A 288,358-nucleotide genomic window follows, 5' to 3' on the forward strand; every position below is an offset into this window, starting at 1 on the left:
TTATGGTGTGTAGAGTGCTTACTGTCAAAATTTTTTCAAAGATGAGAAAGGAAATGCTAGAAATTATATTCACATTAAAGACACAAGTAGGTCTGAATAACTGCCTTCAAGAGGCAAGAATGTTTACAGACCAGTTGTGTCACTAATAATAGGAAACAGGGATTCGGGAAATAACCTTACTACTAGTTTTACCACGTTTCAATCTGATTCTTATTGTAGCTGATTATGTTTTCACTTTCTTTTGACAGCAGGAACCTTTCCTATACATGCACAGTAAGACCCCAGTGTTCATTGACCAAATAAAAATGAGTTATCTGAAACATTTGTGTTATTCTATCCAGTCTATTGCATGAATTATCAGGACAGCAACTTCAAACGTGCAGAGGAAACCCACCCAAAAGCATTCCTTCTTTGTAGCAGCTCCCTGGGTGTGTTGTTCTGAGGAATCAAGAGAGGACCACTCACACCCTACTGGTTTCTCAGCCACTAGTCAGTATGAATCACTGCTGAGGCCCTTCAACTGCTTTCTCCATCCTCTGGAGAACATTTCTTCTGGCTTTCTGCAATCCAGGGACCTTGTGTGATTCACAAGTGTTGTGATCCAATGGCTCCTGGCAGAGACACGCCACCTTCTCAGCACAGAACTCCCCGAGTCTGGTCCACCTCCCTCCTCTGCAGCAGCTGTCCTGCGTATGCTCTGGTGTAATTACAGTTTGGAATAACAGGCACACACGACAGAGCATGTCAGCTGTTTTAATGGAGATAATTTGATATGAAGATATATTATAAAGAGTTGGAAAGGGGACACATTTCTCATGGGTATTGCGATCCCAGAAAGCAGCTCTGACCTTTATGGCTAAGGGAAGCCCAGGGATGAACCTGAACTCATTATCCGGAGCAGGGCCACTTGGGGCCAGGATCCAGGCCTCTGACAGGGGTGAGGAAAGACTAACAGAGCTGGCTCTGGGGACTCAGATGCTGCTACTGAAGCCCACTGAGCTCTGGGGGATGAAAGACTCTGCCAAGGGACTTGGAGGAAACAGGAAGAAAGTGAAGGAATGTCAGTTTCTTTTCCTCCTTCAGCCCGGCCACCTCTCTCCTTCACATCACCAGGGGAGCCAGCAAGAAGCCTGTTGAGAAAGGAGAAATATGGTTCGCAAGAGTTGTGTCTGCCTGGTCATGTGTGTGTGTGTGTGTGTGTGTGTGTGTGTGTGTGATTGTGACTGCAGGTACCTGAGGAGGAAAGAGGCAACACATCCCCCTGGATTGGGAGTTACAGGTGGTTGTGAGTTCTTGGATGTAGGTGCTGGGAACTGAAATCCAGTCCTCTATGGGAGCAACATGTGTCCCTAGCTGCTGAGTCATCTCTCCAGACCTAAGCTTTCCTGTGTTAATAAAAGAAATGACCTATTGTTTCATGGAGCCCAAAACACCCCGGCAAAAGTATTTTCTCTCTTTAAATATCAATACAGTTGCCTCCCCGAATTTAGGCTTTTTTTTGTTTTGTTTTGAAATTAAGTAGGATGGCTTTAAAAACCAAAACCAAAACCATAAATTGTGTGATACATTTGGAAAGACTACAAGACATTTTTGCTTCCTGGGTCTAGGTTTACTTGTATCTGAAAACAAGGAGCAGAGGAGACAAGGTGGGGAAATTAACATATTTCAACCGTGATGACAGACCTGATCATGAGTGCATTACAGGAAGGCAGAGGGCTTCTTCTCCCTCAGAAGGTTCAGGATGGCTTAAAAAAAAAAAATACAACTGCGTTTCATCTAGATCAAACCCCCTTATGAATATAGCAAATTACCATGACTTCAGCCAGGAGGGAGTGATGGGAGATTATGTTGTTGGGCTAAATTAGTGGGCTCATTAACGGTCAGCAGTTCAAACCACCGTCTTCATCTACAGGGAGCCTTGTGACTTCAGGGTGCTCAGACTGTTGGGTGGTTGTCATTTTCTCTCTCTCCACCTAATGACAGGTAGTGTGGGAGATGCTTGGAGCCCGGATATTTCTTTCTTTCTTTCTCTCTTTATTGTAGTGGGGCTAGCATGATAAGCATTCTTACTTCCTACTAGGCAGCATTGAGCAGGCTCTGCCCATTCTTCTTTGGCTCCATCTTGCTATGAGCAAGAGGACAAGAGCATGAAACCGCTTCTTGTGTGGGGGAAAAAAGGCAGGATCTTGCCTTGGGCCCTTCAGCAGCCCAGAGGCTAAGGCCCTGACCTCAGCTGTTTTACCCACTAGTGGCATCTTTGGTAGCTGCTTGACTGTGTCTGGGTCACTGTACTTCCATCAGTAAACAACACTGGATCTGCGTTTTCCAGGATAATGATGGTGCACAAAACAGCCTGCTCTAGCATGTCAAACTGCCCCTTTTGGGAGGTGAAGGTAACCGTAGCTCCAGCTTGTCCGGCTTGAATAACTGTCGGCTTTCCAGTCCACAATAGTTCTGACACAGCAACTCAAGACCAGTAAGGACACACGTTTTCCCTCTCCTTGGTACAATAGCCTGCCCCATGAAGGAGTAACGGTGGCTCCAGACTTCATCTGTAGTTACATTTTCAGAGAAGGATGTTTTGATTAGGAAGGCCTCCTTCCATCATTAAGACAAGTCTTTTCTGTACCAGGCATGAGACAGGAGGTTTGTACATTTGAGGACATCTTGGGCCACATGGCAAGATCCTGTCTCAAAATATGTACATAAACAAACAAAAACTTTTTCTAGAAACCTATCAAGAACTCACTCATGTCTCAATGACTAGTGCTGTTCTAAGTTATTGCATTTATTGTAATATTTATTATTACAATAATAATATTGTCATACCTACATCCATGGATGCAACAAATCTTAGGTATCAAAACAGGTTGTTCTGCGCTGGGCAAGTACAGTTCCTGTCATTATTTCCAAAACAATAAACTACAATTGCTATCCATGTATCATTTACATTGCACAAAGTATCATTCATAATCTGGAAGTGATTTTTCACTTTCAGAAGGATGTATGTAGTGTATAAATGAATATCACACTGTTTTATACAAGGGACCTGAAAATATTCAGATTTTGGTGTTTGGGGAGATGGTAGCAGGGAGGTCCTGAAACTGTCCCCCATAGACACCAAGGGTCACTGTTTGTGGGTAAGGTACATCTGAACAAAACTGTAGTCAAATCAAGCTACACAGAATCCTCTATGACAACTTTTGGATCCTGTATGTTGAAGTTATAATGTTCGATAGTTCTCAAACTTATATGACCCCAGGAAACTTCTTTTTAAAAAAATAATTACATTTATTTATTCATTCTTTTTTTGTGTATATGCATATGGGTGAGTGTGTCATGGCACACTTGTGGAGGTCAGAAGACAACTTTCAAGGATCCGTTCTCTCTTTCCACCATGTGGGTCCCAGACATTGAAATCAGATCTTCAGGACTTGCAGCATTTACCTGCCAAACCATCTCACCACCCTAGGAACATTTTCTTTCCCCCACAAAAAATATTTCTAGAACATTAGTTTTCCTCAACATACATTTTAATGCTTGATATAAATTCCTTTCTGATTTGAATATTCTACCTGTAAAACTAGACCAGGAATTACTGGGATGTGAAAAATATAACCATTTTATTGGTAAGCTTCTCTGTAACACGTGGGTGATACACTCAAAATGGACTATATAAGGATTTAATGAACTAAATTCAAAGCTTTAGGGGAAATAAAGGTTGCACAGGATTCTCCAGTGCTCACTTAATGTAACGAAAAAAGCAGGTAGATTCCAGATCCAGAGAAACAAAACACCCGACCAGAGAGGCAACTTCTAGTTGAATAATGTGCTCAGTCCCACCAACCCTGAACACCTGGTGCTCTCTGCTTACCTGTTGGTACTTCACATTATCTCCAGAGAGATGGAAAGGGGTACCATTGATGGAGCCCAAATCATCAGCCTCCTAGGGCAAATGAAAGATACTGAACACAGCTCCTAACATCTCATTCCATTTTAAATGTCCCCCAAAAGTCATCTTACTACAGCAATAAAGAGGGCATGGTCCTGAGGCCAGATAGGCTTGGACTGGCATCTAGGTTCTACCCTTAGTTTACGAAATCTTGGCATAAATGCTTTAAAGTGATGATTAGGATGCTGTAATCACCTCAGTCATGGTGTTGACAGTTCATCTCTGCTCTGAAAATGTTTCCTTTGTGCTCCACCACAGTTCCCCTACCCCAAGTCTCCTGACACGGGTCACTGGGAGTGAACTGGGGCCCCCGTCTTAGGATACCCACTCGGGATTCTGACAGTTGGCTAAGTGCTTTCCTCCACTCTGCATGTTGCTGAACCATTGGCACACTCACACTTGGTTCCTGATAATGGTCTGGAGAAGTGAAGCAGTCACAGGAAGTACCATGTGGGAAGATTAGCTGCAAACATAGACTCAAAGAGGGCCAACACACGTTTAATTGACCATGACAAGAACCACCTCTGGGGTAAGAGTGCTTCCTTCTGAATTGTTTTCAAACCACTGGTGTCTTGATGAATGACTGACACAGAGATGCTACAAAACTATGAACGATATGCCAGATCTAGATGTCTCTGCACATTGAAACTCCCTTGGAAAGCAGGATTCCCGACTCACTCCCATCAACCTCCTACCCCCATGCTCTTCCCAAACAGTTCCATCCTGAAGACAAAGCAGGCATCATGGGAGTGTGAGTAGCAATATGTGGAGGTTCAGAGAGGGTTTGGGAGGCCCATCCTAGGGAGGAGGCAGTGCCCCAGAGCTACTGTTGCCCACAATGTCAACTTGAATGGGCGAGAAGGACACCACATAGCAATGTGTATGTGTGTACCTGTGCATGCCAAATAGTTCCACATAGAGGGGCCACATGGTGTGAGGTGTTAGAGCCCAAAGTTAGTTGTTGCTGGATCCTAATGGCTCCCTCGGGGGAGGGGGTGAGAAGGAGCAGCATCAACAGCACAGACACCAGGAGTCAGTTGAAGGCAAACAACAAACTCGCTTATTTAATAATGGGGAAGGCCTTCTATACCCTCCTCCCAGCACCCAGTTTGTGTCACAATCTGGTGGCATTGCGTGATTGTCCCTCATTGGCTGGGCAGGATCAAGAACTCTGATAGCGCCTGTTGCTAGGCCCTCAGGTAGTCTCCAGATTGGCTCATAATGAAGTACATTATGTGCATGCCTTGGCAACTGGTCTGAGCCAATTTCCTTGACCCTATAGGTCTGTCCTACTACAGTTAGTGAGCAGAGACTCCACATGGAGGTAGTGAGGGAGGAAGTGCAGAAATAGAGTTGGAGCCTTTGCAGGAGAAAGACATCCTAAGGACAGTGGGCAGTGGCAGAACTGGGAGATGACCTCCACACAGGAAATTGATCAAATTGGCAAATGTATTAAGGTTACAAAAAATTCATCTCTCAGAGGAGGGAATTATGAATACAGAAAGGGAGATCCTAGAATAAATTCATGGTTTCAATAGACAAACATAAATATACACCAACACACACACACACACACACACACACACATGCGCGCGCGCACGCACACACATGCACACGCATGCACACACACGCACGCACACGCACGCGCACGCACACGCGCACACACACACACACACACACACACACACACACACACACACACACCTGTATAAATAGTCCAAAGTTCTATCCATTGAGAGGACCTGACAGTGATGATTGCCTCAAAAGCAATGACGACAGCTATCACAAATCCTGGTTTCTAAATGCCACCGCCCATTGTTAGATTGTAGACTCTCTTTGAAACCTCTCTCCATCTCCTCAAAATCAGGCCAGGCCTCTCTGGGGCAGAGTTAAAAGGTTGTTCTATACTGTGGCCTTGCAGCCCATACCCCTCAAAGCTGCAAGATAAAGGTATGGTGCTATCCAGTACCTAGCTCCTTGTCATGGAGGCTTTGTCAGACCATATATATATATATATATAACTTGACACCAGTTCCTTCAAAGCATAAAAATTAGGTATCCTGTTTGTTCAAGTGATTTATCCAAAGGCACACCCCCTCCTTCTCTCAGCCCACCCCCTGCCACCTGTGGCCATCTTCTCTTTAAGCTATCCTTTTGAATGTTCCCTACCCCAAGGCCCAAACCTGGCCCCAATTGTTTGCAAGGCTCGCTCTCCTAAGAAAGCTCATTTCTGAGGGGCAGCTGGTCTCAGCTTCCTTTCTTGCTGTTCCCTGTGCTATTTCCTATCCACTAAACAGGACTAGGAATTCTTAGAGAATTGCTGATTTCAGGGATGGCACAGGGAGAGTTTGAATGTCTAGTATCAGAAAGCGAACTGTGTGCCTGAAGATGGATGCCTGTCTGTCAGGAGGATGCAGAAGCCAGTGTCCACAGTTTGACTGTGAAATTAGCAGTGGGTCAGTTTGGTAGTAACCAATAACAACCCACCGAACAACACGGGAGACCAGAGTCTAAGAAAGGGCAGATCTAAGAAAATAAGTGAACAGTTTTAAAGTCTAACGAGGAAGACAGCATTAGCATAGTTTTGAAGCAATTCCCCATAAAATACTTAAAGAAGAGAGTAGGTTTGCATTGAAGAACTCCAGAAGTACCATGTGAATCAATCAACTGGAATCAAGCAGCAGAAATCAAGTGGGATAAATAATAGACAAGAAAATAAAACTCAATGGGCTTCCTTGAGAGTCCAATAAAAGTGTAACTTGAACCCGATATAAAAAAAACATTGAACAACACCTAGCTGAGGACTGCTCTATAAAATAATTACCTGTGCTGCAAACACCCAGGCCATGAAAAGAAAAACAAGACAGATAAATAATTCCAAATAAACAGAAGTGAAGACAGAGTGAAAATCTAATTGGGGCCTTCAGGACAGTTAGGGCATTTGGGAAGGCTTGAATGGTGTCTGCCTCAGTCACCGTTCTATTGCTGTGAAGAGACATCATGGCCAAGGCCACTCTTAGAAAAAGAAAGCCTTTAATCGAGGACTGGCTTACAGTTTTAGAAGGTTAGTCCATGATCATCATGGTGGGAAGCAGACAGGCATGGTCCTGGAGCAGTAGTTGAGAGCTTTACATCTTTTTTTTTTTTTTTTTTTTTTTTTTGGTTTTTCGAGACAGGGTTTCTCTGTGTAGCTTTGCGCCTGTCCTGGAACTCACTTGGTAGCCCAGGCTGGCCTTGAACTCACAGAGATCCGCCTGGCTCTGCCTCCCGAGTGCTGGGATTAAAGGCGTGCGCCACCACCGCCCGGCCCGAGCTTTACATCTTAATCTGCAGGATCTGCAGGCCGTAGACAGAGAGAGTGAGACTGGGCCTCATGTGGGATTTTGAAACCTCAAAGCCCATCCCCAGTGACACATCTCCAACAAGGCCACACCTCCTAATCCTTCCCAAACATTTCTACTAACTGGGGACCTAGCATTCAAACATATGAGTCTATGGAGCCCGTTTTCATTCAAACCATCACAGCATCCAAGGACCATGAGTGGAAAGATAGACATGCTGCTTTCCTGACTCAGGTGATTGCTTTATGGTGATTCGTGTCTTTGTTGGGGCACTCAGAGGGTGTAAGGGTTGATGAGCATCAGGTCCATTCACTCTCAGAGAGGTGAGGAAGGTCCTCTGTGCCACCTTTACACTTTGCTAGGATATTGTAAATGTTAAGTGAAAACATGATCACAGGAGGCATAGAACCAGGAGGAGCTGCTCCTTATGATAACACACTCGTGATACAGGTGTGTGTATGCATGTTTGTGTGCATGGATGTGTGCATGGGTGTGTGCATGTGATACTTTCAAATTGGTTTTCTCACATCCAAATAAAGAGAAATGCCTCATAGAGCATCAGAGTTTGCTATGTCCTCTAAACTGATTTTTTTTAAAAAAGAGAGTTATTAATTTTTACACAGAGAATCAAGAAGCACAACAACTCCAGAAAGACACACTCTGGTCTTTATTAAAGAAGTTCCAACACCACTATGACTTTAACAATCTGTCAATTAAACTCATGATTTTTTTTTTCTGTACATGCTTTTGTCATGATGTAATCAGGTTAAAAAAAAATTGTCTGCCAGGTTGGTGCACATGGATAGCAAGTCAACCTAAGAAGCTGGCAGTTGAATTCAGTCCTTGTGTTGAGAGTTGTGTGTAGATGTCTGGGTCTTCATGTCCATCACATGCTGTGACATCCCATCCCCCGCCCCCATTGCCCATGTGGCACCTTCTGAGAGCCTGTCTTGAAAGCAGGCTTCTGGTATCTCAGGTCTTCTTTGCATGCTTCACATCCTTAAGTTCTTCTTGACCGGAAGGAAAGATTTTAAACCAAATTAAACAGTTCCAATACAGCCCCATGTCTAAAAACTGCTGCCTACTGCTCCCTTCGAGGTCAGATGTTCGCTGGTCATACTGACCCTGATCCAAAAGACTTTAGTAGAGTTCTCTAGCTCTGAAGTAGTGTCAGTCATAATAGGTTCTTTCGATGTTTTTCTTTCAATGAGGAGCTTTCTGTCCATGGCTTGGTCCTCATGTGGCTGCCCTGGCTCAGTGGACACTGTCCTGAATTGTACTCAATGGACATTTTTTTCATGCCACAGTACTTATGCTCCTTTCCAGGGCCTTATCCAGCTGCCCTGAAATCCTGTCTTCTGTGGCAGGGAACACTTAAACAATACTCTCTGGGACACGACTGTTCTTGCCTTCCAGTTTCCAATGCTGCCCATTCTCCTTCCTCTTTGTTTTGGCTCCTGAGTATAACCAAGTGATGTAGTTCATACAACGTTTAGGCTGTGAAGCTGAAAGAAAAACACATTAAAGATAATTTTGAACAGCATTGCACCCACTCATTTGGAGCTCTTGAGAGGCCATGTTTTAGTTATAAAACCTAACCTACAATCATTTGGCATATGTAAATGTTCTAAATAAATAGTTGTGTCTTAATTAAAAAAAACTTATGCTACATAAACAATATGCTAATCAACCTGAAATAAAATGCATAGACATTTTGCTACCTATCAGCTGCAGAAAGTGATACATTGCCTTCAGCAAAATCACATACTAGAAAATAACAAGGTTTGTGGGGGAAAATTAGGTTGTGGCAGAACCTTCAAAGCCTAGAGCCGGAGCTGGCCCCAGACTGATCTTTTGGAAAGCATAAAACAATAGAGCTGCAGCATTGGGTTTGAGGCATGGAGGCATGGAGATCAGTACTACGGATTTGAGTGTCAACATGATTGGATTGATGAACCTCTAGAAGATCAGTAAAGCATGGTTTTGGGGGTATCTGTTGTTTCTAGGGAGGGTGAAGAAGGGGGAAAGCACCCGCCCTGAGTGTGGGAAGCACCAACTGACAGACCAGGACCCGGCCTGGGTGGAATCAAAGGACGAGAGAATGAGGAAGCTAGAGAGGGAATGGGTTTTCTCTCTCTGCCCGCTTCTTGGCTGCCATGATGTGAACCGCCCCGCTCCACCACACTCTCCCCCCACGGTGGGCTGAGACCTTTGAACATATGAGCTAAAATAGACTCCTCTTCCCTTGATCTGTCAGGTATTTGCCACAGCAGTGAAAAAACAAACCAAAGTTAACTAACACAGGAAGAAAATGGAGATCTGAGCCCAGGAGAAAATCCTTCTGTCTATGAAGATGGAGCGCTCCCGATGTCCCCATCTGCACAGGAATCCTGAGTGCAGCCGTCCACTCCATTTCTTTAAAACCAAACCGTGGGAACACTTGCTCATTCAGCACTGAGGTGAGGGCTTTCCGTTCTCTGCTAAGGCTCACAATTCTCCTCAGCTGTTTTACCTTCCTCTAGCCCAGGAAAAACACCACAGGCGTCTACGCAAATCACACCAATTCCGATGCCAGTCACCTGTGTTTCACAGCCCACTAGCCGGTTTCCTCACACTTCCCCATCATCTGGCCACTGTGTCTCTTTCCCTACTAGAAGCCTATTCTCTCTCTGTCACTAGAAGCCAATTCTCTCTCTGTCACACCTTGGAAGGTCAAACCGAAACAAAAAGGCACAGGTGTTTTAAGAGACCAGCTCCCACAAAAAATCTCCACCAAACAGACGGAACCAAGTAGCAAAGCTCAGTACATTTCTCGAAACCCTTGGCAGGTAGAATAAATAAATTTGCATGGAGGACATACAGCAGGGAGAAGGTATGAAATTCTTGCTGTGCTATTGATCTGCCTGGCTTCTGCCTACTAGATTTTTTTTTTAAATCAGGAATACACATGTGTGCATGTACAGACCCATACTCCCACCTACCCATCCACACCCAGACATTCTCCTTCCCCTTTGAGATCTTTCCACCATTATTTTGCTTAAAGTATTGCAATGAAGTCATCCAAAAGACCCCAAATATTTCTCTTTGGATTAATTAAGCCTTGAGTTCATTTATTCAATGAAAATTTCCCAGACACTCCATGTGTGCCAGGCTCCGTGACAGACTTCCAGGATGCAGAATGAACTTGGTTGTGTACTGACTAACAGAATAAAGCGTAGGGTGGGGTGGAAAGGGCTTCACTGACCGAGGGTTTATGTAGGATGCTGTGCAGCTCAGGCCACACAGGGCCCCTGAGGGTGAGAACGAAGTCAGAGCCAGCCTTCCTAAAGTAGAGGACTTTCTACTACATGAATTTAAGTACCATTTAATTTTGAAAGATAAATTTCCTTAAATACTATAAATCAAATGAAAATCTATCATGTCAAATCAAACTTTGATTCTATCCCCTCCCCACTTTCCCTAGGGCGACTCCCGGATGAACCTCGCTATTCTAGTGTCAGGCCGCACGTTGACTTACTCTGGCTCTTATTCTCTTGGGAAGATGTTTCCTCATTGTTGGATCTTGACCTGTAACTTTCTAGAGTTTGCTCTGAAATTTCACTTTCTGTAAGAAAAGAGAATTGCATTACTAATTTCTGACATTGCAGACATCATTAGAAATGGATGCTTGAAGAAGGCGACAGCCTGGCCACTGTTGAACTGTCATGATTTCCCATGCCTCATGTATTCGTTAGTTCAATATGCCCTCTTAGAGCGTTTTCAGGGTTCCCAGGGGCACTGCAGGAGATGAGGTCAAATGACGGCAGAATAGAAGCAAGCATCGTCCTTCAGAAAGGAACAGTTGCAACAGCCCTAACAGAATGATGGTGGCCAGTCCTTAATGGAAGACTCTGAAATAATACTATGCCATTTGCCTACTGCACAAATGAAACATCAGACCCTGTCTCTGGGCATATATATATGTGTGTGTGTTATATATATACATATATATATGTATATATATATAATGATCAAATTATCTTTTACTTGATTTAGTTACCATACAAAATGTTGGGCTTTCATTATGACATTTTCATGCACTATTGTGGTGGTTTGAATAAGAATGACCTGCATAGGTGCATATACTTGAATGCTTAGTCATCAGGGCATGGAACTATTAGAGAAGCATTAGGATGTCCTTGTTGGGGGAGGTGTTACTGGGAGTGGACTTTGAGACATCAAAAGCCCACACCAGGCCCAGTCTCTCTATCTCTACCTGCAAATCAGGATGCAGAACTCTCAGCTACTTCTCCAGCACCGTGCTGGCCTGCATGCTGCCACACGTCCCATATGATAATGGACTCACACTTTGATCCTGTAAGCAAGTCCCCAGTTAAATGCTTCCTTCTATAGGTTGCCTTGGTCATGGTAGCTCTTCAGAGCAATAGAAAAGTAACTAAGATACATCTGTATCGTTGCAATCTTCTCATGTTTACCTCCCACCATCACTCGATACCCCCTCAGATCTCTTCCCCTTTCACTGTTTCTCTCCACTCCTCCTTCAGCGTTCATGTCAGATATATTTTCTGCATATGGAAGAAAGCACATGCTATTCATTTTCCCCTCATTACCCTCTCTTAGTCACCCCTTTGGGTCTATCCATAATGAGTTATTACATCATCTGTCTAGATAAGCTCATACTAAGCTGTCAAGAGTGATGCTTTTAAGGCAGAGATGTTCAAAAATGCAGTATCTTGAGTTGGTATAAAGAATTTTCTGTCACCAGAGGCCTTGGGCCGTATGTGACTAGATCAGCTTTGCCCAGCAGCACTATGACCCAAGTCATTTAAAATACTCTAGCAGCTGTAGACAAAAAAGGGGGAGGGGGATATTAATTTCACAATACATTTTAGTTAGCTGCTATACCTCAAATACCATATTATGTTCAAGTTTGAGTGTGTGGATTGAGTTTTCAAAATTGGGTAGTTTATCTTTATAGCCCATCTTGATAGAGACTCAGGACATGTCAGGGGCTAGACAGTCGTCATCTTGTGGCTGCTGCAATGGACGGTGCAGGGCTAGACAATTAGTTGACATTGAAGAGAGAGTTTCTTTGAAGTTAGTTTTTAAGTTTTTGATTTGTGTATAGTGTATTGTGATCATATTTACCCCATTACCCTTTCTCATGCTTCTTCCTAGTCCTGCTGACCCTCGTATTTCCCCCAACTAGCCCCCCATCATCATGTCTTTCTGTGTGTTTGCAGCTCCTATACAGGTGCTGTGTGTCCATGATGCCAATAGCCATGGCACATGTGGAAGACAGTATTTCATGGTGCTCTTCTCCATTCCTCAGCTTTTACAGTCTTCACACCCTCATGAAGAAGGGCTTTAATCCTACATACGTTTATGGAATTATTCTGAATAACTTCTAAGGCCCTGTCAAGCTCTGCTATGTGTTGAGTATATGCATTTTAATAGGGCTCTTCTATACTAGATATTTTTATTTTGATTTATTTCTACAGTATTATTATGATTGTTATTGTTTTGGTGTAATGGTAACTCTTTCATTAGAATACTTAGGGAAAATGGCTGGTGTCTTATTGATGAGTGGAACTCAGGGCATTCTTGCAAAATATGAAAGGCATCAGACATTTATCCATAACTAGAGCATGACCTTTATCCATAACTAGAACATAAGGAGACCAGGGATCTCCTGTCCTGGAGACTCATGTAGCCCCAGCACTGGGAACAGTCCCTGGCATGCAGTGGGCACTCAGTGAAGGCTCGTTGAGTGAACAGATGAATTGGCTCAGTATTTTGTCAACAAGAGCATCTACAGTTCAGCACCAACTCCCATAGCTACTTTAGCTTCTCTGTCTCCTTGAGCATGCTCCCTGGAGATCCATAGCCCACGTTTGCTAGAAAGCAAATGAGTGACACCCTTACTGGTCAGCTTGCACAGCAGCTAAGAGAGGAGCATTGATTGACAGGCTCTCCCTTTTCTCCAGTTAGTCGTCGGGCTCTTAGGGACCTCACCGGGTTCTCTGCCCACTCACCCTTCTTCCATATCATGTGTGCTTTACGGAGCTTCATGATGAAGAGCTGAACAATGATGAAGAGGATGAAAATGAGGAAGGACACCAGGATGAGCAGCAGGATGCCACTCTTCCTCTTCTCCAGGCCTATGTACTGAGCGCTGGCTTCTGTGAGGAGAATGGCAGGGTATTAGGCAATTTGGATTTGTGGCTCTCTTTCTGTTTTCGGTCATTGTGGAGTGTGATGGTTAGTCTTCATCTGTCTTTCTTTCTCTACTTCTTTCTTTTTTTGAGATGAAGTCTCATTATGTAGCCCTGGCCAGCCTGGAACTTTCTATGTAATCCAGGCTTGCCTCAAACCCACAGGGACCCACCTGTCTGTACCTCCCTAGTGCCGGGTTTAAAGGCATGTAACACCACGCCTGGATGTGATGACTAATTATTTTATTTTATAGTTTTAATTTTGAGACAAGGTTTCTTTGTGTAGCCCTGGCTGTCCTAGAACTAGCTCTGTAGACCAGGCTGGCCTCGAACTCACAGAGATCTACCTGCCTCTGCTTCCTGAGTGCTGAGACTAAAGGTGTGTGCCACCACTGCCTGGCACTGTGATGCTTAACTTTAATTGTCAGCTTGGCACAATATAGAGTCACCTGCAAACAGACCATCTCAATGAGGGAGTGTCTGGATCATGTTGGTCTGTGGGAGATTGTCTTTATTACATCAATTGACTAGGATGACCCAGCACATTGTGGATGGCACCGTTTCCTGGGTTGGGTTCTGGACTATATAAAAGTAAAGAAAGTAAGCTGAGGAATAGGAAAGTGTCCATTCATTCTCACTGTGCTCCTAATTATGAGTGAGACAAGCTGGTTCAAGTGCCTGCCTTGACCTCCCCACAATTACAGACTGTAACCTGGAGCTGTAAGCTGAATAAATCTGTTATCCCTCAAGCTGCTTTTGTGAGAATGTTTTATCACAGCAATGGGGAATGTATCCAGGACAAGGAGTATATACTGCACTTCTCCAGTGCCGTTTGGACCAAAAGACAGCTCAGCTCAGGAGATGGGCCAAATTTACCCCAGAAGCCATGCATTGTATACTTTTCAGTCCTCTGAAAACAAGCACACAGGCAATAGAGACACACCAATCTCATGGATCACTTGAAAAGTTGTGTGTGTGTGTGTGTGTGTGTGTGTGTGTGTGTGTGTGTGTGTGTGTGTGTTTTAATGACATAGATATTTCATTCTTTTTTTTTATTTCTAGAGAAAGCACACAAGAACATTGACTAAATTACAGTATGGGAATTTTAAGTAGCTTTGAGGAATGCTTGTTCTGCACAATGTAGCTCAGGAACACAGGAGAATTAAGGGGTTTGGAAAAAACTATCCAAATAAAGCAAGATGCCATGTTCCTGGGCTAGGCTAAATGTGTCCCTTGTAAAGGCTTTAGGAGATACACTTGATGAGTTCTTAAAAGTCCTTCTAACTAGTGGGTAATTTTGCCAAATGTCCTTCACCTCAGCCAAGAAGCCCAGAATTAAGGAATGGTGGTTATGTGGAGACTACAGTTTTTGAACCTGCCTAGGACATAATTCTTATGCTTTATGGGATCAATTTTTTCTATATAAATAAATACATTAAAAAGGCAAACAAAAGTAAGATATGCTAACTTCCAGAACCATGTGTATTTAGAGAATAACGTGTCTAGGAATTCAGAGACAAGTGGGGACACCAAGGCTGCTTGCCTCAGGGAAACTTTCTGTAGACATCAGTCTTGGGAGAGAAGTAAGACCGCCAAGGTGAAGCCTCTCCTGCTGTGGGGTAATAAGGATAGACAGGGCAGGGGTGTTGAGACAGGATGATGCCTTCAGAGCATCATGTATCTCCCAGGGGCTTTCTAGAAGCAGGGCTGCAGAAATAGGTAGCAGAGTGCATCTTATGCAGATGGAGAGCTTGTTTTGTATGTTGTAGACTACGGGAAGCCAGAAAGGTTCAATACACAGGTGTGCAGGGTACAAGGGTGTGTTTCCATGGTGCTAAGCCTGGACCGGAAGAGGGAGGGCTCAAGTCACAAGGTGAAGGGGGCCTATATCAAGGGAGTAACTATGATCACAGACAAAACACCTGGAAGAGAACTCATGAGTCATTGGTGGCTACACGTGTGTCCATGTGTGCATGCATCTACTTCTGTATCTACAGAGGAATGAAGGGTTGGGATACACAATGCTTTGAACAATAAGCTGTTTTGTGAAAAAGAATGCTACTTGGACTTTTAGCAATGTTGAGCTTAGGAGAGAAGACATTTGACTAACGACGTGGAAAATATAGAATGAATGAGCTGGTGAGAGGGCTCAGCAAGTAAGGGTGCTTGCTGCCAAGCCTGATGACCTGAGCTTGAGTCCTGGGACCTACACAGCGGAAGGGAAGAACCAATTCCGGAAAGTTGTCCTCTGACCTCCACATGGGTGACATTCCCCACAAACAATTAATTAACAGACTAAGTAAATAACTAAATAAACAATAACTGTGTAATAAACTTTAAAGAAAAAGGGACCACAAAATGGAATTGAAACTGATGCAGAACATTCTGTAAGTAAAAATATGGAATTCTTCCACGTTTAGGTAGCAGGAAACAGCTCAGGAATGAGTGTTTCTATGGACTAAGGAAAGCTGGCCAGGGACTTTAGCCCAATGGTCAAAGCTTGCCTAGCATGTGTGAAATCTTGGGTTTAACCCCCAAATACCAAAATTTAAACAGAGACAAGGTGGAGCAATGAAATCAGAGCATCCACATTTAGGAATTCAGGAAAAGGGACCGGAGACTGGCTTAGCAGTTAACAACACCGGCTGCTCTTCTGGAGGACCTGGGTTTGACTCCCAGTGCCCACATGATGACCTGCAACTATCAGCAACTTCAGTTTCGGGGGCTCTAGTGTCCTCCCCTAGCCTCTGTGGGCACCAGGCACACATGTCATACACGTACAAACATGCAGGCAGACACTCGTGCCCATTAAAAAGAAATCCTTTAAAAAGAAAAAGAACTCAGAAGAAGCAGATCTAGTTAGCTGATGTAGAGATGCAGTAGTTAGCAAAAATGCCAGGACCAGGAGGACGAGGAAGTCAAGAGACAACAAAGGATGGGGCAAGGGAGTGATTGACATGTCCTAAGGGTAGACATGTCACAGGAAACAAGGAATGGAGAAGACCACTGGACACACAGCCAGGAGGGCAGAGGATCAAACATCGGGTCTAAGTGCAGTGGGTGACACTCACCGGTGGCCAAGTCAGGGTCTTGAGTGACATGTTCTTCCTCTTCCTCGTCAATCTCTTGTATACTGGAATTTCCCATCATTGAGACTAAGGTGGAAGTAAGACATGGTATATACATAGATCACATATATGTGACTCACCCTATAACTGCCTTGGCTCCACTGTCCCTCTAAACCTCATGTGGACATTTATTTGCCATGTGATGGTATGGGCATGTGGGCCTGTAAGAGGAGTTTAGGTCTAGAAGGTTCTACCCACAGGAAAGGACTGATGCTATTACGGAGAACAAGTTCTTTTAAAAATGCATTTATTTTCTATGAATGGGTATTTTGTCTGTATGTCTGTGCATCACAGTGAGTGCCAAGGACCCAAGAAGGCCAGGAGAGGGCATCAGATCCCCTGGATTTACATATGGTTGTGAGTAACGATGTGAGTTCTGGGAATCGAACCTGGTTCCTCCAGAACAGCAGCCAGTGCTTTTAACCACTGAGTCATTTCTCCAGTGCAGACAGAGTTCATTTTAAGGAAGTGGCTTGGCCCTTCTTGCTCTCTCTTTGCTACACCAGGCAGGTCCTTGCTGGCTGTGGCTCCTTGATAAACAGACCTCGATTTGGGTCACCTTTCTCTCTCTCTCTCTCTCTCTCTCTCTCTCTCTCTCTCTCTCTCTCTCTCTCCTCTCTCTCTTTCTCTCGAGTCTCTTTACATAGCCCTGGCTGGGAGACCAGGCTGGCCTTGAACTCACAGAGACCTTTCTGCTTCTGCCTCCCGAGTACTGGATTTAAAGGCATGGGCCACTAGGCCTGGCCTCCGTCTTAATTTTTTGAGACAGGTTGTCTCTCACTGAACCTACTAGACTAGCTGGCCAGTGAGCCCTGAGGAAATGCCCATCTCTGCCTCTCCAGTGCTGAGATTAATGTAGGCTGCAGGGCTTTCTATGGCTACTAGGGATCTGAACTCGGGTCCTCATGATTGTGCAGAAAGCGCTTTACCCACTGGGCCATTCCACTAGCCCCTGTGACAGGTTGTTCTAAACTACGGTCACCCTACTATGCTGCAGAATATGGGAACTGACTCCCTGTCTCCAACCGCCTGTTGGCACTCACCCAACCTCCTCCCTCTCTTCCCTTCCCCCATCCCTCCCCTTCTGAGTTCCAATTAATATTAATCACAGTTCCATTTGCTTTTACTTTTAGGTCAACAGTTTTAGCTCTCACATATGAAAAAGAACACACAGCCTTTGTCTTTCTGTGTCTGTCTTATTTTTGCTTTAAAAGTACCAGTTTCTTGCAAATATAGTCACAAAATGCCAGCCTCCCTTTGTCTTACTTGTAAAGGCAACCCTTTATTGAACACTTATATGTACCAGGCTATAGCGCATGTGGTGTGTGGTATCTCTCCTCAGCTCTCAGAGAACAGGCTCTGAGCAGTTAGCGAAGGGGCCCAGTCCTGAAGCCATTGAGTAGGGAAGTCAAACAGGAAATTCCCAGTTTGGTTTCTGATTGGGGAATCTAAACCAAGGTCATTATTCCGTGCTTCCTTCCTGAGAGAGACCGATTAGGGAGGAGGCCCATAGGATGCTTCAAGAGAACCATTGAACAAAGAGGGCCCGGGACAGCATCCGGGCTTTCTGGAGAGAAATGCACAGCCCAAAGCTTTTTGTATGCTTAGAGTCTCAGCTGTCAGTCTGAAATCTAGACACCCCTCTTTTAGAAACAGGTTGAACCGTGAGGCTTTCATAGAAGAACTGGAACAGTAAGAGCTTCTCTGGAGTTTTGTTGTTAATGCTTCCAATTCCCTCTTCCCTGGCTGCAGTGTTTTATCAGCCCATTGCACAGCGCCACTCTGTGGCCCCGAGGGGAATGAAGCCTCCTGCTCTCAAAACAGATACTATTAACAGCAATAAAATTGCAGAAATTGAAAGCTGAGAAGAATTTTAGAGACCATGTCTCTTAAATCCTAGGTTGTATATGAAAATGCAGAGCAGAAAATTGAGTTGCTCAGTAGCGGTGCCAGGCAATTTAAAAACAACCAGATTCTAAACACGTTTAAAAATATTGGATTATTAAAGCAAGGATGTGGTTGTCCCACTTCATAATGTTTTCAATTTCCACCACTCTTCAAAAAAAAAAATCTGTACAGTACATATTGTGTTTTTCAGTGTTTAAAATCCCCAAACATTTACTTTTCAATATTATTCAGGACACAGCGTTTTAAAAAAATCTGATCCGATACTGAAAACTATGAACATGGTAATGATCCGAAGACAGTTACCTTACCAGATGGAATTATTATAGGGAACATGCAGGAATGCACACCTTCCTGAGAGAGGCTAAGCATCTTGCTCAAGACACCAATAAACTCACTCACTAGTTCATTCATTCATTCATTCATTCATTCATTCACATGCTCACTTATTGTGCATTTTCTGAGTACCCACTATTGGCAGATACGGTGCTGCATAAAGTTAAATGAAATACATGATATTTTTCCCCAAGTTAACTAGTTAACTCATTATCTAAAATACAAGACTTCCTAAATTCTTCTTATAGCTCCATCCTGTCAAAAGTGACCCATGTTCTTGATAACCAAGTAATAGACAGATGTGCTTCAGAGGTGAGCAAGCTCACTGTTGGTCACAATACTCCTGTCCCCACCTCCCTTTCTTTATCTCTCTGCCGGTGGGAAATCTTTATGTTTGTGACGCTGGACACAGAAAACTAAGACCAAGTCTCCTAAGTGACTTCAGCTCTGTCTTTATCGAGGAGGAAATTCACACGTCACAGTCATATGTGCATGAGTGTGTGTTTGTATGTGTGTGTGTGTGTGTGTATACTTAAGTGCCTCAAGCCCAATATTCCTGAGCTCATAAGGACCTGTGACAACAAGCTCATGAAATAAGAATTCTTGACCTGACTTTATCCCAGGACCACAAAACTGCAGCGGGTTGGAGGGGGTCTATGTAGTCTTATGAAAAATAAAATAAAGGGCTAGGGAGGTGGTTTAGTGGGTAAAGTGTTCACCGTGCAGGCGTGGGAGCTCAAGTTCTGTTTCCCATAACTCACAGAAAACACAGGCACAGCGGCACATGCCTGTAACCCCAGCCCTGGAGGTAGAGACAGGAGGATTCCGACGGGCTTACTCATCAGCCAGTCTAACCGAAATGCTGAGCTATGGGTTCAATACAAAACCTTGTTTCAAAAATCAACCAATCATTCAGAAACAGGCAGGAGGAGTGATCAAAGAAAGAAATTCTTACATCAACCTCTGGCTTCCACACACGTATGTGTGAGTGAGTGCACCCACGTGTGTACACATATACACCCCACACACATACACAACATTTAAAAATATTCTTTAAATGTGGAATTAAAAATGTGCATCTCCAACCAGGCATTTTTTTTCTAAGGTTTCAGTGGTTTTTGAGACTTACCCATACTCGTGGGCTGCTGGGGGGCTTGAGACTTGAGAGAGCTCTGCTCCGGAGCATCTGAAGCTGTTTCTTGATCTGCAACTAGAAAGGGGGAAAAACAAAATTCTGAAACCATTGAGATGAGCTTTAGCCACATTTTGCTCAGGGTCACAGAGCCAGGAGAGCAGAGCAGAGCCAGGCTGCTACCCACTTCTGGGGGTTGTGCTGAAACCCAGAGCCCCGACTCTGTGTTTTGAATCCGCACCATGCTGCTTGCCCATCTGCTAGGTGACCGGGCTGACAGTACAGCATGCTGGGACCCCTGTGTGCAAGGACATTTGGCAGTAGCAGGCAAAGGGCATTTGCTGTGTCCTTCTGCACACACATGTCTATCTGTTCCTCTGTCCGTCCATTTGCATATGTATATTTTCCTGTTTCCATAGAAAATATACTTCCATATCATTGACCCATTTCTCCAGGTGCAGACTGAGCTGAATCTCAATGCTATTATCAGCATATTCCTCAGTGACATGGGCAAGACGCTTAATTTAGCCAGCACTGAATATTCTCCCATATGTGTGAAATACAGTTGCTAGCTTTTACCTCTTGTGTGCGTGTGTGCATGCATGTGTGTGTGAAGTAATAACTCCATTCACATAAGGTGTTTAGTACAATGTCTGTTTACTAAGTGAGATGCTCACTAAATGCTGTTGTGTAACATAAATGTTTGTGGATATTTCCAGAGAGTCAGCTTAGATCATTTTCATCAGTCAATAGAAAGGCTGGCATCCAGGAAGAAGGTAAGTGTGCCATCATGTAACTGTGCCTATCAACTAAGATATTTGACAGATGGGTATTGTCTCCTGAACTTTATGGATGCTTCTCAGTGTTCATTAAATCAAAGAATTTTCTGTGGTTTAAAATTTTTATTTTCATAATTAAGCATATATAATTTTTAAACAGGTGTAAAAAACATGAATTGTGGGTAGAACCTTTGAGGAAGGCAAGAAGAATTACAGAAAAATCATTAGAGAAACAATATTCCAGAAGTTCCCTTTACCCATGGTGATGCAGTTTTGTTTGTTTTTTGAGACAGTCTTGCTATATAACAGCTTTAGTTGGCTTGGAATTTGCCATGTAGACAAGACTGGCCTTACATGTCTGTTGATTCTCTTGCTGAATTATTATATACTTATTTCAAGCAAGAAGACTTGGTAGAAACAACTGAATGCAGAAACTGTTGAGGACCATATTGTTTTCTATTAAGCCAGACATTGGGGAATATTTAAAAAAATAAAGAAGTAGTCATTTTCTCACATGTGTTTGTAACATGGTTATTTTTCCATAAAATTATGCTTTGTTATGGAAATGTTTGTTAACATAGAGTAGACTTATTATTTTAAAAATGACTTAACCATGTATTTTAAATTTCTCAGTTTTAACTACTAATAGGTAAATATTAACAGAGACAATTCGAGTATATAGAAGTTCTTTGTGATCCTCAGTTATTCTCAGGAGTGTGAAAGGTGGACTGGGAGATGACTTGGCTGGTCAACCGCCTGCTGCATAGTGTGGGGACCTGAGTTAGCATCCCCAGCAACCAGGTACCAGCCAGAACAGCACCAGCCGGTGCTCCCTGCACTCTGAGACAGAGACAGGTGGATCCATGAAGCTCACTGGACAGACATTCTCACACCAGTGACCCCCAGGTTCAGTGAGAGACTGTCTCAAAAAGTTAGGGTAGACAGTGACTGAGGAAGACACGTCAGCCTCTGGTTACACATACGTTCACCCACACCTGCACCAGCAGACCATACACACACACACACACACACACACACACACACACACACACACACACACACACACACACGTGTGGAAGGTGATTACATTAAAGATGTTTGAGAGCTGGGCCTCAGTTCTGTAAAACTCCACTCCCACACTAGTGATGGGAACCAAATGTTCCTCCTTTGCAATCAGATGAAGCAAATCAGTCTCCAGAGAATTTAATCCTTCTTCTTACTCCGTTCTCTAGAAACATTGCGTATTCCTAGATGTGACACATTCCTAGGACCATTCTTATGTTCCCTGCACCCCACCCAGAAGATAGTGTAGATGAGAGGGCTCAGAATGCTTACTTGTAAATGCGCTTTAAAGCATTCTCAGCTAGTAAGTTTTTTTTTTTTTTTAATCAATTGGGTGAACAAAATGTTTGTACTATCTCTGCGGCTCATCAAAGGAAAAAGATAATAAGCCAACAGAAGCCACTAGTTGCTGACACTAATGACCCACTTTGAACATTTGCTGGAAATCTGGAATGGTTCTAGATCATCAATAGGTGGCTGTGGTGGCTAATATTAGTTGTCAGCTTGATACACTTGGGAAGAGGGAACATCAGTTGAAGAACTCCTTCCATCAGATTGGCCTGCAGGCCTGTCTGTGGGGCATTGTCTTGATAGATGGTTGATGTGGGAAGGTTTACCAAAGGATGAGCAGCACCACCCCTTGGCAGGTGGTCCTGGGTTCTATAAGAAAGCAGGCTGATTAAGCCATGAGGAGCAAATCAGTAAGCAGCATTCCTCCATGGCCTCTGCTTCAGTGCCTGCCTCCTGGTTCCTGCCTTGCATGGCTGCCCTGAGTTCTCTCGATGATAGACTGTGACCTGAGAGCTGTAAGGTGAAATAAATCCTTTCCTCCTTTAAATTGTTTTGGGTCAATGTTTCAGCATAGCAACATGGAAGCACACTAGGACAATAGAGCCATGTTAGATGGCTCTAGATTAAAGACATCTAAACAGAACCATTCTTCTTACCCAAGTCTTCAAACCGGAAGGGGGCAACCAGCTTCCTTCCTTGCAGGCCGCTGTGCCGGATAATGCAGTGCACTGTTGAGTTTTTGCCATACGAGTGGACTATGAGCGTGCTGGTGGTGTTACAGGTTTTCCCATCAGCTTCAAACTCATGGTGGAGTCCGCCTACGCAACAAGGTGAAGAGACGGGAAAGGTTGTGGCTACGGAACTCTATTGGATGGTTCGCACGGCAAGCGGAACCTCAGTCTAACACTCAGACAGCTGCCTTGTGTGGATTGGGCGTGGGCAGGAAGACAAGCAGCATGCCGTGGGTAAAGGAGAGTGGGTAAGATCCTCCCCCTTTGTACCGGGGAGAAAGAGCAAAGCTTACGGGGGTTACACCAGAAAGGCAACTCACTGTCAGAAAACACAAAGGCCTCAGAGCGTGAAGGTGACATCGATAAATGAGTTTTATGATGAAGTGGACTGTGCTGGACTGGAAGACAGAGCTGAGTCTCAAGCCTTTTCTACCTAGAACTCTGCTTAGCCCTTAGCTTTCTAGAGTGTGCAGTCAGCAAAGGCAGCATCTACTAAAATGTCGGCAAGCACTATGTGTTTCCCCCAAGATCACAGTTGTCCTGCTTAAAACAAAGGTAGGTTCTTCATTCTTACAGTATTAAAGACATTTTACAGTATTAAAGACTCACTATGTAGCTCAGGCTTGCCTCAAACACACAATCCTCTTGCCCCCCGCCTTCCGTGTGCTGGGGTTGCATATATGAACCATAACACCCGCCTCTTGTTACCTTTTTGCACATCGGTCTCTGTATGTGCAATGCAGTATCCACATATGTGGAAGGCTTTATGTGTTTAATCACAGACACTCCCTGACTTATGATGCCTTAGCTTAGGATTTCTAAAGCTTAAAACGTACAAAGGCACACCCAGGCACACTTGTAGATACAGGCAATTGTTCTGTGTTTTAATTGCCTTCAGCACAGAATTGAATAAAATACATGCACAGCTCGGAAATTTCTTTATGAAATGTGCTTTGTAATACATGATTTTGCTGAGTGGTAAGATAATGTGAGTGCTCAAAGTATGTCTGAAGTTGATGAGGTTGTTTGATGTTTGGTGAATTGAAGCTTTAAGATTTTCATGAAGAGATTTTTAACGTGCAGTGGGGTTTCTTGGGACACAGCCACTTGGTAAGCTGAATATCATGTGTACACATAATGACATGTTTCCAATTTTACGACTGTGAAAAAGCTTATGCTCCGTGTTATGCCACTTAATTTAGGGAAGTTTGTCAGTTTTTAAGAAGTATTATAGATAACTCACTTTATCTCTCTACTATTATTTAAAAAAACTCGTGATTTGAGATTAGCCCTTTAACATTAGACAAAATATGGATTGTTATAAGGCTAATTTCTCTGGAGCCAAACCTATGTATTGACTGGTGTCTTTGGGCACCTCTGGCCACCAGAGGGCGCCATAACATTTAAAAAGCTCTTGGAAATTTAAGCAAGAAAGAAAACAAAGAAACCTTTCTCTCCCCTGCTTACCATAGATCTCCATACCACTCCCCAGCAGCCAGGTGATTTGAGGAGGGGGCTTGCTCCTCTCTGTGGAGCATTGCAGTACAACATGTTTTTCACCGTTCTGCCTTCTGAGAACCAAAGCTTCCACAGTCGGCTTCAAAGGAGTCACTGGAAGAAAATTAATTTTTCTGTGCTGAACTAGTTGTAGGTGTGCACGTGGGCACAGGTCTGTAGAAGTATGTACAGGTATGTAGAGGCCAGAGGTAGATGTCAGGAGTACTCTTCGATCACTGTCTGCCACTGGGTCTGGAGCTCATGGATGCAGCTAGGCTGGCTGGCTAATGGGCTGCAGGGATGTACCCGTGCCTTCATCGGTGCTGGAGTTAAAGGTGGCCTGTGCCCAGCTTTTATGTGGGTAATGGGCATCCTAAACCAGTTTGTCAGGCTTACATGGCAAGCACTCTCCTGAATGACAGGCTTTCCATCCACCTGGTCTGCATATGTTGGCAAAGCACATCACCTATGAATCTTAGGGACTGCTATAGGGATAATTATTTAATTACTGGCCACATTTCTTGTTTAACTTTTCCCAGAATTCTATCGTGTTATGCTTTCAAAGAACCAAGCTGGCTGAGGTCAGAATGTTTGTTTCTGAGCATGTGACTAGTTCCTGAGGATTCTCAAAGAGACATCATTCGAACAGCAGTCTGAATGTGATGGGATGCTGCTACAACAAGCTTGGTTGCTAGCACACTAGGGAGAGATCCAACTTCTGTCACCAGCTGGCTTGTAGAAACAGACAAGTCCTACAGCTTCTTGGTATGTCAGCTGTGATGCAGAGGAGTTGGCCTTTTAGCTCTAAATGTTTGTAAGTTTGCGCAAATAAAGGGCAAGGTAAATTTCTCATGCCCCCTCCTCACATCAAAGGAACATTTCCATTATCAAGGACCCACTGGTCTTTTCTCTTTGTACTTCTGTCCTGGAAATCATTTTCAGCTGAACTGACTTCTTCCTTTTTCCAATTCTACTTTTGCTTTTTCCTTTCATGGAGAACCACACTTGTACGCATTTAGAGAATTCATCCAGACCTTGGGAAGGAACGGAATGACTCTGGGAAGGTGTGAGGTTTGTTACTTGTTGGCACCACAAAGATGGAAATGAGAGGCCCTTCGAGGAACTAACAGTCTGGCTGTGGACTCAGGTCCTCTGCTTTTAGAAGGTTAGTACAGTGGTAATTCCTTATTACAGGAAAAAAATTTAAAACTAAAATATCAAGTTTAAAAATGGTTCGTTGTGGAGCTGGAGGGATGGCTCAGTGCATAAGAAGGAGTATTGTTCTTGCCCAGGACCTGTGTTTGGTGCCTAGCACCCATGTTGGGTGGCTCACAATCACCTGACAGCTCCAGGGGAACGTGACACTATCTTCTGGCCTGTTTGGGCACCCACACTTTATGCCCACACTTTATCCCCACACAGACACATAATTAAAAATAAAATAAATCTTATAAGAGATTCATTGTAAAGTGGGCTGGGGGATGTGACTCAGCAGGTGGAGGTACATGTCAGCCCAACAACCTGAGTTCAGTCCCCAAGATCTGTGTGCTGGAAGGAAAGGCTGATCCTTCAGATGGTCCTCTGCCCTCTGTGTGAGCCCATGGTACATGCCCCTCCTCAGATAAGTTTTGTTTATTTGTTTGTTTGTTTGTTTGTTTTCCAAGACAGGGTTTCTCGGTGTAGCCCTGGCTGTCCTGGAACTCACTCTGTAGACCAGGTTGGCCTCGAACTCACAGAGATCCTCCTGCCCCTGCTTTCTGATTGCTGGGATTAAAGATATGCACTGCCACCGCCCAGCCTCAGATGAATTTTTGAAATTAAATAAATGAATAAATAAAATGGTGCATTTTGCTCATCACTCTATCACACCCATGGAGAGTTACCCTGCTGGGAACATACCTAACACAATCACCCTCACTTGGTTCGTCCTCACGGAACTTCCATAGTGTAAGCACTTATACAGGCCTTCATCCTGCAGAGTTACATTGGGCACCCGGATGGAGAGCTCTGTGGCCGAGTGGTGGAGAAGCTGGTATTTGGAACTTTTTAAAGCTGTGCAAGAGGGAAAAGACGTTGTTAGGAGGAAAGCTCACTCACAGGAGAGCCTGCCTCTGCCTCCCCGGTGCTGGGATTAAAGGGCTGTGTCACCACACCCAACTTCTGTTGTTTTAATGAACGATGCCCGGCCATAGTTTGCTTCTTGAACCTGATGCTTGTGTGGTTTTGCCTTGTCACAACAAATGTCAGCCATGGAAGATAAATACGCCAGCTAAGTGCCTTCAAATTTTAATTTAAAAAAATGTTCATTACAATTTGAAGATTCCTGCGGATGTCGATCCTTAGTCCTTCCAAGGATTTAGCCGATAGTACAAAAAAAAAAGCAAGCTTGCAAAGTTCTAACTAACATGGAGGGTTCCTCTTGATTTGATTTTACATACCGACCTGGGAATTTCATGTAAGGTCAAAGCTCCCTGGGCAAAGCAGAAGCTCTGAAAAGAGCGATTTTGTTGATTTGCTCTTTAATCTGTTAACGGTGCTTAACTAAGTCCACAGAATAAACAGAGTTAAAGCTTGGATCACGGCCCAAGGGAACATTTGTAATCCGGAAGGATGGCTGGGCCTCTTGGGGCCTGATGCCTCCCGAGCTAGCACTCTGGGTTTTCAGTTTCACCTCTGTTGACCTTGCAGTCCAGAGTTCTTTGTTGTGGCGGGCTGCACGGTGAAGGGTGGGTTGTTAGTGCATGCCTGGCCTCTACCTCCCAGATTCCAAAGCCCAGGACCCCCCCCCCCCACACACACACACACTCCTACTTGTAACGACCCCATCAAGTTCTCAGTCACTGCCAAATGCCAACCAGAGGGCAAGACGACTCCATCTGGAGGACCTTGGTTTGGATTAAGGGGTTTTACTGCAGAGCTCCAGAATGTCTCACTGCCCATTCTTCCAAAGAAAAACAAACAGAAAAACAAAACAAGACAAAAAGCCCTTCGTTGAACAGAACTATTCCTACTCAGAGTTCATTTCTCCACCACTTTTCTCAACTTGTATCTACTGAGTCTATCGGACTCCACTGTTAACAGCTGGTAAAGCAATCTATTTGGCTATTTGATATCTAATGTATCAATTAAGCAGTATTGACAAAGCATATCTATTTTTTAGTGGCTCTATTTATGAACATAAATGGAACTTTGCTGACTCTGATTTTCTCGAGTACTTGACATCTAGGGCTATTAGAGGTATCAAATGGTCTCTTTATAAAGAGTCTTTGGTAAATTCCTGTCTAAGGTCCAAGCGACTCGTGAAGTTTGTCCCTTTCTCTCTCACACAAGAAAGGTGTGACCGTCCTTCTGACTAAAGGGCATTCCATCAGTTTCCAGTGCCTAGAGATCTTGGTGTTAAGTCCAACCGGGGCAGACTTGTGCTTGGTAATGTGACTTCGCTGCTGACTCCAGACACGAGGTCATGCGTCAGCTTCACAGGAAGGTCCACCAAGGCAGCCTGCTGCCTACCTATGGCTTTGCTGTGGGTGTTTCCCGGCCATTGAGAGTCAAAAAGTGATGTGGGGGTGAGAGATACAGCCGTGGAAAGGTGCTTTGTAAGTTTGAGCCCCCTTTAACAACCTTTCTGATGGGGTTTCCACTTCAGACTTCCTGTTCCCCCCAAAAGCCGCTCTGTGTCAAAGAACAGGCTTCAGGGGTGTGAGTCACGTGTAGCAGTGGGTGGGCTGAGCCCACCCTTGGGTGACTCATGTGGGCCTTGGTGCCACTGATTTGCCCCAGCTGGAAATCCCTTAGGTTGAGGTTTATCATTTTTTTTCCCTCCCCTCACCCCACTTACCAGGATGTTGATTAAAAAAAATGGTAAACCCGGAAGGGGCCAGCCACTGGAGAGAGGCATTCTGCGTCAGAGAAGTTGCACATTTTAGGGTGAGTGTCTGGCCTTCCTCCACTGTGATGGTTTCCATGGTCAGCGAGGCTGCTGTGGAAGGAGAGATGGGAAGGTCAGCAACATGCATGTGTGCATGAGGTGTGGTGGTCAGAGGAGAGCCCTAAACACTCAGTTCGCACCTCTGCCGAGAGAGTCCCGTGATGGAACTAAGGTTGTCGAACCCGGTAGCAAGTGCCCTGGCCGCAAAAGCTCTTGCTCAGCCCCAAAGGAAAGGTCTGTTGCTCACTTTACAGATGAGTAAATCCATCAGGCTCAAGGTCACAGAGGTCACAGGACTGAATCTGTACTCAGGGTGCGTACTTCTGTAACCACATAGGCCTATCAGAGTGATGGACCCCCAGAAAACAGCATTGATAGCCTCAGTTTATAAAATGGGTGATTTGCAAGTTTAAGTATTACGTCAGCTATCTATGATCCCTGGTGCTGCTCAGTGGGAAGTGCTTCTTAGCAACGGAGAAGCCCTGGGTTGAATCCCCATCACACATGCACACATACACACACACACACACACACACACACACACACACACACACACACACACACTACACGCTCTGGGATGCTCTAGTGACTTGTTGGGGCTGTTGGTCACTGGGAGTATATAGATCCACCCCAGATAGCTTCCACCACAGGAGGACTTTCTCTAGCAAATGTAAGAGTCTAATTTCCCTGAATCACACTCCCCAGAGAATAATGAAGGACTGACTCTAAGCAGTGACAAATTTATTGTTCCAGAAAGAAAATAAAGGAAGAGTAAACTGGTTTTTACTGAATCGGCACATTCATCATCGTGCATTATTGCTTCAAGTTTTAAACTAAACTGTTTTTCCTTGGTATAATATAATTCTTACCCAGGAGGGCTTCAAAACTATCCAACCAGAAGAACACTGTGCTTATAAATTATCAACAGCAAATGCTTTACAGCCCTATCTGCAATCTAAAAGTGAAAAAAGGGGGATGGGTAGTTTATTTCCTAGTGATGCACACATTGTAAAAAAGAAACTTTTTTGAAACAGTGTCTCATGTAGCTCAGACCGACCTTGAACTCACTACATAACCCACGGGGGTACTGACTGCCTCTGAACTCACTCTGTAGCCCAAGCCGGCACTGAGCTCCTCCTGATCCTCCTGTCCCAGCCTCCCAAGTGCTGGGATTACAGACACCAGCCACCATACCCAGCATCCTCAAAAGAATTTTAAATATCAGGAAAAATGCTTTGGATCGCTCTGGGGACTCAGGAGTGCAGCCATTTTGTGTGCATTCCGTCTCTAGTCCTTAATTTCCATGTAGGCTATAGCAATAATAACCCAACATTTTTGTCTTGTGTTCACACTTCTTTTCATGGGAAAACAGTTGGTTTTAGCCCTAATTGACAAACACCTATACTGTCAGCCAATGTGGAGAAAGAACGATGTGTCCTTGTGAGGCTGAGGGATGGCTTAGATGTAAAGCACTTGCCATGCAGTCCTGGGGATCTGAGCTTGGATCCCAGCATCCACTAAAATATATATAACAAGCACAGAGTATTCATCTGCAATATCCCAGTGGAGGTGGGGACAGGTGGACCCCTGGGGCTTGCTGGCCAGCTAGTCTAGTGGGATAGTGGGATAGATGAGCTCCAGGTTCAAAGAGACACCCTCTCTCTCTCTTTCAAAAAAAAAAAAAAAAAAGAAAGAAAGAAAAAAGAAAAAAGAAAAAGAAAAAAAAGTAGAGAATGATGTTGAATACACTCAGTGTTTACCTCCAGCTTCCAATCCCATGTACACACACGCCCACACATATGTGTACACACCTATTTAAATATGTACACACAATCACATACAGATTTGTGGAGCTGGGGACACAGCTCCAGTGGTAGAGTATGTGGGTAGCATGCCACAGGCCTCAGCTTCGGTTACTAAGTAACTAAGTAACCAATCGAGACATCCGTGTTTTCAGAAATAAGCAATGAGGAGGCCTGTAGCCAGAACGCTGCTTGGGTTGCCTCAAGGGACATAATTTCCTGCTCACGAATTGAACAGAGTCGGTAGACTCTTGCAATGTCGTCAGATTGTGATACACTGCACTGTGGCTTTTTAGCACAGGCGAAGGTATTATTCACCCTGAGATCAGCAGCAGCTGCTCTTGCTGCCAGAAACTTAACGTGTGGGGCTGCCAGTCAGACGGGTCACGGTCACGTTTATTGACACCTGAGATGCAGACGGGAAGGTCTACGATTGAGGTGCCGAGCTCGGCTGAGACACCACTCCTTGCTTTACTGCTCTTATTTTGGCCCCGAGTTGGATCCTGCAGCAGGAAGTTGGTGTAGAAAGGAAGACTAGTCCCCTGTGAAGCCGCAGGCCCACCCAGCTTTGCTTAAAATAATACTTAAACGATTACTCGGGGTGCCTAAGCTCTGTCAAAGGGTGCGAGAGGAAGAAGCTGTCCAGAGGGAGAGGCCTTCCGAGGAGAAGACATCCCCGGTCCTCCTCCTGCCGGTGGATCCTGAATGGGAAGTTCGGCTGTCTTTTCACTTTCTTTTACCTCAGTCTGCAGTCCAACTTTCACCTGTCGTCAGAGCAACGAGGTGTGGGTTTTTGTTTTTTTGCTTACCACTTCCTCCCCGTCAGTGCTAACGGTACACTGACAGTATTCTCACTCACTCTTAACTTTTCTCATGCCCTCCACGCCATGTGCCAGCTTCCTACTTCTTCCCATCCGGCCTGTAACATTCTCATCTGTAGATCAGTCCTAGGTGGAGCTCAGTCATGGATGGCTGTAATGTCTTACCACCTCCTTCAACCTCAGGCTGTGCTGACTGGCGGACTGTCTTCTGGGCTTTGTTATCTCAGTGACCGGATGCATGCAGCCACTAATGGCCATGTGTTACGAGGCCACACTTTGAACCTTTTCTTATGGACTGTGTGGTTAGGAGATTTGTTACATGTATTTATTCATCTATCTATCTATCTATCTATCTATCTATCTATCTATCTATCTATCTATCTATCTATCATCTATCATCTATCTATCATCTATTTATCTGTCTATCTAACTACATACATACTTATTCATTTCCCTCTCTCTGCGTGTGTTTATGTAAGGATGTGAGTGAGTACATCATAGCGCACATGCGGAGGTCAGGAAACAGCTGGTAGGAATTGCTTCTCTCCTTTCACCTTGTGGACCTCTTGGATGCAAACCAGGTCAGTCGTCTTGGCACCATGTCCCATAACCCACTGAGCTGTCTGTCTCACAGGCCCCCTTCCCCCTCCTCATCAAGTGTACTTAGTGTTTACACAGACTTGGAGAGTGTGGCTCGCTGCATACTCAGAGCGTGTGGTGATCTTGGGGGGCCACAGTGTATGCAGTCTGCTGTAGAGACATGATAGACAGAGGCTTGCCAGTACTCTATCATGCATGACTTTATAGAGTGGGGCTTGGACTCTTCATCATCTCTTCCCTCTCACAGGTAAACTAACGGTCCTGGACTTGGAAGACGATGGCTCAGTGGGTAAGAACATATGCTCTGCAAGCATGAGGACCTGAGTTCAAGTCCCCAGCACCCACATAAAAAGAAAAGCCAGGCATGCCTGTGTGGTTTGTGTGTGCTTGTAACCCAGGTGTTGGGGATTCAGAGACAGGCAGATCCCTGGTGGTAGCTAAGGCGAGGCTGGCTGAAACAGTAGGCTTAGGCTTAATGGAGACACTGTCTCAAGGGAATGAGGGGGATAACATTAGAGGAGGGTATCCAGTGTTCTCTACTGACCTTTGTATTTGTGCACCAGCATACACAAGTGTACTCGCATACACACACACACATGCACACACACGTGCACACATGCTTGCATACACACACTCTCTCTCTCACACACATACACCACCCACAAAAATAAACTAATGTTACTGTCAGTGGATGGTATCTCATCAAAGCACATGTGACTAACTTTCAAGCAAAGGGTGAGTAGTAGTCACGCCCAGAAGCACACACAGGGGAAGCCAGTGCTTTCCTAAGAACCCTTGGCCCTTCCCAAGGTTAGGGGAGAGTTGCTGTGGAGGGTCTTTCTATAGGTTATCAGAGGGACTGAAAAAAAAATGGTCTTTTTTAAACATTGACTTATGCCCAATTGTTGGATGTAATAAATTCAAAATCAAAGCAGAGCAAGTCTGTTGCGGGGTCCCAAACTCAGCATGTGCAATTGAAATCTGTGACCTGTCCCGTTCCCTGTGTCTCTTGTGCTCTCATAACTAATACAGACATGCCATAGGCTCCACCCCAGTGTTTCCTTACTTAGTTAATGTGGTCACCAGCCATGGCATCCAGACATTCAACAAGCACACTAGACTCTCATTTCTCCCAAGCACTGATTGAATCAACCCAGTCTTCCTTTTCCCACTACGGCTGTGGCCTTGGCTGGGGCTCCCATTGCTTCTTGCTGGACCGTTCCGACAATTGTCTTCTGGCTGTCCTTCCCTCTAATTCACCATCCATTAGCTTTTAGACTGACATTTAGAAGACATTATGCTTTTCCTTCACTTAAAATATTTCCTGGGGCTGGAGAGATGGCTCAGCAGTTAGGAGCATTTGCTGCTCTTCCAGAGGAGAATTTAATTCCCAGCACCCACGGGTGGCTCACAACTGTCTGTCACTCTAGTTCCAAGGGATCCAATGTCCTCTTTGGTTTCTGAGGGCATGAGGCATGCATATGGGGGCACAGGCATATATGCAGACAAAACACTCATATTCTTAAAATAAAATAATTAAGAAAGAGCATGAACTACTCTTGCAGAAAACTTGAGTTCAGTTCCTAGTACCCACATCCAGCAATTAACAGCTGTCTATAACTCCAGCTCCAGGAGAATCTGATGCTTCTGTCCTTCACTGACACTCCACCCATCCACCCCCATACCCCACATACATATAATTTTTAAGGAGAAATAAGGAATATTTAAAAGTGTTTCCTATGGCTCCCTTTGTATGTCGGCATCAGGCTAAAATTTCTGATGATTTTCCTCACGTTCTCCTCATGTCTCACTTGGTGATGCTCCTCCCAGATATTCCAGGTGAAGGGACACTTGTTGGGTCCTGGAAGATTCAGGCTGAAAAGCCACTTTTGCCCAGCTGTTCTCATGGCCTACACAGAGCCTTGCTTATCTCCAAGACCCTCCTTAGGGAGACTCAACTCATAAGTCCCAACTTTTGTCAAAACTTCCAAGTAGAAGGCTTCGGGGACTGCTCAGTGCTAAAAGCTTGTGCTGAGCAAGCAAAAAGATGGGAGTTTGATCTCTAGAACATGAATACTTGGTGGGGCTGGTGGCTCCTTTGCCACTCCCACACTCAGGAGACAGAGACAGGATCTCTGGACCAAGTTGGCTAGTGAGAGCAGCCATATTGGCAAGCTCTAGGTTTGATGGAGAGACCCTGCCTCAAAATGAGTAAGTGGGAGACCCTGCCTCAAAATGATTAAGTGGAGAGTTATCAAGGAAGATTTTCAATATCAAACTTGGGTTTCCACACATGTGCACACACATGTTCACACACATACATACCACACAATACATATAAAAAGAAAAACAAACTTGAAAACAGGCCTTTACCTCCTTCCCTCCGACTGACTGGATCTCTCTTCTACACACTCAAAGGCTTTGAGCGGTTTTACACCTAGTGCATTCCTTTACACTGTGTGGTTACAGGTCTGTCTCCAATAATGACTTACAAATGGCTAGAAGTGGAGGCAGTGTGCCATCCATTCACTATACACTCCCAGGGACTAGAAAAAGTTAGGTTTTTGGATGTTAGTTGAATTAATGGGCGAAAGAGACAAATGTAAATCTTCAGAGACAAATATGTTAACAGAACTCTAATTTTTCTCCGCAATTGTGACGTCAAATGATAGAGACTTGAACTGAATGAAAGCTAAAAATATAGTGAGTGAGTTCTCAGATCGGAGTCCTGTTTCTCTGGCTCTTGTGGCGAGTTAGGCAGAAATGTACTTCAGTGAAAACCATTACAAAGAGAGATTTGTATTATTTTTAGATAGACAAGGCAGAGAAACTGCAGCTGTGAAAATCAATTAGACTTGTCAAAATCAAATCATCTTCCAGACCATCATAAAGAGGCTGGCCTGACACAAGGAAACAAAGGAATTCTTCAGTTTGCAGAAGCCCTTCCCGCAGCTAGAGAAAAGGGTGGAAACTTGGCTGGGTTTGACCTTTTCCTCGGCCACAATGTGAGAGGAAGGAATTTGGAAAAACAAACAAACAAACAAACAAACAAACAACAAACCCAACTCATTCTCGTTAAGCTTTATCCACCCTAGAGATTATTCATTCCAGGAGCCTTGAAAGGAGGGGCAGGCTCCAAGATCTTGAAATTCTTTTGTCTGCAAACCTCTGGCAGCCTTAGAAGCCACCACAGTGATTTTCCTCCTGCCTAATTCGCTAAAATCAGCTGACAGTTTGCAGCTGCCTCAAAGCTGACGCTGACAAGAAGCAGCATGACCAGCTCCTGCCCACATGGGACTCTGAGGAGCCTGAGCAGGTTCAGGTTAGAGTGACCAGTGGTGGTTCAAATCCCACTGAGGGTCTGTGTCATCTGGGTGGGGGAATTTTGAGTTTGGGTTCTTTCAATATTGAATCTTTCAGATTGTCTAAGTCAGAATAAGCCCCGGGTTCTTCATCCACGTTAAGACACAGCTTCAGGGCTGGAGAGATGGCTGGGCAGTCAAGAGAATACTGCTCTTGCAGAGGACCCTAGCTTGATTCCCAGCACATCTGTAACTCCAGCTCCTAGGAAATCTGATGTCCTGGCCTCAGCAGGCTACATGTGCACATACGAGTTGCATGGGCTGGCAGACTTGTCTTAAGCTTATCTTTCTGTTTTCTTATTTTTTTGAGACAGGGTCTTGCCATGTTACACTGCAATTACTGATATCCACTATGTAGCTTAGATTGATCTTGAACTCATGGTGATCCTCCTGCCTCAAATGCTGATGTTACAGATATGCATCTACTGCCATGTTCAGATTAGGTTTAAGTTATGACTCTTTTGTTTCTGCTGTTTGTTTAAAAAATATTTCTATGGTGTATTTTTTTTTTTAATGTGGGAAAAGTTTGAAGCCTGGACAAGTTAAGGCCAGCTGAAGGCTTTAGACCTTGGAATAATTGAAATCATACTAATTTTGGCTGTCTAAATGTACCCTTTCAGAATGCATTAGCTGTTCTTTAAGCCACTTACCGAAGAAACTAATGTCGTTCATTACCAAAACAGAATCCTTGTTAAGTGCCTCAGGGTACAGGGAACGGAAAGGAAGGCACTAATTGAAATACACAGATCAGGGAATTGAAAAACTATGTAAAAAAAAAATGTTGCTCCCCACCCCGTCCCCCACAAAATAGCATCCTTCAGTTACCGTTCTGAAATGAATGCAAATGGGAGGGATAGGCATGTTTCCTGGCACAGAGCAGGAGAGTCACTATTGGGAAGCAAGCGAACACATGAAATTGAGCCATGGTTCTCTATACGTGGTCCCTTCCCATACATCTAATGCAAGGGCCATCAGAGACCTGTGATACCAGAAAACAATCCCTCACCCTTTCCCCAACTCTGGGGTAGGACTAGTTTGACCTAAGCTAAAAAGGTCACTGCATCTTTCTCTGATATTCATAATGCTATGGTAGAATTAGGCTTCAAAAACCAAATGATAGTAAAATGTAACCGATTTCTATTAAGCAAGTGGCTTTCAGAGCTGGAGAGGTGCCTCAGTGGTTCAGAGCACCTGCTGCTCTTGCAGAGGACTTGGGTTCACTGTCAGCTCTCCCATGGCAGCTCCAGGCCATCTGTAACTCCAGTCCCAAGAGATCCACCTTCCCCTTCTGGGCCCCTGGACACTGCATGCACATGTTACACAGACTCAGGCAGGCACAGCTCTCATCCCCAAAGGATTAAAAACAAATATATGTTTAAAAGTAAGCAGTTTTCACTAGGATAGTATTATCTCTGAAGTACATTAGAATTGAGTAGAATTAAGCCTCGACACTTCCAAAAAGTTTTTGCATTCAGGATTTTCTTATAATGCGGAGTTTGACAGTTCAAACTTTTATTAACATCTTCATCTAAAGAGGCAAAATCTGAATTTTAGAGAAATTAAAATATTTGACAAAGACTTATACACAAGGAAGTTTTGACTAGGCAGCTGGTTACATTTCACCATAACAGATCCACAAATGCATGCCATACTGTCCCTGTACTCTGAAGAGCAGTTAACAGGAGACAGAATGGGCACAGTAACTGGGTGTGTAAGTTGATACAGCTAGAGCAGTATTAGCAAAATGACCTGGGTTGTCTTCCATAGTAGTCTCTATGAACACAGTTGACTGAAGGTAGGTTTGGCGAAAATGTTAAGTCAGTTGAGCAAAAGAAGAAAAACACAAACCAAAACACCCATTCACTCTAACTAAGTCCTTACCTTGCAACGGGACCCAGCACAGCAAGCTGAGAACGCCCCACCACATGTTGACTGCGCTGAACCCTCTTTGACAGCTTCCTGTAGGTTCTAAAGTACAGGCAGGCTTTTGAAGGGAGGAGGCTGTAGCTCTGTGACCTTACATGGGCCAATTCCTCCACCCACTCTGAGCGCCCTCTTAGTTAGCTGCCCCCCAAACACCTCCTGGTGGAACATCTCGGGGACCACAGGTGTCAGATCCATTGTGGAGAGGTGTGAGTGAGGGCCTCATGGCAAATCCTGCTCCACCACAAGTGGGTAGTGATGGTAAGTCAGCTGACTGAGGCTTGGGGGGAGACAGAGGGTAGGAAAGGCGAAAATGTCCCTGTCTAGTGAGGTCATCTTTATTTTTCTTTTCTAGTTTATTAGGCAAACTATAGCTAGGTCATTTTTGCCTGACCTTCTTGAATATTTTATATTTACAACTTGGACAACAATTTCTAGTGATTGTAAGGGGATATATCAATTCATTCATTGGCTTTTGAAATCTGCACATTCATCTGTTTATCTGTCCTTCCATCTACTTACTAATCTACCCATCCATTCACCCTTCCTTCCATCTCTCCCCACATTCAACCAACTCTTTCTTTTAATATTTGTTTGTTTATTTATTTTACATCACAATTTCCTCTCCCTCCTCTCCTCCCAGTCCCTCCCCCCCATCCACTTCTCTGTTTCTATTCAGAAAAGGGCAGGCCTCCCATGGATAGTGACAAAACATGGCATATCAAGTTGTAGTAAGATGAAGCACCTCACCATATATTAAGCAACCAGTATGTGGAATTGAGTCCCAAAAAGCCAGTAAAAGAGTCAGAGACAGCCCCTGTTCCCACTGTTAGGAGTCCTACAAGAAGATCAAACTACATAACTGTCACATCTATGTAGAGGGACTAGGTCAGTCCCATGCAGGCTCCCTGGTTGTCCGTTCAGTCTCTGTGAGCCCCTATGAGCCCAGATTAGTTGATTCTGTGGGTTTTCTTGTGATGTCCTTGACCCCTCTGGCTTGTACAATCCTTCCTCCCTCTCTTTAGCAGGATTCCCTGAGCTCAGTCCAAAGTGCGGCAGTGTGTCTCTGCATCTGTTTCCACTAGTTTCGGGATGAAGCCTCTCTGACGACAATTGGGGTGGTCACCAATCTATGAATATAGCAGAATATTGTTAGGCATAATTACATTGACTTTTCTTTTCTCCAGTTGTGTTTGGTTCTATCCTAGGTCTCTGGGCCATCTAGCTTCTGGATCCTGGCACTGTAGGCAGTGTCAAGGGTGGGCTCACTCTTGTGGCATGGGTCTCAGGCTGGACCAGCCATTGTTGGCCACTCCCACAATCTCTGTGCCACCCCTTATCCCAGAACATCCCATAGGCCAGACAGACTGTAGGTCGAAGGTTATGTGGCTGGGTTGGTGTCCCAATCCTGCCACTGGTAGTCTTGTCTGGTCACAGGAGATGGCCAGTTCAGGTTACATATCTGCTACTGTTAGGAGTCAGAGTTTCCCTTGTACCAGGTTTCTACCTGACAACAAAACACCCCCTTTCCAGTTGTCTCTTTCAGTACTGTCGCCCATCCCCTATCCCTACCTGATGCCTCCTATTTCCATCCTCCCTACCCCCCAGTCCACCCACAAAATCTCTTCAATTTTTCCTTCCCAGGGAGATTCAAGTATCCCCCTTGCTGCCTAGCTTCTCTAGGGGTGTGGATTGTAGCATGATTATCCTTTACTTTATAATTAATATCCACTTATAAGTGAGCACATACCATGCCCATCTTTCTGGATCTGGATTACCTTATTCAGGATTTTTTTTCTAGTTCCATTCATTTGCCTGAAAATTTCCTGATGTCATTCATTTGAACAGCTGAGTAATACTTCATTGTGTAAATGGACATTTTCATTATCCATTCTTTGGTTGAGGGACATCTAGGTTGATTCCAGGTTCTGGCTATTATGAATAAAGCTTCTATGAACATAGCTGAGCAAGTGTTCTTGTGGTATGATTGAGCATCCTTTGGGTCTATGCCCAAGAGTGGCATAGCTGGGTCTTGAGGTACATTGATTCCCAATTTTCTGAGAAACTGCCATATTGTTTTCTAAAGTGGCTGTACAAGTTTGCACTCCTACCAGCAATGGAGGAATGTTCCCCTTGCTCTAAATCCTCTCCAGCATGACTTGTCACTTGTGTTTCTGATCTTAACCATGCTGACAGGTAAAAAGTGGAATCTCAGTCATTTTAATTTGCATTTCCCTGATGGCTAAGAATGTTGAACAATTCTTTAAGTGTTTCTCAGCTCTTTGAGATTCTTCTGTTGAGAATTTTCTGTTTAGATCTGTATCCCATTTTTTAATAGGATTATTTGGGTTTTTGATGTCTAATTTCTTGAGTTCTTTATATATTTTGGAAATCAGCCCTCTGTCAGATGTGGGCATGGTGAAGATCTTTCCCATTCTGTAGGCTACTGTTTTGTCTTATTGATGGTGTCCTTTGCCTTACAGAAGTTTTTCAGTTTCATGAGGTCCCATTTATTAATTGTCAATCTTAGTGTCTGCCCTATTGGTGTTCTGTTCAGGAAGTTGTCTCCTGTGCCAACACATTCAGGGCTATTCCCTACTTTCTCTTCTATCAGGTTCAGTGTAGCTGGATTTCTGTTGAAGTCTTTTATCCATTTGGACTTGAGTTGTGTGCAGGGTGATAGATATGGATGTATTAGCATTCTTTTATATGTCGACATCCAGTTATGCCAGCACCACTTTCAACCACCTCTTATATGCCTAAGATGACAGGCACGGGACAAAAATTTCTTGTTTTTTTTGTTGTTGTTGTTTGTTTTTGTTTTTAAGAAAAATATGCTCTGGTGAGAGATTTAAAACATACAAATAAACAATTTCAGTTCACTTCTCTCATTAATTGAGATAGACTATTTCATTTGCAATAGGTTGCTACAAATAAGTGAATATAAGGCTGAATGGATGCTCTGTTTGAGATGTAAACACTATTCTTTTAAAAAATGCATTTTTATATATGTAAAATATATATATTTTATGTATAAGTGTTGTACCTGAAAGTATGTCTGTGTACCTTGTGCGATCTTGGTGCCCACAAAGGCCAGAAGAAGGCATCAGATCCCTGGATTACAGGCAGTTGCTATCTGCCATGTGGGTGCTGGGAATAGAACCCAGGTTCTCTGGAAGAGCAGTCAGTGCTCTTGGCCACTGAGCCATCTCTCCAGCCCCAACACTACTCCTTTTATTCTGAAGTCTAAAAGGATGTTTGACATAATTTTCCTACAGCATTGAAGAAGATCTTGCTGTTACAGTTTAAATATGGAATGTCCCTGACTGGATGCTGTGCTTAAACTTCACTCTCCAGCTGGTCTGTGTGTGCTGTGCAGCCTTTGAGTCATGGTGCCTAGCTGGTCTACATGGTCTGTGTTGGCTGTGCAGCCTTTGAGTCATGGTGCCTAGCTGGTCTCCATGGTCTGTGTGTGCTGTGCAGCCTTTGAGTCATGGTGCCTAGCTGGTCTCCATGGTCTGTGTGTGCTGTGCAGCCTTTGAGTCATGGTGCCTAGCTGGTCTACACGGTCTGTGTTAGTGGTGCAGCCTTTGGGTCAGGGTGCTTAGCTGGTCTCCATAGGCTATTGGGAATAAAACATCGGAGGTCACAGTCATCTCTCGTTCTGGTCTAGCTTTCTGTTTTCCTGCCTGCCACGATATGAATAAACAGCAAATGCTGCTGCTGCTATGGGTGGTAACTCTCTGGTTACCATGCCACTCTAATCTAGCTATGATGGACTGTGTGTCTGAAGCCATGAGTCTGGAACCCTAGCTCTAGGGGTATCTGATGTCCTTCTAGATTCCAAGGGCACATGCACCCACACATGCACACATACACACACACACACACACACACACACACACACACACACACACACACAGAGAGAGAGAAAAGAGAGCACATGTGTATACATAATTTAACATTTAAAAGAATCTTTAAACAACAACAAAACTTTTTAATGTCACAAGAGTCCATTAGCCTCAGAAGTTAAGGACAGTCCCCAAAGGAAATGCTGCAAAGCAAGCTGGTGTATGACGTGTCCTTGTGGTCTATGAAGGCCTTCCCACTCACTCATTAAACTCCACTTCAGCCCACAGCCCACAAGTGGTCAATGGGGAAAAATTACAGACTGTGACTGTTCAGTGGGTGGAGAGAAATGATGAAGGAGGGCCCCGGTGGTCAAGGAGTACCTTTCAACTCTTTTCTAATGGAAGTGTATGTGGTGACCACCCTAAGGGTAGGTGGGAGGCCTCATTAGTGAGAAATAGTTTCCCTATTCCTTTTCTATGTACTTAGCTGGAACCTAACAACAAAAGATAGAGCAAGAAGAGGAAAATCGCTGGTCTTCATGTGTACTTGAAACATGCATGTGCATGGGAGACACCAGCCAGCGAGCACGTCTCAAGGAGGTGGCTTAGAACTCTAAAACAGCGTTTCCAGGAGGGAACAATGGAGTTTTAGAGAAGTTGCAACATAGTATAAAAGGGTGGTCAGTCTGGGGAATGTGTGGGGAATGAACAGCTAAGAATGGCTGGTTAATAAAGCTTTTTACCAAGTTCCTCTGGTGCCCTCTGGAGGCTGGGAAGGGCCCAAACTTGTCCCTGGCAAATGACCTGTGTCTTCAGAGCCTGAGGAGGAGAACACCTTCCTACACGGATGCCCTGCTTTTTAGCAAAGAAGGAGGAGGACAGAGACAACTTATTATCTTGATGATTATTTTTATCTTCTTCTTAGGTGCCTCAGCTCAAAACCATCCTTACACCAAAGAGGCACGTTTGGAAGGGACATTTTCTGGGAGAGGCCGCAGTTCTCCACAAGAACCACGGATGGTCAAGAAGAGAGTGTCCACCAATGTGTGACTGTGATTTCCATTTCACGAGATCTTTGTGTTTTGCTTCGTGACTCCCAGGGACTAACATTAGATGGGAAGACGAGGAGGGTCAGATTTCAGATAAGCAAGCATCTTCTCCATTGCCCATCATTATTCTGGCTTAACTGTTGGCAGAGGCGAAAGCTAAGGAGGAAAGAACTATTAAATAGGCCACAGACGGACATCTTAAGGGTTAGACCAAACAGGATTTCCCCACAGGAAGATGCTACGGGGATTTTTGTAGCAGTTACAAGGGGGCCTTCACTTTCTTTCTGACCTTTCACGCTGTCATGAAGAACCCTGGCCTTTCCTAGCCAGACACAGTGGTGGGCTCACCTGTTTCCCAGCAACTGCTGCTGCTAACTCACACTGGGGGCAGGATTCTTCAAGCACTTGGTAAGTCTTTGCATCCTGAAAGCCTCTCTGCTGATGCAGTAATCCAAATTAAACCAAATCAGACCAAATTGGAAAAGCCCAGGTTTAATGGGTAAAGTGGTCCCGGATGATTCCCTGGCCCCTCAGAGAGGAGACTGGGATGAGAGACCGGAAGAACCACGTTTCTGTTTTCTGGGATGCAGCTTATATACCCTGTGGGAGTGGTCTTGAGCCTCTCTGGAGGAGGAGTTGTGTTTGGCGGGCTTTGAAGGGGCGGGTTTAGGGAAAGAGATGGGGGAGGGGAGTTGAGGCGGATCTTCCATCAGAATATTTCAGACTCTTGGGGTATAGAGATGCCAGGGTGCCAGGGGTTGAGGTGGAGCTCCCACCCAAACAGTACTGTTGTAAAATTTCCTGTAGGGTTTCTAAGCTAGACCACTAGCTTTCAAAATCATGGATCCAGAAAATGTTTCTCAGGAGCAGCAAAGATCCTGACATGACAGTAGATGAGAGAGATGGAGCCTGCCTCCTCACCCACACTTTGCTAGTAGCAGTCACATCACCTTAGCATATTTATTGTCTCTTGGAATCAATTTCCCCATCTGTAAGATGAAAAGAATAACCATGGCCCACAGGGACCGGGAGATCCGAATTAAACACAGTACCCTGAGCACCTTTGGGTATAGAGATCTTCAGATCTAGGTGGCTGGGTTGCATCTCAGCAACCATGGCAGGATGGGTCAGCTTGGAAAAGGGCACCGCCCTGGTTATCTGTAACTGTCAACGTGATACAGCTAGAGTCACCTGAAAAGGGAACCTCAGAGAAGAGAGTACCCAAACCAGACTGGCCTATGGGCCAATGATGAGGAATTATTGTTTGTTAATTGACGGAGGAGGGCCCAACCCACTGTGGGCAGCACCATTCCCTATGCACTTAGTCCTAGAATGTGTGAGGAAGCTAGCTAGCTAACCATGAGTCTGAGCAAGCCGGGATGCAGTGTACCTCCGTGTTTTCTGCTTCAGGTTTCTACCCTGACTTCCCTCAGTATGGACTATGACCTGGAACTGTAAGCCAAATAAATCCCTTCTTCCTCTAAGTTGCTTTGGTTGTGGTGTTTGTCTCAGTATTGGGGGTGAAACTAGAACAAAACTTACAACTAGGCTTCTGCCTTTAAGACTTCTACTTGGAAATCTGGCCCTAAGCTTTCAGGGAGGTGGGAGGTTTAATTTAATCAAATAGATGATTCTGGAAACAGCCCAAATATGAGTTGATTTCAGAAGAAAATTGTTCTGCCTTGCATGCCCAAGGCCCTGACCATCCCTAGGACCTGAGCAAAGAAAAGGAAAGGAAAGAAAAGAAAAGAAGGCAAGGAAGAAGAGAAGGAGGGGGGTAGATTGTAGCTTAAATGAATGACTGCAGAATAGCCAAGGCCACTTTCAGGTCCCAGCTCACAGACAGGTGACTGTCCCCATGTTTTCACCTGTAAATGAGGAGATTAGAGGTAAGTCAGGAATTTCTAACTATGTCCCACTGGTGTCCTGACTTCTGCAATATTTTCATGAAGTTTCTTGAACAGTTTTAGATGGGCATAGTGGGTGCATGTCTAATCCCTGTCTTCAAGAAAGAGAGGCAGGAGAATCAGGATTTGAGGCCAGCCTAGGCTAATATGGAGTTCTGTACCAGTCTGGGATAAATGCAAGTCACTATTTCAAAACCCAAACCATCAAGAAACAAACAAGCAAAATGAAATAAAAAGATTTAGGCTATTAGTCTGGGCCCCAGGAAGCACATTGGCATGGTTATTGATTCTCAGCTTTAGGGCTTCTTCATCATGTGACTGTGTCATGTGATTGTGGGCAAACTATTAAATATCTCTAAGATTCAGCTTCCTCTCTCTTACATCAGAATGGTAGGGTTGTCAAGAAGATTGAAGGTGCATAGGTGTTGAGGAGATGGCTCACTTGGCAAAGTGGCTGATACCACAAAGTTGAGGACCTGAGTTTGATCCCCAGAAGGCACCTAACAGCCAGACATGGACCCTGCACTGAGGAGACAGAGACAAGAAGATGCCCAGGGCTTGCTGACCAGCCAGGCTAGTCAAGTCAGAGGGCTCTAGGTTCAGGGAGAGACTGCATTCCTTTAATTCTAGCCCTTGAGAGGCAGGGTAGTCTCTACGAATTAGAGACCACCCTGGTCTACATAGAGAGTTCCAGGCCAGCTAGAGCTATGTAGTGGGACTCTGGGTCAAAAACAAAAATGTGGAGTGGCTGGAGAGGTGCTTCAGGGGTTTAAGAGCACTGGCTGCTCTTGCAGAGGACCTGAGTTCAATTTCCAACATCCACATCAGGCAGCTCACAATCATCTTTACCTCCAACTCCAGGGAATCCAATCCCCTCTTGGGGCCTCTGTGAGCACCCATACACACAGACAAACGTATATACACACTCAAATAAAAGTAAAAATAAGATTTATCATTAAAAAAAATAAGATGAAGAGGAATTGAGGAAAACACCAACATTGTTCTCTGGACTCCACATACATGTGCACATACCTGGACACACATGGACACGTACACACACACACACACACACACACACACACACACACACACACACACAAGTAAATTAGTGAACAAATAAACAAAACAAACAAATAAATGTTGCATGAGTCAGGGCATGATAAATACAAATGTTCACTGAACGCTGCCTGTCACTTGGCTAGTCCTGGAGCAGCCCTGTCTCTGAATCTATTATCAGAGAAACTAGTTTTTGTCCCAGACTCCATGAGCTTCAGATAACATCCCCAAGCTTCACCACATTGTGCCTTAGCATTTACTCTTCCTGTGAAGGCCACAGAGCAAATCCCCAAACAGTCCTACTACTCAACGCTGCACTGGGAACCTCCTCCAAATATTCCTGTACAGTCCTTTGCTATGAACAGTTAGTTCGTTCAGTGGTCACCCTCTTAGCATCTCTATTCCTGAGCATCTCACCCAAGAGAGCATCTCCTGCCCCATATCTCTTCCAAAGCCACGCTCCATCATAGTGGCTGGTGGGTCCTGTCAAAGTTTCCACTCACCTTACTGTGCCTCAGACAAACTCCCCAACCACAACAACAATAATCACAAGATCTCCACAGACACTAACCAACACATCAACGTTCACCATTCTTGTCCTCAGCAGCTCACTTACAGGGAAAAGAAAGAGACAGTGTCTCTATGAATGAGGCTTCCATCCCTCACCCCTCATATTCCCAGGCAAGGGGAACAGTCCAAGAGTTTTATCTTGGCCTTAGAAAAGCAGTTATCTATGTATCAGCAGGTAGTATTTTGTTACTTTTGGCATTTGGTATCAATTATTTTATATCCTTTTCCCATTTGATTCTTCAAAGCACACTGGCAAAAGAAAGGAAGGAAGGAAGGAAGGAAGGAAGGAAGGAAGGAAGGAAGGAAGGAAAGAAGGAAGGAAGGAAGGAAGGAAGGAAGGAAGGAAAAGGGAGGGACATAAGGAAGGAAGACGGAAGGAAGAAAAGAGGGAGGGACACAGGGAGAAAGGAAGTCATTACTGTGGTCAGTTACAGGTGATGTGAGTCGGAGATACGCCACAGCCAACCTGAGCCAGTGGTATGCCCAGCTTTGGTTCTGGAAGCATCACCCTCAGTAGCCTGGCCTTCTTCTCCAGCAATAGGTAGGCCTTGTGGACGGCCCCAAGAACACAAGGACAGCCAAAAGCTGAATAGGCCAGGACGTCTTTTCCTGGCTAGAAGCAAGCAATCTGGGGTTCACATGTGTGTTTCTGGAGAATGCAGTCTTCTTTTCTTTGAAAGGAAGATGGTTTTGGTGGGGGGAGGGTCCTAACAAACCCCACACACAATGAGCCAGACCCACACACAAGAGAAGCACCACGTTTTGCTGATGTCAGCCTAAGCAGATGCAAAGCATGCTGAGTGATTTTTTTTTTTCTGGATGTGCAGGCAGCTTTTGCACACACCGCAAAAGGGCAAAAGGCATTTGAGAATCTTTCAAGCGGAGAAGAGCTGAGAATGAGCCAGAAGGCTAAACATAACCTGGTCTTTTATGTAGACCCCAGCATTAGCTGTTACGTTTCCTCAGGAAGTGGACCCTGCCGGGGTTGTGGATGGCTGTGTAGATGAAAATCTGTATTCATGTCCTGGGCACAAATTTGCTTTCAAGGCTTATTTTAAAATCTTATTAGCTTAACATACAATTTAGAAATGAAGGCTATGAGAATAGAATGTAGCCTTAGCTAGATTTGTGCCGCCCCCCCCCCCCCCATGTCTTTCATGTTTTTGCTCCGTGGATGATGCATGGCACACCACACCTTCTTGAAGTGGTCATTGATGGGGGGTGATGCCAATGGGGTTCAGAACTGCCCCCTCAAATATGTCAATTTGGTATAACTGAGGATTGTAAGATGGAGTTTGAAAACAACAGCAAGAAGGTCACTCCTAACACCCGTGCCATTATCCCCCAAAGCAGGTCATAAAACCTACAAAGGATGTTCCGAGCCCCCAACACCCAACAGGTCCCAGAACCCTCTCGTGAGAGGGGCTATTTCAACAACCAAGACAAGGGGGCTTCCTTGTCTCTGATGACAGGGGGAAACTAAGGAGAGACCAAGCAGAGCATAGCTGTTGGCAACTTGTTACCATTAGATCCTGTTGTTTGCTCTATCACGTTTCTCCGCAACTATCCATTTCCCCTCAAACTTAGCATTAAAACATTTAGGCTTTAGCCCTGTGTGGTGGTGTGTGTCTGTAATCCCAGCCTTGGGGAATGGAGACAGGGGACCAGGAATTTAAAGCCATAAAACTAGTTCAAGGCTAGCTTGGGCTATGTGAGTCTCTGTGTCAAAATCGTAACCAAAACCAGTTATGTGCATGTATATGGTTAGGCTTCACTGTGTTCTGAGTCTTGGGTCTTCATTTCATTATGAAGCTTCCCATGCGGTATAAAAGTTAAATTGCCTATTTTTCTCTTGTTAATTTGTATTTGTCATGGAAGCCTTGGCCCTAATCAGTTGATGGACAGGTATCCTGTGTCCCCTACAGTTTGCCTAGGATAAACTGGAGGAAAGATGGTGCACGCTCTTTCAGTGACTACTGGGTTCTCACCACTCCATCTGGATGTCTCACCAGAAAGGACCCAAGATCCACAGAGCTGCCAAAGGATCCTCCCCTTTCCATTAGCAGCTAGCATCCCTCTGACCCTCCGTTGGAAGAGTCACACTCTTAACGGTCACCTGCAGTCACAGTGACCACAGTACCATCCGAAGATACAACAGGAAGAGACCACACTCAGGATTTAATCTGCAGTTGTTCTGGATTGACTGAGGACAGTTTCTTTTTATTACATCATCTGTGAACCATTTCAGCGGATATGGTCCTAGAATGCGGTGAACTGCTCACAATGCTGTCACAGCTCTGTCAGGAAGATCAGCTTCTCAGCCAGCAAGCACAAATGCCGCAGGAGATGTACAAGGAATTTGGCAGTACGGCTGGGTGTGGTTTTCTCTCTATTTTTGTAATTACAAACTTTTCCCTAAATAAATACATCGGGATCACATAGAAAAGAAGTGATACAAAAGTCTCATAAGTGAGAAAGAAACTGACACACGTTTCCAACATAGCAGGTTCAGAATGGTGTACGCGTAACTCAAAGGCTTTGGGATGCTGCTCTCATCTCGTTGGCAATCAAGGAAACAGTATACATTGTTTCCATTATATACATCTATTCCAGTATACATTGTTTCCATTATACACATCTATCCGGTACAGAGTCCTCCAACAGTTGAACAGCTGCAAAATTTCTGTGCAAGTAATGGCGGTTAAGGAGCAAATATCTGTGAGAACTGACTGTATATTCTTTGACTACGAATGACCCTAATTTTCTACCTACACACAGCAAACCAAACACTATACGTATGTAACAGTCCAGTTCTTTGCATTGAGAGGCAATGCCTATGGTCACTTTCCCAGAAATCAATGGTGAAGTGTTACAGAAGCAAATCCAATTTCAGTCCTGTGTCTGACGGTGAAAAACACTCGCCTAACAACCCCACCCCCCATCGCCTTTGTAACATGGACAGTCACCTGAACAGACGTTCAGGTCAGGCTGTCCCCTGCCCTCCTTGCCAGTCTGTCCCCTGCAGCAGCACAGGCTCATCATACTAGACCCCTCTCCTTTCCCCCTCACTTGGCATGTGCCGGATGACAATTTAAATGCAAATCTCCGGGAGTCTCATTATCCAGCTCTGTGCAGATTTGGTACAGTTGACTGTGCCGACCCTGCGAAGCTCAGTGGGAGGCTCATCTGTATTCTAACACATGAATATACTGAGAGGAGATTCAAAAGAGCAATTCATCACCACTGTGAAGTGAGACCCAGCGCCTGGGTTACAGAGGAATGCCGCGTTTGGGGCACGGAAGCAAACTTTTCTACAAAGGCAGCGAGACAAGAACTTCTCTCCCTGTCGCCATTCACTGAGCTCCCCGTGACATTAGATAGCTGACATAAAAGACTTCCTTTTCACAGGACTGCAGCTCATAGAGGGAGGAAAATACATCTAGGGCAGAGCTACACACAGCAGGAAGACCATCTACATGTATTCCAAACAAAACTGGCAAGAAAATGATCAACAGCGATGTACCAAACCCACATAGCTCCAGAAGGCACGCTTATAATTAATTAATTTATTTATTTATTGCAAAATCATCTTTCAAATATAAGCTTACTTTAAAATAATTCTTTGGTTAAAGTATAATTAAAATAAGAAGTAGAAAGTCTCCCAGGCCTTTCACTGGAGGGTAAAAAATAAGCTCTTTTCTCAGCCATCAGCTGGCCACTTAATCAGCCATTCAGATCGCATGAATCTTAATGCAAAGGGAAAGACACATTTATCTAAACGCTATTGTCACTCTGGGGTGAAGCAAAGGGCTCCTCATAGTCAGGCAGCGATGGTGAGGAGAGCCTGGGAAAAGAACAGTCCCAGTGCGTGCATTAACATTCGCCAATGATTCCAGCCAGTCCACAGAAGAAACCACGGGGACAAAGTCCTACCTAGGAATAATACTGGAGCATGCTCACGCTTGTTAAAGAAGGATGCTGTTTAGACGTGTAATACCATAGTAAACCCTTTCACTAATTTCATCTCCCTTGGTGTATTTCAGATATCAGATAGCTTTCCAACACTCGCAAAAAACAAAGGGGAGGGGCATGAAAATTTTCTTTTATTTTCTCTGCCCTGTCCCCAACTCATTCCTTCTCCCAAATATCATTTGAGCTAATAAACGTGAGCTACAGATCAAAAAGAACTCACCACCACTTAGGGTCTACTGCCAGCAGGGAACTTTTATACGCATATGAAATCTGATGATATGGATGTCTCTTTACACACGGATTCAATGTGATTCAAAGGATTGCTCAGCTGGACCCGATGTTTAATTTTTTTTAAGTAGGCCAGCATGCAATAAGATGTTAATTGAATACAGTTCACCCAGCCATTTTGATAAGCAATTTAGGTAATTAAATGTTTCTGTACTCAAGAGTTTTCCACTTAAGTTATTCAGAAACTTACTTCAGATCCTGTCCTCTTTGGCTCTGTCAAAATTGCCCGGGACTCTGTCTATATTGAATTAAGGATGATAGAATGTGGCCCGATCAAAGTGATTCATTTACCTGGACACTTAAGGCTAAGAAAACTGAAAGAGGCCGAGAGGAAAACCGAGGAGGAACTGTTTGTTTGTTTGTTTTTTCCAGTCACAGACACTACCCATGGCTTCTTGACAGAATCAAGGAACTCTGATATTTACTGGGAACGCCAAATCCAGAGAGGTAGTGGTGAACCATTCTGAATCTGAGTGAACAGTGGGTTTGCTTCACTACAGAGGCCAGAGGAATGAGTGACAGGGACATCACAGTGACCGTACCGTGACTCTTCCTTTGAGACTTTTACTCAGTCTTTCCTCCAAGATATTTTAAGGTTAAAACATAATTAACACGTCACCACTGGGTTCCATCCACGCCGGAAGCTGGGCCCATGTTCTTTCTGTACTAGCAAAAATCACAGCTTATTTACCCAAATGGAACACTGGCGAAATATTTCTCTAAGTATCTTACACGCTACACAGTGAACTATCTGATACCAGGCTACGTCTGGGGCCCTAATGGCTATTCACACAATTAAATAGACATTGATAAGTGACGTTTTGACTTGATTGTCATTTATTCTTTTTTTTAAATACACACACTCTCTCTAACTACAGGAAGCAGCTGTGACGAGGGTCCACAGACAGGCTGTGACTGTCAACTCCCTTCAAGCAGCCCTACCTTCCGTCTATTTTAAATTATCACAGAAAAGCAAATAAAGAGGACAGCAAAAGGAGCAGCGCTGTGTAACTGTCATCGTCCCAGTCGGCCTCCTGACCTCCTTAAAGAACCTAGAACTGGTTTACCTAGGGACTTCCTGCTACAGTTGACAGAGACTGCGTGTGTACAACTCGACCCTCCGTATAGCTTCTAAAAATATCCATATTGCACGAAAGGGGGTTTTTGCTGATCCAAATAATGAATCGAACATACATCCTTCCAGATGTCAATCTCCTTAACTGCTTAACACAGTCAGAGAGCCTGGGTGGAAAGACAGATCTTGATTCAGACTGGCTTAGGGCTTTCACAGCTCATCGGGCTATCACAGGGGTAATTTCAACTTGACTAATAATTCTGCAAGTCACCGTACCTCCCATTTAATACTTCACCCATTTTTCTTTATTTCCCCCTGAGTATCTCAAAGTGCTTTGGAGAGCAAAAGTGCTTCTCTCCCCATTTCACAGACAGAAGCATGAAGGGCCAGGCTGCTCTGGAGGTCAAGTGGTGGTCCCAGGGTGAAGGTTGGAGTCCTCAGGCAGGTGCCTGGCACGCTAGTGAATGGCGTCTGCTGGGGATGGAATCTGCTGCAGGAGCCAAGGACTATTCTTATGGTTTCTAATAACCACCAAAGCACTCCTCAGTGTGGCTTTGCCTAACTTGCCAATGGAGTACAAAAGACTATCCCATCCCCATTTGGATTCGAAACACAGTCCTTCCCCTTGCCATGTCTCTGGAGGGTGGGGGCAGCTCTCTGGGAGAAGAGTGAGGCTCTTTAGCCATGCATAGCCTGAAGAAGGATGGTAGTCTCTGCGGCAGCAGGTGCCCCAGCTTGGGAAGACAATTCTCCAAAGCCATGTTAGCTAGGCAAGTCCAGAGAAGACAGATTTTTTTTTCTCCTTCTGAATCATGCCTTTCTCTCATTGACACAGTCTCACTGTAAGACCCTTAGCGTGAAAAGAAATATGCTAAATGATTCTGAGCTGTCCATGTGGAATGCAGGGTGGGCTCTTCCACTGCTACTGAACATCCTGAGAACTCATCTGCAATAGGCCAGTTCTTCCCAGCACTCAGGCGGCTTATTCTTGCAGCAAGGTCTCTCTCCAGTTGAAGCCCCCTGTGGGTCCATGGGTGAGGGGAAGGATGGGCGGGTCTGTCAGCTGCCATATTCCAGTCTCTCCCAGTTCTTCGCAGGAACAAAAGCCTAGGTATGGGATCTGAAGTCACAGCAGCAAAAAAGGGGAAGAACAGAGGACCGAGAGTTAATGCCTTAACCCTGATGTTGACACAAACACTAAGTGTTTCCAGAGCACACAGGCAGACATGGAAAGCCTTTCAAGTCAACAAACATTCCTAAATGGATGGGACTGGCAGATCTAAGGCAGCCATGTTAGGACTGATCAGTGGGATCTGGTCAATGGTGAGCACCCACTAGGTGACTCAGATTGCTGGCAGCAGCGTGGGGGACGAGAGTAGAAGCATGCACGTGCTGCCTTAACCATGGGGATGTGCTCCAGGTTCAGAGTGAACGTCTGAAACCTGGACAGTAACAAACCCTGTTTATATTTTTCCCCCGTATTTACACACCTATGATAAGGTTTAATTTGTAAACTAGACACAGTAAGACAAACATCAATAATAAATAAAACAGAACAGTTTTAACAATATACTATAATAGAAGTTATGTGAATGCGCTCACCTCCCACCCTGCCAATATCTTACTGTATAATACTGTATTTTCAGATCACAGTTGCTCTCGGTGTTGGGGAGAGACTAGAGTAATGCAATTGTACCTAGGATTGAACTCCAGATCGCATATCAAGTTTAAAAGGCATACCAAGGACTTCTCGCATTGTATTTGGGCATAATGGGAAAGAATATTATCCAAGTTTTTTGAGTTAGGGTCTCATGTAGTCCAGACTGGCCTTGAACTCATTATGCAGCTAGGGATGATCCTGAAGTCTTGATCATCCAGGATTTATTTTCCAAGGACTGGGATTATAGACTTGTGCCACCATACATAGCTGATTATTCAATTAAAAAAAATGTGTCTCCTTTAATCTCGGCACTCAAGAGAGGCAGGCGGATCTCTGTGGGTTTAAGGTCAGAGAACTACTGGTCTATGTTCCAGGACAGTTAGGGCTATACAAAAAAATCCCTGTCTCGAAAAACAAAACAACAACAACAACAACAAAAATAAAAAAGGAAAGAAAGAAAAGACAAAAACGTGTCAACCTTGTTTTCTCTTCTGTGGGGAGCACAGCACGTGCAATTGTGACATTCAGAGAAGACACCAGAGGCTGTCATGGCAATTCAGAGCTTCGTTTTGTGTTCTGAGTCCAGAGGCACAGTCATGAACAGACAGCCAACCTATCCCTGGTAGTTTACAGACTAAGGGGATGGGTGCATGCCTAAGTGAACCTTTTTTTTAAATAAGAAAATTGTGATTGAGTTTGAACTAGTGTCTCCGTTCAAAGGGAAAGGAGACAGCCTCCTCCTCACCTGAAGAGGTGTGTGGATGTGGCTGATGGAAGAATCCAGACAGAAGGGTAAGGTCAGTCTCCTGGGGCCTCTGTCCTGCCTTGGTCCTGAGTTTATCTCTCGGCCTGGTTGTTCTCACATGCTGCTTCTCCTGGCCTGCCTGCTGGGCCCTCTTTTCAGGCTGAGATCTTGGCTGTATTCGTACTTACCTCGGCTTATTCCCTCATTACTTACAGTTCTTAGCTTCCTCCATAAAACCCTTTCCTCTTACACTATCCTAATCAAATACCCTACAGAGTTCTCCTGAACACGTCTTGGCTGAGTGAATCAGTAAACGAGTCTTCTCAGCTCAGCAAAAAATTCTGCTTCAGGGAAATTAGCTATCAGTCAGTCACCGAGTGATTATGAAAACACACAGTACCGCGGGCCCCATAAATGCAAGAGTGAATTACCTTCCGGACCATTTGTACGAAGTCCTTGGAATTCTGAGGGGACAGGCCTTGGAGTTGGCAGGTACAGGCTTCCAGGGAAGATGCGTGGGCTACAATCAGAATGTTATTTCCTAGGAAATGAGAGAGGCTCATTACCCCGACTGGCTCACTATACATCACATATACATAGACTGAAATCACATTGCACTCTATAAATATGTATGATTATTATATGCTAATTAAAAATTTTAAAGAAATCTAGGGATAGAGTTCAGTGATAGAATATTTCTATCATGTATAATGTCCTGGACACAGCACATTAATAGGTAAATTTGGGGGAGGAGAATCCACTAAAACACACTTTTCTTGAAAATGTTCATAATAATATCAAATACCTTGCATGTCATAATAATATCTAATATCTTGTATGATGATTTAAAAAGAACTAAAAATTATTTTCAAAAATAAAAAGTAGAAATAATTACAAACTTATAGGAAGTTATACCCCCATATCCTACTGGGGTAAGGAGGTCTCATGTCCCTTCACCTGGCCTCCCCAACAATTCTATGTTTCATGAAGTGGTTTTCCATCAAAACCAGGGAAATAGATGTGGGTACCATTCACGACTCTGATCTCATCAGGTCCATCAGCACTGCTTTGTGTGTGAGCACACGGTTTTTGGTGATGCCTTCACATGTACAGCTCTGTGTAACTATCACTGCAATCGAGACACCACAAGCTTACCACTCTACCTTTGCAGGCTCCCTGACCTAGCCCCTCTAATACAGGTTTTTTTTTTTTCTTTTTTTTTTTTTGGTTTTTTTGAGACAAGGTTTCTCTGTGTAGCTTTGCGCCTTTCCTGGATCTCGCTCTGTAGACCAGGCTGGCCTCGAACTCACAAAGATCCACCTGCCTCTGACTCCTGAGTGCTGGGATTAAAGGTGTGCACCACCACCGCCTGGCTCTAATACAGTTTTAAATGTCACCACTGCAGAACGGTGAGCATTTGAGACCTCACAGTTGAGAGCACGCCTCGCGTATCTCCATGGTAGCGAGTAGCTCATCAGTAATAACCGAAATGTGGGAAAGCCGTCCTCAGTTGCCCATGACTACCATCTGCATGTATGCAGTTACAATTTTTGCTCCCTGGGTATAAATAGGTTAACCTAAAACTCACGGTGGGCAGTTGGTCCTCCATGTCATCAACTGAGACCAGTCTCCAAGGTGCAAAGAGACTTGAGCGTTACCCAACAGTGCTCTGGGCTAGTGACAGCAGGGACAGTGTATGCATTTCTGTGGGTGAGTCTGTGTGTAGATGTTCCCATCCTGGATCACTGCAGGTAAATGGTATCATTCTATAGGACTTCCGGAAATTATAACTGGGCATCCCCTCCACAGGATACAGAATGACTAGCCCAGCTTACATAACAGAGCGATGGCATCTACTGGGTTCCTGTGTGATGCCTACCATGTTAGATCCTCATAGAACATCACAGACTGAATGTGAAAGGCTCCACCAGGGAGCCTGGAAGCATTTGTCTTTCCTATTAAACTTGAAAAAGCAAATTCAAACATCCCGAATAGTTCATAAATCACAAGGGAGAGATGCTCACATATTTAAATATGGAGTCCCAAACCATGCCACCTACCTTTGCTTTTACATTCACTTATTATCTCTTTTGTCACTTGGAAACTTCTACTGATGTAGGTGTCATAGGATTCGGAAATCACCAATTTGCCGACTGGAATGTGAGGTCTGCAACGGAAAAGGGAACAAAGGAAACATCTTGACATTTTGATCCTGAGATAAAGAAATGATGTCACTCTACATTATTTCCAGACCTCTTGGAAGATCTCATATTTCTGTTTATCCATTTCTCTGGAAAGGAAGGAGGTGCAGGGAAGAGAATTGCCATCAGGCAGATGCTGAGGTTTAAAAGCTATAGTGTCACTCACAGTGACTCACTGGAAAAATGAGGCATCCAGGGAATGAATGCCTTACCCACAAGGACACACTTAAGCAGACTGCATACTTTTTCTTGGCATTACTGGTCATTGAGGGTCTAACCACCTGGCTAACAGGAAGTGAGGTGGAGATGGGCTCCTTCCATATAGAACTCCCGGAGTGCCCAAGCTTTCCTTGGCAGCTTTATTCACAATGAGCTGAAAAGAGAGCTTTGAAAAACAGGTGTACCGTCCATCTATTTGCGAGCCTATGAAATTTCCATTGGCCACTTCTTTTGCGTCCATGCACCCAGCACCAGGAAAAGCCTGAGGGACACAGAGATGAATTCATTTCTCCACTTGAGAGGCTCTCTGAGTGGACCAGGTGGGGAGGCTATAGATGGAAACCATAACTGTGATACAATCTACAAAGGCATTTGATAGAGGAATCAAAGTAGTCATCATGGTGACCAGTCACCAATGCTCATGGGGCCCACCTTGGTCTGCTTACTCCTCCTTTATTTTATGGAGTTTCTGGTCCATGAAATATTTGTCTTATCTTATGTCCTATGCCTTTTCCATTTTCTTGTGTCTTTAATTGTTGAGTGTGTGGTGCCTGGTGCAAGTGGTGTTGAGCTCTTAAAATTCACATGGCATCTTGATTATAATTTTAAAATCACTACTGTTAAAATTAGTATGAAAAATATTTGCTGAGAGGCCCCCATGTGTCAAGAGCTCTCTGAAGTGCATGGCCTGCATTCTTTCAGTCTTTCCAGCAACACTTGCACATATCCTAAGTCTCTAGGTGACCAGACCAGCTCTGAGGCAACAGCTGACTTGAGTCTTTAGCTACTCTTAAGAGCTGAGATTTGAATCTGGGTCTTGGATGCGCCCTATGGACTGAACCTCTTACACAGGACAATTTCTGACAGTGTTCTCTTCAAGATCACCCATCATAGCTGGGTACACTGGCACAGATCTGAAATTTCAGCACTCATGGGGCTAAGGCAGGAGAGCTGCCAGTGGCTGTTGAAGGCCAGCCTGGGTTACATAGCAGAACGCTCTCTCAAGTAACAGACCAAACAAACAACCAGTCAATCAATCAAACAATCAGTCAAGCAACCAATCAAACAAACACAAAACCAAAAGCCTGCCCATTCGGTGCTCTATTTTACTCTCAGGGAAGCTAATACTTCTGTGTTTGGAGGAAACTTGCTTTTCCTAATCTTTACTCAACAGGCTCACTTTTCCCAGGAAGCTTCCTGATGCTCACCCCCCAACTCTTCCCTGGAGGACACGTAGAGGCTAGAGTCACCAGCACTTAGGGATGGACATCTTTGTTCTGGGATGAATTCCTCTTTCTGGCCTTCTCTGTCCACCCCTACCTCTGACGGAACTCCACTATTATTGTTGTTATCCTGTCTCCCAGGGGCTCCTCTCTCTCCCCTATTCTGGAACAAAAGGCCACGTTGTATGGTCAGGGAGTCACTTCATGGGTGAGACCACATTGTCATATTTGAGATTTGTGTAAATGAAAAAATGGGATCCTAGAACCTAGCTCTTCATCTGTTCTTGCCTTTGGCTTCTCCCAGCATCTTGAAGGATGTCCCGATGGTCATGAGGTAGAGTCTAGGTTTCTCCTATAAACAGGACCTATCACACTGCTAACTATACCTACAAGGCCCTGCATTGATTTTAGAATCAGGTCAGCTTTCAGCTACTTACTGTATCTGGAACTTGAGCATTCCCTGATGGTTCTCCCATGGCTTCCCTCTTCTCCAGCCTGCACTGGTCCAACCTGTAGTGCAGGCTTTGCCTTGAGCTGCATTCAAAGCTCACCCCACTTGCACCCCACATCTATGACCTCCTGCAGTCCTCTGTTCTCCCTGGCCCTCCCACGACAGACAACCAAAGGTCAGGGCCCTGTGCCCTGCTCTGAAGTGCTTCCCAGTTGGTAGACTATTTTGTTTTTGTTTTTCTCTCGTTTTCTTGGCCCAGCTCCCTAGCCTGCTTTCTACACACAGGCTGCAGGCTGCTCTTGCTGCCTGTGGATGATGCCCAGCTATGAGTTACTAGCCTGGCACAGCTTCCAGTCCTTCCCTCCTATTCTGCATGGCCCTGTTGCAAGGAGTCAAGATACTTTTTTGTTTAAAATTCATTCATTCGTTCACTCATTTTTTATGTGTATGTGGCCGAGTGTATCGAAGCGTACCACGTGTGTGCAGGAGCATGAGGTGGTCCGAAGAGGTATCCGATCACTTGGAAATGGAGTTACAGACAGTCACGTGGGTGCTGGGAACTAAGCACTGGTCTTCTGCAAGAGCAGCAGGCGCAGGTGCCCTTAACTACTGAGTCCCGGAGGCTCTTTAAGCAGAGCATGCTTGACTCATTATATTGACTCTTGGGACTGTTTTTCGTGTCACCATTTGAGCTTCATTTACTTGCTCCAAAGGTCTATTCTAGCGGTTCTCAACCTTTTTAATGCTGCACCCCTTTAATACAGTTCCTCATGTTGTGGTGACCCCCAACCGAAACATTATTTTCGTTGCTACTTCATAATTGTAATTTTGCTACTGTTATGAATTATAATGTAAATGTCTGTGTTCTCTGATGGTCTTAGGAAACCCTTGCAAAAGGTCATTCGATCCCCAAAGGGGTCTCGACCCACAAGTTGAGAACTGCTGGCCTATTTATTTGGTGCCATTTATGACATAGTGGTTCATTCTACCATATTGCGTCTCATATGCTTTACTTTTGGCTTTCTTAACTTATTCATGGAACTAGAGGCTTTCTATTCCCACTCAAAACTGACAGAAAATGTTACACTGAATTTTAAAATGGAAAAGAAACCCTAGAATAAGGACCATGTTTGATCCTGCAATTCCCAGCACTCATCCTGCCTGCACAACACGTGGGTGTATGGCCTGGGGACACATCTGGTGTGCAGTGTAGAGCTCAGCGGGAATGCCTGTGCAGAACTTTGTAGGTCATCTTGAGAAATAGTGTAGAACACATGCATAGAGGAAACTAAAACCCAGCCATCCCAAGACGACTTGGATGGGGCTGGATGGAGAGAAGTCAAGAGTTATTTTACCAATGTCGTCTGTGACCTGACCTCTTTCCTAGCCAGAAAGGGGATGGCATTGGCACGGGGACGATATTCTATTGCTGTTTCCCCCAAGGAAGAGAAAAACAGTGGCCAGAGAGAGGACAGAACATGTGAGGTGTGCTAGTGACGAGTCCGATTTAATGTTAGGTTGGAGGAAAGCTAATCCCCTTATAATAGGGAGTCGCCCAGAGCTGAGTCACTGGGTTATCTTAGTTTCTACCCACAGAGCAGAAGAGGGGATGTGGAGAAGGATATTTATTCTCTCCCATCTTGTCCAGGAACCCAGTGCATTATTCATACTTCAGGTATTTGACAGGAGAGGCCAACAGAGAGCACAAGGAAGGAAATTCTATGTAGACTGGTCACTTTGCCAAATTCTGCTCTAAGAGAGAGGAGTTTCATTTCCTACTGGAATGGTGGTGATTGCTGGTCTTTCCTCCAAGTGTTTGTTTGGGTGGGTTTTTGGTTGGTATTGCCACTGAATTATTATTGGTTAATTCTTTATCAGGCATGCAGATTGGTCACCTGGGGGCATTAAAAAAATATCGTAGCAGAGTATGGTCGAATGGAAATAGCAATAAACAGGACCAGAATAGTTACAAGGCAACACACAGAACCCGAGACACAGAAAAATATTAATAGATGTTCATTTTTTACAATAGAAATTAATGTCATTGTTATTAGTTCCATGCATGATCACAAAATATATTTTACCATCAGCAAGCCACTTGACTGTCGTATACATAAAAATGGCTTTCTGGGCTGGAAGCATAGCTCAGAAGAGTGCTTATATGTCTGTGCATGCACACACACACACACACACACACACACACACACACACACACTTTATTTACTTTTACTTTCTAAGAACATAGAAATAATAAATGAACACAGAAAGAAGAATCAAAAATCCAGTGGAAGCCAGACATGGTGGCCCATGCCTGTAGTCACAGCCGTTGGGAGACAGACAGGAGAATCATGAGTTCCAGGTCAGACTGGGCTACATAATGAGACCCTGTCTCAAACAGATAAAAGAGCAAGTGATTCGGAAAATCTAAAGTAAAAATGGAAGGTGACACACTGTTACTTCCCACATCCACTGAGCTGTTTTATTACCACTTTATTTGTGTGTGTCCCTAAAATATGAAATGGCTTTACTACTACACTGAAGTAGATAGAATAAAGTTAGGAAATTGAACATAAGAGTGGGTGGGGTAAGGAGCATAATTATATGCTAACATTCAATACAGGGAAACATTGGGTTTTCGCTCAGTTTTGTTTTCTAAAATCATAGCTTGATTTCTACCACTATGAACAACTTCCTGGAGACCTTGTGAGGTTCACCATTTGCTAGATGAACATGGTGTGGTAACAGTGCAGGACACAGGGCGCTAGGGAGACAGCAAGTCAGAGGTTACCTGTAGGTTGTATCAACACTCAGGTTGGCCGCAGCTAACTCTGATGGAGGTATCCATGCCGGTAATGTGCTCCCAGCAACCCACTTTGTCCATTCAAATAAGCCTGGCTCGACCCGGATCTTCAAGTGATTGTCTTGTTGTAAACCTTGGGGATGAAGTAAAATGAAGATGAAGAGGGCTCACTAAATTGTCGGTGGAAAAATGAACCACAGGACACGCTGTTACAAAAATTACCAGTCAGAGCAGGATGTACCATGTAAGCTTCCAAAGGCGGGAAGCCACCAAAAGTCCTACCCAGTTCTAATGTCTACAATCACAATGATAAGCATGGCAAGATAACCCTAATGGCATAGCAGTGGCATGATAGCCAAGAGCACTCTAATTGGACTGAAGACCTGTTGGTGAAGTCATGGATCTTGGGGGGAAACCTGAAACCACTGGTTTACTAAACCAGAACAATTCCCAACTACATTCTAAAATATTCCTCCTTATACCCACAGACAAGCATCACCCTTCATCAAGGAAACTTCTCTTTGCAACAAATGAAACACATACAGAAGACCACAGGCAATCAAATGCAGAACCGTGGAGCCCAGTCCCAAAAGATACATCTACAAAACACTTGGACACCTAAGGTTCAGGTGGACACTGAGAAAGAGAGGGCAGAAAGAGGGGAACAAACAAGAGTTTGCTACAAGAGTGTGTTCCTAGGAATATCAGAAGATACACCCGTAAAACCTCACAGACATAACCGACCGCCTAAACATGAGCTAAACAAAGAAGACACCAACAGACAGGACGGTGGAGGGGGTGGGGGAAGCCCACGAGGCCTCAACCCTACATAAGGAACTGTGGGCAACTGGGAAATGCTGAGAGGTGGTTTTCTCCAGGGAAGAGCATATCAAATGGCTGTCCCATACTAAATGGTTGGCCTGAAAACATATGTACGAGTAATACTGTACAAACCGAGCAGGTCATACTTACATATTTAGAAACACACATGCATATGTATAACAACTAATGAAAAAAGAGGTCATGAGAGAGAGCAGGGTGGTATGTGTGGGAGGGTCTGGAAGGAGGAAAGGGAAGGGGAAATGATGTAATTATACTATAATCTCAAAAAAATCTTTTTAATTACAAGTCAGTGATTCCTACTAGACTCAATATAGCACTTAAGTTGTAAGCACATGGGTTTGGACAAGGTTTATAAATTTTGTGTTATATAGTGTAAATTGTAAATTTATTTAGTATGTAAATTGTACAGCTATACACAAAGCATGTGTTTAAAAAATAAAATAATTTTTTTTGTTTACCAACATGTGCATTTATTACTCTGGCTGTACCTCCTCCATGTATACTGGCTGTTACCTGATTTAAGAGAAACTCTCCCCTCCACAAGTCACTACTCAATTTGTCCAAGCTTGTGACTCTCTTTCTACGGTCAGAGACAAAGTCTCACTATGTACCCTAGTCTGACTTCAAATTCTCAATCCTCCTGTTTGGGCTTCCTCTGGAGTGCTGGAATTAGAGGTGTGCACACCCCCCCATACACTCATTTCTACATTATAATTCTTTCTAAATTCCACAATGTCTTACAAAACAAAACTCAAACTCAAAACCTTCGGCTAGTCTCACGGCATCCACTACTGTATGGCGGCTCACCCTGTACTTGAACGTCACATAAATTCCTCGCTTTGTCTGTAGGGAACCCGGTGTTGAATATTTACATGTGACAGTGCACAAGTTCTGTTTTATCACAGTGTGATTCTCTCGGAGAAGACAAATTTCCCTTTTGATTCACTTAGCTCTCTTTACACCGCCTTTAGTCCAGTTTCTCTGTGCACAGCCAATTCAGAGATGCCTCTGTACTGAGGAAGGTTTACTGAAGGTTAAAGCACAGAGGACTCAAGTGTTGTGTCAAATTCTTTGCTGGCTTCTTTATTTCTGGCTCATTTGTTTGTCTGGCTCAAGTTCAATCCAACTCCCCGCTCCCCTCGCCCCCATCTTCCTTCCAATGGAGTGAGAATGGAGATTGTGTTAACGCAAACTGCCATGGATTTTAGGGTGAGAGTTGAGTACTTCCACAGTGATGGCGCTTTTAAAGCCTTCCCAGTCTGTGGGGCACAGAGGTTGGCACCCTTAATCCCAGCACTTGGGAGGTAGAGACAGGTGGATCTCTGTGAGTTTGAGGCCAGCCCAGGCTACCCATGGAAACCATGTCTCACAAAGTAAGTGAATAAATAAGTCTTTCCGATTAACTGAAGAAAGCAAGATGTCGATGATGTGGAACCCCTAACAGCTCAGCTGCCGCTGTATACAAGAGATAAACAACAGATCCAACTGCTTAAATGTGAAGAGAAAGAATCATGTCTGTAAAAGGTGTGAATAATTTGTACAGCTACAATCCATCCAAGACAGCTTAAAATTCTTAGAGGAAATTATTAGTATCCCCCCTCTCTCTGGATCACATCACTAGGGGCATGACTTTTGTGCAAGGTTGGTCACGTTGTGAAAGAATCCTCAATAAAATTTCCAGATTTGTGGAAGCCATGGAGGCTCAAGCCCATCATCCCAGCATTTAGGAGGCTGAAGCAGGAGGACTGCTGCGGGTTCGAGGGTAACCTGGGCTACATGTCACCTTGAAACCTTGTCTCAAAAACAAAAACAAAAACAAAATGAACTTCCAGTTTTTGAAGCTCCTTAACTCTGCAGCAAGTGCCAAGAAACTGTAGGATGAACACCATAAGCTCTGCCAAGCCGAGTCTTACCTTTCAATATATTATGTGCAGTCTGAACACAGCGTAGGGATGGAGAGCAATACACGTGATCAATGACGGTGTTACTTTCTAACAAGGCTTCACCTGTGGAGCAAATCAACAGAGAATCAGCATGACAGCGTCTCCTGGGCGTCATCCTGACCCTCGATGGTACCGTGCCAAGTGGACCCATACACCTCCCTTTCCCAGCAGGAGCTCACAGAGAGCCAGTAGTGTCAGCCGGATCCCTCATCACTGCTTCCAGGGAAGAGGCCAAGCAACACGCCTCTTTGTGCCTCTTTCTTTCTCTCTGGTACTAGCATGCAACAAAATGCCCTCTTGGGGAGGCCTACAAACAGGGTAATGCTCTGACCTCTACTAGGAAGAAGCCAAAACCCACTCTGTGATAACAGGGAGAGGGTGGTCAGACTTTGTTTTAATTCCAGTGTGCTAACCCGAATCTCAGCTGGGCAGACTCTGGAACACCAGAAACCCATCTAACGCTTTAATGCTTCCTCATGGGGGTCCCTTCTTTTCTCTACGAGGTGAACTCTAAATGTCTTCATTTGGTGCCAATATCTTCCATGGACTTGGTTCCCTTGCCAGACCCTTCTCTTGACCTGACTCAACTTGTGCTTTAGAAATTAGAAGGGCTTGCAGCACTCCCTGTACTCTTTATTATTATATGTATTTATTTAGGTCTTTTTTCAAGACAGGGTTCTGTAGACCAGGCTGGCCTCAAACTCAGAGAGATCCGCCTGCCTCTGCCTCCCAGGTGCTGGGATTAAAGGTGTGCACCACCAACTAACCAATTTCCCCTGTACTCTTAATGCTACTTATTTTTTTTTAAGTATTTATTATTATTGGTGGTGGTGGTGGTGGTGGTGGTGGTGTGTGTGTGTGTGTGTGTGTGTGAGAGAGAGAGAGAGAGAGAGAGAGAGAGAGAGAGAGAGAGAGAGAGAGAGAGAGGTGTCAGAAATCAACTTTATGGAATTAGCTCCCTCCTCCCACCTTTATGTAGGTTCTGGGGATTGAACTCAGGTCACCAGGCTTTTGCTGTAAGTGCCTTTATTCACCGAACCATTTGCTTGTGGGGATCTCTCGATGCTATGTCTAACCTCTGTGATTTTGTTTATGTTGTCTTCTCCACCAAGAACACCTCTCTCTCCCTTCTGTTCCTTCTTTACAGATGACTCCCATGTGAGCCCCAGCTCACCTTGCTTCTTAATCATCCTTTCTTCTCCCTCCCTCCCTCCCTCCCTCCCTCCCTCCCTCCCTCCCTCCCTCATTGCTTCCTTCCACCCCTTTTCTTTCTTTTTTATATTCTCCTCATACTCCGTGCAGTTTGTTATTCAGTTAGCTGTATAGTTTGATAGTCATCCACAACACATACATGTGTTTCCATTCACACTTGGGTCCCAGTGACCTAGTCCAGGAACTTGCCCAAAGTAAATGATCAATAAACATATATTAAATGACTGAGTAGCACAGAGCATAGTTTCTGCACAGCCAGTATAGAAAACGCTTTCAAAGAATCAAATGGCTTCAAAACATCACTGGGCCTGTGCCAATTCAGCAATGCCCCTGCACCTCTTCCCTCACCTCTTCTTACACCATGCTGGCAGACGCTGCTGTCTTGAGCTATCGGCTGATGAATCTACTAGAGCAGTGGCGGAAGTAAACCAAACCTGTCTTGCCTTCTCTCACTCCTCCTTAGGGACCACATCTGTAATCAGCAGGGGCCTAACTGTAGTCCCAGCCCACAGAAGGCTGAGGCAGGAAAATGTGAGGTTCTAGCCCACCCTGGTCTGTAAGACCCTGTCTCAAAAAATCCAACTAAAGAAATTAAAAAAAAAAAAAAGAAAGAAAACCTCAAGAAGCGTGTTGGCACACCCATGGTACGGGTCTGTTGAAGGAACCAGGAGAAGCTATGCAGTCCCAGAGCCCTTACCCACTAGCCTCGCCTGCATACACCCAAACACAGTGATTGGAGCATCTTTGTCGTAGTCCCGGAAACCGCCGCTCCGCTGAGGTAAGCTATGAGGCATGTTCAGGTTGGTGCGTATGTAGCGGCCTGGTGGGAGATGAAGAGCAAATAAAAGCTGCACAGACTTCTTGTTTACTTGAGATTTTCCTCAGTGATCCTGACCCCCTCCTCCTTCTTGGTCAAAGACACTGAATTGAACCACCTGAAGCCAATGGGAAAACATCAAATCTGACACTTTTTCTTCAGCAGATTGACTTAGAATCCACTGTCCCTTCTGCCGGTGACAGTGATGAGGTGATTTCTCAGTGAATATAACAACCAGACACAGGCAAGGCTCCCATTCTTAAGATGCCACTCAAATAAGAATGGTGGAAACAGATGGCCCACCGTGATGTCATGGCAGGAACTCTGGTCACAGAATCAACATGTCTCTAAACTGATTTTGTTGTCTGAACATGAGCAAGACACAGCCACTCTTTGCTCCCTGATACCCCAGTTTATAGAATGGGGATAAGAATGCTTATCTCTCCCCAACGAGCTGGAGCAACCCAGAAGGACTTAGAGATGCCAAGAATTTTGTAACTACACCTATATGGTGACTACATGCATATAAAAGTAACTTGACTGTGCCCCCTAGAGGCCGTTATGAGTATGCAGTGCTGTGCAGACCATCAACCACCACCCCTTAGAGACAGGTGATGCATTCCAAGAGTCCCACTAGATGTCTAAAACCACAGACATTCTGAACAGACTATGGGTTTTTTTTTTTCCCACAGAAGCACACCTACGTTAACATTTAACTTGTAAGTCAGCCACAGTAAAAGGGAAAAATAAAATGATACACTGTAATGCAACCCACAGAAATGTCTCATACAAAATATCTTACTGCAGTGTATGTGGACTTTGTATGAAAGGATACTGTGTCTATGTCATCAAGTGAAGAGAGGCAAATGATACTCTGACAATAGATTTGATAACCAAGATGATATTAGGCAAGAAATAGGTGGGAGCTATGTACTGTGGACACACTGAGCCAAGGAGTGATGACTAGATGGGACACAGATGGATTCTGTCACATTACTCAGAACGGAGGGATCATAACATAAAACACATGTATGAACTGCTTGTGCGCTGGCTAATCTTACACCACCTTGAGTCATCTGAGCAGAGGAAACCCCAACTGAGAAAATGCCTCCATATGATTGGGCTGTAGGCAAGCCTGTAGAGCATTTTCTTAATTAGTGATTGATGGCGGAGGGCCCAGATCATTGTGGGTGGTGCCACCTCTGGGCTGGTGGTTCTGGGTTCCATAAGAAAGCAGACTGAGCAAGCCATGGGGAGCAAGCCAGTAAGCAGCACTCCTCCATGACCTCTGCATCAGTTCTTGCCTCCGGGTTCCTGCTCTATTTGAGTTCCTGTCCTGGCTTCCTTCAGATGGTGGACTACAATGTGGAAGTATAAGCCAAATAAACCCCCCCCCCCCCAACTTGCTTTTTGGTCATGATGTTTCATCGCAGCAATAGGAACCCTAAGGCAGCTTGTTTGAGACTTTTCCACTTACTAGTTTTAGGCTGTGGTTAACTGTGGGTAACCGAAAGCACAGAGATTCCAACTGGCTAGATGGAGAAACTACAGACACTCACCTTTGGCATCAAAGCACTGGGATAGCCAGTACTTCCCGAATACAACATCCATCCTCTCCCCGTGCCGACATACAAAGAGGCATCGCTTCTGGGGCCCAGGCTGGCTGTTGACTCTCAGGGGCTGCAGAGGAAGAAAAGCAAAGAGTAAGCATAGACACAGCACCATAGACTTACCCTGATGCCAAGTGAGCGGAGCTCTAGGGCAAATTCTGCCAATGTATGACTTGGACAATCTCCCTGACTGCCTTGGATTTAGTTCAGCCTGCTTGTAAAGCGAGGATAATAAACTCCTACAGACCTCACAAATTACTCTCAGGTGCCCATGAGCTACCTGCAGGTGCTTTGAAGAATGAAGGATTGTGAAAGTGCTCTGCTCTTTGCTGCCCTCTACTGTAACAGGAGGGTTAACTCAAGGTACAGTTCACAGGTCAAACCTGCCATGAATGTAGAGATGATCTCATGGAGAAGGGCAGCTATCTACTCCAAAGAGATGTCATCAGTTCCCTCAAGGACGGAGAAATTCTATTGTCACACATGTCTGCCTCATGCCTGCTGCATATCCAGTGCCCTGTTTTGCCTTTCTTTTTTTCTAAAATTTTATTATTTATGTGTATGGGAATTTTGCCTTCATGCAAGTATGTGTACCATGTGTGTGCAGTATCCACAGAGGCCAGAAGAACACATGAGGATTGGAATTACAGAGAGTTAAAAGCTGTCATGTGGGTGCTGGGAGTTGAACCTGGGTTCTTTGGAAGAGCAGTCTTAACTGCTGAGTTATGGCTCCAGCCACTTTTTGCACATTCTAATCATCAGGTGCGCTCTGTTATCTGACTGCATATGTTGGTATTTCTAGAATGAGCTGGTGGGAGGGGGGGGGAGCTGCAACTTCTCAATGGTGACATAGGCATACTGAGTCAACTACTGGTTTCCACAGCTGCTAGTGGAGCTGCACAGATGTTTCCACATCCTTCCTCCTGACGCACAAGATGTTCCCAGTTGCCTTGGGCTGCTAGGTCCTTGCAGGCACAGGTCTTCCACTGGCTTCTCTTTGCACTGCCCGGGCTAGTGTGTGCATTGGTGCTGTGGACTTCGCCGCCTGCTCTCCAGATGTTCCTTCATTCAAACCCCCGGCTCCAGACAAAAGTGTCTCCTCCCTTTTCATCCTTAACGTGTTGAACTTTCAACTTGTCTCTGTTCTGCTTGACAACGCCTCCTCCTCCTTTCTCCAGCCTGTCCCCAAAGTGTTAACAGTACACTGAATTCTCAAGTCCAAGGACTATGCTGAGAACCTCATTCTACTGGTACAAATATGGGCGTTCTTCCTATTTTGAGGAGAAAGACTCCTCTTCCTTCCTTGGGATGGCCTTGCTTCCAAGCTCAAAACCACATGGTAACGTCCATAGTCAGCACCACTCACCCATCTCTTCCTAGTTTTGGATTGCTGTGTGTCTTTTACGATCTTGTGTACCGTCTCCCCATAAGGATAGGACCCTTTGAAAGGAGCAAGGTCAATGCTGAGGATGGTCCTTAAAGCATCCCAATTAGATTCGAAGATGTGACATGACCCTCATGATCAGCCTTACCTGCATGGGCTGGCAGATGATAGTGAGAGGCGCTGTCTCCCCAAGTCCTTGGTCCTCATACTGCCGCCTCTCTAATACTCCATCACCAAATGTGAGCGAGCTGGATGACACCGTATTTAAGATGGAGTATGAACTGAAGAGGAAGGAGAGGAAAGGGTTAACTGCTTTGGCCAGGAGTCATCAGCTCATGCTGAGGCTCAACAGGAGTATGGGAATGAGCACAAAGGACTGTCTAGTCATACCGTGTTTGGGAACCTGAGCAGGGAGCGCCCCATCCCCAGGCAAGAACATCTTGTTTTTTTTTTAACTTAAGTCTCACAGTTAATAAACAAGGGCGGACAGTTCTCAGAGCTGAGAACAGATGCACGCATCCCCTTGGGCAGGGATGGGGTCCAGTGATCCTAGGCTTATTAGGATGCTACAGGCAGGGTTGGCAGCAAAGACATGTTAAAGAATAATGAGGTATCAATTATGTACCAGTGTTCCAGCTCTTTCTGTTGCTGCAGCGAAACAAACAGTTCCTGCCGCCTTTAATCTTTTCCATGGTAATTTCCATCTGAGGAACGTGAGTGGCGATGTCTTCCCAGCACCACTTGCCCGTGGCTCTAAGACTCTCAGGAACAGAGCCTTATCCCTTTTTCTCCCTTACCCCTTACCCTGCCTTCTCCAGTCTTCAGCACTGTGCTCGCCTCCATAGCAACTCCAAGAAGATGATTAAAAACTGGGTTATTTCAGAGGCTCTGACTCCTGCCAGATGTTTGGAGCTGTGAGCCAAGAACTCTTATTTCTGGCCATGCCCCTGTAACTATGGAAGCCCAGAGGTGATCTGGCTGAGAGCAAAACTGTCCAAACACGCCACACCGAAATTACTACACACAGCGCAGCTTTCCAAAGCTTTATATAATGAGGGCTGATATTTAAATATGGCCACTGGGCAGATCCAACCAACACCTTCTGGGCCACTGGGCAGATCCAACCAACACCTCCTGGGTCACTGGGCAGATCCAACCAACACCTCCTGGGTCACTGGGCAGATCCAACCAACACCTCCTGGGCCACTGGGCAGTTTCAAAAGGAAGTATTTGAATTTTTAATTTCTTGCTCTCGGAAAGGCCCAGTTTGCTCAATCAAGTCTGGGTTTGTGTCTGTGGACACTATGATCTGTGCAGGTTTGCAAGCACCCATTCTGCAGTATTTGTCTTTAACACAGTACGCTTAATAGGATTTTTTTTTAAAAATTTTTTCACATTTTCAAAAATCAGTTTTTGGGTTTTTAAAAATCACCTACCTGTATTTTTTTTGACATATATTCATTGTACAGAGTATTGTGGTGATATTGTGTTCCCCAAAATATTGTACACCCTAATAAATTTATCTGGGGTCAGAGAACAGAACAGTCACTAGATATAGAGGTCAGAAAATGGTGGCACACACACACGCCTTTAATCCTAGCATTCCAGAGGCAGAGATCTGCCTGGATCTCTGTGAGTTCAAGGCCACACTGGAAACAGCCAGAATGGTAAGAGCCTTTAATCCCAGAAAGTGATGGCAGGAAGCAGAAAGGTATTTAAGGTGTGAGGACGAAGAACTAGAGCTGGTTAAACTTTTAGGCTTTTGAGCAGCACAGCTCAGCTGAGATCCATTTGGATGAGGACTCAGAGGCTTCCAGTCTGAGGAAACAGGATCAGCTGAGGAATTGGCGAGGTGAGGAAGCTGTGGCTTGTTCTGCTTCTCTGATCTTCCAGCATTCACTCCACTACCTGGCTCCGGGTTTGTTTTTATTGGTAAGACCTTTGAAGATTCGTGCTACAGAGTATGAGTTTCATAAGGACGTTGTCATGCACGTACATCATGAACTTTGATGTTGGGCATGGTGGTAACAAACCCAGGGCTTCAGGCATGCTAGGCAAGCACTGTACCAACTGAGCTATGTCCTCAGCCTGACTGTACATTCAGGAAAAGGTGTCAGAACCCGAGAGATTTGCAGCCCTGTGCAAGAAGAGGCACGGAGGTGCTCTGGGCTTCGTCCTGCTCCTCACAGACCATTGTCCAGAGCCTAACAGGCAGAACCAGGGGCCTGTAGCTCAATACAGCTGTGTCTGTTTAGCATGATGCGCAGTCAAATTAAACCTGTTAGGGGCAAATTTAAGTAACTAAAGCTCAAGGAAATCTGAGGCATTCACACACTCTAATAGACCAGCTGTTCCCCTTTATTTTAAGCAGAGAGCCTCCCCAACGGCACACAATTGAAGAAACTTCAGTTTTCCTGTCTGGCTCATCAAAGCTTCAGGCCTCCAATGTCTAGCTGTCTGGAATCATGCTGATACCTCCCTTGCCCATGTCTGTAACATCTTTATTTGATCACAGCTGGAGAGAAAATGGCAGGGCCTTTTCTCTCCCTCCTGTTCCCTTGGTGAGGAGAATGGCGTCTCCCTTCCTATCTTCTGTGTCGCTACAATCAAAGGACCTGGCTCCCTCTGAGACAGCTTGGGGACAGTGCTAGACCAGGGTGGACAGGAAGCAGGTCTGACACCCAGAGCCCCTTCTCAGGGAGCAGGAAGATTCCAGCTCCTGCCTAGAACATGCTAGGACTGTTCGAGGGCCAGCAGCTCACCCCACTGTAGAGGACAATGAGCCAGCATTACCCAGAAGGTACTTCGGGACACTCAGGAACAAATGGCCACCAAAAAGGGCTGTGAGAAAACATTTCTTTAGCTATCCAGAAGGCTGAGGAGCACTGGGTGGGGAGAGGTATAAATGCCACCAACATCCCAAGTCCCTGTACACTGCATGAACCCTCTCTACAGATTTTCATGAAGCCAGTCAGGGTCAAGCCAGGCCGCTCATGTGTCTCCCCACGACTGTCCATCTTTGGTTAGGCTCACCTGAGAAGGCCCACCTTACCGTGGAACTGAGCTATGCTGTGCCTCTGTGAGTCAAATTCTATCTCTGGGGGTAAGAAATAACGTGCAGCTCACCTGTCAGGCCCTTTTTACGGAAGAGACATTTAGTTTAATGAGGTCTGGTAAACAGACAAAAAAGAATCAAAACACTATCAGGTATTCTGCAGCCAGGACTGATGAACAGTCCCCACAGATCTTGTGAAGCTGACCTTTACTGGAGGCGCCACCACAGCTTCTACTGTATGAGCAATGATTATCTCTTCTTCGGTGGCCCAGAGAAGTCAGTCAGCTTGGGCAAGGTTATACAGCTGGTATGTGAAAGAGTCAGGATTTGAATATAACACGACTAAAACTCAAATTCTTTTTTTTTTTTTTTTTTTTCCGAGACAGGGTTTCTCTGTGTAGCTTTGTGCCTCTCCTGGAACTCACTTGGTAGCCCAGGCTGGCCTCGAACTCGCAGAGATCCGCCTGGCTCTGCCTCCCGAGTGCTGGGATTAAAGGCGTGTGCCACCACCGCCCGGCCAAAACTCAAATTCTTAATCACAGAGTCTCAATGCCTAACCCTTGTATTCTGACACTCTTAGCAGAGTCAGCTGTGGACCTGATAGTTTAATTTCAAAGTTCCCAGGAAATAGCATCAACAATTATCTTCAAAGTAAAAGATGGCACATAGACCTCCCATGGTACCCTGAGTGAGGCCAGTCAGTTTTCTCCTGGTGGAGGCTGAATTCTAGGCCAGTAAGGAGGTCTACATGTTAGGTCTTACATGGGTTAGCAGGACTTCACATGTGTGCTCTTCCCCCACATGTAGCCTCCATTGCTTAAAAAGGAGACCCATGAGCTGTCCTTCGTCAAGCAAATTCTCTTCAGTTCTCAGCACTTATTGGGGAGATGTTCTGAGAAGTGTGTCACTGGGCGATTTGTCTGAATGGCATCAGAGGGAGCTTAAACTAAGCTGCGAGCATGCTGCATGACGCAATTAAGGGACCATCACTGTGTACAAGGTCCATCCCGGACCCAAATGCTATTACATGACTGGATTTTGTGTGTGTGTGTGTGTGTGTGTGTGTGTGTGTGTGTGTGTGTGTGTGTGTTGTGGCGGGGGAGGACAGAGGATAACCCTGAACTCTTTGGGCACTGTCTATCTTTTTAAAAATGTATTTATTTTATTTTTACTTGAGTGTGTGCGCATACATCAGTGTGAGTATATGTGTCTGGGCCCTCAGTAGCCAGAAGAAGGCACCAGATCCCTTGGAGCTGGAGTTATATGTGCTTGTGAGGGGCCCTGTAGGAGCTAGGATCTGAACACTGGTCTTTCTGATTGAGCAGCAAGTGCTCTTAACTGTGGTGATATTTTATTTGTATGTTAATAAATAAAGTTTGCCTGGAGATCAGAGATCACACAGTGAGCCATAAACAGAAGTCCGGCAGAGGTGGCACATGCCCTTAATCCAATCACATGGCAGGCAGAGTCTCTGTGTGGTCAAGGACACAGCCAAGCATGGTGACACGAGCCTTTAATCCCAGTACCAACCATAGAGACCTGGAGGTCTGTCCAGACAGACAGTGACCAGGAAGTCATGTGGCTGGGCTTAGAGCCAATGAGAAGGCAGAACAGGAAGTCAATGAAAGCACAGGTCAGATAGGAAGAAGCTCTCTCTGTGGAAGCTACTGCTGGTGGTAAGCTAAGGCTAGTCATGGCTATTCACTCTGATTTCTTTAGCTATTACCTCTGTATTTGGCTCTGTGTTTCTTATTTAATAAGACTGTTTAGAAATTCGTCTACACTTAACTGCTGGGCCATCTCCCCAGCCCCCAATTAACACACCTCCAAAACATTTTAGTATTTATCTATCTATCTATCTATCTATCTATCTATCTATCTATCATCTATCTATCTATCTATCTATCTATCTATCTATCTATCTATCTATCATCTATCTATCTATCTATCTATCTATCTATCTATCTATCTATCTATCTGTGTGTGTAGGTCATAGGACAACCCACTAGAGTGGGTTTTCCCTTCTACCTTCTCTGTGTGCCCTGAGGGTTGAACTTGGGACATTAGGCTCTGGGGCAAGGCTTTCACCTATTCACCCATTCAGCCATGTTGCTAGCCTCTCACCACCTTCTTCTTTTGGAAGTGTTTCTCACTGCCTGTGGCTCACCAGGTAGGTTAGGCTGGCTGAACATTCCCCACCCCCCTGAACCCCCATCTCTTCTTTCTCAGCACTGGGATCATAAGCATGACTTTGCCAATGTGGTCTCTCCCAGCCCTTATTTATTTTTATGGGATAAAATGGTGTCTGCAGAGTCTCAACTTCTATATTTCCAGCTTTAGAAACATTTAAAAAAAAAAACCCAGATGTTTGAGGACATGAGGCATCTGGATGTCTGTGGGCTGGGGAGTGGTGTCACACAGGCAAAGGAAGAAGAGTGTGTTCTTTCCCATCTTGAGTGTGTGGCTTTTTCTGGGGCTCACAGCACAGGGGACCTTCTTTGTTCTTTTCCTCCAGGCAAAACACCAGGCAGAAGGCACCCTGCTCTGGCCCCTTCCAACAGGAGCAACAATCGGAGGTTAGGATGCGGCAGATTTTCAGGGCTCTGCCTCTCAACAACATTGCCACACAGAAGAAACAAAAGGGAGGAAAAACCGAACAGGCACGAGAAGCCTGGTGACTGGATTTGGGCTCCCTGGATGGGGAAGGAGAAAGGAGCTTTGTGTCCTATTTATATCCAGGACAAAGCTGGTCATACAACATGGTTCCTTCTGGACGTTGGACCCCAGTGTGGGCTGAGGACAGCAGTGTAAGGAGGGGCAGGTGGCTGTCACCTTAATAAAGAACGGGAGGCATCATGCTCCTGTTAAGTTCCAACAGTTATCTGTCACCTTGGACACAGTCTCTGTTGCCTAGGCACCTCCATGCCAGGTCTGAGGACTTGCTCAGGGTCAACTAGCAAATGAAGGATTACACTTAAGGCTCCTGACTTTACAATCTCTTTCTGTCACTGGTCTGGCCAACATAGAAGGAATCTGTTGGAGAACATTATTTTGAGGTGTGTTACTTTTGTTTAGGTTGCATTTGTTTAATTCTGTGAAGCTGTGTTACTGTGCCTGTCTAAAATACCTGATGGTCTAATGAACTGAATGGCCAATAGCAAGGCAGGAGAGGGATAGGCAGAGTTGGCAGGCAGAGAGAATATATAGAAGGAGAAACGAATCTGGAAAAAGAAGAAGCAGCCAGAGAAGGAGGAGGAGGACTCCAGGGGCCAGCCACCCAGCTACACAACAAGGCATGGAATAAGAGTAAAATTTACAGAAGAGAACAGGAAAAGCCCAGAGGCAAAAGCTAGATGGGATAATTTAAGAAAAGCTGGCTAGCAATAAGCCAAGCTAAGGTCAAGCATTTATAATTAAGAATAAGCCTCTGTGTGTGATTTATTTGGGAGCTGGGTGGTGGGCCCCCCAGAAAAACAAAAACAACCACCAACAGGAATCTGTCTAGCTGCTCTGAGAAGCCCCCTGTCCCCAGAATAATGGCGCAGGATGATGTGGACAGAAGCCCTGAAACAGTCCATGCTCGGCATGAGATGTTGCTACCCTCCAGCCAGGGATGGACAGCAGCCTCAGGTTGGCTGCCCACTAGGAAGCCAGACAGTCAGTGGCACTGACTGGGGCAGGAGAGAGGGTCTACCTACCCATGGAAGATCCAGGTGCTACACTCATCAGCCTTGGTGATGTAGTTCTCAGGAAGCAGCCCAGAGCAGCCTGTGGTCAGTGAGGTGCCGTAAATCCAGCCCTCACTGGTGCTGGTCTGTTCCATGGGAGACATGAAGATAAAGTCCCCAGGGACCAACTCCAACTCATCATCATTCTGCGGGGAATAGGGGTAGATCACCTGTAACGTCTGCAAAAAGGAGAGGACACATGAGACCCATCTACCATCCTTCTGAGCACCTCAGGCACTAGACCACACTCTATATACGCAATAGTCAAGTGCGCAGCAAGTGTGTGTGCCCCTGGGGGTCACAGGCTCTTGGCAGACCTGACTTCTGATCAGAAAGCATTTCCTCTCTTGCTAGGATCGTATGGGTAGGTGCCTGGTGCTCCACAACCTTCCAGAAACCCTGGTCATGCTTTCACTTCCTGTCAGGACTCAGAAGTGGGTCTCAGGAACTCATCAGGAAGCTGGAAGGTTCTTCTGGGCAACTGCTGGACATACAGACATTCATGTCCCCTGCTTTGTCTGCTGTGGCGAGCACTAGGCAGATGGGAATTGTGTAAAGAAACTTGTCTTCTATACAGGCTCACAGACGTGTGTGTGTGTGTGTGTGTGTGTGTGTGTGTGTGTGTGTGTGTGTGTGTACCATGTCCATGCATGCAGGAGCCCTTGAAGGCCAGAAGAGGGCTTCAGATCCCCTGGAACTGGAGTTATTGTGTTGTGAGCTGCCATGTGGGTGCTGGGAACCATTCAGGACTTCCTCCAGAGCGGTAAGTGCTTTTAGCCGATCAGGAAAGATGGTCCTTTCTATGTGACTCATCTGAAAGAGCAAAACCTCCTCCAGGCCTTCAAGGCTCTTTCTTTACGCCTACAATTGTAACAAAGACCTTGAAAGGAAGCTCTTTCTCCTAGACACCAGGGTGAGTGCCGGAGGGTAACCAGCTTCCACCACAGAGCAGATGGAAGCCACATGTCCTTTCTCTGAGCTCAGAAAAGGCCCACAGGGCAGACATGAGGCCAGGCCATGTGGCTGATTTATCCTGTGTGGAAGGGGTACTTCCTCTCTTGGTGTATATACGCATCATAACCCTAGACATTTTTTTAACTTTACACATTTGTTTTGTATTTTTTATTACCAGCAAGAGACCTCAATAGGAAAGAAAATTACATCCTATTTCATTTGTTTCCAGACAGCCAGAAAGGTGGAGGAGGCTTTCACAGTCTTCCCTAAGGCCCCAGAGATGACAGTGACAGGTTACTGGTTCCCATCTTCTGAGTTTCCAGCTTTGGTCTCCACCAATCCCTAGACTATAAGTTAAACGTGGAGCCCTAAGAAAATGCTGGAGGACAGGGGCATGGGTACTTCTCGTGGCCCAGGGTTCCTGGTCCCTCACTGATGGTACTCTTTGTAGCCAGTCATGACCCTGGGGCCTGAGGCCAGCACCGGGTGGGCCTGTGAACCAGCCAGCGGCTGACATCAAGGCTAGCCACCAAACCATGTTAGAAAGAAAGGGCTCTGCTGTGTGTGGTGGGGAACGGCTGTTATCTCAGTGCTGCGGAGGCTGAGATAGGGGATCACCTGGAGTTTGCCCTTAGCCTCGTCTAGATAGTGAGACCAGGCAAGCCTGGGCTACAGAGTGAATTCTTATCTCAGAAGAAAACAAAATAACATCAAACCAGGACAAATAAACCATTTTCTTCTGGAACCCTCCAAAGAAAAGAGGCAGGAAAACGTGGTTTTTCTCTGAGAATGAAGTTGATAATACATAGATGTGGTCTCCCTGGCTTTTTAAATTAGCGGGCAGGCTTCTGTCTCTGATTTTCCCATGTTCTTTCAGTTGCTGGCCACTCTGTCTGTCCCCCATCACCTCCGTTCTCCCTCCCTGTCCATCTCTGATCTTCATGCAAGCCAAGGGCTCTGCTGAATTGGTTAAAAAAAAATTGTTTTAAAGAACAAAAAAAAATCAATACTAGAAATCTCTTCTATGCTCAATTCTGGGTGGTCACGTGATGATGCAGGGGACCGTAGCACTGCTATTCCTGACAGGACACAGTCAACTCCCCTCCCCTCTCCCCCACCCAAGCTACCTGAGCACAGCTTAGTTTGGGCTCAAAAGACCTCTGGCCTGGTAGGAAGCCTCCCCTTTGCAGAGCTCGGAGAAGTACTCCTCAACGCCAAGCACCCCACCTCAGACATCCCTGGGAGCATCGAGGCATAAGGAGGACTGGAGACAATATGTCCTAGGCATATGTTAGAGGGATAGTAAATAACTTTGATGATTGAATTTATAACCTAAACATCAAGCGAGCCCATCAAACCTCTAACATCATAATCGGAGGCCGGGGTGTACCTTAGTAGTGGGGTGCACGCTCAGGTGCTCCAGGTTTGCGGTACAGTTCAATCAACAAACAAACAGTAATGCAGACCCAAGTACTCTCTGCGGCTCTCCACCCCAAAAGTAGATAGAAAAACTCAGCCCGAGTCCGAGAGACAGGAGAGCCAGGCCTAACTTGCTCTGAATTGTGCTATTTCTTTGTTTTACATTTTGTGTCTGTTTCTAAGAATTCTTGAGAGATGGCTCAGCAGTGAACAGCATGGGCTGCTCTTCTGGAGGACCCGGGTTCAGTTTCCAGAACTCATAGGGTGGCTGCTCTCCACCATCTGTAACTCCAATCCCGGGGGATCTGACACTCTCTTCTGGCCTCTATGGGCACTGCACACACATGGTACAAAGACATACAGGCAGGCAAAACACCCATACACGTAAGAGAAAAACAATACATGCTAAAATAAAGATTATGCCAAACTTAGTTATTTTCCCCCCTCATTAGACCACAGAGACCAAACACAAAGGTAGCTGACTCAGAAAGTGACTGCAGGAGTGTGATTTCTTTGTAGTACCTGCCCTGTGCTAGCTGTTACGGAAGCCCAGAAGGGGACCTGGGGAAGACAGTTGTGAGCCCCCCGACATGGGTGTTGGGAATTGAATTTGGGTCCTCTGGAGCACAAATACTCATAGTTGCTGAGCTATCTCTCCGTCCCCATTCCAATTTATTTTTTTGAGACAAGGTCTCTCATTGAACCTTCCTGATTTGACTAGATGACCTACACAGCAAACTCCAGTGATCCTCCTGCCGCCTCCGCCTCCCCAACACTAAGATTACAGGTACACACGCCCCAGATCATCTTTTGTTTTCCTTCTGTGACTGCTGGGTTACTGAATTCTGCCCTTCAGCGTCACCCCCCTGGTCTGTTTTTGTTTGTTTTGCTTTTCAGTTGGTTGGTTGGGCTTTTTGGTGTTGTTTGTTTTGTTTTAGTCAAGGACTCAAGTAGCCCAGGCTGTCCCTGAACTCACTGGGTAGCTGAGGATGACCTCTAGGATTACAGGTGTTGTACCACCACACCCAGTTTTATGCAGCTATGGGAACTGAATCCTGGGATTCAAGCGTTCCGGGCAAGCACGCTACAAACCAAGCTACGTTTCTAGCCTGAGAATTACGGAAACTGTCGGCTGTGGCTCTAACTCCTGCTGAAATGAGGAAGCCAGGAAAGAAGCAGGAGCTGGAGGCTCCGAAATGTCTACTTCGTGTAGAACTCTGTCCTACATTTCTGTGGCCGGTCACTCTAAGTGCTGCAGCTTGCTGTCATCACAAACACGGGCGGTGATGTGTGAGCTCCAAACAGGCATCCGTGAGTTTGTACCTGAGAATCTGAAACAGTGGAGGGATGATAACACCTTCCAGTTTTCCTAAGCATCACAGGGCCGTGCTGGGTGTCCTTGCCCAAGCCAGCCTCCTTCTCTGGTCATCAAGTCCCTGGCTAGAACACTCTACCAAGTCTCCCTCCTAGGGACAGGATGAAGGAGGAGGAGGGTGGGAGGGTCACACACCCCAAAGGGCTCCGGAAGACCAGAAGACCCCAGAGGGAACATAGAGAGGAAGTGGATGCCTTATCAGAAGAAAGCATAATAATTGAGCTTTCACAAATAAGAGATAAAGGGGGCTAAGTTATTTTTAGAAAATAATTCATGTGGGCATTTGCAGCCTCTTTCCTGCTGCACAGACTGAGCAGAATATGGGTCATGAAAAAAGGAGTTACCCTTGGAGTTAACTGGAGGGCAGTGTTCATTAGGAGACAAGCCCTGTAAAATTCCACAGCCACCTTCTCCTCCGACAAAGGTGACTTCTCCAAGGCCGTGCACAATCACCCCCTGACCTTCTGTTCTGCACTTGTCCTTGGAAAAAGAGTCCGGCCAGCCACACCTCCCTCTAGTATCCTTTAGGGCTCATTCTAGGTGATTCCAGGAGATGCTAAAATTCTTAACATCAGATTTAGTCTGCATAGTCTGTCTCAGGAGAAAGCAACCTCCAAGGCCTGAAGGATGTTCTCATCAGGAAGGTCAAGCCAAGCCTGCCCTCGACACTCCCGAAGCACCACACCTCGCCCCGAAGCTATGGTTCATAGACTGGCTCTTAATGCTTCCCACACAATCAGGTTCCTGGGTGCAGCAAGAGGTCCTGTTTGTTTCTGTTCTGTATTTTTTCATGTTAAGGAAGTATAAAAGAGTTGCCAAAAGGTCATGTATGCTAAAAACAACAACAACAAAGACTCTGTTGTTGAAAATTGGGAAACATGTAACTATTGTTTAATAAATGCAATTAAGAAAAATTTTCATCTAACTACAGTAGTTCTTCACTAACCATGGGGTTCATTCCAAAACCCAGAGGGTAGGCCTAAAACTGCAGATAGCATCAAACACATTCTCTCTGTGTCGTGTAAGCATATTCTCTCTCTCTCTCTCTCCATATATATATATACATATATATATATATTTGTATGTATTCTATCTATAGCTATGGTCAAATTTAACTTACAGATTGAAGACATAGATTGAATAATCAACAATAAAATAGAGAAGTTCTAATAATACACTGTAATAAAAGTTATATAAAGATTTATGTGTGTTTACATTGTGTATGTAGTATATGTACAAGTGTGTGTGCAGGTGTGTACACCCCTGTGTGCTCGTACCTCTGTGTGTGCACATGTGGAGTCCAGAGAAAGAGGCTGGGTGTCTTCTTCTATTGCCCCCCTCTTATTCCCTTGAGACAGGGTCTCTCACTCATCCTGAAGCTCACCATTTCACATATACTGGCTCCAGGATTCATCTGTCTGCCTCTCAATGCTGAGCTCACAGGCACATGGGTCAGGTCCAGCTTTTGCATGAATGCTGGGGATCTGAACTCAGGGCTCCATGTTTACACAGTGAGTGCTCCTACCCACTGGGCCATCTCCCGAGCCCTACTCATAAAATAATAGCTTCTGATAACTGGAACCATGACAGAACGGGAACCAGCAGACACTTAGGACTACTGTGTGTGGCCTTCCTTTAGATGGATCACCCCCCCCCCAACACACACACACACCCTTTGTTGATCAGAAGACCTAGGCTCTGCTCCTTCTCTGGTCCTCAGCTGTACTACTGCTTCAGTGCAGACCTCTAAGTCTCCTTAAAGATGAAAAAAAAAGATGAACATTCCCCTTCTGAGAGGCACGTGATTGACTGGAAAGCCACGTTGATTACATCCAAAGAAGGATGCTAGACTTATTCGTCTATAGTAGGATTCAGTCATTCTCACTCACACCTTCCACTTGGTGTCAGCAACCTCTCAGAAGGGACCAGGTGAGTTTTCTTTTTACATTTGTCTGTCCCCTCTCCCTTGCTGGACTCAAAACTCTTTTCTTATAAACGTAGTCTCTCTCTCTCTCTCTCTCTCTCTCTCTCTCTCTCTCTCTCTCTCTCTCTCTCTGTGTGTGTGTGTGTGTGTGTGTGTGTGTGTGTGTGTGTGTGTGTGTGTGTGTGTTGTGTACCTGCACTGGAGGTCAAAGGGGAGCCTGAAAGACTCTCTTCCTCTCCTCCTACTATGTTGGTTCCAGGAATCAAACTCAGGGTATCAGGCTTGCTAGCAAGCGTCCTCCCTGGCTGAACCATCTCACTGGCCCTGAAAACTCCTTGAGTGCAGAATTTTTAAAAACTCTGCATGCCCAACAGTACCTTGCATGCTCCAGACATCACCATATCCTCAAATACCTATGGATTTTGCCTTTGTAGGTTTAAGATTGTGGTTTATTTTTGTATTTATCTGTTCAACTCACCTAAGGTCAGGATGATGTCTTTTTTCAACATCAAACGTTTACATAAATATAATACTAATTTTTCACCAATATATTTTCTGTCTATCCTCCATTGCATTCCTATGTCCCTCCGATAAGGCTGACAGGGCAGACAGAAGATGGGGATGTTATCTAGATGAACCATGTCACACATGCTAAGCCTCTTTCAGGGAGTCCCCAGAACCTCAAGAAAATCTGGAGCCCACTGACTCTTGGTGAAGTGCTCACTTGCTTCCCTTGGGTCCCCATTTTTCTGTGCTGCTTGATGACCCCCTTTGGTCCCCATCGCCCTGTGTCGCCAGCAGCAAGAGCTCCTTGTTCTGATGGCATCCCTGTGCCTGGGAATACGCAGGGCTCCAGGGAAACATTACCTCGTGGTTAGCAAATCGAATATCCCGAGAGAATATGGTGGCCACCCAGTCGCACCCTAGCTTGACATCGATGTTCTGGGCGAGTTTCTCTAGAGTGGGTAGGTGGCTGGCCTGGAAATGGTACGCCAGGGTCACATGCAGCTGTTTCTTATGAGGTTCCACGTGCACTTCTGGAAAAAAGGAAGGTAGTGTTCGGGGGTTAGGATGAAGAAATCACAACAATGGAGGAGACAGAAAGGTGCCCTGAGATGTTCTGTTCCCCAAATAACAAAGAAGGGAGTCTCTGGGAGGGGCGGCAGTGAACTAAAGGGGTGGACCCCAGTCCCCGAATTAATCTGCTGTTCCAGAGATAAAAAGACACACGACAGATGGCTTTTCTTCAGGAGCTGTGGAGGGACTCCGGGTAATCTTTTTGGCTGGCTCCTCCTGACAGGTCCAGGGTTCATCACCAGCCCCACCATTCAGATGAAGAAAAACAGAGACCTAAAGGGCCGACATGACTGATGTGGAAACACACAGCGGGTTTTGTAACAGTGTGACTGCTGGAGCTAAACTGTCTTCATCTGGGACCGAGTTTCCTAGATTCTGGAAGTGTGGTGGAGAATGAGGGGGGTGGAGGAGACGCACACAGTATACAGTAGGCTGCCCCGACAACACTGATGCAAACAGCTATTTGTAGGGAGCTGTTCTTGCATTCCAGAGTGTTGCAGCACCCCAGCTTCTACCCAGTGGATGCCAGGAGCATCCATCCTCAATGTCACAGCAACCCAAAAGCACTCCCCACATTGGCAAATGTCCCCTCGGGGTGACACTGCTCTGGGTTGGGGTCGTTTGAAGTATGCATACCATTATTCTGAAATGCTAAAAATAAAGCAGAACAGATCTACTAATGTGAGGGATGAGTTTTATCTCCTCTTTGTATGTCACACGAGGAAGAAGTGTCTAGTTCCCAAGTGAGGACAATGAAGAAAATGCAACAAGAAAAAAGTAAGGAATAAGAAGAAATTAAGGGACTATAGAACAGGAAGCCGATCTTTTGGGTTTGGGCCCTTTCTCCATTACACTGCAGGGTGTTTCTGTGGAGTGAGTCCACGAGACAGATGTTTGTATGTTTCCACTCCACATGGGTCTTTGGTACTTGCTGATGAAATAAATGCACATGGGTGAGTCTTCTTGAGCCACCCAGAATGAAGAACAACACTAAATATACTTGCTGGAAGAATCTGGGTGAACCAGTAATTCTCGACTACACCGGCATGAGTTCTAGGGCAAAGACATAATGACCTACTTTCCACAAAGCTAGACCAGCTGTCAGGGCCATACAGCTCTGCAGATCACCACCAGGGGGCACCACAGGGTCAGAGCCGTGAAACCAAGTTCTTGACAGTAGATTCTTGGAGAGGGGGCTAGCAGTCTCTCATTCCCACACAGAAAACAAGTCCTTTGACTGTCTCTTATTCCATAAGCGCTTTAAGAATCGGCCACAGCCCTGCTCTTCTGATTTGTAAAGGATACAGGGCTTTTGTTAGTTCCTGTAGTGATTTAGTGGACTGACAATAGCCAGAGGGATTAAAAAAAAAAGCCCTTAAGGACAATGGATCAGAAGAAGGGTGATTTTCTCTTTGTTATTCTCTTTGAAATGTTTCATCTTTCTGTTGAATCTCGTAAACCCATGGCTGGTCCCTGGGAGAAAGGGGTTCTCAGAAGGGGGTCCCAAACCACAGGGAGTGTCTTAAGGACTCACAGGGTCACATGCACTGTGACCCTGCAGCTCTGTGGCTGTTTCTGATTATAGTCTTCCTAGTGCCCAAGCTCTATGTGGGGGCTTCTCTGAAGAAACGCCACACAAGCAATATAAACAGCGGCGAGGACCGACAGCCTCTAAGGTACCGATGAAGGTTAGGAGACAAAGGAGTAAGTTCTGTGGCTTGGATCACGTCTTTCCATCTCCATGTGTGGCTGGGGAGCTGTGGGTGTCCCCCAGCTTTTCATTCAGCACTTGGATTCAGGGGCTAGGGAAGGGGCTAGAGATGCAGCTCACCTCAATTGAGAGAGCGTGCATGAGACCCTGGATTCTACCCCCAGGACCAGGTCAAACCAGATGTGGAGGTGCAAAGCTAAGACTTCCAGCACTCAGGAGTCAGATACAGAAGGATTAGATACTCATGGCCCAGCCTTAACTATATATCAAGTTTGAGGACAGCCCGGGCCCCAGGAGACCCTACCTCAAAATAAACTGTACAATAAAACAACCCACTGAACCAACACGCTTCAACTTGATGAACATTTTCATGAATTACTACAAAGTGGTTCCACTCCACTCTGGCCTGCACTATGGAATGAACAGTCAGACCCAGATAAAAGCATACATGGATGGGGAGCTTACAGGATGAAAGGATGCTCTCTCAGAACCTGACTGGAGGGGTGGAGCCACTACAAAGGGCTACATTTATAGTTCAGTGGGAACAGTGAAGTGCCTGGGACTCGTGGAACAAGTCATGGGCAAGCTCTTCAGTTGGTCAGCAGGACAGAAAGAGGTGTAACATTTCACAAGGGACGTGGGGTGTGCTCGGCCACGGGGGTCCATTTCCACATGATCCTCCACCTCCTGTGTCCAGCCCTCTCCTCCGCAGAAGGTACCATTTGATCTTAAAAGTCCCCATATGTCACGGGTGGAAGGCTTGGCCACCCACCCGGGGTACTATAGGGAGGATGTGGAAACTTTAAGAGGTGGAGCCTATGGGAAGAATTTAGGTTATTTGGGATGTGCCTTAGAAGGGGACACTGGGACCCCAATCCCTTGGGCTCACTCTCGCCTGCTTCCTGGCCTCCTTGAGGGGAGCAGGTTTGCTTTTCTGTTCATCCTCACACCATGATGTTCTGCCTCACCACAGGCCTATGCAATGGCTCCAATCACCACTGGCTGAAAACTGTGGGATTGTGAGCCAAAATAAGTCCTTTCCTCTTTGTAGGTTGATCGTTACATAACCACTTCCACCCCTGCCCTTTTGACCTCTGATCTTGGGATCCAGGACTGCGCAGACAGCCTTGGGTCCACGTTCACCTGTTTTGGACGCAGCCTCTGCCGCAAAGTCAGCAGCGAACTTCTTGAGGACCTCGGCGCTGTCTTCCTTGACGAAGAGCCCAATGAAGTTGGAGGAGGTGTAGAGCTCCAGGGGCAGGGGGGCCGAGAACTTACACTTCCAGCGACTGACAGTAGTCTGCAGGGCTTCCCCCAGGGCATCCACCTTGCTGTCCTCGCACTGGGGATGGAAAACGAGCAGGCCTCATTACAGCCCAGGAGAGAGAGAGAGAGAGAAGCCTGCCACCCCTCAGCACTGAGCACTCCCTCTGTCTGTCCCCAGGGAGCTGAGGCTGATCACGCAATCACTTAACCAGCCCTCCTGTCCACAAGGGAGGGAAGAGATGCAGGCTCTCAATTATCCAGACACTGATTCTCCAGTGGGCAAATGAAACCAGGGGATGCCTCCTGACATCTCTTCCCACCCCCCTTTCTCTGTTGTGGCTCCTGGGGACCTTGCCAGAATGTCCTCTGATTGGTTAAGCAGAAAATGAAAGCCAGGGGTGGGGCTGAGGTATTGGTTAAAAGACGCACCGTTTCAGAGGAGTAAATAGAGGCATGGCAACAATACCTAGAAACAACGCGATGTATACTTGAAAACTGCTAGCAGGTAGATTTTAGGACTGGGAATGGGGTGCAGTGTTACGAGTTCTTTGCTAGTATGCAAGAGGCCCTGAGCTCAATCCACAGACCCGAAGAAAAACAAGAAGAGGAAGGCAGTTGCTGGTCAAGCTCTCACCACAAGCAAACAATGATGCAGGTAGTGTGTACAGGATTAGCTTAATCCACATTCTATAATGTATACATATATCAAACAGTCATGCTATATACCATAATCTGCCAATTAAACAAAAAGTTCTTGGGCCTGATGAGATGGTTCACAGGTTAAGAGTACTTGTTGCTCTTGCAAAGGACCTACGTTCAGTTTCCAGCACCCACACAACTATCCGTAACTCCAGTTCCAGGGGACCCAACACCCTACTCTGGCCTCTGTGGGCACCAGGCATGAAGGCAGTGCACAGACGTACATGTAGGCCAAACACCTATAAACACAAAATAAAATGTAAAATAGAAAAACGTAGGGGTTGGAGCAGAGGACGCAGCTTGGTCGGTAGAATGCCTGCCTGGCATTGGCAACATTCCATCTCCAATACCACATGAAATTGGACGGGGGCGCGAACAAACTGGGTGTGTGGAGGTCACATCTGAAAACCCAGCACCGAGGAAGTGAAGGCGGGAAGACTAAGGGTTTAAGGTCATTCTCGGCTCTATTGAGTTAGTTCTAGGTTAGCCTAGGAGACCTGAGATCCTGACCCCTGACTCTGAAAAACAGGCAGGCTAGGGAGACAACTCAGTGTGAAAGAGTGCCTGCTCTGCAAGCATGGGGTCCCGAGTTTAAATCCCCAGGACCCGCATAAAAAGTCAGGCACAGGAAGGCTGAGATGGCTAGAGTCTGATAGCTCGTTAGCCAGCCCGCCTACCCCTAAAAAGCGAGGTTCCGGTTCAGCAAGAGACCCTTTTTCAAGGGAAAAAGGCAGAGGTAGATAGAGAAAGATGCCAGAGATTCAGAGGAAGAGGAAGAGTGTGTGTGTGTGTGTGTGTGTGTGTGTGTGTGTGTGTGTGTGTGTGGTGTTGGGGGGGGGCAGTAAACAAAGAAACAGAACCGCAGCCTCCCCGCGCTCTTTGAGCTGCTCCTTAGACAACTTACGTCTCCACCTCCTCTCCCCTGATCTGGGGAGGAGGGAAGATTAGGTCCGGGGAGCGGTGATGTCATCCACCTACCCTCTTTGGAGGGTTGGGAGGAAGAATGAGAGTCTCTAAACCTCTGAATGCTTTTCTGCAAGATCCTGGCATGACTAAGAGGAAGTGAAAATTGATTTAATTTGCAGAGTGAGTTGCTAGAGACAAGGTGTTAGGAACACTACCTGAGACACACGAGGAGAGAGGCTATGTTGGGGGCGGGGGGGGGGGAACAAAGCAAACTATGTTTTGAAAATTGTTTGAAAAGGCTACCATCCTGTTTCGTGCAGAACACATGTGGGTAGGTCAACTCCATCCCCGTGAGAGCGGAGGTAGATGACAGATACTTCAAACTTTGGAGGATTGATTTAGCCCCTACACCAGCTTTTCCCTTAGACAGCTGGAGTGCGGATGAAGAAGTGTGGCTGGTGGGGGTTTTCAGTCTCTAGAAAACTCTAGTAAGACCTCGTGGTGCTGTCCATGTAGGTGCAGTGGCTTTTCTTGTCTGTAACCCAATAATCTTGTTCCCCACGCTCTCTGTTTCTTCCCCTCCCGGCCCTGAGAGTGGCCCAGGCATGCTGTCACCGCACTTGGGAGGCTGAGGCAGGAGGATCAGGAGTTCAAAGATCAGGAGTTTCGGGTCATGCTTGGTGATGTAAGTAAGCTTGAAGCTGAGCTACATGAGATTGTCTCAAAAAATAATAAAAATAAAGGAAAACAGCTCATTTGGAGCACATGCCATGTAAGCATGAGGGAGTGGAATTCAATTGCCAGAACCACACAAAAAAGGTAGGTATGGTAGTGTGAGCTTGTAATCCCAGCACCAGGGAGGCAGAGACAGGAGAATCTCTAGAACTTACTAGCCAGCCAGCCTAGGCTCCTTTGTGAGTTCCAGACTAACTACAGGTGGATGGATGGCTTCTGAGAAATGACACCTGAGGTGGATCTCTGGAACACACACACACACACACACACACACACACACACACACACACACACACACACACACACACACTGTGACTCCTATCCTGAGAGTGGAGAGAGCAGACAGTAAGCATGCATGAAGCTATGTCAGTGGCTGTTCAGGTGCCAGGCCAGAGTGCCACCCACAAAGGGTCAGGCTTGTCCTTCAGGTTGTAGAAGTGCATGGTTGTCCTGATTGCACTAAACCCAGATGCTCCAGGCCTCAGCAGATGTCAGGAGTGTGGAACTGGGGTACTTGCTATGGACCACAACCACACTGACTCCTAGGAGGTCCACCCAGTGCTGGGAGCTCCCGAACACTTCCTTAGTCTTCTCCTATCTTCACTTCAGGATCCCGGGGACTGTCCGGACAGTGGAGGGGGTGGGGAGACGGGGACTGCCATGTCGCTCACCATGAAGAACTGGCAGAGGGTGATGTGGGGGAAGATGTTGTGGGCCTTGTTCTTCCCACAGATCTGCTTGGACTGCTGCCAGAAGTCAGAGAGCTTCTGGGCTAACGGGCCGGTTGGGCGGAGGTAGAGGACATACTCCCGAGGCAGGGGGTCATCCAGGAAGGGGTCCCCGACATGGGAGAACAACCTGTGCGAGAGAAGAGAACCAAGAAAGGCGAACTGGAGAACAGTGGACGAGGAGGAAGAGAAGAGGCAGGCCCATCCCTCTCCATGCCTCCCACCCCAGGACCACACGGGGAAGGGCTTCCATTTGTGCTGCAAAAATCCACCCTTTGAAGCTCACACTCGCAACCAACTCTCAGATGGAGAGAAGCTTCTGTTCTCCAGAGAGTGGTATTGCCTCCTCATCCCACAACTCCCTAAAAAAAAACCCCAAAGCTGCTCTCCAGGAAGCATCCTTGGGCTAACTCCAAATCCTTTCGCCACAGCGTAGTTTCCTTGCACATGCCCCGTCCTTCAGCTGCGTCTATGCTGGAGCTCCTGCACCTCCAAAGCAAAAGGAAGCCCCAGGAAGGTGGCCTGGGGCCTTCTCTTGGGAATGACATCCTGGCGAATGAGTAAGTGGGGTGGTTTTCTAAATTGGCCAGCCTGGCGTCCACACACGTACAGCCAATCTTGAAGTGACTTGACTGGCAGCGCTCAGATAACGTGAGCCTCTATCTGGGAAGATTTTGAAAGCCTTTAAATAGATCCAAGGAGATACACATACCCTGGGGCCCGGGCAGAGGAGGCAGTCGACTTGATAAATGTGCCTGTCACATTTGGCTCATCCCCTCCTGGAAGGGTCCATTAGAAAAAGACTGCACACCCGCACTCCTCACAGACACTCAGAGTTAATTACATGCTATTTTCTCAATTTATTTATTTCATACCAACCAGTCACATGCTGCTTGAACGCTTCTTCCTCCTGTGGATGCCAGAGCTTTTTGTCTGCAAAAAGAAATCAAATATCTATTGTTAGTATTTTTAGCCTTCCTCTCAGCTTCTCTCACCGGGATAGAGTGGGCAGGGGGCCGACATCAGAGTTTGCGTTCCCTGCACTGCTATATGGCACAGGAAAGATCTGAAGCAGGGGCTCCCCGAGGGTCACAGGAAGGCAGATGGAACTTGGGGACTCATCATTAATTTCCATGTAATTAGCACTGGATTTGCATGCAGCCTGACATTCCATATAGTCTATTTTCAGTTTGTTTCCACACTGGGGTTTTATTTTCACTTCCCTAAAAGTTGTCATGTCTGTACTTCTCCTCCCTGAATTTCACCCACTCGTTTCCAATGACCTAGATCCCCCTACAGAGCAGCTTCTTACAACCCTTGATGGATTGGTTGGGGAGGCGGAGCCGATGGATACGAAGATGTGGAGCTAAATGTCTACAAGGACATTTGGATAAACTCACTTCCTCTTTTCCATGCCCCAACCACCCAGGTGGATTCATAATCTCCCATTATTTTACAGACATCCTTGGGGACCAATATTACTGGATAAGATAGAGACAGGGTGTACCATCAGTTGCTCCTGGAGAGACTGCTCACAGCCCTCCTGACGGTGGGCCAGCATCTCCAGGAGACTCATAGCAGTGAGGCCCTGCACACAAGCTTTCGAGGAGTACTGCAGGGCCAGGTCTGACAGAGCCACAGAGATCTGGGTTCGTATCCAGCTTTGCTGCTGACCCATGCTTCCATGTACTCACGCACATATGCGGACAAGTTGCTACTCTCTGCCAACTGTTTCATCAGCACGTTCTGGGTGCTGGGAACAAGATTCACATGGTCCCTGTCCACGTGGAAGGAAGGAAGGAAGGAAGGAAGGAAGGAAGGAAGGAAGGAAGGAAGGAAGGAAGGAAAGAAGGAAGGAAGGAAGGAAGGAACTGTAAGCTATCTGATTGCACTGGGGCAGGAGCAATGGGGGAGCTGGGTATGGTGGTGCACACCTTTGATACAGCATTGAGAGAGCAGAGGTTAGCTTGGTCTTCATAGGGAATTATTCCAGGCCAGCCAGGGCTACACAGTGAGACCTTCTCTCAATAATAATAATAATAATAATAATAGTAGTAGTAGTAGTAGTAATAGTTGTGGTAGTAATAGTAGTAGTTGTTGTAGTAGTAGTAATGTAGCAGTAGTAGTAATAGTAGTGGTAGTAGTAGTAGTAGTAGTAATGTAGTAGTAGTAGTAATAGTAGTAGTTGTTGTAGTAGTAGTAATGTAGTAGTAGTAGTAGTAATAGTAGTAGTAGTAGTAATGAAGGGAAAACCTGAGAACCTTGCCAAGACACAGAGTCTAATGCCTCACCAAAGAGGGGCATGTGAACCGGAGGATGCTGACTCCTGGGGAAGGGAGTGGTGGCTGTGATGGTACAAGACACCGAGTGCCTCCACTCTGTCATGGAATGGAAAGACGGATAGCACATGGAGCCTTGGGCAGTGCTGACCCATCACAGGTGGCCAGTAAGTGATCATTTTCAAAACAGGTCACCCGAAAGTGATCATGTTTGTCTCCCTTCCATTCCACTGGCTTGGGGCCCTCGGGAGAAGGGGAGGGGAGGAGTCCAAATTGACTGTCACTCTTTCCAAGTATCCTCTTCCTGCCTGCCTGTGGCACCTAGTCTTCCTTTCTCTCGTGACCCCTCCATGGATCACTCAGCAAACAGTGAGCACTGTGAGAGTCTCTGGCTCAGGCTGGGAGGGACCTCAGACATCCTTTGTGAGGCCCGTTTCTTCAGTCTCCCAAGGAAGGCTTCAGTGAGAGAAGTGGAGAAATCCACTTTTCAAAGCAGCCTGGCTGAGGCACTGCAGAGCCCGGGATCTGGGGTTCTGTTACCAGCTGAGAGCTAAGTCAGGCCTGGCTTTCCTCCCAGCATGCTCCCCTGTGGTCAGCTACCTGGGCCAAGCACTGTGAAAAACAAGCCTACTCACTAAGATGAAGTCCCAGAGAAAAGAGGCAGACCCTGGAATGGAGCTGGTCAAAAGGCTGGAAGCATGGAACACGCTCACCCTCACTACCACACACACCTCTGAAAGGGACTCCCCAGGCAGAGACCCCTGCCTCCTGTTTTTTAGGTAGAGAAGCCACATATACACAAAAGCCCACCAGTTGTGGGGAGCTGGAGGCTAGAAACTCAAAAAGGATTAAATGTCCCCAAAAGGACCCATTGTTCCCAAAACAATTGGAATAAGGAAAACTCATTTTCAGCCCAGACAATGTGCTATTTATATAAAGCATCCAATTTCTTTTTCTTGCACCCTTCCCCCAATGAAATATATCTGACTGAAATTTAATTTATTTCTTTGGAGGAGCCACGAGAATCCTCTGGAAATGAGAGATCTAATTAAGTTATGGTCTCCCTAACTTAAAAGACATGTTTTGGAGAAGGTTCAAAGGGAAAGAATGGAGAGAGATAATGAAAGGTTTGAGCGTGATAAGTCTGCGATAAAGGTTAAGGAGACCCAAACAGTTCTTTCTGGAGAGACGAGACGGAAGGATTTCATTTTGTGGAAAGGCATCACATCGAACACACCCTCTCTAGTGAGGGTAAGCTATGTTGGCTACAGCACAAAGGGCCCTTGGGCCTCGAGAAAGAACTATCTTGAAGAAATACGTCTTAAACACTCTTTTAACATTTTGGGGGGGTTTATTTTATGTGTATGTTTTGTCTGCATGCATGTATATGTACTATGTTCACGCCTGGTACCTGCGGAGGTCGGAAGATGGCACTGGATCCCATAGAACTGGAGTTATGGACGGTTGTGAGCCAGCATGTGGGTGCTAGGAAACAAATCGGTCCTTGGGAAGGGCAGCAAGTACTTTTAACTGCTGAGCCATCTCTCCAGCTCCCCCCTCCCCCTGGCTTTTTCTGGGGGATGGTGGTGAGATCAGAAGAAAACTTGCAGGAGATGGTTCTTCTCTTCCATAAGGGATCAAACTCAAGTTGTCAGGCTTTGTGCTGAACACGTTTACGTACTGGTCCTTAAATGTATTTCTAAAGGTTTCTAGAAAGTATTTATATGTCTGCAACCGAGGAGTGAAATTCCCTAGGAAGGGAAAACCCCATTCCTAACCGAGCCTGGAGGCCCAAAGCAAGCTGATTACAATTCGGATTGAGCCTGTTCCCAGAACTCTACCCACAGAACAGACAGACACGGAACAGCGGCAGAAGACTTCCAGCTCTGCTCAGCTGAAGAGCGAGTTGCCATAGCATGCCACCCCCATGGCCCACCCCCTGGGGCCAGCGCCAAGGGCAAGTGGGAGTGTGCCGAGTACAGCCAAGCATCTGCTTCCCTCAGAGCAACTCAGAGGCTGGCAGAGGGCTGACTTCAGAGTCTGCCAGAGATCTCAGCAGACAGAGAGAGCCGCCCCTTCAGCCTGGAGTGTGGGAGTCCAGTCCCTCCCTGGAGTTTCAGCGGGGCACTGCAGCAGTCCTCGGCAGGATGGCCTCACCGGAGACCAAAGTGGGACAAACTGTGAGTTGCTGCCATTCCGTCCCATGAAACATCCGGGTCCTAACGGACAGCTAGCATTCATTTGTAGTTGACTATGAAAAAGAGCACCACGTCTCCTGACTACTAAGGAAGGAGACCAGCACAGGTGACAGAAAAAGCAAGGGACAAGCCAAACAGGCCACTGGGAGGAGCCAGTAGTGCCACCCATCAACTACCTATGGTCTGCTCTGCTGGAAGTCTTCCCGGAGCTCCCAGGATCTTCCCATCTTTGGATGTGGAGGTCATGCCCCAAGGCCATGCTTTAGAAGGAGGTTCACAAAGTACCTTTCTCACTGCTTTGCCTGCAACAGCGTCTCTCCCTTCTTCTTCCCCCTTCCTTCCTCGCCTCAGTCCCTCTCTTTCTCCCACTCCCTTCCCTCTTTCCTGCTTTCTGCTGTCCCCATCATGCCCTGCCTGGAATTCTGCAGGGAATCAGATGAAAAGGAAAAGCCAAGCCACAGGTCTGCGGTGCTGCTTTCTGATTGGTGGGCATCTTTCAGGGACCATGACCTCTGGTTTCCTCAGCTGATCCAGGCTGGTGTCATTTTCACATACCACGAGATTACTCTGCTCTCAATTCCCTCTCAGACTACACTCCACGTTACTCTAGGACCGTGGTTCTCATCCTTCCTAATGCGGTGACCCTTTAAGACAGTTCCTCATGTTGTGGTAACCCCCCCCAACCACAAAATTATTTTGTGCTACTTCATAACAGTAATTCTGCTACTGTTATGAACCGTGATGCAAATATTTACGATGCAGGATATCTGATATTCGACCCACAGGTTGAGAACCCCTGTGAAGGCACCATGCTAAACTTGAAAAGAAACCATGGGAGACTTTCAATGTTTTGAGCGAAGCAGCAATCTTCTCCAACTCTTGAGTGCTACGTATGCTCCGAGCTCAAGCGGCATCATCACTGGAACTTGACGGGAATCTCTATTTTCTTGTCCTTTGTGTGGCCCCCCCTGAGTCGCTATCCTGGTTCTGTGGAGTGTCGTTGTGGGCTCGGACCCTTCTGCTTGTTCAGGCTCTGAACAGTTACTGATGTACAGAGGAAGAAAGCCGTGGCCTTGCTGGTAGAGGGTCCATACAACAAGAGACATGCAAAAAGAAAAACAAAAGCAAAAACCAAACAAAAGAAGGAGACCCCCAAATGGTTTCTCAGAGGGGAGCATGAAGGGTTGTGGCTGAGGTAGGAACTGTGCCCAGGGAGCTCAGATAAAGAGGAGTCTAGCCGGGCGGTGGTGGCGCATGCCTTTAATCCCAGCACTTGGGAGGCAGAGCCAGGAAGCTCTCTGTGAGTTCGAGGCCAGCCTGGTCTACAGAGCAAGAGCCAGGATAAGCACCAAAACTACACAGAGAAACACTGTCTCGAAAAACCAAAAAAAAAAAAAAGTGTGTGTGTGTCTACCTCCACAGTGGGGAGTCCTGGGCTTAGGGTCCTCAGGAGTCCAACCAAGGATGGATAGGCCCCTTTCCTTTGCTTCAGCCCACTACCCCCCATTTATGGAGGGATTTATACCCCCCCCCCATGAGATTATGTTTCGAAGACTTCCCCAACTGTTTCCCAGGCTCAGAGATCAGCAGTTGGCAGAACTCTAACCACTCCTTTCTCAATTCAGTACAAGCCCTCCGTATCTCCATACACTCTATTCATTAAAGTACCTGAGAGACCCAGACTACCTCTGAGTCTTCCACAAGTTTCCCCTTGTTTGAGTCCAGTGATACTGTCTGGGTCAAGCTATTAGCCATAGGGCATTGGAAATAAACTGGAAAGGCCTCTGGAAGGCGATTCTCTCCACTCCTAGGAAAGCGAAGGTAGGTGGCATTACACCATGGATCCACCACACATAGGCACGCTGTCCTAGGATATCGAATTAAACTCAGAGATGCCAGGGGTGGTTTTAATGTGCTTTAAGGAAACAGCAATGGTCTCCATTCACTGAACACCACACAAGCTACTAGCTCAAGGCAGTCACACTCTGAGCATCAGCTGTACCACATTCCTCCAAACTTCATCTTGAAGCTGGAGTTCTCCCAATTGCTCTAAGAAAGAGTGAGGACCAAACGAAGAACAACCAGGAAATGACAGCAGCAGAGGCCAGAGCATTGGGCAGTGCTCAACAGATACCATTTCCATCAATGCCCCAACAGCAGTCTGAGCTCTGTAGAGGCTTCAAAAACAGAGCAGCAGGATGTCCAAAGGTGTGGGCTCTGGAAAGGGTGTTGGAGGTGCTGAGCAAAGCTGTCTTGCCATGGCAGGACACTGAGTGCTGAGGCTCCAGTGGAGACAGCCCTGAGGGAGAACACAGCACAGAACTGTGACAGCAGGGATGATGTGCCAGGAGTTCAGGGCTTATTCTAGGCTGACAGCCAGACCAGGGGTCATGAACAGAGAGGCTGTGTGTCTTGTTGTTAGATATCTAATACCTGAAACTTTGCTTTTGAGCTTGACTGTGGCTTCCGTCTGTCTATGACCTAGACATATCTTCTGAGTTACAACTGAGATCTGAACTTCTGCTATTAACTGAGTGACAATCAAGGTTAATAAACACTGATCACATGCCTAACACAGGGGACAGGTTAGCCCGGAACTGAGGTCTGCTGTGGTAAGCTATCCTTCTTAGGTCTTCAGAGGTCTGGCTTTATGACTCAGCTACCGGACACCTGTAGTAAAAACCAATAGGAAATATATGGAGTATATTTCCTCAAAAGAGTAAAACCTTGATTCGGTGAATACAAAACGGATTCACTGAACTTCCCAACTGCAGACTGAGTCACCCTTATCCAAAATGCCAGTGGGCCAGAAGGGTTTCCGATTTTGTAGCATTTTGGCTTTGACGGTGTTTGCATAGACTAACAGCTGAACATCATAAATCTGAAGACCTGAAATGCAAAATGGTTGAAAACACAAAGCATCATGGGCACTCAGAGAGGTGTAGATTTTGGAGCCTTTTGCATTTCAGATCTGGGGCTTAGAGATGCTTTTCCCTACTGGACTGCAGTCCACTCTGAGGAGCTCGCAGACAGAAATACAGCCTCAGCCTCAGCCCCCGCCCCACCCCCACCCCATTCTTTGTGCTCCAGTTGTCTGTGTTCAAAAGACCTATTTATGAAGGGAAGAGAAGACACAAGACCAAGAACAGAATCCTCCGGGTGGATAAAACTCCCTATATAACCAGAATTAAATTAATATATCTCTTCTTCATGTCGTCAAGACAACCTTGCACTTCAGAAATATTTAATATGAATTCTAAGATGTAAAAAAAAAAACCAAAAACCTCAACCTGCAGGATAGCAATTGCTAATTTTTTTCACACCTAACACATTCAACTGAATTAAAATATGACCCAATTAACCAGATGACTCTTAGCTCAAAATCAGTTTAACAGTCTGTGCCATTCTGGGCAGACACAGTCCACGTGGAGTCAATTCTGTTTCTCAGTAGGAGAGTTCAGACATACAATGAAGTCACTGGTGCTGTAAGGGACAATGAAGAGATACTTTCAGAGCATTATCTGTGCAAAACAATGGCTATTTTGGAGACAAGGTCTCACTTAGCCCAGGCTGCCCTAAAATCAACTGTGTAGCCACGGATGACTCTGAACTTCTGGTCCACTTGGCCTATCCTTCCTGACGGTGAGATTTTAGGATGTACCATCATGCAGGTTTTATGTATATGTGTGTATAATTTTTTTTTTTTTTTTTGCCTGCATGCATACAGATGCACCATGTATGTGCCTGGTGACCACGGAGGCCAAAAGAGGGAATTGGATGCCCAGGAACTGGAGTTATAGATGGCTGTGAGCTACCACATGGTGCTGGGAATCCATTTGTGTGGTACTGGGTCTGGAATCCAGGGCTCTGTGAGTACAAGGCAAACACTCACAGCCACATTCCCAGCCCAGCGGAACCTTTTTCTTTTGTAAGTGGCTTTTAGGTAGAAATGTCAGAGGCTTTGAGGAGCTGTGGGCTGTGCATGACCCGGGCCAGCTCAGCATTGTGCCTGAGGTTGGCAGCCACCTTAAGAGCAGAGGACAAGAGCTGACCTTCCATCTATTTCTCTCTCTGATAGAAGAGTAAGAGCGGGAAAGTGGGAAAGACTTTGAATATCGGGCACTGAATAGATGTTACAACCTCCCGACAAACTACAGGCTGTCTGTCCCTCCAGCTGTAGAAGACAGGAAGCTTCCCCAGCTCAGTGAAATGGCTATCCCAAAGCTCACCAGCCACACTGGAGGTTTAAGACAGGAACCTTCGTACCTCAGACGGAGTCTCAGCTGCTGTATGTGCTGAGCAGATGATGTCTGAGGTGGTGACAATGACAGCTGAGTGGGGCCGCACTGTAAGTTGTTAAGTGAGGGGCTTGGGTGATAGTGTAGCTGGTACTTGCAGCGTGACTGTGGAGGCCCAAAGTAGAGTCCCAGAATCCATGTTTAAAAACAAACAAACAAACAAACAAACAAAAACCCCCCCCCAAAAGGCCAGCCAGGGCGCTGCTTTTATCATCCCAGAGCTGTGGAACACAGACAGCTGAATCCTTGGGATTCCCTGGCCAGCCAGCCTAGTCTAGCCTACTCAGTTGAGTTCCAGGCCAGAGGCACCGTCTCAAAAAACAAGGTGGATGGCTTCTTAGGAATGATACGTGAGGTTGACCTCTCCTCTTCACGTGTATGTACACATATTCTGTATACCTACAAACACACACCTATATGTATGTATACACACATACACACACACACACACACACACACACACACACACAAGCCAAGAGATGTCCAGATCAGTGTATTAACACCAGGATCCTTATCCAAAGGCAGCCTGGTAGACAGAGCCAGGACTTAGAGATGTGGAGCTCCCAGTGGGGGAGGGTCACGTGTGATCTGGACCTTAGAGGCAAGGTCTATGGTGGAAACTGTAGCTGTTCAGCTGACTGCAAAGGAATGATCTCGATCAGGCAGGGGTTGCCAAAGTGGTCAGTGAATCAACAGCCACTCCTAGGTCTGTTAAACTTCCTCTTGTGAGGTACAGCTCACCACAAGAACAAAATCGCCACTCTTCCAAAACACACAGGGTGAAGCATCGCTTGCTGCAGACTGCCCGATTTCAGAGGTGTTTTTTGGGTTTTGGGGATGGTTATTTGCACCGCCATGGCTGGGTGACTGCTGTGTTCATGGCTCTGCTTGCTAGGAACGGCCGCCGCCCAGCTGAGCACGCATCCCCATTGTTAATCATTGAAACTAGCAGCCCTGAGCTGGTGTACCCGAAACTTCCCTCATCTCTGGCCTTTTCTGGGTGCAGATCAGTAGATGGCCAGTTATCACTTGTCATCTGTCATTTCCTCATGAAGATAAAAGGAGGTGAAAGGTTGTGCAGAGCTAAGATGGCCTTTCTGGACTCTCCCCTATCATCTTTTCTGGTCTACTGGGTTACCAAATACCACCCCCACACCCTCCCTCCCCGCTTCCTTTGAAACAGAGTCTCAGGATGGAGCCCTGGCTGTCCTGGAACTCAAAGATCTGCCTGACTCTTCCTCCCGAGTGCTGGGATTAAAGGTCCCATAACAGATGGAGCACACCTAATCAAAACATTTGAAATCCAAAATGTTCTGAAACTCCCAGATTTTGAGTATCATGTCAAAGCTTAAGAAAGTTGGAATTTTAGGGTGTCTTAAGTTTTTTGGCTTTGCAGATTAAGGCACATGATCGACACCTGCTGAGCTGAGGTCTGGGATTGCAGAGTCTAAACAAGTTGCCTGGCCACTTTTCCTTTTCTGTCACCACCCAAAGGACTTGGCTGAGCTGGCATCTTCAGGTCAAAGCAGGCCTCCCACTCATTGGTATAGGTGCCTGAGGCCCAGCCTGGGGAAGGGTCCTGGCTGGTGGGTTACTCGTTCTGTTCTCTGTGTAGACCCAGGGAGAGGTGATGAAGAACTTGTGCAGCCCAAGCCTGTTTAGACCTTCTCCAGACTCCAGCTGGGGATTCCAGGCTCCATGGAGCTCGGCCACAGAGAGGGTGGAGACACAGGGAACTTCAGAGTCAGTTTCTCTGGGCCGAAGCCGGGCATTTATCTTACCCCATCAGCTGAGGTTTTCCATCCTCCCTGTCAGAACTGTGAGCACAACCAATCCTCTGAAGGAACAAGGGGCACCACAAAGACATTACGGGGCTGGAGAGATGGCCCAGCAGTTTAGAGCGCTTGTTGCTCTTCAGAGGACCTGGAACCAGAGGTCTCGGAACCCACAAGGTGGCTCATAACCATCTGCAGTTCCAGTTCCAGGGGATCCAATGCCTTCTGGCCTCCATGGGGATCAGGCACACACATGGTGCACATATATAACACAGGTAAAAACATCCATACATATAAAAAAAATTAAACAAATAAATCTTTTTTTAAAAAAAGGCTTTTCTGACCCTAAACATAAAGCAAAAGAAAAACCAGCTTATCTAAAAGAGAGTACCCTAAAACTATTCGTTCGCTGTCTGTCTGTTTCCCTGTGTCTCTCTGTGTCCCTCCCTCCATCTCTTTCTCCCTCCTCTCTGCCCCATCTCCCTCATGAGAATTGACTGCTTTTGCTTCATAGTCATGTCTTTTGGATCTTACTCTTAATGAAGGCTCAATCCCCTCCCCTGAAACCACCATCAGCATGTACTTCCCTCTCTTCTTGGGTCTCGGGATGGTTGGTCCCCAGGCTGGGCAGAGCACATGGATGTGGGGATGGGAAGACAGACGAGAAACACACAGCAAAGATGACTGCAGGCATGTCAGCAGCCAGACCCAGGACGCTCCCAGGACAACCAACTTTCATGCAACCCCTGACCTCATAGCCCCTGACCTCACAGGCTCAGGGTCTCTCATCATCACTGCCCATCAACTGAGACATCTGTTCTCCTACCAGCTACAGGAAGAACTATAAAGATTCAGCGTTTTCTTCAGGTGGGGTTGGGGGTCAAATCATTTGATGACCAGCTAAGACTACGCATACCAAGAATGGGCAGCAGTAGGGGTTAGTAAGGCCACCAGGGCAAGCTCAGGGACCGGCTGTATTATTTCTGTTGTGAAGGAAAGCATCAGCAACCAGAACTGCTTTTTGAGTGTACTTTCCCCAAAGGGACATTTCCCAGTTTGGTGTTTTCGTTTTAATGTTTTCAAATGGGGTGTGTGTGTGTGTGTGTGTGTGTGTGTGTGTGTGTGATGAACAAGCCCACAGGAAGGTTGACAGAGAAAGGAATGATGTCTTTAAGGTATTTTGAGGTCCCCGTCCCCAGCCACCCTAAATGATGGTGATCTCTTGACTACAGGGGGGCTTGCCATCACCCTGTCCTTTCCTTGACTTTGAGGGAATCATTCTTCCAGACATTAGGAGGACATTTCCTGGTTGCCCAATGGCGTCTGTGCTCAGAAAGTTTGTCCATGAGTCCAACCTTGTGAGCTTACCATTCTCAAACCGACCCTGTCCCTCTCTGTACAGGTCTCTCTTTCCTACACAATGAAAACGTTCTTTTTTTTTTTTTTTTTATCACATTCACACAAGGGAGCCCAGCTACTTGCTAAGAACAGAGGTAGCTTCTACTAAACAAGCAAGCTCATCCCCAGAATCTCTGCTGAACACCCCTGTGGGCTTTCCCCCAGGGGGTCTGAGAGGGCAGGAGAGAGGCCTGTCAATAAGCATCAACTGTAATGGGCAGACCCATTTCCGTCAGAGGAAATGCACCTAATGGAGAAAGATGTATTGATCCTGACGGCCTGTGTCAGAGTCAGGCTCCCAGCGGAGAGCCCTTTCAGTCTGCCCGGGTTAATGGCCTGGCTGTATCTAATAATCAATGCGACGGCAAGCCTTTGGCGGTTGCCTCCAGGGCCAGCCAACGGGGAGGGAAGTGCACTGAACTTTTTCATAAAACTCCGAGAAAGAAAAAAAAAAGATGAGCTGTTTGGGGAATTAGGTGCACAGGCCCTCCCCTGAGAACTCCAATGAGGTGAAGCCTCGCTGTCCAGAAGCACCTCCATCAAGCAGCCTTCTCAGGGAGCGGTTAGCAGGGGAAATGCTGTTTGTGTTTCCAGTGTGTTTATGTGGCAGAGCCCAGCAGCCCAGAAGGGAGGCTTTGTTTTGAGCTTGCTAAACAAGAGCCAGGAGCTGTGTGGCCTCTGCTTCAGGGAGGCAGCCGTTTGTAATCGGGGAACCAGCCATCAGCCCATGGGGGGCGCCATCACAAACACACTTGCCCGCGCTTTTAGGCGGCTCCAGCAATGCCTTTCTTCCCACGTGATGGGGGTGAGGAAGGCACGGAGGCACAGGTGTGCCTGTCTGCTGTGTTAAAAAGCTCATTACTGGGAACCAAATTCTCTCTAGCTAGAAGATGACAGTGGGCAAATTATTTCTCCCCAAGACTGGATTTCTGAATCTCTTCAGTCAGGGTAACCATGCCCACTTCTTTGGGAAGGCTCCCGGTTAAGATCAGGTAATGCATTTGAAGAGCTCAGCGTGGTGTCTCGCATACATTAGACACCGAGCAAAAATAACATCGGCGCACACACATGCCTGTGCCTATTAGCCCATCAATCTTCACGGTTTTCCAAGGATAAACGGAAGTTCCGTGCTAATAGAAGCATTTCAAGGTCGGGTGCTCGTTGACCCAGATTCCTTCTCTGCTGAAACCATCTGTGACTTCTGGGAAGGTCTTGAGAGTGTTTCAGCTTTGGCAAGAGAGAAGAGCTTTCTAGATAGCACAAGGAAAGGGGCTGCAGTGGAAAGCAGCTGGTGCTGGGGGATGGGACAGAAAGTGTATGAAGAGGAGGAGGGATGACCCAGGCTATGGCCAAGACTGGCATTTAGATTCAACCAGGAGGAAAGTGATGCGTCCCTAGAGGCTGTAAATGGGGGACAGCAACAAGGCCCATCACCTCAATCATCCAGGCCAGCACTGCAGGTGGGGGTGTGCCCAAGGACAGTTCTAAAGAGAGACACAGATGGGACTGGGGGGTGTTCAGTGGGTAAAGTGATTGCACAGGGATCAGAGTTTGAATCCCCAGTACCCGCAGAAAGGCAGGCAGCATGACAAATGTCTCTTTTCCCAGCACAGGGAGGCTGAGATGGATTGACTACATGGGCTCATTGGCCAGCTAGTTTAGCTGATCCACGAACTTCAGGTTCAACAAGAGACCACATATCAAAAAATAAGGGTAGATTTGACAGAGGAAGATGCTAGACGTCGACCCATGGCTTCTACATGTGCAGCCATGCAAGCGCACGCACGCGCGCGCGCGCGCACACCCCCCCCCCCCTCAGATTTCAAGTCATTACAGCCCTCCTTCTGGGATCCTTACTTATCACTGTAGAGTGGTGTCACACTGCTCACTGGAATATCTTCTTAGAAAGAGGATGAGGCTTTCTAAAGTTCAGTCCATGGCACAAGCTAACTAGTATTATCCCCTGGGAATCTGAGGCTCAGAAGCTACCGTTATCTTGCGCCAAGGAAGCCAGAGGTGCATGACCCAGGAATGAGATGACAGATATTGACATTCAGCCCAGTCCCCTGACCACAGCTGGTGCTCAATAAGTAAGGCCACAGTTCCCACTTTATGACTCTGTTCGCTATAGGAATTGACTATTTCTGCAAGCTTTCTCTTGTGTCTCTGTGGAGAAGTTTCTGAGCGTAAGATGTAGGTTAGTTCTTTACCTAGCCCCTGGGCTCAAGGTCACACTTAAGGTGTCCATCTTTGAAGTCTCATCAGGCAAGGAGCTTCTATTTCAGGTTCTATAGAATGTCATGGAGAACAGGTTGTCCCGGAGGAACAATGTCTGTTTTGAGTCATGCCAACCCTACAGAGGAAAGCCAACATGATTTGGGAGGGGAAATGTCCACTGAATAATAAAGACTGTGTTCCTACAGGATGCTGTGGAGAGTGGGGGTGAATGCAGAGTCACAGAGTCCCCAGAAGTAACTCAGGCTGGCAGTCCTGGGGAGTGGCTCTAAGGGAAGATGCAGAGAAGCCCCCAGGCAGAAAAAGGATGGAGCCAGGGAACATGTCACCCCAGCATTGAGGTGGGGTCAAAGCTGTGCTAGGGACATTTCCATAATCACTTTTGGGGTCCTCTTAAAAGCCCCACAGTTCTAGAGCAGCTGCCCATCGTAATTTCGTAGACTTACAAAGGAAGGCAACAGAGGTGGCAGACATGCCCAGAACCACTCATTAGCTCAAGGAAAAGGCAAGCTTAAAGCCCACTCCTTCTTGTGTGGGGTCTGAGGCATGACTGGCGCTCAGGTGAAGTGCGAGAGAGGGTTATGGCAGCTGGGATTGCAAGCAGAGAGGAGATGTCCCTGCCCCATCCCACCCACCAAAGGAGGGAACGACAGACCCTGGAGGAACAGATGAAAAGGAGTCATTTCAGGTTGCAGATGACAACAGACACTAATTTTTCTTCTCCTCCCATCCCCACCTCCTCATTCTCTAACCACTAGAATCAGCTAAAAATACTTCGGCAAGGATGGGCTTAGTCCTCCTGAAATGGTTTCTCATCCCAGAGTTGCAGAAGACGCTGTGTGACTCAGAGCCGCGCTGGGTCAGAGGAGTGCAGACTAGACGGAGTCCTTGTCTTCCGAGGACGCCTATGGATTAGTCACCCACAGCTAAGCTAAGGACCTCATGAGGGGCCAGGTGCTATACAGATCATTTCACATGGAAACAGTCTCATTAAACCCCTCCCCCGTCCTCCGGCAGGAAAAGTGAGGTTTGAGGAGATGGTATAACTTGGCTGGGTCATAGAGAGAGAAAGAGGGGGAGGTCTCACTGCAGAGTCCTCCAGGAATCAGGGCAGGTGATGGGGGTCGGGACCAACAGTGCCTGCTCTGGTGCTAGGTATGACAACGTAAAGTAAACGATGATCTAAAATGGACTTTCTACCAGACCCAACGGCATTGCTTTAACATCCCATCGCCTGTCTGCTCATTCATCCACTCAAACGTCCCCTGACAAACAAGCGTTCGGTCAAATTCTGTCACCAAATGTTGTGCCTTAACTGTGCTTGGGGAGACCATCCTAAGCCACTTCAGCAAATAGGTATAAGAAAGGGGAGGGGCTAGCACTGAGGGAGTATCTGTTACACAATGTACAGACATTGCTTCATGTAATTCTTAGGCTTTCTTTCTCTTTCCTTTCTTTTTAAAGAATATATTTATCTTTGATAATTTCATGCGTTCATATAATATATCTTGATCATATTCAACTCAAATCCCTTCCCCCACTGCCCCCTTCTTGTGTCTGTTTTTTCCTCTTCTTCCTCCTCCTCCTCCTCCTCTTCCTATCATCTCCTTATAAAAATAACCCACTGAATCCAGTTATTGCTGCCTGTATGGGCGTGCATGTAGAACCATCCATTGGAGCATGGGCAACCTGCCAGCAGCCATGACCCTGAAGAAAAATGACTACCTTCCCCCAGCAGCCATCAATTGCCAATAGCGCCTCAGCTAGGAATGGAACCTCATCAGGCTCTCTTCCATCAGCTCATCTAATTCATAGGCCATTTTTGATGGGTTGGACATCGCTCCCTACACTTACACATGCTAAAAAAGACATAGAAGGGCTTCACTGTCCAGTGCTTTGTTGGTACAGTGCTTGCCTTCCAAGCATGGATGTGACTTCAGTCTCCAGAACCCACACAAAAGTGCCAGGTGTGGTGCGTGTGTCTGCCATCCCAGAGATGGGGAGGTGGAGACAGGCAGAACCAGTCTAACCTAATTGGTGAGCTTCAAGCCAATGAGAGACTCTGTCTCAAAGGAGATGAGCATTCTTTCTGAGGATGACTCCTGAGGTTGTCTCTAGCCTCCACACACGTGCAGGTGCACCCACACATACATCTGCACACACAGGAACATGTGTGTGTATATATACACACACATGTTTTGCTTGTCAATGAGAACACAGTTAGCGAAGGACCTAGGATCAATTCAAGCAACTTGTCATCACCCTCATGAGTACGTGAAAAAGTGAGTCTGGGTTTGGAGCATTTCTCTAAGGCTTTCTGGGAGAATGGGTTTCTATCATGACCTTGGAGACATCTCTGCAGGGAAGGAAACTTCTGCCACCTCGGTGCTGCCAACCGACACTCTGGGGAAGATGTGGAACTTTTTCACCACAAACTACCAGTCTAGTTCTACCAGAGAAAAGTGCCATGGTGCAACCAAATCCCACTCTGCTGGTCACTTAAGAGGCATCCATAGAGAATGCAGCCCAGCTAGCCAAAGAGCAAAACAACCTTGGGGTACGGTGACTAATGACCAGTACTACATATGGGATTTGAGGGGCAAAACCAGAAGTATTATAGGATAAGACCCCTGCTACCACCCAGGATGCAATGCAATCTATCCTCTTATGCTACAGACCATCTCCAGCATTATGGTTGACCTCCTTACCCCAGCACATAGAGCCCAAACCAGGACCTCCCTCTTCCCCGACCCCTGCCTCTTCTGATGACTCAAATGTTCTGCTCCCCAGCTCCGGCCTCTCCTATTGGCTGAGATCCACCTTTGCTTCCTTGGCTGGTCCCTGCTCATGCGTGAGCACTCCACCTGTGGCTCATCATCTCCAGGAAGCATCTTGACTTCTCTGGGTACCCACATCCCCCTGTACCCACCTTCTCAATTACATAAAAATCACCACCACCACCACCACCACCCCGAAATTACTGTGAACTATCTGAAGCAGAGGTCACTTCTTATTTCCCTTACAGCTTCAACAGCTGGCATGGTACGTGACATGCAGGAGGTGATAATGTTAAAATGCGGCCTCTGCCAGGATGTTAAAGGTATTCTTCACCAGTGTGGCAAACACCCTAAAGTGACACCTTTGCACGCCTGTCTTTTGGTGTTCATCCCTTTGTGTAATCCCATCCGCTTGAGTCTAGGTGAGGGCATGACTCACTCTTACCCAACAGAACGTGACAGAGGCAACCCAACGGGGCTGCGGCCGCTTCTGTGATCCACTAGCATCCACACAAAAGACTCTAAGCAACTCATCTCCTGCTGGCCCCAGAGAAGGAACTGCCTATAGAGAGAAGCACATGGCAGACTCTAGGTGGCCTCCAGGACTTGCAAGTGGCTTACAGCCAACATCCGCCAAAAGGCTGGGGGCTCCTTCCTCAGTCCCACATGCACAGGGAAGTGAATTTTTGCCAATGAGCAGAAGCAGCTTGGAGAAGGCTCCTGCTCAGGCTTCCAGGTGAGAACACAGTCCGGTTATTGTCAGGTGACTGAGACCCTGTGAAATGAAACTAAGCTAAGCAGAGATCCTAGCCAAACAGTGCTGGACTCCCCCAGCCTACAGACACTGTGAAAAGAACAAGGGGGTGTGTTCGAAGCTGCTGAGTTTTAAGGCTCAGTAACAGAAAATGACAACATCCAGCCTTTTATACAGGGGAAAACAGGCATGAAAAGAACATTGATTGATGTTTGGCTGGTAGGAACATAAGACTGAAGACTTTTATGCAGGAGATAGGAGGCCTGGATCCTAAACTAATGGAAACTGCTGCTCCGATACCTCCCATCAAGACCATGTTTCACCCCACACCTAGCACCAGTTAAAACTCAATGTGGGTCCTTCTGGACCAAGAGTTGGCAGGTTGGTGCCTCAAGAGGAGGGAACTGAGCCATGACGACTCGGGCTTCATAACCAGGCAGACCTCCACCCTCTGGAGGCTCAATCCCTGCTTGTGCAAACTGAAGCTTGTAACACCTCTTCGTCTGTGTGGAATGTAGGCAAGAGGCACATGCTCAGAGCCAGTATGGAGTCTGTGTTGTCTCCCAGACCGCCAGCCCCCACCACTATGTCTTTATCTGTTGTCCCTGATTAGGGTTATGCCTACTTTGGGATTCTCTTGGACTGAATCCTTTGGCAACTGAGTTCTCTGCAGGGGTTTGCAAGGCCCACTCTGCAGCCCAAATCCTAGGAAATTCCAACTGGCCTGTTCTAAGCGCTCTCTGCAGCTAAGGGAGGCCAGGCACTGCTTCCTGAAATGACTTCCTGTTTCCTCCTCCATGAGAGAACTTGGTATTTCTACGTCGGGACTTACCAGGCCCACCAGGAAGTAAGAAGGGCCCCAAACTCTCCAGGCAGTCATTTGTCTGCTTGGCCTAACTACATGCCCCCTCCCCCCATCAAGTCTTCCCTCTTTGGGGCCTCAGCTCCCAGAGCTCAGGGACTGAGGAACCTCAAACTCTGGGGTACAGTAAACACACCAATGCTTCCTGGCGATTGGGGGTCCTCCAGGAAGTCCTGCACAAAGGAGAGGTTCTATTTCCTAATAAAATCTTACTTTCCTATTGGGCTTCTCACTGCTTAGAACCCTTCTACGTACAGGCCTGACTCTCTGGATGCCTCAGTAGAGCAAGACGCAGGAGCCAGAAGGCACTAATGAATTTTATATGGTGGACAGAGACCATACAGCACATCTGTCTAACACCACATGTCTTCGATTATCTAGAGCTAATAGATACACACTGTTCAGGCTGTGTTAACTGTGTAGTGCTGACTGAGGTGGCTGGTGAACGGAAAGTTATGCTTCTCAGGAATAGCATCTACAAGTCTAAGACCAGGGCCAAGCCTGACGGGGGTCCGATGTGGTTGGTTTCAGGTTGGTGGAAGGGGAGTGAGGGAGTATGTAGGCATTCATCCATGATAGTGTAGGAACCAAATCCATGAGCCCCTACACAATAGTCAAGTACTCTACCACCAAACTACACCCCTAACCCTGGAGTCTCTTTCCTAAGTCACTTGTCCCATTCATGAGGGCTCTGCCTCTACATCCCAATCACTTCCCAAAGGGAAATGTTCAGTATGTAGCATCCATGAAGACTCTCAGTATAACCGTGTGTGGACAAAGATACTGAAGTTCTTATTTTAGGATTCAATAGTGTGTGTGTGTGTGTGTGTGTGTGTGTGTGTGTGTGTGTGTGTTTAGTATTTTGGTCAGGCATGGTGGCACACGCCTGTAAGACCAATGCTGAAGAGAAGAACCACAAATCTGAGGCCAGTTTGGACTATATATCAAATACCAGGCCAGTTTGGGCTACATTTTGTGACCCTGTCACAAAAAGAAGTAGGAAGGAAAGAGGAGGGAGAAAAAAAGAAAGAAAAGAAAAGGTATGATATTTAGGATATAGTGCCCTCAAAATGTTAAGCCTCAGAGGCTACGTCCTCCTGTGTTTCAAACAGGGAAGAGACCCGCCGAGGTAAGCAGTCTGGGGAGTGAGGCAGCCAGGTCTCTCAACCCCCAACCACTCTCTGAACATTGACACTAGGACTCTTTCCCACCTAGAAGGTGCCGCTTTGCTTTCCACTGTCTTGTCAACCATTTGAGCTCCTGGGCAAGTGCGAGTTTACTGGAAGGTTCTGTGCCGCCAACCTTGGCAGGAGGCAGAGGAAGCAGGCTCTCAGCTTGCCTTTGGTCCGTCAGTGGGCCATGCAGGTTGAGGGACTGTTCCTCCTTCTGAAGTTCAGCCCTCCCTAGGGCCCAGTCTCCTCCTTGGGTTTCCTCCAGCTCTCCAGGCCCTGACTCAGCTCTCCACAGTGAGGCACCACAGCCTTTGACAGCAGCTGGGGCCTTTCAAGATGAGAGACACAAGAAATAGAAGTCTTCAAGTAGCTCAAAACAAGCTTTTCTCTGGGACTTGGGATCATGGCACTAGAGATAACGGGGGGGGGGGGGTGGGGGTGGGGGGGGGGTGAGGGTGGGAGTGATGGAGGGGCGGTGAACGGTGAGAGGCAGAGGTTTGGGGAAACAGCCCAACTTCCTCCTTTGGTGGGTGGGAAAAGAGAACCACAGCACAGACATTCAGAGCTTGGTAGAACAGGAAGTGTCCCGAGGCTCCCCAAGCCTCCTTTCCTCTTTCACGATCCCCAGAAGGCTCAGAGATGAAGGCTAGGAGGGCAGGATGGCGTTCTACACTGTGCTAGGCCCTTCTGCTCATGTCACAATACTAAACTAGTTCTCTTGGTGGGGCGTTAAATAAGTAAGAACTAATTAGGGCTGGGATGGCTCAGCGGGTAAAGGCACTTGCCTTTAAGTCTGACGACCTGAGTTTGATCCCTCCAACCCATATGCTGGGAAAAGAGACCCACTTCCTGGAAACTGTCCTCTGACCTCCACATACATGTACATGTGACCTGTGCAGGAGCGCATGTGTGAGCACATAACCCAATGCATAGTATACATATGCTAGATAATTAACGAAAAATAAATAAAAATAAGATTTAAAATTAGGGAACCATTTGACCACTGTGAAAAAATATTTATTGTTTTGTTTAGTTTTGCTTTTAAAGACAGAGTCATACTATATGGTCCAGGCTGGTCTCAATCTAGCAATTCTCCTGCTTCAAGTGCTGGGACTGCAAGCATGCACCACCATGCCTAGCTAAAGGGAAGAAAACTGAAAGACAAGAAAACAGGGTTCTAGAGAGCAAGAGAGAGGCAGTTTACACGTGGAGGCTCCAGTCAGCCACCGGCTCACCTGCCAGGACATGGTCTCCTGTTTCTGGAGGAGGAAGGGGGTCTGACTTAGCTCTGGGTGCCTCTGCATGCATTTCAAGGTCAGATGCTCTCAGGAAGTTTCCCCCTGGTTTATTCTGATTGCTACATTCAAATGCTGCCCCCAAATGTGGTCAGCCTTGATTCCTGCTAGGCCAACAGTGGTACTGCTTATGCCTACATGGGGCCTAGTTCCTTCTGTCCTAACTAACCAATCTTTCACCTTAACCAGTTCACCAACTGCTCCAGAAAGTCTGTGTCCAGTGTCCTCTGTGAGAGACCCAACAGGAGCACTGTGGTTTGTTTTTTTTTTTTTTTTGGTGTTCTCTCTCTCTCTCTCTCTCTCTCTCTCTCTCTCTCTCTCTCTCTCTCTCTCTCTCTCTCTCTCTCTCCTGTAGATAACTGAGCCAGGCGTACAGAGATAGGACCTGTATTTGACTCTGAGTTGACAAAATACAGTTCTGTCCCGGCTTGGAGGAGGATCCTATTGAGTCACTTCCCCTGCTCTACTTCCTCTTCACTGATAAAGCATCCCCGGTGGAGTGGGAGGGAGAGATAACCAGATCGGAGCTGAACCTCTTCAGTGCCATGTAGAGCAGAGGGCGTGTGCTTGTGTGTTTCTTCCTTGCCACCCGCACCCCCTCCTTCACTGCCCCCTTCCCTCCCAGATCAAACACCCGATCTTCACTTTCCTTTACAAAAGCTTCCTGGTCCTTCCCACAACAGGGGAAGTCAAAAGTCTAATTGCTCTCTGGGTTATGGGAGTCTTGTTCCTTAGATCAGGCGGGACATGGCGACGCTGAGAGGGGACAGAAGAAGGGCTACCGTCCTCCAGCTAAAGTATCTTAATTGTGGCAGTGTGCAGTTTGGGGCTGACAGCAGATATTCTTTCATTAATGTCGCTGGGAGCTGTGGCTTCTGTGGTGTCTACATAGATGTGGAAGCGATTGGTTCACATAATGTATCTTTCCCATTGCACAGAGCTGGGAATTGGGTGTGTGTGGGCCGGTGGGGGGGGCACGGACACATCTTCAAGGTCAAGTGAAGTCAAGGCACAGCATACTCCATGACCTAAGACTTGCAGATCTGCGTTAGCTGCACCCTGTGTCCTTTCCTCCATCCTTCTGATGAACTCCTCCGGTACAGGTGGACAGAAGGGGAATGCTGGAGAAGCAGGGAGGGACTAGTCCCAGCACTACCCTTATGCGATCTTTGGCGTGTCCTCCAGCCTTCTGGAGCTTATAGAAAACAGAAGGGGCTCACGGAGATCTCAGGCCCTCTCCAGTTCTAGCAGCTTATGTGTTTTTCTGTGCTGGCGAGTCTCTTTTACCTACAAGGGGAGGAAGTGGGACTGTGGTTTCCTTAACCTTGAGCTGAAATGAGTAGGGAGAACAGAGGTCTAGCTGCAGGGGAGAAAGGGGCGTGTAGAATCCTCACTGGAAACTGGTGTCAGATACCAAAGCAAGAGTCAGGCTTACAATACTGAAAGCTAGACAAAGCGGCCAGGCTGCCTCAAACTCTGGCCCCTTCTCCATGGGTGGCAGTCAGAGGTCTTTCTCTGCTGTAGAGACTGTACAAGGAACTACACTGTAGAAGGAACCATACAGTCTTTCCAAGCCACATGACATGGTCTGATCCTTCCAGTTGCTTTCTGAGATGCAACCCAGATTGGGTTCCCCCAAAGATGGCATTCCATTGGTATCCTCAGAGGATTGGTTCTGGGACCCCATCCTCCACACCCAATAACTGATACTACAATAGATGCAGAGGTCTCTTATAGAAAATGGCACGAGGACACATAAACATCCTCCCCAATGCTTTATTTTTATTTTATTTTAATTTTTTTTTTGAGACAGGGTCTCTCTATGTAGTCCTGGCTCCCCCAATACTTTGAATAACCTCTAATACTGGTGAGGCCAAATGCAATGTATAATTACTATACTTTTATTATGTAGAGAACGCTAAAGAAAAAATTTGCATATTCAGTTCCAACACACATTTTTTTTTTTTTTTTGGTTTTTCGAGACAGGGTTTCTCTGTGTAGCTTTGCGCCTCTCCTGGAACTCACTTGGTAGCCCAGGCTGGCCTCGAACTCACAGAGATCCACCTGGCTCTGCCTCCCGAGTGCTGGGATTAAAGGCGTGCACCACCACCGCCTGGCCCCAACACACATTTTTTAATACCTCTGATCTGTGACTGATTCAATAATACACAAGGACAAAGAGGGCTAAGTGTACTGTTTTGTGTTCCGTAGTAAAGACCATAGAAAGGACTCAAACAGAGCAATTCTTTAGAGAAAATAAGGGGCCAAGTTTTGCTTCTTAAGAACTTTGGCGTCTGGAGAGATAGGTCAACGGTTTAGAGCACTTGTTGCTCTTGCAGAAGACCTGGGTTCACTTCCCAGCACCCACGTGGCAGCTCCCCAACCATGACAACTAGAAAGTTCCAAGGGATCCAATGCCTTCTTCTGACCTCCCCAGGTGTCAGGCACACACATGGCACACATATATACATGCAGGCAAAACACTCATACACATCAAACAAAGAAGTCTATCCTGTGCCTCAGTTGACTAGGAAGCCCCTATCTCAGATGACCAGACAGGACTCGACTGGAGTATGAAAACTTGATTCTGTTTGTTACACACATACTCCTACTTGATCCGGGCCGCTCCCCGCAACCCCTCCAAACCAAATCTCTTCCCTTGAGTTCACCCAGCCTGTCACTGCAGCCCCAATCACCCTGGCACCCTTTTATTTTCTTTCTTTTATTTTTATGGGCGTGGGTGTTTTGCCTACATGCATGTCTATGCACCATGTGCATGCAGTGACCAGGGAGGCCAGACGGTGTTGGATCCCTGGAACTGGAGCCACAGAAGGTTGAGCTGCCATGTGGGTGCCGGGGATTGAACCCAGGTCCTCTGGAAGAGCAGCCAGTGCTCTTAACTGCGAAGCCATCTCTCCAGCCCCATCTCTCCAGATCTCACCCTGGCATTCTTAGGCCACCTTGTCTGCACTTTACGACATGCCCTCTCCCTAGTTGTTTTGTGTGTCTCATTTCCTTAGCAGTGGTAACCACCTCTCAAGAGAAGAATTGGCACCTGCTATGGTTTGAATGTGTCCTGGAGGAGTCTGTCCGCGTGAGATCTAATCCCCATGTTTGTCTTTGGAGAAGTAATTAGGATTAGCTGATGCTGAGGGCTGGGCTATGATGGTAACTTTGGCTTTCTATGAAGAGGAAGAGACTTGAGTTGGTCGACACACTGGCTCTAGGATATAATGTCCCCTACCATGTAATAATACACCAGGAAGGCCTTCATCGGGCATTGAGCAAACACTGGGGCCACGCTCTTGGGCTTCTCGCCAAGTAGAGTCTTTAGGGATGGAAGAGGCTGATTGGTCTTGTAGGTTGACCAGAAAAATGACCTGCGTGGTGGTGGTGTAAGGTACATCAGAAAGAAAACCAGGTTTGGAAACGTAGCTTGTTCAGGTGAACTACATATTTGCTTCAGTTGATTCTGTGTTTTAGTATAAATATTTCACATATTTGTATGTTAAACTGTAATAACTAATTATAAGTCTATATAATTCCAGCTGAGACAAAGGAATGTAGAGTTTTAATTACTGGAGGCTTTAATAAAGATACCTAACTATTTTTGATTGTGGCAATCAGTTCTCAACCTGGGTCAGACCTCTATGACCAGGATGGGGGGTATGCTCAGTGGTAGAGTGCCTGTCTAACGTGTGAAGTCCTGGGTTCTATTCCCAGCACCACAGAGGGGATTAAAAGCCCTCCATAACTGTTTCTCCAAAGCAGTGGTTCTCAACCTTCCTCATGCTGCGACCCTTTTATACATTTCCTCATGTTTGGTGATCCCCAACCATAACATTATTTTCATTGCCACTTCATAACTGTAATTTTGCTACTGTTATAAATCATAATGTAAATATCTGCATTTTTCGATGGTCTTAGATGACCCCTGTGAAAGGGTCACTGGACCCCTAAAGGGGTCACAACCCCACAGGTTGAGAACCGCTGCTCCAAAGGCTGTTCTCACTGGAGAAGGTGATGGGTCTAAGATAAGGTGCAGCAGTGATGGGTCTAGGGTGGAGGTCAGTGACTTCACAACGGCATTCCACAGAGACTCGGAGCACCATTACCAGTCTCGACCACCTGGAAGACAGTCAGTCAGCTGCTGCAGCAGGCCTATGTGTGTGGTCTCCACGCCTTCCTCTTCATAATGAACACCATCTTCCAGCAGAGCGAGGCTGCAGCCAGGCAGCACTGCCTTTGTGAGGCCCCAGCCAGCACAACAGCTCTGGCAGAGTCTAAACAAATCACCCAATCAAAACACCTAATTATGGGGCAGGCTGGAGCCAGGAGGTGGGCTTTGTTGGTGGCCCTGAAGCTGAACACAGTTAGGCTGAAAGCATCTCCAAGGCCAGCCACAGCTGATCTCAACCCTGAGCCAGCCTCATATGGGTACATTCTAAAGGCTTAGATGGGCAGAGAGATCTGGATACGCCTCCTTGCTACTCTTAGGGCTGCAGAAGCAATTCCAGGCTGCTTCCAGGAAGACTATGGAGGGAAGATACTCCTCCGTGATTGGGGTTTGCTATTGGGGACCCAGCTGCCTGTCTACGGAGAGACACTGCATCATCTAATTCACGTGATTGTACAGGATGACTGCTGTCACACATGACGTTAAAATCCTTTGCTCTTAGCCAAGCAACAAACAGGGAAAGGCAGGGAAACATGGTGGACAAGGCAACTGCAAACCCAGGCTTCCCATCCAGAGCTGTTTTCAGGTGGTGTTTTTTCCCCAGGGACTCAAATACAGATGCTCCTTCTAATCTATGCAATCATCACACCTGCGCTCCGTGCTCGGGTATCTTCCACAGCAACATTCATGTAAAACCCATTTCCAGCTTGACACAACCAAGAATCATCTGAGAAGCGAATCTCGGTGAGGGACTGGCTAGATCAGGTTGGCCTGTGGACACACCTCGGGTGAGGGGGTTGTAGAGGGCCCTGTTGATATGGGAACACCTAGGCTGAAAGTGAGCAGAACCATTCCCTGGTTTTCAGCCCTGGATTGTGTAAGTATAGAGAAAGCCAGCTGAGCGCCAAGTGCATGCATGCATGCATTCCTTCCTCCCGGTTCCTGGCTGTAGATATGACGGGACTAGCTGTTTTAAGTTCTTGCCTTGCCTTCCTTGTTATGAACGACTGCAATCTGGAACAGAAAGCTGAACAAACCCTTTCTCTTTTAGAGATGTTTTATTAGACTGCCCCACCACAGCAGCACAAGTATAACTACTGCCCCTAAGATCTCCAAGCCGTTTCTTCCACCTTCCTAAGAGGGTACAGAAGGGGTAAGCATGTGAGGGTTTTGTTTGTTTGTTTGTTTTTTTGAGACAGGATTTCTCTGCGTAGCCCTGGCTGTCCTGGAACTCACTCTATGGACCAGGCTGGCCTCAAACTTGGAGATCCACCTGCCTCCTGAGTGCATCACCATGCCCAGCTGAGCATGTTCATCTTACTGATGGATCTAGGGTGTGGATGTTCAATGGGGGTGGGGGTTGAGGGGTTTCTCACTAAGATGGCAGCGGAAGAGTTTGGGCTGGGATCTGAAAACTCAAGCAAAGAGCCGTGTCCCCCTGAAACCCCCTAGTTGAGTCTCAAGGTTCTGCTGAGAGTGGACAGTCCACACTGCAGAATCGAGCTGGCAAGCACCAGGAGAATTTGGCAGAGTCCAGGCTCTCAGTCACAAATCGCCTCGGAGAAGAACGTTTCTCACTGGCTGTGATGCAGAAGGATGGGTGGATTTAGCCCCTTGCTTCCCGGATGGTGCTACCACGGATATAAGTATCCTTCGCACACACAGTACTGGCTGAGTGGAAGTCTTTGCAGTACTGAGAGTTTAGATTAAAAAGTGCACAATTCTGGAGGTATAACTGAGGATGTGTCTTACGTGTGAGCAGAATGTTCAACGTGCCTCATGGGTAGACCAGACGGAGACAGGAAAGGTTGTCATCTTCCATCGGGGCTCAGCCTATCAAAGGACTTGCACTGGCAATTCTTCTTCTTTAGGCCAGGCAGACTTCGTCTCTGAGCCACTGTACTTATTAATAAGCACACTGAATACAAAGCCCCAAACTTCAAGCTAAGCTTCTGATATTTACCAGAGATTTAGGGAAAACTTTGTAGACACTGAGATCTCACCAATTAAAGTAGAAAGATATGGTCTGGGGTACCTGAATAGTGAGACCCTGTCCTACTCCCAAGCCCCCACCAAGTGTGGAATAATAATTATGACCTCACTAACTCTCACTAGTGGGGTGAAGTAGTGTAACTTGGAGAGCTGGGTTTGAATAACATCCACTGCTCAGTGTCAGGCAGCCTTTGAGCACTTTTCACAATGCAGCCACCCCCTGGTTCCTCACTGATCACACAGGATGTAATATAGTACACAGAGTGTCATTTGGGGTTTTACTCACACAGCACCTGGTATACATGGGCACCCAGTGAATGTCCCCCGTTAATATTCTAGAGGCTCCATGCAAAGCACAATGCAAATAACTGTGATTATCTTTCTAAGCAAGTGCTGCCAATACACTGAGTGCCTTCATATAGCAATAATTATCAGCTACACACAATTACGGCATTCACAGAGGCCGCTCCACTGTGGGATTCAGTTGGGAGATTAGTATCATTTGCAATGACTACATTCCAGGCTGTCAGCCTCACAAATTAGAGACCGAATGGAGACAGGCAGCACATGAGTCAGCTGCTTCCCTGGGGAGGGGTCTGATGGCAGCAAAAGCCACAAGGGATCCAACCTGAGAACTTATGACGTGTCAGCAGACGGCTCTTCCTCTCACAGTGACAATAACCACACTGTCATGTACAGTCTAGGGCGTGCACCATGTAGGGACCGCTCTGGGACAAGAGAACACGCTCTCATCCCAGCTGTCAGCCATGGAGATGATCTCCATGTCAACACAGCCAACACTGAGGACTCTCCTACATTCCATACCGCCCCACACCTCTCTCCCTGACACTTGCCCCAAGGAACTTAAGGGGCGAGTCAGCATTAAACATGGATGTATTCAACAGGGCTAGGGATTGACACAGTTCAGAGTCACTGAGAGCTTAGAGACGGGTGGAGAGTGGGCCTTTAGCCTCACATCTCTCCGATCCTTAGACTGACCTTTGACAAAGTTCTTATTTCTTGTTCTGGGTTCAAAATCTACTGTGGGAGGGAAACAGAGGCATTCAGAGAAGAGCCGAGCAGAAGATCAACGTGTTGTGTAGTGCTCCACAATAAGTCCCACAGACACATTATTTAGCCCCAGAGAAGAAAGTAGACTAAGGTTCGATGAAAATTAACAGGCTTCTCTCCATCTTCACAGGGAGAAACAAGGACGAAGTAAGCTCTTTGCCAGTTCTGAGCCGCTGGGTGAGGTGGCTCCATTTTTGTGTCTCTTAAAGCCTGCAGCAGGTCTCCCTGCTCTCAGTTTTACAGGGTGGGGAGTAAGATCCCATCCTGATTTCAAAGCCGAGGCTGTGCATTTCTTCCACATCCCGCACTGTTCTGTGCTCTTTACCTGCTCCTGTCTCCCAATCCTTTCGACAGTTAGGCCACTATTATGCCAGCCCATCTGCACATGGCACTAACTCATTAGGATCATGCCCGTCTGCACATGGCACTAGCTTGTTACGACCATCCCCACTGCATGAACGAGGGAACAGAGGGTTAGGCAAGGGAGTATGTTTTACAGACACGGGATCTGAACCCAGGGAGTCTGACTGTAGGAAGTACGTTCCACTTCTGGGCTGTCAATCCTCAGCTGTAGCACTATTCTTTTGTTCTATCCAGGCTGAATAGCTCCTACCAGTTTTCTTTCCAACATCATCATGACCTCAGGGCCCCTGGCTCGCCCTCCCCAGATTGGTTTTTATCTTTTAACTGCAGCAGCCTAAACCAACCAATATTGCCCTGCAGGTGCTGACCCTATTGTTTTCAAAGAAACTAAAACACAGGTTATCTTGTTTTATTTTCTCAACAGCCCCCATGGGGCAGGCTGGGAGTGGGGAGATCACTTCAGCAGAATAGACAACTGTTCAAAGTCACAGAGGCACCGCCTAACCTCCAGACCCGTGACATTGGCTCTTTTCTCTCTTCCGGTGTGTATTTGTCTCCCTTCCCATGTTTATTTATTTTTGGCTCTCTGAGACAAGGTCTTGCTAGATAGCCCAGGCTGGCTTTAAACTCTCCATCCTGCAGCCTCAGCTTTCTGAAGTGCTGGGATGACACCTACCCCCATGCCTGGCTTCCCTACCTGTCTGAGCTGTCTCAGCTTGGTTCTCCCAGCAAAGAGGATACTCACTCCTCAAGTACCGGCTGCTGCCATCAGATCAGCTCCGCTCTGCTCATTCTGAGTTCATGCACTTATTCATCTGTTCATTTTATCCCCACCTGTGTGCACTAGCTTGAGAGGCTGCAGAAGTCTCTCAGCTGTTAGTTCGCCCTCCCTTGCATTCCCCCAAGCCCAGTCCTCTCTGGACCATACCATGGTCCTGCTTAAAATCCTTAGAGTTCCTACATCCAGGCCTGCTTCTCTTGCCTGCTGCTAACATGCAGCCTTGGAAGCCTCCTCCTGCCCACTCATGCCCTGCCATTCTCTGTGGGGACCCTGCCCACTTTGCTCTTCTACAGGGGTTGTTCCCACCCTCTTACTGGGGTTGTTCACACCCTCCTTTTCTACCTCCCAGAATTAAAGGACAAAGACCCGACTTAACCTAATCGTCAGGAAACATTCCAGAACTTCCTTTCTGAATTGCAGATCTCTCCTGGCAACTCTCACCAGTTCCTTATCTAGATTCTCCCAGAGGACTGGGCAGTCCTTTGGGATAAGGCTCTGTGTCTTGTCTTAGCTTTGTCCTCTCATGGAGCACACAGTGGATTCCCTGAAAAGGCCTAAAATAAGAAAGAGGGAGCTACTGAGAGAGCACTGTTCCTCAGAGGGTAAATGTGCTGGCAGCCTCTGCCCTATGACCCCAATCCCTGGAAACCACACGGTGGAAGGAGAGAAGCAAGTCCCACAAGTTTGCCTCTGATTTCCACACATGCAGGCATATGCACATGCCCACATACATCACAAAATTAAAATACTGAAAACATTTTCAAGAGAATGCCATGAATGACCCCTCTTCTGCTGTCTGTGGCCTTTTAAGCCCATCTCCATCATTTCCTTCCACATCCACTTTCCCATTGCACTGGGAACATTCCTCTCCTGACACTCTGAGATCTTCCCAGGGAGGAGGTATAACCCCCGGGCACACAGCCCAGTCATGGCGGGACTCCTCTGCCAACTTCTCCCTCAGGTGACTTCTGCCACAACGAACTGTTTGGACTTCACGGGATCGGGGGCCGCCCTCGGCTTCTCTTCTATGTGCATCCAAGGAGATCTTCCTTGGAGCAGTTCTAGGCATGGTACCTTACTTAAGAAAGAGCTCTGGAGCTGTCGCCTTCCATCCACTCAGCCTTCTCGTGAGTGCTAAGTGTCTGAGAAGGACACGACTTTGCACTTGACACTGGCAGATTCAGCGAGAGACCAGAGTCTCTGCCCTCCAGGAGCTCAGCTGAGAGCAAAAACCAATGCCAACCCTTATACACACACAGTCCTCCGCCACTTAAAACACGGCAAGCAGGAAAGATTAACTTGACCCACAGACGGGGAATGATGTGAGCTGAGCCTGGAAGGATCCGTAGAATGTCGTCATCCAGGCAAAAAGAGAGCAAGGGACAGACAGCCAGTGTGAGGACAGGTGGGACCTACGTTGCCAGAGGCCACAGGCCATCAACAAGGGGTGAGGGAGCACTGGGCAGGAGAAAGTTGGCAGCGTTTTCTCAATGAGGGAAATTCTTTGTTCTCAAAAGCCTGTGTGGGTTGGCGAGACGGCCCAGTGAGTAAAGGCACCTGCCAACAAACCTCAAGATCTGAGCTGCATCTTCAGGACCCACCCACGTGGTAGGACGTGACCGTCAACTCGGGACAGCTGTCCTCTGGCCTCCACACACGCACATGCCCAACCCAAGTAAATAAATAAAAGTAAGTTTTTTAAAGCCTGTGGAACACTTTCACTTTTTGAAATGAAGAAAAGTTATGACCTCCTCTCTACTGATAACCAGAAAAGGCCTAGACTCATATAAATAGTTCTGGAAAGAGCTCTAAATGACCCATTGTCACCCAGCAGTAACCATATCTGATACAATTTCAGTTATGTGTGTACGTATGTATGTATGCATGCATGCATAGGATTGGGGTTGTCTTCCACCAACACTGTAAACTATCTCAAGTCAAAGATTTTGTTATGATTTGCCTTGAATCGCAAGGGCCTTGATTAACCTGGAGTGCATAGAGATTGGCATGCAGACATTTGCTGAATGAACTGGCTGGACCTCCAGCCTGCCAGGAACTGTTACAGACCAGGGATGAAGAAATGACCTAGACCTTCAAGCCAGTAGGCTTAGAATTGATTCTGTACTGTGATCTTGTTCCTAACAAAGCCATTTTTGAAGTAGTAGGAAATTTGCCTGTTTCAAAGTTTGGAAAACAAAGACCTCGGACAGGCTGAGAAGCGAGCTTTTTAGACCGCTGGGCAGGAAGGTCCCTGGGAAGGCAAAGCTGCTGGCCAGCCCCCACCCCTCCAGCTCATCTAGCTTCTCTTGTAGGGGCCTCAGCTGGCTTTCACCAGGTTGAGCAGAACGGTGACACACCTAGGCACACCCACTGTCATGCACAGGATCACAGGACACACACACAGGCACGTGTGATTGTACTCACACAATACACAGCTACACACACAACCACACACGGGGGTATAGCTCAGGTGGCACAGTGCCCGCCTGCCAGGCCCTGAGTCAGTCCCCAGTGCGATCAAACAAGTATGACAACAAATAAGAGCCTCAAAGACACGCGTGGTGCACACCTGTAATCTCGGCACTTAGGAGGTGGAAGCAGGAAGATCAGGAGTTCAAGGGCATCTTCAACTACATAAGGAGTTCAAGGCTAGCCTGGTCGACAAGAGACCCTGTCTCAAAAACAAACAAGCAAGCAAACACCCAAACAAACAAAGCAATCACACACAGTACACAGTCAGGCATACTTTATCATGTAACTCCCTGCACACAGCTAGTCATGCATGTTCACATAAACACAATGATACACAACACAAGCTGGTAGCATGTGCTTAACTGCACACAGCAATGTCCATGTACTCACCCAGCACACACTGGCATGCATTCACACACATGCACACCTAAACACACACACATACACACACATACACAGAGGCATGCATTCACTCACATGCACACCTAAACACACACACACACACACACACACACACACATACACAGAGGCATGCATTCACCCACATGCACACCTAAACACATACATATACACACAGAGGCATGCATTCACCCACATGCACACCTAAACACACACACACACACACACACACACACACACACACACACACACTGGTATGCAACCACCCACATGCATACCTAAACACACGCACATACACACAGGTATGCATTCACCCACATGCACACCTAAACACACACACATACACACAAAACCTACCTACACTCAAACCCACATTCCTACATGAACGTTCATGAGTGCACACAGCACAAGCTCACATGCTCACACTCTCACACACCCAGCCTCAGCTGTTAAAGTGGCAGCACCCACATTTTCCGTCTGTTTCAAAACAGGAAACCTGTCTGGGGCAGGGGGTGTTGGTGATGAGAGAGTTGCCGTGAAGGGTCCAGGTGCAGGGCTAGACTTTGAAGGACACCGTATCTTATCTCCTCCACAAGCAGGAAAGCTGAGCTGGATAAAGTCCGGACTTGGCCCAGGTCCCACAAAGGCTCAGTCCTGGCTGGAGAGGCTCTCAACAGCTCCCCCTGGAGCCACCCAAGTCACATGGTGTTTGCTCCTTGGCCAGCATCTTGAATCTGAGACCAGATCATCTGAGAGGTTAGCATATGCCCATTTTACAGATGAGGAACTGAGAGCAGAGGTTAAGTCCCTTGTTCCAAGGTCCCAAAACAGACCGGTCACCCAACTCTTCACTGTCAGGACTGTCACAGTCCAAGTCTCCCATCTGGGTTCTGAACACAAGAGCAGGGCTTAGATGGCCAGGCATGGGAAAGAAAAGGAAACTGCTTCTGGCACCTCATGGCTCACAAGGACTACTTACTTACTGTACTGCACCCACTTGCTTGGACACACACACACACACACACACACACACACACACACACACACACCCTCTCATACATACTCTCTCGTACAACACTCACACATATATTCTCTCACACACATACTCTCTTTCTCTTACACATACATTTACACACTCACACAAGCATGAGAAGCCATGGGAAAGTAACATTTATATAGGTGAATGACCTTGGTGGATCTCTCTCTCTTTCCCCTCATACAGAACAAATGTAGCCCAGGCTGGCCACAAACTCCCTGTATAGCCAAGGAAGACCTTGAACATTTGATCCCCCTGTCTTTCTGAGTGCTGGGATCACAGGCTGGCTGCACCACTCATGGGTTAGGAGGAGCTAGGGATGGAGCCCATGGCTTTTTGTGTACTAGGCAACCACACTACCAGCACCCCCAGCCCTCCCCTTCTCTGTCTGAAAAAAAATAATGAAAACCATTTTTCCTTAGCAGCATCCCTGTAGAGGACATGGGCCTCCATGCTTCAGGGGCAGAGGCCCTTTGCTGGTTTCTATACAAAGGGTGCTGGAGGGTGCAGTGGGATGTCTCAGGTGGCCTCCAGACCAGCCTAGAAGACTAAATCCAGTGATACCATGCATGTGGCTAGACCATAAAATGGAACCAAGAAAAAGACCAGACCAGAGTCCTCCAAGACAGCATTATCGTACGTGATGTCTTTCACAACCCTCTCTGTTTCAGATCTCACACTCTGAACAGCTGGGCCCTGCAGAGAGGGAACAGCAGAGGTCACAGGAAAGAGGATGAGCGGCACTCAGGGGAAGCCCTGGAATTTCCTTTCCTGGAGACCTTCACGATGGAGCATTGAGAGACTGCACTGGAAGACTCTTGCTCCTCTCTTGGGCTCGCCTTGCTCGCCCTGGAACACTGTCTAAATCTCTCCTTCTTTCTCCAAGTCCCACCCTTTTCTGCCCAATCTCTCCTGAGCCTCCCAGGCTTGACCATTCCCAGAGGCCAGACCGGGGCTGATGACGTCATGGTGTCTGACGTGTGAGGAAGAATCTACCAGGGGAACTAGATGTCTGGGATGACCTTGGAGGCCATCCAGCTTGTGTTGCTGTTTGTTGTGCTGTGTGCACAGGGAGGTGGGGGCAGGGTCATCTGGGTTGGACTGCACCACTGGGCTAGTCAGGCTGGACCCTGGCTTGTGCCAGGTTCCTGCTGAGTGTGGGAGAGCTGTCCCTGGGGAGCTGACCTGCTGAGGTTGGATGAAGCACCAAGGACTTGCTCAAGGCTGGTTTCCACGGTCAGCAAAAGGGTTCAGGAAGCAGAACCCACGGGAGGAAGAGGGGAGGAGTTGTTGGATGGGGCTGCTGACTCTGAAGCTGCCAGGCCACCCAAGTTCAGGGAGTTCATGTCTGTGAGGCCTTAAGCGAGGGAAGAGGAGTGGCCCACTCCATGATTATGGGCCTGTGCTGTTCCAAACAGAGCCTCTGGGGCTTCCTAATCCTAAGAAACCAGCCCTCCTATCAGAGGATGCTGCATTTGAGCTATTTAGCATAGTCTGTGGATCCTTTAGGATGGATAACCACTCCAGGAACGGTCTCTAGTAGAAGGGCTTGAACTGAAGCAGACGGTCCGTCATACTTACCGTGCCAAAGTTCATTTATTATTAAACAACACTGTCAAACTTTGGTTGTAGGACTGTATCTTTGTTTGGGTTTGTTTCTGCTGGTTGAAATATTTCCTCCAGATGTTGGTACGAGGGTCAAACAGAGCATTTTACAATTCGATGTTAGAGAAAACACAGAACACAAAAGCCAGAGAAACAAGATTTTTTTACCCTGTGTGAGTTCCTACAGAATCTGAATCAAGTGATCACATCAGCCTCCAAATCAGCTGCAGGGTAATGCCAATCTGCAATACTTTAGTATGTGTGATAGAAAAGGGAACTTTGGGGCTAGGAGAGATGGCTCAGCAGGTAAAGGCACCTGGTGCCAGGCTTGACCAGCTGAGTTTTACTCTCAGGACTGGCATGGTGGAAGGAGCGCGGCTACAAATGAATACAATTAACACATCATGGTTACAATGTGTTAGGCATTACCAGTAACCAAGAGATGGTCTGAGGTATGCGAGAGGGTTACAAGGAAACACTAAATTGTACATAAGGGACATGAGCATCCTTGGACTTTGGTACCTGTTTGGCATCGTGGATCCCATCCCTGGTGGATACTTAGGAGAGACTCCATTGCTCCTAGTAAGCAGTGGCTGGTGTCCTGTCCTAATACAGCTCTGGCTCACCCTGGTTTGTTTATTTATTGTTACTTTTGGTGTGTGTGTGTGTGTGTGTGTGTGTGTGTGTGTGTGTGTGTGTGTGTACAGATGTGTGTGTATACCACAACTTTCTTGTGGGGGACAGAGGACAATTTGTGGGAGCTGGTTCTCTCCTTCCACCATGTAAATACTGGGAATCAAACTCGGATCCTCAGGCTTGGCAGCAAGCACCTTTTAACCAGTGAGCCATCTTACCAGCCCAGCCAGGCTTTTTCACATGCAGGCTGCCTCATCAGACTCCAGGAGGAAAACCCTTCTCTCTTTCTTCACTTGGGAAAATCCAACTCCTATTCTGAGACTCTGTTCAAATACCAGATTCACAGTTATTCTTTTTTCCTGTGGCCATGCAACCTACTTTAAAGCCAGCTGGTAGTTCCTAGAACACCTGGCCACAATCTACTAAAATTACGTCTCTAGGGCTCCAGCAAAATAAGGGCTTTGCCGTAAAATATGGGAGCATTTTGAGTGTGGAGCTAAGTATTGCCCTTCTCTGCACCACGGATGCCATGCACTGAACAGACACCCAATAAATATTTACTGAATGAATAGAACAAAATGGAATCAAATGGCATGCTCGCAAATGCCAGACACAGAGAGCTTCCGACTCTACAGAAATACACTCAGGTTATTGCTTTTCCAGAGGCGGGGAAAGAATTTAATCAAATCAGCTCTCATGGAATACAGGGTGAAAGAACATTGGAGAAGTGATTTCCCATTCCTTGTGGGTCAAGGCCTAAAAAATTTCATAGTCAGCTGATCCTTTCTTTCCAGGACCCAGCCCCAAACACAGAAGGTCTAGCACTGAGATAATGTGGTGCACAGAAAATGATCGTCTCAGTTTGCCAAGCGGGGGCAGGCAGAGGTCCAGTTCCTACCTATCCTGGTTGTTTGTTTTGCTTTGTCTTGAGACAGGGTCTCCGTCTGTAGCCTAGGATGGCCTGGAATTCACTCTGTAGTCCAGGCTGGCCTCAAAGTCAGGAAGCCTCACTCCTCAGCCTGTCACAAGCTGGGATTACAGGCATTTGCAGTCTTACCCTACTATACTTAACCTTTCTTAGACTTTTTTTTTTTCTTAAAGACAAGATTGTTGTTTTCCTCTAGTATAGCAAGCTTGGGATATTGATTGACATGTGTTTGCATGTGCGTGTGTGGGTGTATTCATGTTCTCATGTGTGGGGGCTCATGTGTGAGGGCATGCGTGTGCATGTGTGTCGAGGCCAGCGGTTACTGTTCAGTGTCTTTTTTTTTTAACTGCCTTCCACTTTATTGAAGTACTATCTTGTCTCTTGCTGAACTCAGAATACACCAATTCAGCTTTCCAGCCAGTCAGCTCTCCCAAGATCCCCTAACTGTGCCCCCTGAGCGCTGGAATTATGGGCACGCTGCCAGAGTCGCCTGGCATTTATACAGGTGCTAGTGGTCTGCACTCCAGCCTGCACACTTGTGGGCTAAGTACTTTGCTCTCCTCCGCCTTCAACAGAGGGAAGCAAGACAGGGTGGAAAGGTAAAGATTAAAATGCTTCCTGTGTGCCCAGCATCACCGTAGGTACTTGTTTTAAAATGCCTAAAATATTTTTAAAATAAAACATAACTCAAAAGAGCCTCAGAGATAAACATTATTATTCCCATTTTGTTGATGAAGAAACTGAGTCAATGAGGAATGTTACCTAGACACGGTTAAAAGGCTACATGTTTTTTTTTTTAATTTATTTGTTTGTTTTGTTTTTCGAGACAGGGTTTCTCTGTGCAGTTTTGGTGCCTTTCTTGGGTCTTGCTCTGTAGACCAGGCTGGCCTCGAACTCACAGAGATCCGCCTGGCTCTGCCTCCTGGAGTGCTGAGATTAAAGACGTGCGCCACCAGAGCCCAGCTATGTGTATTGTTTTTGTTCAATATTAAAATTCTTCTATCAGCAACCACATAACTTGCTCCTCTCTAGGATCCGTTCTTCTTTCTACTGCTATGACTAATTTTCTTAAAACAAGTCGAGGTAACCACTCTACTCCTGTGAAACTGGCAACGTCTCTCCTGCATTCCCAGAGGACTAATTCTCACGTTCATTCATGTTAGTCAGGCAAGCGGTCTACCACTGAGCTATACCCCTCGTTTCACACTCATTAGTGCGTTTTTTTTTTTTTTTTGCTATTGTTTTTTGAGATAGGGTCTCACGTAGTCCAGGGTGGCCTCAAACTCCCACTGCCCCTAAAGGTGACCCCACCACAGCTTTTCTCGTCTCTCTTGAGCCATTAAATACCAATGGCTCTTGTCATTCTGTCTAATTCCAGTTTCCTTAGTTTCTGCCTAACTCAGGGTGGAGTTCCGTCTTATTCCCACCAAAACCCAAGACACGGTCTCTTCCTCCCAAGGACTTCTCCTTTGTTCTTAAACAGCCTCTCCCAAACCTCAACCTCACTTTCCTCTCCAGTTGAAGAGTAAACTCTAGGGCTGGAGAGGTGGCCCCGTGTGAAAAGGGTTTGTTGTAGAAACATGGAGACTTGAGTTCTGGTTCCAGTTCCCCACCCAGGAGGCTGGGGTGAGCAGACGCAAGGTCTGCAAGCCGGAAAGCAATGGAGGAGCTCACCCACCTCCACCCGTGGCCTCCACACAAGCACACAGGGGCTCCAACACCACCACACACAACAAACAAAAACAGGATGGGCATGGTGGCACACACATTTAATCCTAGCACTCAAGAGGCAGAGGCAGGAGGATCTCTATGAATTCTAGGCCAGCCTGAGCTACAAAATGAGACCATGTCTTGATAATAAATCTAGATAGATAGATAGATAGATAGATAGATAGATAGATAGATAGATAGATAGATAGATAAAATGAAGCCGTTCTAATGTGGCACTTCCCTAACACTGCCTTCTTTCCCCAAAGTTCCTAAAAAGTCTTCCGTACCTCTGAATAATAACGGCTACTATGACTGAATATTTGGCGCTGTCTAAATTGTACACAAGCATCCCAATTTATAGAAGAGCTCACTGTAAAATTAACAGGCTGCCCAAGGTCCCTGAGTGAGTGGCCACAAGAGGAGTACTCACTGCGCTCCATGTGACGGCTCTGTGAAGGTCGCCTGACCTCCCAGACTCTGGCCTCCTTTGCTTTTTCTTCTGCTTTCTCTTGCTGCCCCACTCAGCTTGCTCACCTCTCCAAAGACACTTTAGGTACCGATATTCCTTGAGGGTCTGCCCATCTTCCCCTTTACAAGTCACACACTCTGGAAGAGATCCGAGTCGCTCCCTCCAGACATCCTAATCTTCAAGTCCCACCAGTTCTTTTCTCTCACACTTTGGGCTTCCAGGGAAGGCTCCTCATTGGAAATCTCCCCTTAAATACTTTGCTTACATTCAATGTCAGGGCCCAAAATAGGATTCATTATGTTCCCCTACCAAAGCTGCCTCTCTCCTGCTTGTTCCGGTTAATGCCAAGTCGTCTACTTTCAAGTTAGAAACCTCAGGTCCATCCTTGGCTTCTCCCTATCTCTCATGTCTTACTCTGACTATTCCAGTGCTTAATAGACTCACTGCCTCGAGTTTTGCCCTTACCAACCAGTTACACCATCATTGACAGGATTCTACATCACAAGAGCTCCCTTGGTTCCCTTAGGATACATTTCTGCAACTGAGACATGGCGGACAAGCCTGAGGCATCTATTATCTGGCAGGCACGTCTTCCTTTAGCTGTTTCTCCTCCTTTGTATGTGCCAGTCACATAAGAGTGTTTCTCGTGTGTTTTCAACATGCTACATTTCTTCCCTGTGTGCTAGTAAACTTGTAGTCTGTCTTCAGGAGCACCGGCCCATGCCAGTGTCTCTGCCCACATTTCCCATCCCACTGTGAATCTCCATCCCTTTGTCTCAGTCTCTGCACTCACCTCCAGCTCCCATGCCACCCTGCTTCTGTTTGGGTTTGATTAACAATTTAGTGTTTGTCTTCTTGTGAATCTACATTAGACTGGTGTTTGTGTCACAATGCTAGAAGCTGAACTAAGAGTATCATGTGGTCTAGGCAAGTGCTTTCCCACTTAGCCATACTCCCTGCCATATTCACAATGCCAAGGGTAGAACATGGCATGCCATGGGTGCTCAACTGAAATAACAGCTTCACACTCTCTTGAATCAGCTATGGTCCTTAGTCCTTGTACTTCCTTTTCTTTTTTTATTCTTTCTTTTTTAAAATAATTTTTAAGCACCCCTCCACCGTGTGTGTGTGTGTGTGTGTGTGTGTGTGTGTGTAAGTCAGAGGAAAAGCTGGAGGAGCTGGTTCTTTCCCACCACCATGGAGGTCCTGGGGACTGAACTCAGGTCCTCAGGTTTGGCAGCAAGTGTCTTTACCCACTGAGCCATCTTGACAGCCCCACCCTGTGCTTTCCCTGTGCTTTGGCCCATGTGTGTATTTCTATCTTCCTTGTCCATAAGTCTATCCACTTCATGGAGGAACAGACTGAGTCCTCATTCTGTATGCCTTATCTTCCTGAGCACTGCCAGTGATGTTTCCTGGATTAAAATAGGAGGAAGATAAGTTAGGTAAAGGACAAGTTCTTGGACCTCAAAATATTAGGTTGTAGAATGAGGATGTATCTCCCCGCAAAAAACCCTCCAAAGATAAGTAACTCATTTCTGATGGGAGAGGACGGAACATGTGGAAGAAGCAGGAACTGTGTTGTAGTAGTGGATTTTTTTTTAATCTAGGTAGTTTGAAAATGGCCCATAATTCTGATGTGAGTGGAAATCAGGCAGCCACTATTATCAATGCCCCTATCTTCCTAAGGGCATTGTTTTTCTGTCAGGCACTGTGGTAGTGTGAATGAAAATGACCCCCATAGGCTCATAGGGATTGTCACTAATTAAGAGGTGTGTTCAGGCTGGAGAGATGGCTCAGAGGTTAAGAGCCCTGGCTGCTCTTCCAGAAGTCCTGAGTTCAATTCCCAGCACCCACATGGTGGCTCACAACCATCTGTAATGTGATCTGGTGCTTTCCTCTGGAGTGCAGACAGAACACTGTGTACAAAATAAAGAAATAAATCTTTTTAAAAAAAAGAGAAATAAATCTAAAAAAAAAAAAAAAAGAGGTGTGTTCATGTTGGAGTTGATGTGGCCTTGTTGGAGGAAGTGTGTCACTGGAGGTGGGCTTTGAGGTTTTAAATGCTCAGGCCAGGCCCAGTGTCACGTTCTCTTCCTGCTGTCTGCCAATCTGTATGCAGAACTCTCAGCAACCTCTCCAGTACCATGTCTACCTGCATGCCGCTACGGTTCCTGCCATGATGATAATGGACTAAACCTCTGAACTGTAAGCCAGCCCCAATTAAATGCTTTCCTTTATAAGAGTTGCTGTGGTCATGGTGTCTCTTCACAGCAAACACTAAGACAGAAATTAGTACCAGGAGTGGGGTATTGATGTGATAGGCTGGACCATGTTTTTGTTTGGAGGAATATGGAACACTTTGGGACTTTGGACTTTTTTAGAAAAGCAATTGGACATTTTAAGTGGGGCTTACTGGGCCATCCTAGCAGGAGCGTGGAAGATGGTACTGCTGAGGATGATTTGCACCGTGGGGGCCTGACTCAAGAGGTCTCAGAGGAGAAGAATGTTAGTCTGTGGCCTAGCAACCAGTTGTGTGATATTTCGGTGAAGAGTGTGGCTGCTTTTTACCGTTGTCTGCCTGAGGCTAAAACTGAAGAATTTTGGATTAATTGTGTTTGCAGATGAGATTTCAAAAGAGCCCAGTGTTGACTGTGTCATGTGGTTACTACTGGTCAATCTTATGCAGATCTATAATGAATAGGAGCAGGCCAGTAAACAGCCTCCGTCGAAAGCCTCCTGCATCAGCTCCTGCCTCCAGGTTCCTTCCCTGCTTGAGTTCCTGTCCTGACAACCTCAGCGATGAACAGCAATGTGGAAGTGTAAGCCGAATAAACCCTTTCCTCCCCAACTTGTTTTGGTCATGGTGTTTCATTGTAGCAATAGAGACCCTACCTAAGACAGGTACCAAAGCACTGGAAACGAAGCTGGGCTACACTGCCTTTGCTCCATATATGCCTCTATGTACCTTCATTTTCCTAAACCAAGTCTGCTCTGTGCCTTAGCCTCTCTCTCCTTTTAGACACACTGCCCACACTGTTGTCAGTGATTATTCTAGAACTCAGATTCAACTGCATTATTTGGGATTACCCCCTCAGGAACACCCTACCACCTACAGATAAAATCCTTCCCACAAGTCATTCAGAGTGTTTCATGATGGTGCCCGAATCCATTCTTCGAGGCTCAACCCTGCTATTTCCCTTCCACACCTCCTCCAGCTCTCCCCAAACCTGACCTGTCCTCCCCTGGATACACTGTTTCTCTCCCTGTCTTTGCATATGCTTGGCCCTTGGCCTGGAACATGGCTTTCCCATTTCCACACAAGAATACCTTCCGTATACTTTCCTATGTTCTAAAGCAAATATTTCTCTATTGAATATTGCAGGCTTAACTGTTGCTATTGGGGCTCTTGGATCTGCATAGACACTTGCCAGTCTTGCTTTCTTTTACTGAATCCCAGGAAGGAAGACCAGGTACTTTGGTTTGCTTCTCTGACTCTGACACCTACTGCCTCTCAGGTGCCACCTAAGGAATGCGTGAAGCTGGGGTCAGTTGAGTGAGTGGAGCAGGTCCGACCTTTGTTTCTTTCCTTAACTAGAAGACTGTTCCACTAACCCGTCTCTGGAAGCCGCTCTTGTGAAAGAGTTAAATTATAGGTCTGGGGATGGAGCTCGGTTGCTACAGTACTTGCCTAGCACGCATGAAGCCCTGGGTTCCATCACAGCATTGTTAAAAACAACAGCACACTGGGTACTGGGTACAGAGACTGGGGGCTGAGATCCCAGCACTCTAGAGCTGCCAGTAGAAGGAGCAGATGATTAAGGTCACCTCAGCTACCACGGGGATTGTAGCCTAGCTTGAGTACAGGAGGCACTTGGAAGGAAGGAAGGAAGGAAGGGAGGGAGGGAGGGAGGGAGGGAGGGAGGGAGGGACGGAGGAAGAAGTCAAATTGCACCTCTTTTCTGTCACATGTTGGTGAGTTTTCCTCTGTAAGTTTTGTTGCCCGTTTATCATATGCGTAATAATTTCGAATGACACAGCTGAGCATGCTAAAAATAGGACCTAAGTGCATGCCAAGGGCAGATAAACAAAGGAGGACTGCGTGCCATTGGGCCGTACCCAGGTGATTGTTCTAATGACGGTTTGCTCCTAATGGATGCCATGGCTCTTCTCTGCTCAGCCCTTTAAGTGCAAATAATTGCGGGCTGTCCAAACGTTTGAAATCACTCTAACCTTGAAGAGCACAGTGAAGAAGATGTAGAAAGAGCACTGGCCTCCAAAGGGGAAAACTTCAATCCTGAACGGCTTAAGAAAAGGAAAAATTAGTTTATATAAAGCTTGCTAAGGAAACAGGAAGTTAGAAAAAAAAAAAACTGTGATAAGGAAGGCCATAAAGAGAAATGCTGACCCAGAGAAGATGGATCTGAAAACTTAAAGGGAAACTTTTGATACAAATGTACGGCCATCCCTGATGAGAGAGGTTTTTTTAAATTTTTGTTTTTAAGCCAATGTTTAAAAAAAAGTTAGAGCAGAACTCATTGTGATTCTGTAGGACAAGCTTGCCTGATTGGGCAGGGGCATGATTATTCGCTCCACTGGAATTGCTTTAATGGGGCCTCCTTGATGAAAACAACATCTTAAAATACTCACCCAGTGATGAGAAGTTATTTCAAGATGTGAACCAAGGCCGCAGTTGTGGCGGGGTTAGCGTGCAAAGCATGCCTCCCTCTTCAGCCTGTTCAGCTGAGCCGGATGAACAGCAGGCTGACAACTGTCCCCACCGGCCTTTCTGGACAGCTGGGTCCCAGCCCAGAGGCACAATGGAGCCTGTAGGCAACTAGCAAACCTAGGAATGCTATCCAGGCTGAAAGGTGGGGTCAGAGCACCGTGAGATGCTCTGGAGCCTTGGCCTTGGTCACCACCCCCCCCCACCCCCCCCACCCCCCACCCCCAGCTCAGACAGAGGGCTTTCCCGACTCCACCATGCCAAGCCCTTTCCGGTTCCTTCTCTTTTCCTTGCAGCTTGTTGACATGGCCCTCTTTCTGTACCCATGAAAACCAAACCCTTGAAGGGCAACTCCTAAGACAGAGATAAAACATTTCAACCACTCAATTCAGCTGTCCCTTCCCCAAGACCCACCTCAACTGGACCTTCCTTTAAGTCCCTTTATTAAACTCTCCAAGGCAACCAAACACCACTTATTCTGGGTCCAAACAGTGCTTCTAATGTTCATTATCACACAGTTTTCTTCTTATTACTATAATCATTTGTTAATATACCCACATGTACTTATAAAGCAAGGACTCCAGAGTTACTCCATTATTTTTATGGAGTAGATGCAGGAGGATTGTGGGATGTAAAATTTGTCTATGGACATCCATTAAGAGACAAAAGCCAGATACACTGAGTGGCAGGACTTGCTGATGTGATACTTGGATTTGGGCTGAACCTGGGTGAGGACCACCCAACCCACATAAACGGGCAAAGATGGCTGGGTTTTGTTTCTAGTAGCTTATCATTGGCATACTTGTTGATATTAAGACTGCCAAAGTCAATACCCCCCATCCAGTCATTGCCAGACATCTTCCCTTAAAGCATGTATTAAACTAGCCACCAGGGAGCTGCAGAATTAATGGAGTTGAAGAAAGCATTTTGCATTTGTGATGGTTTGGATTAAAATTTAATTGGAGTCTGAGATGGAATGTGTGGGAAGCTACTAAGGTTAGTCTTCTACAACAAAGGAGAAACATGTATTCTGTTGTGTACGAAGTCACTTACTTGTTTACCCATATTTACACTCACTCACTGTATCCAGACTCCTCTTGCATTTCCTATGTAGCACAGGGGCTTTGCGTCTTTAAGGAGAACCAGGGCTGGGAAGATGGCTCAGTGGGAAAAGTACCTGCTCTGCAAGCATGAGGCCCTGCGTTCAGATCCCCCCATGTAAAAAGTCATGCAGCAAGCTGTGTACCTGTAACCCCAGGGCTGAGGGGCTGGAGACAGGCCCAAGGAACACTGGAAAAAGCAATCTACCTAGTTACTTATCTCTGGGTTCGGTGAAAGACCCTGTCTTGAAAAATAATGTGGAGAGCTAAGCATAATGGCACATGCCTTTAATCCTAGCACTTGGTAGGCAGAGGCAGGTAGATCTCTGAGTTTGAGGCCAGCCTGGTCTACATAGAGAGTTTGAGACCCACCAGGGATACAGAGAAAAACCCTGTCTCAGAAAAGAAGAGAAGGAGGAGTAGGTGGTGGAGAGCATTGAGAAAGACACTGGACATCGACCTCTGGCCTCCAAGCATGTGCTTATGGTAGTACCCCAAGTACAAACAAATGCACACAAGACATATGACACACACATGGGGAGGGGGTTCACTAATTACATAATCAACACTGCTCTGGTATCCCAACAAGCCCTCATAATTGTGCTTGAGTAGTGATAAGCATGCACCATATTGAACTAGGAATTTTAAAACAACTCATTTAATATAACACACTGAGAAAGACCAGAGCATTTCACTGAAAAGTGGGAGGGAAGGTGGGACCATGCCACTGTGTGAACAGGAAGGGCCATACTGCATAATTATAGTTTAAAAGATAACTCAATATTTTGGGTCTTATAGCAGATATCTGCTGAGGAGAGTCTAGAACACAGCCAGTGTGTTGGAATGAGCACAGGGAATTTCAGGGGAAGGAGTTACAGAAAAGTGCTGGCAGGCACGCTTATCCCTCACTCAAGACTGGTGCAAAGGAACTGGTTAGTTTGGTAATAACAGAGCCTGACTTCACCTCAGTTCACAGATATTACAGCCTTAGAAGTTGTGCTTGATGAGTTGCAGGAAATGCCGTGGGACACGCGAGCCTTTCATCAGGTGACAGGAGGCATAGCTAAGAGCAAAGTCCTGGGTCTTGAGTAGGAAACAGAACACCAGGAACGTCTAGAGTAATGAGCATGCCTTATGTGTCTGTGGGACTGTGCATGTGTCTACAACTGCATGACGTGGCCAGAAGAGGGTATCCAATCACTTGGTGCTGCAGTTACAGGCTGCTATGAGCTGCTCCGTGTGGGTACTGGGAACTGAACTCGGTTCCTCTACAAGCACAGTATGTGCTCCTAACTACTGACTGATTCACCTTTCCAGCCCAGAGGCCCACATTCTTCATACCTAAATATTTAAAATTCGTAAGTCAAGTTGACTAACTGGCGAGTTAAACACATCCTACTTTCTTGCCTTGTTCACCATAGAGTCAAAACACTTGAACATTGTGGCATTCTGTGCCAGAACACGACAGCTTACGAAAAACAGAAATTTCAGTTCCTGATGCTCCTGTGATCCCCTCTAGACGCTCTTTGCATTCAAGTGTTTGGACATACCAGAAGCAGGCCAAGTTCTGCCCACACTCCCACCAATATTGCTCTTTGGTCATCCTAGCGGATAGAATCCTCTATGTTCAGGAGGCTGGAGATTGGCAGGTGCAAGAAGTTGGTATCTAATACCCAGGACATGTACATTTGTGGCACCTGGAGAGAGAGCTACAGAGAAACCGAGGCTCTAAGGAAATAGGTCTCCTGGGCCTGAGGGCTCTTCACTCTGTACTAAAGGGCAGGCCCACAGAAGGACCAGCACTGATGCTCTAGTCTGAGGGAAGGGGTAGGTTCAAAAATCCTGCGTGAACATAACGGAATACAAAGGTGACATGAACCAACCCTGAAGGCTTTCCTCCATTGTGGAGGACATGGGTGACTGCAGAATCTTCTACTGAATCATGAGAGGATAGACCGAGTGATGGTTTCTGGGAGAAGACAGAGGACTACAGACACAGACAGAGAGGAACACAGACATGGTGATGCCAGTCTTTGTATCATGGTGGGCTGGAGAGCTATTCTATACTGCCCGGAGATGTGAGATGTGGCAATACGTTGTGTAACAGCTACGCAAGTGGGGTGACTTGGGATGGGGCCTCTCTGGGAGAATCTGGGGAGGTTGACCTAAAGCCTAGATGAACTACCGATATAAACGGAAAATACAGAGAATGGCACTTGGGGTTCATGTGGCTTCCAAGGACTCCTCGGAGACAGAACAAGGGAGAGGTGGGTGACACAGCAGCACAGACTTTGAAGGAGCACACTCACAGGCGCCATCCAGACCTCTCGTACAGCCTCCCCCTCCCTCTCAGGTCTGCCGCTGGAGTTCACATCTCCACCCTGTCCCAACGGGTTTCTGAGTTCCTTGCCCTATTTTTAAGCCTTTTCAGATTTTTATTTTCAAACCCATACAAAAATGGAGTGCATCTGATAGTAAACTTCACTGCGCTCATCACCTTGCTTCAATCATTACAGAAGAGATTGCTGAATTATTCATGTAGTCAACTTGTTTTTCCTGTAACATTTGAGGTGAATCTTAGCCAACATACTCTCTTACTCCAAAACACATAATGGGCTTTTTTTTTTCTTTTTGCTTTTTTGAAACTGCAGAGTGTGTGTGTGTGTGTGTGTGTGTGTGTGTGTGTGTGTGTGTGTGTGTGTGTCTGGAATGTAGAGATTTTACAACAGCTTGCTGGAGTCTTCTCTTCCTACCATGTGGGATGTGGGGAACTGAACCAGGTAGCAGCAGGCACCTATACCAATTGAACCATCTTTGTGGTTGCTCTCTAGAGTCATTTAAAATCCACATAAGCATCAGCCTATCTGGTTGCCAAAGCCTATTTCTGACATTCCCTTCCATTATCACATCTGACACCACTCCTTTGCATCATCGAGTATTAAATCCACATTCATCCCCCCACCAATCGTCCAAAACTCCTCTCCTAACACTCAGTTACTTGGACTCAAGGTCAGCGAGGCTCTGACCTGCTTCTGGCAGGATGGAAAGCCAGGACAGAACCTCATGTGTGGTTCCAGTGTCAGGAGCTCTCACTCGCCTCATGCTAAACATTCAGGGCCACAAGGTCAAAGTGATATGGCTTGGGCTGCTGGGAGTCTGGCCTTTGGTGAATGAAGTCCCGGGGAGAGCTGTGGGCAGCCAGGCCCCTGCTGCATGGAAGTCTGTAAGCCACAGTCCTGAACTGTCCAGTACTCCTTGGATTTGGGTCACTGAGCCACTGTAGACCTGTGATGAGAGTAGCCCCCTCCTTTCTGGCTCTGCCTCCGCCCTTCCTGATTTGATCTTTTCGGTTTATAGGGCCTAATACAAGCTATGTGTGGTGAAAGAGCAGAGGGTAGAGGCTGCAGACTGTATGCTGTCTGTCTGTCTGTTTCCACCTAGCTGGGTGGCTTGAGGCAAGTCTCTTATCCATTTCCAAAGAGGGGAAACTCAGATATCCTTAGGAGTCCCCCACCCCAGCGATGACAACTTATAGCTCCCAGTTAAAAAGCTGCTAGTGGCAACTATGTTCTGCCAGGCTGCTTGGATCATTGTCTTTTACAATCACCAGATTCTAACACGGTGGGGATCACATGGTCAGCACTTAATAAACATTGCCAGGTGACTCACCAATGCTATCACCCATGCCAGAGCATCCATCCCTCAACGATCCAGGCACAATGCCAATCCAGGGGCCTCCAGTCTCTCCCTGGACAGGCTACACTTTAAACAAAGCTGCGGAGTGCAGAGGGAAGTTCTCTAATATAAGAGAAGTGGTTATGGGTCCTAACGGTTCAGACCTGAGATAAAGACACAGGGCTGGGAGCTGCAATTCATAGTTTTCCTGCTTCTCTAATTGAACCCCCGACATCAGTTAGACCTAATTGCCAGTCCCCACAACTGGCCCCAACAGCAAGGCTGAAGAGTGCTTCAGGCAGATTTATGCCTGTGCCAAGTCACCAAGGAAAGCATGTCCCAAACGGCCCCTGGAGCTCTTCTGAGGGTCAGGGCTCCCCAAGGGAAGTTCACAGGAGGCATACTGACTGCCACCTGTTCCTCATGGATTCAGTGAATGGTATTAGACAGCTACAGAGCCAACCAGCACAGCTGCACAGGTCAACCTGTCCGTGAAAGATGGGCCCTTCCTCCTTCCCTTCCCGCGGTATTTACTCCAGGTAAGAGCTGGAAGCCTTCAGGATGGGGCACACCACTCGAGGTTGTTGTACTCTGTCTGACTGTGCTGTGACCAAGGTCTCTTTGAGTCCTTGGGAAGGACAAGGATTTCTTGACTTCACCAAACTGGAAAGGTTTTTGAGTCACAGCCCAGAACTTAGCGATTCATTGCCAAGCCCACATCTGAGAGAAAATGGTTTTGTGCACTACCTAAGGGCCAACATAAACACACAGCTTACAAAACAAAACAATAACAAAACACTTCCAGGAAGTTTCCCAGGAAAACAAAACCCAAATCCTTGCCCAAACAGCCAAGTAACACCAAGATCCTTTCTCTCCTATAGTGTACCTCAAGCTAATAGCATAGGCTAGGCAGTCCCCAAAGATGGCACCAATGTATAATTTTAGAGCTAAAGGCATCCTGGAGATCATCTAGCCTGGTCCTCCCCCACCTTCCCATCCCCACAATTTCCTTCCTCTGAGCCCCTCTAGTGACCCTTGGAGAATGCAGGAAATTCTCAACCATAAGCAAAGATACAAGGTCTTTATGATCAGGGTGTGCTGGCAGCTCAAGCTAATTGCAGCCAGCCCTGGCTCACTGCTGAGATTTGGAGTCTTAAAGCTTCCGTGTGGCTCCGCACATGTGGTGGAAACCAAAAAAATAAAAAAATAAAAAGTCTGCAGCCAATTCCGGAGAGGCACCGACAGCCCCATGCATGCGGCAGAAGTCTCCGGCAGAACTCAAGGTTCAAACCAGACACACATGGCCCTGGTGGAGACCAGAGCAGCCAATTAAGGCTCAGAAGCCTTGACAGGAAGAGCTGGAGGGGATGGGGGTGGGCGTGGAGAGCAACAACAACTTGTTAATAATTAGCAGTCTAAAAACTTAAAAAAAAAAAAAGTCCTAGGACCAGTGAATGTAAGGAAAGTCCCTGGCTGAGCAACCATCAAGGAGGCACAGTTCTGAGAATCCCTTCTACCATGAAGGATAACTCAAGAAGTTAGAAATTGCTATGAACATATTTTTTTATTTTTTAAAGACCGAGTTACTATGGATACTTACTCCAAAAGCATCCACCCCGTCTGTATTTGCTCCTGTTTGTACAAGACAGGCAAGAAACTAATAAGAGCAATCTCTTGTGGAAGGGTCAAGGGCCAGCATGGGGGAGTAGCAATAGGTGGGTGAATGAACATACAACTTGTATTTGTCCGTTGTGAGCCATGAAAATGTAACCGTGCAACAAGGAAAGTTAATGCAAAGCTATTCTTCTGAGCCTTGGTCTGGGTCCTCGACCTGCTGTGTTTCAGAGCAATGACCTAAAGGTTAGATCTGGAGACAGCCTGAGCCCCACTAAGCCTCAAACAACTCCAAGTCTGGATACTTGAAGGGGCCTTTCTCAAGGTCACCGTGAATGTGAGGATCAGCACTGGCATCGAAAACTTGGCTCATGGCCACAGTTAGTACTGGATTCTCTCCAAAGCGATGGATGACCTGAATTCAGATTTAATGAAGATGTGAGACAAGTTACAGTCTCATTTTCTTCCTCCCTCCTTTCCTGTTCCTCAGAGAAAAAGCCCGAGGGCCTGCCCTCACTCAGCTTAAGTCCAATCCATCACTCCAACAATTCTTCCCATGATGCTGGCTGGGGTTTTCTCCTGACCTCTCAGCTCCTGTCCATGCACCATATTCTCCACCTTGGATCACCTCCTGAGCAGCATTTTCATGACTGTGGCCTGTGGGTGCGCTGTCACCTCTCTGAGGAATGCCTTTCTCTCTTCTTTTCCATGTGGTAAATTCCTGCTGACACTTTAGGATCAAATGTCACTCACTACCTCTTCAAGTCTTGGCTCTGCAGAGAATGGCCAGCTGGCTGCCTGCACTCCCAAGGCATTCTGGATACTCCTCTATCACAGTCCTTCCCATGATACCCTGCAGCTTTATATCAACGACAATCAATGATTGGGCTTTCCACATCTGCCTCCTTGTTAACTCTGAACTCCTCAAGGCAGAGCCTCTTATGGCTGCCTCCACACCATGCTGTCTTCTCTGCCACTGTTCTATCACTCCACACACAATTCATCTAACCTTTACCAAAGTTCAGGAAGTAGGTATTCACGTTATTTCATACAGCTAAGTACACTGAGACTCAGAAGCTGCAAAGACAGTCAGAGGCAGACATGGGACACAGAAGCCTGGGAACCGCCTGCAGAGCCCAGGCTTTTTAAAAGTGAGTAATAATGTCTATAGACAAACAAATGAATAATCAATTAGGAACAAGCTCATATTGCTAAGGTAAAGGTCTTCACGGTTGCCATTTCTAAAATTTCCAACCAATGACTGCACTGGGAATATGAACTGGGGGGGGGGGCTGCTCTAAGAAACTGACATGAATGGATCAATCCCAGGAGCGCTCATGGCACGGGACCCACTGGAACAAAAGAACCAGAGTGACACCAGCTCATCCTGAAGCCATAGGAAATCCAGTTTCCCAGAGCCTCCCCCAGGGGCCACCCAGCATCACTCACTCTTCCTATAACAATGAAACGTGAGACCCTGAGGTCTGTCCCGACTCTAACTCTAAACTATAACCCACATTAAAGAGGGAGGATTTATCCCCAGCTTGCCCTGCCTGTGGTCTGTGGCTGCAGCTCCAGGTCAGAATTTCCTGGAACTGGGTGGAAACAGCCACCCAGCCGTGAAGGCTGGCCTGTAGTCTCCATGCTTCTGAAGGCAGAAGGCCTTGCCTGCTCTGGGTGAAACTGGGTCTGACGGCCACTGCCGGCTGATGGGCCCAGATACCAGGACACCCTAGGGCGGTTCGCAATACCTCCCTGCAGCCTGTCTTTCCCCTCTTTCCCCAAGCCTGCTCAGAGTTGTTCCCGGGGAAGAGCAGTTGACTCTGGCCTTTCACTGGGATGCAGAAAATGAGGGGAAACTAATCTCCACCTCAGAGTAACTGAGAAGGAGAATGAGTCTCCAGGGAGACTGCTGTGGAAGTAGACTTGGGTTGAGGAACAAAGGCCTCGGTGCCATTTTCTAACTTCGTGGTGCAGAACAAGTTATTTACCGTATTTGAGTACCATCTGCAGAGGAGCTTAACAGCTTCCTCATGTGTCGAGAGGAACAAATGAAATATTATGAACAAAAGGGTTTAGTAATCTAAACAGTGTTTCCAGCCTGGTTCATTGTCAGAACTGCCAAAGGGTTTGTTTCTTTAATTTAATTATAGGTTGCTGGATCCGTCTTAAGAGCTTGCTCAATTAAAATCTCTGGAGAAGGGCTCCAGGAACTCATATTTCAGAAACTTCTTGGGTGCTCTTGAGAAACTGTCACAGTTCTAAAACACTATACAGAGTTGACACTGGTATAATTCTGTGGTGATTTCCTAGGCCTGAGCATCATGCTTGAAGGGCAGCACCTAGGGTTGCCTGACTTACAAAGAGAGCATCTCTGAAGGAGGCAACTTTCTTGTGGGTGTGCCGAAAAGGAGCCCCACAGCCTTGGAGCACAGGTAAAGAACTGTACAGGTGCTCCTATTGCCACTGTGCATTCTCCTAGACAAAGAACACATGCTAGTCTCCCACTGCCCCCCCACAACCCCGAGCCCAGCAGATGCAGGAGAGCCAGAAGCAAGACATCCATTTAGAAATGGCGTCCAGTGCCAAAGACAACCACCAAGCCTTGCGCGCGTGATCCTTATGCTCCCAGAGTGCAGGAGGGAGCACATACCAACGGTCAAGGGAGACCCAATGAAGAAATGAAAGCCCTGCAAGGCTGAGGAGTGAGAGCAAGTGTCCTGAGCGATAGATCCCAAGGGGCTGACAGCCGACAGCACACTTCAGCTAGTCCCAGCTTTCCCTGACCCTCTGACTTCATCTGGAAAATGTTGCTGAAACTTGTCTACCACAGGAAGCTTCCAGAGCAAAGGAAATGACAGATATGAAGGGTTGCAGGACACTGGCAAAGGCCGTGCACACAAAAAGCAACAGCGTGTGTGCGTGTGCGTGTGTGTGTGTCCTTTATATTTGTGCTGCATGTGTATGGCTACATGTGGGCACATGGGCACATTTGGAATTCCCAAGCTGATGCTGAGTGTCCTCTTGGATTACTCTCCCTCTCACTGGCGTGGGGTCTGAGCCTGGAGTTGGCTGTTTCAACTACTTCAGCTAGCCAACTTCCTCCATTTCAGCCAGTTTCGGCTAGCTCCAAAGAGCCCCTACCTCTCGTTCTCAAGCACCAAGAGCTCAGGTGAGCCACCACACCCACCAGCTTTAACCTGGAAGGGTGCTGGGGATCTGAACTCTGGTCAATGAACCTGCCTGAGAAGCACTTTCAGCACTGAGTCATCTCCCCAGCTCCACAATGCAACTTTTTGCTCTTGAAATGTGTGTCAACTGTGCTAGAGAGATAACTCAGTCAGCAGTAGGGTTTGGCTAGCATATCTGAAGCCCTGGATTGGACCCTCAACGCTCCATAAATCCAACGTGGTTCCAAATGCTTATAATAGCAGCATTTAGGAAGTAGAGGCAGGAAGATCAAAAGTTCAAGGTCATCCTTGGCTTCATAGAGAGCTCCAGGACAGCCAGGGCTACAAGACACCCTGTCTCACTAACAAAAGCAAATGCAAAGTGTGATGAGTAATGAACCATAACCCAGGAAAAAAACAAAACAAAAAAAAAACCCTTTTCTAAAGATTTAAAAGTCAGCAACTTGTCTGTTCACACAGAACCACTGTAAAGATGTCACTCTGTGACTCCTCAGGGGGAAAAAAAAATCACCCTCTCCTAAGACCGCCGAAAGAGGGGAGAAGCATGCGTCCAAATGTCACCCAGAATAAAGTATGCTTTGAGATTTGCTGAAGTGCCACTGAGTCTAAGAGGTTATGCTGCGTAATTTGGAAAAGGGTTTAAAGGAACAAACTGACGGGGGTAGGAAGGGAAGACACTGTGGAAGGCCTTTCCCAACCACTCAGTAGAAATGTAGCTCCCTCCTCCTACCCACGCACCACTGGAAATAACTTTAAGTAACACACATGAGAATGTCTGTTGAACAGGAGGTCTGGATCTGGGTCTTTTAAAGGGATGGGGTTCCAACAAGGACCCTTTCAGGGAAATCATCTTGGGAACCACTGAACTCTCAGGCCTGTACACTCTGCCAAACATCCTTAGGAAGCTTTGAGCTAGAGCAAAATCCTGCCATGGCAAATATTATCACCTGGGAAAGTAATTTAGGACACACAAGAAGGCCTATGTCTGCCCTGCCACCCCACACCCCCATTTCTGCTTTTTAAAAGAGTGTGGAAAATTCACTGACTGTAAGTGAACAAAATACAGTTAGGAGCTTGCCTGGTTATTTGCAACCTGTTATTGAGACTGGCCTAGGAGGCTAGAGATGTATCTTCATGAGCAGAGTGCTTGCCTAGCATGCACAAAGCCTTGGTTTGACCCCCAGCACTACACAAACTGGGTGTGGTGGCTCATGCTTGCTATCTCAGCACTTAAGACACAGAGGCAGTAGAATCACAAGTTCAGGGTCAATGACCCTCAGCTGCCTAGGAAATTCAAGGCCAGCCTGGGCTACATGAGACAAAGCAAAAGAAATCCCCAGAAACAAACAAAAATCAGCTGATCTGGAGTCATCTCTCCTCTTATCAAACACCTACCTTGTGCCAAATACTATTCTAGTCTCGGGGTTATAGGAGTGAACATGACTTGAAAATCTCTTTGCCTTCACATCAGAGGGGAGAGAGCACACAATAAAGAATGTATGCATCTTACAGTAAGTATTCTGGCAAAGAATAAAGCATAGAGGAAGGGAAGAGATGTCTAGTCGACACAGAAAGGTCAGGTAAGCTAGTAAATGACTCAGAAGCCATGCGGATTCCATATCAGGAGCACTCTCGGCCAGGGGACCAGAAGACATCAAAGGCCTGGCTGGAGCAGCAGCATGTTTAGAGTAGTTATAAAATGATGCATATAAATAAATTTAAATTAAAAAAGACAGAGAAGATGCATAGATCAGTTGCTTCAGCACTGAATGAGCAATGAAAAGGAAGACGTAAGATGGGATTCACAGAGTTAGAAAGGAACACTCTATCCAGGCGGTGGTGGCACACACCTTTAATCCCAGCACTCGGGAGGCAGAGCCAGGTGATCTCTGTGAGTTTGAGGTCAGCCTGGTCTACAGAGTGAGATCCAGGACAGGCACCAAAACTACAGAGAAACCCTGTCTCAAAAACCAGAAAAAGAAAAACAAAAGAAAGAAAAAGAAAAGAAAGGAACACCCTAGAAGTGACTCAAGGGTTTATTTTATTTTCCAGTTTGGGGAGGACAAAGTCTCATGCATCCCCAGGCTGGTTTTGAACTCACTATGCAGCTGACTTTTACCTTCAACTCCTGACCTTCCTGCTTCCACGAGTCAAATGCTTGGTTTATAGGCATGTTCCAGCCAACCTAGTTTTATGCCACGCTGGGCATTAAGCCCAGGGCTATGTTCATGTTAGGCAAACATTTTATCAAATGAGCTGAACACTTCACCCAATATATGTGTTTTAAAAGGAATAGACTAGCCGGTGGTGGTGGCGCGCGCCGGTAGGATTTGTTGAAGGAGGCAGAGGCAGGAGGATCATGAGTTCGAAGCCAGCTTGGACTACACATTTTAATAAAGAAGAAGAAAAAAAAAAGGAATAGACTAGAAAAACGAGATTAGAATTACCACTATTGGGTTGGAGCTCACCAGAATCCAAACACCAGCACAAGTCAACACTTGTGACATGGGCAGTGTGCAAGCAGTGTGGCTGGCAGATTTACTGATGGACTGACACCAGTAAAAGTAACTCACAGAGGGGCCCAAGGTGATAGACTTGACCATCTGTGAGAGAGGCACTATCCTACTTGAAGATAACAGAACCAAGGGAAGAGCTACATTTGAGATGCCAGTCTGGCATTCCTAAGATGCTGATCCTAGGAAATAGGAGAAAGGACCAGGCTGGGTTGGAAGGTTAGCACAGGAATTATCAGTATATGGAAACTAAAGCCAAGAACCTGGAGAAAACTAAAACGGTAATGGCTGGGGATGTAGGTCAATTGGCAGAGTCCCTGCCTAGCTCACACAATGCCCTCAGTTGGATTCACAGCACCACCTCAACTGGGTGTGATGGTCCATGACTGTAATCCCAACACTTGGAAGGTGGAGGCAGGAGGATGAGAAGCTGAAGGACACTCTCATCTATAAAGCAAGTCTGAAGGCCTTGGTTTTCAGGCTGGGCTCCTCCCGTGGTTCAGATTCAGAGATGAGTAACTCACAAAGAAATCTGTGCAGAAGCCATTAAAGGAGTAAGGTGGTCAGAGAGAGGAGACCCTTGGAAGCTAAGCGTGCCTAATGAAAACGTGAACAAAGAAGGAGTCAATCCTCTTTATCTCGTGCTGGAGATGGAGGATGCAGCTGACTGTGGACAGGGCAATGCTGTGGCCACCCGGACCCTTAACAAGAAGGGAGATGATGAAAATCGAAGCGGTACAGAGTGTAGACACCTTTTTGAGAAGTTGTATTGTTAAAGACTGTGGTGGGGCACGCCTTTAATACCAGCACTCGGGAGGCAGAGGCAGGCGGATCTCTGTGAGTTCGAGGCCAGACTGGTCTACAAAGCGAGTTCCAGGAAAGCTACACAGAGAAACCCTGTCTTGAAAAACCAAAAAAAAAAAAAAAAAAAAAAAAAAAAAAAAAAAAAAAAGACTGTGTCTTGACACATTAGGTTTGGCCAGAAAGGGAAACAGTGGACATGCTCTCTCACTTAAAGGCCAGCTGCCCCGCCCCCTTGGAAACTTCTCCACTAACAAGAGAAGCCAGTACTGACGATGTCATGGGGCAGACACCAGGCTTCCCACTCTTGGGGACTTATTTCAGTACAGAGGAAAGACAGAATAAAATAGCAGTGAAACAGGAGCACAGGACGGCGAGTTCAGAGCGCTGGGTCCGCTTAATTTCTGTTCCGTCACAACCATCACCAACGTGAATGCCACAATTCTCACATGCCCCCAGAGGTTTTCCAGGTAAAGTAAGCAGGATTGGTGGGCACTAGCGGATGCTCTGATGAAGACTCTGAAGTTCAGACTGGGAACCGACTTCCTGGACTTCTCACTTATTAGCTGTGGTCTTGAACAAACTGCTATGACTTTCGATTCCGTTGGTGAACACATCTCTGTTAACTGGGCGGCTGTGATGCTCCCCACAGCCTTAGCTGGAACTAAGGACTGAGATCATCATTCGTAATAGTCTGAGAACAGGATTTGACATGAAGCCAGTGTTGTTTTTGTTTTGTGTTTCTATTGCCCCAAGCCACTCAGAGGATTTTGGTCAGAAGGCCGTAAGAGGCACATTCTACCTTCTCTACATCTCAAAACACAGGCTCCAAGAGAGAGAACTAGCCTTATAGTTCTTTCTAGGTTTTTTGTTTTTGTTTTTGTTTTTTTCCTTTTTTTTGGTGTATTTTTTTTTTTTTTTTTTTTTTTTTTTTTTAAGACAGGGTTTCTTTGTGTAGCTCTGACTGTCCTGGAACTCACTCTGTAGACCAGGCTGGCCTTGAACTCACAGAAATCCACCTGCCTCTGCCTCCCGAATGCTGGGATTAAAGGCGTGAGCCACCACCACCCAGCTTTATTTCTAGCTTTTTATTATCTTTTTACTGGTCCCATTCAAACTATTTTCACAACAATAACAAAAAAAAAATATGATCATAGGCTGGGAGTGTTGTTCACTGAGAAAGCACTAGGTAACTGCACAGGGTCCTGAATTAAAAACCCAAGTGTTGCAATATTGATTTGTTTGTACTTTGGTCATGATAATAAATCCTTGCAGTCCTGGGAGGCAAACTACCTACAGCCTCCCCTCTTTTTTTTTTTTTTTTTGGTTTTTTGAGACAAGGTTTGTCTGTGCATGTGTAGTTTTGGTGCCTGTCCTGGATCTCGCTTTGGAGACCAGGCTGGCCTGGAATTCACAGAGATCCGCCTGGCTCTGCCTCCCAAGCGCTGGGATTAAAAGCATGCGCCACCACCGCCCGGCTTAACTACCCCATTTTAAGGATCAAGAGGCTGGTCCTCGAAAGTTGAAGGAGTTGCCCAAGGCCAAATGGCCAGACATGGCAGAGCAAGAGTCAAACCTAAGTGTGTAGACAGACACGGCAGCCCTCCCTAACTCCTCTGGGCACCAAATGCATACACTATGGCCTGCCACCGAGACCAGGCAGGCCTCTATAGCTCTAGATAAATCAGGGCCTTTATAATAGGCTGTTTGGAACAAGGGAAGTGACATCTGAAGTAGGCTGGGTGTAGATGCACCTCCTTTCCTGGGTGGCTTTAAATCCTGGGTGAGAAATATCCTTAGAGCTGAGCTTCTCACCATACAAAGGTGGCCTAATGTCAGTAGGGGCAAAGGGAGAGGGGAGAAGGGAACTGGAAATCATTTGCTGAATGCTTGACCAGGCCCTGTGTGACTTCTCAAAAGCTACAGAACTGCCACCAACACCCACAACAGTTCCTGGAGAACAAGATGCTCTGGGCACCTGTGGTGACACCATGGGGTGTAACCGTGGAAAATAGACACACTTCAAGGGGCCGTTTTCCCCTCGGTTGAACACAGGGTATTTAAGTAGCTAATTATAGGCACTGCCTCCCCACCCCCACTGACAGCAGCTGACAGCTCCAAGCACCTCAGGCCATTTGCAGTGATTCAACCACGCCTAATGCATGCGGTGGGGACCACTGGTTCCAGACTGCCTGGGTGTGGCCAGGACACCCTCCTCCCCATGCACCTGGCCACTGCCAGGAAATCTTTCTTGGGACTACAGGTTCATTATGCCCTGAAGTGATAGTCTTGGGAGGCCATAGAGTAAGACCACTTCTTTGTGGGGAAGAGGGGAACCTACATCAATCTGTCTAGAATTTTCTACTCACAAGAGGGACCATGCAACATGGTCAGAAGGTTCCCCTCCAAGTCCTCTCACCATAGTCTCTGTTATTTCAGTAACAGGGGGTCCTGGGCAGTTCCTGGGATGAGCAATCAAGATCCAGAAAGAGGCCAAAGATGGACAAGGAAGACAGAACCGTTCCTTGTCCTTACTTAAAGACACCAGGGAATCTGAAGATAACCTGAGGAAAATATCGAGGCCTAGAAGACAGGGCCTCTGATACAGGGAGGGAGGCAGCGCCAAGGGAGCCCCGAGGAAGCCCCATGAAAGTGGCCTGGAGCCTGAGCATGCCAAGTCTTGTTCAGCTTACTGTGCCGAGGCCTTGGCTGTGCTGGAGGAAACTCAGGCTCTGAGTCTATGTCAATCCATGGCATATCCAAGGATACCAGAGATGACAGTCAACGAGTCACTCTATGATGTATAACTGCGAGGCTGAGGCAGCCATGTCCAAGTCTTCCATTAGGAGGAAAGCAGGGACATCCTTTTTCTCTCCCTTCCAGCAAGTTCCCAGGGTTCTGCCCTGCAGCCCGATCTGAGTCTCCAAGGGGACAATATTGAGGTTGTCGTCCTCCTGTGGGTGGAGGGAGCTCGCGTCTGTGACCCACACTTCCTTTTAGGGCAGACCAGACTAAAAAGCTCTAAGCATTTTCCTAGAGGCAACCTGGCCTCAGATGATCAAAGGATATCCAATATGCCAAGCCACAGAGGGGATGGAGATACCCTCTACAGGATGTCCATCCCCTACCTGCGCCCCAAGACTCCCCTTCATCCTGGTTCTCAACAGTTTCCACCCGATGCCTCCATGCTGCAGCTTTCTACTCTAGAGAGGACAAGGAGACATAGTCGGAGAGCTCCTGGCTAAGTCCCTTCCCCGCAGGTTCTGTCACTGAAAGAGGCTGTCAGGATGGTGAGCAGGAGGGACACACTTGATTCTTCTGTGTCTGGAACATTCTCAAGACAGGAAGATGCAAGTTTTGGCTAAAACTCAAGGGGCTGAGGTTCTCGGGCCCCTAATCTCAAGGTGAATGGCCCTACTGCCAGAGGTTCTTGGTAGAGGCTGAAGAATTCACCCTGCAGATTGAGAGCTTCACTGGGAAGCCATGTGCTAATTAAACACAAACTCCTGCTGCCTGTTTAGATTTGAGTTCTGTAATTATCCCTTGCAGAGAGAGGCAAAAGCTGTGTACACCAATATGATGACTTTGGAGTGCACTGAGAAGCAGAGGGGCTGAGGTGAGCAGAGAGGAGGGGGCCGGTAGTCATCACTGTGGACTTCCTCAGCCGCGGCTCTCCAGCAATGTCTGCCACATAACATCAGTAATTCACCTAAGAGATGAGAGCCTTACTAAAGCCACAGTAGTAGGAGAGGGTCTGCTGAGGGTCTCTTACCATAGTGAGTGCAAGACCTCATTCTCAATGGACAGTGCCAGCAATACACCGAAGAAGGCAGCCATCTCCTGTCAATGGTGGCCATGCAAGGACCATTCTGACCATAGAGTCCTACCTATAAAACTGCCTATCAATAATAGTAAGAAATAACATCTTCTTGGGTGTTACACGTCAACCGCCATGTAAGAATTTAACATATCTAACTTAATTTTCAAGCAACTGTGACACAGGCATTAATTAGTGTTGTCCCACGTGTCACACATGAACAAAGGAGAAGCTAAACATCCCGTACAAGGTTGTATAGACTGATGGTTATGATAAACGGGGCTGCTGGCGGCGCTGGTTACCAGTGGAAAAGTCACAGGCCACGGTCACGACTACCAGAGTTACAAAGAGCTTTATTAGAAAGAAGGAGTGGACAGGAGGGAGGACAGCCAGGCCTGGAGAGAAAGAAAGATGGCGGGAGCAGAGAGAGAGAAGGGAGCAGAGAGGGAACAGAGAGAAAGGGTGGGGCTCTGCGTCCGGCTTTTTTAGGGCGCAGATTTCATCACCATGTAGTCGCCAGCACCTGATGATGACATAAGACGCAAGACCCCGAGCTGTTCATGTACAGGATCCTAACACAGACAGTATGTGGGCCTCAGGCACAGCAAACCCAGCTTGCCTGAAACCTGTCCTTAGCCACCATCCTGCCCCGTCTCCCCATGTCAGTCGTCATGGCTTCACTGGGAGCGAGGATGGAAGGAGGACGCACATTTACAGTGTCTCAGCTTAGTTCCCACCAATGCCACAATCTCCAAGTTTACTAATGAGAAAACTGGGGGCCACAGGTTATCGAGTCATTGGTCCAAAGCCACACAGTTCGACGGCAGCACAGCCAGCATCCAGAGCCGGCGATGGAGTGGATCTTGTGCTGCCTCCATTTCATCTCAGGATCTCTGGACGAAGTTTCTGGAGGGAAGGGTTCAACTGTCAATTGACTCCTTTTAAAGCAAAGGCAGGACAGGAAGTTAAGAAGTTTTCTGTCCAGTTCTAAGGCTTGACTAAGGGGATTTAGCTCCAGGTCTTAGTTAGCAAGGCTCAGGATATAGATGGTTCACAGGAGGAAGATGAGTGCTCAACCAGTTTCCTGGGTCTCAGCTCAGAAGTGCGGGACCCTGTACAACTATTGTTACTTCACCCTGGAGTGAAACTCACTTCTGGAAACTTAACTGCTTCTAAAAAGCCACATTTGTAGTAAGGGGTTGGGGTCTGGGCCAGGAAGGTATGTGGGAAGCCCACTGAGTCTTCCCCTGGCTCCAGCGCTCAGGTTCTTCTGTTTAGGTTCCCACTTTCTAAGGTGGAAAATTCCTTCACCTCCCTTGGTATCCTTCCAGTGCTCAACAAGGATGCAGAAGGTAATAGAAAAAAAGGCAATGGCCAAGAGGACCCTCATGGTGCAAAAGTGTCCATCCTCAGGGCCAGGATGGAAGGGAGTATGAGAGCCTTGGGATCCCTCTAATGTGACCTTCCTTCTCCTCTGAGGGACTATCCAAATATATCCTGGGTGTATATCTATCCAGTAAGCTCTTTAGGAGTGGGAGTGAATTGACCTCCCAGCTCTCCTCCTAAAACTTCTCATCAGCCACCACCCTCTGGGGCACTTGGAGGACAACTGGGCCATCTGGTTTCTCTGTACAATCCACATCCGAATAGTGAACATAAATTTATCTCCCAGCGCCTTCCAAACGCACACAGCTGAATTCCATTGCTGACTTTGGCACTTGCTGCTGGTATCTGAGAAGAACAGATTCAACTAGAAAGGAAGGAGCAGATGCTGAAAATCACTCCCTCATTTCCACACCCCCCGCCATGCCCTAAATTATTTGACAGTGAACAGCAAAGCCGGGAGAAATCTGGCATGACTACTTCCAACTTGGCTCCCAACCAAGGGGAAGCTGTGGGTTCCCCTTTCTAGGTGGTCTTTTGTCTGGGATGGGTATTGCGTAGAAATCGAAGCTGGAGATACAGAGGTGGATAACATGAACCCTGGCATTTTTCCTAGCTTCGGAATCAAAACTCTTGTCCTCACAGTATTTCTGTGACAGGGTGTGTTACCAAGGAGGCATCAATGGCAGAATGAATATACATATATTCATTTTACACACACACACACACACACACACACACACACACACACACACACACACACACACACACATATATTTATATCTATCTCAGTCTCATGTAATGCAGGCTGATCTTGAACTGGTAATCCTCCCGCTTCCACCTTCCAAAGTGCTGGGTTTACAAGAGTGTATCATCACTTCTGGCACTACTCTCATTTTAGAGATGGAAAAATGAAGGTCTAAGGAGAGCAGTTAATCGGCCTAAATGCAAACACGAGACTTGAGCGCGACGAGGAAACCTGAATTCTTTCCTCAAATGCAAAACTACAGTTCGAGATGAGTTAGTGTCACTCCCCAGAGAAGAGTCGTCAGCGCCTCTCCTTTGAGGTCCCTTCCTCGCACAGGACAGGAAGATGCTCACTCTCAATCCTATACCTCTCCAGACAAGGTAGTCAGAAAGAGCCCCTGCCCGGGGTAGTGTCAGGAAGAGCCCAGGTTTGCATTCTTAGCCCTCTGCTTCTCGGCTAGGATGGTTATGTCAGGGAAGCCATGGTCAAAACGGAAGTCTACCACGGCCCTCACACACCAGAAGATACTCTGTGAGATCCCTGGCTTATTGCTACAGAGACAGACAAAGGGAGCAGAAAGCGTTCATGGCAACCTGAGACTTGGATATTTTTTCATTTAGCAAATGTGTATTTAGCTGGCTCTGTGCTTTGTGGTAACAGAACGACTGCAATAAAAGTTGTTAGGGACCTCTCCACTCAGTGAGAAAGAGGCAAACTCAAGTAATTTTCTCTTACTGTGGTTCTCTAACCAAATATGGACAAAGGGCTTGGGCAGCCCAGCTGGGTGACTGGCACATCAGCTTCTCTGCAACGGGTATCCAGACGACGTCACCAGTCACCGGGAAGAGCTAAGGTGACAGGAGCCAACAGGCAGAGGAGAAGAAAGCTACAAAAAAGGCGAACAATTCCTGACAGAGCAGGGTGGTGGGGGCTGTCTTCTCAGAAAGCAAGCGGGAGAGTAGCAGGTATCTGCTGGTTCATAGAGGGCTGGGCCGATGCCCAGGCAGCAGCCCTATGAACTTGGGTTTTATGAACTACCGCACTTTGAAAACGAGTCAGTAGTGTGCTCACAGGTGATACAGATTTGCTAACTCTTTATTTGCGCTAACAAAAACCCAGTCTCCAGTCACCCTCACTCATCACCCTCAGTCCCCGGAAAAGGGGTGTCTAAATATCAAACGGTAAGACAGTCATCCAGAAACCGCTTGTGGGTGCTCCTTTATAATTCATTACTATACAGACTAAAGACAGTGTTGGCAGGATTTGGGACCAAAGTCATGGCTGAAGAACAAAACCCATCAGTGCACAAATATACAGACAGAGCTGAGCCACTGTCCTTGGCCTGGAAACACTGCAATCTGTCACTTGGCGTATATGTGATGCTCTACAGATCCCCACACCTGAAATTCTCTCTCACATCTTTTAACACACCCAAGCTTCAAGTTACCATTTCTTGTGTGCACATATGTAAAATTATAATCAAGAATTTCAGATTCTTCGAAGGTCTTCTATTCTTTCTTTATATTTCAGAATTAGGTGATAGATAAGCCTCAACTACCCCGTGACACAGTCACTGGAATCAGTAACTACTAGAGAAGTCCTGTATCCAGGGTACCAGAGCAAAGTGCAGAATGTACATGGTACAGCCTAAGAGCATGATCCGTTAGAACAGAGCCCCTTCCTCAGACCTTCGTGGGAGGAAGTTTCCCACAGCCAGCAGATGTGCAAATAAGACCGCTGACCCCCTTCTCAGTGGCTGATAACCCAAGCCCTTATAAGGGCAGGGTGAGGAGAGAACTGTTGAGTCTATTCTAAAAGAAGGCGATTTCTTACAAGCAGTGTACACTTTTAAGCAATGTTTACGTGTGTGTGTGTGTGTGTGTGTGTGTGTGTGTGTGTGTGTGTGTGTAAATATACCTGGGCATCAAATGCTATGGCACACATGTGGAGGTCAGAGGACAACTTGCAAGCGTGATTCCCTCTCTCCACAATGTGGGCCCCAGGGATCAAATTCGGTTCTTCAAACTTGGTGGTGAAAGCCTTTTACCCACTGAGCCATCTCACAAGCCCAGTGTATACTTTTTAAGGTCCTATACCACAGATCTGAATCCAGGGGTGTCGTTAAGAACTAAAGTTTTGGCCTTATCTGGGCCATGTATCAAGACCCTTTCTCAAACAAACAAACAAACAAACAAACAAACAAACAAACAAACAAACAAACCTATAAAACAAGGAACTAAGTTTTATCAAATAAAGGATTATTTACTTACTTATTTATTTAAAGAGCATCTCATGATATTGCCCAGGCTGGTCTCAAACTCAGCATCCTCCTGCTCCTATCCCTTGAGAACACATACCAGGGATTTAAAGAAAAAAAAAAAATCTCTCTTCATGCTGGATAATTTGAGCCCTTAGAGATAGACACCAGGGTGTCAGTTGTCTGAGATTACCGACAGCCACCATACAGGTGTCTCGGTGCCTCAGTGGGAGCTGCAGAAATTGATACAACACCTGGGAACCACAGGAATCAAGGGCAGTTGACTATATTCTTTGCAGAAAAACAAACTCAACCTCCAAGGATTCAGACAGGCAGAGCGAGGTGAAAGAAGATCCTCTGATAACATTTGATGGCAGATATGGAAGGCCAAAGAATTTATTTACAGTCAATGGCCTTCCTCCTGCTTACCACTCACAAGACCTCCCAACCTCTTTACATGGGTGCTTCACAATGGTAGGGGATGCTCTGTGGTGATGGTGAGCCTCCAGGGCCCTGATGAAGAAGCCCCACAACCATGACCATGTGATGATTCCTCACTGGGGCAAAGGAAAACAAGTGCCCATAGGCTGGTGACTGTGGACTCTGGGGCTGATGGCCACTCACCTCTCTTTGGGATTCATGGGTATGGGTGGCAAGTAGGAAGTAGTTTATGTGTAGGGACAGGCTGAGATCTGATCCAGACATAATTTTGACTAGCTGACACTTGTACCCTTCTACAATTGGGTTTGGAGCCCTAAACTAAATCTTTTAACCCCAGGTTTTCATGTATGTGGCCTTGTTTTCTCTTCTAACTCCCCAAATTTAAGAAAATGTAAGACAATTGACTATTTCTGACCATTGACACGCCTAGAAATTTTGGCCTATTAAGAATTCTAGGATGATGGTTGAAGTGTATAATTTTAACACTCAGGAGGCAGTGGCAGGCACTGGAGAACATTGTTTTAAGATGTGTTACATTTGTTTATGCTGTGGAACATTTGTTTCAATGATGCAAACATGTGTTGCACTCTTGTATGTTGCATGAATATGAAGCTGTGTTACTTTGCTTGTCTAAAACACCTGACTGGTCTAATAAAGAGCCGAACGGCCAATTGCCAGGGAGGAGAAAGGACAGGCATGGGTTCACAGGCAGAAAGAATAAATAGAAGGAGAAATCTAGGAAGAGAGAATTGATGGAACAAAAAAAAAAAAAGGAGAGGACGACAACAGGGGCCAGCCACTCAGCTACACAGCCAGCCTCGGAGTGAGAAGACAGACATACAGAAACAAAGGTAAAAGCCCACAGGCAATAGGTAGATGGGATAATTTAAGTTAAGAAAACCTGGCTAGAAACGAGCCAAGCTAAGGACAAGAAAAAAAAATCTCCTGTGTGATTTATTTGGGAGCCGAGTGGCAGGCCCCCAGACAGCAGGAAGCCCAAAGAGTAAAGAGTGGAACCAACCAACCAACAACAGGCAGGAGAATCCCCATGAGTTCGAGACTAGGCTGGTCTACATAACTAGTTACAGGACAGCTAGGGTTACACAGTGAAGCCCTGTCTCAAATAAAATAAAATAAAATAAAATAAAATAGAGAAGGAAGTAAATCCAGGAATAACGTTCCTTGTTCCTTACTTAATAAAAGTAATGGTTTCTAGAGTTGGCCGTTCAGAACCTCAAATGGGGAAATGGTCTTGATGCTATACCCCTTAGACTGTCATTATTTCTGAAACTGAAGCCCTGTGTTCAGGTCTCCCTTGCTGGCCTGTATGACCTTTTAAAAGGCCATCTACATCAAAGTGAAGAATGGAAGGTGTTTTCAAAGTCGAGAAATGTGAGCTCCCAATACAGTCTGAGAGGTAGGTGTCGGGTACTTGTGATTCAGACATTCCACAGGACCCCATTTCCATCACCCACTGGCAGCCTTCAAGCCAAGGACTCAGCCATAAGCAAAATGTCAACAGCTGTGGTTTCTCAAAGGTTCTGCAGTCTGCGGAGTACTTGAGGCTGTTGGCAAAACTTGGCTTTGGCCTTTACGAGGCCTGTTGCCATAGGCACCTGGGGCATGTCAGCTGGTTTCTGAGTTGGGTAGAAGCCAAGTTTGAATCCATTACTCTTGGCTTAGAGAGTATGGTGAGTGGCTTGCAAGTGGGGAGGTCCTCTTATCTACCAGGGTATGGAGGGACAGCCACTAGAGAGCCTGTGGGGTGAGGCTACCAGGTCCCTACAGTGTATTTCTCATGTCATCCTTCCAACCCCAGAAAAAAATGTGCTTTCCATGCAAGTGTGAGGAGCTGAGTTTGACTCACAAGAAGCACATATAGCCAAGCATGATGGTGCGCATCTATAACCCTATTTCCTATGGAAAGATGGAAACGTGGAACTTGGACACAGGAGAATTCAAAGCTTGAAGGCCAGCTAGCACAGTATACCCTGATATAAACAACAAAAAGAGAGACCCTGTCTCAGACAAGGGGGAGGGGTGAGGACGACCCTCAATGCTGTCCTCTGACCTCTTCTTGCAAGGCAGCACTCGCATGAAAATATAACCCCCCCCAAAAAAAAAGAAAAAAAATATGCTTTTCTGCCTACTACGAAACTAAAACCAGGTCACCATGTTTTAGAAACCCAGACATCATTTGTCTACACAAGCAAAGGGCTCAAAAGAATGAAGCCAAGCACAGTGGCCCGTGCCTCTAGCACTTGAGAGGCAGGGGCAGGCGACACTGTTAGAGGCCAGCCTGGTTCACACAGTGAGTTCCAGGGCACCCAGGACTACTAGTGAAACCTGGAAGAAATAAAAAAGAAAGAGAAGGAGGGAGGGAGGGGTAGGGGAGGGAGAATAAAGGAAGGAAAATAAATATAAAAATGAATAAATGAACGAATGCAAACTCAGATTTAGTAGTCAACTTTTACAAGTCCTGTCCTTCATTTAATTATGTTAGTACGAGGCACAGAGTAAGAACATATATTTTTCTTAACTTAAAATCTGGTGATTTTGCTTCCTGCTTAATTTGTCTGTTTCCTCAAACCTAACTTCTGATAAAACCTCTGAACTCTTTGTGACTTTGAGTGACCAAGGAAAGGGATCTCTGTCCTCGGGGAAGGGCCTAAGTGTCCTGTGTTCCTCATAAGACATAACTTCGGTCCTCTCCAAGGATCTTTATTCTCCAAGGCACAGATGGTACTTTCCTGCCTGGGTGGTTTGGTGAGCACCCCTCTTGTGGAGCATCCACTCCTCTACCTGTTAGGACTAAGAGAGACACAAGGAGTAGAGACCCCAACCCAACGTGAAGTGGGAGTTTCTGATGGTGATCAAGGTTTAAACACAGCAGCATAAGGGCCTCGTATGGGAGCAGCCAGCATGCGCCTGGGAGAAAGCTGTCAGGCCAGGGGTGCAAATGAGGCAGGAGCATCTTCAGGTCTAGGAGAGTCAAAAGGTTGGGTTGGCCCGAGTCTCAGCCCACCATCCCTACCTACCCTAAACACCCTTTGTTTCCTGAGGGCCAACTAGTGGGTGATTCGATCTTGACCTTGAGCAGACGTCTGCATCACGCCTGAGGTTCGTGGAAGAATGGCCCATTTTGGAAAGCCCAAAGAAGTTGGAAAGTGTGAGTACTGCACCAAAAAGAGGTTTGGAAAGGCTGACCAGTAGAACCCATCGCTGTGAGCATCTCATTCTCACTACCAATGGTTCACTTTATTATTATTTCCACACCATGTAATTTCCCCACTGACTTTTATCCTGGAACACTCAACTCTTTGCACTTTATGTTCAGTACCCCAGGGGACATCAGGCCACGGTAAACAATCAAAAGACCCAATTAGAACATTTCCCACCAACTTTTTCTTTGTAATCCAAAATTAAAAAGATTCTTGGACCCTCCCAAGAAACAATCAGGTTTACTAACACTCTTGGACAGAGAAACTAACAAATTTAAAGGAGAATCCTGTATCCATGCAAACCAGAAAAGCCCATGGGCTGGCTCCACCGTGTTACAGTGTTGCCTGAGAATCTTTAACAAAAACCAGAAACCACATCCCACCGTGTTGATCTTCTTTTTATGATAAATAAGATGATTCTGGTTAAATGTGGACCCAACCGCTGGAATCCTAGCAAATTAGACTTCCAGGGCTCTCCCGAATCTCAGATTATTGTCTCGAACCATGTTGGGCAGTTTATTACTTACCCAGGTGAAGCATCTCCTCACCTGTCAGCAATTACTTCTGCCTATCATATCCCAAACTATTAGCATTCGGATCTGAAGTAAATTATGGTATGAGCAAAATGGACAGATTAAACTTGAAGTTGAAAGGCTGAGAAGAAAAAAACTGCTAACATCTTGGCATGTCTATTGAACTGTAAGACTTAAAAAGAATTGTAAGTTTGGAAGGGTTTGCTGTTTGTGGGGCTGGGAAGGCAATGGGGGGCTATGCACCTTTCTTTTATTTATTTTTGATTGTTCAGAGACAAGGTCTCAGAATGTAGCCCTGGCTACCCTTGGTCCTATGAGCCTCCTGCGTCCGCTTTCGGATGCTGGGGTCATCAGCATGCACCACCACACTTAGCTCTGAGGAGATGATTTCTATTTAAAAATGCCCTCACTGTCTGCAACTTGGGTCAAAGCTCAAAGCCTGAGAGATGAAGCTCTCAATGTGAAGCCACTCCACTGGGGACTCCCATGAGTTTAAAGCCTCGAGAAACTGGAGCTTGAAGGGAGAGTAGGAAGAGTAACTTCTCCACCTCCTCTCTTCCTCACTCTAACAGCAGGGCTGCTCCAAGGTGGGGTGACAGCCGCCTTAGCATCTCCTGTTTCCAGAGATGCGCGCGCGCGCGCACACACACACACACACACACACACACACACACACACATGCTGGCTCTTCCCATCCACCACCTGACTGCTCACAGCGCACACCTGTGAGCCCAGGTGCATAAGGCTGCCTGCCGGCAGGGATCTACTGACAGCTCTGCCTCTGCTGGGCTGTGGGTGCTGCTGGGCTGTGGGTGCTGCTGCTGGCCTGTGGTCATCATGATCGATTCCTCAATTGATTTCCAAAGTTCAATCATAACGTGTCCTTAGAGCTCCATAGGCAACAAAGTACTCTGAGATTTGCTAGTAAATGTGGAAAGCAAATGCTGCTGTTTATTGGCATTTCAGAGAAGAGACGGTGGTGGAGAGGGGCTGAAGGACATGCCGAGAACATGCTGGCAGCTGCCGGAGAGGATGTGAGTTTGGTTCTGTGTGGCTCTGCACCATGCTCTTCTGAGTCGTGAGTTCTTTGAATTCAGCAGCAGTCCTATGATTTCTACTGCTGTTAAGATACCAAAGGGGGGTGCTTTGTCACACACGGTGCCTGGTGCAGTGGAGCTGTAGCGAGAAAGCCATATTTTGATCCTGGCCTGCCAGGCCACCCTAAGCACATGACCTGCTCACTTTGACCCCTGACATGTTTGCTAACACCTATCTCACAGTGCATTGGAAGGGTTCAATGAATGATCTGTGGGTAGCAGCTACCTGCTAGAACTTTGTCAATATTTTACCCAGCATGCCCCTTGGTCAGAGACCATCAAGATGGAGACTCAACCCCAGCATATGGTTTCCATATACTACCCCTTACACACTGGACTTCAGGTAAAAGTGAACAGCAGCAGCTGGGCATGGTGACATAGGCTCTGTAGCTTCAGCACTTGAGACTACGGCAGCAGGATTATGATTTCAAGGCTAGCCTGAGCTACACAGGGAGAAGGGAAGAGCAGTTAGTGGAAAAAGGGGAAGGAGAGGAAGAGGAAGGAGAGGTGAAGAGGAAGAAGAGAAAAGACAAGGAAAGAGGGGGAAAGACAGCAATGATGGCCTTAAGACAAACATCTCTGAAGGGGTAGAGGAGAGTCTGGATGTGAGAAGGATGGGGTGGGTGAGGTTTGGGGGAACGTGGTGGGTTTAAGGGGCAGCTGTACATTCCAGCTGCTGTAGTAGAATAGTGAGCCCCCAAATGGTACCCAGTATGTTCTGTGGCCTGATGTCCAGTTCCCTCGCAGCTGGTTCCTCCCTAGCATACTTCACACTGTCGCATACCGTAAGTGTGGTTTTTAACTAAATGACTGCATCTCGCTTCTTTCTCTCCTTGAGCTGTAGGCAACAATCCTGTTTTCCCATAGTCCTATAGTCTCATAAGCTGTTCCCGTCTACCTATCAAAAGAAAATGTACAAACTAAATTGGTCCAATGAAGCGACTTGTAAACAACTTTCACAAGGTAAAGCTGAACTTTCTGCTTTAGGATATGGCACTTCAGTGTCTTGCTGCTCAACACTTAGGAAGACCACTGTAGCCGTATAGATACAGTAATAGAGACTTGTGTCATTGTGTTACCCAGTGACGCATAGGTACAACACAGCGTCATAAAGGACCGAGATGAGTATTTACTGAGCAAATAGCTAATACCTGGCTGGCATCTTCAAGGACCTGGTTATGCAAGGGTGTAGATAGTTATGTCTCCTCATTAAAGCTTCAAATCCCCTCTGGAGACACATTTGTTTATCCTCACTGGACTGATGAGAACTGGAACCTGGAGGTAGTAGGGAACTGGTCTAGACCTGCTTGTTCAGTGAGTGGTGGAGCCTGAATTGGAATCTAGGTCTCTAAGATTACAAAGCAGCCCAGTCCAACCCCCACCTTCTGCGGAGGAGAGAATGAGAATGGCACATGGCCACTCCATCCCACAGCAGGGCAAGGGCAAGGCTAGGTCTCAGCAGGGTAGTTCCAGTGTACCTGGCTAACCTCACCTCACAGGCAGGATTCCCCCCGGCCCTGTCGGTGGAAAAGTTGTCAATGTCCTCCTTTTTTGCCCACCTGCACCCCTATAGTTGTGCCAACTTTTAGTCACAGTTTCTACCACCCATTGCTTTCTGCCTCTTACTGCTCCCCACCTTCCAGAATTGTCCATGACCCTCATCTTGTTAACACACTCCAAAAAGCGACTATGTCTGGTTTGGCTTTGATACGAACAAATTATTCCAAGCAACTTTGGGGGTGGGAGGGGGGGAAATTGCCAACTGCTAGTGGCCTGATCTTTACATGAAAAACAACAACACAATAAACCACTCCTCTTATTTTAACAGCTAGTACAGGGCAGGGCAGAGGAACCCCCACCCACGCTCGCTATGAACAGCAATCGTGCAGCTACCGATGTGAAAACAAGATGAGGAGAAATGCCTGTCAACACGCAGACCTCCCCGAGGGCAGGGCAACTGTGTGTGTTCTGCGTAGACGGAAGCTAGAGGCCAGGCAGACGGCCACCTGGGATGCTTCTCTAATGAGACTGAGGCACCAAGCATGGCCCATAGAAGGCTGGCCAGCAGCGTGGATGGATACATAGGCAAGTTCCTCATTCTAGAAGTTAGCTGAAGTCTTTTAAGGTGTGTGTGTGTGTGTGTGTGTGTGTGTGTGTGTGTGTGTGTGTGTGTAGTGACTTGGTACCTTGCAGAAACCAGTCTGCCTTCTTCAGTCTGAAACCCACTGAGGTTGGCTGTATCTAGGAACTTCCCAGCAGCTTTCTACACAAGTAGCTGGAAATGAGATGCACACTCTACTTGAAATTCTTTTTGGCACGGCTGAGATGCAGGAAGCAGTGAGCTAGTGCAAAAATCCTGCAAGCATCTTTACTGTCTGTCCTGAGCATCATCAATCTGCTAGGGAATGAGGCACTGTGCAAATGAGCATCCAGACAACATACCCTGAGCACTAAGAGAATCACTACGCATAAAACATGGCGTGCAGAAATGTTTGTGGATAGAGAAAAAAACGTAACAAAGGAAAATGGAGCAGAAGGCATGGGGGAAGGGGAAGAGCAAATATAGTCTCATATATTCATGAAAATACCACAATGAAATCCAGTATTTTGCATAAGTTACAAAATTAATAGAAATCAAATTGAAAATTAAGAGCAAAAACTCCACCCATTGTCTTAAGAGCTAATAAAATGCAGCAGTATCAGATGAGTATGAATACTCATCATCTCTCTCATCTGTCAGAGAATAATGGGGTCACTACGACAAGACCCAGGGAGACATTCTCAGTGCAGGTTGAAACATTATTAAAACCCACTGTCGGGGCTGGGGATGTAATTCACTTGACAGGGTACTTGCCTAGCATGCATGAAGCCCAGGGTTCAGTTCCCAGTAGCACATAAATCAGGCTTGGCGGTGGTATGTTTATAATCCCAGCACTCTTAGGAGGTGCAGGAGGAGCCTCAGAAGTGTGAGGCCAACCTCAACTATGTAAGATTCTTAGGATAGCTTGGGCTACATGGGACCCTGCCTCACACAAAAATATGTCCAAGTGGAGAGAACTTGGCATGGTTACAGAAAAGGTGCAGGTATATCCATGACCACCAGCCTGCTGTCCCCAGTCCTAGAAAGGACTACCAGTTACAGCCCTCAGAGCCACATTTTCTTTTTCTTTTCTCCTTCTCCTCCTTCTTCTTTTTTTCAAGACAGGGTTTCTCTGTGTAGCTTTGGAGCCTGTCCTGGAACTCACTCTGTAGACCAGGCTGGCCTCGAACTCACAGAGATCCACCTGCCTCGGCCTTCTGAGTGCCAAGATTACAAGTGTATGCACCATCAAACCTGGCCAAGGTTTCAGATTTTAAAGCAGATCAGTGGTTGGGCTGGGTGTGTGGCTCAGTCAGCAAGGGTGCTTACCTAACATGCACAAAATGCTAGGCGTGATTTGAAGCATCTCATAAAACCAGGTGTGGCAGTAACAGATCTGCCATTCCAGAACCCTGGAAGCTGAGTCAGGCAGAACAACCCTGTGAGTTCTAGGCCAGCGAGGGCTACATGGTGAGACTATGTTTCCAAAACAAAACAAGTAGATGAGCTGTAGATAACACACACAGCCTACATTAAGCATGTGTTGAGTGGCCGGCTCTGCCATGGAAACAAGGGACGTCAGAAATCAAGAAGACCCAGGAACTCTGACACTCAAGGAAGCTACAGTCTAAGCAGCTTTCCGTAGCTGCCTCTTGTTCCCTGGACATGACACCCATTCTCTGCGGCTTTCTCCCTCACCACCCCACATCCTAGAAGTTGACTGATAAGTCTACTATATCTGGTTCTGTAATCTATTTTAATGTTTTCATTAAAATAACCCATTTATCTTTACTCAAATAGATTTTGCAAAAAAAGTTTACATGGGCACCACACAATGGGAAACTGATATGCCATAACAACCAAGCAAGGCCAGGTATATTGGAACACACCTGGAACCCCAGCAATTGAAAGGCTGAGGCAGGAGGATTAAGAGTCTGAGACCAGCCAGGGCAACATAGTGAAACCCTGCAACAAAAACCAAAGCAAAACCAAAACCAAAATTGGGCCGGTGAGATGGCTGGGGGGGCGGGGCGGGCGGAGATCCGGTACCACAGAGCAAGTGGCTCTCATCTTCTCTCTGCTTTGCCATTACTGCTTTCCTAATGTCACATTGCCTACCCCAAACCAAGCCCCACAGTCCAGTACTGGGTGTGCTCCCTAATCCACTGCAGCATCTCAGATTCTAGGACACCACACAGGAAAACTGTTGATACTTAACACAAATTCACTGAAAGCAGGAATGCAGAGTTTGGCCTCATCATTCTTTTCTGTTTGGTTTAGTTTCTAAAACAAGGTCTCCTCTGGCCCAGGATGGTCTCGAACTTGTGACCCTCCTGCCTTAGCTTCCTAAGTTCTGAGGTTACAGGTGTGAGCTGCTGTGCCTGGCCGGCCTCACCATTCTCATGCTGGCCACATCTGGAACTTACTTTTGCCTCACAGGTTCTGTGCTCACTCACCCCCCCCATGCCTTTGCACACTGAGAGGGATTTTCCCTTCCCCTCTGCCTGCCACCGTCCTCACGAGTTAATGCTAACATCCTCAATCTTTGTGTCATTCTCCTCCTAACAGTGTCTCTCTGTCTCCAGGTTAACAGCAGGAATTTTCTGTTGTTATTTCACTGTACTACATGATTGGGGGTGTGGTGGGGACAGGGCCTCATGGAGCCCAGGCTGGCCTCAAACCAAGACTGACCCTGAACCCCTGATCCTCCTGTTTCCACCTCCCCAGCAGATTACAGGCCTGCACCGTTCACCCAGCTTGTGCACCTACTACGTGAGTTCCTCGATTAAAATGCTCATATTATAAGCAGTAATTAGCCTGGCTTTTCCTTTGCTACCAGTTTCAACATTCCTTGAAGGAAAAAAATTATTTCCCTGTCTCTTTCAATAGTGTCTGGCACTAGCTGCTATTCCGTAAGTGTATGTTAAAGGAAAGAGCCTCCAGCCACTTCTCTACACTCAGTCCTTCCTTTTCCTGAGTGTTTTTGAATACTGTGTCTTTGTGGGAATGCCCTTGACCGTATTCAAACCCCCTTGTACAGTCCTTCTGAGAAGACTGTGTGTCTGAGACAGAGACTGAGCACCCCCTTCTTGTGTTCCAGAGGTCTAGCCAGAGCCTGGCAATCAATACATACACATTATCCAAAGGAGGAAAGAACTTCATAGCAAAACACATTTCCTAGTCTCTTATCTCATGCGTCCCCCAGCCAGCCCCCTTCTGGTAAAAACACAAGAACATGAAATGGATTTGGGCATTCAGAGAGTGCCTGCTACCTGTCAGGCACTTTGTAAAGATCTCTTAGTTGTCCCAACTTTGAAGGATGCCAGTGCGCAGGTGAAGAAATCTGGCTTAGGAAGATTCACACAGCCAATATTACACAGATGACATCACAGGACACAGACTCAGGTCTGAAAACTCCACTGAGCTTCACTACCCTCTGGCCTGGCATATGACTTTTCTATCAAACCTGAGACCCTCTTTCATCATCAGAAACAAAGTGCTAGGCAGATGCCCCCTCACTATACTTCCTTGGAACCACACCATTAAGTCACAAAGTAAGCCTTGCCACCAAGTCCAGGACCCTGCCACAAAGGGATACTATGGTGGCTTACTTAAGTCAGGCTGACTCGGCAAGACCATGGGCCCCCATCGTCACCAGCAGAAGGCAAGTCAAGGCAAGCATTTCATTAATTCCCAAGGTATCTCCTTTTCATTTTAAAATATCCCAATTTGACATCTGGAGACTTTCCTCCAAGCACTGGGTGGTAACAGGCAAACCACTGTCCTTGAAAGCTGACTAAAAACACTTTCTCCATAAAGGTTGTGATCTGTAAACTGAAGAGCTACGGGAGAGTCCAGCAGAAGGGAGGGCGCGTGTTGGCATGGTCTGTAAGGCTCTCTCTGCTCTGGGACAGGGGTCAAAGGTACTCTCTTTCTTTGCAGACCAGTGTCAAAACCATCTGAAGCAAGAAAGACCACTTTCCTTTCATCTGTACCCGAGAAAAGTAGTGAGGAAAACACTACTTGCTTGATGGCAGAAGTTTTTGTCCATAAAGGAGCAATTTTCTTCTTCAAAAACCAGCTCCAATATTTGTGTGAATTCAGAAAGGGAAAGATTATGCACTTAGCTGGCTGAGGAATGAACACTATCTTGTGCATGCTAGACAAGCCCTCTTTACCACTGAGCTACTTCCTAAGTCCCTACTTCCTGCTTCTTGGTGATGTTTCCAGAATGATCTACAGGGAAGGCCTAGTCAAGGCCCAGGGCAGGCCCTGTGGCCATGTGTTTTCGCTTTTCCAGTGATGAACGTCTCTGGAGCAACACCCGTTTTGGAGAGAGAGAAGCAAACGTATCCAGACAACATTTTAACTATGACCTTTTATTTGCTTCAGATGAACACGGTCCAGGGGAAATTCCCCGGGGTGGGGGTGTGGGGGGTAGGAGGTGCTGGACCGGAAGACCTGGGATTTTGTCCTTGAATTGCCACATATTTCACGGCTTTGGACAAATCCTTTAAATGTTCAGAGCTTCCGCTTTTCACAGAAGGGAGGGATTGGGCCCAATGCCCAGAGATCACTAAGTTTGCTCTCTGCTCTGAAATCCTGTGATAGTAATAACACATGCAGAGGGAAGATGGGAATCTTGACCCACTCCCCCAGGTGCCGCTACCTCAGGCAAATTCTGTCTCGGGAACAAAGATGATTAGCCGAGGCCAGCATCTCCCACCCATGGTTCCTACCAACAAGGGTATGTGATGTGAAATAAAAGAAGGTTGAGTCGTAGCAGGAGGGACTAGGTCTAGGTCACACCTTGCTTGCTGGATCTCATGGGTCTGTAGCTAACTTTAGCTGCTCCTGGGCATGCAGTCCAGAGGATGTGGACACGAAGGTCTTGGGTGGGATGCTGGGGTGGTAGTCGTACGCCTGCCCTCTTAGTGTCCAGCCACCTTATCTAGTTGGTTTTAGCAGTGGCCGGGCTGAATCATTCACCAGCTTCCTATTTCGCCCGACCCTTGCAGAGGCTGGCACAGCCCAACCACACACCTTTCAAATCCCAAGAGACAATAACTCTACTTCTTAGTATCTCACGTAAGAAAATAATCAGACCTAAAGTAAGCTGGCCACCATAGCGACAGTTCATGCAGCGCTGATTCTGCTCAGGGCAATGTGCTTCTGCGGGTCTGTGAATTATCATCTGTAATCCTCCAGACAAGGCTTTGAAGTGGGCATTTTGTCTCCACTATTTTAAAGCCGTTACCTGGCTATTCAGGGCACAAGACTACACATGTAAGTGTGATGATCTCAACAAAACGACCCATATTTCCCAAAACTAGGGAGCTGATCAAACGGTATGTTCATACAATGGCAGAAATCAAATGAGAAGAACATCTGATATAGAAAAGTGCTCATGAATTGCTCGGTAATAACTGTAACTGTTTAATTTGCATGTAATTATATGTGATAATGTGAGTGGCCGGGAAGGCAGAGGCAAATCAACACCTGGCTAAGGACTGGGCACACGTCTTGCTAACTGTCCCAGACATTTATACCCCAAAACAGTAAAGCAGGGACCCCCAAGATGAAACCACCTGCACTTGCAGGTATCCCAAATATCTCTCAGCCTATGTCACTCCTGGCAAGTGGGGGAACCTTTAGGATGTGGGTCCTACTGAGAAGAAGTTTGGTTGCTGGAGGGAGTATCTTTGAAGTGGGCAATGGGACTCCAACCTTTCCTCTCTCCCTTTGCTTTCTGACCACTGTGAGGTAAACAGATTTCCTCACACTCTTACTACTACTGTCTGGAGCTGCAGGCCCAAAGGAGCAGGGCCAACTGACCATGAACTGAAACCTAAGGAATCATGAACTGAATAAAATTTTCTCCCTTAGAAGCTGACAGACTCGGGCATTTGGTAATGACAGAAAGGTAACTTACATGCTACTTAATAAAAAACACCATTCCTGAATGTTCTGTCCCTGCCATACATTACTGTTCTCGTCATTGCTTTAGGTATTTAAGCTGGCTTCAGGTCTTGGCATACTCTCCCACCTGGAGACACTGGAGAGCTTGGGGAGGAACTAGTCTGGAAATGTGGAAGATGCTGTGGGTTGGTGGAGGTATGAGCTGGGTTTCCGGTACATCTGGGTTAGAATGCCAATCTTCTCTACTGACAAATATTGTGAAAATTAACTTTCTTATCGATGAAATAGGTATTAGAAATCATTCCCCCTCGTCCGCTTTCCCAGGGGTAGGCATCAAAACTAGGATTTCACACAGGCTAGGCAAGTGCTCTACCAATGGGTCACTCCCCAGCCCTCAGAAGGCTGTTGAAAGTGCTAAGGGTGATCTTCTAAAGCACAAAGCACACAGGGCTCATGGAATAGGCACTGGTTGCCCCCAAATCCACTCCCAACTTCGGTAATTGTGATGAAGTACTCGAAAGAAATCAACTCAAAGGAGAAAAAGGGTGCGGATGAAGTGTACCCTTGTATGAATGAGCATTTGTAACATGAGCATGGCCAATGTCAAGGATGCTAACGCCTCAGACTTATGGGATGACAAAGACTTCCCTTGGTTCTAGTATATATGTTAACCATGCATGCAGAAAGTCTCAACCGCAGCCTCCCGCTCCCTGCACCATAGATGCTCCTCTACAAAGACCCCTACTGCTATCAGCTAGCCTACCTGCTTTGGCTGCATGTAATAAACAGCTGAGTTTCTGGGCTTCTGGTGCCTCTCCATCAGAACACACCCACCTATCCAATCCTAGCTTTTCTGTGGGGTTTTGTGTCTCTCTGTCATTTCTTCATTCCCAGTCACCCAAATCAGGTCAATCCTATGCAGGTCACAGGAAAAAAAAAAAAAAAAGGTGTGGTGGCAGGCACCTAAAATTCCAACACTTGATGGTGGAGGCAGGAGGTTCAAGAGTTCAAGGCCAGCCTCTGCCATATATTGAGTTTGACGATAGCCTGGGCTATAGGAGACCCTACTTCAATAAATTAAATTAAACTTTTAAAAAAAAAACAGGAAAATAATTTTTGGTTTATAATTTCAGAGGCTTTGGTTCATGGTCATGTGGCCCCATTGCATTGGGCCTATGACTGCATAGTACATCCTGCCAGCAGGAGTACAGGGAAACCAAAGTACAGAGCCAGGCAAAGGCATTAGAGTCTTAATCCCCTTACAGTCCACGCTATAGTCGTATATCCCTTCAAAGGCATGTTCCTAATAACCTAATTTCCTTCCTACAGGTCTGTGATGGTCACTGTTATTATCATCAACTTGACAAAATTTAGAATGACCCGGGAGGTCGGCCTCTGAGCACATCTGTAGGGGATTATCTTGATCACATTAATGAGATGAGAGGACCTGCCCATGGTGGGTGGCATCATCCCCTAGGCAGGAGATCTACACCTGTCAGTGTGGAGGATGTGAGCTGAGCACTAGAATGCATTCACCACTCTCTTCCAACTCCAGATGTAAATGTGAACAGCTGTTTCACATTCCTTGACTTTACCTCCATCATGGATGATAACCTGGAACTGTGAACTGAAATAAACCTGTTCTCCCCCTAAGTTGCTTGGTCAGAGTATCTGATCCCAATAACCAGAAAACAAAGCAAGACAAGGCCTCAATGGCTAAAAGTCCCACCCCCTCCTTCAGTAGACTAAGGTAGAAAAGACTAATTATTAGCTATTGATTTATTATTCAGTGACTCACTTACAGCATTGCTTGTACTGCCTATTCTGCCATGCGTGACTTCACTTGCTCCCTAAAACAGAAGGACATGAAGAAATAGCTAAAACAATGGGCCGTTGCCCTTAACAACCTGCTGCTGGCTGCCGTATAAGCTTCTGTAAAATTTTGCTTGCCCATCCCACCGTGTGGTTTTAGAGTATAAAATGAGAATACAAACTGGACCTGGCATTGAAGCCTCTCAGGAGCTGTCCTGGCTTCAGTCCACCAGTGACATAGCCTCTCTTCCACTCTCACTGGTGTCTGCTGTGGAATCATGCTTTTGTACACTGGTTTAATAAAATGCTGATTGGCCAGTAGCCAGGCAGGAAGTATAGGCAGGATAAACAGACAAGGAGAATTCTGGGAAGAGGAAGGCTGTGTGAGGAGATGCCAGCCCGCTGTCCAGGGAGCAGCATGTAATGGCACATAGGTAAAAGCCATGGAACACGTGGCAACATATAGATGAACAGAAATGGGCTGAGTTTAGGTGTAAGAGCTAGTCAGTAGTAAGCCTGAGCTAATGGCCGAGCAGTTTTAATTAATATAAACCTCTGTGTGTTTACTTGGGTCTGAAATGCTGCAGACTGGGCGGGACACAGGAAAACTTTCAGCTACAGGTGTCAGAGTGTTTATTCCAGAACAATTCCTACAACACTCCCAATAAGACTGACCACAGGCTGGAGATCAAGTTATTATACATGAGCCTTCAAGGGCTATTAAAGAATTATAATGTTCTTCCCAAACCAACATATCAGTTCACCCTCCTTCTAAAGGGCTAAAGCATTCCATTTTTTCAGGCAAGGCAGCATAACACTTCCCATTTGAAGGCCAGCATTTTCAGCAAACATCTTAAGTAGAGAGTTTGCATCGTGCCTAAACATTTGATCCATCATCATTGCTAGATTCAGATCATGTAAGACTCCAAACACCTTTTGCATATCTTAGATGCTACTTCTGAAGTATTGAAGCTGATGGAATTTAAAAAAAAAAGTTTACCTTTTGTTTTTGTTTTTTGGGACAAGGCCATGCAGCCAGATCTGGCCTTGAACTTGTTACATGGGTCAGACTGGCCAGGAGTTCATGATCCTCCTGCAAGATCCCTCCCTCCAGCAGACTGGAATTATAGGTGGCCTTATATAACCATCTCTGTTCTGTCTACATCTGTGCAGCTTGTGATAAACCTTCAACTTTTCATACATGTTGCATCTCACTTCACTGGAAGTGTGAAGATAATAGCAATGACCTCATTTTACTTAGAGACAAACAGGAATCACAGACATCGATTTGTCTGGGAGCAGTTGCACGTGGGAGTGGATGTGGGCGATGGAGATCAGGGAGAGGAGAAATCAAGGTTAGAAATGCTGCTTAATACATTGGTAGTCTAGTCCCCGCCGCCCTCCTCCCACCACGCCAGCTCCTCTCAGGGGCCTTTGTTTTTAGGGTCTTGTTCTTTCCTTAAAAACAACGGCCAAGAGTCTTACTCACTCTGCCCAGATTCAGTCCTCAAACATTTACAGTTGTTTTCTTAACATTTCAGACCATCTCTGCATCAACCTCTTCCTATAAAGCCACCCTTCCACAGCCAACAGCATGCTCTCTGCTGGTAGGGGAAATGGCTACTTACTACCCCTTCCCAGTGCACAGCCACGTTTTCCCACAGAGACCTGGACCCGAGTCTGCTGATCTGGCCACGCATCCCTCAGCTCCCTCCCGCTCTTTTCTTTCACTGACATCTGTCTCATCCGTCTCACTGGAGAAGGCTGCTTGTCTGGGGTTCACTTGGCCTTCATCTGGGGGTCTCTGCTGGGTCATGAAGCAGCCTCCAATCCTGTGCTCCCCAAAGGCCTCCACATCATTTCAGATCCCAACTGGAGCAGGATTCCTCAGAGGGCTTCCCATGTGATCTGTGAGGAGATCGACCCCACTTCATCCTCCATGCGCAGAGAGAAGAGGACACAGCATTGCGCTAGGCAGAGTCTGGTGAACAGTGCATCTCACACTGTGGCCCCCAGTGAGAATCACTTAGCTCCTCGGTGCCTCGCTTTTCTCATCAACCAATAGCAAACAGGCTCTATTCATGTTTCACCCTAAGAGCTGTCGTGATGGTCAAGTAAGAGACTAGGGAAACAGAAATGCTTCGTCAACTGCAGTGTGCTACGGAAACAAAAGGTACTGCTATGATAACACAGACGTTCATCTCTACCTATATACCGGCCATGTTAGTTTTGTGTTACTGTGACAAAATACCCGAGACAGGCTACTAATAAAGAAGAGAGGTTTACTTAGTTCAATTTGCAGAGGATGAAAATGAAAATGGTATGTCATCTAAGTGTCACTTTAGCTGGACAACCCTGTGGCGAAGGGTTCCATGGTGGGACCGTGTGGGAATGAAAGGTCAAATTACCATGCAGAAAGAAGTTACACAGCAATTTAGGGATGGAGCCTGCTCTTAAAATAACTTACTCTCACTAACTACATGACTCTGACTACCTATGCGTAAGTTTGAAATTTTCTGCTACATTTTTAAAAACAAGTGTTTATTAACATCCTAGTCAATCCAAAATAACTGAATTCCATAGAGCAGTTTGGCCCACAGGCCTTAGCGCAGAGGCCTCTCAGTGGGGTGAGGGATAGCAGCATCCCAGAGCTGGGCTATTGTAGTTCTTCCAGGAGACAGCCTGCTCCTGGCATCCTGGCTGTCAATCAGAAACAGATCTGTGTGCCAGGAAGTGGTGGCGTGCCTTTAATCCCAGCACTTGGAAGGCACAGGCAGGCAGATCTCTGAGTTCAGGGCCAGTCTAGTCTACAGAGCAAGTTCTAGGACAGCCAGGGCTACACAGGGAAACTCTGTCTCAAAAAGTCAAAAGTAAGCTATCTGTACCTGAGGCTCCGAGAACTACAGGAAGTAGAAAAGGAAAAAAAAGGTTTTGAAAGCATTTTTTTGTTTGTTTGTTTTTTGAGACAGGGTCTCACTGTAGCCCGGGATGGTAGGATTCGCTATGTAGACTGTTCTGGTTAGCTTTCTGTTGCTGTGATAAACACCATAACCAAAAGCTACTTGGGGAAGAAAGTGTTTATTTCAGTTTACACTTCCAGGTCACACAGTCCATCACCGAAGTCAGGACAAGGTTTCAAGCAGAACCCATGGAGAAGTGCTGCTCACTGGTTTTCACTGAGCTTGTTTTCACAGCTCAGACCCACCTGCCAGGAGTGGTACAGCCCATAGTGCGCCAGGCCCTCCTGATTCACTGAACAAGACTGTTCCTGGGGTACACGGACACACTGTGATCTGGACAATCCATCAGTTGACACTCATCTCCCCAGGTGACTCTTGGTTGTATCAAGTTGACAATAAAAACTAACAAGGACACAGTCCAAGCTGACCTCAAACACACAGCAATCCTCCTGCTTCTGCTACCAAGCGCTCTATTACTGAATCACCAAAAAAAGAAAGAAAGAAAAGAAAAACAACCAACCCCAGCATATTTCTCAACTTTTCATAGGAAATAATAAAAGCTCAGTTGGGTGTGGTGATACATGCCTCTAATCCCAGAACTTTTGAGAGGCAGAATTAGAAGGTTTTTGAGGTCAAGGCTGGCCTGGGCGGCAGAGCAAGACCCCACCTCAAAAACAAAAACAAAAAAACTAAAAAATAAAATAAAATAAAAAAACCCAAGAGCTATTTTTCAAACTACATTAGTTTCCGTGTGTGTGTGTGTGTGTGTGTGTGTGTGTGTGTGTGTGTGTGTGTGTGTGTGTGTGTAAGCATGGATCACAGCCTGCATATGGCAGTCAGAGGACTTGGTTCTTCCTTCCACTGTGTGGGTCCAGGGAAGCACTCAGTAGTCAGGCTTAGAAGTGAGTTCCTCTACCCGCACCTCGGGAGCCCAGGGACTGCTGTGCAGCTCTGTGGTAGAAGGGAGGCACATCTGAGGCCAATCCTGAGTTCCGTCTCCAGCGCCAGGAAAAGAAGGGGTGCCATGGGGCTCAGAAAAGGCAGACTGGAAGGGGAAAAAGGATTTTTAAAAGCTAGGGTTCAGTCTTTGCTCCTCACCTGGGACAAGTGGACTCCCCTGTATCTCCTCGTTCTGTGGATAACTCGGGGACATTACTACTGTCTGCCTCACAGAACTGTGAAGATTGACGACAGGCGGCACGGAGCTGGGGATGACAGTACCCGTGGCTCTGCTGGGCCATCCACACTGTCGGCTACTAAATAAATGAAAACTGCTGTGATTAATTATTTAGGAAAAAGCAATTTGTTCCAGGCCTCAAAGTGACTCAGCAGGGCTCTACTTAGGAGGACAATACGCCGCCCCACCCCCACCCCTCCAAACCCATTGAGCTTTCTGAGTGGCTCTGTGAGGGCAGATGATTCACAAGCCGTGGCCAAGCAGAGCAAATGGGGTGGGGGAGGGATAAGGGGGGAGGCACAGGCCAATCTGATCCTGACAGCTGGGCCACCCTGGATGGCAGAGATGAGTAAGCTCACTGCTGCTATGCTCACCACAAGACCCCAGAGCCTAGGCAAGGCATCTGGGATCAGACACCCAGGATGATGGCATCTGCCTGTGATAATAGTCAATGGTTCTGCATCTCCTCCCCAAGGGCATGACAGGCTCCTCTCAGTCTTTGAGTAGATTCGAGCGAGTGTGCATGCACGTGTGCGTGTGTGTGTGTGTGTGTGTGTGTGTTTGCATGTACATACAGGAACATGTACACTTGGAGGCCAGAGGTCCTCAATTGCTCTCCATCTTAATTTTTTGAGACAGGGTCCTTCGCTCCCTCCTCCCTTGACTCCCTTCTACCTGGAGCTTGCTGATTCAGGCTGCCTACCCAGCTGTCCAGCAAAGCCCCAGGGATATATATGTGTGCACAACGGAAGAGTACATGAGAGTCCGCACCTGTTGCCTCACAGGGCAGAGTACTAGCGGGGTAGGACACCCAAACAATGGATGAACAAGCTCCTGTGTGCCGGGACCTGGTGCTTCATTCGAGGGGACTGGTATACACCCACAGAGGCATCTTCGGGTCTGCTTTCAGAAGGTGTCATTAGCTCTGGCTTGTCCAGAACCTACACTCTCAATCTCAGCATTATCTTTTTGTGTCCAAAAGCAAAGAAGCAGAAGTGGACGAGGGCAAAACTCCATTTCCTCTGTGAGCAACTGTTTCTGTCTGACTGGGGACCTGGGCTGGAACACAGAAAAAGAGATGAAGCTGACAATCTATACTTGAGAAAGATGTGGACCTTTTGGTCGACTTCTTTTGTTTTAGCCAGCCTTAGGTGTTGCTATAAAATGCGTTACTAGGAGCCTGAGGCAGAAAAATTGTGAGTTTAAGTTCACTCTGGGCTACATAATGAGTTCCAGGCCAGCCTGGGCTACATGGGCAGACCCTGACTCAGAAAACAAAAACAAAAAGGCCACTCCGGTAAACTGCACTTTTAGGTGAGAAAACATATAGAACAATTCATACTATTATTTTTTTTTAAAAAAAACCTTCACAATAAATGATCACTAATTACTCTGAACAGCAAGATTTCAAAATAGATGTTTAAATGAAATAATTTATAGCCAGACTCAGTGATGGGAGTAACATTTAACCTAGGATTCATTTTGCTAAATAAAACGGAGCTTTAGCAGGGCGTGGTGGCTGGGGGTTGTCACCCCAGCTCTTGAGAGGTGGACATAGGAGGTAGCTTCAAGTTCAAAGACAGCCTGGGCTACACAGGAAAAGCCAGACCAGTCAGGGCTATACAGCAAGACCCTGCCTCAGATACATATATTTGAGCCTCAATGTGTTATTTCAGGTGCTAAAATCCCTTGCCCTACACAGTGTATTTCCCTAAGACTGGCTGCCAACTGCATGTGACACTGACAAAGCACCTCTGAGGCTGAAAAGCCTTAAGTAGCCATTTGTAACATGTCAGAAGGGAAGTTAATTTTGCCTTTTAAGCTCTGCTCTCCTTTCAAATCAGCTCTGCCTGGAATAAGGCTGGGCACCTGCTTGGAATTCAGCTGCCTGCTTGAGTCCTAGCTGAGGAGGGGCTGAACGCCCTGGAGGAGTGAGCCACGCTCCGGCTCCGGGCCTCCACTTCCTTACCTGAAAAATACAGGCAGGGTGTGGGCGCCCTTCCCAACTCACTGGATTTTCAGTCTCTCTGAAGTATCTAGGCCAGGAGGTATTATGTGAAAACAGAGGGTCTGGAATCTTCTAGACAGGGGTCAGCAAACACCAGCCCTTGGCCAAATCCAACTCACCACCAGCTTTTCAGCTGTCTCCCCAGTTCCTAAGAACAGTTTTTACATTTTTAGTTTTTTAAGAATAAAACTTTGCACTACATGAAACTTACATGAAAGCGGACTCAATAAGCTTACCTGCCGGAGCCTGGCAAAGGTCACTTGTGTGCATACTGTCTCTGTCTGCTCCCATTCGGTGACAGCAGCATGGGAGAGACAAGAGCCCTGGGGCCTAGCAGTGAGGCACACGTGAATAAGCGTGGCCAGTGCTGGCAAGCAGTTGGTGAGAAGGACTGGGAGCCCACTCAGTCCTTAGGACCTCTCTTCCAGGCTGCAGGCATCCCCCTCTCACTTCTGTGGGTTTCTCTTTCCTTATTGGTCACCTGGGCCCAGGGGAATGTGGTCCAGCCCGACAGGTGTTGGCTGAGTGCAGCCACAATGGAAAGACAGACAGAAAGCGTGGCCGGACACTGGCCCCTAGCCAGTGAAAGGGACAAGGCAGTGGGGGCAGGTATTGAGGAGGCCATATCTGCGCCACACCTTCACTATAGCATCCTTCCCAGACTTTTCCTCTCTGCACTCCAATGGCTATCGTTAAATTCACATAAGTACTCTTTAGAAGGTCACTGGGCTGTTACAGTCAGCCAGAAAAACAAAAAGTGTTCCCTTAAAACCCAGAGACTGAGAGGTGGAGCCAGGAGGATCAGGAATCCAAAACCAGCCTGGGTTTCTTGAGCTCTTGGCTCAAGAAAAACTAAGGGGGCTAGAAAGAAGACTCTGTGGTCAAGCGTGCTTACTGTTCTTCCAAAAGTCCTGGGTTCGGTTCCCAGCACCCACACAGGCAACTCATAACCACCTATTAACTTCAGTTTCAGGAGAGCTGATGCCCTCTGGCCTCTGTGAGCACCAGTCCAGAATGTGGTGCACATAAACTCACACAGGCACATAGGCACATAGGTGCTCGTGTACACACACACACACACACACACACACACACACACACAAATGCACACATGCACAAAGAAAGAAAACTTTAAAAAAAGCTAAATAACAAATTCACAGACCAATACCCTTAACCTACAATACAATGGAATGTGGAATTGGTACTTTTGAGTCCTTTTAATAGAATTAGCAGAGTGGCCTGATAAGAAGAGACCAGTATGATCAACTCTGGTGACACATAAACTTACAGTCACAGCACTTGGAAGGCAGAGGTAAAAGGGCTGGGGGTTGGAAGTCAGCCTGGGTTACATGTCCGATCTCTTAAAAGAAAAACAGAGAGAGAGTGTGGCTCGGTTGGTGAGGTGCTTGCCTACCATTTCTGAAGCCTAGGGTTCAATCTCTAGCATCATATATAACCAGGCAAGGTGGTACATGCCTGTCATCCCAGCAGAGGCAGGCAGATCTCTTTGAGTTCCAGAGGCCAGCCTGGTCTGCAGAGCGATCTCCAGGACAGCCAAGGCTACACAGAAAAACCCTATCTCGAAAAACCAACAAAACACAACAAAAAGAACCCACGGACACAAGAGACAGAGCTCAGAGACCTGATCTCATGGGTGTTCTCCCTCTTTTCCATCTTAGGACACAGAGGCTTCCATGAGCAGGTCAAGAAAAGAGCCCTCACCAGAACCAGAACCTGCCGGACTTCGGTGCTGGACTTCCGGCCCGCTGCTCTGTCTGCTGCTTAAGCCCCCAGTCTGTGGTTATTTTGCTACAACCACCTAAGCTGACCAGGACAGTATTTTTCCTTTACAGGTTAGAGGCTGGGTTTCCACTTCCTCCAGCAAAAGATTAAGCTCCTGGAGACTTAGGAATCCTGTATTGCATATCACTGTCTCCCCAGCACAGGGCATCTGAATAGCAAGTGTTAATAATCAACTGTAATAGTTCTTGAGGTGAACGAGCTAGCAGTTACTAGATGCTGGGGCCCATGGAGTAAGTGAGAGAAGCAGAGAACTCTGAGATATTACTCTCCGGGATTACAGTCCAGTCTTGGAAACTGACATAAGCCACCTACCTGCCAGTGTTCTGAAAAGTGGTGTGGTATGGTTTGCATGCTGTGAGCTGAGGCAGTGTATTCATGTGTGCACACACAGACATACACACATTCTACCTAGGAAGGGGAGTGGAGAGGTGGGTGGAGAAGTGTGAAAGGAGTGGTACAATCTCCAAATATTTGTGAGAGGACAAAGCATTTGAAAGGCATGAATCAGACCAGACCTATCTAGGGTGTGGTGTCACCTGTCTGTAATCCTGGCAACAGGGAGTTGGAGGCCAAAGGGTCACAAACTCCAGGCTAGCCTGGTCTACATAGTGAGTTCAAGGTCGGTCCGTTACATAGCTCACTAAACAAAGCAAATGAACAGGCAGTCTCAACCGAGAGAGAAAAACGCACCTAGAAAAAGGATATTTATTTTACCAATAAATTTGTGCAGGGTCCTGAGGTGCTAAAAGGGCGAGCCCTGGAGGAGTCAAAGGCAGCTGCTGTGTGATGAGTGACTGGAAAGGCAAGCGGTAGTCAGACTGTGATTACCTCCTGATTGACAGTCAACTCAGAAACAAAGAAGGGAGCCTCAGGGGAAGAAAGGAAGACAATTCAATAGCAAGGAATGCTGGCATGCCAAAGCTCCAACGGGCTGTGAGGGCAGGGTGAGGCAGAGTATGGAATAACAAACAATATCAAATAATGAAGGGCTCTGAAACCTGGTGGGTTAAAAGTACACTTCCTAGCTGGATAACCTTTGCGTATGTCTGTCTAGCTTTTTTCATTTGCAGAATAGGGATGCTAGTTACTACCTGGATCAGGATTGAGAAAAGCATAAAGTAGCACATAGTAGGCATACAACAAACAAAAGCCATCACCTGTCTTTATTTAGTAAGCTATGGATTCTCTGTTGTCCCAAGATGAAAACCAGAGAAGGTCCTCCTTCCATCACGCACCCCCTTGTTTCACAACACCCCCTGTCTCTGGGATCTATGAGGCGGCAGTACCCTATTTACCTCTGAGAAGGGCTAATGGATCTGCGCTGCACTAAATGTTCCAGAGGTGCCTGGATCTGCAGCTCTGGAGAACTTGTCACGCTGACGGGCAAGGCAGACAGAAACTGTCTTACCCGGAGTCAGAGGAGGCTCAAGAGCCCTGACCTCGCAGCCCACGGTCTTCATAAACTCCATGGTTTCACACCACACAGAACAAAGGCTCTGGGCTTGACCCCATACACAAATCTCCCAACACCTGAAAGCTGCCACAGAACACTGAGAGCATCCACGTCCCCTTCTTCTTTCTCAGAAGCAGCAGCCACACTTCTGCATGGAGGAGCAGACACAACACTCAAAACAACTCTTAAAACACTTCCCTGCAATGTGGTCTCTAAACACAGGAAACAGCAGCTGGCTGTTGCCAGGAAGGTTTGTTTGCCAGTGAGCGTGTGGGAGCTCGTTGTGTGAGCTTTAAGCTGTGATCCAGGAACAAAAATAAACCAGGCAAGCCAAACCCAAAGCCCTGTAACCATAGGTGTAAGGAAACGTTCAGGGCCAAGAACACTCAGGTCAGAGACCAGGGATGCCCCTAAACCCACAGCGCATGCCCAACAGCCCCTTTGAGTTCTGCTTCCTCATTTGCAAATGGGGTCATTAACGCTGATGGTTTTTTGCAGTCAGGACTGGGTTCAAAGAGTGCTGATGCTGGGGAATGGGCACATAAAAGCTGGCGACATGGAGGGTGGAGCTGTGAAGTGAATGGCTTGCTTAGCATGCACACATGCACACATACACAGAGGAACATGCACACCTCCAACACCTTCCAGAAACCAGTAGAAATTTGCTTCTAGCTCTTTGGGAGAAACAAAGCCCGCACCACCACCACCCACTTCCTAGCTCCTGAATGACCCCACAGCTCTACAAACATCTCTGTTTGCAAGCACTTAGCAGAGTGCCATCTGATTATTTTTTCATCTCTCTCTCTTATGTTTTAAATCTTTTCTTGTCCCTGCCTGATTGGGAGCACTTAAGAAGGCAGAGGGCACTTTTTACTTGTATTTGTTCCTTTTAGATCCTAGTACTGTGTATGCCCAATAAATGTATGTTTAAAAACGAACGAACAAACAAAAACAACACCCAAGAGAAACTATAGCAGGAAATGAGCAGAGAGAAGGAGGAGAGCATTCTGGGCATTTGACATCAAGCAGCTCTGAAGGGTGAGCCACGCTCAGCTGCCGGGGGTCTTGCCTAGTGTGCACAATGCACTGGGTTTGATTCCCAGCACTGCATAAACAGGGAATGGTGTCACACTCCTATCATCCGAGCATTCTTGGGAGGTGGAGGTAGGCAGATCAGAAGTCCAAGGTCATCCTTGGCTCCATGAGTTCGAGGCCAGCTTGGGCTACATGAGACCCTGTCTCAGAAAGGACATAAAATGATGCTCTGTGCTGTGGCATGGGTCCAAGAGAAAAGCTGAGATGGCTGCAGAACCCTGATGGAGACTTTTGCGCCTTCATCCTGATCTTTCCTTGTCTGAGGAAGAAACCCCCTCTATAAAACAAAACAAAACAAAACTCCAGAGCCAAAAGGCTCAAACAGGGAAGGAGTCTTGGACATGTTACTAAAAATAAATGCTGTAATACAGGTCGACCCCTTCCTCAGAAAGTGTAGTAACAACTTCGACCCTTCTAGAATTTTCTCTCGTAAGGCGTTCGAGGCTGATCTACGACTCTTCTTACCGGTTCAATCTCTCACACACACACACCCCAGTTCTATTAGGAGTTTCAAGTCATCCTTGGGAGCCCTAAGGGCTCGCATGCCCATTCTCGTCAGCTTAACGTTCCTTTCCTTCCTCCTGAGGGCTGCACTTGTGCCCGGGGGCTCAGTCACACTGGACTTGCCACCATTTTCGCTGCTGCCTCTGAGAAGTCACCCATCCCACTCTCAACCTCCAAACGCCGGTCCCCACTCCCCATTATGCATGTAGGGAGCAGTCACAACCAAAGCAGCCCCCCACACACATGCTCAAAGCCTACTACCTCTGCTGAGGCCCTGGCTGGCCTCCATCAGCTCATCGCTGTACATACATGCTAAAGTTTAGCCTTGTGCAGTCAATCTTCCTAAACATCCCTGGGAAGCGCGCATGAGGAAGCAGCCACCTGGACTGACCCCTAAGGAGACCCTCGTCTCTACAGGCCTTACAACCCAGGGTAGCCCAGCCTGGTCCCCACGACTTGTTTCTAAGTCCAAGTGGAACTCTTGAGGCTTCCTAAGGCTATCAGTCAGAAAGTCAGCCATGTTCAGTAGAAACCAGAGCGTGTGAGCATGGGGCCTGGAGGGATCATGTATCACCAGGCCACTGGTTTCTTTCTCAAGGTTGTTTGTCCTTGTGAACTAAGACCCGATTCTGCCCCTAGCAATGATAATCTCCCTAAGGAAGTCCCCTGATAAGCCTCCTATGTTCACATGGCAGCCCACAGATTAGAGGGAGAGATAGGCTCCCCTCCCTCGATCTTATCGCATATCAAAGTCATATGCTTCTTGCCGTCAGAGGCCAGGTCTTAATCCTCTCTGTATTAATGCTCCCAGCACAGCAAACTCTTGGGTACCTGTCAGGATCACGGCTTAGTGAATCATCGTTGAACCTTCCATCTTGCCTCTTCCCCATCTTCTCAAGCATTCTCCACCCTAAATATCTGTAGCCCCGCATTACTACTTCCAGACTACTCGGAAAAAAACAAGGGACAGTTTCCCTGGCTACAGAAGATGGACAGGGAAAGAATTAAGAAACATCACAACTTCATGGTCTAAGATGCAACCTCGGCCTCCTCAGGGCCTGCTGCCTGCCACAGTGCAAACTTCTCTGTGACTCCAGGTCTCCTGAGGCTCAAAGCACTGCGACCCTTCATACCAGTAGAGATCTGAGTCCTACCTGGGCCACCTCCCTGCTCCTACACTTACCGCCTGCTGCCGTGACTGACAGATGAAATGAGACTGGGAACTTGGCCATGCCTCAAAGGCAAGGGAGCACGGCTGTCGCTCAGCCTTCCACGGGGAAGGCTGTGATCTTCCACTGGAATACGAACTTCCTGAGGCATGAAGGGCACTTCCGGCCTAAGATGTCTGGGAGGCTGATGTTTGGGGCCCAGCTGATTTTCAAGTCCTACCTATAAGCTGACTCCCACAATTGGCTATTATTACAACCCAGCCAACGTGTCCCGGGTTCTGGTTTTATTCTTGCAGCTCACTTGTTTTTGCTAAACTGGAGATCAAACTCAGGACCTCATGCATGCTGGGCAAGTGCTCTATCACCAAGTCACACTCCCAGCCCTTGCTTGTTTGTTTAGTTGAGACAGGTTCTCACCATGTAGCACAGGCTGGCCTTGAACTCACCATTCCCCTGCCATAGTGTCCCTCATGCTGGGATTACAGGTCTATGCCAGTAGGCTCAGCTTTATGGGCTTTTTTCTTTTATCTATTTTGTTGTTGTTGTTGTTGTTGTTTTGTTCTTAGACATGGTCTCATGTATTCTAGGCTGGCCTTGAATTCACTACGTAGTCAAGGATGACCTTGAACTTCTAAATCTCGAGGTCTCCAAAGTGCTGGGATTACAGGCCTGTGCCATCACTCCTGGCCACAGATCCTTCTTGGTAAGGGAGACCACCAGCTCTGTGCACATGGGAAGCCTAGCAAGAGTGGTGGTGTGTCTCCCATGGTCTTTGGAAGAGAGCCTTCCCACATTCCTAAGTGTTACCCTCCAGTTCCTCCCCAGAATCCCAGTCAGTCAAATGTTTCACAGAGCTATTCGATTTAGCTGTAGGCCTCCATCTTCAAGGGGTATGGAAAGAGAGGAAGACGTACAGTCTCTTAAGAAAGATTGGCAAGGTAGAGGCAGGCGGATCTCAGTGAGTTCAAGGCCAACCTGGTCTACAAAGCGAGTTCCAGGACATCCAGGACTATTACACAGAGAAACCTTGTTTTGAAAAACCAAAGGGAAAAGAAAGGAAGGAAGGAAGGAAGGAAGGAAGGAAGGAAGGAAGGAAGGAAGGAAGAAGGAAGGAAGGAAGGAAGGAAGGAAGGAAGGAAGGAAGGAAGGAAGGAAGGAAGGAAGGAAAGAAGAAAGGGAGTGTCTTGTTATCTTCACTTGGCCAGGTGTGGTGGCTCTAGCCCATAGCTCCAACAATGTCCAGGAGGCTGAGGCTTAGAATCTTGAACTCTGGGGACAGGGTAGGCAGCAAAAAGAAACCAAAATGCGCCACGGATCTTGGCCCATGTTTGCTTGTAACCCCAGCACTCTGAGGAGGGAGAAATCAAAGGTCTTCCTCGGCTACATAGAGAGTTGGAGTCCAGCCTGGGTTACATGAGACTCAGGCTCAAAGCAGCAACCCAAAACAAACAGGAAAATCCCATCTGTCCCCAGAATTCCCTCTGCACTTCTCTCAGTGCTGTGGTTCTAAAGACAGGCCCCTTCCCACCCTCCCTGACCGCCACTTGCTGTGCACGGGTCACCAGCTTCACGCTGACCCCACCTATACGCACACCTCTCATCACTACAGCAGTTTTGGGGGTAGATGCCATCACCTGCATTTAAGAGATGATCACACTGAGGCTCACAAGGATGTTGTTAACTTGCCCAAACCGAGTAGGGATTTAAATCTGCACCAGTCTGACCACAAATTCAGTACCAAACAAACCACGTGTTCTGTCCAGGGAGTCCTCCGATGATGCCACAGGAATAAGAATGTGCTTGCTCTTTCTACCTCCATCATTCTGTGTCAGCAACAGGTGGAAGCTGCATAGGTGGCAGGCATTGGGTGATCTGTGACTCCAAGAACTACCCAGGGCCTGTCCTCCCCTAATTCATTCTCATTCTCTCTCTCTCTCTCTCTCTCTCTCTCTCTCTCTCTCTCTCTCTCGCTCGCTCGCTCTCGCTCTCACTCTCGCTCTCTTCCATAAGGGGGATAGCAAGCAAGCATCACTGTCAATCCAATCTACACCACCAGACAGCCAAACACAAGGCAGTTGGTGGGGCTGAAAAACAAACCAAACCAATGGGTAAACCAGACTGCCCTCATGACCTCAGTCCTGCGTAATCTAGGGATATCACCTCACTTATTTGGAACTCGAATTTCCTGCCTTCTGTTACTCATCAAACCTCACAGAACACCAGCCAGAGGCCAGCACTCTGGGTGCTGAAGTCCCATTCAGTCATTCCCCTCCTTGGGTTTCTGAAGGGGAGACCGTCAACAGCAGCTCCCCTGGAGACACCGGCAAAAAATGAGACAGGGTGCACATCTGCTGTGCCTACGCCAGCCAAGGCTGATCTGAAAACAGAGGCTGAACCCTCGTGTTTCCCCAGGACGAAGGATGTAGGCTTCATTAAGTGGAACTAAATGGTCTTCTAAGAATAGATTATTCAAGACCATTTACCCAGTGGAGGGGATCATGCTAGCTCTTTGTACATAAAAATATACAAATAAATAATATTATACAGTATACGTGTGTGTATGTACGTACGAACGTATGTATGTACATATGTATGTATGTAACAATGAAAGAAATAGGAAGCCATGAATTTGAAAGAGAGCCAGGAGGGGCATGTGGGAGAATTTTGAGGGTGGAAACAGAAGGGGAAGTAATATAACTATATTATAATGTCAAAAAATCATTTTTTAAAAAAATTTAGGGTTGGTGAGACAGCTCACATGTAAACAAATAAATATACAGATGTTAAAAATAAATTAAAAAAATTTAAGAACGTTTTTTAAAAAAGAAGGGTTGGAACATAGCTCAGTGGTTAAATGCTTACCTAGCACGTGTGAGGTTCAATCCCTCCGAACTACAAAACAAACAAACAAACAAACAAACAAACAAACAAATAAGGTACAGTCAGCCAGCCGCCCGGTTTCTGTATCCTGATTTCACCACTCGCTGGCTGGGTTCTCACCTGTAAAATGAGCGTGGCTATTCCTGTCTCATGGGCTTGTAGTGAGGCACAAAATAAGACGCTGTGATGTGTTTAAAAGATGCCCCCCCCCCCCACAGTAGACACCCAGCAAAGGTTGGCTGCAAATATCAGGGTTGGGAATTAAAGTTAAGAATAATATGCTGGGTGTGATGACATAGGACTTTAGTTAGTCCCAGCACTCGGGAGGCAGAGGCAGGTGGATCTCTGTGAGTTCGAGGCCAGCCTGGTCTACAGAGTAAGTTCCAGGACAACCAGGGCTACACAGAGAAACCCTGTCTGGAAAAACCAAAACAGAAAAAAACCAAAAAAAAAAAAAAAAAAAGAGTAATAAAACAGCAGGTGAGGGCTAGTGACAGAAAGGAGAAGTGGGGCAAGTGTCACAGACCAGGGAGCTGCAGAGCCTGGGCTGCAGCTGACAGAGTAAGAGCTTTGGAAGCTGCTCATGCCCTAATCCTGGAACCCGAATCCCGGAACCTGGGATGCTGCTTCCACTACCCAGGAGACTTTACAGAGGTGGTTACGCTAAATGTCTTAACCTGGGGAGGTGCAATCACCAGAGTACTCAGAAGGAAAAGAGTGAGGCTGGTGCGTCCGAGGCAGGGGAAGAGAAATAATGACGTGGCATTGGGGAGATGTCGAACCAATGGGTTTGGGGCGGTGCCACTAGCCGTAGAATGTAGGCAGACTCTCAGAAGGGCTGGAAAAGGCAAGCACAGAGTCTCTCCTACATCCTTTAGTCAGAACACTCACTTGTCTGCACTTTGATGTAAGCCTGCGAGGCACACTCTGGAGCCAGGTGTGCTGGCACATGCCTGTAATCCCAACATCAGGAGGCAGAGGCCAACTACTCCAAGTGTGAGGCTAGCCTGATCTATACCGCGAGTTCCAGGCTAGCCCAGCTACATAGCCAGACCTTGTAGTGAAAAACAAAACCAGAACAAGAAAACAACTCCTTAACTCATTCTGGACTCCTGACCCCCAAACTCCTGACTTAAGCAGGAGATTAAGCCCGGGTGTTCAAAGCTGGTCAGTGTGTAGTAATTTTTGACAGCGGCTAACGGAAGCAACCACACATACCTTTCGCTGTATGTGCTGTGTCTCCAAAACGTGTTTCACAGAAGCCAGTTGCTGACTCCTTATGACTCACATCCCCACTTCCCAAAAGAGATGACGTGAAAATGGAAGTCTCCAGAAGGAAGTACTCATTTGGGCTGAAGCACTCCGTGGCTCCAGCTGTCCTCACCATGAGCCATTATCTTCTGAAACAAGGGAGCTTGGTGAGGGCCACAGGCACCCTACCAGAGCCCAGAGTACCGGGGCCTGCCCAACTAAGGATGATAAGTAGTAAGTAGCATTTTTTATATCATGGCTTTATGCATGTGACTTTTTGTGGGTTTCACTTGTGTATCTATTGCCTCAGTTTGACTCAACCAACCTATAGAAATAATTCATTCAAAATCTCTTGCTTAACGGTTTTCTCTGAGATGGAAACATTCCATCCAGCAGGGAAGCTCCTTAAGCAGGAAGATATAAACAACTCAAAATAGCTTCAGGAAGTCTCCGAAGCTGACCAGATTCACTAGGCCCCTCCTCAACAGAGAAGGCGATATAAAAACTTGGCTGCAAATATTCTCTGCATAGTGGCATAGAAGACTGAGACCAAACCAGCTGCCTGGAAGAAGCAGAAACCAGCGGAGCTGCCTGGAAGAGGTTTAGACCAACTGAGGCACCTGGAAAGGGTACTCTCTGACCTGCTGAGTGGCCCACAGGCTGTGCCGTGCATTCCAGGTTCTAGCTTCCTGAGTGGTCACCCATGCTGGGGTGGGCTTTGGTGACACAGCTGTCTTTGAGTCTTTTCTGATCCTGTAAGTGACCCCTACCCATGCTCCTGTAAGCAACCCCAACAAAAGTCATTAGACTTCGGTGGCATCTGTACTTTGGTCTGTCATGGATTCCCTACCTAGGGTGAGTAGACCTGTGTTACGTCTCCCCAGAAAAGGTGTCGCACAGTAAAACCACATCCTCAGAAAGCATCAGAGCCAGGACTTGAACTTGGTCACTCATCTTAAAAGCCTATTTTCATCCCCTGAGGAGAATATACCTTGTTCTCACCTTCATGGGTGCGTGGGCTCTCCTAGCTCTCCACTGTGGGCGGTACTTCCCCACCCCATCTCACCCTCCTCCCCAGGGGTTGCCATTCCGACAGGCCTAAGCAAATGACAACTGTCTCCTCCAGGGTGTGATGCAAACAAGTGCCCAGCCATAGCAGGGAAGCAGAGACGAGACAGGGAAGGCTGGACAGAGAGGTGCTATGTCTCTGATCCCAGCACGGAGGAGGAGGCAGAGGCAGAAGGACTGTGGGACTAGCCTTGGCTGTAGAGTGAGACCTTGTCTCAAAGTAAATAATAAAAAGGAAGGGAGGCTGAAGAGGAAAAGGAGAGAAATCACATGGAAAGGCTAATCCAGAGAATGCCCCAGATCATGCGTGCCTTTCGGAACAGAGGCAAACCTTGAAACACAGGCACGCACCCTTGTTTCTTAGAGCCTGAGCTTGGGCAGGTTATCATGAAGTCGAAGACAGACCTTGTGGTCTAGACAGGTGGTCAGTCTTAAAGCTTTGCTTCCGTCACAGGCGGCCTGTTAGATATTGAAAGCCTCACGTCGCTTGCTGCTCTTATTTCTCTTGAGTTTTATCTGAGGCTTTGGGCCAGTTAGACCTGCTAGCTATCCCAGCTACATACTTCTGAGCTTCTCCCTCTGGAGGAGTTTCCCACAAGCAGCAGTATCTCACAGTATGGCCAGTTCAAAATGTTGGGACCAGGAGACCCTCCCGTTTCAGACACTTTCGGTTTGGGATAACCACATGTACGTCAGATGAGATTTCTTGGGGAGGGGACCCAAATCTAAACATGACATTCATGTACGTTCCATACCTCACATGCATACCACCCTGCAGGTCATTTCACGAGTTTGGGTGCCTCTGCGTACTGAGGTCCGGTATGAAATCTGCCACGTGCAGCATCATGTTTATATTCAGAGTCACACATTTTAGAGCATTTCAAAGTTGGGTTCTTGGGTCAGAGATGCTCCATTTGTAACACAAAATCCTTTGAACCCTGCCCCCTCCCCCATTCCCAAAGAAGACCATTCATTGATCCTGTTGTGTCTGCATTTCAATCCACGTTTCCCCTCTTTGATCATCGGTTTATATCACTCTTCTCCTGACCAACGTAGCCCAGGCTAGCCTCCAAGTTGCTATGTATCTGAGGATGATCTTAAAACTTCTGATCCTTCTGCCTCCGTCTCCCAAGTCCTGGAATTACAGGTATTCATCAACACTCCTCACTGACATGGTTCTGGGGGTTAAGCCCAGGGCCGTGTGTATGCTAGCCAGCCAAGCTAACTGACCTCCACCCTCAGCCCACAGATGCGTCTTCTCTCTCTTGCAATGCATGTGCCACACAGCCATAAGTTTCTTTGCTTCACACTAGAGGGCCAGTGTCCCAGGGAAAGAGAGATGCTATCTAGTTATATCTGTACTCCCAGCTCCTATTATAACAAGCTTTCACAGCTGCCTGCAAATATGCATTGAAGTGTCTATACTTTTTGTTTTTCACATCACACAGGAAACTTCCCATTAAAAAGCTATTAGAGGATGCTGGGCAGCTTACTCTGTGTCCTCGGAAGGTGATGTAGGGATCCCCCTTCGTCCAGTCTGTTTCATGGGTCATGTTTAACAAGGCTTGCGGGAGACGGGAAGAACAGTCAAGCATGCCACAGCTACGCTGTCAGACATGAACAAAATCTAACCAGACAAAAAGGAGAGAGGATGGGCAGGCAGGCAGGCACTTCCAGGAGAGGCGGAGTGAGAAGTAAGTCTGCAGACGACATGGGCTGGGGACTCCAGGGGACCCTGCAGGGCTCTGCACATGTCTCTGTGGCTGAACACACTGTATACAAGAGCCGTTATGGAAGCAAGCACACTTCCTTCCTGCTCTCCAAGTGCTTCCTTCCCGGGACAAAGGAATAAACACTGAGAGAGAGAATGCTCTCGGTAAATATTTCTGAATGGGGCACAGTCTCCAAGGAAGCAGCATTCTAAACAACCCAGCTACCTGACTCCCTCCAACCGCACAGCTACCCCTGAAGGCATGCAGCCACCACTGCCCATCACCTGTGCCCTCGGCCTCCCCCAGGCATTCTGCAGACGGCTGTGAACCTCAGGCTGCTTGTTTCTTCCAGCTTCTCGCCCTGCACAGAAACAGCTCTAGTCCTGAAAGGGTTCGCTGCCAAGGTTGCTTTATATACAAAGATATTTATACTTCCACAGGAGCCCGGAAACACCCTGGAAAGCATTATATAAACACGTAGCAACTCAGCTGAAAGGAAGATGTCCCTGTAACTGAAAAGGTATCCCTGAATCATTTGTTCACCCCAGGTGCCAGGCTGCAGGCAGGCCCTCCTCTCTGATTTAACCAGCCCTCTGGCTGTATTTGCGGGAAAGCAAGCACATTTCGTACCAATTGGAAAATTACACTAATGCATACTCATTAAGTGACTCCCCATGGCTGTAATCGCCTCCTATCTTTCTTTCTTTCCATTTATTTACTCTCTAGAATATCAACAGTCCTAAGAGCTGTGTGTGTGTGTGTGTGTGTGTGTGTGTGTGTGTGTGTAGTATGTGTGTGTGTGCGGGGTTTACATGCGTGTGCATGCGGAAGCCAGAAGACACCCTTAGGTGTCATCCCTCAGCAACCACACACCTTGTGTTTTGACAAGGGTCTCCCTGGGAGCTGGAACTTGGCACATGACTGGGCTAGGTTGGCCAGCAAGCTCTATTGGAACCACTTGTCTCTGCCTCCCAGGACTGTCAGATGGCTTTATATGTGGGTGCTAAGGGTGGAACTCAGGTTCTCATGCTTGCAAAGCAGGCACTTGACCATTCCGAGCCGCCCCTAAAGAACGTTCTTTGACAATAAAGTGTCAAGGAAAGGAAAGAAAAAGCGAAGGCACAAAATCCAAGTGCCCTGGAATGGAAGAGGAGGCACAAAAATGTCCCTGTGATGGTCAAATGCACTTGTCCAAGTCACCTTGGGGCCAGGCGATTGCAAACGACCTAAGAAACGGCTGAGTTCAATGTCCTTTACAGTTGGAACCACTGAGGCCCAGGAAGGGAAGGACACACGTCTAAAAAGCCAAGCAAGCCGGTTTCTGGCAGACGGCCAGATCAAGCAGCGTCTTGCAGTGCTCAGTAGTGAAACTGACATTGGCTGTTTCCTCCGCCCCACAGAACTCGGTGGGATGCGGTAGGCACAGGAGGTGGAGGTGGTCATCCAGGACACCTTCCCCTCATAAGTAGTAGGAGGCAAAGAGGATAGATAATTCAAGTCACCAGGGAAGAGGGTGTTAGAAAAATGGAACACTGGTCAGACTGAGGCAGGAGGATGAAGAGTTCAGTGCCAGCTGGGACTCTAAAATAAATAAATAAAGGGGGAGGGAGGAAGAGAGGGTCACGCTTACGTGCCCTTGGGAGATGATCCAGAGGATTCTAGCCAGCGTCACATCCACGCCAGCGTCACATCCACCCACCCACCCTCCAAGAAAACACAAGAAGCAGAAAGATTCTCCCAGAAATGTTTGGGCAAATTCCCAGTGGTCCCCAAGAGACTCCGCCTTAAAGAAGACAAGGGCTTTTAGTCCCCATGGGCACTGCCAGCGCCCTTCTCCTGGCACTGACTCTGTGTCCTGCTTGGGGCTGTGCCCGTCACAGTGCAGAAAGGCACAGGAGATCTGTTCTTGAGTCTCAGTCTCTCTCTCTCTCTCTCTCTCTCTCTCTCTCTCTCTCTCTCTCTCTCTCTCCAGACCTCAAGTCTGATTCCATTTGAGAGTGATCAGCAGACAGCCATATGGTACCCCATCGGATCCCTGAGCCTGGGCAGCAATCATCAATCACAGCCAGCAGCTTGGGCGGTGCTGGCTCTGCTCTGCCTCTGCTGCTACTTGGCCTGCCTGGCACCGTTCAGACCCTCTGGAGGGAGCCAGGCACGAGGGAGCAGATTGCAGTCCTGAGAAACACCATTGGCCTTTGCCCATTTACTACTGCCTATCAGCTCAGACAGGGGTATAAGGCACAGGGTAGCCAGGCATCCAGGCAGCACTAGCCCCATGAAGAATACGGCACAGGGGATGCCAGGCACTCTCCCACTGTTAGAATGGATTGGCACGTCTCACAGGCACAACTGTCCTTCATTACTGTCACAATTTGACCAGCAGAGCTGGGTTTGGTGGCACACCCCTAGAGTTCAAGCTACTCAGAAGGCTTAGTCAGGAAGATGGTCGGAGAGGAAGAGTTTTAGATGGCAGTGCGTGTGGGGTGGGGGTGGGGGGGTGAGGGGGTAGTACAGACAGGAAAACTGAGCCTTGGTGTGTTCAGAAACTCACCCCAAATTCACCAGCTGGTAAGGGCCAGGCCTAGGACTCAAACCCAGGCAAGGAGTTTATACTACACACCAAGGCAGGAGAAAGGAGGCAATTAAAAACAGGATCTCGGCTGGGCGGTGGTGGCGCACGCCTTTAATCCTAGCATTTGGGAGGCAGAGCCGGGCGGATCTCTGTGAGTTCGAGGCCAGCCTGGTCTACAGAGTGAGATCCAGGACAGGTACCAAAGCTACCCAGAGAAACCCTGTCTCGAAAAAACAAACAAACAAAAACAAAACAAAAAAAACAAACAAAAAAAAAAAAACAGGGTCTTCTTCAGTTCCCAGACGCTAGCACAGAGGGAAAAGACCCCATGTTCAATGCCTGCTGGGGGGAGATAGATAAAGACAGCTGCCAGATATCCATATAGAGGGAAAGCCCCCTACACACCCACACACACACACACACACACACACACACACACACACACGCACGCACGCACGCACGCACGCACACATGCACATGCCTGCTGGGATGGCAGAGGCTCTCACAGACCCACTGTCCTTAGCCGGAGTGACCGTGGTAGGAGACAAAGCAACACCTTTAGCTCCAAGAATGGCTGGCCAGGTGGCCACTCGAGGACACAAGCATGCCACACAACAGTAAGGCCGGGTGCTTGTCCCTTTCCACAGCACTCAGACTTCTAGGCCTGTTTCTTCATCAAATTTTCAATTTCTGAGACTTAAAAGTGGTTACGTTGGAGAATCTGCTGTGTCATCGCCAATGTGGTCTAAAAGCCTAACGTGTAATTAGAAATGAGGGCGCAACGGGGAATTTTCACAGAAGCTGTGTTCAGGGGTTATAATTAGGCCAGCGGCCTATTCACACGCCTCAAGGTCAGAAGAAACTAACTACTGATACACAACACGGGATGCTGAACAAAAAAAACACCATGATCAAGCCGAGCGTGGTGGCACACGCCCCTAGTCACCACACTTGCAAGGTGGATGCGTGAAGAGCCAAAGTTCAAAACCAGCCTCAGCTACACACATTTGAGGCCCTATCTCAGAAAACCTTAAGCTCTCTGTCTGTCTGTCTGTCTCCCTCTCTCCCTCGCCCCCCAACCTGAAACTCAATAAAAGAAGCAGAGCAGAACAGTATGCTTTTGCATGATACCACTTCCACGTGAGTCTAGAAAATGCCAACTAAGTCAACAAGCTGATCATCACAAGCTGCACAGGACTCGGGGGGATGAACTCAAGGTCGACGACTGTAAGAGAACACAAGAAAACTTCTACACCTGTCAAAAGGAAACTTTCTGGAGTTGTTCTCTCCGCCTACCCGGTGGGTCCCAGGACTGAACTCAGGTGGTCAGGCTTGGCGGCAAGCACCCTCGCCTACGGCTCCGTCTTGCTGACCCAGCCCAAGAAAACTTGAAGAAGGCACTTGATAGGCTGCCTTGCTGCACTCATCTGCCCAAGTGCATCCATCTTTACCAGCCTACCACTCCTCAGGAGACTAAATACATGGCCTGCCAACGTCCTTTTACATTGCAATCTCTATGTACACAGAAAGCTCACTGGACTTGAAGCTTTAGCCTGAGGTCCATACAGCAATAGGGACCCCCGCCCCCCAAAACAACAACAACAACAACAAAAAGCTGTGAGATCATAGGCTAATCCCTGAGGCCTCCGGTTTCCTCATCTGCAAAACAAGGCCTGTATCACTGCCTTTAGCCTCACAGTTGGTATTTAACGTACAGGAGGACTTTTTTTAAACTGCACCGTCACACACACGTATAAGAGGATGTCGCACAAGCCATAGTTACAATAGGTCGAGACTTCCTTGCCCTGCTCACCTGTAAGAGCCCTTCATCGGCAAGTGGACCATGACAGTATTTTTCTATCCAAGATGCACTGGGAAGCAGCTCCCACTCCCAGGTCAGAGTTGGCTGCATGTCAGAGATGCTTGGTCAGCCAAGTGCTTTCTGGGGATCCAGTGTCAACCAACAGGTAAACAAGAGAGAGCCAGAGAAACCAGACACTTTAATGCACGGCCCTGCCGGCTGCCCCTTCACTGCTCCAGGAGCCACTTTGCACTGCCTTTATCTTGGAGCAGTGAGGTGTAGCTAACTCTGTAGCTTGCTGCCTGAAGCCAAGTCCCAGGCGCTCACTCCAGCCTTCTGCCATGGTCTCGCTCTTTAACTAGACATAGCTCAAATAGTCTCGGCTGAGAGAAACAAGCCCATCCTAGCCAGCTATCCTCACCTGTAGTTCCACCGACATCCCCCACCTCTGTCTCCTTCCAATCTGACGCAACTTTACTTCAAACTAATAATGAATGTCCAGGCTCTGTGTTTTTCCAAGTCCTTTCCATTACTCCACTGGCCCATGCTATCAGGGCAGGCACTGCTGTGCACGAGAGCTGATCGCCACGTTGGGGAGAAGAGACTCAACGGCAATGTAGATGGTTCAAGTGTCAGGGAGACGCTGGACTAGAATCAGGGACATCACACTCCTGCCAAGTCCCTTCAAGACTATCTTGTTTTATTATTTGTTTGTTTGTTTGTTGTTGGAGAATGAACCCAGAGTCCCTGAAGACTAGGTTAGTGCTCTACCAGTGAGCCACATCACCAGTGAGATGATCTCTTTTTTCCCCCAATCACTGGGAAATATAAATATATACAAGCCACTATCTTTTTGGTAAGCAAAGAATGTTCTAGTCACAGGCAAGTTTTAAAGAATTAAAATAAGGCAACTGTGGTAATATCTACTGTGATCCCAGCACTCAGGAAGTAGGGGAAGTTGAACTAAGAGTTCAAGGCCAACCTTAGCTACACAGTCGGTTTGAGGCCAGCCTGGGCTACGTATCTCAAAACTAAAATAAATAAATGAAATGAAAATAAAAAGGCAGGGTTGTATGAGCAGAGTCCTTAGATTCAGTGACGCATTGACTTGCTCCAAGGCACACAACACAGTTGACCCCTAGAGACAAGCTGAGAGAGCATCTATCTGTCGAAGCCGGAGGGGGCGACATGCAGACAGTGATACCCTTGAATGAAGTCGGCTGTGCTCAGCCAGAGGCCACTTCCACTCTCCTCGGGTCCACTCAAGCCCACTCAGGCCCTCCACTCATTGGCCTCAGGGCTTTGCCCAGCGAACCCTCTTCCTTTTCCTTCAGACCAGCCTCACCAGCCTGGAGGAAGCTAGGTTTCTATTTTTAGAGTGTTTGGGCCAGCGCAGAGCTAATGAGCATTAAAAAGAAAAAGGAAGGGATGAGCTATACAGCCGTTGAAAGTTTCCTTCCAGAGTCTCATTCGCTCCCTCTTTGTCCCACTCCCCAGCATAACCACCAAGTGGGACATAAACAGGTCCCTCTACAGCAGTGTTTAGGTTAAACTGAAGCTTATGTGGGGTAACAAAGCCCCTGAGAGTAGTGATGAGCCAGAGATGACATACCCCACCTCCCAGGTCACCCTGGGTGGCCTGGCCTGACAGTGTGCCACTTTCAGCTCTGACAAGCACTTACAAGCCTGTGCTCATTAAGAGCACTCCCCTGAGAAGGCTCCCGCAAGGCCCTGCCTGGGGGGTTAAGTCAGCTTCAGGACCACAGTATGGCACAGCACAGATCAGAACGGGACCTGGACCTGATGACCTGTCATCTCTGTCCCTGTCCCAGGACAACAGACCCAGTTATATCCCAGGGGAGTCCGCTAGTAGCCGGGCTTCAGCTATTCTCTCCAGAAGGATGGCTGGGTCTTTCTTCATACACTACACCAAGGCTCTTCTGGGACCCCAGGGATGACACTGCTTATTCCTTCCTCCAATGTTCAGGTAAGTCTGCAGTCTTCCTCCTCAGTTCTCCACAGGAAGTTAAAAGCCTGCCCTCTGAAATCTGAAATAGCTCTCTCTTACTGACCCAAGTGAACCAACTAAGGAGAACTCCAGATACTTTTAGGGTCAGATAGGGACCACAATTCAAGCCTCCTTTGGGGCCCTGTGTGTGGCACTTGGGAGACAGAAGCAGGAGGATCAGGAATTCAAGGCCAGTTTCAGCTACATAGTGAGTTCAAGGCCAGTCTGGGCTATAAGAGACCCTTCGAAAATGAAAACAAAACAAAACAAACAAACAGACAAACAAAAAAACCTGCTCAGGGCATTGAATCTGATCAGGTAATTCCAAGAACACCACTCTCTTTTATGGAAAATTTAGCTACGAGCAATAAACCCAAGCTCCCTCCCTCAGATCTTACGTTTTTTTTCTCTTTGGTAAAAAGAGGCAATACCAGAAACACTACAGTACTTGTGGTAAGATATCTCCAAAAGATATCCATGTCTTTTTTTTTTCCTTTCGGTTTTTTGAGACAGGGTTTTTCTGTATAGCCCTGGCTGTACCAGAACTCGCTCTGTGGACCAAGCTGACCTCAGACTCAGGGATCCTCAGGCCTCTGCCTCCCAAGGGCTGGAATTAAAGGCGTAAACCACCAACGACAGGCCGATAGCTATGTCTTAATCCCTGAAATCTGTAAACACTACAAGAATGATGTGATAAAGTTTAGGGATGGCTCTGACATGGGTAATTATTCTGGATTACTCAAGACCATAGGGCAGTCCTCGGCATTCATGGAATACACTAGGCCATAAAAAAAGAACAAAATCCTGCCATTTGCTAAGGACAGGGGTGGAGCTGGAGATGACTATACCAAGTGCTCACCATCAGGCTTGATGTCCCGAGTTTGATCCTCGAGACTCATGTGGTGGAAGGAGAGAACTAGACTATAAGATGTTGTCCTGTAACCTCCACGTGCACATGTGGGGGGGCACGCACAAATAAATAAGTGTAATTAAATTTTTTTAGATTTGTTGATTTTATGCATGTAAGTGTTTTACCTGCAGATATGACTGTGTGCCACCTGGTGCCTAAGGCAGTCAGAAGAGGGCAGTAACTAGAATTACAAGCAGTTCTGAGCTGCTGTGTGCGTGCTGGGAATTGAACCTGGGTCCTCTGCATGAACATATGTTCTTAACCACTGAGCCATCGCTCCAATCCTGTATTTAAAAGGTTTTAGGTTTTTTTTTAAGTAAGAAAAAGTTTGAAAGTTTCTATCATTAAAAAAAAAGATAAGGCTGGTAACACACACATTTGGGATGGTGAGGCAGAAGGCTGAGAAATTTGATGCCAGCTTAGACTACACAGAAAGACCCTGTCTCACCAGAAAAAATAAAGAAGGAAAGTAGAAAGGAAGGAAAGAAAAGAGGGAGGGAATGTTACATATTTAAGAAAATGTTCAGCCCAATTTCAACATTACACAGTGTGAACATGTATGGGACTCCATGGATGCAGTTTTATGTAACCACTAACCATGATTTACCAGGGGCTGGGGATATGGTTCACTGTCTAAAGTGCTCACCACACAAGCACCTGAGTCTGGAGCCTCGGCACCCAAGTAAAAGCTGCGTGCACTGACAAGCATCAATGACCTCAGTGCTGGGTGGGAGGGGGGTGTAGACAGGTGGACTGGTCAGCTAGTCTAACCAAAACAACAGGCTCAAGATCACTGAGACCCTGTTCAAAATATAAGGTGGAGAGCGAGTAATAGGGGAAGACACTCAAGGTCAACCTCTGTCCTCCACACAGGAATGCAGGGGGGCATCACACATATACGCACGTACGCACGCACGCACGCGCGCGCACACACACATATTTCCTACATGTATCATAAGACACACCCAGAGGAAAATCTGGCGCAAAGAGAAGACAAAGGTACAGACTGGATGGAATGAAGTGGCCACAACCAAATAATGCCCACCAGCCAGCAGAAGCGGGATGAATGGGATGGGTTCTCTCCTAGAGCCTCCAGGGGGAGCACAACCTGGCAAACAGTTTTGCCCCAAGGATACCAACTTGGAACATCTGTCCCCTAGAATATGGTAGAGAATACATTTCTGTTGACTTCAGCCACCCAGCCTGTAGCCACTTGTTCCAGCAGCCAAAAGAAACAGCCACTGCATGCACTGGGAACTGATGAGTATCTCATCCACACAGAATCCCATGGTGCTTCCTGTAAGGTCTTACAGTGCAGACACAAGACCTAGGTTTGAATCGCTGCTCCCCACCTCTCACCCCCAACTACTGGGACCCTATGTATGTTGTACAACCTGTTTAAGCCCTGGCTTCCCTGGCCACAAAACAGGCATGGAGCATGTCTTCATTAAGTTGCTAGGAGGGTAAATGGGTAATGAAAATAAAATGTTTCCAACTGTCAATAATAGTCAGTAATCTAGCTATTGTGGGACCTCAGGAATCAAGCCAAACCAAATCAGGCCATCCTCCTAGTCTGCCGTGACCTGAGCAAGGCCTCCGAGGCCCACTGCAGGAAATAGATTGTTCCCTTAAAGCCCACTGAATATCAGATATGAAAAATCTAAAGAGTCCAGTGAAGCACCTCTCCTTTAAATTAAGCAATGTGGGTCCTTGACGCTGGTCTCACTTCAGAAATAGCAGCTGTCTGGAACTATGCAAGTTCTAAAGCACATTTGGCCTCTGTTCTGGTTCTCAGGAGGCTCCACAGAATGCCATCCATCCTCGGGGCTTTCTGTGGAGGATCCTCACCTAGGGACCCCCTGTAGAACCCTTCACATCTCCTCTCAAAGTCAGCAGGAAGCAGAAATCTCGGTCCACTTTGCGACCTTTCACGGACTGGGCCAAACAGCACTCCAGCCTGTCCTAGCAGGCTGGGTGGGATGATACATCCAGGAGCCTGCTTTATTATGACTGCAACCAAGTTAGTAAAGAACCCAGGCTCCCAGGAAAGATACCTAGAGTTATCGCCAGAACGAACTTACAGATAAAGTTCGCCCAACTCCAGTTCAGGTGACATAATTGAAAGAGTAAGAAAGCAGCACCTGCCACCATCCTGGACTTTGTGTCCCCACCAAGGAAACCAGCAAGCCAGGAATTAACCAGAGAAGCGTCCCCCCAACCCCACCCCACCCCGGCTAATCAGCGCCGGCTTTCTGTCAGGCGAGGCTCCAGCCCCTTGCACTGGAGTGCACCGGCTCCAGGGGACTCCTGCTGTTGCTGCCCGACGCTGGCAACCCCGCTCTTTCCTGAAGGCTGCAGCGACAGCCACCTGCGCTCTGTGCCCTTCCCCAGCCCAACCCTTGGAAAGGAAGGAGGAGGCAGGAGGGCACCCCCCCCCCTCATTCCCACTTTCCAGCACCCACAGCTTTCTGCACTGCCGTCACCACTGACGAGAACCCTGATCCCCTGGAGGAATCGCTTCTCCTTCCCATTCCATCCTCTCTATCAATGAACACGCAGCGACACCCACGCTCCCGCTCCTCCCACTCCGGAGGGAGCCGGAGCTCAAGAACGACATCCGGAGCTGGAAGCCGCTGCAGCGGGGGTGCCGGCCACCCTGCCCCGCTGCTCCTCGCCTTTCCCCAGCCACCAAAGTCACCCACCCACCCCTGCCACCACAAGCTGGCTCGGCACTCTAGATGGATAGGGGATCCAAGTCCTCCAAGGGACCTGCCTCTCCTTGCCTCGCCCGGGCTTACCAAAAGGGACCTCCGGGAAGCGCGCGCGCAAATCGCCCAGGGCCACCCGCGGAGCCCGGGATTCGAACCAGCTGCCCTAGCTGCCAGCATCCCCAAGCAAGCCCTTAGTCCAGCACTCCTGCCGTCAGCGCTCCCACCGCGTCCCCTCCCCAAGGAGGTCTCTCTCGGGCAGCGCCAGGATGGCGAGCCGGAGCGAAGCCGAGGGTCGCGGGGCCCGGGCGGGTTACTTACGCACGGGCGCGGGGGAAGCCCATGGACAGGAGTACGTCTAGCGCCGACCCATGCTTGACGGTGCCCGGGCGCTGCAGGCGGTCCCTGCGCGGGGTGACTTTGCTGTACAGCTCCTCACGCGCGGCCATGCCGAGGGCTGGGGTCGCGGTGCCGAGTGCCCGCTCAGCAGCCGCCCATCGCCCGCGCGCCGGAGCTGGGGGTCCCGGGAGGACGGCGGGGGCGGTGCTCCCAGCTCCCCGGGCGGAGACTGGCGCTTCCTGGAGAGGCCCCGGGAGCTCGGCACCGGCTGGCGGCTTCTGCGGGACCGACCTAAGCCCGCTGTGCCCCGGAGTCCCAACACTGCGCCGCTGCAGCCTTCTCTCTCCTCCGCCCCCCGGCTTCTCCTCCCCGAGCTGTCCGGGAATTTGCAATGAGTAATTTTTGAATGGATCAAAAAGGAAAAGCAGCCTTGTGGGCAGGCCCTGCCTCGCCTGTGCCGGGCCCCGCCCCTCTCTTAAAGCGGCCGCGCGGGCCCAAACCCTGCTGGCTGGATTCCAACCGTAGTAGGGATTGCTTCTAGACAGAAGGTCCCCCAGCGACGAACTAGGCCAGTGTACTCGGATTCACAGAGCCCCAGGTCTGCCCTTGGCTTGCATATCGACCCATCTGGGCCTGGACGCTTCGGAATAGCCCATTTCACGTTTCATTTGATCATTGGCGAGGTCAGTAATGGAAACCTACTGCACGGATGGATGAGAGAACCAGAAGGCTAAGCCATAATCAGGCCCGCGGGGGGGGGGGGGGGGGGGAAGGTGTCATTTCAAATAGATCCTGCAAAAGTTACAAAGTTGTTACATCTTTGTAGGCCAGGTCTCCACAGCCCGCAGCGACTGGAGAGCAACTTCTGGAAAAGAGCCTCTGGCTCTTGGAAGTGGTTAGGACCTGAGAGGGCAGAGGCCAGGGAGGAAGGGAGAAGAGAAAGGAAAGGGAAAAGGGAAGAGGAGCAGAGAACCGAAGGGCTAGAAGGTAGAAGGAGAAGAAACCAACCGAGAAAGGACACTAATGACAGCACCCTGTCAACAAACGGGTTCAGCACAGGAGGGAGCCACAAGTGAACCCCACCACAGCTGGACCAACCAACTTCCTCAGAGAACAGAAGTCATTGCTACTCATGCCCCGTGTCTCACACCATGAACCGCTGAGGAATTAAAGCTTGGTCATCTGGAGACAAAGCCATTGTCCTTAATCGGGAACAGAGCCCCATTTGATGTCGTAGAAAAGGCATAGATCTTCTTTGGGGGTAATAATAATAATACCTAACATTTCTAGGACCCATTTGTGTGCCAATGATTGTGTTAAGCATGCTGGCTGAGTTAACTCATGGGCCTTTTACAAGGCCCTGGAGGGTGCCTACCTGCATGGCCTGGTTTTATAGATGAGGAAACTCAACTCAGAGCGGGCAGAGGAAAATGAGCTCACAAGGGAAGAGATGGAGCTTTGACTCACCGTGGTGCCCTGAACAAGTTACTTCTGTCCCCAACAGCCTTGTATTGTAGTACCATCTATAAAGTAGTAGTAGTCACCTAATCTCTCTCTCTCTCTCTCTCTCTCTCTCTCTCTCTCTCTCTCTCTCTCTCTCTCTCACACACACACACACACACACACACACACACACACACACACACACACACACCAGGTTATCCAGGCTCTCCTGCTTGCCTTCTTAGGGTGTAGGGGTGAGATGGGGACCAGCACTCTCAATGTAGCTTTAAATGTTACTTTATAGGACACCAGGGGAAATTATAGCTTAATTCCCTGACCTCCCATCCTCCACTTTTTTTTTTTTTAAATTCAAAGTATCAGTGGCATTTGGAAGTAAGGAGATGGGACGGGGGAAGCATGGATAACAATTTGCATATTTCTGCCTGGTGTTATAAAAGAGACCAGGGACAGTTCACACTTCCTAAGTGGGGGAGTTTCTTCTTTCTTCTTCCCAGCAGAGGGAATGCTTGGCCAAGGGGCGGGGGGGTTGAAGGGAGCTGGGAAAACCATAATCCATAGACTAGCCTCCTTGGGATGTGCTCAGTAAAGTCTACTGGACAGTACCCAGCATTCTAAATCTTTTTCAAATATCTGGACTTGAGCCAGATGATCTGGATTTCAGTCAAGAAAAGATACTGTCTGTGGCAGCACCCTGTGCACTCAGAGTCCTGCAGGAACAGCAGCTCTGATTTAACGAGCCCTTACTAGATGTTGGGGCTGTCTTTAGTGTCTTACCTAGGGGCTCACTCAGTTCTCTGACCAGACTACAAGGTGAACCTCTCTTGAGAAACCGGCACCCACGTCTTGGGTATGTACTGTTCTTTTGCCAAGTACTTGTCTCTCTCAATGCACGAGCTTAAAGCTATGTTACGATATTTTCTCTTTTACGTTTTTATTTTATTTACTCATTTGTTTCTGTGTGAGTGTGAGCATGTGTATTTACTCAAGCACAACAGTGGGTGTGAAAGTCAGAAGACAACTTGTAGGAGTCATTTCTCCTCCTTTATTGTGTGGATCCCAGGGACTGAACTCAGGCCACAAGTGCCTCTGCCCATTGATCCATCACACTAGGTTAACGTATTTTCTTAAGAAATTCCAACTTTGGGGGGTGGGGGGTGGTGGGGAGTGCTGAAGACATGCTCATGGGTTACAAGAGCATTTGTTGCTACTGCAGAGGATCTAGGTTCAATTTCTAACACCTACATGGTAGTTCACAACCATCTGTCACTCCAGTTCTAGGGGGGGTCTGATGCCCTCTTCTGTCTGCCATGCATGTTCCAAACATACATGTGGTACACAGACATCTACTTGGGCAAAACACACATAAAATAAAATGAACATATCTGATAAAAATAAACTTTTTATATTAAGCCAACCACCACTTACTGTTATGACAAAAAGAATGTCAAACTTTAAGACAGTTGATTCTGTCTTTTTTGTTTGTTTGTTTGTTTATTGTTTGTGGCAGTCTTTCTATGTAGCCCAGGTTAACCTCAAACTCAACATCCTCCTGCCTCAGCCTCCTTCCAAGTGCTGGATTACAGACCTAAGCCACCCATGCTCTGTGTGATTGCCTTCCGTGTCTCTTGACATGGTGTGTTGGAGCTCTGTTTCTCTGGAAAGATAATTAAGTTGTCTTCCCCCTGCCTCTGGAAAACTGTGGGACAGGGGGAATGCTTGTTGTAAAAACAGTTGTGAAGAGCCTGCAAAGGGCACTACGGAAAACCAGGCACCTTCAATGCAAATTATTTTCTGTTATGTCTGGGGCCGTTTTTGCAGAGGTCTCAGCCTGGCTCCTGCCCTTTTTCAGATCAGTGCCTGGTTATTTTAATTGGGATGGCTGCCATTTGCTCTGCACAGGGCTGGGGGCTGGCCATTAAGATGCATTGTGCTTTAATTGTGTTGACTTTGAAAGGCGAGGAGAAGCTTTATAAACATCCATATCGTTCTTTTACAAAGGAGGAAGAAGAGTGAGCGTGTTCATCTGACAGTGTATCTTATAGCTGTGGGGAAGGAGGAGGCGGAGGAGGAGGGCTTGCACAATGTGGAGCTGACACATCAACGTTAAGCTGCCGTTCCCTCCGAGGAAAAGCAAGTTGTCATGTCCCTGTGCCCGGTCGTGTCAGAATCCACGCAGCCCACAAAGCTCTTTTGTTTGTGTGAACACCGCTTCACTTCATGTCACTGGCCCCAGCCACTTTCTTGGTATAGGAGCCCTTCCACGGTGGCCATAGAGATGCCCAGGGTGGGATCAGTTGACTTGCCTTCCTCCTCCTCTGCTTTCTCTTCCTTCTCCTTCTCTTCCCCCCTCCTCCTCCTCTTTCCTACTTCTTCTTCCTTCTCCCTTTCCTACCCCTCCTCCTCCCTCCTTCTGAAAACAGTGTCTCACCATGTCACCAGGCTTGGAACTGATCCTCCTGCCTCTGCCTTCCAAGCGCTAGGCTTAGAGGCAGCCTACCGGCCTGCACTTGTCCTTTCAGAAGTCTGTTCTTCCTTTTCCCTCTCCTTCTCTTGGGTCAGGAGAAAAGGTCAGCAGTTGCATCAGAACAGGAGGGAAAGTCCGAAGACGACTTCCGGTTCTGAGGGCTAAGTGTAGTCTTGGTCAATGAAAGCAGTTTTTGAGCCTATGGGAATGACTTTAGCTCCTGAACTTCAAGAGGGTTTTTCATGCATATCAAGTCATGTGCTGCCATCTCTAGGCTCACTCTCCTCACCTATCAAACGTGAGGCTTTCCCCCAAGGCTGTCAACCCAGGACACTGGAACTCAGGAGCTCTTTGAGGGTAGGGTAGGATCACCCAGCTGGAAGCTGGGTGGATGAAGCATGATGCACTGGCTTCCTCTTTCGGTGCAAAGAAGCCCCATCAGCTTTACGTCTTGGGAAGTCTTCTGTGAGAAAGAGTTTGGAAACATTTCTAATACTTTTGAAAGCATGGAATAAAAGTTTGGGTTTGGTTCACGGTTTGATGTGTGTGTGTGTGTGTGTGTGTGTGTGTGTGTGTGTGTGTGTGTGTGTGTGTACATGTGTGTGAGAAGGTGCATGAGCCCATGTGTATGTGGAAGTCCTAGGTTGACATTGGGAGTCCTTCTCAATCACTCTTCACCTTGTTTTTGAGGCAAAGTCTCTCAGGTGAACCCAGAGCTTGCAGATAAGGCAAGTCTGGCTAGCCAGCTAGATCTGGGGATGGCCTGTCTCCACCCTTTTACCTTCTGAATCTGGAATTACAAACAGACTGCCATGCCACCCAGCTCTTACGTGCATAATGGGATTCAAACTCTAGTCCTGTTTGTTTGTTGTTTGTTTGTTTTATGGTGTCTCAAGTATCCCAGTGTGCTAGATAGTTTTATGTCAACCTAACACAAGCTAGAGTCATTGGAGAGGAGGGAACCTCAATTGAGAAAATGACTCCCCAAGACAGGGCTGTAGGCAAGCCTGTAGAGCGCTTTCTTGGTGATTAATGGGGAGGGGCCCAGCCCTTTGTGGATGGAGCTCCACCCCTGGACTGATGGTCCTGGGTTCTATAAGAAAGTGGATTGAACAAACCTTGGAGGAGCAAGCCAGTAAGCAGTACCCTTCCATGGCCTCTACATCAGCTCCTGCTTCCGGGTTCCAGGCATGTTTGAGTTCCTGTCTAGACTTTCTTCAGTGATGGATTGTGACGTGGAAGTGGAATAAACCCTGTCTTCCCCAACTTGCCTTTGGTCATGGTGCTTTATCACAGCAATAAAAACCCAACTAGGATACCCAGGGTGGCCCCAAAATTGCTAGGTACTGGAGGCTGCTCTTGAACTCCCTCTCTTCGTTTCTCTACATTCCAAACTCAGGATTATAGGTGTGTGCCGCTCAGCTTCAGAACTAGACGATTTTTAACACCAGGGTTAGTTTTGGTAGTCTGTCGCTGAACATAAGGAAAGCAAGGGAGACAGGGGTAGGATTGGTTTTACGAGGAAGAGACAGAGAGACAAGTGAGAAGTGGGCTAGGGACGAAGGGCAAAGAAGAAAGGGACCAGCCAGGATGAGTGATGAGAGAAATGGGTGGCTGCAAGGTCCACCCAGTCCAACCCTGCCCCACCACAGAGGCTAGCCTACCCTTTTTCCTATTGCCTAAGCGACCTACCTGAATCTCTTTCTCCCACTAAGCTCTTTTACTGTCGTCCAGTTGCTTGGAGGCCAGAAGCTGCTCTTCACGTGGGCTGGTCTGAACCGGTTGGATCTATAAAGGCTGCCACAGTGGCTGATTGTCAACCTCTGACATCATCATAATAGCGTCTGCTTGTTGACTAGCACCCTCTTCCAGGACAGGTCAAGACTGCCATGTTGACACGGGGAAGAACCGCAAACGGGAAAAATTGAAAGGATGGTGTCCAAATTCCTGGAAAATCTCTGCTCATTCATAGAAGACCATTCCTCTCCCTTAGTAACCTATCCTTACCCCCCACTTATATAATCTCCTTACCCTAGATAAGCAACAAGTTGATTTGTGAGTCTCTCCCTCCTGTTCTTCCCTCCTTCCCTTCCTTCTGTTTTGTTTTGGTTTTTTGGTTTTTGAGACAGGGTTTCTCTGTGTAGTTTTGGTGCCTGTCCTGGATCTGTGTATATATGTATATGTATATGTATATGTATATATATATATACATATACATATATACACATACATATATGCCGGCCTTGAATTCACAGAGATCCGCCTGGCTCTGCCTCCCGAGTACTGGGATTAAAGGCGTGCATTACCACCGCCCGGCTCTGTTTTGGTTTTTAAAAACATGTTTTCTAGTTATTTGTGGTTAACAAGGGTGCACTCCTGTACAACATTCTTGTGGAGGTCAGAGGACAGCTTGAAGTAGCCAGTTGTCTCCCCCAACCATGCGGCTTAACGTCAACGGGCTTGGGAGCAGCCACCAGCTCACCTTTTGGTTTTGTTTTTTTAAATGTCTCACTCTGTAGCTGAAGTAGACTTGGAACGCAGTCTGCAGCACAGACTGGCCTTGGACTCACAAGGGCTCTCTTGCCTCAGTCTCCTAAATGCTGGGATCCTGAGCATGTGCCTCCAGATCCTGTTTAGTTATCTATCACAGCGTGGGGGGGGGGGGGGGGGGGGGGGGGGGGAGGGGCAGCCTCCAACAGCGCAGGGCTGGGAAGGAATTCACAGAGTCAACAGCTTTTTTTTTTTTTTTTTTTTAAATCTGAGGGGATTAAAGGAAAAGAGACTCTCTTGTTGGTTTCCTTCAGACCTGTTCTTGATTCTTCTTTCATATTCTCTATTCATTATTTTCTTGGTGATTTCCTCCTCTCATTCTTGATGTTTTCCTTCTAACTCTATCTTTATTCTTCATGTTTTCCTTCTAACTCATTTTAACTCTATCTTTATTCTTTCCCTTATAGCTTATATACGCCAGCAAAATCTTTCAGGCAACATAAGAATTACAATGTAGTTACATCCTGTTTTTCAAGTGAATGATTGCAATGAATACAAGTAAAAAAACAGCATGTTTCCCACATCCCTTAACATGATTAAACATTTTATGTATTACAGGTGAAAAGCAAATTATCCCAAGAACCCATGTACATTCATACCCAAGCAACTTGTTATAGATTAACAGTGTGGGCAAGCAAGGTATTCTTTTACTGGCAGGCTGTGTTTTGTGGTTATAAATAAAGGACCAATTACTTTACTACTTATCTTGAAAGATAATCTTATAAGGAATCTTAAAGGAATCACAAACCTAAACTTTTTTACATGAAAAACAATCAGTCAGCTCTACTTTAAACTATTGGGGGGGGGGGTTATTAAGGCAATGCCACATGGTTAAAAAGGAGGTTTATTTTGGAGTAACTTACAGCAAGTAAAGGGGTTGGTTACAGGATCCAGGAGAGGTGAGGTGCAGTCCAGCAGTGTTCTCTGGAGAACTCTACTCGGTCTACCATCCAGCATCCAGGATCACTAGGAACCAAGAGCGCTGGCACATCCAGATCTCGGGTCTTCAGGGCTCCTGTCTTGGCCCTGCCTCAGGGGCAGGTCATAGGTAGTCGTGACAGTTACCAGAAGCCTCACTGGGGGTAGTACTTCCAGATCAAAGCTGCAACAGCTACCCACCACATTGAATAGTTTTTCATATCAGGAGATTGAGGCTAAAAATGGGTACAAGGAATTAATCATCACCTTTGGTAATCAACCAATCCTAGCAAGAAAGGCACATAAGCCAATGATAATTGGGCTGCTTTGTATTTGTTCCTTGACCATAACAAGTTTCTCACTCAACTATGTGCCTTTCTAAAACTTTAGATTGTCTTCTTGGGTTTTTAACCTCAAAGCTATTTGGTGAAAACATCTACTCTAACCTTAAGTTATTTTCAAAGCTTTGTTTCAGCTATGATGCACTCTGAAACCTGTGAACATACCTCCCAACATTGAGACTAGAAGAATTTAAACTACCTGGGCTACTGGGACTCACTTGTTTTTCTTAATCATTAACCTAAGACACAGTCTATACAGCTCCTCAATTGAAACTTATATGCTCTAGCTGTGTGACACTTCCTTGTTTTATTTTTTATTATCAAAACTCTGTTTAAATGAACATTATTATTATCATCAATTAGACAACACAGATTAGGAAGAAATCATCTTCATAATAATCCAAAGGTAAAAATGCACCATAGAATGGGCTATTTCCATGAGATAAACACACTACATTAAAGGCAGTAGGTATCTCCCCACACCCATTCACACCATGCCAGATACCAGGGGAAGACGACAGCGGCAAACATGTAAAGGCATGGCGGAGACAAATGACACTCTGGGGTGTGTGGTCTCAGGGCCTTGTCTATCTGAGAGTCACCCATCAGGGATTTGCTTCCTGGTTGGGCTGGCAACCTGAAGTCAATTGCCACCTGCTGATCCTCTGATGTGGCCCCCGGCAGTTGTATCAAGAATTCTTGACTCCAAGCCAGGCAGTGATGGCACATGCCTTTAATTCCAGCACTCTCGAGGCAGAGGCAGAGGAACTGCTGTGAGTTTGAGGCCAGCCTGGTCTACAGAGCAAGTTCCAGCACAGCCAAGGCTATACAGAGAAACTCTGTCTCAAAAACAAAACAAATAATCAAAAAAAAATTGTAGAATGAAATACCAAGATCGAGTCTCTTTTATTCTTGGTCATGAGTCAGAGTGGAACCAAAAGTAGTGGTGCATACCTGTAATCTAGCAGTCTAGAGGTGGAGGCAAGAGGCTAGCCTGTTCTACACAGTGAGGTGTAGGCCAGCCTGGACTATGTGAGACCCTGTCTCAAAAAAACAAAGAAGGGGAGTAGGGTCTGAGTATGGCAGAGCATGTCTGCAATCTCAGCACTTGGGAGGCTAGAGGCAGGAGGATTGCTTTGGGTTTGAGGCCAGATTGTTCTACATAGCAAGTTCCATGCCAGCCAGGGCCATATGGAAAGACTCTGTCTCACATATAAACAAACAAACAAACCAAGAATCAGTAGTACAACTAGACCAGATCTAAGAACCTAGAGATGGCTGGCTACTGCATTATCTTAAAGCTGTTTCTAATATGCAACACAGTACAAACAAACAAAAAAACAAACAACCTGCCACAGTGTGTATGTGATTCCAGACTGTTGTTTGTTTAACATGTGAAGTCAGGTTGCACGGGAGGAAAGGCCAAGGGTAGAAGAAGTGTGGACCATTGGTCCAAACCCAACAGAAAGCCTATATTGCTTTCTTACAAAGATTTGTTTATTTGTTTTTGTGGGTACATGTCTCTGTCTATGTGAATGATGGCGCAGGTGAGTGTGCCTGTGGCCAGAAGAGGGCATCAAGTCTCCTCCTTGCTCATTCTCCACCTATTCCTCTGAGACCTAGTCTCTCTCCAGACCTAGGGCTCACAATTTCACAGTTAGATTGCAAGCTAGCACTCCAGTAATCCTTCCTTGGGAGCTGGGGTTACAGGCCACTGTGAGACATCAGGCTCGTTATGTGAAAGCTGGGATCCAAACTCTGGTTTCGTGATTGTTCAGCAAACACTCAACCACTAAGCCATGTCTCCAATCTCAGAAAACTTAACATTTTTTTCTGTTTTGTTTAAGAAAATAATTTAAGATAGTTCCCTCGACTACACTAGGAAGAGGGGAGAGGTAACTGTTTTCATTATTTGCTTGTTTTGTTGTGATTTTTGCCTGTCTTTGGGTTTCTATTCTGAATCTTCACTGAAGACTGTATGTATATCTCCCTGTTGCTCCCTATAAGGACAGGCATGCTGCTTCAGGGTCCCTGTCCCCAAACTGCCATGTAATGAAAGATGTGTTGTGAAAGAAACCGAGCCAGACAGGAAGATGTCGAGTTTAAGGCCAGCTTAGGCCTTATAGCTGTCTCAAAGAAACAAACATGTGAATACAATTTGAGCAAAACAAACAAGTGTTTGCTCCTTCCCGAGCTCTCTCCCTTTACCCCATGTTCTCTTCCTCACCGGCCTCAGACAAAAGGAACTAACCCTGACAAACGTGTATCTGCTGCACGTTAGGGCTCCCAATTACTATTTCATATCCTCAGCCACACTGCCAATAAGCCATCTACCGCAAAACCGTCTGCCTCAGAGAAGGGCCACAGCTTGCCAAAAGTCACATGCTTCCTACAGGGCAGAACAAACATTAGAGACCACGGTGTCTGAACTCAGGTTGAGGGCATAACACTACAGTGAACCTTTAACGATCAGTATTGATTTGAAATATTGTCGCAGACAAATCGTTTCAGTAGATTATCCTACAGCTGTTCTGTGACATAAACTGCAGAGCTGTTCAAGCTCAAGGGTCAATCAATACTTCAGAAGACAGGCACATATAAAAGGTTTTAGCAGGGGGGCTGGAGAGATGGCTCCGTGGTTAAGAACACTGGCTGCTCTTCCGGAGGATGCAGGTTTAATTCCCAGCAACCACATGGCAGCTTCTAACTGTCAGTAACTCCGGTTCCAGGGAATTCAGCACCCTCACACAGACATACATGCAGGCAAAACACCAATCAATGCTCATACAAATAAATAAATAAATTTTAAAAGGGGCTTTAGAAAACAGGACATAGAAGTAAATGTTACTAAACTCATTAATGACAAACATGTTTTTTGTTTCCCCCCTCTGCCTACTCCCTGTCCACAATGACTGGATAACTACTATCTCTGGATGCAGGCTCACAGCTCTGCGTGACTTCAAGGAATACAATGTCTAACAGGAGACAAAAGAGACCAGGACACGACAGCACAGGATGTGTAAGAGACACAGTGGTTTGTCGAGATAGATCTAGCGGCTGTGTGGGAGGGTGACAGGGGAAAGTGTCTCCAGGGAAAAGGAGGACTCTGCCTGACGATGACTGGAAGGTCATTCGGCGAGGAACAAGGTAGCAGAAGAGGGCAAGACAGAGGGAATAGGGAAGGGGAGAAAGCGTGTTCACTGGGCATAGTGGTACGTGCCTGGAATCTAGCACTCAGGAGGCAGACTAGTCTATACAGAAAGTTCCAAGCCAGCCAGGGCTACGTAGTATTATGACCTTGTGTCAAAAAATATAAAGAAAAAGAAAACCAAATGTAACAAAAGCCCACATATTATTCCAAAGAGAGGACATATGAAGCCCCGAATTGCAGAAACCTGAGGAGTGGGAACAGGGAAGCAGTTGGTTCAGATGCTGCATACAAGAGGCTGCAGAATTTGGGCTACTGTCGTGCCAGGCTTCTTGGTGGGTAATAGTTCTGCAGCTGGTGTTTGGCTGGCATGGCCACCCTATTGAGCACTGCAGGCCTGCTCAACTTGAACTACTTGGATCCTAGGGAAAAATTAGTCTCTTCACAAAATGCTGTCCATTAAAATAAAAAAAAAATGCTGTCCGTTCTTTAATCCCAACTAAAGTCCTACAATTCCCAGGAAATCTTCCAAGATGCTCAGCTACTAAGAACTTGCACTTGGCCCGGCGGTGGTGGCGCACGCCTTTAATCCCAGCACTCGGGAGGCAGAGCCAGGCGGATCTCTGTGAGTTCGAGGCCAGCCTGGACTACCAAGTGAGTTCCAGGAAAGGCGCAAAGCTACACAGAGAAACCCTGTCTCGAAAAACCAAAAAAAAAAAAAAGAACTTGCACTTAATTTTTAAAGTTATTTATAAACTTTTCAGCCGTGGCTGTCCTGGATCTCACTCTGTAGACCAGACTGGCCTTGAACTCATAGAGGTCTTCCTGCCTCTGCCTCCTGAGTGCTGGGATTAAAGGTCTGTACCACCACTGCCTGGCTAATTTATTTTACATATGAATGTTTGCCTGCGTGTGTGTGTGTGTGTGTGTGTGTGTGTGTGTGTGTGTGTGTGTGTGTACCTAGTGCCCATGCCATGGAGGTCAGAAAAAGGCATCTGATCTCCTAGAGCTGGAGTTATGGATGGTTGTGAGCTGCCTGCCATGTGGGTGCTTGGGAATTGGATCCAAAAGAACTAATTAATGAAAACTATCCATAATGGACATTTGGGGGATACTGGGGATTTGAATGTGGACTGGATGTCAGCTGCTGTTGTCCTGATGTTGGTTTTTGTGGTGGTGATTTTGTCAGAGAACGTGCTTGTCCTCTGGAGATGCAGACTGACATTTCTAAGAGTGAGGTGTCACAATATGACAGGCTAATCTCCAGAGGGTTTAGCTGAAGAGAAGTACAAGTGCCAATCTAGAGAGAGCAAAGGAAGGCTGCCTGTGTGTGTGTATGCGTGTGTGCGTGCATGCGTGGTGAGCACTTGCCAGTTGCTGTATCTGCCTGAATGGACACATGGACATTCACAGTACTATTCTTTCCACTTTTCCCCTGATTTTGAAAATGTTCAAAAAACTTTTTAAAAATCAACAAATTGTAGTTAAGGGGCTAGTGGTGTAGATCAGTTGGTCGAGTATTTATCTCGCATGCAGAAGGCCCCTGGGTTTGATCTACAGTGCCACATGAATGGACCCGGTGGCTCATCCCTGTAACTCCAAAACTCCAGAGAGGGAGAAGATGGAGAATCAGAAGTTCCAAGTCATACTTGGCTAGTTTGATGCTAGCCTGGGTGGCATTGAGACCCTGTGTCAAAGGAAGAGAGAGGAGGGGATGGGAGTGGGGGTGGGGAGGGGGATAGGAGGAAGGTGAATTGCAGAAGTACAGCTGTCTGTCAAAAGATGGCTGGTTTTTCTGCAAGAGTTGCGATGCATTTGCAGGAAAGATACGAAGCAGCAGGAGCAGGGGAGGTCTGGGCCTCCTCGCAGAGTTAGCAAAGCTAGGGTTGGAACGAGGATTCAGGTTGTTTTCTCCCTAGGAGAGTACGCAGTACAGAGAGCAAGTCCCCGATACCCAGAGCCATCAGGCAGCTTGGCCTCTGCTTCCTGGCTATTTTCCTCTTCTGTGTCACCACACAGATAAGTATAAAAACCCGGCCGCAATCACTAGGAGGGGTATCAACATGTTGCCTTTTTTCTTTGAGACAGGGTTTCTCTGTGTAGTTTTGGTGCCTGTCCTGGATCTTGCTCTGTAGACCAGGCTGGCCTCGAACTCACAGAGATCCGCCTGGCTCTGCTCCAGAGTGCAGGGATTAAAGGCGTGCGCCATCACCGAAGCGAAATAGCTCATCTCAGGCTGCTGCTCACAGTAAAGCAAGCTTCTTATGTGAGGCCCCTTGATGCCCTCTCCAGGGCAGCATGTCTCCCTGAAATGGGCTTGCCTCCCTGCCATGTTCGCCTTATTACAACCACCTCATCCCCCAACAGCTAGTATTTCAACCTGTCTCTAGAAGAAAGAATGCCCTAGATATTTGTAATTCTATTTCTGGTCCCCTGTTTTTAGGAATATCACTATCCCTCGCCTCCTGTGATGAATGCAAGCACTTCCCGGGAGCCAATACATCTCTCCATTTACAGAGCGGCTGGTGGTGAAGTTGGCCACAAGTGCACTGAGCTTATCTGGAAAAAGTTCTGGGCAGCTGAGTGACACTTGATCCAGAGCTGAATGGTCACTCTGTGCAGGGATGCTAGTGTTGGGGCTGGCTCTTATCCGCCGCTCGGTTTTGAAAAGAGTCACTCATTCACTTATTCAGGATGAGTAACAGTTGGTGGTGATGGACAGATAGCAGATCGTTGATTTCATTTCCTGCCCGTGGTTTCTGCACAGGGGTCTGACGGGCAGAGAGAGGCATTTCAAAAATGTTCATGCAAACAGCACCGCTAGGCAAAGTGGGCAGTTCCCTAAGGCGGACTGCTGTGCCCAGCAGCATTCATCTCATAGGATACATTCCAATGCAGTAACTCCTGATATTGATCTCCTTTATTTTACAATCACATCTTCTATGTGGGCTAGTACATAATTCTTAACGGGGGGTAGAGGAAGAAGATTGAAGGCTATTTGCCACCAAGTATACCCTCAGCCTTTCTCCCTCTCTCCTCTCTCTCAGTATTTTTCAAGACAGAGTTTCTTTGTGTAGCCCTGGATGTCCCGGAACTCACACTGTAGACCAGGCTGGCCTTGAACTCACAGAGATCCACCTGCCTCTGTCTCCTGAGTGCTGGGATTAAAGGTGTGTGCCACCGTCGCCCAGCTTGTTGACTTTTCTTAGATTAATTTTATTTTTAATCACGTGTGTGTGTGTGTGTGTGTGTGTGTGTGTGTGTGTGTGTGTGTGTACGTGTGGTTATGGATGCTGGTGCCTGAGGAAGCCAGAAGAGGGTATCAGATTCCCTGAGTTGGAGTTATAGGCAGTTAGTTGTGAGCTGCCTGATGTCAGTGAACTTGAGTCCTCTCTAAGAGCAGGAAGCACTCTGGACTGTTGAGCCGATCCTTAGTCCTAGCATCAGGTGCTTTACACAGAGATTCCTTGAATCCTTAGGACACTCCTGTAAGTAAGGTTTTCCCCACTTCATTTCACAGATGTGGAGAGCAAAATCCAGTGAGCTGGAACTTACCCCACATTCACTGCAACCCAAGCTTCTCCCACCATGGTTTATCTCCAAGAACTCACTGGTCCCTCTGTCATTTGATTGCTAGTCATTGGCTTCAGGCTACTCATTGCCCTTCATTCCCAATCCACATCTCCTCACACTGCTGGGATGATGTGATGATGAGCTCCACTAAGCACTCCTGAGAAGAATGAGAACATGGATTTTCAAGACAGATATTAATGAGGACCAAGTGCCCTTCGTCTCCATTAGCCTGAAAAGCAGTGGATCATTGCTCATTGTATTGCAGCTATCTATCATATCACACACACCAGCAGTTCCCAGTCCTTCTGATACTGGTAGGTCCTAGGATGTTACCAATTTCCTTAGGAGATATTGTAGCGGTTACAAGTTAATTCTGAAAAATAATAGTTAAAATTAGTATATATTTAACCTCTAGTTTTATTTTGTTTAGTTTTAGGTTTTTGTTTTTGTTTTTGTTTTTTTCCAGACAGGTTTTCTCTTGCCTTGGCTGTCCTGGAGCTCTCTCTGTGACCAGGCTGGCCTCAAACTTGTAGTAATCTCTAGATTATGCACTGTGTTTAGCACAACATAAACATAACTGGGTTTTTAGGACAACAGCCTGTGTTTTTGTCCCAGTTCAAAACAGTGCCAAACAGGCTAGGTTTAGCCGCCCATCTTGTTCATAACAGTTTCCTCTGAGATCGAAACATTCTCTCTCAGGGAAACTCCTTAAGAAGGAAGGTAAACAATTCAAAATAGGTTCAGGAAGTCCCTGAAACTGACCAGATTCATTAGTCCCTCCCTGCCATAGTAAGCAATAAAAGTTGAGCTGCAAAGAAGACTGAGACCATACCACATGCCTGGAAGAAGCAGAAACCCGCAGAACTGCCTGGTAGAGGTTTAGACCAACTGAGGCACCTGGAAAGGGTACTCTCTGACCTGTTGAGGGGCCTGCAGGCTGTGCAGTGTGCTCCAGGTTCCCAGCTTTGTGTTCCCAGCTTACACATGCTAAGGTAGGTTTTGAGTCATTTATTTGAGTTCTTTCTGTTGTTGTAAATAACCCCTTTCCCATATTCTTGTAAGTAACCCCCAAACAACTCATTGGTTCACCATGTTGGACTTTGGTAATATCTGTGCTTTGGTCTGTCATGAGATACCTATCTGGAGTGAGTAGATGTGTGTGTTGCGTCTTTCCAGGAAAAATTTTGTCACACAGCACAATTAAACGTGACAGTTAAAGAGACTTATAATAGTGAAGAACGAGAAGAGGAGAGTTAATCCATGTGGCCACATGGGAAAGAATATGGGTTCAATGACTCCAAAACCAGCCCTCAGGTTACTGGTGGGAGCTTTATGTTGTAGAAGGGGGAGAATTGATACAGGGCAAGAGGTCTGAGTAATCAAGCGGTTGTGGTCAACACACTGGTCTAGTTGATCATTGTCGTAGTTCCAGGTGGCCTGGAGAAGTTGTTATCGACACAATTGCCATGCTCGAGGGAATCGATCACTTCTGCTCTGGGCACGCTCGTAGATAATTGCCCTCATCATCGGGGTGGGAAGGTAGTCTGCACTGTGAGGTTTTTGCTGTTTCTGGAATCCAAGACGACTGCAGGTTGTCTTTGTCCTCATGGGTCCATGTGAGGAGTTAGTGCTTTTTAAAAAAACAAAACAAAACCAGTTTCTAAGCTCCTGTTGCACAAACAGACCTGAACCCTTCTACTCAGGGCTAACTGCTACTGATGTTTAAACAAGGGACGTAATTGAAACTCCATAAACTGCAGTTTTTGCATAGGTTAAATAAAGCTAAAACTGTACTGTGTTAATAAATGATGGGGGTCAAACTCAGTACAGAGCTCAGCATACAGAATAGTTTACAGGCGCAAACAGCAATGTCAAATAAGAGCATGTCAAACCATAGTAGTGCTAAATGAGATGCAGAAAGTCAAACCCGTGAATGGGAAAGAGTGAAGGAGAAGAGAAGGGCATGGTGTGGTAGGGCAGGGCAGGGCAGGGAAGCTGGCAGTGAGGAGATGGTGTTCAAACTGAGACCTGAACACTCTCTGGGAAGCAGGTAAGCGGGATAGAAACAACGATGCTGCCAGGCATAGCTGAAGGCCTGAGTTCAGTTCTCAGGTTTGAGACCTAACTGTTACTTCTGACCTAGTTCATATTAGGCAGTTCTGGATCTGCTCTACAAAAACCTTTTACAAAGCAGACTGTATAAGGGATGTGAAGGCTAAATGAAGTAGGAAATAAATTAAAATGTAGGCTTTACAGCCCTACAAGAAGTTAGGAGGTTGAAGAGAGCTATTCCATGCATTCCCACACTCACCCATTCATGCATTCTTCTGTTTCTTTGTTCATCCATCAGGGTTGATGCAGTCCTCCAGAGAGCCTAGTTCCTGGTTTACGAGTAGCCCTCATTTACTCAGGGTTTTCCATGGGTTGAATTTGTGTCTCACAATAGTGCTGGAAAGTTAGCAGGGCTGGCACTGTCCCACAGAGGAAGACATTAGAAATCACCTTTAGTGACATGCCTCAAATGGCCTTGTCTATATTCTAGATGATTTTCTGGATCCACCTGTCAGAGCGAGGATGTCATTCATAAGGTTTGAGACTATAGTTGTTCATCTAGGTATCTCACTCTCTCTAAAACTCCTGCACACTCATATTGGGTGCTGTGGGGATGTAGACTCAGAGGAAACAGCCGGACTGGCTTTCTTCCCCACAAGAAACATCTGCTGTGAATCAGGCCTTGCAAGGCCCTTGGAGACAGCGGCGGTGTCTTTTGAACCTAACATCAACTATATGACCTGAGTGTCAAATACAGTATTTAAAGTCATCCTGCCTTTAAGGGATTGACTTCAGTTGTCAAGTTGGCACACCTGGGAAGAGGGACCCTCAACTGAGGAATTGCCTCCATCCGATCAGCCCGTGGCCGTGTCTTAAGGGCTAATTGATGTAGGCGGGCCCAGCCCGCTGGATGTAGTGCCATCCCTGCACAGGTCGTCCTGAGTTACATAAGGCAGGTAGCTGAGCAAGCCAGAGGGAGCCAGCCGGTGAACAGCAATTTGTCACGGCTTCTGCTTCAGTTCCCCCCCTTTTACGTTCCCACCTAGAGAACCCACCCTTGCTTCCCTCAGTAATCAACGGTGACCTGTAAGGCAACAAACTGCTTCTTTCCCCCAAGTTGTTTTTGTTCACAGTGTCATCACAGCTGCAGAGAAGCAAGTTGGAAGCAGGGGTGTAAGGTTGCTGACCACCAGTAATACTGGGGGGTAGGCGAGAGAGAGTACTGAAGGGGGGAAATGGTTCAGGGACAGGTTCAACAGAGCTGAGGTCCCCCTCCCCGCAACTCCGAATTTATTCGTGAGTTTTCCTGTCTGTGCACAGGCATTGACACTCGAGAAGATGGCTCTTGCCTGTGGGTAACAACTGCAGAAAGAGAGCTCAAACTGCTTGTGCAGGCACGATCTGTAAGGAGGGCAATAAGAAAAGGCCTCGACATGCCTGGAAACTTCCAATCTCCTGGGCCCCGTGAGAAAGGATACAGGCTAGTCCAGAGCCCACTGGGACCCGTTTGTCCTTTGCTTCACCTTGGAGGGGTTCGAAAGCCTTGCTATACTGAAGAGGCAGGGATGGAGGAGGGACCAGGGAGGAAGAGAGTGGCAGGAAAGAGAGGAGAGGCAGGGAGGGCCAGAGGCCTGGGCTCCTGGAACAGTGTCCCTTCGCTGCTGTGGGTTTGTGCTTATAGGTCAAAGACAGGATGTGAAGCGGGAAGTGTGCTGTGGTCATGTGGACTGCAGCTGATGGGGGCGTGGGGGTGGCCTGATGGTGTGGGTCCAGGGATCCTCTGGAGAGAGACTGCAGAGGTTGGGAGGAGGGAGTGAAGGAGCTGAGGGGGTGGGAAGACGAAGAAGGTAGACCACCTTCCCTTCCCATCGGGCCACTTTTCTGAATCCCAAGCCCCATCAGTGCTCATGGTTTGGTATCTGGCAATAGCCACTGGGTTTGGTGTCTGGTTCGGGTTTATTGCTCCCATATGGTGTGACCCTGGGCAAGTCTCTTACCAAGTGGTCCTCAGCTTCATCACTTGTGAAACAGAGGTGATGCTATCGGGAACAGAAGGGCTGGTGTCTCCTTTCTTACCTGGGAGGTAGCCTCCACTCTGCTTTCAGGTGAGGGGTGCAAACCTAGGCTTTTTCACATGGTAGACCAGCACTCTGCCACTGAGCGACATTCCCGGCTCTTTTGTTTTGAGACAGGATATCACTATGCAGTTCAGGTCACCCTGGAGCTTCCTATCCTCCTGTCTCAGCCTCCAGGGTGCTGGGATCAGCTACTCAGCTTAGCGCCTTCCTCATTATATTCTCCTGTCCTGAGTGGCTCAGAATCTTCTTATTGACTTCAGCCCCCTTCCACTCAGCTCTGGTATACATGAGCTGTGCAAACAGAGAAGAGAACAGGAAGAAACAGTCACTTCCTAAGCCTTTGGGTGCTGTATCACTGATCACAGATTTGTCTCATGGCCATAATGATCTTTCCAGAAGAGTTCCTACTACAGGCATTCCATCTTATAGGTAGGAATGGCTGTGCATTGTGGTCTACACACACACACACACACACACACACACACACACACACACACACACACACACACACACACGGGGTGGGGGGGGGAGCAACCCCATTAAAATTGGGGTCCAGAGCTTGGGCGCTCTTGCTCTCTTCTTCTGTGTCTGCTTCAGGGTAGACATGGTGAGGTCATTCAGGACCAATGCAAATAGTTCTCTGAGAAAATCTGTGCTTTAACAGAACTAGAATAAGAACCATCTATGAAATATTGAAAGTTTCTATAGAAAGAAAGCTGATTCTTTCTATCAACTCCAACTCAAGCCAACCCAGCCATTGTCTTTTGTTTCTCAAGGGAATTCAGAATCACCCTGATGGAAAAAAAAAATCAGTTTCCCTCAGTGCTTGGGGAACTGAAGTTGATACTTAGAAAATCACTCATGCAGTTAAATGCAAGTGTATAAAGGCACTCAGGTCTCTGCTATTATAGTGGCTTCCCTTCTTGCAGATGTGAGAACAGAATTGAGAAATGTCACCATGTGACTTGAACTCAAGAGAACAGATGTCAGCCACCATGTGGTTGCTGGGAATTGAACTTAGGACCTCTGGTAAAACAGCCAGTGCTCTTAACCGCTGAGCCATCTCTCCAGCCCCAGGGCAGTCCATTTTTAAAATTGTTTTATTGCTTCTGTCCTAAAGGTAATCAGACTGTCTTAGTTAGGGTTTCTATTTCTGTGAAGAGATGCCATGACTATGGCAACTCTTATAAAGGAAAACACTTAACTGGGGCTGGCTTATAGTTCAGAGATTTAGTCCATTATCATCATGGCAGGAAGCATGGCAGTGTGCAGGCAGACATGGTACTGGAAAAAGAGCTGAGAGTTCTACATCTGGATTGGCAGGCAGCAGGAAGAAGAGAATGAGCTACTGGCTTGAGCTTCTGAAACCTCAAACCCCACTTACCGGTGATGCACTTCCTCTAACAAGGCCACACCTATTCCAACAAGGCCATAACTCCTGTGGGCCTATGAGAGCCATTTTCATTCTAAGAGTCTAGGGCCCATGGCATTAGTGTTTAAAGGCTGTTAGGGTGGCTTGCTTACAGTTCAGAGGTTTAGTCCATTACAGTCACGGCAGGAAGTGAGACAGCATGCAGGCAGACGTGGTGCTAGAGAAGGAGCTGAGAGTTCTTACATCTTGACTCACAGGCAACAGAAAGTGGTCTGAGACACTGGGCATGGCTTGAGCATATATGAGATCTCAAAGTCTGCCTCAATAGTGACACACTTCCTCCAACCATGCTATACCTACTCCAACAAAGCCACACCTCCCAATAGTGCCAATCCCTTGGGAGACAATTTTCTTTCAAACCACCACAGGTGATGACATCTTTATCCACAAGACAAGGGCCCTCAGATCCAAGTGGGCTCACCCAGACCTCCAAGCTTGGCATAGAGATAACTCTTATTTTCTCTTGTCTAAGGAGGAAACCTTGAAGGCATGCACAGCGGCACATGTCTGAGATCTCAACATCCAGGAGGCTGAGGCAAAATTGTGAGGCCAGCGTAGGTGAGCTACATAGTGAGGGAGGGAGAGGGAGACAGAAAGGGAAAAGGAGAGAGAAAGAAGAGAGAGGGAGAGGGAGCTAGGGAGAGGGAGAAAGAAGGAGGGAGAGGGAGTGTGAGAGAGAGGAAGACAGGAAAGAAGAGAGAGGGAGGGAGGGAGGGAGAGAGAGTGAGAATGAGAGTGAGAGAGAGAGAGAGAGAGAGAGAGAGAGAGAGAGAGAGAGAGAGAGAGAGAGAGAAACACCTTTGGATACTAATTATACTAAGGAACCATCTAATGTACCCCATCTCCTCGCTGAGAAAACTCTTCTCTGAGCCCCAGGGTCCTTTCTTTAGTGCTGCATGGAGCCCCGTGTGGAGGTCCACACCGGCCAAGCTGGAGTGGCTGTCTGTAATTGAAATGCAAGTTAAGTCTGGGGTCCTGGTCCCAGACCATGACCTTTGCTTCTCCTTCCTTTCTTGGGAGAACTAATTTACAGTCTGTGGCCCTTGAGCACATCAGTTGTGTAACCATTACCACAAGGACCCAAGGGCCCAAAGCTGTCCTGTTTGGCAATAGGTCAAGGATCAGACGAGATCGAGACTGCGTAGTGACCCTAAGAGACCAGCGAAGACGGTGACTATGGGGCCAGAGAACAAGCTAGTCTTGATTGGCCTTCCTTGTTCGTCCTTTGCAGGTAAAACACATTTAAAAAAATTTTTTTTGAGTTCTTCTACATTTATTTACTTTGTGTACCTGTGCAGACACGCCAGAGCATGCATATGGAAGTTTGTCCGCAAGCGCCTTCACCTACTAAGCTGTTTCCCTGGCCTTGATAAAAGACATTTTATAAATCAGACCTGTGCTGGGCCTGGTTGCTCAAGCCTGGAATATCATCAGCTTCCCAAGAGTCTGAGGCAGGAGGATCACAAGTTCAAGGCTTCCATCGCTATAAGATAAACATTTTGTTCTTTGGAAATGTCCAGGTTGGCCAGGTATGGCAGTACAGAGACCTGTGACTGCAAGGGTAGCCTGGGCTTCGTAGTGAAACCTCATCTCAGAAGAAACCCGAACAAACCCCCCCCCCCAACACACACACACACACACACACACACACACACACACACACACACACACCAAAACCAACAAAAAAGCTCAAGTTTTGGTACAACATTAAAGCAGCCACGTATATGGACTACGGCAAGCCCCAGAGGTCAATTAAGGAATTCAGATTTAATTGAGCAAATAATGGTGAGCATGATGAGAACTTGACCATCGTTGGGTATAGTGGCACACCGCTGCAACCTCAGCACTCCAGAGGCAGGTGGGAGGGTCTTTGCATGGTCAGGGTCAGCCTGGGCTACCTATCAAAATCCTGTCTCTACTATGAGCCTGTCTCAACCACAACAATAAAAAAAATTGAAGATTAATTTGGTCATGGAGCATGTATATGTGTGTGTGTGTATGTGTGTGTGTGTGTGTGTGTGTGTGTGTGTATCAACATTACTTAAACTGGGGTTTATAGACATTCTTGGTGATCTGAAAATACTGTGATAATGTTTGCATATTAGATATTTACATTATGATTCATAACTAGCAAAATTACAGTTATGAAGTAGCAACAAAAATATTTTTTGTTTTTTGTTTTTTTTTTTGAGACAGGGTTTCTCTGTGTAGCTTTGGAGCCTGTCCTGGAACTTTCTCTGTAGACCAGGCTGGCCTTGAACTCACAGAAATCTACCTGCCTCTGTCTCCCAGGTGCTGGGATTAAAGGAGTGTGCCACCACTGCCCAGCACATGGTTATGGGGTTATGGTTAGGGGGTCACCACAGCATGAGGAACTGTATTCCAGGGTCGCAGCGTTAGGAAGGTTGAGAACCACTGCATCAAGCCATTTCCCTAGTCTACTATTGTTTTTGGAAACAAGATCTCAAACTTGAGGCAATCCTCCTGCTTCAGCGTGTAGCCAAGAATGACCTTGAACTCCTGATTTTACTTCCTCTTCCTCACAAGTTCTGGGATTATAGGTTGAGTCATGACTCTTGGCTTTGCTAATTTGTAAATTACACCCCCCCCCCCCCCCCCCCCCCCCCCCCCCCCCCCCCCGAGACAGGGTTTCTCTGTGTAACAGTCCTGGCTGTCTTGGAACTCACTGTATAGACCAGGCTGGCCTCAAACTCACTGAGATCCGCCTGCCTCTGCCTCCCAAGTGCTAAGATTAAAGGCATGGACCACCACCACCCGGCTAAATTATACTTTTTCTTTCAAAGCTTTTAGAGTGGGAAAGCAGACATAACAGAAAACCATCTTTTTTTTTTTTTTTTTTTAAACCATCTTTCTTGTTTTGTTTTGAGTTTTTGAGACAAGGTCTCATTATCTAGCCCAGGTTGACCTTATTTGAACTTGCCAAGAACTCTTACCTTTTGAGAGCTGGGATTATAGGCATGCTCTGCCATGCCTGCTCAAAATGGAACTTTAACATAATTTATTACTGGTTTTGTGTGTGTGTGTGTGTGTGTGTGTGTGTGTGTGTGTGTGTGTGTGTGTTTGAGTATGTATGTATGTATGTATGTGTGGTTTTTGTTTGTTTGTTTGTTCGTTTTGGAGATAGGATCTTGCTGTATAGCCTTGGCTAGCCTGACACTCATCCCAGGCTGGACTTGAATTTGAATCACTCATCTGTTTTAGTTCCCCAAGTGCTTGGATTACAGGCATATACTACTACACCTGTCTCAGTTTAATATTATTATTTAATATCCTTTTTCATGTTGTTTATTAACATGAAACATTTAAAGCATTTGTAACAATATTATTCACATATATTAAAAATCAGAGTGGAAGTAGTCTATCAACACTCCCAGGCCAGAGGATTCTTTTCCTCTTTAAATTGTTTTCACTCATTTATTAAATAAAACTCTACTAATGTATTTGTAATTTTTCAGAAAAATTTCCTACTTATCTCTGGCTGGCTCCAAGCCAGGCAAAGATCAGTCTGCCTCTGCTTCCTGATTAAAGTTATGGACCACTATACCTGGCTTTCTTCTTCTTTTCCTTTCTCTTCTTCTTTTCTTAAAGATTTATTTTAAGCCAGGCAGTGGTGGCCCAAACCTTTAATCCCAGCACTCGAGAGGAAGAGCCAGGCGGATCTCTGTGAGTTCGAGGCCAGCCTAGTCTACAGAGCCAGTTCCAGGACAGAGTCCAAAGCTACTCAGTGAAACTCTGCCTCAAATAAATAAATAAATAAATAAATAAATAAATAAATGAATGAATGAATGAATGAATGAATGAATGAATAAATAAATATGAAAACAAAAACAAAAACAAAGATAAAAAATCCAAAAAAACAAACCAAAACAAAAAAAAGGAATTCTTGATCTTACAACCCAGACCATCTTCCTACTCCACGCAGGACCTGTGGCTCTGTGTGCTTGTCACTCTGCAGACAGGGTTGAGTGTGACAGTCACACATGGAGTTCCAATCAAGTCGGAGTCACCAGGGACCAGAGACTTTCCAAATCAGCCTGGAACCAAGTCCTCCACCGCTGGGCAGTGGGGTAGCTGAGGAGAGGGGCTCCACCCCCTGCTCCAAGCCAGAGGCTGCTGCTGGCTTGGCTTCCAGCTGTGCTTTGCCAGTTGGTACATGCAGTTAGTTATCTGTGTCTTCTGGTTTTGGTTCAGATTACAATCAGTAATCAACCAGCTTCCCAAAGAAAAACACCATTTCCGGTTTGGAATCTGAGCCCATCTGTTTCTCATTTTATCCCAGGTCTCCGAAGACTGGATTCTTTATCCGCTTTCCTCCCTCCCACCTTAAGGACGTCGGCCAGCTGGAAACAAAGTGACCACATTTGCCTACCTTTGTCCAAGTGAGAATGATGTGTGTTGTGGGGATTACATGGGAAATTCCTTGTGTCAGTGCAGTACAGGTATCTGACTTAGAAGTTTTTCATGAAATTTAAGTTTCTGTATTTAATCCACGCCCCCCCCCCCCCAAAACCAAGTAAATATAAGTAAAGAGTGCATAAGACTGTGTCCAATGCAGCGGGAGGCAATAGATAGACACCTGGATCCTCATGTTTCAACAGTCCTTTGCATAACAGAAGGTAACAGTCCGCTTCCAGGTCAGCTCCGGGGGAGCCGTGGCCCTGGACAGGCACCTTGGAGGCTGCAGTGGCGCCACCAGCTTCTTTCCTGCGATTCCGGAGTAGGGAGCGTCCTCTAGAAACCAGTTCCATTTTCCTTTGTGTTACAGGTCCCTCTTGTGTTGGTTATGAAGATTGTCTTGCTTCTGCTCCTTGTAGCATGAAAACCAGTTCTGTGACTTCATCAGCATTGCAGCCAGTGTTCTGCTTTTCCTTCATACCATCTTCACCATCTCCACCACCATCATCACCATCTCCACCACCCATCATCACCATCACCACCACCACCACCATCATCACCATCTCCACCACCACCACCATCACCATCTCCACCACCATCATCACCATCTCCACCACCATCACCATCTCCACCACCACCATCATCACCATCTCCACCACCATCATCACCATCTCCACCACCACCATCATCACCATCTCCACCACCATCATCACCATCTCCACCACCATCATCACCATCTCCACCACCATCATCACCATCTCCACCACCACCACCATCATGACCATCTCCACCACCATCATCACCATCTCCACCACCACCACCATCATCACTATCTCCACCACCATCATCACCATCTCCACCACCACCACCATCATCACTATCTCCACCACCATCATCACTATCTCCACCACCATCATCACCATCTCCACCACCATCATCACTATCTCCACCACCATCATCACCATCTCCACCACCACCACCATCATCACCATCTCCACCACCACCACCATCATCACCATCTCCACCACCATCATCACCATCTCCACCACCATCATCACCATCTCCACCACCATCATCACCATCTCCACCACCACCATCACCATCTCCACCACCATCATCACCATCTCCACCACCATCATCACCATCTCCACCACCACCACCATCATCACCATCTCCACCACCATCATCACCATCTCCACCACTACCACTATAATCTTGCCATCTGGATAATGTGAGCATCTAAGGTGACTGTAGAGAGTCATAATGGAAAAAACCATATTTTAAACCATGTGCTAGGCTAGTTCAGTTGATAGAGTGTCTGCCTAGCATGCACGAGGCCCTGGGCTCAGTCTCCCAAAGCATGGACACTGGTATGGAGGCATGCCCAGCACTAGGAAGGTGGAGGCAGGGAGGTAAGAAGTTCATGTCAGCCTTAGCTACCTACTTAGCTGGAGACCCTGTTTCAAAAACAAACCATTTGTCCAGATAGATGTGACTTTGGTTTTGTCACTGTGTTCCCGCAGACAACTTACTCCTTTGTATGCCAGGGTTTTGTTTTGTTTTTATTTTTTTCCTGAGACAGGGTTTCTCTGTGTAGTTTTGGTGCCTGTCCTGGATCTCACTCTGTAGACCAGGCTGGCCACAAATTCACAGAGATCTGCCTGCCTCTGTCTCCCGAGTGCTGGGATTAAAGGCGTGCGCCACCCTCAACCCCAGCTGTATGCCAGTTTTTATACATATTGCCTGCTGATTAACTGAAAAAAAATTTTTGAGGCAGGATGTTACTATGGAGCCTCAACTGGCTTGGAATGCACGATGTGGATCCCAATGGCATGGACCTTTCTGTGATCATCCTGTCCCTTGACTACCAAAGTCACAGGTGTGCACCACTAAACCCAACTCAAAAGCTATGCTTCACAGCTTCATTTCTTCCTCAGAGATTCCTACAGAGAGTGAAGAAGATGTAATTCAGGCAAATTGGATGTGCCGTGAATGGATGTAAGGGTTGAGGAGTCTGCAGGCTTTGCATGTAATGAAGTAACCAACTACAAAATGAAACACATGTTAATAATGTGTTTTAGCTTGGAATTGTGTCCCACGTGAAATCATGCTTGCCTCTCTTTTATTTTGGTTGTTGTCTCTGTGTATCCTCATTTTGTGGCAGCATCTTGTTGAGTAACCCAACTGATCTGGACTTCAGATTCTCTTACCCCCCTTCCTAAGTGCAGCACTCTGTTTGGCTACCTGCCCGTTTCCCTGTCTTCTGAAGCCCAAGCCCCTAGCCCTTCCCTGCATGCTAAAACCTAGGAGGTACCCGCTTCCCCAGTTCCTGAAGCCTGACTGCAGCAAATCCTCAAGTCAAAAGGCAAACACGTGACTGACGTTCTTCAGGAGAGGTGTGTCCAAAGCATTCTGAAGGATGCACGATTATCCTGACCCAAAAGAAAAGATCTCTTTCTCTGAATTCACAAAAAAGTGTGCATTCCGTGTGCAGGGCGTTTCATTTGGCATTGGACTGTACCACTTTATGGTTCATCTTCCTGTTATAATACATGTATCACAGGCTTCTTGGAGTTGGCCCGATTTGTCTCTGAGTTCTACAGACATGCAGAGGATTTACCACAAAGTGAGCTCTAATAAATAGCTATGGAGCAAGTTGAATGTGTGTTTTTCCTGAGGATACTGGAGATGTTTCAGAGAGAAGAATACTGCTCTGTGTGTCTTTCTACCCAGCCTGTCCTTCACCCCACTACCATGTTCAGAAGATGGTCCAGGGTATATAATACTCACGGCAAGCCACTGAGTAAAGCAGGTGAGGCTTTCAATGCCACAAGAGACCTCGGCAAGTACCCAGCCTGGGTCCAGATTTCCTAACGACAACTCTGCCAAAGGTGGTCAAGCCTCCCCCACCAGGGTGAGCCGTTCCCACCCTGGATAACATTGTTTACCAAGGCAGCCATTTGGACAGGAAGTCCTTAGCATTCCGACTGTGTCCCTGTAAGCTTTCATCTGTTACAAAACACAAAGCAAAATAAATCTATGCAGGGCTGGTGAAAGGGCGCCAGACCAGACAGTCCGAGATCGATCTGCAGGACCTACGTAGTAGAAGGAGAGAATCTGTTCCAGCCATTTGTCCTCTGACCTCCACCCTGTCACAGTTGTACACACTGTCCCCTCCATTAAATAGATAAAAATATAATGAAGACATTTTTTTTTAAAAACAAAATCTATCCATTGGAGATAGATTTGAGATAGATTTGAAATATAAAACTTTTCTTTTTTTAAGATAAAGTTTTACTATGTAGCCCAGGCTGGCCTGGATTTTTGTGGTTCTTTCATTTTTTTTATTTCAGCCTTCAAAGAGCTGGGATGCATACCCCATCATAGCCAGCTAAAACTTTGAAAAACACTTTCTGCTTGGCAGCTTGTCATATTTGAAGAGAGCTCTCAGGTACCTTTTGTCTGTAATGAAATTTATTTCACCGTGACATGACTAGCATCTCGTGCTCCAGGTCTCTCTGACACAGGTTCCTTACTTGGACCTTAGCATGATTCCCATTGCTTAGGAAATGGCTGTGTGTTGGGAGCCAGGAAGAGTGACTTTCATGTGTTGTCTCTTCATTCCCCAAAACTCATGAGGCGGGTGTCATTGCCACAGGCCAGCCAAGCAAGGGTAAATAATTGGTCTGAGCAGTAAACATCAGCGCTGGGACTGCAATCCAGGACTGTCCAGTGTCCCGGGTCGTGTTTACATCCTCTGTGGCATGCCTCCTCCCTGAGCTACACGGGATCAGTCCGTCCCCTAAGTGTGTTTACTGTCTGGGCTGGACGCTTGCCCGTCACCTCAAATAACATTTCCTATTTCACACTGACCAATTTTGTAGAGATTCTTCGTTCTTCTGGTGCAAGACCATTTTCTCCCGTTCGTCTGACACAGTGGTCTCACTGTGTGGCCCTGGCTGGCCCCAAACTCTGCATACACCCCGCTGGGCTTGACTTGAGGTCCTCCTGCCTCTGCCTCGCATATTGCAGAGATGACAAGCTGTGTCATCATATCTGGTTTCCAATTCCTCTGCATTTTTTTTCTATGTGAGGGTTTTCTGCAGCCAAGGCTGACCCCTAACTTGTTCCAAGGATGCTATGTTCCAAGGATAACCCTGAGCTCCTGATCTTTGTGCCTCTACTTTTCCAGTGCTGCGATTACATGTGTGAATCTGGGACCACATGTGTTCATCTGGGATCACATGTGTGCAGCACTATGCACCCCCCCCTCCTATTTTTTTGCAGTTAGGGTAATCGAACCCAGAGCCTTGTGAAGGCTAGGCAAATGCTCTACCAACTGAGGTCCACCTCCAGCCTCACTGTGGTTTTTTTTGTTTTGTTTTGTTTTTGGTTTTGGTTTTTCGAGACAGGGTTTCTCTGTGTGGTTTTGGTGCCTGTCTTGGATCTCGCTCTGTAGACCAGGCTGGCCTCGAACTCACAGAGATCCGCCTGGCTCTGCCTCCCGAGTGCTGGGATTAAAGGTGTGCATCACTGCTGCCCGGCTACTCACTGTATTCTTTAGTTTTTTTAAAAAATTCTGTTTTCAGGATGGCATGGTGCCATGTCTCTGTTGTCAGTTGCCTCCAGACACATTTTGGGGTACTGCCTTTACCACAAGATCTACCAGGTAGAAAGCGAGTCCATACACAAACAATGATAAATTCACATCCATGCAGTGTGAACCTACAGTTGGTTGGGCTGCTGTGCTGTTACCTTGGCAACAAGGAAAATAAACTGTGTTCTCAGAAATACTCTCCTAGAAGCAATAGAAAAATTCTATTTGCTACTATCATTTTATTCTCTTGAATTAAACCTTCCAGTGAAACTTGTTGAAAACTGTTTCAGCCAGTTTTCATCTACTTACGGCGACCACAGAGTGTAATATTTCCATGGGAAGAAAAAGCCAGTTTCAATATTTTGTCAGGAAATTATCCTCACTGTGCCCTGTGTAGGCTGAAAAACAACACCTTAAGGAAACTGAGGCAAGAACAGGAAGAAATGGATATGGCTTCCTTGCTTCTTAACTGTCCCATCGCTCCACAGATCAGGTCCCCCCAAAGGTTGTTGCATGTAGTACCTAGCTCTGAGCTTAGGTACAATGTAAGTTAGATCTAGAGAAAAAAATTATAGAGAAAATGAAGGCTGGAGATTCAGATCTAGTGTCCTGAACTCGCCTACAACGCCAGGTTTGACCTACAGTGGTAAAAAAAAAATAAAGTAAGAACTAAAGACAGGCCAGTGGCACATTTGGTTCCTACACTTACGAGGCAGAGGCACAGAGGTCAGAAGTTCAAGGCCAGTCTAGGATACATAGGAAGACCCTGTCTCAAAAGAGAGAAAAAGAGGAAAGGAGGGAAGAAAGAAAGAAGGAAAAATGCTTTAAGGTTTAAGTTTTTCTTTTCTTCTTTTTTTTGAGACAGTTCCTCTTTTATGTAGCCCAGGCTGGCCTCCAACTCACAGTGATCTACCAGCCTCCATCTTCGGAGTGCTGGGAATAAAAGCGTGTGTCACCACGCCTGGCTCAGATTTATTTTCTTTTAATTACGTGTATGTTTGTGTATGAATGTACATGTGAGTACAAGTGTCCACAGAGATCAGAGGCATTGGATCTCCTGGAGCGGGAGTTACAGGTGGCTGCAGGACACTGAGTGTGGGTGCTGGGAACAGAACATGGGTCCTCTGCAAGATTGGCACACTCTCTTAGCCTCTGAGTGATCTCATGAGTGATCCAAGTGCAGAGAATTAGCGTCGGTGGAATGCTTGGCCACAGACATCCATCACACCGCTTCCCCACACAGCCCATGGACATCCAGAAGAAGGGGGCAGAAAGGTTGGAAGAGCCAGAGGTCAAGGACTGGAGAGAAGCAATGTCTCCTGGACATGACAGGACAGCTGTATTCATGACCTCAGCAGCTGTGGTTGTCTGCACAAGAGCAAGCGAGTGAACAGTCCAGTATGGTGGGGGAGGGGCTCCTGAGTTCCCACCCCTAGCTGAGAGCTATTGCGGTTGATGACCTCTGCCGAAGGGTCAGTTCTCTCTAAGGGTGTGGCTCCGGGCAGGTGGACCACCCTCCAGTAGATGGCCCCGCGTTGGAGCTTAAGAACAAGGTAACACAGATTGGACCTAGTTGGTTATTTTCAAAAGGGCCATAAATTTGGGAGGGGGTGAGGAGTGGGTGGGATGAATATGATTAAAATATAAAGAATGCATCTATGAAATTATCATTAGAATATTACCTTTTTCTTTTTTTCTGGGGTCAGGGTGTTCTAGAGAGTCTCTCTGTATAGTCCTGGCTGTCCTGGAATTCTCTGTAGACCAGGCTGGCCTTGAACTCACAGAGATCCACCTGCTTCTGCCTCCTGAGTGCTGGGATTAAAGATGTGTGCTACCACCACCACCCAGCACATTTTTCTTTAAAAGGCAGGATATGGCCATATGCTCCTATAACCCAAGTGCTGGAGAGTATAGAGACAGGAGGATCCCTGGGGCTAGTTGAAAACGCAGGGAGCTTCAGGTCCAGGGAGAAGTCCTCTCAAGAGAATAGAGATCGAGAGAGCAGGACAGCCAACAATCTCCTCTGTCTTCCTCACAAGTGCACATGGGCAGGAATACCTATACACTTACACACGCACACACACACACACACACACACACACACACACACACACACACACACATAAAAGAAATGGTTCACATGGGAACTGTTGTGTTATGTATATTTTACTAATATTTCAGAATGTGACACTTGTTTGAAACTTTGGGGGGCTTTTTATTTTGGTCTGGTTTAGGTTTTTGAGACAGGATATCTCATGTAACCTTGAACTTCTGATCCTCTTGACTCTGCCTCCAAAGTACTGGGATTACAAGTGTGTGCCGCTCTACCTTGGCACTTAAAAATTGATCTCTCTCTCTCTCTCTTTCTGTCTCTCTCTCTCTGTCTCTCTCTCTGTCTCTGTCTCTCTGTCTGTCTCTCTGTCTGTCTGTCTCTCTCTCTCTCCCTCCCTGTCCATCCCCCCTCCTCACCTGAAATTCTCCATTAAATCTGACATCTGGAGCTCTTGGTGTGCCTTAGTCATGGAGGCTTTGCCTGGCATGTTTGAGGCCCTGGGCTCTATTTCCTAGCCTGTCTTTGCCTCCTTGACCACTAGATTTAGTTAAAGACATCACTAGAATGAAAGCCAGAAAAAAGGAGATGCCCACTGGGGCCCCAGCATCGGTGAAGCTGCAGCCCAGTGGCAAACTCTGTGGCGTTCATCTCCTGGAGGAGTGTGATGTCAGCCCACATGCCGGCCCAGGGGCACACTGCTCTGCCAACTGAGGCAGTTGTGTCGAGAACATTAATTATTCGTGCGAGCATCTCAGAGTAGCTCTGGAGGAACAGAAATTTGGGATAAAAATAGGTCAATAATAAAAATGAAGGCAGGGGATGTAGCTCAGTGGTAGACCGGTTGCCTAGCAAGTGTGAGGCTCTAGCTTCAATATCCAACATCATGAAAAACAAATAAGAAGAAAACACTGGGCTCCCGTCTTCGTCTTGAGTCGCCCTGTGCCTTTAGATAACAAGATCTGAGCCTCCCCTCCCCTGAGAATGGTTGCCTTTCTTGTTCACAGTCCATCTCCCAAAGCCTCTCCCTCTGACCTGCCACACACCCCATGCTGACAGTTTCAGCCTTTCTGAATGTGGATTTCGCCCTCATATGTCACCAACCTGGTGGCTATTGACATTGGCATTGCCTCTATGGCTCTGGCATCACTTTGGTTTGCTTTGGTTTTTACCTCTTTGACCACAACTTAATTTCTCCCAGTCTTTGGTCACTGCAGCTTGGTCCTTGAGGCTGTGCCATGGAGCTCCCAGCCCACAGCTTTGCAGACACCTTCTCGCCTCTTACAGTTCCTTAGCTGTCACTGTATTAGGGTTCTCCCCTCCTTTCCCAGGGGCTCTATTAAGGAGTGGGCATCAGAAATGTGTAATAATCAAGACATGCCCTCACCACGCTCGTTTTCTAATGAGAGAAAATGACATTGTTATGTGACTTAAGGAAGGTTAGCAAGGGGGGAGAATGCCCCGTCTCAGGGAAGCGGGAAGGAGACCGAAGAAGACAACTTTCAGCAGAAGAGGATCCCGCTATGGAGATGGTATTCAAAGAGGCTGGAGGAGGAAGCATGTACAATGAAGTCAAGTGTGGTGACTTACACTATAGGCCCAGCACTTACAGGCAGAGACAGAAGTGCCTTTCGTTTTAGGCTAGACTAGTCTATACGATGGGTTGAAAGCCATCCAAGGCTGTCTCAACATAACAATAAACAACAGATCAGGCCTGTCATGAGGGCTTGGAAAGAGTAGTCTAGATGTGTTCCAGGCTGGGAGTGGAAGCTTATACCTGTAATCCCAGAACTTGAGGCAGAGGCTGGAAGATCAGGAATTCAAGGTCATCTTTGGCTATCCAGCCAGTTTGAGGCTATCTTGGGTTATATGATATCCTTTCTCAAAAATATAACACAGAGCCAGGTGTGGTGGCGCTCATGTTTAAGTCCAGCACTGAGAAGGCGGAGCAGGTGGACCTCTGTGAGTTTGAGGCCAGCCCGGACTATATAGTAAGTTCCAAGCCAGTCAGAGCTTCATATTATTGTTTGAGACAGGGTCTCCGAGCTGCCCTTGAATTTGGTAAGTAACTACGTCTCTAACCTTGCTAAGTTACTAAGTCTCTAGCTCTTGATTGCTGGGATTGTAGGCATGTGCTATCATGCCGGGCTTTGCGTTAGTTGGTGACAAGTTTCTGTTTCTCTCTCTTTTTTTTTTAACTTTTATTTATTTGTGTGATTATGCACTCATGTGCCAGGAGGTGTGTGTGTGGAGAATCGAGAATGCTTTGCAGGAGTCTGTTCTCTCTTTTCATCATGTCAGTCCAGGGATCGAACTCAGGTCTTCAGACTTGGTAGCTGGTGACTTTACCTGCTGAGTCATCTCATTGCCCCTCTCTGCTTTTTTTTTTTCTTAATAAGTGTCCCCACCCCATGTTAATCACCAAAAGAATCTTCCAAGCCAGGTGGTGGTGGCGCACGCCTTTAATTCCAGCACTCGGGATGCAGAGACAGGTGGAGCTCTGTGAGTTCAAGGCCAGCCTGGTCTATAGAGCTAGTTCCAGGACAGGCACTAAAGAGAAACCCTGTTTCAAAAAAACCAAAACTGATCTTGCCCCTGCCCAGAGCTGGAATGCTGACAGGCTCAGTCTTGTGCAGGTCTTGTAGAGATCGGCACACACAGCTGCTGAGTTCGTGAGTTCAGCTGCCAAGTCGTGCTCAGAGGATATTGTTTTACTCCAACCCTCTCTGACCTCTGCTCTTCAATCTTTCTGCAACAGTCTGTGAGCAAGCCTCCCAGGGAGGCAGTGTGATGTAGATGTGTGTGGCAGAGTGTGTCACAGATACTTACCCTCAGCATGTTGACCAATTGTGAGTTTCCCATGCCCTGCTCTTTTACTTGGGTGTTGGGGATCCAAACTCAGGTCCTTATGCATATATAGCAAGCATTCTTATTCACTGAGCTATCTCTACAGCCCGATTTTAGCCTCTAAGAAATTTTATTCATTTATCGTGCATGTGCACCGCGTTACATTTGCGGAGGTCAGAGGACAGCTTATGGGAATCAGTTCTCTCTTTCCTCTCATGTGAGATCCTCGAGGTGAAACTCAGGTGGTCAGACTTGTTGGCAAGCGCCTTTACCCATGGAGTCATCTTACTGGCTCCCATTTTTATCATTTTTTTTAAGTGTACAGCCTGTGACAATAAAGTCACATTCTGTGACACCACCACCACCCTTTTCAATTTCTCAAGCTAAACCCCTGTATGCACCAACATTCCAGAATAGCTCCCATTTGCTTCGCCCCTAAGACCTCCTTCCTTTTCTGTCTCTCCAAATGGGACAACCCTAGGACTTCTCTTAAAGGCAAACGACAGTGTTTGCTGTTTATGAATGGCTGTCACGTGATGTGGTATGTCTAAGGTTCGTTTGTATTGTAGTATGTGCCAAATCTCCTTTCTCATAAAGGCTGGATATGGGCGGGAGGCATAGCTTAGAGACAGGATACTCGCCTGCCATGCCCAAGGCCTTCAGCTCTATTCCCAGCACTGGGGGGAGAAGGGGGCTGTCCAAGACTAAGCAGTACTCCATTGCATGGTGTATGACACTTGATCACTTGTGCCTGCCCAGCTCTAGCATGGCCAATAAGCTCCAGGCACTGTCTGCCTGTCTGCCTCATGCTCTGGGCTCTCTTCCTTACTTACCAGCTGTATTTTGCCCTTTTCTGTAGGTCTTTTCATTCATTCATTCTTGCTTGCTTTTTTTTTTTTTTTTTTTTTTTTGATAAGGTCTCATTCCGTAGCCCAGGATGGTTTGAAACTCTCTCTGTAGATAGAGCAAGCTGGCTTCGAATTCATGACCATTCTCTTGCCTCCACTTCCTCAGTGCTGGAATGATATGCACACACCATCACTTCTGGTGTGTACAGTGTTGGGGATTCATATGTGCTGCACAAGCTCTCCACCCGCTTTCCCTACTCTGGAGCTGCATCCTCAGACAGGGGCAGAGGAAGGGGATAGAAGCTCAGGTCTCCCTGGATGAAGAAGGGCTCTGGTAGATTCTTGGAGAGAATGGTGCTGCTAGCTTGCCTTCCTTTGTGTTCCCCAATATATCGTGCACCCTAATAAAATTATCTGGGGTCAGAGAACAGAACAGCCACTAGATAGACATAGAGGCCAGAAAATGGTGGCACACATGCTTTTAATTCTATCACTTGGGAGGCAGAGATCTGTGTGGATCTCTGTGAGTTCAAGGCCACACCAGGAACAGAGCCAGGTGTGTTGGCACACACCTTTAATCCCAGCACTTGAGATCTCATGTCTTTGCTTGGGAAAGACACATGCCTTTAATCCCAGAAAGTGATGGCAGGAAGCAGAAAGTTATATAAGGCGTGAAGACCAGAAACTAGAGGCTGGTTAAGCTTTCAGGCTTTGGAGAAGCAGCGGTTCAGCTGAGATCCATTTGGATGAGGACTCAAAGGCTTCCAGTCTGAGGAAACAGGATCAGCTGAGGAATTGGAGGTGAGGTAGCTGTGGCTTGTTCTGCTTCTCTGATCTTCCAGCGTTGACCCCAGTACCTGGCTCCAGGTTTGTTTTTTATTAATAAGACCTGCTAAGATTCATGCTACATTTCTTTCTGCTTCCGATAGTGCTTGTTGTTGGTTCCTAAGAAGCTTTGTGTGAAAGTCCCATCTGAGGGATGTGTGACTCACATCTCTGACGTACATCTCACTTTCCATTTCTTTATCAAATGATTCCCTGAGTAAACATTTCAGGCCTTCTGCATACAGTGATGAATGTAACCTGCTTCCTGTCCCGAGTCTGACGGATGAGGTGAGACACAAACACACACAGATCACAGCTAGTATAGGACCACGCAGGAATCATGAAAGAGAGAACACAGGCTATTAGCATATTATGAAGAAGGGCACTGAGGTCTGAGGATGCTGAGGGGGGCCTCTCAGAGGTACTATCTGAGTTCAGTTCACTCTGCACGGTTACCTTGTATGAGCCAGATCATCATGCTAGGGCATCTGGGAAGGGCTGTGTCCAGTTCTTAATTGCTAACCAATAAACTCTTCAAAATTCAGCAGGTAGATTGGAGGTGTAGCTTGGTTGATAGGGTGATGGCTTTGTATGCACGAAGCCCTGGGTTTGAAATCTGGCACCACTCAAAGCTGGGCATGATAGCAATGGCCTGTAACCCCAGAGCTTGCAGATAGAGGAAGGAGGGTCAAGAGTTCAAGGCCATACTTGGTTACACAGCAGGTTTGAGGCTGGCCAGGTGAGCAACACAAGATTCTGTCTCAAAAAATCAATCCAAACCAACAAAAACCAGTGGGGGAAACAACTATTTGTTCAGGATTCTGTAGTTTGCACCGTGCTTTGCTGGGGGTGGGTCATTTGTTCCTAAACTATCTGCTGCCGCAGCTCACCTGAGACTCCAGGATCCAAGCCAGCCCACTCACATGACTGGGGCCTCAGCTGGTCCTGCTAAAAGATTCAGGAGCCTTCCGGGCCTCCTGTCCCGCTTTCATCCTCCAGGACGCTGCTCTCCGCACACAGCCTCTTTGTTTAGACTCCTGCACCATGGTGGCGGTCATCCAAGAAGATGAAAGTGGAGACCGTCTGTCTTGGGGAGGTCTGGGGCCAAGTGTGGTAGTGGTGTCATTGGGATACTTTCTACTGGGCAGAGCAGGTCACAGGACCAGCAGAGATGAAAGGGAATGAGAACAGACTCTGTGCCTTGGTGGGTTAGCAGGGCATAGTTGTGGCCTCTGTTCTGGATCCTGCAGCAGGGAAAAGGATAGGGTGAGGTCTCTTTCTTGAAAGAGTTAATCGGCCGGCCACAAAGGGAGTCGGACACGAGCTTCGAGCAGAGTCTGATTAAGCCCTGAGCTCCGGAACCTGCTTCTTTGGGAAGGGGCATGTAAGAGACGACACTTCTGTGGGCCCTGTGTCACTTGAGGACAGCCCCTGGTTACTCAGTATTAACTCTCAGTGTGACAGAGCCCACCTTTGAAATGTTGTGTCTGTCTCCTTGTAGAATTGAATTCAGGACACAAAAATAAGCCAAAACCAAACAGAGGTCTGTTCTCTGCTGGTTTGTTTATGATGACTAGTTATTAATATGTATGTATGTGTGTGTATGTATGTGTGTGTATGTATGTATATATGTGTGTATGTATGTATGTATATGTATGATATATGTATGCATGAGTATGTATATGTGTATATGTATGTATGTGTGTATGCATGTATATATGTATGTGTGAGTATGTATATGTGTGTATGTATGTATATATGTATATGTGTATATGTACATGTATATATGTATGTAAGCATGTATGTATTTTGAGATTGGGTCTTACTCTATGCCAGCCTCAGGCTATTTTGTCACTATGTAGCCTAGGTTGGTCCTTGGCCTTGTGGTAGTCTGGCCTCAGCCTCCTAAACACTGGGATTACAGATGTAAGCTACCATGCTCAGCCTGTTTAATGCTGTGTGTGTGTGTGTGTGTGTGTGTGTGTGATAGAGAGTGTGTGTGTGTGTGAGAGAGTGTGTATGTGTGTGTGTGAGTGTGTGTGTGTGTGTGTGTGTGTGTGTGTGAGAGAGAGAGAAAGAGAGAGAGAGAGAGAGAGAGAGAGAGAGAGAGAGAGAGAGAGAGAGAGAGAGAGAGAGAGGGAGAAAGAGAGAGAGATTGAGATCCCAGGCGCTTTCCATATGGTAGCAAAGTCACAGCAGGGTGGCTATTTTTCTTCTCGGAAGGCAGCTCTGTCAGCCACTGTATCTCCACTCTACAACCGATCTTCCTCAGACTTCCCCAGTAGGTGCTGTAAGATGTGCACGTCTAAACCGACCTGATCGGTTTACAGTAAACAGCCTCAGGAACAATCTCCAGTCGTCTTCTTTCCTACCCAGGAACAAGGGTGTAGTTTGTGTTAAATTGGATCACACCTGTGCTCCGAGCGCCTCCTTGTGGCTAGCTGTAGGCACTGCATCTTGAGGAGCTCAGCCTTGGATTCTTGGAGCATGCCTTTCCCTGTGCATGACGCCACCAGTGTGTTGGAGGTCTATACCAAAAAGAACAGTCTGTTTGCCAAAGGAATGTGTCTGTGCAAAACATATAGCTCAACACGCTGCTGCACGGAGGGGAAAATCCTAGCATCTGCCAGCTCACAAAGCTCCTCACAGCTTCCCTGGCATCCCTTCCCTTCTCCCTTCCAGCACCAGCCACTATGCCTGCTCCAACCACAGTTAAAGGCTTTTTCTTTTGGAAAAGCGAAGTTTAAACCTGCAGACATAGTTTGCTGATCTTGAGTAGCAGATGAAAAATCCTGTCACTATGGGCCTCCGGGCATCAGAAACATGGAGAGAATTTTTAACATTGTCTATCATTTATTTTTTTTTGAGACAGGTTCTCACAGAACCCAGTCTGGCCTCCACCTGTCTTGGTAGTCAAGGGTGACCTGAACTCTTGATCCCCCGCTTCCTTCATCTCCCCAAAGCGCTGGGGTCACAGGTGGGTGACACCACCACACCTGGTTTATTCGGTGCTGGCGACTGAACCCGGGGCTTCACGAGGACTAGGCAAGCACTCTGCCAGCTGATCCACATCTCCAGTTTCCATCAACTGGCTCGCACAGAGGCCCCTGTGTTTTTCCTGAAGCCTAGCCCAGAGCCCAGGATGTACACAGAGAGACTCTCAGGAAGGAGCAGACAGCATGTGCATCGTGTTTTTCAGTTTCACAGAGCCACGGACACCCCTCCACTCCCACCCACAGTGACTCATATGTTCTGTGGCAATACTACCCAGAGTGTATTCTGTTAAGTTTAAAAACATTTTATTTTTCAAGTAATTCATTTTTATCTTATGGTACAAAAACATTCGCTTATGGTACATTGGAAAAAAAATAAAAACGGTCATTTTCCTGGACAGCTGGAAGAACCCTGATCCATTGAACTTTGAGATATCATGTACACATATATGACTCACGTTTTTCTCTTTTTAAAATCCTTTTATTGTAAATGCTAAGCAAGAAAAGGAAAAATACATTAGCACAATGAAATTAGTGCATCGGCCATTTTAAAATCAAAGCTTCATTGTCAATCTCTGCCTAAACACAATTTTAAAAATAAGGAAGTTTAACTTCCACCCACGGCAGCAGCTAAAGCTCATGCTCTCCCAGCAAGAGCAGACGGTGGGAGAGACCCGGGATTTTCTCTATCCGGGTCCCACCCCACGGAGCAAGCACCCACTATTGGACCCACCGCTGCACAGAGCTCAGTGGGATCTGAGAAGCCCTGTTCATTGTTGTTGGCAGGGCTGGCGGAAGAGAAGGCTCAGCTGGCACAGGATGAGGGACACCAGCTGCAGTTTGAGCCCAGGGACAGGAAAGGTGGCAAAGAGACAGTGTCAGGACTTTTCTCAGAACTGCACATTTGAAAAGAATGGCAGAAACAAAAGCAAACGGACTTAGGACAGTTTCCAGCTGTGCGGGCTACTTTATGTCAACTTGACACAAGCTAGAGTCATCGGAAAGGAAGGAACCTCGGTTGAGAAAATGCCCCCATGAGGTTGAGCTGCAGGCAAGGCTGTAGGGGATTTTCTTAGTGATTCATGAGGGAGGGCTCAGCCCGTTATGGGTGGGGCCACATCCCTGGGCTGGTGGTCCTGGGTGCTGTAAGAAAGCAGTCTGTGCAAGCCATAGGGGCAAGCCAGTAAGCAGCACTCCTCCATGGCCTCTGCTTTAGTTCCTGCTTCCAGGTTCCTGCCGTGTGTTCCTACCCTGACTTCTCTGGATGATGGGTTGTGATATGGAAGTGTAAGCAAAATAAACCCTCTCATCCCCAAGTCGATGTTGTTTATGGTGTTCACCACAACAGTAGAAATCTTAAGACAACAGGCAAGGTGCAGAGTCAAGCAACAGGCTTTCCTGATCCGAGGCCTAGCCAGCTCTGTAGCACCTGGTTCCTTCTCTCTCATTTATTTATTTATCTATCTGTCTATTTATTTATTTCAGGACAGTGTTTCTCTGTGTAGCACTAGCTGTCCTGAGATTTACTCTGTATACCAGGCTGGTCTTGAACTCGGATATTTGCCTGCCTCTGCCTCCCGAGTGCTGGGATTAAAGGTGTCTGGCACTCTGCCCTGCTGATTTTTTCTTTTTATAGATTTATTTCTTCTTTATATAGACTTATATGCCTGTGCATGCAGTGTGTGGGTATGTGTGTACATGCATATGTGTATACATCACATGAGTGCAGGGTCCTCAGAGACCAGAAGATGGCACTAGATCTCCCTGGAACTGGACTTATAAGCAGCTATGAGCCACCTCACATAGGTTCTGGGTACTGAACCGGGTTTGCAGTTTCCAGCCTCCAGTTTCTTAAAGTACAGTTTTACGCGGCTTCATTATAGGAATGAACACTGCCTAATTTGTGTTTTTCTTTACCCAAATCTGCCAAGTGGGGGTTCATTTCTTCACATGAATGGGGCCGTGAATGAGCATTCACAGGCGTAGCCCAAGGCTGGAAGAATGCACAAGACGGGAAATGTTAGAGTTGGAGTTGTTTTTCTGCATGAAGTCTATTCAAACAGCATCAGCTCAGGGTCCCTTCTCCTGCTCCTGGAAATACTCCATTGTGGGAAAGAGAGCAGGAGCCCTACCCATGTCTACACCCTAAACTCCAGAACTTGTGATGTGCTCTATCTGGCGATAGAGACATTGCAAGTGCAAAGCTGGGAAGCTGAGGCAGGGGAAGTTACAGGTGGCTCCATAGAGAGGAGGAGTTGGAGCATCCAGTGGGAAATGTGATGAGGGAAATCCCATGAGATTTCCGGAGCTGAAGAGGGGGTGGTCATGAGCCAAGGAATGCAGAGGAGTTCTGACAGATGCAAGGAAACAGGAAACTAGCCTTCTGCTAGTTTCTGCAAATGTCTCGATTTTATCCCATGAGAGACAGTTCTGACCTCTGACCTCTGACCTCTGAGACCAACAAGACTCAAGAAACTATCACACACATTTTTGGTGTCCTTTCTGATTCTTTTAGCTCCTTCTGAGTCCAGGGAGGCGCTGTCCGGCTCCCACAGGTGGGGATGACTACAGATGCTCGCTTGGGATGTTCCCTCTGCCCACTTCCAATGTCCTGCTCTTGTCTATGTTTCCAGACTTGGAAGAAACACCCACCCTCAGGATATGGGGCTGGGAAACTTGGGGGCCCTCAGAGGATCATGTGATACCCCTCCCTCGGCCTCATGAGTGCTGGGATTTCAGGGTGCCACCTCGGATGCAGAGTTTAAGAAGAATTAGGAGAGAGTGAGTAAAGCTGGATGTAGTTCTTCTCTTTCAGAGACCATGAGCTGCTCATTGATGGAACTTCTACCAGGAGGTGGGATGGAACCAGGAAAGTCAATCCTCCCATCATTTTCCCTGCACATCTTCCCATCTTAGAGAATGAACACATTAGCAAAAGCCCCTTGTCTTCTGTTTGGCTATTAACAACAGCTGGAGAAGTTACACATTGCCTCCAATCTCTCCTCATCACATCTTCACTTTTCTTTCATTTTCATGCCTTACATTTGCCCTTCACAAAGGGAATTCCTGGTTTTGTTTTCTGGGGAACCTATACTAAACACTGCCATGGATACAACAGAATGTCTGAGACACTTTCAGAAATTTTTTTCATATATGAAGATGAGTGTATAGAGAGGTAAGTCTAAATTTTGCGTGCCATGCCAAAAGAGGGTGTCATTTCCCTTGGGACTAGAGTTACAGATGGCTGTGCACTGCCATATAGCTGCTGGACATTGGACCTGGGTCCTCTGGAAGAGCAGCCAGTGCTCTTGACTGCTGAGCCATCTCTCCAGCCCCCCAAAATGTTCTTTTTTTGTTCATTTGTTTGTTTGTTTTTTTGAGACAGGGTTTCTCTGTGTAGCTTTGGAGCCTGTCCTGGGACTCACTGTGTAGCCTAGGCTGGCCTTGAACTCACAGAGATCCGCCTGGCTCTGCCTCCCGAGTGCTGGGATTAAAGGTGTGCGCCACCGCCACTGGGCCCCAAAAATGTTCTTAAAAAACTGTCCTCATTTCATTTCTCTCTGACCCTGGAGGAATCCTGTGGGTTTGCATTTTTGTTCCCTCTTTCTCCACTCAGGAATGAACTGCCACGTATGTGCATAGTCACAGAGCCAGGCCCTATTGTAAATGCTGTATATATGTGGAGGTGACCACCCGAATCTAAAAGAGTGGGGTGGAATGGAGTAGACTCAATTCCCTTCTGGTCTGTGATGGTCCAACACAGACAAGCAGGCTTTGGGCAGACCCTGCCTTGGCAAGATGCTGTGGCTCCAAGTACCACACCCTTGCACTCCTTCACTCTAACAAAAGAGACCAGGGGAGGGTCCCAGCATTGCCCATGACCTCCTTACCTGTCTGTACAGTCCTTGTCCTGTTCTTGCTCCTCTACTGTGTCCACAGCTGGGCCATCAGTTAAGATGATGCATCTCTCACCTTAAAGATTCCCTTAAAGGTTGCCTGAGATTCCATGGTGTGGTGGTTTGAAAGAAAACCCAAGGCCCCCAAAGGGAGGAGCACTATTGGGAGGTGTGGCTTTGTTGGAGGAAGTGTGTCAAGGTGAGGGCGGGCTTTGTGGTCTCCTTTGCTCAAGATAACCTCCGGGTGGCATGTAGTTCACTTCCTGCTGCCTGTGGATCAAGATGTAGAACCCTCAGCGACCTCTCCAGCACCATGTCTGCCTGCACCCCACCGTACTTCCCACTGTGATGATAATGGACTAAACCTCTGAAACTGTAAGCTATCCTCAATTAAATGTTTTCCTTTGTAAGAGTTGCCAAAGTCATGGTGTCTCTTCACAGCAATAGAAACTCTAACTTAGACACATGGCGTGGAGAGTAATTGCAGAGGCCTGGGGGTCACTTTCCGGATCTTGTGAAACCGAGATCACTGGCACGCTCTGTGTCCCTCACAGCCTTTTGTACAGCAGCTGCTGGAGGCCTCCTCAGGTCCTCGGCGTGGAGGTGCTCCACCGTTTCACACTCAGGCCTGCCTTTCTGGGTCACCACCTCTCCTCTAGCGCCACCATCTCTGTGAGACTTCCCTGGTTCCGTGTTTGAAGTGACCTTTCTCCTCCCCGCTTCTGACGCAGGTAGCTGTCTCCACTTCATCTCTCACCCTGCCTTCTTCTGTGGTTATTTGCTTGTGTCTCCGCCTTGAGGAAATGGTTTTTATTTCTTCCCGTTGAACTTCATATTGGACTGTTGTCCAATAGCAACTTTCTAGAAGGAGGGCCAGTGAAGGAAGGCTGTCAGGTCCCCTTGGAATCCACAGATGAAGGCAATGACTGTCGACTTCATAGCATCTTCTGTGAATACCACGTGAACATGCGTAGGAATCCTCTGAAGTGAGCATCACGTTCTAAGTCAGAACCTAAGTGTGAGATGCTGCTCACAACTGAAACGACTTCACTCTTCCCTAGTGTTGTTTTTTCTTTTTTAAAGATTTATTTATTTATTATGTATACAGTGTTCTGTCTGCATGCATTCCTGCACACCAGAAGAGGGCACCAGATCTCATCATAGATGGTTGTGAGTCACCATGTGGTTGCTGGGAATTGAACTCAGGACCTTTGGAAGAGCAGCAAGTGCTCCTAACCGCTGAGCCATCTCTCCAGCCCCCTAGTGTTGTTAAAAGAGATACTCGACATGTTGGAAGGGAGGAAGATCCCTGGACAACTTTATGCACGTCCACTGAAGATCACAGCTGAAGCTCAACCATGGTCTAGGCCATCTCCCCAGCAAAGGTATAAGGTTCCTTCAGGCTGGGGATGTGGTTCAGTGCTAAAGCTCTTGGTACCAGCGAAGCCTTGGGTCTTATACCCAGCACTTAGAAAACAAAACAAAACTGAGCCATTCAACAGAACTTACTTATGTTTTGACTTATGTTTTGGTTTCTATCATCTGTTTGTAGTGCGTCTGTGAACTCAAAATAAATCAATGTAAACTAGACCAAAAATAGGTTTTATGTACAGGGCCAGAGATGACACTCAATGATTCAGTGCTTGCCTAGCACATGTGGGTCCTTGGCTCCATCCCCAGCACCACTGAAGCCAAACAAACAGGAAGCTTACCCAGGCATAGCCCAACAATACTGAGGCTTCAGTTCACAACTGCCTGTAACTCCAGCTCTAGGTGATCCATTGCCCTCTTCTGGCCTCTTCAGGTGCCTGCACACACACACACACACACACACACACACACACACACACACACACACACACTGAATTTTATTTTAAAAGCTATGTTCTGGGCCAGTGAGACCACTCGGAAGGTAAAGGTATTGCCATGCAAATGTTGTGACCTGAATTTGACCACTGGAACCTACAGTGTAAGGACAGAACCAGCTCTGGAAAGCAGAAGTTGTCCTGTGACCTCACTTCCACTGTGCTATAGCATGTGAGCACTGGCACATGTACACCACACACACACACACACACCCACACACACACACACACACACACACACACACACACACACACACACCATACTACACACACCACACTATTTAATTTTTTAAAACTGTTTTTTTTCCTGGTCCCTTGCCCTCTGTGTTTGTGGTTTTTCTTTTCTTTTCTTTCATTTTTTCTTTTTTTTTTTTTGGCAGGGTTTCACTCTGTAGACCATGGTGATCCTCCTGCCTCAGCCTCCTGAATGCTGGGATTACAGGCATTCACCACCATGATACTACCAGGTCTGTAGCTTTTTTTTAAATATACTTTATTTTATGTACATTGGTGAGGGTATCAGATCCCCCTGGAACTGGAATTACAGACAGTTATGAGGTGCCATGTGGGTGCTGGGAATTGAACCTGGGTCCTCTGGAAGAGCAGCCAGTGCTCTTAACCACTGAGCCATCTCTGCAGCCCCATCTACAGCTTTTTATCTAAAGTAAATAGTAGATATACATCCATTCATTAAAAGACACTCATTGCTGAAAAATGCTAATGATCATCTGATCTATGGGAAAATCGTGTCTGTAAACTTGCTTCATTCAGGTTTGTCAGACTCCTTCACTTTGTAAATAATACAGTATGTGTAAAATGTAATAAAGACAGTACAAGAAGCCAGACATGGAGAAACACACCAGCCATCGCAGACCTGGGAGGCTGAGGCATGAGAATCCCATGTTCCGGAATAGCCTGAGCTACAGAGTGAGCTCTTGACTGGAAAACAAGAAGTATAATAAGTCAAGGTCCACCTGGATCTCTCTCTCTCTTTTTTCTTCATTTTTCTTTATTAAGAAATTTTCTACTCACCCTCCATACCACCCACAGATCCCATCTCCTCACTCCTCCTGCCCTCCAGCCCTCCCTCCCAAGCCACTCCACATCAAGATCTACAATGGGGAGTCAGCAGAGCCCAGCACACTGAGCCTAGGCAGGTCTAAGCCCCTCCCCACAGCACCAAGGCTGCACAAGGCGTCACACCACCGGCACTGGGCTCCCAAAAGCCTGCCCATGCATCTGCGATGGATCCCGATCCCCCTGTGTGGGTGCCCGCCAAACAGTTCGAGCCAAACAACTGCCTTCTATATCCAGAGGGCCTAGTCCAGTCCCATGGGGGCTCCACAGCCACCAGTCCACAGTTCATGGGCTTCCACCATTGTGGCCGGTCATCTCTGCACGTCTTTCCATCATGATCTCGACGTCCCCGCCTGCAGAATCCCTCCTCTCTCTCATCATTTGGATTCCCGGAGCTCAGCCTGGCACCTGGCCATGGATCTCTGCATCTGCCTCCATCAGTCCCGGGCTCTATGATGGCGGTTAGGGTAGACCAGTCCAGACGCCCTCTAGACCACTGCCAGCACTCCCAACCACCTGGGTCTCTTGCTTTTCGCTTTAGAGAATGGAACCACCTCAGGCATGCCTGTCTGTTCCAGGGCTTCCCTGTCACCCTAGTGTTAACTTGGCTGTGCAGTGTTCCACCCTGGAAGATTAACAGCAGAGACAGAAGTGAAAGACAGCTCAACAGTGTCCTCAGGGATAGCCCAGAGCAATGCAACAGGGGGCAGTTCCCAAGAGTCAAAGAGGGAGCCCTTCTAACCCACCCCAAGTCATGGGGAGAGGTTAAATTATTACTTGTTTAATAACAGGATCATATGTCATACGTTTGAGAAGATTCCTACCAAGTAAGTTAGAAGTCTGGCTGGAGCTGTCACTCAGAGATACTTGCATGTGCACGCATATATTTGTTTCTTGTTTTATTTATTTATTTATTTATTTTTCACGACAGGGTTTCTCTGTGTAGCCCTGGCTGTCCTGGATCTCACTCTGTAGATCAGGCTGGCCTAGAACTCACAGAGATCCGCCTGCCTCTGCCTCCCGAGTCTTTATTTAATTTTGAAATGAAGGTGCACATAGTCTATACTGGCTTCTAACTTACTCTTCAGCCAGTGATAACCTTGAACGCCTCATCCTTCAGCCTCCACTTCCCGAGTGCTGGGACCGCTGGGACCACAGGCATGTGTCACTATGCCTGGCTCTTAAGATTCCTTTATTTTTGAGAAAGGGTATCTCTGTGTAGCTCTGGCTGACCAGAGACTCCCTAGGGAGACTAGGCTGGGTTTGAACTTGCAGTGACCCGAGTCTCTGCCTCCTGAGTGCTGAGATTACAACTTGTATCCCTGCACCAGCTTTTTGTTTGTTTGTTTGTTTGGTTGGTTTTTATTTTTTTGGCTTTTCGAGACAGGGTTTCTCTGTGTAGTTTTGGTGCCTGTCCTGGATCTCGCTCTGTAGACCAGGCTGGCCTCGAACTCACAGAGATCCACCTGCCTCTGCCTCCCGAGTGCTGGGGTTAAAGGCAGGTGCCACCACCGCCCGGCACCTGCACCAGCTTTAAGATGGGTTAAAGAGAAAAGCATTTTATCCCCGTTTCTCCTCCATATGAAGACGACCATGGAGCGAAGTGTCTTCTAATGCCCATACATTTCCCACACACGCTTGTCTCCTCCTTGTCTCTTCCATCTTCAGCCCGTACAGATTTTCTTCTTTCTGGCTCCTCCTATTTTCTCCCAACTCACCACCACAAAGTGTGTTTGGTGTGGCCAGGTCTGAGCCTCTCAGGGATCCTCCTGATCAGACTCTTCAGGAAGTGAATGGGGGTGGGGCGGGGGACACAGCACCTTACAAAGGAGCATGCTTCATTTATGTTTCTGTTTAATAATCGTTGTTCTTTTGTTTTTTAACTGTAACATTACCTTTCCTGCCGTCTTTTTGAAGATTTAAGTACTCTGTAAATGTGATCTGGGGGGTACAGCTCAGTGGTAGAGTGTTTGCCTAGCATGCCCGAGACCCTAAATTCAGTTCCTGACCCCACCCCCACCCCCAATTACATTGGGATTGTTCCATCTTTTACATTTTATGGGGATTGACTTTCTTGGCTCCTCATTCCTAGGCATTGAGTTTCCTCACATTCTTTGGAAAATCATCAACAAAACCCAGCGTTTGGAGACTGACTTCACAGTGTGACTGACGGAGGCTCACACCATGGTTTGACCGGGCAGGTATCCAGATAGGACTATCTCCTTCTCTGCTGGTGCTCCTCCTCCTGTGACCGGCTCCCTTAGCTTCCCTGAACCCCAGCCTAGACGACAGGTCTTAAGCTGCTGAGAAGGGCGAATTTGCCCTGAACCGGCAATGTGTCGGCCCCTCTCTCTACACGTGGTGTATCTCTCTTAGCCTCTCTTTTTGCCTCTCTGACTTTTCTTCAGGTACATTCTATGTTAGCTGTAGCCCCAGGTGGCATTTCCAGCTTTTCTGCCCACCTTGGCCTGTGGGCCTGACTGTGGTGCATGTGTGTGTATCTGTGTATGTGCACACGTTTGTGGGTGCCTGCAGAGGCCAGAAAAGGCAGTCCCATTGACTGATATTGGTGCTGAGAACCTTGCTCCTGTCCTTTGCAAGAGTAGCAGGTGCTCTTAACCCCTCATTATCCCACACGCCTGGGATTCCTACCACTTCTCTGTTTCTAGACCTGGAGTCAGAAGTCCGTGGCTTCAGGCCCTATTCTTCTGGTCCTGTACAGAATGACGCTCAATGAATATATGTTGAACAAATAAATTAATCTTATTTTTGATAGCAGCTATGTCCTTTTGGCTTTAAAAATAATAATTCTTCTTTTTAGTTAGTTTTTTTGAGAAAGAGTCTCATGTAGCTCAGGCTAGCCTCAAACTTACTATGTATCTAGGGAGCTCTCTCTATAGATCAGGCTGGCCTGGAACTCAGATCTACTTGCCTCTGCCTCTGAGTGTTGGGATAAGAGGAGGTATGTACCACCACTGCTCAGCTGCCCAGTACATTTTTATTTCTGAATTTGGAAAACAAAGAGTATGAATGTCTCTTTACGCAAGGCTGGACCTCAGTGACCTGGGACTTAGCCTAAATGTGATCGTTTCTTCTTTACTGACTTTAAAAAGACTTATAACTGGGCAGTGGTGGTGCATGCCTTTAGTCCCAGCACTTGGGAGGCAGAGGCAGGTGGGTCTCTGTGAGTTCGAGGCCAGCCTGGGTTACAGAGTGAGATCCAGGACAGCCAGGGCTACACAGAGAAATCCTGTCTTGAAAAAACAAAAATAATTAAAAAAAGACTTATTTTATTTTTATTTATGAGCATGTGTGTCTGTGTATGTGCATGGGTATCTTCAGAGGTCAGGAAAGGTCATTGGATTCCCTGGAGCTGGGGTTACAGGTGGGCCATGTCACCTGTAAACTCTTGTCCTTTGAAAGAGCGGCAGGTGCTTGTCAGCTGCCCAGCCATTCGCCCAACCCTTTCCTGATGACTTACCCGCCACTGAATTTACGGCAGGGTGGGGTGGAATGGGGAGGGCGGGAGAGCAACTCAAACTTAACCTAGTAGCTTAGGATACAGGACTCGAGAAAGGTGAAGTTCCCGTATCTCATGAGTCATAATGAGTCACCAAGTCATAATCACAGGAGTTGTAAGCGAACACAGATACCACACAGGAACCTCCTGCTACGTGTTTGATGGGGAGTCACCTGGCTATCTGAAGGATGGAAAGCTTACTACTCCCAGGCCAAAAATCAACTCCCCCCAAATTTCCACCCAGTAGCGTGAAAACAACCCCCCTTTTGAGGTGAGGTCATGCTCTTACATTTTCTGTTCCATGCAGAATACCCCCACCCCCGCCCCCAGTTTCTTGAGCAGCATGGAACGGTGATCCGGAGAACACTGTGCAGTTGTTTACCTGGCCAGTATTCAGCAAAAGTCTTCAGCACAGGGCCAGACCATCAATCAGGACTTGAACCCGTGCGTGGTGGGCACTCTCTGCTGTGGTTACTGTAGTTTCTCTGCCTGTTCCCACTTCCTTCAGTTAACTACCTACAGTTAACTGTGGTCCAAACTTGTTCATGTTTACTCAGCTTCTTAAAAAGGAAGCCCATATCTTCATAACCCTTATTACAGTTACGATTGTTTTTCTTTATATAGATATATTTTGTTGCTGTTATTCCGTTTTATTATTAGTAACGAATTTTGACTTCTAAAGGTAAGTAATGTATAAATGAGTTATAGATTATAGGTGTATATTGAAAGAAAAAACAAACCATAGTATACATAATATTCTCAGGGTTAGGCCTCAGCTGAGGTCTTGAAACAAGTGCCCTACCAATAATGTTGTGGGGGTAGTGGGGGGCTCCACCACACTCCATTCTACAATTTTAGCACAAAGGAGCGATGGCCGATGTGCACACAGGTAGCTGTGTGCCTGTGGACCTTTATTTATGAACAGGGGTAGGCTTGGGTTTTAAAAGGTGATGGTTTATTGATCCCTAACTTAGCCGGTTCCCACCCCTACACGGTTCTAGATTTTCCTCATTTGGCTTGGGCTGGAGGACGGCCCTGCAGATGTGGGTGACCAACAAACACGCTGGGAAATAGGCCTCTTGCTCACAAAAGCAGCAGCCAGATGTAGAACGGTAGCACGACGGAGTGGGTTAATACACAGACTGTTTCATGCCAGAGAATCCTGGCTTAGCCGAGTGCCATCTGTGTGTCCTTTAGCAGTGGCTCAGGGTAAGGAGAGCTTGGCTTCTGCCTTCTTACAGCCAACACACTCCTGAGAACCCTCCAGAGGCATTCTGAAGATGAAGATGGATGTACTCCGGCCCAGGGCCGGGCACTGAGAAACTGGAAAAGTTGCTGTTTCAAATGACGATATTCCATTCAGTTCTAATGTGACTGAGCTTCCTGAGCCCAATGGAGTAGTAAAAAGGAAAATTCCACTCTGCTTAAAATTGGGTTTGGACAACCAGCTTCTGCCCTGTTTGCTCTCTGTTCCCTGCACCCTTTGAGTTCCCACCTGTTACCCAATTAACTCCCCGCCACCCCAGACACCTGCACGGAAGCAGAAGCCTTGAATGGGCTCCTTTCCAAGCTCCCCGGCTGCCTCCCTAACTTGGGGGCCCCCAGGCCACTGCCAGGCCGCACAGGTGTTTGCCTGCAGGAAGTCTTTCAGGTTGACTGAGCTTTCCCTGGGATGGGGGATTAGAGTGGTAATTAATGCGAATCTAAACTTTGCCAGAAGCCTCTCTCCTGGGCCTGGATCTGAAGAGGATCCTCTTTTGCCTTTCTTTAACTTTGAAAACAATTTTGTTGAGAGAGAGAGAGAGAGAGAGAGAGAGACAGAGAGACAGAGAGACAGAGAGAGACAGAGACAGAGAGAGAGAGAGAGACAGAGAGAGAGAGAGAGACAGAGAGAGAGAGACAGAGAGAGACAGAGAGAGAGACAGAGACAGAGAGACAGAGAGACAGAGACAGAGACAGACAGAGATAGGGACCAGAGAACAAATTGAGAAGGAAGAGAAACACGGGGAGGTGAGAGAGAAATTGCTTCTCACCTTAATATTTAAGTTCAGGAAAGTGAGGAAGCCTGGGGATCTCAGGATTCTGCCTGCAGAGTGAGAACAGGTGACTTACCAAGTGGTTTCATGCAGCTCCCGGATGCACCGTGGCCGTTACTGCGGCTTTTGCTGACGTGTACATTGGGTGTCTAGGAGGCTGAGAATGGGCTTGTCCTACCTCCCCCACTTGCATGAACTTCTCATCCACGAGTATGAACAGGTAGTTGAACCCTCGAGAGTGAAGGGGAGTTTAGAGAGGTGCTTCTCAAGCTTGGCTTTGCGTGGACACCAACCACGACGAGGTTAAGACGTGCTACTCAATTCATCTGGAGGAGACCTTGCATTTGAATCAGCTCCCACATGATCTGTGCTGCTGGACCACACAGTTATAGACAGAATGTGGCTGGGCTAGGGAGATGGCTCAGATGGTCAAGTGCTTGCCCCACAAACATGGAGAACTGAGTTTGGTCCCCAAGAACTCGTGTAAAAAAGGCAGGTGTGGAGAAGTATGGGCGTGTATGTAGTCCCCGTGCCAAAGAGGAGGAGGAGGGAAACAGAAGGATCCCTGGGCTTCCTGGTCAGCCAGTTTAGCCATACTGGGGGAAAACAATGAAGACTGATTGAGAAAAACACTCAATGTCAGCCTCTAGCACCCACACCCACATGCGGTCACCAGCAAACACACAGACACAGACAGACAGACAGACAGACAGACAGACAGACACACACACACACACACACACACACACACACACGCATGCAAACCATTTCTACTTTGAGTCAGTCTGAAGGACGACTGCTTCTCACATGCTGCCAGGCTTTTCTTACCCATAGCTAATGTTGAGCAATAAAGCGTTAGAGCTGTCCACGGACCCAGGGCTCACTGGTGCCCTGAGCCTGCTCCCTGTGTCCAAGTGAGACTCTGAACTTCTTGCTGTCACCTGTAAGTACTGATCCCAGCTATGAGCCAGTATTTGATCATTATCTCATCCTAGTGAGCGTATTTCATACCTGCTCCATCACTCAGAGACCTGAAATCAAATGGCAGCTTATTTTCCTCAGGACAGAACCTGCCCTTGTTCTGAACTAAAAATGAACAAGAAATTAAGCTGGAAGACTAGAATCAGTCAGGGGATGATTTATTTATTTATGTATTAAATATATATTAATAAAATATTTAACCTGGATGAGCCTCAATTTTACCATTTGTCCATACTGTCTCTTTTGAAGGAGTAAGAAAACACTCCCCACCCCAGTCTAAACATGAAGGTAATGTATGTGACAGGGCTTTACGAAGCTATAGTATTTTGAGACAAGAGGCATGAACTTTCACTCCAGCAGAATCCAACCAAAGGAGACACGTGCATGTTGCTCCACAGAAGTCAAAGATGAGCGGGGGAGTCGGGGTGCCTCGGACAGCTTTGAAGAGGTTTGGTGGTAGTCTGCTTTTTCTTGTCTGATTATCAGGGTTTACAGTTGACAAGTATTTTTGAAGTCAATGAAACTGGATGGTTGAAAACTCAAGTGTCTTGGAAAGTCTGAACATTTGTTTTCTCTGTAATTGTGCCACCTCTCTACTTCCACTTCAGGAAGCTGATTGGGTTAAGGTTATGGAACTCCAGGGAGTTATACATTTCTGAGTTGGCCTGCCTCTGGAGCGAGCTGCACAGCTGTTCTCTGAGTCAGACCATGATATCCATGAATCTGAAAGCCAGAAGGGTCCTCTGAGATGATCCAGTCCGAGATCTCTCTCTTTTTTTAATAGATGAGATGCTGGTGTGGCTAGCCAAGACCACACTGCCTGTCAGTGGAGAGCCAGGGCTGGGTGTTCCTGCCTCTGGCCTATGACCCAGCATCTTCCTTTACATCAGGCTTTTGGAACGTAGGGGCAACTCCTGGGGAAGATTCTTCCTTCTAGGCAGTTGATTGGTGCTTGAAAACAAAAGATTATGACTTCAGTGGCCATTCTTAGGACCACCTAGTCATCAAGCTACTGCACTACTTCCCAGAAAAAAGCTGGAGGTATCATCATCAGGAAATCCGATCACATACTCCAGAAGCGTAGTAGAGATAAGGACAGTGAAGCAGAGGAGTGGGGTCCACAATTCAGCACTATTTTTGTTTGTTTGTTTGTGGGCAGCAACATAAATCATTGTTAAAAGTACTGCTGGCAATAATTAGTACTCATAGAGTAGTAATAATTATGTTAGATCCCTGTCAGGAATGACTTAGCAAGCTTAAGGTGTGTATATCTGTGTGTGTGTGTGTGTGTGTGTGTGTGTGTGTGTGTGTGTGTGTGTATGTATGAAGCATTTAGCAGATCAGGACTGCTATAAAAATTTGACTAAAGAAAGTATGCAGCAAAGACAAAAATGTGGTAGGTGAATTCTTAGAGGATTCCCCACCTTCCAGGAATGGTAACTCTTTTATAACAGTCAAAAGAAGTTACTGGATCTTGTCTCATGAGCCCTTTATGTGTGGTTCATATCTGGATAGATAGACAGGCATCCCCCCATCTTGTTAAATAGAAATTTTATAGTATCAGTGGTCTTTTTTTCCACCCCTATCCCCCAAGACAGGGTTTCTCTGTGTAGCCCTGTACCAGGGACTGGGATATTGTTGTGATAGGCCTCATCATTTTTCTTTTTAGAGGACTATGGGACTTGGAACTATGGATTAGAAAAGCAGTTGAATGCTTTAAGTGCTGCAGAATGGGCCATACTAGTAGGAGCATGGAAGACAATGTTGCTGAGAGTGATTTGAATGGTGGGGGGCTGGCTCAAGAGATTTTAGAGAAGAATTTTAGTATGTGGTCTAGAGATCATTCTTGTGATATTTTGGTGAAGAATGTGGCTGCCTTTTGCCCTTGTTTGAAGAACATGCCTGAGGCTAAAGTGAAGAGATTTGGATTAATTCCATTGGTGGAGAAAATTTCAAAACAGTCTAATATAGACTCTGTCATGTGGTTAGTGTTAACTCTAATGAAGATTTATGATGAAAAGGAGCATGCTGAGTAAGGTAAAATACAAAGTGTACAATTTGAGGAGAAAAGGAGCAACAGGAAGTGGAATGGAGCTAAGTTCTGCGTTCAAGGAGATAAACAGATTATGAAATGGAATAAAGGATGTGGTGACCCCAGGGTAAGAGCCCATCCAGCTAAGTTTCCAACTTGTGAATAGGAATTAAAGAAAAGCTTAGATTCAGGTGTGTGGTTGTTACACGCCTTTAATCCTAGCACTCCAGAGACAGAGGGAAGCAGAGCTCTTAGTTTGAGGTCAGCCTGGTCTACAGATTCAGTTTCAGGACAGCCAAGCTTAGGCAGTAAAGAAAACCATGGAAAACAGAACACTAGTGAAGATGCAATTGAACGAGGGGGGCCATGTTCTAGTCTCAGCAAGCAGCAGAACTTGGCAGCTTCAGCCACATGGTTCTAGCTTTAAGGATTCAAGAAAGGGGTTATGGAGTCTTCCTCTGAGACTAAGGAAAGCTGCTGAAGCCATGAATGTGTCAAGAGTGTCCTTGAATGGAGGCCTAGAGAGACCATTGTATGAAGCTGTGAAGGTGAGGCCTGGATTGCCTTGGAGAACCCAAGATGTTGGAGATGCCAGAGCCATGGGATACCTGTTGAGGAAAGCTGCTAACAGGGAGTGGAACTAGACCAAGACAAAGAAGTGTGTTGCAGTCAACAAAGCTGAAAGGAGTTGGAGATCTGAAGAGTGTTTTGACATCAGACATGGAGATGCAGAGTTTGGAGTTTGCCCAGCTGGTTTTGGGTCTTGCTTTGGCTCATTATTTCCTCACTATCCTCCCTTTATTCCATTTTATGTTGGAAGTATGTGATCTGCTTTTTGATTTTGATTTTATTAGGGATTATAGTTAAGAGATTGCATGAATCTCAGAAAAGACTTTAAACTTTAGACTTTTAAATAAATTTGAGACTGTTAGAGACTATGGGGCCTTTTAAAGTTGGACTGAATGTATTTTTGCATTATGATATGGCTACAAGTCCATGGGGGCCAGGAAGTGGAACGTAGTGATTTGAAAGAAAATGGCCCCTAAAGGGAGTGGCACTATTAGGAGGTATGGCCTTGTTGGAATAGATGTGGTCTTGTTAGAGGAAGTGTATCACTGTGTGTGTGTGTGTGGGGGGGGGGGCTTTGAGGTCTCATATGCTCAAGCTATGCCCAGTGACATAGTTGCTTCTGCTTTCTGTAGATCAAGATGTAGAAGTCTCAGCTCCTTCTCCAGTACCACGTCTGCCTGCATGCCGCCATGCTTCCCACCAAGACAATAACGGACTAAACTTTTGAAAATGTAAGCCAGCCCCAATTAAATGTTTTCCTTGATAAGAGTTGCCTTGGTCTTGGTGTCACAGCAATAGAAACCCTAACTAAGACACCTTGGCTGGCCTGGAACTCACTCTGTAGATCAGGCTGGCCTCACTCTGCCTGCCTCTGCCTCTAGAGTGAGTGCTGGAATTAAAGGTATATGTCACCACTGCCTAGTACCAGTGGCCTTTTTAAAGTCTGGCCGTTTGAATAAAGCCTGTGGATTACTAGGAATTAGGTATAGGGCTGGGGAGATAGCTCGGTGCGTAAAGTGTTTGCCTTGTGAACAGAAATACCTGAGTTCGGTTCTGAGAGCCCAAGTCAAAAAGCCAGGCATGATGGTACTTTCAATCCCAGGACTGGAGAGATGGAGACAGTGGATCCCTAGAACTCACTGGTCAGCAAATCTAACTCAACTAGTGGGTTCTAGGTGGATCTGTGACCATGTCTCAAAAAGCAATGTGGATAGCACTGGATTGAGTGGTTATCATAACAGGGTGAAGTTCAGACTGTGATGTCACTTGGAGGTTGAATTGGCTACTTTTCTGTTGCTGTGATAAAATACTGTGACAAAAAGCACTTACAGGAGAGTTTGTTTTAGTTTGTAGTTCCAGAAGAATGGAGTGGGGTGGATGGTGTGGCAGAGAGATGGAGTGGAGTAGATGGTGTGGCAGCAGGAGCTTGAGACCAGCCTGCCAGAAAGCAGTGATCACATTTCATTCACAACAGGAAACACACACACACACACACACACACACACACACACACACACACACACACACGGGGGGGGGGGGGAGGGGGGAGAGAGAGAGAGAGAGAGAGAGAGAGAGAGAGAGAGAGAACAGGAAGTGGAATGAGGCTATTAACCCTCAAAGCCTGCCCTTAGTGACATACTCCCTCAAACAAGGCTCTGCCTCCATAGTCTTCCCAAACAGCACCGCCATCTGGGGGTCAAGTGTTCAAACACATGAACTTGAGGAAACATTTCTCATTCAAACAACTACAGAGGTCAAGAGGTCTTGGGTGCTGGTGCTGATGCTGATGGCGTTTGTCGGTAGCCTGAGACAGTGCCACTTGGAATTAAATGGTCTGCGATCTGGAAGGTGCCAGTTATGCCAGAAGGTTAAGTAAGGACTAAAATGGAGAAGAATTATGCTGGTGAGTGGACTCAGGAGCGTTAGGAACCAGGACAACCAGCCCACACGCCTAAGCTATCCCTCGGAGGTAGTTAACCAGGTATGCGGCTTTCTTAATCTTTCAGTTGTTATCTCACAGTATCTTTGCATGGATGCAGCATTCTTCTTCCAGGGGCAGGCAGGTACCCCTTGGGTTGGTCGCAAGCATGATGTGGGCGCGGTAGTTTGGGAGTGTTACTGAAGCAAGAGAATCCACTGGTCTTATAGGGCCTTGAGGGCCACTGAACTGTTATCTCGTCTCAGCTAGTTTGGCTGACAAGTTATAAGCATAAGAAGCCAGTTTTGCTCTGGTACCCACCCATGCTGTGGTTTCTTGTCCCATTGGCAGGAGTATCAGCCGAAAGGCTCTCTTAGGTAGAAATAGTCCCCAAAGGGCTACTGAGTGCAGTTGGTTGTTAGGGGCAGTTCGGATGCGGGCAGTAACGAAGGCAATGGTGCAGGTGTCAGCCCAGTTTTCTGGAAGACACGGAGACCTTTAGTGCAGTGGTTCTCAACCTTCCTTATGCTTCGCCCCTTCATACAGCTCCTCACGGTGACCCCCAGCCATAAAATTATTTCATTGCTACTTCCTAATGGCAATTTTGCTACTGTTATGAATCGTAATGTAAATATCTGACATACAGGATGTCTGATATATGACTCCTGTGAAAGGGTCATTCAACCCCTAAAGGGGTTGTGGCCCACAAGTTGAGAATCACTGCTTTAGCCCCACACAGAAGGAGGGGCCCTGAGGACTTAAGGCATGTGGTAATATCTAAGCAGAAAAGCAGGTAGTTATTTAATTACTTTTTGTTTTATTTTATGTCCATGGTGTTTTGCTTGAATGTCTGTGTACCACATGCATGCCTGGTGCCCACAGAGGCCAGAAGAGGGCCCCGGGGAATTAACAGATGGTTGTGAGCTGCCATGTGAATGCTGGGAATTGAACCCAGGTCCTCTGGGAAAACAGTCAATGCTCTTAACCACTGGTCCATCTTACCAGTCTTGGTAGTTGGTCATTTTAGAGAAAGATGTTGTTGAGACGTGAGGGGAATAAGAAGCCAAGACCATTCAAAGGAAAGGGCGACGCTGGAGAACTTGATCTGGGGTGGAGAGGGGCTTTTGCTTTCCTAGTCCAGGCAGAGCATTTAGGTGTCATTAGGATCCTCTGTCACCATGATAGAGAGGGGGTTTGAAGGAATTTCAAAGAAGAGGTGCAGTTTCATCAAGGAGACAAGTCAGGACTTGTAAAGTCTGGTTTATTGACTTGAATTTTTATTTAGACGTTCATCCGACGTTCTAAGAGCACCTCTGGTGAGGCTCATATGTTGCCTTGGAATCGGTGTCTCTTGAGACAGCATTTTTATCTAACAGGTGGCTGAAATCGTAAGATGAAAGGGTGCCCACAGTAGTAGCCTCTTCTCAGTGGCCAGTGGCCCGACTAAGAGGATGCCAAGGAGATGTGAATAAGAGAAACTCGTGTTCATATTTGGCCACGAGAGTGTTGGAAGTGGTCCTGAATCCAGCAAGACAAGGGTCCCAGTGGGAATGGCAATGGGTGGAGATTGTGAATTGAGTCCGTTAGAACAGTGTGGCTGGGTATGTGCCACCAGACCAGTTAAGAGCTCAGGGTAAGCAGAGCCAGTGGTCTTCTGCAGGGGCTGACTGTGTTTTTGAGATTGTGAGTGTTAGTTCCCACCCGGGCAGCAGCCTGCCTGGGTCACCGCAGCGGCTACATCATCACCCGTCGCCATGTGCACCCCTTAAAAGTGTCAGCCAGGCGCACTTCTCTGTCTTGCCTTTCTTCTCTCTTGCTCTTCTTGCTGCCTTGTCTGTCTCTCCATCTGTCTGTCTGCCTCTCTCATGTCCCCACTCCAAGACAGCCCCTCTCGCTCCCCCAATAAACCTCTTGCACTAACTCTGTGCCGTCACTGGATGCCTTTAGGAGGATGGGTAAGAGGCGTGGACTGTGTAAGAAGGATAGTTGAAGCTGAGCCTGGAGTCCAGCCGGGGCAGCAGTCCTTGCCTGGTTTCTGCTTCCATTCTACCTGCGGCTTCTCTCCTGGCTTTGCTTGACGATGGACAGTAACCCGGAAGTTAAAATAAACCCTTTCCTCCCCAAGTTGTTTGTGGTCTTGGTGTTTGCCACAGCAGTAGAAAGCAGAGCAGAACACTGGCCTGGGCTTTCAGAGGAGAAACCCTCTCATGTTTCTACATGAGGCCAGTTTTTGAAGAGCTTGGACAGTGTTTTGATCAAAAGCGAGCTTAGGTTAGAGGTTAAAAAATCATTTTATGTATAGAGGGAAGAAACCGACAGGATGATGGACCTTTGGCTAATGCCTGTCTCTAGAGGTGGGGCTATCCCAAGAGTCCTGTGGGAAAATGATTTGGATAAACTGCTGGGCGAGCTGGGCAGAGGAGCTATGTTCCAGCTTTGACCTCATCCTCTTTGGCTTGTTTGTTTTTATTTTAACCCCCTTTAGCTCTGCTGTTCTCTTGCTGAGACAGTGAATCTCAGTTTTAGCCCACACTGGCCTCATACTGGATCTTCCAGTCCCAGCCTCCCAAGTGCTGGGGTCATAGTCAAGTTCCGGTCACGCTGGGCATCCTGGTGATTTCAATGTAGAGCAGATTCATGAGTCATTGAAATGGGAGAAAAACCCATGTAGAAAAAGGCGTAGTAGAGTGGTGGTTGCTGGCCTTTCCTTTTTGCTTCTGTTTAATTACTGAGGATAAAGAGTGAGAAAGCTATGCAAGGTACACATTGGAGAAAGCAGAAGGGAGAAAATGGCTAGTAGTCGGCAATGTACAACGCAGGAGGGCGTGAGGGGGATAGGGGAAGGGGGAACAGAGGCGGGAGAACTCCAAAGGTGTGTTTCGCTAGGGAATACTTCCCCTTTTGAGCAGAAGTTGGGATACCCTAGAAGACGGTGGAGCTAGAATGAGATCAGCACTCTTGGACATTTTGCTGAGGGTGGGGAGAGGCAAAAATAGCTGCCACATTGCAGGGATCTCCTGGGGGATATTTCTGTACTGGAAGCCCGTTCTTTGTAAATAGCTAAGAGAGGGGAACCCTTTCTGCTGGTCTGCCAGATGGGATTCATACGCTAGGGACAATTTATCCTTTTACTGTCACATAAACCCTGTTTTAAGCATCCAGTCTGCTTGACTGAGACTGCGCCCTCCCCAAGAAACTTGAGCAGCCCTTGCCTAGGGAGGCCACGGGAGCTTTCTCCTCCAAAGCTTTCCAACTTGAACTCTCCTGCTGGAGGACGGTGGCCTGGTAAGCGCTCTAGTGAGAACACCCGAGGCTGCCCCGGATTGCTTCAGGAAAGCTTCATTGTCAGGGAGGAGAGGAGGCCTGCATCTGGGGGTCGGGGGAATGGACTCCCTGTGGCACAAAGGACACTCTGTGTCAGTGCTGGTGGCACACAGGGACCGGGGAGCATAAAGTCCTCAGAGAGGATGCCTGGACCAGTTTCACACACAGGAGGTGAAGAGCAGGCGCCACTGGGTGGCAGTGCGGAGCCTATAGTTGTATCTCTTAAGGAGTCTCGTCACTCCTGTGTGTCTCCTCCACACAGTCTAAGCCATGTGTGCGCATGCCTGTGTCTCGGTCTGGCGGTGATGACGACTTACAAAGAAGGCAAGATGTCTTCTTTCTTCTTTCTGTCCCTCTCTGTAGCTGGGCTAGGGCTTTGGGCTATTAAGGTAGATATTCATTTAAAAAGCCATCCTAACAGCTACTGTAGAAAGTCGTTTCTGAGATGAAATGTAAAATATTTTGGCTCAAAATATTCTTGAGGAGAATCAAAGGAGATTTGTTTTTGTTTTTGTTTTTTGTTTTTTTGAAAGACCTGGGCGTATTACGTAAGGCAAATGCAGAGCGCCAAGGTGGAAGTTACGGTAGCGCTGCTCTGCCATCTGGTGGGCAAAGTGGTACCTGCAGTTTATAACAGCTTTCCGTGCTTTTATGAGTTAGAAAGTAAGAGGGTAAGCAGGCAGACAAACAAGAAAACTCCACAACTGTCCCAAATAAATACAGGAAGTCGATGTGTGGCCGCAAACTTCATTTTTGTTGCGATTTTTTTCGTGTTATATATTCTGATCACGGTTTCCCCTCCCGATGCTCTCAGATCCTGACACCGTCCCACCTACCCAACCATGTGAACTTTCTTTCTCTCTCTTAAAAACAAACTGATAACAACAACAACAACAGCAGCAGCAGCAGCAGCAGCAGCAGCAGCAGCAGCAGCAGCAGCAGCAGCAGCAAAAACCATAATTTAAAAAAGGAGGATGCAAGAAACACACAGCTACCACCAAAATCCGTAAAAAACACATCAGAAACCATAACATACAAAAGGCCAGTTAAGACAAAAAAAGAAAAAAAAAAAGCTCAAACAAAGCAATATGAGAAAAAAATGTTCACAAAAATACTTTTGAGTCTTCACTGTCTTGGCCATCTACTGCTGGGTAGGGGCTTGTCCTTAAGTGTGGTTAATACACCCAGTGAGATTCCATTGGAGAGAACTAATTTTTCCTTTGCAAGCAGATGTCAGTCGGAGATAGTTTCTTAGTTAGGGATGGGAGCCTGTGTCCACTTCCCTGTCTCAGGGCTGGGACCCCATCTGCAGGACCCCATCTGAACCTGTGCAGGCCCCGTGGAGAGCAACCAATAGCCTGAAAGGTTTAGGGATTTCCATGGGGCTCCTTTGGCTAATGACTCATCTAGATATAACCCATTCTTGCTTGGTAGTGGAGGTTTCACTTGAGGGCAACAGATATCTAGTTGGGGCACTGTCTCTCCCATTATTTGGTAATTCTATTTAGACTTTAGATTGGTGACTCCGTGTATATATTTTAAGAAGCTTATACTGTGGTAGATTTCCATATGACCCCTTAAATGGCCCTTTGCCTCTCTTCCATCCTCCTCTTTCTATAATCCTCCAGCTCTAGCTTCCCTCCCCACGGTCTCTCCTTAACTATATATTCTAGTTCCTCTTCCTTGGGAGGTCCCCACTCCCAGTCCCTTACTCTATACCTAACCTTTGTGGTTATAAGAACTGTAGCATGCCTACCAAGTGCTTAAAAGCTGACATCCACAAATAAGAGAAAGCACACAATATTTGTCCTTTGGGGTCCGGGTTACCTCACTCAGGATTATTTTTTTCTACCTCCATCCACTTAGCAGCACACTCGATCATTTTTTCAATAGCTGCATAATATTCCATTGTGTGAGTGTAGCACACTTCACTATCCATTCATATGCTGCTGAACAGTTAGGCTGTTTCCGACTTCTGGCTGTTATGAATAGAGCTGCAGTGAACATGGGTGAGTAAGTATCTCTGTGCACCTAGGTTCTCAGGTAAAGAGTGCCTGCAGGTATTGGTGGCTGACACAAAGGGATGGGGTAAGGGAGGAAGGCTGGGTCTGCAGAGTCTCCAGGGAACAGAGGCAGAGAGGGAAGACAATTCCCTTCAGGTAGTCTGCTACAGGGTTGGGGATGAAGAGGATAGTAACTCTTAATGAGAAAATGTTTTCTTGTGAAAAAAAGATGGATGGCCATTTAAAATGGAATATTGAGCTTTGTGGAGCAATCACTAAATTATTTCTTATTCTTATAGTTTTGCTACAAAGGGGTGAACAATTTGCCAAGGTTTGGTACGGCTCTTGGGGTTGATATTTGAGATACATTGGTCTAAAATTCTTCATATTTGATATGTATCCGGGGACTTTTAAATGGTTCATCATGGAGTCTGGGATCTAAAATATCATTTAGAGTTGTTTTTCATATCCACTTCCTACCAAATATGTTTTATTTATTTGTTTGCCTGTTTTTATGTGTATGAGTGTTTTGCCAGCATGTATGTTTATGCTCCATGTATGGCATGATGCCCACTGAGGCCAGAAGGCAAGATTATAACCTTCAGGACTGGAATTATAGTTAGTTGTGAGCTACTATGTGTGTGCTAGGAATCAAACACATGTCCTCTGGAAGAGCAGCCAGTACTCTTAACTGTTGAGCCATCTCTCCAGCCCCCAAAGACATTTTTTTTTTTAAATTTATTTATTGTGTATTATGTATACAGTGTTCTGCCTGCATGCCAGATCTCATTACAGATGGTTGTGAGCCACCATGTGGTTGCTGGGAATTGAACTCAGGACCGCTGGAAGAGCAGCCAGTGCTCTTAACTGTTGAGCCATCTCTCCAGCCCCCAAAGACATTTTTTTTTTTAAAATTTATTTATTGTGTATTATGTATACAGTGTTCTGCCTGCATGCCAGATCTCATTACAGATGGTTGTGAGCCACCATGTGGTTGCTGGGAATTGAACTCAGGACCGCTGGAAGAGCAGCCAGTGCTCTTAACTGCTGAGCCATCTCTCCAGCCCCCAAATACATTCTTAAAAATTGTCATAGTTCCATTTCTTTCTGAGTCTTGAGGGGTCCTATGGGCTTGTTCCCTTTTACTTTATTTAGGAATGAATTGTCTCATATGGGCATAGTCACAGCATTTTCCTGGGGTGCTTTTTTTTTTTTTTGGGAAGTTATCTCTAGATGTTGATTGTGCAAACCCAGCTTGAGTGCCTGTTACGTGTTTGCAGCCAAGCTGGCCTTGACCACATAGAGACCCACCTGCCTCTGCCTTCTGAGTGTTGGGATTACAGGTGTGCACCGCCACACCCAACTTGGTTACACGTTTTTGAGGCATGGTTATGATATGCAGCTGAGGATGGTCTTGAGTTTATGACTGTTTTGTCTTACCTTTCTGTAATTGAAATTGAAAGTTTTCCTGTGTCCTGCCTGGTCGGCGATCAGGACAAATCTCTCTCACCCGCCGGTCCCACAGCTGCTTGGAGCCAAACAAACAACACAGAGGCTTACATTTGCCGTCCAACTTGTGGACATGAGTTCATGAAAAAGCCACTTGCCTGCGGCCTTGCAGACCCTGGATCAGGCCCAAGCTGCACGCAGCCAGTTGTGGTGGCGCATGCTGGTAGGATTTGCTAAGGGAGGCGGAGGCAGGAGGATCATGAGTTCAAGGCCAGCCTGGGAGGCATGCTGAGGAGAAGCTGCAGCCAGGGCTGGGCCAGGCCACAAGCGGTGTCAGCAGGACCATGGAGGCGGCAGCTGCTGCTCCGTGTTGCCAGCTGCTTCTCATTGTGTTGGTGGCAATGTCGACACTGCAACCAGGCATGAAGGGTTTACTGCTGCTTGTTCAGAGAACAGTCACCAGGACCATCGTGTTACAAGAAAGCATTGGCAAAGGTCGGTTTGGAGAAGTTTGGCCAGGCAAGTGGCAGGGAGAAGTTGCTGTGAAGATATTTTCTTCTAGGGAAGAACGTTCGTGGTTCCGAGAGGCAGAGATTTATCACACTGCGATGTTACACCACAAAAACATCCTAGGATTTATAGCAGCAGACAACAAAGACAATGGCAGATGGACTCAGCTGTGGCTGGTGCCGGATTACCATGAGCATGGATCCCTTTTGATTACTTGAATAGATACACTGTTACAGTGGAAGGGATGATCAAACTCGCTCTGTCCACAGCAAGCGGTCTTGCCCATCTTCACATGGAGATTGTTGGTACCCAAGGAAAGATTGGTACCCAAATCTCACAGAGATCTGAAATCAAAGAATACTTTGGTGAAGAAGAATGGAACCTGTTGTATTGCAGACTTGGAACTGGCTATGAGACAAGATTCTGCCACAGATACAATTAAGATTGCTCCAAACCACAGAGGAGGTACAAAATTAAACAAACAAACAATCAAACAAACAAACAAATAAATTTCTGCAGGGAACCATGACCATGCCTAACAGTGACGTTGAAGTCTTCAAAAAGATGATGGGATCCCACAATGACAATTCCACATGGACTATGATAAAGCCATTAAGCTGATTAATACCACCCGAAGATCGGCTTTGGACTACAAACTGATCTGATCAAATTTCTTGCTTTGAAGCCCATCCCAACCATTTGCTAACTACATGATCTTGGACAAGTCAATGGCTATTTCTATGCTCATTGTTAAACTAAAGATCTGTGGCAAACACAGAGACTCATGGCTGCTCCACGTATTGAGACTATGTCATGGTTAAGTGTTCAGCCCTAAATAGGATGTTTATACCGCCTTCACTAAGGTACTAATTGGACATTAAGCAAGACAGAGTGGAAAGAATTTAAGAGTCAGAGACAGGAAGAAGGACTTAGAAATGCTGTCTTTAAGACAAGATGCAACCATAGCAAGCATGATCTGTCTTACAGTAGCTTCGGTTGTGGGTATTGAGCCTGTGTAAGATAGGGCACGTAAACATCCAACCGTGGATGGGGAAGGGTTCATTGCACACTCCCTCTGCATTCTGATGGGCATTGCATTGACTCTGTAAACCACTTTCAGTAATTTAAGCATTTCACCACGTTAGTTTTACCCATCTATGAGTGTGTAAGGACTGTCTGTTAGCGTCTTCTGCAGTATTTTAAAGTTTTCACTCAGGAGTTCTCAGTTTCTTACTCTGTTCATCTCCTTGCTTGTGTCTTCTCTGAGGTCATTTTGGCAAGTGGTATTTTGAGTTCTTTCTCTGGGACTTTGCTCATTTCAGCATCTTTGGATTATGATGTTCTGGAGGAGTCATGCTGCCAGCCTGGGCTATATAGCAAGTTTCAGGTGGCTTGGCCTTCCTATGAGACTGTCTTAAAAATAAAATGAACTAAAAAGAATAGCTCTAGTACTGTGTGTGTGTGTGGGGGGGGGGTAGACTATGTGCTGAGCATGTATGAGGCCCTGCATTGAATCTCAAAAACACACACCCTCCAAACAAAAGCAATAAGAAAAAAAAAAAAGCAAAAGAAAAAAAGCTAGCATGATTCTTTTGCAAATTCAAGTTTTAGATTTTCTGCTCTAAGTGAAACTTCCCTGAGTGGTAGTACTCCGTTCTCTGTGGATGGAAGGAAGCCTTGTTTGACAAGCTTGGGGACACTTGCATTAAGACAAGTGGGTTTAGGCCAAGTCAGACAGGTGTCTTGTCCTGCACTGCGAGGGTATGAGAGAAGGCTACTGGAGGAGTGTGTGTCTCAAGTTAAGGTCGGTTCCAAGTCTAAGCCTTGTCAGTTTCCTCAGAAACACGCTCATGCTTCCGAATTATCCTGCAACCTCTGTCTTCCCCTACAGTGTCTTTACCATGTAGTTACCCCACCGAGAAACCAGATAAAACCCGCGAACAGTGAGAATCTCACTTGTCTTTGAAAGAGCTAACCCACCCTGTTTCAGGTAGGTTTTTTGGGGGGCACAGGGAGGTGAATTAACTAGATCAAGACCACAGAGGTTATTACCACTATGTACCGAGGTCCAAAGTCATATGGGTGTATTTCCAGCCTCTACGCGGTGAGCTTGTTCAGATCTCTGTGCCTCCGTGACCTGTGACATGTGAAAAACATATGAACAACCACAAACACGTTTTAAAAGGTTTGATAGAAGATGGAACTGTTAAACCACACCCAACTAATAAGTACAATTAATACCTATTAATACAAGTTTAAATATTTCAAAGCATTTTTTTTTCTTTTTTCAGAGTGGTATTTGATTTTTCTTCCTCCTCCTCCTCTTCTTCTTCCTTTTGCTGATGGGGATCGAACCCAGACTTACACATGGTGAATACGCACTCTGACATTGGGCTACACCTCAGCCCCAGTAGTTAGGAGATGGAGGCACTGCCCATTACTCTAACTAGGAGGTTCCTTTTAGCCCCAGTATTTAAATTTTATATAATTAATGCAGCCATTCATGTCAAGAGTCAAAATAAAGTAATGAACATTTGGTGCGAAGTCTTTCTCCACTTCTGTTCCCTGGCTCCTGTGTTTGGAAGCAAATAACACTGTCACTATGCCAATCTCTTATTGTTCTGTAGACACTGTATGAAGTGCCTGCCTGGAGGTTTTGATATGCTCCTTCCTCCAAGATTTTTCAGACAAATAGTGTTGAGTAGAACTTTTCTTGCGTGAGTGTTTGATTAATAACTTGTCTGGAGCTCCATTCCATACTCACAGGGATCGGGCTTCTTCGTTCTGCAATGATGGATGCTGCATGTTACCTTGGCTACACATGCATTAATTAAACCAGTATCCTGTTTGCTAGACGTGCTGTGTGCAACATTTTGCTGCCTCAAACACAGCTTCGTAGTTTTTGTCATTTTGTATGGTCACACATAAGGAATAAGTGATGGTCTTCAGGAGTGTTTTGAAGTTTTCTGCAGAGATTGTACAAAATTTGCTCTTTGGGTGTTAAAATTATGCTCTGAAGTATATTTTTTCCTATCCTCATCTTTCATTATATTCATTGTTTTTTCAATACTGAGGAATACGTCCAATGTCTTGGACATGCCAGGCAAACACCCCATCACTAAGCTACAGCCCCTGAATGCTAGCATATATGTGTGTGTGTGTGTGTGTGTGTGTGTGTGTGTGTGTGTGTGTGTGTGTATGTGTGTGTTGTTAAGTTCTGTATTCTAAAAGATATCACACACATAAACACATAAGGTTTATAATGTTGGTTACACTTCTTAGATGATTCTTTTGACTTTTATAGATGCATATCATATTATCTACAGAAAGCAGAGTCATCACCTCCTTTCCCGTATTTCTATTTCTTATTTTCTCTATCCTAATTAGTATTAACCAGACACTCTGAATTAGAGGTAAACAAACCGAAGCACATGGGGTACACCTAGTTTACCATCTATATTTATGGAGTGCCAGGAGATCAAAACCACAGCCATTTATGGTTTTGGATTATTTGTGATTGTGCAATACAGAGGCATAGAAGCTTATAAAGCCTTAACTATATTAAGATGTTGTCAAATATTCCATTTTCTGTGCCAAAATAAGATCATATACATTTTGTATGCAAGAACAAAATCATAACTAACAGTGGCCATCCTTGCTTTGTTTCTGACTTTAATGTATATTCGTATTCCTGCTCACTAAGTATATGATGTCATGGGGTTATTTAAGACACATTTGGCCGGGCGGTGGTGGCGCACGCTTTTAATCCCAGCACTTGGGAGGCAGAGGCAGGCAGATCTTTGTGAGTTCGAGGCCAGCCTGGTCTACAGAGTGAGATTCAGGAAAGGTGCAAAGCTACACAGAGAAACCCTGTCTCGAAAAACAAAACAAAACAAAACAAAACAAAAAGGACATATTTGCAAAGTGACACTGTCCCTGTAAGAGGCACAGTCTATGCAGCATCCTTTTGTATTTCAATAGACCTTTAATGGCCACCTCAAGAAAGATACTGTGAGAAAGTAAATTCTCTTGTTTTTCTTAGCCAGCTTAGTAAATGGCATACCTGTTACTCTCTACTGGGACACTCACTTTAGATGCCTTTGCCTGACTTTAGAGAACAGAATTCTGAGGTTTTCCCATGGAGACTTCACATCGGAAGAGATGCCTGGGGGGAACCAGTTGTTGCAGTCACAGGTGTTTCCATAGCCACAGTATTGGTCGTTGGCCAGTGAGGAACTCAGAGATATAAGCTTCTTTGGCTTTATTAAAAAACAAAATCTGTTGAAGTTCTTGTCTGTGCAAAGGCTCTTCAAAAACGTTTTCATGTACTCCTGAATGTCAATCATGTCAGAGACATGGTACCAGGAGCTGTGGCTCAGTAGCAAAAGACAGAGTATGTATTTCATGAGATAGTCAGTGACAAACCTATACACCTTTATAACACAGTGGAATGGATACTGTACGGATGAAAGAGCGTGATCCTATCAAGGTACGTAGGGGTGGCTTTTTTTCTGAATGGGTAGAACAGGTGGGAGAGGGGGGAATGAAAGGCTTCCTGGAGGGGTCAGCATACTCTTAAGTCAAGTCTACTTAGCTAAAAGTCGCAATGTACTCCAAGGGCACCTTGGTGCTCTTTCATCCTGTCATAAGACTTAGTTGGGAAGTTGGCAGAGACCTGGGAGGTGTCTAGCACAGCACAGCCAGTCAGGCAGCAACTCTATGTAATGTCACCGGAAATTGAGGATTAAGCAGGAAGGCACAGCCAGAGCTGTGAAGAAGTGTGGGGAAAGGACAGGGCGTGGTGGCCCAACCCTGCATACCAAACACTTCTCCTGCAAGTCAGCTTCATCCTCCACAATCCTTTTCTTGTTTTAAGGAGAAATTTAAGTAGAGACTAAAATGAGGAGAAGTTTCACTAAGCCAGACCTGAGAATTTGCTCTGATCCTACGTAGATCTGTTTCCCAGAGCTGCCCCAGGGATTCTTAGGGTCTAGGGATGTTTCCTGGATTTCCCAGAGCTGCCCCAGAGATTCTTAAGGTCTAGTGATGTTTCCTGGATTTCCCAGAGCTGCCCCAGGAATTCTGAGGTCTAGTGAGGTTTCCTGTGATTTCCCAGAGCATCAACTCAGTTGGTAACCGTGGTATGATGTGGAGGCTTTGAACTAGGGAGGCCTGGGTCCTTTACAACCCTTATGTTGGGACCCAGTTTCCTCGTCTGAAGCATTAGACATAGTCAGTGTGAACGCACACAGGTACAAGTGTCTTGTGACTGTGTAGAAAGCGCATGCTTTCTAGTCTTCAATCTTGGGCATCAGAGGAGTGAGACCTGATGACCCAGTAGTATTCTGGAGGTACACTCTGATTCATTAACTACCTAAGGCCAAGCAGCTTCAGGCTCACTTTATCTAATCTCACTTTTAGGGACTGGACTAAAACAGAGCCACACAGAGGCAGAGACAATCCTTACTGTGCCCTGGATGCCTCCCCTCCTCCCATATGCTTTGTGCTTCCACAGGGAGGTTTCTTGACATGCCAGCTGCCTGGCTTCTAGCTGTTCAGAAAATCTGAGGATCCAGGGATTGTGTGGAATTCAGTGTCTCGGAAAGGTCCAGGAGCAGAGCGAGATGTGGCTGCAGTGGGCAGCTAAGGAACTTTTCATCACCAATGCAGTAAAATACATGTCCAGTAATCTAGAAATTTCTCATGTCCAGCCTTCCCAAATCCCGTTGGTTTTAGGAATACTAAAAACAATTGCCTCTGGCATGCTACTTTATATTATTTCTGTAATAATGTTCTCAACCACAGTCACTCTTACCTGCAAAGCACTCAACATCAGCCTTACTGTAATCACTAAGGTATGTGTGAGACAGGCAAGGTAGGACTTAGTTTTTTTGAGACAAGGTTTTACTACATACACCAGTCTAGCCTAGAACTCACAATCCTGCTTCAGCTTTCTGAATATTCAGATTATGGGCATGTAGCACTAGATCTGGCAAGACAGGCCCTTTTATGCCCATTGGCTAAAATGTGGCTCAGTGGTTTGTCTGAGGGAAGCGGAGACTTTATACCAGGTTCTGCACCAGGTCCTTAGGAGATACTGTGCTATTAATACTCCCGATAACCCCACAGGAGGGCAGTTCAATCAAGGCTTTCCAGTTGAGAAACTAAAATTGCAGAGATACTGAGGAGGTCAAATGAAGTCACACAGTTGTCTCAGACAAATGGCAGATCCATGGTTGGAGTGCAGGTCTAAATCCTGTGTTATTTCCACCTTTTTCCTTTTTTAAAAAAAGCGGCCCATCTCAGCTCCAATTGTGTCCAAATAGAAGCATGTGTTGCGGCTGGTTGTTGAGTCTGAGATAAATAGCTCCTTTTAGACTTTTGAGACAGCCAAATGCTTTCAATATGCTCCCAAGGTTGGTAACTGGGTCTGAATAGAAGCCAGATGTTCTGGATCCCAGAATTATTTCCTTACATATTTGTTCTCGCTCTCCCAACCCCCAGTCCTCCGTTCAACGGAGGAGGAAGGGGAGGTGAGACCAGACCCATTTTGCTTCTTGTGTCTTTCTTTATAGAGAGTAGTTGAGACTGAATCTGGGCTGGAGTGGGCTGTGACCTGGGGTAGGATGGAGACTAGAAGAAAAAAAAAAAAAGAATAGAAAGGGGCCCTGTGCCGCCTGACCCTTCTGTATTCCTTCACAGTTGACATCCCAGACCCAGCTTCCCGCTAGGAGGAAGTGCCCTGCCGTTAGCCTGTTGATTACTAAAACAGAACCAAGGCAGCTCTTGTCAGCTCTGCTTCCTCCATGCGTGTTGGCAGGTTAAAAAAAAAAAAAAAAAGATTCTTGTTTTATTACTGTTTGTCAGACTAGGGAGCCTTTGAAGTTCTTTACAGATCTGACTTTTATTAGAGAACGGAGGAGTTGGGGGTTGGCAAGTGGGATGGATGCAGCCCATCAAAATATTCTGCTGAGCCTCCAGCCAGCTCCCTCCCTGGCACCCCGTCTTTGTCTGAAAAGGCTTTTGACATGGTGTTTCTGTACGTGGCCTGCCTTCCAGATGAGAGAGTGACATCTGTTGTCGTAATATAGGGAGGAAATTATGATTACTTAATGATAGCGTGTCGCCGCTTGTCGTGTCTTTATTTTCCTTTTAAAGAGTTCCTGTCACAGCACCGCACAATTGGCCTTCAATCCTGGGCCTGAGCTGGGACCTCATGTGGGGTACAGGGTGGTGCAGGGGTGTCTGCGGAGAGCAAGAGGGAAATAACAACAAAAATGTTGCTGTCTGGCTTGGCTCCCTGCTCCTCTCCACCCAATGGAAGCAGAGACCTCACTGATGTGTGGCCTGGGCTGTGTATACGGGACTTCAAAGTACGATGTCCGAAAGGCTCCCAGATCCTAACGATCATCACTCCTTGCCTGAATCCAGAAAGCATTGCTCACGGAAACGGGGGGAGGGGGAGAGGTGAGAGCAGAGTCAAGTCTCACTTGGCTGGTGCAATGCTTCATTTTCTGCCCTCATCCAACATAGCTTTCTGAGCCCTGGAACTGTGCATCAACTGTGAGTTCCTCTGCTCAAATAAGAAAATACAGACTACTCATTGCAGCATGTAACACCTTTCATTCCCAAGCTGGCCCTTATCTGCCAAGGTCTACCTCTCAGCCACCTTGAATGCTTTGTCCCAGTCAGGCACCCTTCACTTCCTTAAAAAAGGAGTATCTATCTATCTATCTATCTATCTATCTATCTATCTATCTATCTATCTTGTGTTTGTGTGATGAGTGTTCATGGTATGTGTGTGCGTGTGTGTGTGTGTGTGTGTGTGTGTGTGTGTGTGTGTGTGTGTGTGTGCCTGGGACAAGTGTGGTTCTTGGAGGCCACAGGAAGACATTGGGTGTCCAGCTCTATCACCCTCCACTAAGTTCCCTTGAGACAGTGTCTTACACTCAATCCACAGCTAGTCTGACAGCCAGCAAGCCCCAGACATCCTTCTGTCTCTGGCACTTGCAGTGCTGTGGTTACTGGTACCTATGGGACCATGCTTACTTCTGGGGATTTGAACTCAGGTCCCCACGGTTGTGCAGGAAGCACTTTTACCCTATCAACCATCTCCCCAGCCCCAACCCTCTTCCCCTTTTCTTGAGACAGGGTCTCATACAGCCCAGGCTAGCCTTGAACTGGCTAAGTAGTAGAGACTGACTTTGAACTCCTGATCCTCCTGCCCCCTACCTTTAGTGCTGGGATTGCAAACATGCTACACCATGACGGGCTTAATGCTGTGGAACAGTCTTTTTGTACACTGGAAAGATGTGTCTGTGCAAGATGCCTTCTGATTGGTTTAATACAGAGCTGAATGGCCAATAGCTAGTCAGGAGGAGGTTAGGCAGGACTTCCGGGCAGAGAGAGAGGAAGAGGATATGACTCTAGGCCCTGGAGAGATGCTAGGGGACGCGAAGAGAAAACAGGAGGGGCGAGATGGAAGACAGGTTAAAAAGCCACCAGGCAAAATGTAGATTAATATAAATGGGTTAAAGCCTAAGCTATAGGCCGGGCTTTCATAGGTAATAATAAGTCTCCGTGTTGTTTTCTTGTGAGCTGGCGGTATAGAGAAAGACTCTCTACAGCTTAACAACTAATTTAAGTCGTTGAGTATTTGCAGTATTGGGAAGAGCTAGATACTTGTGACCCTATAACTTGTGACTCTCTATCAGTCTGGTTAGTCTAGGAAATACAATCAGTATGAAAAGAAAGCTGAAAAATAAGTATGGTGAGATATGACTCACCTAACTTAAAACACCCACAGCTTCTTTTGTCTCCATCTCACAGGTGTCTATTACACATTGTAGCCCGTTCAATTACATCCCTCCCCAATCCCTGCCTGCCTGAGCAGAGTAATGGCTCCTCTTGGCGACTTCTGGTCACTCTCTGTCGCGGCTGCTTCCAGGGTGACAATTTCCGGTTTTAGTCCACTTCCCTCACTGAGTCCTGGGCCCTTAAGGACAGCAACTAAGTTACATTTAGCTTTGTGCAGTAGGGAAAAGAAGTCACAAGAGTTTCATGAATGCTTAGAGTAAATTGTCATTAAAAAACACTAAGTTGCCGGGCGGTGGTGGCGCACGCCTTTAATCCCAGCACTCGGGAGGCAGAGCCAGGTGGATCTCTGTGAGTTCGAGGCCAGCCTGGGCTACCAAGTGAGTCCCAGGAAAGGCGCAAAGCTACACAGAGAAACCCTGTCTCGAAAAACCAAAAAAAAAAAAAAAAAAAAAAAAAAAAGACACTAAGTTGGTCTAACTACAATAGTGAGTACAGTAGCAACTAGCTCTTAACTTTTTGGGAAGTTAAACTTTTTGTCTTCTAATATATCAATTCAATATTTTGCTTCATTATCATTACTACACCATCCCCTGTCAGGGCTGGAGATCTGGAGACTGAATACAGGGACCTGCACATGCTGGGCAAATGCTCTTCTTTTGAGCCAAACCACCATCCCCTGCTTCCTTATAATAATTTTGTTGGTGTTTGCTTTTTAGACAGAGTCTCTTTATAGAGCCCCGACTGTCCTGGATTAAAGGCGTGAATCACCACCCCTGCCATCCTTACAGTAGTTTGAAATATGTTATGCCGAGAGCAGACATTAAATGGAAGAACACATGATTCAGAGATTAAATGACTTGTTTATGATCTCATAAGTCACAGGGTTGACTTCCAACCCTGTGTGTGCGTGCATGTGTGTGCACATGTGTGCTACATGTACATGTGTATGTGTATCTTTGTATGTGCATATGCCAGGTCACATGAACATGTGCACAAGTGCATGCAGAGGCCAGAGGTCAGTCAACACTGAGTTTTTTCCTTAAGTATTTTCCGTTTAATTTTTTGGGGACATGGCTTTTTTTTTTTTTTTTATTGAACCTGGAGCTCATTAATTTGGTTAGACTGGCTGGCCAATGATTTTTGAGAATCCTCCTAATTCCCTTCATCCCTCTACTCCTATCCAGTGTTAGGGTTACAGATGCTCACCACCAAGCCTGAGTTTTTACATGCATGCTAGGGATTTGAACTCAGATCTTCATGCTTGAGCCACAAGCACTTTACCAACTAACTGAGGCGTCTCCAAGCCCCCAAGATAGTACTTTCCTATTGGGGCTTTTTGAATGAGAATAAATTCACAAGTCAGTTCATCCTTTCCTTCCTCTTTCCTTTCTGCCTCTCTCCTCCCCTCTCTCCTCATTTACTCATTCATGTAGCAAGGAATAATTAAACACCATCTATATGCATTCTATTATCCACAAGGGATAAAATAATAAGTAAAACTTCCTGGCTGTGGCATCTGTGTAGGTAACAGTCCTTTGGAGAACTTGAAATCCTTCTAAATAATGCACAGCATGTGGGCTGGTAAATGTTTGGTAACTTCTTGCAAGGATGTGTCATGCTAGAATAGTGATAGTAAGATGGAATGTTTCCTGGGACGTTGACAGAGTTCTCCTCACTTGGAGATTTTTCTGAAGCTAATTGGGAAGGGGGTGGGGTATTAATTCACTTTGTTGAGTTCTTAAGAGCTCTTCCCTGTGCAGTGAATTGCTTAATGGTGGAGGCTTTGATGCAGGCAGGTACTTTTAGTAGAATCCGACTGCTATTGCCCTCTTCGCAACCTGCACTGTTGTGTGGGCAGAAACCAATTAGACCTAAATTAATTAGCAAGAAAATGATGGGCCCACTTGCTGAGCCATTCACAACAGCCTGTGAGGAACAGCCTTTGTAGGATGCTTCGAGCGAGCTTCTTCGGCTGAACCCTAATGATTGAAGTACTTCCAAGCATGGGAGTAAATTTAAGCAGTTGCTGGGGTAAGTGGTTTACTTCTTTTAACCCATAAAAGTCCTTAATTCAGAGGCAAAACATGGTACTTGGAACTTCTTGGTTCTTTGACAAGCGTTGAGACAGACGGGCTTAGAATCGAGTCGTTTCATCTGTTAAGGCCATCAAGAGTTGAAGAAATTGATGGCTGAAAAATCACACAAGGGCCAGTATTCAGACAGAGAAAAGTCAACATTGAAACAAGGACAGTATCCCACTAGTCCGCTGCAGGACAAGCTCACTCTGGCAAGTTTCTGCAGACTCCTCGCTGATACCTCTTCCTCTGCCTTTTTCTTTACCAGGGTTCTTATTCCCGGGGCTCCGACCTCAACTAACGGCTCCTCCGTGGCCTCTCATCTTCTCTGACATTGTGTCCAACCTTGATCACTTCCCTGTCAAGACCACACAAATTCCACCTTGAGTCCCAGCTGTTCACAGTTCTTGTCCTGGATACCACACTTGCATGTTACATGTACCGACATGGCATGATTGGATGGGTAGGCACCTAGGAGATTACTGACGTGCACCAGGTCTGTGGCTGTGAGGATGCCTCTAGAGAGGACTCACTGAGAGGGAGGACTCACTGAGAGGGAAGACCCACTCTGACTTGGGGACCAGGTGGAACAAAAGAGAAAGAAGAAGCCAGAACAGGCTCGTGCTCTCTGCTTCCTGGCTGCTGTGAGCAAGCTCTTTTCTTTCTTGGCTCCCTTCTGCCATGATGCCCAGCCTCCTTGCAGTCCCAGAATCAGAGACATTTGACCATTGACGGAAACCTTTGAGACAACCGTGAGCCACAGTAAACCATTCCTCCAATGAAAAAGTATCTATCAGGTGTCCTGTCATAGCATGCCCAGCTTATAAGCCAGAGATCCAAGCCCTGGTATTCACCTCGGACTCTCATTGACTTCCCTACGCTTTCTGTTATTCTTATTCTCCAATGTAGAAACCCCATCAAAACCTACTTCCCTCTGCCCCCATTATTACTGTCTTAATAGAGGGGACTAACAACTTTTCTGAATTATTTCAAAAACCACTTTTTTTGTGGTGATCTTGTACACCGATTTGTAATTATTATTTGGGAGGGGGTTGATGGGAATGGAGCCCATGCCAGGTGTCTACTAAGCTATACCATCCCCAAATCCTGTTTGTGAGTTTTCTAATTCATGTATCACATGGACAGATTGATTTTTCAAGGGGGGACTTTTAGAGTGGTCATTGACACTCTCAAATCTTAAGATATTCATGGCTCTGCAAAGCTGAGGGATAATATCTAACTTCCAACTTCAGCCTTGGGCTTTGCAATAATATGATCCAACTCTAGCTACTTCCCTGTTGGAATGCTATGCTCTGGCTTTTCAGAGTTCATTTTCCTTGTGTATTGTTTCTACTCGCAGCTGAGGGAAGATACATCCAATATACACTCATCTTTCAAACCTTAAACGTAGACTATATCTTGTGCTACGTTAGGAAGCCTTATTATGCAATGGAAGTACCTGTTACTTGTCTATCTTTCACATGGATGGGATAGTGTCTAGCTCATTACTGTGTTTCCAGAGAAGGCAGAGGGGGGTTGGTGAGTTTAAATTTGAATCGACTCATCTTGTAGATTTTCCTCCCCTAAGACTCAGCCTACTTTAACTTGTCTTCCATACTGCTCCAGGGTGATCTTTCTGAAATGCAAATGAATCTATGCTGCTCCCAATAAATCTTTTAGCAGCTCCCCGCTATTTGAGAGAATGTGGGCTATGCTCTTTGTCACGGCCCTCTGTTGCTTTTTCCACACAGTATCCACTTATTCAACTTATTGTCATACTGTGTTTTCATTCCCTCTTAGTCTTTGACTCTGAGACGCAGACACAGTTCCAGCCTTCAGGGTCCATGTTATCCAGGCTAAGCCAAATAATATCATCACTGTTTCGGCCACAGTGACAGGTTTAGGAATATACAGGTTAACCAAAAAGGCCCGTGAAAGTTTCATAGGGATATTTTGGAAAATGACTCTTAACTAGATCTTGTACCAAGGTAAGCCCAGAACTTAGGTCAAAACAAAGTAAGGCGGAGCCTGGATCTGGATAGTCCTGGTTACTTCATTTGACCTTTGACCCAGTAATGCTTGAAAGAGGCCTTCCCTTGTGATTTCATCCAATACCCTTTTCTGCTTGCTTGAACCAGATGTCAGTTCATCTACTTATGCATTCATTGCACACAGATCCACTGTACTTCTGCACTGTTCTAATGACAGTGACAAACAGACTAGGTCTTTCTTCAGTGATTGACAAGAGACCTACCTCACTGATCCACAGTCCACAAACATACTACACGGCAAGCTTGGTGTCATCATGACTGTGCAGAATCGAAAGCCCCCCCCCCCCCCCGCATCCCGATCACGCCTCTGCACCCAGCCATCACTGAATTTGTACCCTCTAGCATCTCTTCTCTATGGCCACCCCCTCTCAACACCTTTGTCTTCTGCCAAGAATCATTTCCTCCTTTACCCATTGCATGCCACATCTAGTGCCATCCTGGCCCAATGTTTCCCCTAGATCCTCACCGAGGCCTCCAGGGCATCTCTTTGGTCACTTGTCTGGTTACTCCATCACCTCTGCTGCATTGGTTTTGTTTGATATCGGCCCTGAAAAATCCCACAATGCTGATTTAGCGCGAGCATCTGCTGTCTAAGAACTCACTCCCGGTCTTCAGTATATAGTTTGGGGGGAAAACAAAGAACATTGGGATGAGTGCCACAGCGAATGAGTATCTCTAATTTCTGTGGGTCTACAGTGCTGCCCATAACCTTTCTGTGTGTCTCTGGTCGACGACTCCCTTTTGTCCTTTTAGCTGCTATTTCAGACCTTGGTTTTTCCATCTGATGCCTGTCTTCTAGCTCTCCCCTTAATCACTTAGTAATAGCTTGGTGCACGTTGAAAGCTTGCTGTATTGTAAGTCTATACTGGGCGTTCTCAAACATGGTGGTGTCAAAGGAAGGGAGACAGTGGACTGGGATGCAGTAGAAGCTGGGAACATAGACTGTTTGGAAGGGGGTTTGAGAGGGCTTCATGTGGTATTTCATGGTAAAGGAAATATTCCAGGTGACGGCAAGAGAGTGTGAGAACACAGTCGGGAGAATTCTGAAAACAGAACCCAGAGCTCAAAGGGCCAGGGGAGCAGACTGTGGCCCTTCCCTCTCACACTCTCTCCCCACCTTCTTCAATCTTTTCCTCCCTCCCTTCCTTTGGAGTCAACAGCGCTTTAGAATATTCCCTGAGGAGCCCCCAAAGAAGATATCAGTGACTGCGGAAGTTGGGGACACAGCTCCAAGCTGCAGCCTGTAGCATCCCAAGGAGTTCTTCACAGGGATTTCTGCTCAAGTGAAGCCAGGGCTCTTAACTTAGAAGCAGAAAAGAATGAATCAGTGTGAAACAGAGTGGTATTTTGTTAAGAAAAGGTTTTTAGGTCGAGTGTGGTGGTGCATGCCTTTAATCGCAGTACTTGGCGGGCAGAGGCAACGGGGCGTCTTTGTGAGTTCCAGTCTAGCCTGGTTAACTTAGTAAGTCCGGGACAGCCAGGTCTACATGGAGGCCCTGTCTCACCAAATAACTAACAAAAACAAAAAAACAAAGGTTTTAATGGTTATGCCATCAAATTGCCTTCTGAATATTTATGCTTCTATCTATAGGCCTGGCTGTTCCCAACCTTGATCAGAAACATTTCTTTTCCTTTCTTTTTTTTTTTTTTTTTGGTGGGCAACCATCAGTGTGGAGATTCTTGACTGGTCAGAGTCCTGAGAATGAGTGAGTGAGTGCTCAGGCTTACATGGGACGCCTGTATTAACCCCCCACAACCAAGGCAGAGGGGACATGGCAGAAAGGGAGGGGTTCTGGGAAACGCTGTCTTCAGGATGTGACATGGTTTCCACACCCAGGAACCCACGGCAGCTGTGGTTACCTGCACGAGACCTTCACATGATCAAGCCAGCCCCAACCCCAGCCTAGATGGAGCAGGTGGTCTTCAGGCCCCTCTTACTGAAGAACTTCTGCATTGAGGTGTTTTCTGGGCAAGGAGGGATCATCGTGGAAGGTTTCCCATGTTCCAGTGGATGGTCCCACACCTATGCATCTGTGGCTTTAATAACTGGACTTAATGACTCATTAAAAACAAAAAGAGTAAAAAAAGGGAAAAAAGGCCGGGCGGTGGTGGCACACGCCTTTAATCCCAGCACTCGGGAGGCAGAGCCAGGCGGATCTCTGTGAGTTCGAGGCCAGCCTGGGCTACCAAGTGAGTTCTAGGAAAGGCGCCAAAGCTACACAGAGAAACCCTGTCTCGAAAAACCAAAAAAAAAAAAAAAAAAAAAAAAAAAATAAAGGGAAAAAAGAAATGAAGTTGGGAGGGAGGCATATTAGGAGGGAGTGGAGAGTTCAAAGTTGGGAAAGAGAAATAAATATGATCGTATTTCACTGTAAACATGTATGAGATTCTAAAATAGAACCCAAACAGCTATAGAAAAAAAAATCCCGAGCCACCAATTTCTGAATAAAACTTCTGAGGAGGAAAAAAAAGTGTTTTTAAAATTTATGGATCTGTAGGCATGTGTCTGTGTTAGTGAGTGCCACATGTGTACAGGTGCCTGCAGAGGCCTCAGTCTCTTGGAGCTGGAGTTATAGGTGTTTATGAGCTGCCTGATGTGGGTGTTGGGAATGAAACTTGGGTCCTGTGGATAATTAGTGAGTATTCTAAGCTGCTGAGCCATTTCTCCAGCCCCAAGTAAAGAAAGAGTTTTTAACACAGATTAATCACTAAGGGAGGAAAGGAAGAAGATATGGAGGGAAGGAAGGAGACAGACACAGAGAGAGAGAGAGAGAGAGAGAGAGAGAGAGAGAGAGAGAGAGAGAGAGAGAGAGTTAGAAAAAGGGTAGTATGTAGCCAAGTGAAGGTCTGTGGAGACTCAAGACTCCTCCAAACCCACTTTTCTCCTTTTCTTACAACTTGGACTACATCTTAAATCCCTGATGTCACAGTGTGGCATTTCCCCGATCAAGTTAGTCATTAACGTGTTACGCTCCTTCCTCATTCTGTCCCCTCAACTACACTATGATTGCTGATTGGTGTTTAGAGCCTATGGAACCCTCACCCGGGTTAGTACAAAGGTTTTTGATCATCTTCTAGTGCTTTTGTGAAGTCTCCTGTACATGGTCATTCAAATAGTAACGCAAACATTCAAATTTGCCTGGGTTGATGCATGTTGAGGATAATTCATGAACTCCTATTAGGTTCAAGTGAAGTTCAAACTCTTGACATCCCATTCTAGTCACTTTTCACGAGGTAAACAACTTACAGGAAGAAAGGCATTTCAGAAATTTAAGTTCACACCAGCTGGTTGTGTTGTTGTGGGCCTGAGACAGCAGGAAGCATGCAGTGGGAGAGCTGGGGAGCAGAGAAAGGCAGAGAAGACACACCCCTAGCAACTCCCATCCTCTAATCAGGCTTCACCTTCACGGTTCACGCCTCCTCCCAGTAGCCCAACAGTGGAGGAAGGCATGGTAGTTAGCGCTCTCATGGTCCCCGCCCAATCACCTCTCAGCAGTGCTGACAGCTTCTAATCAAGATGCCTGGAGGTCCTGCTCTTGCCTCAATCTCTAGGCTGGGTCTCCATCCTTGCTGTGTTCCTTCTGCCTCTGTGTACATGTGGTTTCTTCCTAGTTTTCTGTTCCGGGCTTGTTCTTGAACATTCCTCGAGACTCAGCTCAAGCTTTATCTTTTTAAATGAAGATTTCTTGATCAGCCCTACAGAAGGAGACCCTCTACCCCCCGCCCCAGCCAACTCCTCCAGCTCCCTGCGCTTGGGACTCTCTGTAGGTCCACAGTGATTTGCTTGGCCCGAGCTCCTTACGAATCAGCCCATGGGCTTCTAATGTCTGTGTCATGCCCAAGGCAGGGAGATGTGCAGGCTGCCTTTGTCAAATGAATTAATAGTGTAGCTTACTCCATGTGCCATTCTGGGATGACATATGACCCAGTCTTGAATACTTCCTTTAAATCACACTATAAACATTTCACTTGACGTAGAATTGCAAATATAAAATCACTCATCCAGTACTTCAAACCACCTAGACCTTTGTCTGTTTCCTGTGACAGAGGGCTCCTCCGGCAGAGCAGCCTTCTCACGATTCTCCCCGGTCTCCGTGCTTACGGTTTATAACAGGAGAGACCTCCTCTAGTCTTTGATTTCCATTGCTTTTGTTCTGTTTACGTGCTCACCGTTTTAGATAACGGAACAGAGAAGATGAGTTATCGAGTCGTTCTTGGCTGAGTTGTTTCTGAAGCATGCTTTTGTTCTCCCCACCTCTCCTTAAGTCAGTCTTTAGAGCAGGGCATGAAAAACAAATTAGAATAAAAGGAAGCAGATTTGACAAATTTCTGTGAAGCTTCCTGTTCCTTTCAGATCGATGGTGGTGAGGTCTGGAGCATGCTATTCACAGCTGTTCATGCTGCCCTTCCCTGTAGACCATCCTTTATTAAACACACACTCAAAGTACAATACTATGATTTTGCATCTTAATGTACACAACAAATCTGTGAAAAATGATTAAGGCATGAAAGCATTTGGAAACCAGAGAGGGCTGGACTTAATGTGGGAGCATGGGAGAGAGTCGGGAGAAGAGTGAAGGGGGAGAGTCGAGCAGACGCTGTGTCTTAACGGTCCTGTATACCAACTCCACACGTCCGGGCTTTCCCCCAACAGTGGTGGAATGTCATAGGCTCGTGACCTGTCAGATGTGGACTTTGTAGATAACTCAGGCTGCGCAGTGGAGAATGAGGGAGTGAGGCCAGCTGGATATTTCAATAATTGAAGTCAATCACAAGGGTGACTGAAACCAAGAGGTGGGAGCATAGATTTAAGAGGTGTCAGGCAGAAGCAGGAACACAAAAGAATACGACAGTGGACCCCTGAGGTGAGTGTCCCTGGCCACTTCTCAGAGTGTGATCCCCTAGGCATCTAAAGCAGGTTGCTAACAGTATCCTCTTCTACAAAATGGAGCTAATAGCAGTAACCATTTCCCAGAAGTCTGGCATGAATGAGGAGACAATGTGTGCTGTGGGAGTCAGATTCCTGGCCTGCCCAAGTGTAACCACACCCTACTCTTCAGAATATCTGAATAGATGCTATCTTCGGGACAAAAGAGGCTTTGCTGTTGTGAATAAGGTGAATCAAAGATCAGAGAGATTGTCTCTGATTATTCAGGTGGACCAATCTAACTATTCAAGTTCCTAGTAGGACATAATCCTTTGAGAACCTCTCCTGGCTATAGCCACACAAAGATGTGGCATTGGAACACATGCAATACTTACACTGTGGAATAAATGACAGGTATTATATTGATAGCTTTGGAGGTGAAAGAGGAGACCATGAGCCAAGGGATGTGAGTTTCCTTTAGGAAAAAGCATGGAAACAGATTTGCCCCACCTGCACCCCTGGAGCTTCCGGAATAGGTGGTAGTCCTGATAGGATCCTAATTTTATTCAGCAAGGCTTGGGGTATTAGCCTAAAGAACTCCAAGATGTGATTTCAAGCCTAAAATTTTGTAATTATTTGCTGCAGAAATATTGGAAAGCTAGTGGGTGTGTAGAGGGCTCAGCCTAGAGGTGACACATTGAAGAGCCACCAAGTCAGGTGAGTCAGTGAGACATCATTGACTAGACGTTGGGGGAAGGAGGGAGGGGAATCCATCACCCACACTGTGGCCAGGGCTTAATTTGGGATATTCGGGCATCTTGTTCAGTATGTTGTTGGATATGGGATCTGAAACACAGGAGGAGATCTGGTGTCCACCAGCATTATAGAATTATCATCATAGAGTAAATGAGATTGCTTCACTCCATCACAGCTAAGAGATATTTAGGGAAAGTATTCTTTTCCAGGTCCCTGGTTTCTCAAACTGACTTCCATATCCTTGAGGCCACACAAGTGTAACTATACTGATCACTTGGGTTTAAAATTAATGTCTTGAGCTGGGCAGTGGTGGCACACGCCTTTAATCCCAGCACTCGGGAGGCAGAGCCAGGCGGATTTCTGTGAGTTCGAGGCCAGTCTGGGCTACCAAGTGAGTCCCAGGAAAGACGCAAAGCTACACAGAGAAACCCTGCCTCGAAAAACCAAAAAAAAAAAAAAAAAAAAAAAAAAAAAAAAAAAAAAAAAAAAATTAATGTCTTGAATGTTGTCATCTAACCCAGGAGGAGCCATGATTAGATGTCACTGTCCATCTCTGAAGCCACAAAATCAAAATAGGACTTTTCACATGTGGCACGCAACGCAGGTCTTGGATCCTGGTGTCACTAACAGGTGACTGATTCTAGGTAGGTGCTCAGACTGATTTTTAAGGCATTAAACATCTCACTCAACTGCAAGCAACCTTGATGAAGAGTTAGTGTTTGCCTTAAATTTTTTTTTTGATGTGATCCTGACAGTCCTGGGGGCTAGGTCTTTGCAGATCTAATGCTTTGTCTTGGTCATCATAATGTTGTATAATCCCCACATGGGTTTCTTTGTCCCTGACTCCAGCAACAACACATTGTTGAATGGGGACAGCCCATTCCTCTCCGTGGATGCCATTTCATACCCAGGGAAAGGTCCCTGCACTGCTGAACTGGGTGTAGTCCTTCATCGGTGCAGTCTCACCACAGTGTACAAGCTCTCCAGCCAGGCCACAGGTCGCCCAGTTCTGATTCTTGCATTTGTTGGATAAGACCATCTACTGCACTTGGTGAGCAGCTCCATGGGTGAAGATCATCAGCTGCAACTGTTGGGGTGAGAGGTAGTTCAAAGCCCACCAAAAGAAGGTATATGCTTGTGGCTGTCATTGCAACAGCTGATGCTTGGCAGAGGCTGTTTTGTTTTTGTTTTTGTTTTTGTTTTTGTTAACTTGACACAGGGTAGAGTCATCTGGAAAGAGATAACCTCAACTGAGGAAATGCAATTGATCAAATTGATCTGTATGCAAGTCTATGAGGGCATTTTCTTGATTAATGATTGATGTAGGAGGGCCCAGCCCACTGTGGGTGGTACCACCCCAAGGCAGGTGGTCCCAGGTTGTATAAAAAAATACGCTGAGCAAGTCCTGGGGAGAAAACCAGCAAGCAACATTCCCCCACAGCCTCTGCTTCAGTTCCTGCTTCTAGGTTCCTGCCTTGAACTTCTGTTTTGACTTCTCTACAAGAAGGACTGTGATCAGGCTATATAAGATAAATCAACCCCTTTCTCTTCAAGTTGCATTTAGTCATGGTATTTATCACAGCAGCAGAGAGAAAACTAACATAGAGGCTCACTATACTACAGCAATCAACAAGGGTCCCCTTTATACACAGAGCTTCTAGACACCTTCTGGAGCTAAAGAACACCTTAGACAACTCAAGTAAGTTGTTCAAGCTAATGTAGCGGCACAGCCAGGATTCAAAATCACTTTTATCTGTTTTCCAAATCCACATTCTTTCTAATACCCATGTTAACAATATTAATACAAAGATAAAAGGGCATGTCTGAGAAACATGGAATGTTCTGGTACTCCTATCCAACCTTCAGCACCTCCAGGGACTTCCTAGTTCCTCGTCCCTGAGGAGCTTACTGTTCTCTGATTTAGCCAGGGCTTATTGAGTGCTGAATCCAGGCACGGTGCTGGGTGAGGCTCCTCAGAGAGATCACTTTCTAATGGGGTGACTGTATCAGTAAGCAGACAGGTCCCCCGTGCTGTGTTTAACTGTAACAGTGCAGACCAGCAGCTCTCTCTGGGGGCCTGGATGGAGATCCTTGTACCTTCTACAGCAAGTTGCCTGCTTTCCACACACTATGCATGACCTGTTGTAGAGGAATTCCCCGCACTCTTGGGAGGCAGGAAAAACATGTATTGAGGCAGAGCCTCATGGCTTAAGCTAATGTCCATCTCAACCATCAGTGAGTCCCCTCAAAAGGCATACATCTCTTCATTCATGATAAGTTATCCAGAGGGCCAGATGCCAGCAAACACAGTCAGTACTTATTATCTGAGGCTGAAGAACAAACAGGTTGTCATCTCCCAGCTGCCCAGGACATGTGCTTGAGTGGAGAGTGGGGCCTCACTGGCTGCTGTGAGGCTTCCTGGATCTCAGAGCTGGATCATCTGAACATCTTCACTGGATCTCCTCTTAACAACGAGGACATTAAAAATTCAGTCATGACTCAGCAAGATGCAGTTCACAAAGATGCGGTTTGACATCTCCTTTCTCCTGTCAGGCCATCTCATTTCCTGTAACGCTGACATTGGTCTCTATTCACAATGCGGACCGCCCCTCCTATGTTTCTGTCTTCTACTTCGAGGCTCTGTACCTGACCTGCTTATTCACTGGCTCAGCGACTTAGCTTTACCCCAGTGGGTGAGATTTGACTAACCCATACCCCTGTGCATCTGAGGAGGGCCACTAATGGGCAGAAACCTGATTTTGAGTTTTAGCTTGTGCTATATGCCACTCTAGTTTATGCATGAGCTTATTCTCCCCAAATATGGCTTCAGTTCAGCAATCATTGAAGACTCTGATTTCCATAGCCAACAGTTTGGAAGATCCCCTCTCCTGGTCTCAGTTGTGTTCCGGCCTTATACCTATCATCCAGTGCTAAATAATCTGGCCAGTGTGGGCCAGTGTGGACAGCTCCTTGTCTCAACACACTCACTTCTAGGTAGTTATTTCACGCCCCAAATGTGCATCATCCCTTCTTTCCCGTCTTAAATCATTCTACCTACCTCATTAACTCCTACTCAACCCCCAAAGCCCTAACCAAAGCCTCTCCATTTATTCAGACAGAGTCTCTCTGATCAAGTTTTTTTGAAGACCAAAGTGATGACTCCCACTTGAGACAAATATAGAATTCCTCACTACACTTGGTGGCATTTGTTTCCCTGTGAATACCCCACTGGTCTGCAGCATTCAGAGCTCAGTAGTTGGTATCATTTGCATGTAAAGTGCACCCCTCATCAAGGATTATGTTTTAAGGCCTCCATCCTCAACACAACATGCAACAGTCGAGCTTTGGGGAAACGATTGGCCCGTGAAGGCTCCGACCTAATTTGTAGGTCAGTCCATCCATGAACTCATAATTTGATGGTATTTTCCGGAGTTGGTAGAAATTAAGAAGTAGGGCCTCACTGGAGGAAGGAGGTCACTGAGGACATCCATTAGAAGGATGTATCTTGTACCTATTGGGGTCTGCCACGAGGAGGACCACTTTGCTCTTTGCTCCAATATTCTGCCTCACCATACATCAGCTCAGAAGCAACAGATACCAATGACAGTGGACTGAAAGATCTAAATCTGTGGTCTTAGATTTGAATAGATCTTTAAAAAAAATCCTTCCTTTCTTAGGTTGTTTCCCTCAGGCATTTTGTCACAGTGCTGGAAATGTGACCGACATTCCGCACCTCTTTCATCCTTTACCTAGACCTCAGAGCAGTAGTAAGTCCCTTATAACGGTGCCACAGCATGTTGCTTCTAAAGCCAAACACGTGCAGCAGTACTGATGCCCTTGACGCTATATGTTTTGAAGACAAAATTAATTCTGCTAGGAGGGATGATTTTGAACGTGTTCCCCAACGGCACGTGCACATCTGACATCCTCACAAGGATTTTATCAGGCAGAGAAATGAAGAGGTCATTTCTAACAGAGGAATTAATACAAGCCACTTGGGGACTCGGGGGAATCTGGAGCGGATTAAGAGGTGAGGAAGTTGTACCAAAGGACAGACAGTGATGCTCAGTTCCTTAGAGCCTCATGTGCGCTGTGGACTGGAGACTTTCCACTGGCCACATCCGCTGGGTTGTTAAGATTCAGCAACTCTGGGGTCCACCATCTCTGTCGCTGTTGTTGATTCTTTAGATGCTGTATACAGGATTTCTCAGAAATCCTGTCACACTGTAGACTGTCTTCATAGGAGGACTGGGTTCTGAGACGTTGCAGATTTTTTTTTTTTGGTCTTCTGGCTCAGCCACTGGAGGTCACTGTTGTACCATCGATATGAGTGCAAAGCCCCGCCTGATGCCCTTTTGAAGTTGGCTTCTGCCAGTGGTGAATACAATGCCCCCTGGGTAGCTAGGAAGTCCCGAGACGCAAGACTCTCCTTAGTGGCCTGGTGACCTGCAAAAAAGTGACTTCGGAAGAGCGGTGTCCGTCTGGAGAGGGGCCGCGGGTGGGAGAGCGGTGCGGGAAGGGAGACGTCTGTATCGCATTAGCCTGCGTCTGGCGGGGAGGGGCTGGAGGCCCCGGTGGGTCAAGGCAACGGCTCCCCCGCTGCTTTTTGGCGCGAATCTGGTAGTGATTAGAGAAGGTTATTGTCTTGGAAGTCCACAGAGATCCAGCGCAACGCTGCTTTGAGCGTTTCAGACCCCATTTTAGAGGGATGTGCGGAGACCTGAAGAGGCCTCTCCCACGCCTCCCCTGCTGGGCTTTGACCGTAGAGCTGCTAGGCAGAGAAGGACAAGGGAAACTGAGGCCTGCTCCTTAAGCACACCTACTCCCGGGGTGTTGCGGAGGCTCCAGAAGGAGCACAGAAAAGAGCTCATACACCCCCAAAGAGGACTCTCTACTCGTTTTTGTCACCCACTCTTCCTGATCACATAAATGTGGAGTGAATACCATTTGGTTCATTTGTTATGCGAAGAAACCGAGGCTTGGAACTGACATTCGAACCCAAGTCTCTTGAAATATAAAGAGAATGGATGGTAAAATGACCGCTTGTGGTTACTGGCTAAGAATTCTGCCCTTGAAAGCTTGGGGGAAAGAGCCGCTCCTGTGCAGCCTCCCAAGTCATTCCAAAGCCGGCTGAGATGAGAGGAGCTTCTGGAAGAGCGGAATAACTTTTCCCCCCTCTTCTTTTCCTTCTCTTTCTCCACATCTCTTCCCCAGGGTTTCACTGTGTAACTCAGGCTGACCTCAAACACTCAATCCTCCTACCTCCCCCGCCCCCCAAGTGCTGGGATCTCAGGGTTGGGCTACTCCTAGATCAGAGTGGCTTTCTAATAAGTCATAATCTGTTTATAGCCATTCATAAAAGCAAAGTGCTTCTGCACACATTAGCTAATTTGGCTCTTACAATAACTGTCTTATCCCCATAGCTGTAGACAAAGAATCTGAGATGCTGGGGAATTAATTTGCCTAAGGTGGTGCAGTCAATGATAAAATTCAACCTCAGATCTTGCTCTAAATACAGCACCCATTGCTTGATACCAGTTAGTCTCTGGGTAAATCTTGGATGATGCAGTAATGCTAAAGCATAAAGTAGTTTGCAGTAAACTGTACTTACTGTTTTGGTAGTGTAGCATTTTACCTCTGGAGACGAGCCTTCAACCCAGGATTACACTGGAGACCCTGCCTCGGGGAAAGTTGTCCTCTGACTTCCACGTGAGTGCGCACATGCATGTGCACGCACACACACATACCCACACCCACCCACCAACCTACACACACACACACACACACACACACACACACACACACACACACACACAATTTATTGTGCGTATATGTGTATGAGTGCTCACATGTCACAGATGGGATGTGGAGGTCAGAGGGATAGCTTGCAAGAGGCTGTTCTCTCCTTCTACCCTGTGGGTCCCAGGTCATCAGACTTGGCAGCAGGCACCTTTACCTCTTGAGCCATGTAACTGGACTCATAAATGAACTTTTAAGAATTTTCAAAGAGACAATTTTATTTTATTTATTTATTTTTGCTGAAGTTCATACCGCTCTGGGGAGTCCATCATCTTCCTATAGCAGAGTGGCCAGATTTAGCAGATAAGAACCCAGAACTCCTAGAATTAGATTTCTTAGGATTTATTGAGACATTGATACTTAAAAAAATGTCAACTATTTATCTGAAATGCAAATTTAACTGACCACCCTGTGTTTTATCTGTCAACTGTATTCTACATCCAAAAAGAGAAAGCTAGGTTTGATGTTCTTTTGAGCACACTTGAATTTTGGACATGGCAATATTTTTTAAAAGGACAATTTGGAAACATCCTCCCACCGTACAGGGAATTTTCATATTCTTTATTGCAGCTTTGCCAGCAACCCGAGGACCTGTGCTTCCTGCCCGGCGCCCCCCTAATGGAATCATTTTTAAGTGTGTCCTGAGGAACAAAACAATGGCAAAGCAGTTTGAAAACACAAAGGGCTGCAGGACAATTGTGAAAGAAAGCAGAACAGTTCACTGGAGCAACTACCCCAGGGAAACTACACCACGGAAAGAAATCCCGGAGGAGGGCCGAGTGGAATATCCTTCCTAGGCACACCTTTAATCAAACTTCAAAAGGAAGGCAGCTCATTCCCTTTGGAAGCCATTATGTAATGAAGTCAATCCTGCTTTCTACCCCCAAACTAATTACTGGATTTATTCTTCCTACTCAATCTATTTCCAGGTATTTGGACTAAAAAAAAAAAAATGCCATTCTTTATTACTTCTCTAATACAAACAGCAACCACAAATAATGTTAATTTGTCCTGACTAGGTGTACACATGCTAATTTTAGAACTAGCATTCAGAATTTGCATATCAAGGAATTGTCACATTTCTTAAATAGAATCCATTATTGCATATAGAGAGGGTTTCTTAATCTAGCATACATCAAAGTAGATTCAGGTCTCATAAAGAAAGATAAGTGTATTTTGAAAAACAAGACTCACGGCTCTTTTGAGACAAGGTCTTACTTTGTACCTTAGGCTAGCCTGGGACTCACTGTATAGCCTTGACTAGTCTTGATTGTGCAGTGATCCACCTGCCTCAGCTTCCTAAGTGCTATGATTACAGGTCTGACTTACTACATCCAGCTTGGATGGTTGGGTCTTGAAGTCTTAAAGCCAAACACTGAAAAAGCGGTTAATACATGTATACACATTAATGAACCATCACCTAGCCCCTGTTAGGATGGATATAACTAAGCATGTATCATAGAAGTGTTGGTGAGGATGTGGGGAGAAGACTCTGTGCATGGTTAATGGGAATGTCCATCACCAGTGTTATTATGAGAAATAGCATGTAGGTTCCTAAAAAATAGAACTTTTATGTGCTCCAACAATCCCTCATCTGACTAATCAGCCAAAGGAAATGAAATGAGTGTTTTAAAGAGATGTTTGCACCCCAGTGTTTGTGGTAGCAGCATTTATAGAAGCTCCAATAGAGAATCAAAAGGTGAATAAACAAATAAAATGTGATATGTACATATGTGCATACACGTATTCATATAAAGATGGACTACTATTCAGCTTTCAGAGAATGGGGGATTCCTGTCACCATGAGACGTCACACCATGAATGAGCCTGGAGAACTTTATGTGAAATGTCAGACAGAAAGTCAAATCCTGCATGATCCCATTTACACACAGAGTTGAAAAATCTTGAACTTGCAGAGAAGTACAGAGTATAACAATGGCTTCCAGGGGCTGGGACTGGAAGAAAGGGGAGGATGTTGGTCGAAGAACAGTTATGCAAGATTAATAAATCTGTAAATCTAATACACAGCATGGTGACAACACTAATAGTAATATAATGCACACTTGGAGTTTGTTAAGAGAATTAACCACAGGAATTTTCATCGGATATATAAAGGGTTAACTGAAGCAATAAACACACTAACTAAATCCATTTTGGAAAGAATTTCACAATGTATACATACCTTAAACTTCATAGTATACATATTAAATGCATACAATTTCCATCTGTCAAACATACTTCAGTAGGGCTGGGGTTCTATTTCAGATGGTAGTCTGTTGCTTAGCATGCACAAGACCCTGACTCTGCTCTTCAGCGTAGAACAAACCAGATGTGATGGTGAATACCTGGAATCCCAGCAAGTCTGAGATGAAGGTAGGAGGATTGGAAGTTCAGTGTTGTCCTCAGCTACATAGTAAGTTTGAGGCGAGGCTGGCGTAAATGAGATCTTGTCTAAAAAAAAAAAAATCTCGAAAAGAATATACACACTTCAGTAAAGAGGAAAATAAGGAGTTTCTGTATTCCTTGCCACTGCGTAGAGACTGTCACACAGACAACTGGACAGATAGCTCTGTCAGTAAATACAAGTAGCAATACTTGCCGTGCAAATGTGAGGGACTGAGTTTGATCCCTAGAAACTGTGTATAAAGAGTCTGGAGTCAACCAGATGTCTCAGTTGGCAATGGTGTTTGCTACCAGGCTTGCCATGGGTTTGATCACCAGAACCTATCTGGTGGAGGGAGAACTGACTCCCACTAATTGTCCTCTGACCTCTCCATGTGTGATGTGGTATGGTGCATGTCCACAGACATACACACACACACACACACACACACACACACACACACACACACACACACACAGAGACAATTATTCAATGAATTAAAGACTAAAATGTTAAAAAAGAGCCCAGTGTGGTGGTGTGCATTTATAATCCCAGCACTGGGCAGAAGGAGACAGGTAGGTCCCTGGGCTCTCTGGGCCAGAAAGCCCAGCCTCCTTGACCTCCAGGCCAATGAAGGGACCTTCAGGGTGGATGTCACCTGAGGAACAACAACAGGTGACTGACCTCTGTTCTGTACAGTCACACATGTGCAAAGGTGAAAGCCACAGCCCTGTCCTCATGCATGCTCACAGCTGGAGTGGGGGGAGGCACACACATAAACAGGGAAGCAGGAGCAGTGTAAGTGTAAAAGCACAGACAGGAAAGTGATCGATTCTGCCTGGAAGAGATGAGGGATGCTAGATCAGGCAGAAGAAACAATGTTTGCCCAGCAGGGGCCTGTGACACATTGGTGAAGGGCAGAGCCCATGCTGCTGGTGGAGGAAATGCAACAGGGTAAGTAGCCAACCAGAGTCCATCTGAAAGTGGTCTCTGTATGGCAGGTGAAGGAATTTGGATTTAATGAGAAGTCACTGGAAATCTTTGGCAGCCAATAGGATTTGGAGAGGAAGATGTCTGAAGAGAGTATGACAGGTCAAGGGGACAGACTAGAGGCATTGATGGCAGTTAGCATGTTAGTACATTCTGGGGGAAAGTTTGGGCTGAGGGAAGGAAGGCGGGAAGGCATGTCTTCTTTGTTCACATTCCACCTTTATTCTTGCCTCTTTGCATCCTTAAGTCCTGCAGAACTCAAAGCTGAAGTTGAATCAAGTCATGTAAGTATGCTTCAATTAGAAGTATTTATTACAATGGCTGGGACAGCTCCATAGAGAGCTTATACAGAGTGCAATTGGAGACGATGTCTGGTAATGGTAGTCGAAGCCCAATCTTTAGCTTACATGTAATAATCATTCAAGGATAGAACCCTTGTTCAAATTTGTAGATGCCAGAGAATTGAAAGGAATAGATACTACACTGAATGACAAAACTGAATTCCAAACAAATATTGAAAATATTACAATATCATATACATCTACAGATAAAATGTA

The 288,358-nt window shown here is 46.7% G+C and overlaps 2 protein-coding genes, 1 long non-coding RNA gene and 1 pseudogene across 4 annotated transcripts; 2 read left to right on the forward strand and 2 right to left on the reverse strand.

The window, feature by feature from the left end:
• Window positions 1-8,301: 8,301 nt before the first annotated feature.
• On the reverse strand, window positions 8,302-36,809 carry Crtam (cytotoxic and regulatory T cell molecule). Of its 2 annotated transcripts, none has more exons than XM_052728682.1 (10): window positions 36,764-36,809; window positions 28,208-28,348; window positions 26,269-26,421; window positions 24,340-24,483; window positions 22,798-22,959; window positions 20,007-20,087; window positions 16,580-16,663; window positions 13,329-13,472; window positions 10,811-10,897; window positions 8,302-8,798 (listed from the first exon to the last, which is right to left on the reverse strand). In XM_052728682.1, exons 1-10 carry the CDS (start codon window positions 36,807-36,809, stop codon window positions 8,668-8,670), a joined length of 1,173 nt encoding a protein of 390 aa, XP_052584642.1. In that variant the 3' UTR covers window positions 8,302-8,667. The 2 variants fall into 2 exon arrangements, with proteins under 2 accessions (XP_052584642.1, XP_052584633.1); XM_052728673.1 differs by having other exon boundaries at window positions 13,329-13,475.
• A 10,606-nt stretch (window positions 36,810-47,415) lies between these two features.
• Ubash3b (ubiquitin associated and SH3 domain containing B) lies at window positions 47,416-196,830 on the reverse strand. Its single transcript, XM_052757340.1, has 14 exons — window positions 196,269-196,830; window positions 88,138-88,191; window positions 87,202-87,388; window positions 84,068-84,266; window positions 81,004-81,173; window positions 74,435-74,643; window positions 67,830-67,962; window positions 66,247-66,367; window positions 64,568-64,690; window positions 62,629-62,721; window positions 59,861-60,005; window positions 55,039-55,145; window positions 53,410-53,519; window positions 47,416-51,693 (listed from the first exon to the last, which is right to left on the reverse strand). The coding sequence occupies exons 1-14, from the start codon at window positions 196,394-196,396 to the stop codon at window positions 51,556-51,558; spliced, it is 1,917 nt and encodes a 638-aa protein (XP_052613300.1). The 5' UTR covers window positions 196,397-196,830; the 3' UTR covers window positions 47,416-51,555.
• LOC128122080 (uncharacterized) lies at window positions 196,757-197,578 on the forward strand. The gene is made up of 2 exons (XR_008222328.1): window positions 196,757-196,969; window positions 197,113-197,578. It is a non-coding gene; the product is annotated as an uncharacterized LOC128122080 (long non-coding RNA).
• A 61,775-nt stretch (window positions 197,579-259,353) lies between these two features.
• Window positions 259,354-261,413, forward strand: LOC128103976 (TGF-beta receptor type-1-like; annotated as a pseudogene).
• The last annotated feature ends 26,945 nt before the right edge of the window (window positions 261,414-288,358 follow it).

This window comes from Peromyscus californicus, unplaced genomic scaffold (assembly GCF_007827085.1).
Source record: "Peromyscus californicus insignis strain IS unplaced genomic scaffold, ASM782708v3 Scaffold_11__1_contigs__length_118956290, whole genome shotgun sequence".
Lineage (NCBI taxonomy): Eukaryota > Metazoa > Chordata > Mammalia > Rodentia > Cricetidae > Peromyscus > Peromyscus californicus.

Bases quoted from the DNA above. Each gene is read 5' to 3' on its own strand.
- Crtam (XM_052728673.1), bottom strand. From the start codon at position 36,809: ATGTGGTGGGGCGTTCTCAGCTTGCTGTGCTGGGTCCCGTTGCAAG. The intron at 26,422-28,207 runs GTAAGTGGGGTG...CCTCTTGCACAG, and splicing joins TTTTTTTAATCAACATCCTG to CTTTAAAAAGTTCCAAATAC. The intron at 16,664-20,006 runs GTAAGTCTCAAA...CTTCCACCTTAG, and splicing joins CCAGCAGCCCACGAGTATGG to TCTCAATGATGGGAAATTCC.
- Ubash3b (XM_052757340.1), bottom strand. From the start codon at position 196,396: ATGGCCGCGCGTGAGGAGCTGTACAGCAAAGTCACCCCGCGCAGGGAC. The intron at 84,267-87,201 runs GTGAGCGACATG...TTCCATCCCCAG, and splicing joins CCCTCTGCCAGTTCTTCATG to TGCGAGGACAGCAAGGTGGA. The intron at 74,644-81,003 runs GTAATGTTTCCC...TCCTTTTTGCAG, and splicing joins TTCGATTTGCTAACCACGAG to ACGTTACAGGTGATCTACCC.